This window comes from Anopheles gambiae, chromosome 2, assembly GCF_943734735.2.
Source record: "Anopheles gambiae chromosome 2, idAnoGambNW_F1_1, whole genome shotgun sequence".
Lineage (NCBI taxonomy): Eukaryota > Metazoa > Arthropoda > Insecta > Diptera > Culicidae > Anopheles > Anopheles gambiae.
In genome coordinates, this window is record NC_064601.1 from 75,646,722 (window position 1) to 75,876,424 (window position 229,703).

Below are 229,703 nucleotides of genomic sequence, written 5' to 3' on the forward strand. Positions count from 1 at the left end.
CCTCCCCTGGGTGAAAATGCGCTTTCGCGTGTACACATCACTTGCTCGTCCAGTCGCATCAGGTCGCCGGCAGAACCAACCCTCGAGCACTCCTGGGAAAAATGCACCAGAGAGGAAACCAAACTGAAACGAAAAAGAAACCGGAGCGAGAAAAATCCTGGTATGTACCGGTTGTTGTAACAACAGAGCACAAACTTGGCAAAATATTCAAATGTAATTTGTAAAATTCACCTGTCAAATAATGTGCCCCCAAAACGAGCGATACAGTGCAGGCTAAGGGGGATTGGGGTAGCTGAGGAACTAAAAATCTCGGCAACAAACTTTCCCTTCTTTCGCTTGCTTGCACCAGCTTCCTTCGTACTATCAGTCTTATCCTTAGCCACGTTAACAACACTGCGGTAGGAACGATTTTTGGATGTCGAACCGGTGTATTAGGTTGATGATAAGAGCTGTTCGTGATTTTATTTTCCTTCATTCCTTTTTGCCTCTCCGTTGTTAGCTTGTAGCTTCACTGTTGTAGCTTCAAGAGCAAAAGAGCTAGTGGGAGAAGTTGAGAGAGGAAAAATTGCATCAAGAAAAGTTAAAGCGTCGAGCAAAGTACAATACTAACGATAAAGTACAAATCCGACAACTGTTGACGATTGTCAAACGATCGAAGTTAGGGTGGCGGTTAGGTAAACCGAAGAAAGGATAACCAACGCTCACTAACTAAACCTTACACCCTGGATAAAGTGTGTGTGTGTGTGTGTGTGTGTGTGTGTGTGTGTGTGTGTGTGTGTGTGTGTGTGTGTGTGTGTAAAGCAAGCAAGTGGGGAGAGAAACATAAAACAAGTTTTAATGAAATTTCTCAGTTTCGTCTGAAAAGTGATTGTGTAATACGAGGTACACCGAATGGACGCGCTCGGACGATGTAAGACAATCCAAAAGTTGATAAATTTTGTAAAACTTTCTCCTATAAAGGGTCATCTTTTCATTACAGGTTCGAGGAATATTTTGTATTTGTCTTTTCTAGCGTGTCTAACATACACCTGTTTCCATCTACGTTCGAATCTCGTGCCGTTTGCATCGAATCGCAAACCGCCTGCTTCGAATCGCATGCCACTACGATCGAATGCGTGCAACCATGGTTGAATCGCGTACCAGTACGGTCGAATCGCGTTCCACTATGGTTGAATCATATGCCACTACGATCGAATCGTGTGCCGCTACGATTGGATTTCTGAAAGCAAGAGCATAGTAAACTGTTTGTTTACGTTTGAAAGCTGTTTCTTTCTTCGCCGACGGTATTTAGCTAGTAAAATACTAATAAAAAGGGATTCTCTGATTACAGATAAATCACGAATATTGGTTTAAACCAGGGGCCTCCAAACTTTTCAGCCCGCGGGCCGCATTGCTTCAAAAATCACCATGTTGAGGGCCATTTGATGTTACCTATAATTGATGAGTGAACGTTTAAATCTCATTTTTATAACAAAATACTAACGATACTTGAACGGATTCGTGTTACTAAAGCTTGATTTTTGTCTAAGAAATGTAAAAAAATACAATTTCTTTTGAAAAAGTCAAAATAACCTAATATTTATTCTAAATCTGGCAAAGTCATCGGGGCCGCATTTTAAGCACTTGAGGGCCGCATGCGGCCCGCGGGCCGTAGTTTGGAGACCCCTGGTTTAAACCATAGATTTTACCATCAACAACGAACACCGAATATTAGTTGAAAACATGGATTTTACCATCAACAAAGGACCATGGTTTGAACCAATATTCGTGATTTACCTATAATCAGAGAATTCCCTTTTATTAGTATTTTACAAACTAAATTCCGTCGGCGAAGAAAGAAACAGCTTTCAAACGTAAACAAACAGTTTACTATGCTCTTGCTTTCAGAAATCCAATCGTAGCGGCACACGATTCGATCGTAGTGGCATATGATTCAACCATAGTGGAACGCGATTCGACCGTACTGGCACGCGATTCAACCATGGTTGCACGCATTCGATCGTAGTGGCATGCGATCCGAAGCAGGCGGTTTGCGATTCGATGCAAATGGCACGAGATTCGAACGTAGATGGAAACAGGTGTATTTTATGATTAATTTTTATTCTTGCATTCTAGGACAATTAATCCCAGATATATTTTTATTGTCATTTAGGAACAGACGATTTGCGTTCTAGCTATCTGCTCTCGTACTCCTACTTGATCAAACTAATTAAAAATTACTAATTACTTTTAGCCGGTCTCGTAGTACAGTCGTCAGCTCGTACGACTTAACAACATGCCTGTCATGGGTTCAATCCCCAAATAGACCGCACCGCCATACGTAGGACTGATTATCCTGCTATGGGGGAGACTCAATTAGTCACTGAAAGCCAAGACCACAAGTGGGTACAGGCAGGCCTTGACCGACACCGATTGTTGAGCCATAGAAGAAGAAGAAGAAGAATTAGAAATTGTGAATCGCTAAAATTTTGTTGTTGCAAAAAATGAATAAATACATAATTCACATTACTAACATGAAATGCAGTCCGCGAAAGGATTTGCTGATTTTGAATTATTTTCCGCGTAATGACCTCTATCATCATGCCGGCTTTTACAGGATCTCTAGACTTAGCCCACCCAATAGTCACAGCCTTTGCTAGGAAGGGATTCAAGATTGGTATGTTTTAACATAACATTTTTTTAAGTATTTCGAGTTTTGATTTGTGATTCATTTCACTTATCACTAGTAATTAATATTAAATATATGTTTATGAAGATCCAAACTTTCCTAAACATTGTTGTCAGAACATTATTCTAGAGGCAGATGTATGTGCTGCTTACAGGTTTACTCTAATTAGTGCAACTGTAGTACTGAAGTCTGCTATAATTAAATAGCACATATGTCTAAGCGGTCATATATCTGAATCATATTTAGATTAATTACAAATAAGCGTTATAGGACGATAAAAATTAATATTGTATAACTCAGTATAACAATGCAGCATCCAAACTGAAAGTATGACAAAACATTTTAGAATATTTTTGGTTAAATTCCTAAACAAAACAAATTTTCAATCGCGCGCACTCTTGTTAATATAATTTGACTTCTGCGGATCTTAAGCTCTATAATTTGCATAATTTATATCTTCGGCAGTTTTATTAAATGAATGAGTTATCCTGATTATTTTGCTAAAAACTGGTGAAACTATTGATAAAACAGCTGGTTATCCAGTAGTTCAAATCCTGACAACAAAGCGAGAAAGATTGATTCTCTGTCGTAGGGAAAGATGGACACTGGACGGATTTTTTAAAATTTATTTTATTTCTGTTATCAATTGGTAAAAATCAATTGGGCTGAAGTAAGGATAACCGGAAGGCATAAACCATGAAGCATCTAGAGAAAGCATTGAAATAAGCGAGAAACGGAAGAAAATAGCAGCCATGCGTTATGCTAATACTCGCTCGACGCTAATGATCTCAAAAGATCATCCCAAAACTTGCTTTTGTGTTTAATTAACAAGCAGAAGCATGGATATGACATCCTTCAGGAATAGATAAAAGATTATATGGGTTTTAAAAAATCAGTGAGTTGAATTTTAACTTGGTGGGCATTACCAAGAAGCATCTATTTATTAACAAGCCCCGAAAGGCTGGAGGACTTGAATAATTTTCTAAAGGAAATGCTTAAACTTTTTTACCATAATCAGGGAAACGTTAGCTGTTTGTCATCGGGGGTTCAATAATGTCTTTGATTCTGCATTCTATGATATGTTATAAACCACGCGTATTATTCCTAAATTGACGGCAGAACGAACCGTCACTGCAAATGACTAACTAATGACTTTTTATGCACGTATCAGGAATGAATGTTAAAATTTAGTGAGGTAATGTTAAAATATAGTAGACTACTTCAATTTTCATCGTTTTGTATCGGTGTCAATCTTACCCTTCATAGTGATCATCTATCCTATATCAGGTGTCCGTCTTACCCGAACATACTAAGACTGCTCGAAAAAAAATGTTTTTAATTGATGACAAAAACATAAGATTTGATTGGATCTTTCACATACTTTCTGATAGAATATTAGTCTAAAATATCACCTGCACATTTTAATGGCCGCTGTATTCAAATATCTATAGATTTTTGACATTTATGTGTCCATCATTACAGGGGTTTTCATGTGATAGAACAAAACGAGCTACTATTATGACAAGGGTTGAAGATGATCCGCTTCAGATAAAAAAACAAAATTTTCATGTGCAAGACAACCGTCGCTGATGATAACATTAAACTAGTACAAAAAGGGTTTGATCCTCACTAGGAGGATGCATTCTACAATAGAACGTAAAATAATTATAAAAAATTATGTTATAAGTGAAATTTAACAGACAAATAGTTTGTACAGTGTGCTCCCGGAGTAGAATAATGTGAAGGATTTAAATTTTTTAGTTACTGAAGGTGCTGATGTAAATATTCACTAATATTTTTTAGACATATTCGTGATTCTTTGCTCACTGTGATGATTTGCGACACACTCAGAGTTCATTGACTCCAGAGAAAGATAAAGAAAATTATCAGATTAGTCCCAAATATCGTAAATTAAACATCTATGCTAAGAAACGACTATTGAACTTTCACGCAAACCAGATATTATAAGGTAAATGGTAAATGCACAATAACATATGCTCAGGTACTAGCCGAAGTACAAGACAGGCAATATAATCGAACCAGTGATCCTTAAAGATAATTTTGTTCACCCACTGTGCACGAGATTTTACCAACTGGGATAAAGATTTTTTGTACACCACCTTTGAATAGGGTTAAGCAAAGTAAAATACTATTATTCATTCTTACTTTGTCAATAACTAAGAGTAAAGAGTGTTTAAGTAAATCATCTATAAACATAAACAAACAACTCACGGTAACTTTAATCTTTAAACCCTGCAATATCTCTTTTCCTCAGCACCCTCCAATTTCATAGCTCATTGAATATACCAAGTGTTCGAAAATAGATAAACCTCCCATTTAATCCATTCATACGGTTGGCCACAACGGCAGTAAAAAGCTACCCTACTCGCACATTATATGCCGGAGGTGAGTTTGCACACGGGCGGCAACCGGGCGCAATTTACGTTCTCAAATTCCCATCTTTGTCATCGGTTCCTTTATTGCATCCCGTGCGCAGGTTGTCCCTGCATGTGCAGCGCATTGGATTGTGCAATGAATCTGTTGCAACAATGAACCCGCCGAAAGATTACCATGTACGATTTCATGTCATCGTCGTCGCTGGAATCCGCTCGAACCCGGTACCACCTAACCAGACGATGAATTTTCACCCCCGACGCGAACCGGTTCAAATGTCCGGTGCCTCGCATGATCACATTCAAAAAACCCTCGAGCCTGCGAATCGGGTACCAGAGTTTGACGTTTTAATATTCTGTCGTATTCCGTTCGAAAACCCACCGGTTACCGGACTGGCTTCCTCGGGGGCATTACAAATCGAAATCGAACCTAGCGATGTCGCCTGCCAAACAGCTCTCCTCCAAACAGCTGCCGCCCTACTAGCAGCTTCGTATCTTATCCACACCGAGTACTGAGAGCACCTTTTTCCCGGGCAAACGAACCCGGCGGAACCCTGCGCGTCATGTGAAACGTGAAACCCGGAGCGACTTACACACGGCCCACCATCTTGGCCGTAACAGATGAAACACAGTTTCCGATTCGAGTGTCATTCCGCTTCGATTACCCGCTGTGGCTGTCGAGAGCATGTTCCATCCATCTTCCAGCGGCCTCCAGTGGCAAACCGTCGGACCACTTCGAGCCCCACCGTCCTGGCGATGCGGCAGTGCGAGCGAGCGCGCCTGGGAAATCTACCGGCTGGGCTCTCGGTCTGGTGGTGCAATATCCATCCCATCGACCCATCTCCCAGAAGGGTTGCTTACAAATCGATTATCTTGAACGGATCGGTGCGGGATCAAGGGCTCCGATTATGTCCTTTGCGTTCATTTTGTCGGGAGGTTGGCGTGTGGGGCTTTTTTTTTCTTATTTGGTTTTTTACCCGCTGCATGCTGCTTGTTATATTCATCATTTTGCTCCAGGTGTTGTTCCTCCTAGTTGACACCCGAAGATGGGTAAAAAGCTAGAACAAGGAATAAAAGCACCCCACGTGCACAGCGTACAGCAGCGAAGATACCGACCGTGTGGAAGCGTGCCCACTCGGGTGGAACGAGTGAACGGCATTGATTGAACATCTCCCTTTCCGTGTGGCAGAACACGGACCTCTAGCTAGCTAAGCGGCACAAAGACATCATCCAGCCGATATGGGGAGGGGGGATGGGCTTGAAAATGGTGAAAAGTTGTTTCCCGTGGCCACGACTTTTTTTATGCTTGCACACGACTTTGCTTTTTCCGTTTTAGCGCACAGCCGGCAGGCTCACTTCTCTCGAATGGCATGCATATTTGGAATTCTTTCCACCATGTTCAGAGCCACCGCTGCACGTTCCGGCCTAGCCTGGGTCCGGGGATCTGTGACTGTCGCACGTCATTAAACAGCGATTCCATATATTTTAAGCTTAATGCTGAAATAATAATCAGGCGAGATAATTTATGTCATCATAAAATAACTATGTGTTGATGTTTATTTTTCCATTCCCCGCCTTCGAAGCGACTTTCTTCTTCTCGCCATTCTGCCCGGAACAACATTTTTCACGCCACCATATTTCGCATGTTGCGTCCCGTGCATTCCGCAACCCATACAGACACACGCAGACTCAACTACGTACGATGCACAATTACACAAGGATTCGGTAGCAGCACACACAAAAAAGCCCGTAAAAAGCTGCTGCCGTTAAGAGCGTGGCAATATTTTCGCTCGTTCACAGCACATCTGACAAATGGTGAATACCGAATAACAGCAGGACAGAACCGAGCACACCAACAACCGTCAAGCTTACGGGGAAAGTTGTGCGGAGGGAAAAAAAATCTTCACTCCACCAACGGACAACTAGAGTGAAACCCCAGCTGCAACCGCACCCGAATGCTGTTGCCCCGAAAGCCTGGCCGAGACTGCCAAAAACCACCGGAAAAGTGCCTGCTTTGTAAAATAGATTTTGCATTATGTTATAAACATTACGACATCAAGCAGCGCTTCTCGAACGGAGCATACACACACACACATAGACGCTCCCAGCATGCAACAACCAACGAAAGTTGCCCAAAAGCCTTGCCACAGCGAATGGGTTGAGTAGTGGTGCGATCCGAGGTGCCTCCGTTTGTCCGATGGAAAGAATCCCGGAGGCTGTAACCAGTGTGCCAGCACGCCGAACCGCCAGATGGTTCGGTGCCGTTTTTGTAGATGTGGCCATCTCAGTTCTTACTTTCAGTGGAACGGTTTGGGACACTTTTTTTGTTCTACTCCCAAATACTACAATGTTTCAATTTTTTTTTTTCCTCTCCGCAACTTTGCTCACTCTCCTCGAACATATTTTCTTTCTGGAGCATTAGTGTACGACCAACGGAACCAATGGAGCAGCAAAATTAAATGGTCCCGCGTTGGTTGGCAAACTAAAGCGTGAGGCCTAAGTGATGCCAGCTCCCGGGGGTAGGTGTTGGAGGTAATAGACAGTTATTTCATATTAGCAAGGTTTTTTTTTATATTTTGCTCAAACGAATTATTTACTGCGTTTAGTGTCTTCTACGCTTAATAAATGTTGAGGGATGATAATCAGTTCATATTTGAATTAATTTGCGAAAGCTTTTTGTAATATTAATTTACTCATTCTTCTTCTTTGGCTCAACAACCGTTGTCGGTCAAGGCCTGCCTGTACCCACTTGTGGGCTTGGCTTTCAGTGACTAATTGGTTCCCCCCATAGTAGGATAGTCAGTCCTACGTATGGCGGCACGGTCTATTTGGGGATTGAACCCATGACGGGCATGTTGTTAAGTCGTACGAGTTGACGACTGTACTATATAGACCGGCTCCTTACCTTAATTTACTCCTTACCGTGAACAAAAAAAGTAGAAAAAAGATCTTGAAGATTGATTGAAAGAAATAATTTACTAATAAAATCAAATTAACTGCTTAACCAAACGAATTTGGAAGCTGTATGGGTTTGACAGTATATTATACGCTCAGCCCTAACAGAACTGCTGCGCAGCAGATACCTTTAATTTGGTTTTGTACAGCGGTTCTACGTCACTTTCGTTTGCCAGCGGAACGTAATGAGCTTCTAGCGATAAGTCATTGTATCCCTATAAAAGAGATAAAATGCTAGACATGCTCAAGCATATTTGGCTATCCATATTTGTTAAAATCTAAATATGGGACTAAAAATCGTTGTTTGCCGATGCCGTAATAGAGTAAACAAGACATTAAATAATTTGGCATCGACAATGACAATGGTAATACTGCTATGAATAAATAAGTAAGTGATCGATTAGTGATTTATGGCAGACATAGATTGACTCTGCAGTTATATAGCAAAATAAGAGAGGGAGATAGAGATACAGAGATTGAGAGAGATATAGAGAGAGAGAGAATGAAAATGAAAGAGAGAAAAGAAAAGTTTCTACGATTGCATGCATTGAACAGCGAATGGATGATTTTGTTTTATGTCTATCCTTTTTTGATGTCATGAAAGATATTTATCTATCTAAGAAATATATCTTTATTTGTCATAGCTTTTTAGCAACGTGCTCGGAACTCGGGTGGGATTATCTGAGACATGATACTGGTGCTTCAATTGAACCTTCAAATCTTCTATCTCTATCGCTAAAAAAGCTAATATGCCCTGCGATACAATCGTCAACTCGTACGATCTTATGGGTTCTTATGAACCGTTACCCTCATATACAGGACTGCGTATCCTGCTTCGGGTAAATAAATTCACTGTAAGGCCAAACCCATAAGTATTACTGGAATGCCAAAACCTAGAACACAATAGCGAATATTAAGAGAGAAGAATCTATCAATGAAATACACTTTTCATTTCAATTTTCAGAACTAATTTTACCTAATTAGGCGAATCGATTGGGACCGTTTGAAGTTTTTGTTAAATACATTAAATTATTTAAGATTAAGGTAATCTGGAAAATTGCACCAAACCTACCAAACATATTCATGATTCGTCAGTCTCGCATGATGAGTCATGATTCGCCAGGATTACTTTTAGGGAACCGTAGTAGCTAGTTCCTTGTAAAATTTTATACATACTGCATACTAAAGACTATCAATCTATGGGGCCCCAGGCGACAGCCTAGTCCACTCTCGGTTTAATCCGCCACTGCTGCCGAGTGACCTTCTACGTGTTTATTATGTTATCTTCAGCTTCGAGTTCTTTTAGTAAAGCGATTCGAGTCCAAGCTGCGACCGCAATTGGACACCCCAGAAGACCAAAGCTAACCACGTGAATTTGAGCTGGATCGACTCCAAACGGGTCAGGGGGCAAGCAGCTCAAGACCACTACACTACTGAAACGTATTCCAACACCGCAGTACAGCGTCTCAATGCAAACCGGATCAGTGATATCGCATGCCATTTGTTTCAATAAGCCCATCAATTGGTTTCCCTTAGCGGCAACGTGCTCTAGCTGGTCGTGAAGCTAAGCTTTCCATCAAGGATCACTCCTATATCCCTGACATAGCTTTTGCGCTCGATGGTAGATCCATTTAACGCATAGTCATACACTAAGGGGTGTCGTTTTCTCGCAAACGTAACGACAACACACTCTCGACGTACAATTCAAGACCATTCAAAGAGCACCAGCACTGTAAAGTACTTAGAGTGGGTTGATGGCGGATGCCGCGTTGGTCTGACCGGTAGCGTCGCCCGCGTATAGTAGGTGGACATCAGGAGGAAGCATCCGAGCTACGTCATTTAGTAAAATGACGAACATCAGCAGTCCAAGGATACTCCCTTGCATCCCCAAAGAAGCAGCAATACGGCACGACGTATGGGATGTCATTTTTACGCGATATGAGCAACAGACAAGGTAGAAGCACATCCAGGCCAGCAGCTGCATGAGTAGTCGAAGCACCACAAACTTAGCGAGCAATAAACCGTGCAAGATACTGTCAAAGGCAGCTTCGATACCTGTGTACACCGCGTCGGTCTAGGAGCCAGCATCGATGGTCCTGTGGCGGAGGCTAACAAACTCAACCAGGTTGTTGATAGTTCAGACAGCTGCGAGAAGAGGTTCGTATACTAGCTAAGTAAGTAAGCCCCAGAGCGAACGATGATTTCAGTCTGTGAATATCGCAATTGCGGAAAGATTGTTGACATTATGCCTGTTAGAAAACCAAAGAAATTCCGTCGATTGTTGACAAAGTTCCATAGTATGAGAGAATTATGGCAAGAAAGGAGTGGAGGCCCCCCGGTTGGTGTCGACCGGGGGAGGGAGGGGGCATATTGTTGCATTAGGTTTTGAATCAAAGACACATTAATGGTTTGCTGGGGGGGGGGGTGCTCAGAATCCCTGTACTTGGCCTCTATAGTTTATGAGTCCCTTCATCCATGGGGCTCCTATCTAGCACAGAAGCTCTTGCTGAGACTACTGTACACACTGTTCTACTGATCACACTGATGCTGGAATTACCATACACGGAACCCCTACATTGACGGGGCCCCCCGCGGCCGCTCATTCCGCGCACCGTTAAATCCACCACTGCACCTACTGCATCGATATTCAAAATACGCAGCACTTTTGAGTCTGCGCAGGGTTCTTTCACTGCAGGGTAGTCCGCGGTTAGGTCGTTTAAGCGACGTGCACTCGGTCAGGCGTAAAGGAAACAATCGAAGACGTCAGCATATGCATAAATTATCGATAGTAGCCTGTTGAAGTCCGTCCTCGGGTAATCAAGGCAAAGTGTTGGCGCAGGAACGAATGAATCTACTCATGGTACCGGGTAGACCAACTCAAACGCGAAATGATAGGTTAATAACTGCAAAATGTTACTGTCAATGTCATAAAAAATCTGAATGAAACAAAATCCATGTCAGCGTCACATACTCTATTGTGATAATCAATGGTGATACTCAAAACGATTCGTATGACCAACGCATGCTTCGTGGTATTTTTGCGACCAACGCTTGGCCAGTCACTATGTCATGATTTTTTTTACTGTGATTAATTCTGCAAAATGTCACTGACATAGTCATGACAAATTTCCTCTGAAACAAAATAATGTCAGTGTCACGAGCTGACCAGATGATCAGAGGTGAGCCCCAACAGTTGTTGCAACCATCACTTGCTTGGTGACATTGTGTGCAACCAACTCTTGGTCAGTCGCGACATTTTCAGTCGGTGATCATCCCGATAGTCATGGGAGATATGCGGTGAGGGCGAGTGGTTCCTAGAAACAATTTGGGAATGGTTTCTCGCTCTGTTTGACCCGACAGACAATCAAAGCATTCAGAGCGAGAAAGAATGCCCATTTTGTTGCTTAGGACCACACGCAAAGCATATTCCAAGAATTTCGTGATTATCACCGACACAAAATGTCGTGACCAAGTAAGTGATCAAGAGTTGGGTTCTATACAAAATGTCACCAATTATGTGAGTGGTCGATCAACTGTTTGAGTCTCACCTCTGGTCATCTCAGTTGTGTACGTGATCTAATTTGAGCTTCATTTCAGTGATGAGTGTTGGTGACTGAAACAATGACATTTGGGAGCACAGCTAGAAAAAATCATGATTATGCTTGCGCCGGCATTAAGCTCTGCTTGTCAGTCAGAGTATCGCGTTGGACACAAGCATTCGCATGTCGTGTTTGGCATGTGATGACGCATTTTCATTGAGTATCAGCAATGGGCATCAAGGTACACTGGTGGACATAAACATAGGAACTTTTTTCTGTGACCGAAAAACATAGTTCTTGTCGGAAATATTTGGTAGCCCTGAAAAGGACTGTTTAAGTGGTTGTTGGGAGGTGGTGTTGCGGTGTTCCACAGAGCGGAAACATATTCTAACCGTCAATGTGTTGACCGTTATTCGCTATCACTTCCTCACAGCGTAGGGCCATATCGCCGATGAGGTTACGGCATTCGCTTCTGTCTATGCGTTTCCACATAGCCTTGCAGCGTCTCCATAGCGAATCGGCGGAACGTGCATGCTTGTTCTTAAGCTGACGCTTGAGAGTTGACCACAGATTCTCAATCGGGTTGAGGTCTGGACTCAACGCAGGCCACGGTAGAACTTGCACATCCTCGTTTGCCAAAAAACATTTAACTAATCGTGATGTATGCTTTGAGTCGTTATTGTGCTGAAAGATGTAATGCTCTTCGTCTCCGAATTTTTGTCGGGCGTGTGGCAACATCTTACGACGTAGTATGTTTCTATACCCTTCCGAGTTCAGTGTCCCTTTGATACGGAACAAAGGACCCGGGCCGTGCCAGGAGAAGCAACCCCACACCATTACGTGGCCGTCTCCGTGCTTTAGGGTTTTTATAGTGTTTTTTGGATGATACGCCTGTTTAGGAAGGCGCCAGACGTATTTAGTGCCGTCCGAACCATCCAGATTGATTCTGGACTCATCCGAAAAAAATATTTTGCTCCACCAAAAGATGGATGCAGCTAAATGCTCTTCGGCAAACCGAATGCGCGCTTCTACGTGGTGCGGCATTAGCTTACGAACCTTTCGTGGTTTCCGGGCACAGAACCCACCGGCGTGTAAACGGCACGACACCGTTTTCGCCGAAACTTGCAATCTAAGCTCCTGCTTAATACGATTGCAAGTTTTGAAAGAGTCCGCCCTGATTATCTCAACCATCTACGCGTCAACGTCAGCCGTTGTTTTTCGCGGACGACCTGTGGATTTACCCGTAGCCTCGCTACGAATGGCGTTGTCCACAAACGTCCGCGAACGACCGAACGCCTTGCAGATGGTTTTGATAGGCACGTTCTCACGATACAAACCCTGAATATGTTTCCGCTCCTCTGGAGTGCAGTGCTTTCCGCGACCCATGATGAACTTGTGGAATTTTCAAATCGCAAACTTTCACCTTTACCACTGAATGAAGAATGAAGCGCAACACGGTTTGGATCTCTTTTTATACTACCGAAAAACGCTGCCGTTACTCAAAACTCAGATAAGTAGCGCACTACAAATGCGAGTATAAAAGGCAAACAAACAGCGATTGCAAATTCAGTACGCCTCGAACGTTAGGCGAAAGAACTCCGCAGGAGCCAAAGCCTCTCTAAACCATACTAACTACAACGTACGCCTCGATCTGTTGGCGTTAAGAGGCCAACGAACTCCGCAGGAGCCAAAGCCTCTCTAAACCATACTAACAACAACAACAACTGTTGGCGATGACACACCTATTGCACGCAAAAAAACACACAACAAATTTTTTTCCTATCTTTTTGTCCACCGGTGTGTTCATTGTTTTCGTTGGTGAATATCTCGTGATGCTCTTGACATTTTGCAGCACTGGTCAATATTCTCAATAGTCCTGTAGAACATCTCTTCTGAAAACCATTAAATACGCAGAGAGACTTCTACGTCCAATTAGCAATCAATTAACTACACAATTGTAGATGACAATCACCCGACCCGCAGCACCCCAGATAATCAACGTTTTATTTTAGACGAAAATGATAAAAATGATCACAAGCGATATTGTATTATGCACTAGACATCATTTAACATTTATTCACTCTTGTATGAACGTGCAGGGTCCATCAGCTTTAAAAGCTCCTCCTTTATCAAATCTATAAGCTACATGCTGAATAAGTGCTCAGTGTAAATTACGACACAACTGCGTAAGAAGCGTACATTTCACGTGCGTACAATATAAAAAATTTCATATGACTTATATAAAAAATTTCATATGACTTGTGTTTCAAGTTTTTTTCTCGTTCAAGTCAGCCTCAAGCGACATAAGCATAGTTATGTACGATGCACTGGAACTAAGAATCTGTGAATTAAATTTAATTCCAAACCCATAGATAAATAGGTTTCATCATTTCGTTAAATAGTATTCAGACACATTGTTCTTACCTTTTTCAGTGTCGGCAAGGATGCTTCTATGAAGCCACTCTTCATAATGACAGGCTTTTGAGCTCGCGTCAAGCAGATATATACCAGCTTTTTAACGGCTAGAGGAGCATCATACCAGTTGGTTCCATAAATTGCATCAGCAACGGATACACTCTACAGTGGTACGTAAGATTATTTATTGTATTATGCTTTTAATTATACTTTTTACTCACTTTGGCGCTGATAGCTGACCCGTGGTAGGTATAAATAGCAGCTTGCCCAATCATAATAGAAGCCAATATTGCAACTTGCATTCGCTTGTAAATGTTGCTTACCATTACAAACTCATAGCCCAACAGACACAGTATTGTAGATACTAACAGCAGCAAATAAAACGCCGACTGTTGGTAAAGTTGTACCATCTTTTGCGCCAACGACAACACTTCGCGGTGATAGGTGATTACATTTCTTAACTGGTGTTCGGCATACGGTTGAGCAGCGGAAAGATCGAGTTTTTCAAACCGTTCTCGCACGATATCGAAATGTATAGTAAGATTACTGGCCATCTCGGAGAAACACGAGTCAACCGTAACGCTCGTGCACACGGTTACCAGCATTGCATCAAAGTTGTGTAAAAAAGTAAGAGCAAACACGAACGGATGTTGATAGTCAAATGGGAAGCTGTTACAAAAAAGGACTAAATTTATAACAGGACGTTGCGATCTTTCTAACAAACATAGGAACAATAAATACCTGAATGGTGTCACAAAACAAACCTTGTTCTGTTGCAGGGATAGCGTAATGCTAGCAACTATTGCGTTCAGCTCGTACAATAACAGCACTATAGATGTACCGATCACGTAAGCCCTCAGCAATTTTGCATGCAGCTCGCTGCATTTCACAAACCGTGCAAACTCAGCTTTGTCGATACACTTCAGAATGCGTTTGAACGCTTCTACCAAATTATACATTCCAGACCGATAGGTTATGAACAAATTAAACTTGAGTAGCATAACAAAGCACAGTTGAATGAGCATGATCTCTTCACACGTTACCACCAGATCCAACACAGGAGTTTTAGCGAGATACCATACATGAAGTGGTCCAAAGGAGCAAAGGAGAATAAATGCAAACAAACATCGCACATTGTTTCTTAAGGATGGTTGTTCCACGACACCACAGAAACGAATCAATCGGAATTGATAGGCCGGAAATTCATTGAGCTGAGACATGTCACAAGGCGAAACAGCTTAAAACTGTTCACTGATCGTTAGGTGCGGTACGAATGATATGGTCGTGGTGACTTGCGATGATTTTAACGTGCACAACACTGTGCAAGTATATTTTATTATTCAGTGTGAGAATGTGTCCCAGTGAAAGACATTTGATACATCAAAAGCGCTGTAATGTGTACCTTTTCTTGTCATGTGTAAATTGCACAAGGTTTACCCTTTGATCTGAATTATACATGCTGGATACAGTAGGTTCCTTAGTGGCAGTTCAGTTGATTACTAATCATATTTAAGTATATAGTTGTTTACACCTCTACCTCACAATTACAGTGGAACCGCAACCCAGAAAAGACAGGACCATTCATATGCCTCCCCTACACATTAGATGGTCAGACATTGGAATGCAACAAGAAAAGGGATGCAACCAAGCAAAACTATTTTGTTGGTATATTTTCCTCAATCCAACCTGAAACAAATTGAGCAGTATGTATATGGCCCGAGAAACGGAAAACAGAACCCGCTCAGAAGTAAGTTTGCTTAATCACAAATTGTTCCTGTGTTGTCTGGCAACTGACGATTTTGATCATCAATAGAGTATTTTGGGAGCGATTGAAAGACTAACTCCATTTATTCGCTATTCAGTGTAACCAAGGTTGCTGTAACCAATGGCTACCTGATTATAACTAAGATATTGCTATAAGCAATCCACTGCAGTATCTTTATGCCGGATCGTTTTCAACCTCCAGAAGAATTTATGAGGTGTAATAACTGAGAAAACCAACTGAGCTTGGTTATGCGGGAACCAAGTTTTTTTACAGTTTCTTTACTGTCAGGTAACTCATTTAAGTAGCATGGATTAAAACTGACAGTGATCTACACGGTTGTTGCTCAATGCGTCAATGAGGGGCCCCGCCAATCTTTACTCCATTATCTACAACAGTTGATAGAATATGGCACTGTATTAGCTAGGAGAGCCCCGTGCTAGACTAACCCTAAGCACCCCTCCCCCCCCCCCCCCCCTCCTAAGCACCACCAACAAAATTTATGTTGAAATGTTACATAATCCAAGACGGATGCCGGGAACCCCCCGGTAATCATGTACAGAGGGCCTCAACAATTCTTACTGCCTAAGGCTCCCGACACTGTAAACCCGCCAATGTGCTCGATAACATAAAAAATCAATTACGATCATCATAGATCATCATATATGAGATTTCAAATTGTATGAACATGTAATTAAATGTAACTAACTTGAAACGTAAAGGAATATAGACTCCAATACTGTTTCCTGACAAATCGGTTCCGAATTTGGAATCGACTCCGGATACGAAGTTGACTCTGGAAACGACTGCGGAATTGGCTCCGGAGTAAGCTCGGGAATCGGTTCTGAAATCGGCTCCGGATTCGGAATCGATTCGAGAATCGTAATTGGCTCCGGAATTGATACCCAACGCGGAATCGGAATCGGGTAGGTCCCCTTCCGAGATCCCACCACTACTACCAACCCTTTAAATTTTAGATGTGTTTGGATATCTGCAATAAATACTCTAGCGACATCTGGTGGGCAATATGTTTGTACTAAAATAATATTTTTAATCATTCTTCTTTTTATGTAACAAAAGAAACAAGAAATCAATAGTTTAAAGGTCAAACTCTGTTTTTCTTTTATAAAAATTTTCCACATTACTATGGTTTTTAATAATATGCAATTAATAGAACGATGTACAAATTTATATCACCTCAGTGAGCATTTGTCCTTTGGATTTTCTACAGTGTCAATGCCTGCTGTCAAAGTGAAAAACATAAAATCCATTCTAAACAAAACAATACAAGAGCCATCCCCTAAAATTTATCAATTTCCTTAATTTTTCTTTACCTGCAAGATCCAAAAGTAATCCGCGAAAATGGGGAAAGGTTTTAACAATTACATGTGCAAAAAGTTTTTCCATCCCGCCTCACGGGACAATCTCAAGCGGGTAAGCATCTGGTGGTGCGCTGAGGGAATATAGAAATGTAAAGCCAATCTTTGTGTTTTCCACTGCGACATTTTCTAGGTATGGATGGCGGAGCAGCAAGCTGACGCGTACAAGAAAAAACAGGAAGAGCTCCGGAACCAGTATGAAAAGGAGCAGGAATTGCACGACAACAAGGCTATGCTCAGCCGCGACAGTAAGGACAAACTGAGCGTCAACTTTATGTACGAGCTCCCCCCGGGCATGAAGAAGGAGCGTGAGCAGGAATCAAACGAATCCGAGTACAAGTTTGAATGGCAGCGCAAGTACAATGCACCACGTGAAAGCTACTGCAAGGGAGACACGGAGATTCGTGACCAGCCGTAAGTAGTATTTGCTACTTTTTCCCCTCTACACTGACCAACACAACTGATCTCATTGTTTTCCCTGCGGAACAGGTTCGGCATACAGGTGCGCAATGTTCGCTGCATAAAGTGCCACAAATGGGGACACATTAATACCGATAAGGAATGCACCATGTACTCCCTCTCGATGAGTGAAGCGAAGAAAATCCATTCCGAAGCTGAAGCCAATCAGGTTCTGTCGAAGGGTGAGCTGGAGCAGCAGTTGCGAGACGATGGTCTCGCAATGAAGCGTAGCGCACAGGAGCTGGTAACGTCACACAAGCTCGTCGCGGACCCGGAAGTAGAGCAAGCCGAACCGGAGACAGAGTTCATCCGCTCGCTGACGAAGAAGCAGAAGAAGAAACTGTTGAAAAAGTTGGAAAAAATCGAGCGGCGGCAGCGATCGTCTAAAAAGAAAGGTAAAAAACGTTCCAGCTCTAGCAGCTCCAGCAGTAGCTCCGATTGCAGCAGCTCGTCCGCTTCTGATTCCGAGCCGGACACTCGTGCTTCGAAAAAGAAGAGCAAAAAATCGGCCAACCATCGTTCGGATGGGCGAAATGGTGATGGTGGCGATCGGCGGGAACGTGAAAGGGGTCACGATAGACGGGAAAACCGCCGACACCGTAGCCGGTCGCGTTCACCACACGCTGCAGGACCATCACGCAGCCATGATACGTCCAAGCACAGCAAGCTCCGAAATCGTTCCGCTAGCCCACGGCGTGAGCGCAGTAGGCGTTAAAGATGTAATCGAGCGTCTCAGAGACAACTCTCTTCATATCAGCAGTCTGCTACGAATAACAAGAAAAAAACCTATACGCGAGGACCGTACGGAGACCTGCAGGAAGCGTTGTAACCCACTCACCGACTCTTACCCAAAATACGGAATGGATTAGATTTAATTTTGTTTATTGGAAAATTTTAAACTTCGCTCAACATATCGTATAAATAGAGCCACTCCCACAAGCAATTAAAATGTGTTTACTGCTTTCTTCCGAAACGGTGTCCCTGATGTGGTACCAGCTGCAATCGCTCTGTGTGTGCTCTCTGTTCCTCTCTCTTTCTCTCTGCCTCTATCTCCTCCCTGCTCTTCGATATCCCGTCGACGGTGGTTAGCTCAAGGTAGTTAGCACGAACACGGGCTATTAGGACTGCATCGGTAAAGCGCGCGCTGAATTCATCTTATTCCATTGAGTTGAGTTATTAATGCGACAAAAAAAAAATTGACGACAGCAACACACATCGATATCGCATCGCTCTTTCATTACCTCACCTCTAGCCCAAAAGTAATTCATTTGTTATCATTTCATTCGCACTTGTTACGTTTGAAGGTTTTTCACTGACCGCTTCGAAGCGGTCACGGTTTGCAAATAGCGTAGCTAAGTAAAGTTCCTCTGCCGGGCAGCGCACGATAAGCGTCGGGTCGGCGCGTGGCGTGCTGTTTATTATTTAGATTTTCTCTTGAAGCGAACGAAAAAATCTTCCTCGGTCAGATTCAATCAATTGCGCGCCAGGGTGCCGCTCGATGATCCGCTCGCTGGGACGCAGATTTCCGTACCATGATTGCTGCTTTCTCTCGGCTGATTCTGAAAGAGCAAAATTCGGTTCTTTACAATGCCATTGCCTTGCTACAGCACACAGCGCAGATAGAACAAACCTTAACGTGAATATGGCGTCGCAGAATTGCCGCCCGCAGGATGAACATTCGCGTACGCCGCTGAAACTCCTTTCCCACGTTGATGGCCTTCTCGAACGTGGCGCTTCGGTGGTCGGCATCCTTCGCGTACAGAATTTTGTTGTGCGAATCGATGCGTGCCTGTATCTGGCCCTCCAGTATCAGCTGCATCAGTTCGTTTTCTAGCGCCGCAACCGACCGGTTGAACGCGGTAGCCATCTTGCGCATGTCGGCGGACATGTACGGGCTAAAGTACTGCACCAGTGCGCGGTTGCGGATCTGCGTGTAGAGCGCGTTGACGTGCGGCGCGATGTACATGTCCAGCAGCAGATTGTCCTTGATTTCGTCCAGCAGCTTCAGGCAGGAATCGTACTTGGACTCGTAGAACTTGAAGATGATATCGCGCAACTGCGGTTCCAGCTCGAGGAACAGCTTGAACGAGCTGCTCGCAATCACCTGCTTCAGCTCCTGCCGGTCGAACGTGGCCAATGCGCACAGACCCCCGTACATTGCCACATTGTTCGTCGAGATCATCTCGGGAAACTCGCAGTGGTCAAAGTTGGCCTGCAGGAAGTGCTTGGCCGCCGACTTGTACTTACGGGTCGCCAGCTCGGCTAACCCGGCGGCACACTTGAGCCGTGTAATCACAACCTGGTTCGGATCCTTGTCCTTGGACGTTTCCGCGATCTCGGCCGTACCCTCCGCCTTCGAGACGTAGCTGAGCACGTGTGACCAGTTCTGCAGGTAGATCGACACTTTGATCACGTTCAGGCACATGTTCACCACGTGCTTACCGCTGGTGCAGTAGTCGCGGGCCCGCGAGTAGCACTTGAGCGCGTTCGACAGATCCCCGCAGTTCAGATAGTGGTCACCCAGATCGTCGTGTCCCCTCCGGATGCTTTCCTTGATCGAGTTGGCCTTGTAGTTCTTCAGATCGCAGTCTAGCTTCTCCAGCTTCAGGGCAGACTTTTTGCTCTTCGACTCAACCCAGGTCGCATCGAAGGAGGGTATCTCTTGCGAGCCGGTCGACTGGGAGGCAACGTCGGGCAGAAACAGCGTGCTGACATTGTCTGCCAGCTTCTTGTGCAGATGCTGGTACAGCGTTACGTTGTAGGTGGTCGTCACATAGTTTATGGCCATCCGGAGCGCTTCGAGGCGCAGCGTCGGGCAGTGGTCCGCAACGTAGATTAGCCGGTGCAGCTTTGCCAGCCCCGTGTACTGGTTGGCAAGTTGTTCCAGATCGATCGACGGGTTTTCCACTATGTACATGTCCTCCTCGTTGTTTTCGTTGTCTTCCGGCTGTACATCCACCTGCATCGGCTCGACTGCATTCTGCAAAAATAAAAGAACCATAATCATAACAGTGTACGATGTTTATCACAGTGAGAATCTTCTTCAGCCCAAAGCGAAACCCCCACAATGGCGAGTGTAACACTTTCCGGCTATAGAATGCACGAATGTCTCTAGACGAAGATCGTACCGAAAAACATCCGGGCAGAGGCATTTTGCACGATGAACTTGAACAATAAGGTTTAGCAGAAAATATTGTATCCTTTGCGTACACTGCAATTCCTTTTCTATAGGCTTTTGTTCATCGGTGTGTGTGACTGTATTTTTTCTCTACATTGAGGCCAGAGTGACCAGAATACCAATGTAAATATATATCTAGGTTTTTAAGGAAAAATCTAATTTTTTTAATCATTGAACTATAAAACTCAGCCAAACAATCAAATCAATCTAAATAATCCAGCGAAAATCAAATGACAGCACGTTCGATAAAATTGTATCCAATGGAGCACTGCTGAAAATAAAAAGCCCGAGAAAAAGAACTTGCCACCACTGAGAAAAAAATGTGCATCTTAAGTTTCGAGTTTTAACCTACCTAAAACTACCGATAAAATTTTGATGCGCCTTCCAAAAATCGCCAAAATAATCTGGCCACACTGATTGAGGCACCGTGTTGACAGTTGAGACCAAGGTGCTTATAGGAAATATGCTTGTGCGTGCAGAAGCCAACTACCATAAACAGTGGTCGATCCTCATGAGATGGTGACTGAAATGCAAAAAATGTGAAATTTTTCATAACGTTCTGGTTCAGCAATTTTGCAAATTTGTATGCTTGTGTGTAGTGATGGGCAAAACGGCTCCGAAGCCGGAGCCGGCTCCGACCGGCTCCGCACCAACGGCTCCGCTCCAACGGCTCCGGAGCCGGTTTTAACACAAATGACCAAAATAACTTTTTTTATTAAGTTTCAATCGAGAAAATCCGTAAATAGCGGAGTAGGTCATGTTTAAAACAATTTATCAAAAAAACATCGATGACTTTTTAATATTGTTAAGAAAGGCGAGACCAACGAATGCTACACAACGTCATGCATATCAATACTGCAATCACATCGTGTATTGGTTTCCACACGTGCGAGAAGATATATTCGTTTTTTATTACGCTATCATACAATGATGTCTCTATTGAACCGTTAGTTCGGAGCCGTTGGTCTGAAGCCGTTGATTCGTCGCCAGCCCCGGAACGGTAGGCCTGAAGACTGGCTCTGCAGCCGTTGGAACGGAGCCGTGAGTGCAGAGCCGTTAGTCCGGAGCCGGCTACGGAGCCGTTGGTGCGGAGCCGTTGGTGCGGAGGCTCCGGGAAAAAGTCGGAGAGCCGTTGTTGCGCTCCGAAACGCCCATCACTACTTGTGTGTGGATTAGTGGTGGGAACTCGGAATCGAACCTACCCGATTACGATTCCATGTTCGGAATCAATTCCGGAGCCAATTCCACTGCTGAAATCGATTCCAAAATCGGAGTCAACTCTGGAATCGGAATCGACATGGGAATCGCTATTTGTTTCGGTAACGTAATCAGAATTGACTCCAGAATTGGAATTAGCTTCGGAGTGGGAATCAGTTCTTGAATTAAAATAAGAACTTTCAGAAGCGATATCTGTCCGGGGATCTCCATGAGAATGGATCGTTTACAAGTACATTTTTATTCTTTGCGGCTATAAATACGCATCATTGGATCCAAATGTCTTATGGAGATACTGAAACCGGCTTCGATTTCGAAGTCAATTCCGCTTTCGGAGCCGATTTTGAATGATAGTTTGATAAATTATTGAACCTGCTGAATAGAGTAAGGCCCAATGAATGTTTAAAAGCACAGTTAATGGAGTTAAACAAAATGGAGCAATAACGAATCAAATTGAAAACAGTTTTATTCATAAAGTGTAACATTTTCACTCACTCACACACAGCTAATATCATTTACCATCTCATGTAATCATTCGATATCTTCTTGTGAATATCAAACAGACTAGAAAACACATGGTTGTCCTCGACCAGCTGGCCGTATTTGCGTGTCAACTCTTCCGCCGACTTTTCGTGCACCAGTAGACTGTACCATCCAGCATTTCGTGCGCCAAAGTAATCGGTCGCCGGTGTCGCCCCAATATGTAAACATTGGTGTGGTTTTAGATCCTTAATCTCGGCTGCCTTCATCGCACGGACAAATATTTCCGGGGCCGGTTTCATATAGCCCACATCATACGAGTTCAGCACAAAGTCAAAATAGTGGTTGATTTTCATGTTCCGCAACAATACGTCTAGCCGGGGGTCAAAGTTTGAGATCACTCCCAGCTTGAACGGTGGTTCTTTCTGGCCACCGGACTCCACATGCCGCTGAAGCTTCAGGTAATTCAGAAAGTCCACCGAACCATAGCAATGTTGCCAAAAGACGCTCGTTTTGAAGTACTCCATGAAATGCTCGGTCATCTGTTCAATCTTCTCTGGCGGCGTGTTGTGTGTACCATTTTCATTAAAAATGCCTAAAATTCAAACGTAAAATTTATGATTAGCATCATGTAAAAAATACACCAAAAAAATCAATATCATAGAGCTGTAAAACCACTGTAAAATAAATCATTGACCCTATCAGATCGCACAATCGCAACCACGCATGCCCCTATCGGCCATTAGATTCAATGGCACTAAAGCACCGCTTGATAACGATTCACAGGGTGGCGGCAACCACACACTAGGCCATGTGCTTCTATCCATCGATCCGACACTGACCCACTCTTATTCGAAAGAATACAACCGTCATTTTCAAGATCGCTACAAACTACTCCTTCTCCGTTTAGTTTGCCAGCTCACTCCTGCATAATATGCTAGGTCGTATGTCCTGAGCATTACGTAATTTATGTTAATCCATCGACTTACCGTCTATCATCATCTGCCACCATTGTTTGTAGGTAATTTTCGTCTTCAGTCCAAAGTTCGGATGGAGCCGATTCATTTTGTGCCTATCGATCGGATAACGGGGAAAGAGAATCGAAAAGACGGGAGAATCCTCGTTATCGCACCCGGACCGATATCGCGTTGGGCGAGCACCCTGCCCAACATGACCCGTGGAGCCCCCGCCATCTAACACTTACCAGCTTTGGACGTAGTTTGAGACTAGTTGGTTGTTGTTGTTGCTTATACCGAACATTGCACCAATTTCACCATACTTCTTGCCTGGGCTAGAGCGGAACTGTAGCAGTGTATTATGTACATCGAACGTAATCAAACGGAACCGGGACAAACTCATCGTGCGAAATCTAAGGTTTAAAACTTGCGCAAACCAGGGACGAGCTACTTACGTATCACGAAGCGTGCGGTTCAACAGTCGCAAGCGTAATAACAACCGTGCAACCTCGCCGGCTGATTTGGCCAGTTGGTTCTTCGTGTCCCGAGATAGATGGGCAGATGCATCCAATCCGAACACGGCCAAGCCTTTTCGTTGTGTTTGCCCGGCGAACATCAGTGTGTGCGTGACACGGCTTATCTCATTGATAAGGCGAGCAATGTTTTGGTTACTGATTTATTTTTCGTGTGTTGTCGGGATGGATTCTGTGTTACGAGCTGTACAAATATTCTTGCTAAAAGTTTACTACGTACAACCGGTTTCTTCGCACTATTACGCCACACAGAAGATATGATATTTTTCCTATGTTGCAGAGGAATGCATTTCACCTTACGAATGAAAGGTGCATACGCAATAAAACGTCCATGATATATGGTTGCTTTCGCGTCTTCCGTGTAACGTGCTTATCTACTTAATCATATCGCTATACGCATCTTAGAGTGTCCCTAAGAAAAGGGCAAATGCCGCTTATTGTTGACATAGCTGTTTATAGGCAAACAGAAACAAATACAACCATCATACATAGCACGTATCTTTGAACCGGCGCATTATGTCATTCAACTTGTTTTGTATACATCTATCTCGTCATTTTTACATCGATATCAACAGCATTTGCGTAGCGTCCTCTTCTTTAAGCATCCAACAACCGAAACGGTTTAGATGATAACAAATTATCGCATTTTACATATTGTCTTATTGTGAAATCGCCTTTCAGTGGCATTGTTTTATTTCATTTTTCACGAATTGTAAAGCTTTGCAGTGTTTTGTAAAATAGTCTTGATTGTGTTTAATACGTTGCATCAATTTTATTTGAATGTGATTTTATTTGAATGAAATGTTCAACAAAAGGAGCATTTTAGGCTCGTGTCTATTACAACATCGTGCGGTAACATTTGTTCAATGGAAACATTTCTAGATTTTTCTATTTATTTAAAAAAATATGCACGTATTTGGTCACAAAAACAATTCAAAACTAAGTAAAACTTATGTTTTTTGGTTCGAAAATGTTCCTGCAGCAAAAAAAAACATGACAAAAATCGATTTCTTTCGCTTGCAACAAAAATGTTCCCGCAACATAAATTGGCCAATTGATCTATACGATTTGGCAACAAATCGCAACATTTTCATAAACCCGGCCTTAAGCTATTGAAAGATTATAATAAAACAATAGAGAGATCCGTTACAAATGTACCGATGCTAAACAAATACACAGCAATTTAGATAGGTTTGCAATCGATTAGATTAATTTTTATCAATCATACATGTAAAAATACGGTGTAAAGTTCGGTCCTTTAACGGATATTTTTTGAATTTATCATGAATACTTTCTGTCAATGGAAACTTTTCAAAACATACCATAATGTTTATGCTATAAAAGTCATCCAGCCATGACCTAGCTGTTCCTACTGTGCAATGTTTGTTATTGTTTATACTGTCGGCGCACGTTACATTCTTTCCTAATTTCACGTTGTTTTCGATCTCTTACCAACGCCTGTACTGCTATTTGGTGTTAACTATGGCCAACGCTATACGAAGATCCATACCGAAGTTTAATCGAGCATTAGTATTACCTGCATTCCGATCATTTCATGATGAGTTTTCGTCGAAAATTCCCCTAGAAGATATCCGAAAACAGACGAAGGGCAAAGAGCAGCACGTCCCAAGCGCTCGCTCAATTGCTGCCAAATATCAGGTGTTTCGAGATACCGACGCACCGGTAATTCTAGACGTGGACGAGGAACGGCAGATTCACGAAGCGGGTTTACAACAGCCGGAAAAGATTCACGATTTGCCAGACATGTACAGTGGAATCAATTTGTCCAGTAAGTCACCCGCGAGCACCCGCGAGGATGGTTGGATGGTGACAGTCAAGCTCAACGCTCTAACTCTTTGTTGCATAATTATTTGTTCCTCATTGCAGGAGGCAAAACAGGAGTGTACGAGATAGAAGATTTGGTAACGGTACTGCGACTGAACAGTGCTATAAATATTTTTGTATGCACGGTGCCAAAGGACATTAAGTATGTCGACTACATGTGCATCGTCACGGGTCGCAGTGTAAGACACATGCGAGGAATGGCCGAGTTTGTGCGGAAGGTGTTCAAAATGAAACGACATCCCAGCGATATCATACCAAAGATTGAAGGCGAATCTAGCAGCGACTGGATGGCGCTGGATCTAGGTAATGTGGAATATGCTGTCGAAACGCTTTATAGTTATACTCACCGGAGTTCCATTGTACCATGCTTGTAGGAAACATTGCTCTGCACATTTTCTCCACCAAGGCGAGAGAACAATACGATCTGGAGTCGCTTTGGAGCGTTGGGTCCGAGTTTGACCGAGAGTACAATAAACCGAGCGAAGAATTGGTTCAGCTGTTCGAAAAACACACCATCTATTTGGACGATTTGAAACCGCTCAAAAAAGAAGGTGAAAGTGGAAAGGTGTAATAGTTATTTAAAATAAAATTTGTTGTAGCATACAAATAGGCAAAACAAATTTGTCACATTCTTAAAGCGTTTTGAATACTCAGGTAAACATTGAGCAACTGATGATGGAACTGTCGGCTTCAGTAAAAGATCGTGCCCTGATTCGATTATCATTTAACCCGTCCAACCGCAGCAAAAAAAGAAAGAAATGAAGGTTCGGTGATATAAATAACACTCGTCATCCTGTACTAGAGGTCGGTCACGACCGCTAAGGCATGAAACTTTAATTAAGTCTCGTTTATCTTCATGTTCAAGCTTACACGTTGTGGGAAAATGGGATGCATATCTGCACATTCTGATTCTACAAAAGACCGAACAAATGCGAAGTGTGTAGTGATTCTCCATAAGTAAAGCTCTGGCATGATTGATTTACTTCATACGATTTGAAAAGGATGGCAATGTGTATTATCAAAAAACCCTAATATTTACTAGGACAAACATAAGTAAATATTATTTTTAATTATTTATTATTATGAAGTAAATGAAAAATATTACCTTAGGATTATTCCAAAAACTATTCATTTCAAGGTACAATGGGTCGATATGTTCATAAAAAACACACACACACGATGATAGTGTAAGCTTATGAGGATAGAAAATTAACAAACGCGAATGGTGTTGTTGCCAACGATAACGATCACTCCTTCGTCCTGCAATTCCTTGAGAGCGTCTTCAAACATTTCCTTTGTAATGAGCTGCAAAAGCAAAAACAAAAAAAAAACAAGATCAAACTTAGATCTCCATTATTGTGCAATGCTAGTCTAACTTACCACTTGTGAACCGTCCTTGATTTCGCCAAACAGTTTCTGATATGGAATGGTGGAGATTTTACCCTTTGCTTTAAGATTTGCCTTGATTGACTTCACTACTTCCGCGCGCTTCTTGCGAGCCTCACTGGACAAGCCCGTGGTAAGGATACCGACATCAATCTTGCCGGACAGTGGATCCGTCGCCGATTGTTTCAGCGCCTCTCGATGAAGTCGCCAAGCTTCCTCGACGTCCTGCACATCTACCGTTTCGCTGAGACGCACCTTAGCGTGAGCCTCCGACAGACGGATCAAACTTTCCAGCTGCCGAGGGTAGGCCGAAATTTGCCCTCTACCTGCGCCCACCTTTCGCATGTCGACGTACACTTGAATGAGCCGCAGCTGGGCTTCCTCAGACAGCACAGGATTGATGTGTTCCTTGGCATATGCAATGTAGTCACGCAGCACACTCATGTCCTGAAAAGCGGAGAAACAATTGCTATAATGGAATGGACATTAGGCAGGGAGTCGAATGGCAACTTACCACTAGCGTATCTTCGTCCTCTTCGCGAGTTGCATAGTACATCGACACCAAGTGAGCCGCGAGCCGCCGATCAAACACCTCGTCCTGAGGGTCCAAGATCAAGAAAATCAAGTCGAAGCGGGACATCAGCGTGTGCGGCAGCTGCACGTTTTCAATGATCGTCTTGTTCTTGTTCCATTGAGATTCGGAAGGATTGGCAGCAGCCAGAATCGATGTGCGAGCGTTCAACTGGCAGATAATCCCCACCTTTGCAATGCTTAACGTTTGCTGTTCCATTACCTCATGCAACACGCTTCTGGTCGAATCGTTCATCTTGTCGAACTCATCGATACAGCACACGCCATTGTCTGCCAGCACCAAAGCACCACTGTTTTGAAGGAAGAAAAACACACATTATTTGTGAAATTCGAACCACACCTTTGCGCAAATGAGTACGTACGTTTGCAGCACCAGCTGTCGCGTCTCGGCGTCCTTCGTAACGTAGGCCGTCAAACCGACCGCCGAAGAGCCACGGCCGGATGTGTACTGGGTGCGTGGTACCAAGTTGTACACGTACTGAAGCAGCTGCGATTTGGACGTTCCGGGATCACCGCACATGAGAATGTGTATTTCGGCACGGAAGTTCTGCCGCCCAGAGGTGGCCTGCTTTTTCTTCGACCCGCCAAACATCTGCAACAGGATGCCCTTCTTGATGTCCGTGTTCTCGTAGATGGACGGAGCGATACAGCGCACCAACCGATCGTACACATCCGGTTTCTCCGCAATCTTCTTCAGCAGCTCAATCCGCTCCGGTGGAAACATGTGATCCTTACCCTCCTCCTCCTCGTACAGCCGCTTCTCGTCAACCTTGCGGAAGTGCAGCACATCGATGTGCGTGCGGTAAACCGATTTCATTGCCGATTGACGAGGGTTCTCCTGTATCGGCATCGCCTTGTAGATACCGGTCACCGTCACACGGTCACCCGGCTGCACTTTGTCCACCAAGTCTTCGTGCGCCATCAGCAGCACGTTGTGGGGCGTTTGCCCAGCCGCCATATCGTCCGGCGATTCCTGCAGCTTGATCAGCTGACGATCAGCGAACTGCGAGCGATTGTGGATGAGCTGAAAGCAGTGGTTCGTGTTGCAGTGCGAACAAAGCGTCGGCTCTGCAATGCGGCCCCGCTCCAGCTCCACCACGACGGAGAAGCTGCAAATCGAGCACTTGAAGAACGCACAGCGCATTTCAGGCACGATGTTCGACGTACGGATCACCATGCCGCTGATCGTGATGATTTGATCAATATCCTCTGGGTTGAGTGCACGCATGTTGCGTGTCTTGTCCGCATTGAACGGACGTACTTGAATTTGATGCTCAAGTATAGCTGCCGGGTACCGCTCGAAGAACATCTCATTCACCGCCATATCCAGCGCAGGGATCACCTGAACGGAACAGAATCCAATTGGTTAACTTTCGCGGTTGAACAACGTCAATCCATCTCAAACTTACGTCTTGCGGGTAACATATCAGCTGACGGTACAACGTCTCGTCAAACGTTTTCAGATGCGAACAATTGAAGTTCAAGTACGGTTCCTCCAATGTGTGGATCTGTACAAAACGAACAATAAAAATACAATCAATACACTCAAATCGTATGTAAAACTCCCAGGCGTTTCCTTTACCTCCTCCAGTTTCTGCATGTACAGTGGCTCATTCAGATTGATGCCTTCCGTCAATTCATCCTGTGCCGCATTCGGGTCGATGTAGCGCAAGATGAATTGCTTAAACTTGCTCATGCATTCCGTCACGACGACATTCGTGCCCCACACAACCAAACGGGGACCGGAGCTAGGAATGTCACCCGCCGAGGCTTGGCTCTCTTCTTGAATCGGATCGAGATGTGCATCCGAGCTGCCCACATTCACTTGGCGAGGAAGCTTATCCACCCGCAGATCCGGTCGCTGGCGCATCGGTGTACCGCGAACACCGGATCTGGGCGTACGAATCGATCCCATCGAGCTGGGAGTTCCGTAGTTCAGCGGAGAGCTGATGTCAATCTGGCTCATACCAGCAGCACGGCCGTAGGGACTGGTCGCCTGCAACACCGGCTGGTCGACCGCGGGCGAAGTGGGCACCGTTACTTGATCGGAGCTTTCGATCGCCACACTCGCCCCGTTGGTCGGCATGCTGCTTCCAATGCGCATTGGCGTTTCCGTTTCACTGTTGGAAGTGCCTGTAAAACAGAAAAAAGTTTCAGGGTGATGCGTCGTCGTACTCAGCCTCAATTCATTCGCGCGTCTTACTCTGCTTCATTGGAGTTCTTTGAGAATTTTCCTGCGAACTATCTCCACCCCGACGGCTACGAGTTGATCTTGCAGGGCTAGACATTTTAGTGCGTTATGAAATTAGACAGACAACAACTAACAGCACGAAGAAAGCAGGGAATGAGTTAGAAAATCGGACCAGCTAGCAATCAACACCACACACAGTACAACAAGCGAGGCAATTCTCTTGATAAACAGAAAAAGCGCGCGCTTTGCGACATTTGGCAAGAAAATAATAACACGAAGAATTTTATCAAGCAAATATTAAGGTTCACAAAAGTGTATGGAAAATGAATTTATATTGTTTTATTACAGATTAAATCCGTATTCTACACATAAAATAGTGGATAACCAAAAAAGTGTTGTATTTTTCCTCTCAGTTTTATAATTCCTCATCCCTCATAACGCTTTTATTGTCGTAAAAATAAAATAATAAATTAAACAAATCTCTACTCATCTTTGGTTGTGCAGACCTTATGCCCGAAACGGTTCAACCGTTGAACCGTTTGTGAACCATTTCATTTCATAAACATCACTTTGTTCGCGCCAAATAGCAGTGTGTTGTGTTGTTCTTTCGGTGCTCTTGCCAATTTGTTGTAAAAGTTGTTTAAAAAGATGAAAAGCAAATCGTATAATAATAATAAGTTTAGCTCGCCGATTACATGGGTCGGCAAGCAGTACCAGCCGGATGTGAATTGTGTGAAAAATCGCTTTGCCGCGTTCTACTCGTAAGTCGCACAGACTCTTGATAGGGTTGGCAGACATAGCAAATGATGTATTAATTACTTTTTACTTTTCGTTGCGAAGAAAATGTATTTTCGGCGCCCTCACGCTAGAGGTGGGTAATTACGTACTCGTTTCTGACATGGATGCGGCGGAACCGGACTCGATCGATGGTTGTGATGTGGCACGCATCGTCCACATGTACGAGGTGTTGAATTCGGACTGCACCAATATGGACCCATGCCGAGCGATTGTGGAATGGTATTCCAGGTAAATGTCAATGGGACACCAGTTTGAACGTTTGAAAATAATTTATTTTGCTCTTGTTATTCTCATCAATCAGACCGTCAGCTTTACCAAAACTGATAACGGGCGACGAGAACTACACTTTCGATGCCCGTGAAGTAATTGCCGATTCTCGCTTCAGTCCCGACATATCGATTGAAACCATTTTCAACCTTTGCTGGGTGGAACACGTGCCACTGCAGACCAATTTGGCAGAGATACAAGCACTGAAATCTTCCTCGCGCGGCCCATCGTTTTTCGCTCGCTACAAGCTAGAAAAAGCATCCGGCAGAAAATGGTCCCTAAATGCGTTGGTTCCGATGGTTGATGCGACAACGCCACGAAAGAGAAGATCGATGTACGATCTGTCGAACGAACCGATCATAGAAACCCCTAAAACACCCAAACTGAAGCTGACGCGCACCAAGTCGTTGGAAAATATGCCTTCGCTCAGCCCGAACCAGAAAAGTAAATTAATCGAAGATCGTTGGGCCGTTAAGCTGATTGATGTGAAGCAAAACATCGATGAAATTACGGACATTCTCAGCGAGATAGAGATAAGCGATAGCGAAAACAGGAGACCGCCGGCAAACCAGGAGAAGTTGCAGAAAGTCCGTAGAAGCTCAATGAATTTAAGGCTACACCCAAAGCCAAGCGCTTACGCGTCCAATAGCGGCACCGATGACGAATGTTTGAACTACTCAATCGTCAGGGACGGAGCAACAACGAGCGAGCGGCAGATAAAGATAAAACTGAGACTTTCGGAGAATCAAAAAAATACAGAATCACCCAAATCGTTGCGCAAAAGAGTCACATCTTCTTCCGTTCCGCCAGAGCACGTTTCACCTCCCAAGTGCCGTAAATCGTTGCTGCCTGCGGATGTTGAAAGCGTAAGCACCCCGTCGGGACGCTCTCATAGGAAAAGCATTTTGAAAACACCCAGCACACACGCATCGCAAGTTGGCACTCCAAAGCGAAACATTCAACTATCTAACATAATCGAGGAATGTTCCAACGGGCGGCGCGTGTCCCGCCTGCTAGAGCTGTCGCCCAAAAAACTAGAACCTCTGCCGATAGACGAACCTAAAACGCCAAAACGAAACAGTCGTCTGTCCTCTGTTGGTGCCACACTTCCTTCAAGTGCCAGCAAAGGGACGCCCAAAAGTGCGAACAAAATGAAGCTCATCCGTGACGGCACCATTAAACCTAACATTCATTCCCGCGACGCTCCAGTACAGGACGGTGCAAACGAACTGGCTGTTGCGCGTGAACGGCTGCACGTGTCGGCCACACCGAGCAGTTTGCCGTGTCGCGAGAAAGAGTACGAAGAGATTTACAACTTTTTGGAGGGCAAGATTTTCGATGGCTGCGGAGGCTGCATGTATATATCGGGAGTGCCGGGCACGGGCAAGACTGCCACCACGACGGCCGTTTTACGGGCGCTCAAACATCTATCTGAAGAGGAGGACATACCCAAGTTCGAGTTTGTTGACATCAATGGTATGAGATTGACCGAGCCACGCCAGGCTTATGTGCACATCTATCGGCAGCTGACCGGGAAGACTCTAGCCTGGGAGCAAGCGTACAATTTGCTGAACAAACGGTTCACCACGAAAGCACCGCGGCGCATCACTACGGTGCTGCTGGTGGACGAGCTGGACATTCTTTGCAATAAGCGGCAGGATGTCGTGTACAACTTACTGAACTGGCCCACCATGCCTACGGCTCAGCTGATCGTTGTCACCATTGCCAACACGATGGATCTGCCCGAGCGTTTGCTGATGGGCAAAATTTCATCCCGACTTGGGCTGACACGTTTGACGTTCCAGCCGTACAACTTCCGCCAGCTGCAGGAGATCGTAATGGCCCGCTTGGTAGGCATGAGCGCTTTCAACAGCGATGCGGTGCAACTGGTGGCGCGTAAAGTGGCAGCCGTTTCTGGCGATGCCCGTCGTGCACTGGACATTTGCCGCAGGGCCACCGAATTGGCCGACGATCAGGCAAGAAAATCGAACGAGTCGGTTACGGTGTCCATGATGCACGTGCAGCAAGCTCTGACGGAAATGATCACCAGCGCGAAGGTGAAAACCATCCGCAGCTGTTCCCGTTTGGAACAACTGTTTCTGCAAGCCGTTACAGCGGAGGTCACCCGTACCGGTATTGAGGAATGCAATTTTCTGGGCGTTTATTCGCAGTTCGAATCGCTGGCCGCATTTTCGGGTATTATCGTGCCCAATCCAGGCCGAGCTATGGCGATCTGTGCGCGTCTGGCGGCGTCCCGCCTGCTTATATGCGAATGCGGTAAAAGTGATATTTATCAGAAAATTTTACTTAACATCAGCACGGACGATGTACATTTTGCCCTGCAGGCTAGCAAATTGCTTTAAAAACAGCTGTTCTGGAAACACACTTGACAATAATTTTAACATAGTAACTAATAAGATCTATTAAAAAAGACTGTACTATCATCTAAACGAAAATGGAAAATTATATACTTGACTTGCATGACTGGCGTTAATCGAAAGAAAATCGTTGCAACCGTCGTAGAATTTTATTTTTTTCTACATTTAATTCATTTAATTCTTCTTTTTAAAAAAAATCCGCAAAGTCAATACTCCCAAATTGTTATCAAATTAAGTTCTTTCCACCAGCAAGATTGACAATGATGCATAGATTGTTAGGCCTGTTACTTTATTAAATTATCACACACTTGAAATGGAACGTAAATTGTACACAAATCGAAGGAATGCAACCATACACCGTCTAATTTTATTGCAAATTTACCTTAATTTCACACACTGGCACACGATTTCTTTGGCAGCAGTAGCCAGACTAGCATTACCTGAATCAATACCAACCACACGGTAAAGTACTCATAGATGATCTTTGGCGAAAAGACGGTCCACGCGAATATGTGGTCGCGCAATACCGTAGCGACTGTTATGAAAAAGCTCCCGGGTACGGTAATAAGTACGTTAGTAAGTGTAAGCATTCTTTCCCTTACGTTAGTCACTACCGGTAGATGCCTGCGAAAATGAGGTAACAAAGTTAAATAATCAATTTTGAATGGTCTTTAAGCTGTCCATACTTCACATCTCGTTCGTTGTCGGAGAAAATGTGATGAAGCAATAGGAGGAAACTTAAAATAGGCCCACTAAAGGTATGCAGAGTAAGGAACAACCCCACACGCAGCATGTCGAAGTTGTTCAGTCCCACATAGCCGGCGTTGAGATCGATGGAGGCCAAACTGTTGGAGTTACCCTGCGTATTGACGTATAAAGATTAATAATATTTCTCTTTAGCATATCAGAAAAGCTTACCTGATAGAAATAAAACGTTTTCCCTAACCAATAATGAGTGATTACTTTGAGCAATATGCTACAATGCTTGTCATCCGCAATGCGGTCTATACGTTCAGCGACAAATCTGCTCGTAGCCAGCAGTGCGCCAACGAGCAATACATTGTGCGGTTTGTGCAGTAGTGCGGACAGCAGCGCAACGATGATAATACAGTTGTTGAACAGCTCTCCCGTGCGTTTTTGCGAAGTACGTCCCATAATTGCCCGATACATCATCGGTAAAAATCCGATAAAGAATATTTCTACCAAATTAATCCAAAAAATGGTCAAACAAATTGCTGAGCTGAAATGGGAGTGCAAAAACAAATTCATCAAGTGCTGTGTCTTTTGGGTGTGTTCTTTTAGATTTAATTACTTGGATGCACTTAACCCGAAGATGCTCACGGCGCCAGACGCAGCACGGTAGTAGTAGATAAGCAAGGAAGCCGTCAGCGATAGTACAGTGGTGAGCAGTCCGGCCATGTAGCAGATTTGATACACCAAGTAGCACAACCCGACCAGCATGGTCAGGCTAAGCCACATTTCATGTTCCTCCTTTGATAGCCAATCGCCCACGTCGGGTAAGTGTTGCCACTTGTCGCCCGTTTGATTGAAGCGTCGTACAGCAACGTGAATGCACAAGAAAGCGATCGAACCGGCACAGAAAATGTTCCGTTCCTCTTTGCACACTTCCACCAGCGATGCATCGGATTTCGTGTGTCGACTGAGCGCGCCGATCGTGCTGTTCATTACGCTTATCTCCTTTAAGGTAAGCAGTATCATTATGGTGCTGGTGAGGTAGTACCAAGTTTGATGCTCTTCCTCCACGAACGAGCTACTGCCCAGCGAAATACAATGGAAGCTTGTACCGAACCAAATGAAAAGCGAAAGCAACGATGCACTCTTGAGCAGTGTCCATAGCGATGCCTGCATGCTCTTGAGCAAGTGCGAAAGTATTGCCCACAGCGTAAAGTAGACCACCGACAGGGAGACTAATACGGCATGGAAGCAATTGGACGGTTCCGCAGACGATTGCTTCTCGAACGACAAAAGCTTCAGTAGAAGAAAGCTTAAAAGCATACAGTTGATGCTGGGAAAGAGTTTCGGTTGCAGGGTTAAAACGCTCGCATTTGTATCTTGCAAAAGCTGCAAAACTGCAATTGCAGCACAAAACAAAGCCATAACCATGCCGATCACGATAAACAGAATGTCATATCGTATGTAGCTTGAAATCAGCAGTTGCGTTAGCTTTTTCGACACGGATGTGTACAGCAAAACGGTTCGTTTGTAGGCAGAAATATCGGTTGCATCTTTCATAAACTTCTGATGCAGCTGTTTTGCTTCTTCAAAGGAATTGTGCCACTCTAAAGGGGAATGGAAAAGAAAATGTTAGTCGCATCTCCACAAAATACTGCCGACAAACGTATCTCTTCCGACCTACCGCTTTTTGTAAATTTATTATTTATAATTAATTCCACTTTCGTGACCAGTCTTTGAGTGTTGTAGTACAGTGCGTGCAGCATTTCCCTTCGGTGTAGCATCTTCAGTGCGGGATCAATGACCGAACCAATCGATGCATAGGGTATGGCAACGCCCATCAAGATGGACATGGTGGGAGCTAGGTCGATTTGCAGGAATGTTTCTTCACTTTTCGCACATTGATCGCTCACAATGACGACAGGTACGATCGTTTCGGGATGTGACGAACCACCATGGCCACCCGAATCTCGCATACCATGATCACCCGTTATGACTAGCAATGGTTTGGTGTAGTACTTCTGTTTCTGTAACGATGAATAGTACATCATTGTACGATCATTGGCTAGATTAGTGATGTGCTCTTTGGAGCGCACCCACGACTCCGATCCGACTCTGGCTATTGTTAGTCCGATTCCGGCAAAATCCGAACCACTAGCTCCGCCCGGAGTTGGAGTCGTCCAAAGTCATGGGGAGTCGTTCGGAGTCTTTCGGAATCGTCCGGAGTCGTACGGAGTCGTCCGGAATCGTTCGACGTCGTCGGAGTCGTCCGGAGTCGGCTGGAATCGGAGTCATTCGGAATCGTCTAGAGTCGATCAGAGTCGACCGGAATCGGTCGGAGTCAACAGGAGCCGTGCGGTTTAACAGGCCTTTGTTTCAAAGGCCGACTCTGGCCGACTCCGGATGACTACGATCGATTCCAACTGATTTCGAACGACATCGAACGACTCCGGACGACTTCGACTCCGAATTACTCCGGACAACTCCAAACGACTCCGAATGACTCTAGACGACTCCGGACGACCCTGGGATATTCTAGACGATTCAGAATGACTCCGGATAATGCAGGACTACCTTCCGGAGTCGATTCCGAATGAATCGGAATTGGATCGAAGTCGACTCCGGATTTTTGCCAACTTTACCCATCACTAGACTAGATTCCCTTCGATTGTATTTGTACAAAATTGTCATAACATACCCATTTGTCCATGGTTTGATAGATAGTTTTTATAACTTTATCCATTTCCTTCAGCTTGCCCGGTACTTTGCCACTGAACGGGCCCTCCACGTGTCCGATATGGTCCAACCCAAGATAATGCAGAATCATTAACTTCCAATCGTACATCTCTAGCTCCAGCTTAAGAAACTTTGTTATGTTTCGGTCGCCCTAGAACAGAACATCAATTACAGTCACGATCGTCCACGCCCATTCCCAACCCACCAATGTAAAACCCGAGTTACCTTGTAAAAGTCATTCACGTAGAGTGAGTCGGAGTTCTCGCCCTGGCGATGAAACGTTTCTGGAAACATGTTAGTCCAGGTATTGTCACCGTAAAACACTGTTTTCTGCTGCCGTTGCTTCATTTGATAGAGGAACGTGTCCAGCTTCATTTCGGGACTGCCCAGGTTCAGAATCACGTCCAGAAAGCTCGGTATCGCACCGGATGTCATTGCTTTTATTCGCGGCATCGTTACCGTCGGTGGATGTACCTGCAAACGGTACAGACAAGCCTTCCCATCACCCAGCAGCTGGTTGAGGAACTGGAAGTTTTCCTCCTGCAGCACAAAATCCATTCGTAGGGCGTCTATTACCATCAACACGGCTCTCGATATTTTTGGCTTATAGTCAACGCCGCTAAAGCTGAAATAAAATAACGAAATAAAGAATAGACGATTAGACCATCCGAATCCAAAAAGCGGAGGCCATAATTCTTACCTGGCATTGCCGACGCCTTGAGGTAGCTCATCTAGGTTGGCTTTGGTGGAAGGCGAAAATGATAGAGGAAAGAACCCGTAGCAAAACAAACTGAAGGAAAACAAAAACACCACAAACGTGTACACCGCAATGTGCTCTTGTCGCGCGTTCATAGCGCAAATGTGCTTGCAGGCAGTTTAAAACACTTTCACTTTCATTTTAAGCTACCGGCAGTGTATTTTTCTCCGCTGATGCCCGTTTCTTCGTCTGGCTGCTTGATAAACAATGCAATTTTGCGATGGTCTGTCAAGGGTTATTGTTGACGCAAGGAGGAATCGACAACAAAGTAGAAATGTTGCCAGATGCAGTGATTTTTTTTTCTTCAAAAATATTTTATTTAAAAAGAAAGGACGTTTTTTAGGTTTGTTAAATAGTTTAAATGTTATATTATTTTTAATATGTGAATAAAATTTGGTGTACGAATTTCGGTCCACAATTAGTCACTGTGATAACTGACAGCTGTACGCCATAGGTGTTTTGGCTGTACGCGCAACAGCAGCATACGCAGAAAAAGAAACATTAGCTCTGCCACTCCGTTAGCTTATGCGTGTGTAGTAAACAAAGAAATGGTGAAATTTTCAAATTTAATAGGCACTCTGTTCAGTAAAAGTGCAGCATCGAAGCTAGAGACCGATGCTGCTCCATTGCCGCCCCGACGAAAGGCCGATGCGTACGGGGACGAAACTATGGCTCACACCAACACTCCTGCTGCTGCTGCTGCTACGCAAAATGGGAATTTCCCAAATGGTGTGCAGGTTGTGCCAGGAATGGAAAACTTAGCACTTGTTCCGGGCGGATCGTCACAGTCGTTAGAACCAGTTGCGGGGGAGCATCACACAGCGACACCGCAGACGGTGGTGAACAATGTGCAGCACAACACGCTCACAGCCCCCCAAACCTCCATCTCCAACACAACTGGAATGCAGGTGTATCAGATAAGGAACGCGAGCAATCTACACATCGGAAACAGCTACACGTTTAATACTGCGGCCGTGGTGGACGAAGGTGCTTCCACGAGCGGATCGTTGCCGGGTGCCGGATCCGCCGTGAAGTGGGCCAACTTGCGACTGTCGAACACTATTTCGCAAATGATGCAGAGCCAGGACGAGGTGGACACGGAGCTGCTTGATACGGTGTCGCGCCACTTGGGCTATGAATGGAAAAGCTTCGCCCGTAGGCTTGAATACTCGGAGGGGCAAATCGATGCCTTTGAAGCGGACAACTCCACACTGGCTGAGGTAAGTCGGGTTAGGGGAAGGTATTGGGATCAAACGTGTAATTAATTGCAGTCGCTAATAGAGTCGTATCCTTTTTTCAGCAAATATACAGCTTTATGTTAGACTGGACCCGCAACGATGATGATCCTACACTTGGCCGTCTTGTGACGTTGTTGTGGAACAACAAACACAAGGAAACAGTATACTACATTAAACAGGTGTGGAAAAAACGAAAAGAAGATAAAAATTCTCCCGAGCGGAGTAGTTAGCATAATCGCATACCTCTATAGTGAAACGCATTATACACGGGTGTGTACCGAACATACCCGATACCTTTTCTTATTCTCATCAGTGGATATTGTGATATCGAACGTTAGAAATGCTCGAAACAAATTCAGAAGTGCCTTTTAACAAATGAAACACATTTGTCACATTCCCACATATGATATAAAGTACAACTAGAATGTAGGGAAAGCGAAACATTTATAAAACAATCATACCAAGTATCTTGTAAATAAAGTATTTTAAAATAGAATTCGGCCGCGAGCTATTAAGGAAAGGTTGTTTAAGAATCGTGAACGCTACCACGTATGGTGCTTTTTTTTATTTCAATATTTTCCTCCGCCCGACCATTTCTTTTGCGCCAACTCAACCCGAACCAAACACTTACATGCAAATTACGACTTTTGGCCAAGCTTTTCCTTCTTGGCGGCCTCTGCCTCAGCTTCTGCCTTCTCGTACTTTGCAATCAAGCCGTCCACCTCGGCGCTGGACAAAATTTTGATGACTGTTTTGTTGTTTTCACGGGTAAGAACTGCCATTTCAACTGCAACAAAAAAGGTCGTTCAAACAGCCGGTTAATAATAATACGACTAGAAGCGAGATTTGCAGCACTTACTCTTCTCTGATGTGAGCTTGGTCATATCGAGCGTTTTGGACAGCACTTTCACAGCCAAATCCTGCGCCTGCACGAGGCTGATATCGCTATCGCTCAGTTCCTGCTTTAATGCGGAAACGGCGGCCTGGAAATTACAAAACAAAATTAATGTAAAACCACATGGAACAGTGAGCTCTTGCTATGACATACCGCCGAATTGTTGCCAATACAGGTTGCCTTCCATCCACCATAGTTGCCGCTGGGATCCGACTGGTACAGCTGATAACCGTAGTGCTTGTCCCAGCCCATGTACAGAATAGAAACGCCGAATGGTCGCTTGCCACCGTACTGCGTGTAAGCCTGTTTCACATCGCACAGGTGAGATACTAACTGCTCGCAGGGCATAGCCTCACCGTAATTCAGCTGGTAACGCTGCGCGATAACCCGCAGCAGGTTCGTGAGCACATTCGCGTCCGAAGTAATGCCAGCAACTGAGCACACCATATCACTTTGAGTAGGAGATTAAAAAAACATAATTTAGTTGATTTTTTTTCTGCGCAAAGCTATGCTCTTGTGCTCACTCGTTCAGTTTGTAGATCTTCTCGGAGAAGATCACATTATCCAACAGTTTGTTAGTGTTGCGCCGTTCGGCCGCTAGCAGTATTCCATCCTTTGCCAGTATGCCAAGCGAAGTGCCTGCGTGTGAGATAGCTTCCATAGCATACTCCACCTGATACAAGCGACCTTCCGGCGAGAAAATAGTGGTCCTGGAATCATAACGACGAGCCTGCAGCCCAAAGGTGAGTTAGCACAAATCCGACAGGTTATAACCTCAATGCCTGATGCGGCTTCTGCATTGTCCTCCACACCGCTGTCCCGCAAATGAAGTGGGACGTATGTTTAGCGGCATTTAAGCTGGTAACACTTACCATTTTCAATAATTATTGTAGAAACGAGATGAACTACGGAAAGATTGCTAAATACAAGCAAAATTAACACAGCTATTCAGAACTTGGACGTAAACAGTAACTCCAGTTTTGATGACTGTCAATTGCACAGCGTATTTTGAACTGTCATTGCCGTCGGGATTCGCAATGTTGGATTATCCGGGCGGTCGAGCAGTGGCGGCAAAATCCCGGCTGTCGAGCACATTACAGTTCGAGTGGTTTAAACATTTTAAAATTTAAAAGCTCGTTAGGAAAACGCACCGGTACATGCACAGTCCCTCTCATACTCAGGGCTGACTTTCAAACTATGGGTAAACCATTAGTGGCTTAGATAAACCTATACCGAGTAAAGTTGATGCATCCTGTGATCAGAGAGAAGAATACTCTGGTGACCACTGGCCTATTATTTTACACACAGCTTTTAGAATTATTTTACACTGTTAAATCGACAAAGAGAACAAGGCGTATCGGTTCTCACAAAACTAGAACGGATTTAATGCTTATAAACACTGCCTCTTGGTAGCAAGAATTTATTATGCGGGGAATTATAATTTTTTGGGGGATAATTTTCATCCAAGTTTTTGAAAAATGGAATGAGTTTTAACTAGATTATTCGTATGTATCTCATATTAAAAACGATTATTTATCCCATAATCAACTGAAGATTAACAATGTAGAAGGTTGATGAATCTAAAAATTGTAGTGCAAATACTCTCTATCAAATCCAGAATAAGCTTATGAAGCTGCAAAATTATATGAAAGGTAGAAGTGTTATCAGATGGCCTTTCGATTGGTAGCAACAGGAAGTCATGTTTCGGGGTTGGGGTTGGGAATTAGAGGACTCAATATCAAGGGCAGTGATTAGGCTTAAAAAGGTCCTAGGGAAAAATCTGCATGTAAAAAAACAAGCAAAGTTATTAATATTAAAACAACGACGAAAAGCAAACCATCAACCGAGAAATGAACGCGACGAACTTTGATCAAAAAGAACAACGACCAAGCTTCGATGTTAATTCTTTTATTCCTGAGACGCAACTGTACAAGTTCACAATATTTCGTTCGCTTATATACTACCGTACACCAGTACTGTCAAACCCAAACAACAAAACGTTGCTTATTCTTAACAATTAAATGTTCAGAAATTGTAAAACAGGATAACCAAAATTCATGTACCTCCCCTATACTAACTTGTCTAGCAATAGAATACCTCCCCCCTCCCCCCCTCACTACCACCATCCGCCTTTTGTGAGGATTCTGAGAGGGGGAATGGTATCTTACATGCACCCTTCATCGTGGAAAAGTATGCAAAAAGGTAGAAACTTTAACTGATCCTTAAGCCATATAGTACCAGCACTAGATCTGAACCTGAACCCATAGTACTGGTACTGATCCTGAACCCATGTTTTTTTCCTGTAACTGATCCTGAACCTATAGTAGTTTTGGAACTGATACCAAACCCATGCCGTTCCGTGAACTAATTCCAAATCAATACCGATCATCGAATTCTGACCCATACGGCTACGGATTGAAAAATGCTGCCTGTTTTATTGCAGCCCAAAATCAATCGTTTGATCTGTATCAACAATGGATCTTTCCTAATCCTAATGTTTCTAGTACACGTATAAAGATATTAATCGTTTTGTTAACCATTACTCAACTGCTCCTATTAACCCATTAAGTGTTAATTAACTATTTTAGAGCTCCCTATTTATCCTTTTTCAGCTCTTTACTTGAGCAATATTCGATTATATGATGTCCTGTAACTAATATCTAGGTTAATTAACTAGAAGCTTTTCAAATACAACACATACGAATCCGGACGCGATCTCCATACCGCACACGATGCTTAATGCTACGAATTGGCTACATGATGTCTCAAAGCATATTTGTATCAAATATTCTAAATAATATCATTGGCCTTCAGATCTGTTATCTGTATGGCTAGACGGCAGCTGTTCATAGACCAATTCCTTCCTATTTCATCAGATTGTTCATTACTCCAATCACATCTCGACAATCTTTCCAAAGTGGTGTAATTGCAACGATCTATAGTTATCCATCCCTAAATATACTACAATCTCTTTTTGTCGATCTCCTAATCCCATACGTTTTGACTATATATGTAATAATGTCTGTCTTCAAAGGGTAAAGTCAGAGAAAAATCTAGGATTTTGGTTGGACGATAAGGTCTACTTTACTTTGCACCAAGACAAAATAATTGGGTCCAAGTTTTCGGACGCAAAGTGCTTGAAGGCTCTGTATTGCAGTCTAGTCACAACCAAACTTAGAATTCGGGAGCATAGTGTGATCTAGTTGATGATGATGATGATGATGGTCCCTCCACTTTCCCCTTCAAAGGTTCGAGAAGGACGAAATTATCTTAAAGATATTTAGGTATAAAAAATGAAAGTAACATTTCTACATAACACTCGAGTGGATGATTGAGTGTTTTCGACCCACTAATGAATCCGATAAGGTGCCGCTAAGTCCTATCATCTTACAATCAGTGGGTCTAAACCCCAAAGTCCACTATACGCGCGCGTGTCTCGAATCTTTGAAGACTCTCATTATTTTATAAATTTTATTTTAAATTATCTTATTTTTTTTTCATAAAAGCTGTTAAACAAAAACAAATTAAAAAATACACCATCATCATCAAGTAGATAAATGCGGTTAAATACTTTTACATAATACAAACTGGGCGCCGGTCTCGTAGTACAGTCGTCAACTCGTACGACTTAACAACATGCCCGTCATGGGTTCAATCCCCAAATAGACCGCGCCGCCATACGTAGGACTGACTATCCTGCTATGGGGGGGGGGGGATCAATTAGTCACTGAAAGCCAAGCCCACAAGTGGGTACAGGCAGGCCTTGACCGACATCGGTTGTTGAGCCAAAGAAGAAGAAGAATACAAACTAGCAAGCACTTCTAGAAGTATACATTTTACATTACACTATACTACTATACTAAAACACTTCACGACCACATTACTAAATAACCTGCTTCACATACAGTGCACATTCCTTTTTGAAATTACCCAGATTTGTGGCGTTAACAACTTCTCTTGGCATCGAATTATACATTCGAATTCCCTTATAGTATAAGGAGTTCTGAGCTCTTAATGAAAGGTAGCTTGGTGTTCTCGGTTCATTTGATCTACGAGTAGGGTAACGATGAACATCCGTCCCTAGAACTATTTGTTCCCCGAGATATCTTGGTAACATTCCATTCAATATTTTGTGTATGAAAATCATTGTTTGATATATTATTCTTTGTTTTACTGACATCCATTGCAGGATGTCAAGCATAACTTTAGAAGAAGTTCTTGAACCAAGACCCAAAATCACTCTCATAATTTTGTTTTGGATACGTTGTAATCTTTGTATCTGTGTTTTATTGCCAAGAAAAAGAATAGAAGCACAAAAATCTAAATGTGGTGAAATAAGCGACTTGTAAAGTTGCAGTTTAGCAAAAAGTTTAAATCTTTGCTAAGCCTGCTAATGACCCCACTTTTTTTTTGCTACTTTCGCTATGACATTATCTATGTGGGGCCCAAACGTGAGTTTATTGTCAATTATAATCCCTAAATATTTTAGTTCAGAAGTATTGTCTATTTGTTCTTGATTTATTGAAATACACAGCTTTTCTTGATTATTTTTGTTTGATATGATCATGTACTTTGTTTTATTAATGTTTAGAGCCAGTTTTTTTATATTTTACCCAGCCATCTAAAACATTTAGTTCTAGATTTAATAGAGTCTCTGCTTGTTTTAAATTAGGCTTTGCGATGAATAATACTGTATCATCGGCAAACAGGTTTACCTCACAAAAATGCAGTATTTTCTTTATGTCGTTAATATACATTATAAACAAGATTGGCCCTAAAACACTTCCTTGTGGAACTCCCAGGGTGTTTTCTAGTGGATCTGAAGAACTATTTAAAAAGTAGGTAATTTGCGTTCTTCCTTTGAGATAATCTGTAAACCATTTTAGAGGAACTCTTTGAATACCAAAAGATTGCAGGGTGTCCAATAATAAAGGTCTCGCTATAGTTTCAAACGCACGTTTGAGATCCAAAAACACTGCAAGCACCTCATATTTTTGTTCTATAAAACCTTTCCATTTAGACAACACAAGATTAGGTGCAGTTTCACAGGAATGTCCTTCTCTGTATCCAGATTGTTCTGGTATCAATAAGCCATGAGTGGTAAGATGATTCATTAGCTGCTCTTTTACTACCAATTCTAATATTTTTTCAAATATATGCAAGATATTAATCGGCCGAAATTCTTCTGCCTTAATAGTACCAGGAACTTTTGGGATAGGAATTATTTTGGACATCTTCCACACTTTTGGAAATATACCAGTTACCAAAGATTCGTTAATTATTGTCTAGTGATGGGTAAAGTTGGCAAAAATCCGGAGTCGACTCCGATCCTACTCCGATAAATTCGGAATCGACTCCGGAAGGTAGGTCCGCGCTGCAATATCCGGAGTCGTTCGGAATCGTCCGGAGCCGTACGGAGTCGCCCGGAGTCGCCCGGAGTCGCTCAGAGTCGGAGTCATCCGGAGTCGTTTGGAGTCGTTCGGAGTCGTTCGGAGTCGTCGGAGTCGTTCGGAGTCTTCCGGAGTCGCCCGGAGTCGTCCGGAGTCGCCCGGAGTCGGAGTCGTCCGGAGTCGTTCGGAGTCGTTCGGAGTCGTTCGGAGTCGTCCAGAGTCATTCGGAGTCGGAGTCGTTCGGAGTCGTTCGGAGTCGTCGACTCCGGACGACTCCGGTCGACTACGGACGACTCCGAACGACTCCGACTCCGAGCGGATCTAGTGGTTCCATTTTGGCGGAGTCGGAATCGAACTAACAATAGTCGGAGTCGGATCGGAGTCGTGGGTGCGCTCCATACAGCACATCACTAGTGTGATCGTCTTGCTCTCCCACCTCTATCCTCAGACTCGAAAGAGTGCATGTTTTTGCTCTCCGGGGAATCCTAGGTCCTGGCCACAAACTCCCTTCATATTCTCTTCATTTTTTTGGGCTTGAGTCGAATCACGTCGTACTCAGGCTCATTCATCGCTTCTATCCTACTCCATGAAGTCGACGTCCCTCCTCTCCTTTCATCTATCGACTTTTATGTCCCTCCCCGTCTACTAAGACATCGTCCCCCTCTAGCCCTTTCCAGACGTCGAACCCAATTTGGCATGAGTGATTCGTTTCTGAACTGCAACATATGCTTCAACGGTTCCCTCCACTTATTTGATCATGACGCATTTCTTCGGCGTCATTTAGATCTAAGCTGCGGACCGACGCAAGTTCCAGCCAGTGTTCTTCTTCTACTCCTTCTTAAGTTTCCTTTCTAAATTTCCTTTTTTCACCTCTCTATTTCTATCCATACTTCACCTGATCCAATAGTTCAGGATAGCTACAGGATTTCACCAATACAGTTATGGTACCGTATGGTTCCGTATTCTTGCGATTGAAGATTCAGCAAAGTGTCCCATGGTCTTGAGTTCTATGGAAAACCCTGTATAAGCAATTAATAATTTTGTTAAACCATTAAGTAGACTACATAAATGAAATGAAATGAAATGAATAAGTTTATTAAAGTTAAAGATGGGTTTTAGTTTCTTACACTAGCAAGGACTGGCTATCCGCCTGCGTGATACAATTAAGATTCGGCAAAAAAGGAAGGCATCAATATTTTTTTTACAAACAAATATTTGTTGATATCAAAGGGGAACCATTTTTTCAAAATGAAATTCATGTAATTTTTTTATTGGTATAGAACAGTGCTCCACTTAACTTATATATTTTCCGCCCCATATATATTGAAGACATATATTTTTTGAAGACTTGGATCAAATCTTCAAATATTATTTGCTCTTAATTTTATGTGAACTTTCTTCATTTAAAAAAAACTACACACAAAATCGCCGAAAAACTCGCAAACCATGGCGCACAGAATTAGTGCACGACATTGGAGCATGAAAAGCTGCTCATCGCTCAATTAGCATTCCGCAGAACGATCAGAACCATCCGCAAGCATCATTCACCGCCCCGACCCGAAGCAAGAGACGAGCCCAAGCGATAAAAAAACCCACACAAACTCTTTTCCCCAAAACTAGTGCAAACGATGCGCGAGCGCACTAATCGTCGCTCGGAGAAGGGATGCGCATCTTCCCCCCTTGTTTGGCACGATACACTAGCCCAACTACAAGGGCTCGTCCGTCGCTGGGCCGGAATGTTAGCATCAGTTAAGTGCCAACGGTCGAGGTGTTCAAACGCGCTACGCTCTGCACGCCCACGCCATACGACCGCGCCCGATGCCCAGATTGTGGGATTGTTGTGAGCAGCTCGAGCGATTTCAAACAATAATAATTGTACGTTAAATTGGGCTCATCGTAAAACCGCACAGTTTGTGGGCGCGAGCGGAGCTGTGTCTGTGTGCGTCTGTGTGTGTGTGTGTTCCAGTGATTGTGGGTGGTTGATAGTGGGGTGTAACGCACCTGACGAGAACGAACAGCCGGTATGCCTCATTCGGTGAGGACGGTTGCACATCTCGATACGGAAAAGTCACTCAAGTAGAAGTTAATCGTATTATGTAGAAGCGTGACCGCGTAGAAACGGTAGGCTACGCGAGGAGTCCTCGTGTGTACAGACACTCTCGGGCAACGGAGGCAAGGAAGTGAAATTAAAATGAAGATTGAATAATAGCGGCCACCCAACGGTACCTGAAGGAGTGCTCCAGGAGTACATAACACGGCGACGAGGTCTGTGTGTGTGTGTCGCGGTACTTCGCCCGAACCGCGCATACAATCTACCCCGTTCCCGAGTGTCCGAATGCACCGAGTGCAAGCCTTGCCGCTGCAGCGGTAGATGTCACTCGAAATCCGAAAGCTATGTGAAAAGTGAAAAATGCCGCGACCACAACTACAACCGTTCTTCAAAGCTGTAGGAAGCGTTATGCTACAGATCATTGCACTGCTGGCGCTAATCTTGATAGCGGCACGCAACCCCACCGTCCGCTGTCTTCACATGGAGGTGGAACGAGTGAACCACTTGGTGTTAGATAATGCAAAGGTGAGAAGAGAAATGTGTTCGTCTTTCAGTTTATTTTCCTTTTTTTCAGGCTTTTTTTAAACAAACTTTTTTTTATTATTTAAATACTTCGAGTACAAGCGATGCTGCGGCAAAAAATAGGAAGGTGTTTTGTTTGCGCCGAGGCCACACTCAGATGGTAAAGCGATGGTACTTCCAATCTTCCTCACCATGCAACCCTCAAAGACGGTATTGAGCGGTATTTGAGGAAGTTTTTCCATTTCCTTCCATTGTTTCTTCTGCATTTAACGGAAGCTTCAATGTCTCATACTTATTATTTGACTAGACTTCGTTTTTTTTTGTCAAGCCAGTACGAATGCTATGGGATGCGTGGTTTTTAATTAAGCCAGTCTGTAGCTTGGAGGGGTTACTTTGAATGTCATTCCCAGCTGATGAATCTCAATGCCCCAACATGAGTTACTCCCCAAAGCCATTATAAGGACACGTCGACGTGTTCATGGCGACGCTGCAGCATACATTCGTGCTGCAAGTTTGTTACACCATGTGTAGCTCAGCATAACAGAATTTAACCATACAATCAAATGTCACTAATAATCTAAATCACTGTGCATTTGTAGTGCGCCACCGGAACAGCAGCGCCACCACTTTGCATTGTCCATCGTGTGAACGCGCGCGCGCTTCGACTTTGTGCCCAATGACCACCATCCAAAGGGCGGCAACCGGCAGCTGCACACGCGCCTCGCTTCGCGCGCACGATGACACTTCTCCTGCGTACCCGTACGCATCAATTTAGAACGACGAGACCACACACACACACCGCAAAAACGGTCAGCATCGGTGGGTTTCATTGACCTGAAATTCTAATTGCACGCCGACCGGAGTGCCGGCACACGATTATTGTCACACGACAGTTTACTCAACTCATTGGGGCCATCAATAATCGCGAACTGTGTTGCGAAGCGCGCGAATCCCATGCGGACGCAACCAAAGGTCATTCACGGTGCGTAGAGCGCAACAAACAAAAAAAAACGCAAAGTTATTTAAGTGTGTTTGTATTTTCTTTTTTTGTAAGGATTATGCGTCCCGCAGCATGACGCACATAATCATTCACAATTATCCTCGGCACAAACGGTAGTGTAAATTGTCACATTTATCGCTTGCCGCGTGTACGCTTAATACTTGCTGATTCATTATTTATATGCCCCAAACGGTACGGTTCCATTCAACCCCAAGTCCCATACCGCTGGAAGCATAATTTCGCTACGCTTACGGACGGATAAATGGTTTGGAGCAATGCACTACCATTGGTTCTAGTTGGAAGACACATTTTGGAGCTGAAATTTAAATTTTGGCACTAGCCGCCCACAGCAAAGCCAACACAATGGGATTTGTATAATTTGAATGTCAAAAACAGCTCCCGAGAGGAGTGGGAAAGGTTCTGTGGTTGTTGTTTTTTTTTTTTTGGGCAGGTTGTTGCTACACTTTCTCGAGTTCATTTGGGTTAGTTCTAGTGAAGGTGATTCTTGGAAAGGTTGAATTTTTGAATGTTAATGGCATTGTTTTGAAATCCCGCAGCGAGATGAACTTGAAACGATTGTAAAACTGGTACACCACGTTTTTCGGAACACATCATGCTCGGGAGGATCGGTTAGGGTTAGTGTTGATTTAAACGAAGTGTAGTAGAAAATTAAAAAAAAAAACACCAGAATCAATACATTGCACTGCTGCACAGTTTTCTTGCAGCTGCAATTTCAATTAACTTTGCAAATAAAGATAATCACTTTAGTTATTCGGTTTTCACCTCGTTATGAAGCTATTTGGCAAAAGGAAGCACCGACGGGAGAGCATCGTGCATCGTAAGTGCATCGTAAAAGTGAAATTGCGCAGACCCCAAGGGCTTGCTCGATTAGCTTTTATCGCACAACCACGCCGCAGCAAGAGGCATTGTTTTTGGTCTGATGGCGTACGCGCACGCCGTAATGGACGCCATTTTTCGCCGCCCACCCATCTATTTGGACGAAACTTTGATTTGATTTATCACGGAACTTCAATCTGCGGACACGGGCGTTAGTGTTTGCTCGCGGCAAATGATGGACCAACCGCTTTGCCACTCCGAAGCAGCAGCAACAGCAGCTTCTATCATTTCTATCTATCAGCCCAAAGCCCATCGTACTGGAACACACCATACTGTGTGTCTGTGTGTTTTTGTTGTTGTTATTTCTTGTTTAATTGCAAACAAACCAACCATTTTAACCTGTGCCACACTGTGCCGGAAGGGTGGCCAAAAATGCTTTACGCAATCGCACTATAAAAACCACCCCGAAACTCAAGTCTTTCGAAAGAACGAAGCGACGAACCTCTTTCGCGGTATGGTATCACGGGAAAAAATCAGCTGAGATGGCGTCGGGTGCGAATGCTAAATGGTGTGACCGAATGGTGGCGTACCGAAAAAAGCAAAAGGAAAGAAACCTCAACCCACCCCCCGCGAATGAAAACAAAACGATCACTAAAGCATGTTCGCAACATCTTTGCTATTTGAATGTGCTCATCGCTACCAGTGCGGATGAGCTACTTACATCAGAATAACGAAAAAACTGGGTGGAAGAGTAGTAATTAGTTGAGTTTCTCACACCTTGTGCGCGCGGGCACGGTTCGTATCTTTATTTGGCACTCGAAATGAAAGCGAACAACATAAAAAAAAAAAAAAACTATGAATGAAGTAGTTGTAGCAACCAACAGAGAGTGACATTGAAGTGCAGCTTCCTTACCAGTCAGTATTGCTCACGAAGTAAATGCTTCTTGACGATCGCAACCGAAAAGAATGCAATTATAAACGTGTTTATTGCTTCACTGAGTTTCCCATAATTTCCATGTAGTTCAGAGATGATGTTTTAGAACTTCTCAACTCAACAGTCGAAAAAGCGGACGGACAGAACAGAACCGGTGCGGTGTGGTTGTGTGCTTCAACCGTAACCGCAGCCGCGCGTGATGTAGATGACCGATGATCGCCGTAATGATTTGTAATGGTTACATCGTGTGCAGGTCACGATAGCGCGTCGGCAAACCATAACACAAAAAAAACTGTGCTACGTACGCATAATGTGCCGTGTATAGAAGGGCGCTACCCTTCGCTCTTCTTTTTTCCAAAATCATTCATTACTGATTGTTTGCGCGGAGCACGTTGAAAGCGCTTTCAAACGAACACAACACACCACGAGAAAAAAAAGCGAAACTGTAACAGAATTTTTCTATGACATTCCTGCCCGCCAAACATACCTATCCCATCGTCCTCTCGTCGTGGCTTAATGTAGCTGCATTCGGCGGTATGCTAATTTATGCGCTACGTTCTCAGCTCTGTTCCATGCGTAGCGCCGTTCCCATTGCGCACCAGATGCGCAGTGTGGCTCACGGAACGGGCAAAGGGATGCTGCTACTGGTCGGAGGGGTGTAGATGATCATTTTTCTTATTTAAATTTTCATTATCACCTGCCAGGCCAGGTGGGGTGGCCCGTCGGATAATCGGCAACATGATGAGCCCGAGGCGACAGAAACATTTGTCTTCAACCGAATAATTAGGCAGCGGTTTGCGGGTGGTTTTGTTTTGCATTGCACTCGCCCTCGCCATAAAGTTTTGGGGTGAGATTTATGACCATGAGCTGACCTAGAAGAGAATTTAGCCTAGAATGGCCACACAAAAAAGGGGGAGCATTTAGAACGTGCTTCCGCGTTGGTCCGTACAATGCTGGTGTACGTTTTCCCATCGGATGACCTTTCAAACGCGAAGCGACGACACGATTTTACTTTTCAACAATGGGTTTGGGTGTAATTAAAGTCTCCATCGGGGTTAGAGTTTTCGCAACAATTTTTGGCGTCCTTGCTTGAAGTGTATGCTAAAGAATACTGTAGTTTTAGACCGTACTCGACTTTGGTTTTTGTTCTAGTAACCTTGCCAGTTTAGTGTGTACCTTTGGATTTATAATGTTATAATTAGAATGATTTTCTTAAATGCACAACGATCCTGTTGTTCGTTTTCTGCTATCGAAACACAGCTGCTAAAGATATAACCTTTCTGATTATTATGAGACAACATTTTAAATAAAAGTTTTGCTATTTAAGTTACTCGATAAAGAAAATCGTTGGCTACCACCCATTCAGAATAAAACTAAATTTTTGGTAACGTTGAAACAATGTAATCGCTCTTTAACGAAAACATTTGAATATAATGTTCAATATTACTCAATCTCAAACATATAACAGAATAAACTATCTAGACTAAAATAAAAATTAATGTTTGCCGGTGGTTCATTGTTGTAGGTATGATGTTGTGTGCTCTTTTTACCCCTATAGCTTCTTATCACGTCGAGGAATAACTTTGTTTAACTCATAATAATAGCAGTGGCGGATTAACAAGAGTTGATTCTGAACTGAGTTCTGAATTGTCGAGCGATAAATTTTAAACCAAAGAATGGTTGAGAAGCAAATTTATTTATTCGCGGGGGTTTTCCTTGCTTTCTCGGGGTCCCACGTGGCCACTAAGTTTGCGTATAATAATCTTTTATATGATTTATATTAAATGTGGAATTTAGTACCTAAAAGCACTAAAGTCAATCAAAAATAACCATTTATCAACAATTTTTTGGCTGAAAAACGGGATATTCAACTTTCGCGAATACGCGAATCCCAGGTTATTGGTTTTTGTGTAGAAATATTGGCATTTGATTTTGGTATCTAAATTCCAAAAAAAATATTGATCAAATATTCTCAAATGTTCTATTTTTTTCTTGGATTCTGTGTGAATTTGCAAAATTAATAACATTTGTGTTGTTGGTGCTTGGTGCCTTTTTTAATGGGCCCTATAGAGATACTCACAAAGTTATAACATTTTGTATCACATATGTTGATAAAATGCACTGATTACAACCGATTCATCTGTTAATCGTTCCCAACAAATTTCATCTATTTTTGAATCTCATTTCTTATTTCATTCATCATTCCACCCTAACATATCCGTAAGCATAACATATGTGACAGTATTTTCATTTAATTTACAACATGTGGAACAACTACATTCAAACATAGACGTTGAAGAATTTGAATTTGGCTCTATTGTGCGTTGTAGATGACTGATATCAGCCAAATAACTTTACTGCTACTGTAATAACTTTAGCTGCTGTAATAATTATTTGGCCAAAACGGACAAACAGGTTTACGTCCAGACGAAGCAGGACACATGCAACAGTCGATTTTTTAAAATTTGTGTTATATTTGTTGGCCACCTGCCGCAAAGCACGACCGACTCAATTTTTTTGAATTATTTCATCAACGCATTCGCCCGTCAAGGGTTCAAATGTTGAATGAGTCAAGTCTATCATACGCAAAACTGTTTATCCTGCTATATGGATAAAGTAAGCAACCAACTGATAGCCAAGCACATGAGTAATTGAAGCAGATCTAGACCAACTACAGTTTTTATGCCAGATAAGACGGAACGAAGCTTTGATTTGATAGCTATTTCAAAATTGTTGGAATTGTTATTGTATTATTCAGTTTGGACATTCTTCTATATGTTTAATAAAACGGGAAAATTGTGCTAATCCGCGTGGATCTGGGTAACTTAGCTAGTACAGACAAACATATAAGCTGCAGATAATTATTATTAAATCATTAAATTTGAACTTGTATAAAAATAGCAAATAGCTATATATTTGGTGTGACCGTTGAACGATTATTGTTTCCCCAACCAGTGGTCTCCAACCTGTGGTCCGTGGCGTCAACTTACATGATCCGTGAGAGAATTTATTTTTGAAGAAAAAGCTCATTACTATTCATTTCGTGCATTTCTTTCCCCACAATCAAGATTACATTTTAAAAAAGGATGTCTAGAATAAGATTTAAACATATTTTTCATTTAAAACTTTGAAGTAAGTCTAAAACATGTATGCCCTCAATGGATGTGAGCCGCGGCAAGTGTATTTTCAAAGCCAAGTGGTGCGCGATCCTAAAAAGGTTGGAGAGCACTGTCTTAAACAATACGCGAATCATTTTCATTTGAATGTATTTCATTGGTATGGTAAATTATAAAAAAAATAGTTTACTTTTTTGAGAACAAATGCACAATTTATTTACATTTTTTTGTCCGCGGATGGCAATCGATATTATTTATTGAAGGTTGGTTGCATAAATAATTCCCACAATGCTTGCCCTGGGTTTGAAACATCAACTGCTACCCATATCAAATTTGATTTTTAATATGGAATAATTTTGGAGTACGAACACAGTACGTACATTTCCCTGAATGGCAGGAGGGCTCGTTCTAGGTGTAGAGTATCATCTAATACCGGTATTAAAATTAGTCAAAAACATACAATAATTCATGAGGGGCGGTCCAATGGTACAGTCGTCAACTCGAACAACTAAAAAACATACCCATCATGAGTTCAAGCCTAGAATGGACCGTCCCCCCGAACCAAGGAATGACTGTGTCTGGCTGCGTGGCAATAATGAGTTCTCGAAAGCCTGTACAGGTCGGGCATGTCTGTGTAGAGGACATGCGTTACGCCAAATAGAAGAAGAATTCACAAGACAACCAAAGCCTAAATGCCATCCAAAGCCACCCAGAAGTGATCATGCCATTGAATTGAAAATTGCTAGATCGTCTTTTTTCAATCCTTCATGGAGGATCATAAATGAGTGCAATTATTTTTATATATTAAATGCACATCTGCAGATAAATGCAAAGTGCATCCCATTGTCATGTGAATTGAGGCAAATAAAATTTAATTAAAACCCATTTCCACTGTGAAATGTGCTGTCAAGATGTATCATCGCTGAAATAGATACAGGAGAAAGGCCACGGATGCTAATGAAAATCAAGGGTCTTCGTACTCACCGTAACCTCCATAGCCAATAGACCATTGCACAATGCACATTCATCAAACGGCCAAACGGCCAACAATGCAACGGGAGGCGAAGGAAAAGAAATGTCCTAACCATTCTTTTCAAGGTGCACGCTTGCCTTTCTTTTTCTCGGCTCTTTGGAATGGAACTTTCTTCCGTCGAATGCATACCGTCCATAGAATGCTGGGCTGCAGCAGACGGGCTAGGGCCGTTTTCTCATGCGCTGCTGCACGTACAGTAGCTATTCGGCAAATATGCAACAAGCGGCGAAACGATACTCATTAGGCGCCACATGGAATGTGCCATGATGATACGTGCAGTGTTTCAGTGTAGGACAGACGATCTGCCTCCTCCTGTCCCCTGGGGTGCGATGGAAAGCATTGTTTGTTAATGTGTGTATTGCATGAATTTTAACCTACAAATTGCTCGAACGCTTCTTCTGTTTGCTGTTCTTTTGTTGCAGATCGATGAAAGGAATTTGCATAATTTCCTCGAGGAACATGAACAACTGCTGCTGTTTGGTGATCGTACAACTGGTAAGTGTGGTACATACTTTATTCGGCACCGGCATGACACGATTGCAACACGATTGCTGATGACGAATCTATCGTCGAATGGAGTTTTGATCGTATTGACACACCTTCCGGTCATTGGCGGTGTATTTTGGCTGGGGTTGCGGGCACCCTTTCTTGCACAGCCCTTTAGGCAACACAAATGATCATTCTCTTCATGCTGTTTTAGTGTTGCAGTTCAAACCACATCTCGCATTGCACGGGTTTCTTTGTCCAGAGTTCAAGTTCATGCCTATTGAGCAAAGTCGGTTGTCGATACGCCTCGTGTTCCTCAGCCTGCAAAGAACTGCGGGCTGTCGATAAATTTCTTTGCTACGGTTTTGAAACGCTTTGCCAAAAGAAGAAGAAGAAGAAAAAACACCATTGTTTCGCACATTTCAATGTTGACTAATTGTTTTCCAGATGATTTCAAGATAGTTAACGTGCGGCAAAGAAAACGTGAAAGCAGGTCAACTCCAGGCAGCGGATTCCTGCAGTTCAACCTTAGCGACGGCCGCGGTAAGTGTCCCCAAACGTTACAATATGCGTTACGTTGCGGACCATCTTCTACGTGCAGTGTGGTGCCACAATGACGAATAAAATGTGTAACTCTCGCGTTCCATTTCAGAGGACAATTTTGCTTTGCGATTGCAAAAGTCAGACATTTTGATAGATGAATCATTTGCTTTCATCGAAAGCTACGATAATTCCACTCAACTGTTGGATGATTCGTACGATCGTGTGCTCAAGTATCGGGATTGCTTCTATCGCAATGAGCGTGCAGCGTTCGACCTGTGCGAGGGTAGCGTGCGCGGTTTGATTCGAACCAACGAGTCGGAAATTGTCATACATCCGCTACCGGAACGATTCGGTACCGGGGCACATGTCATTCTGAACCGAAACAAAACCATACCAAGTGATGAAAGTGGCGAAACGAAAGTCATGTTCGAACCGGACATGAATGAGCCAACCCGCCGGAGGCCAACCGTTCCTTTCTACGGTCAGAGTCAACAATCACGGCTCAAACGGCACATCAGCTCAAATCACAACGCCAAGGTGCCGGACGTGCTGCACATCGAGACGGCTATCTTCATCGATAAGGATCTGTATAGGCACATGTCGAAGAACTATCCAAAAAACACCGAAGCACATCTGATACGCTTCGTGCTGGCAATGATCAATGGTGTGCAGCTGCTTTACAACCATCCATCGCTTGGTCATCCGATCAACTTCATCCTCAAGCGACTAGAAATCCTGCACAACGATCCGAAAGATCTTCGACGTTCCAGCGACATTGACATCTATCTGAATAGTTTCTGCGGCTGGCAGCGTAAAATGAATCCCATATCCGACGCTGATCCAGTACACTTTGACCATGCGGTCATACTTACGGGGCTGGATCTGTTCGTGGTGAGCAAAAACGGTAAGGTAAGCAACCAGGTCGTAGGCCTAGCGCCGGTTGCCGGCATGTGCACAATCACTTCAAGCTGTACGATCAATGAGGGAAAACATTTCGAGAGCGTTTTCGTTGTATCGCACGAAATTGGACACAAGTGAGTTTTCGTTTTTAATCGCTTTTAATCACATTTCGTTGGTTTGGCATCAGTAACATTATATTTCTGGTGAATGTTTAGCTTGGGAATGCGACACGACACGTCGGAAAACAACTGTGATCCTAGCCTGTACATTATGTCACCGACATTGGGCAGCGGTAAGATCACATGGTCATCCTGTAGCCGTAATTACCTGAACACGTTTCTAAAGTAAGTGGTAACTTCTTGGCGGTATCTCTCGCAAAGCGATAAACCGTATGTATCTCTCTCCCGCTAGAACTTCTCAAGCTACCTGTCTGTTTGATCGAGGACACTACGGATCATCGCTCGATCACACTGGAGAAGGTCGGTTACCGGGCGAGCGTTTCGATGCTGACCAGCAGTGTCTGTTGAAGTATGGCAAAGACAGTACACGCTCCAAGTCCCAGGATTTGGCCGACATTTGCCGTGATCTTCACTGTCAGCGTGATCGTTACACGTGGACATCGCACCCTGCACTAGAAGGAACAAACTGTGGAAAGCTAATGGTTAGTGTAATTTCCTATGCCTGCTAATTTAGCCTCCTTACGTGGCACTAAACGAATCTTCATTTATATAGTGGTGCCGAAGTGGAGTTTGTGTATCCAAAATTCCGGGCCTGACGATACAATCTACTGGCAAACATATCACCGCTTTCAAAACGATCGATAAGAAAACGTTTCTAGAGGGGCTGAAATTTGCCAGCCTGCGGCAGGACATATCGCGAACGTTAAATACCATACCAACGTGGGACTCATGGAGCGAACCGACCGAGTGTGTTTCCGGCTGTCTATACGGTGAGTCCGGTCGACTGAAGGAAGGAAGCACTGGGTTAAGGCAGTTTACAAGAAAATGTCTAGACAAACGGTAAGATTTAAAAATAACTTGTTTTATTCAGACAATTTGATAATATGCTAATTTGATTACAGTAAAAATTGTTCCGGATTTAGCCGCAAATATGAGACGTGTATCGCCAAACAGGTTCGTCACACGTACAGCAAATGCACGCATAGCAGTAACACGTTCACATAATTCGCACTTTTTGCTTTTTGCAGTGTTACAACATCGGACGGACAACGATACTAGAGTTTTCCAATCAAATTTGTGGCCGCGCTAAAGAGTTCGATGCGGACATTATCGGGTACGGGTTGCAGAAGGTTGCCGAAGACCCGGAAGACTCGTGCAAAGTGTTTTGCGAAACAAAGGCAGGTGTGCCGAAGACCAAAAGTTGGATCTACCCGGACGGTACCGCTTGTAAGGTGCAGAACGGTGACTTTGACGATGCATACTACTGTGTCAGTGGACGATGTGAAAAGTTTAGCTGCAATAATACCTCCAACAATTACTACCGAATCGACGGAGCACTCTGCACGGAAGTGTACCAATACACCGAACGGAGTGGCAACAGTATTCACCAGGAAAATGTTCGGGACTATAAGAGCTTACCATTGAACAAGAACGCATACCCAATCGACCGCAGGGCTGAAAGTTCTACGATACGAACAGGTACGCCCAAATGCTTTCACCGACCTTTTAGTGACCTATATTTTTACAACAGTTGCGCGTTTTTTTGTTTTTGAAGCATTAAGCAACTATACCGCACGAAAGCCTCCACCAGATACGGAAGGCTACAGCAGTCAGGCAGAAAATACGTTCAACCGCTGGCGTGAGCGTTCGTCATCGGAGCTCAACAGGTTGTCCGAGCTGCAAGGACGTAAGCATAACTGGGAGGTGAAGTCAGGCTGTCACTTTAGCTGCATGGAACGGGGCAAGGGAGTGCAAATCGTGTCCTCGACAGCCGGGACCAACACCAACATTCAGCTCTGCACCGCCAACACGATTGTTAGTGTCCTCGTAACCTTCTTTCTTCGGTGAACCCAACGTTTCAGGGTGAATTTTGATGTTGTTTTTTTTTTTGCTTTGTTTTCGCTCAATACTCTTAGGCCTGTGATAAGGTGTTATCAACGTACGAATTTGCAACGCAGCTATGCAAGCGATATCAGCAGAAGGTGTCGGGATTGTCGGGTATTGGCATGCAAATAGCGCCCAGCATTGAGGATCCAGATCGAAGCTGTCGGGTGGCGTGTCAGGATACGTTCATCAGGCATCGCTTCTACCTGGTGAATGGAGAGCAAGGGCACTTTCCTTTCGGGACGCGATGCAATCACAATGAGTCGAATCGTTATTGCATCAATGGCAAATGTTTGGTATGCTTTAGCGTTTAACAAAAAGGCTCCTAGAGTAACAGAACTTTCATTCATTTTGGAATCTCTTTTTTTCTATACATAGCATTTTGGCAGCGACGATATACCGGTCAACGAGTCGTACAATGCGCTTCCTAACGTTCGAATTAAACGATCCACAAACAGAACCAAGCGGCATTTCGAGTACTTTGCTCCGATCAACGTGACCGAACGGTTAAGCCAAGAGTTTTTGGAAAATTTGATTGCCAACATCGACTTTGGACGGACTACCAACGAAAATAGTAACGTCTTTTGTTAGGTGACGAGTTGGGAAAGTAGTGATTAATTCAAATTCACTTTTCTACTTTGCAGATATTGTTTTGGAGGAACATATTGACTTGAAAAATCCAATCTATGTTGACCCGTGAACTAAATCATCCACACAAATCAACGTGATAGTAAAAGCTGACCCGCGTCGCACTTGCCGTGCTGCCGGTATGCATGGAACTGTTTATTTATTATCGAAACTTTTGTAATGTAATTTATTCCCCGAAATATACACCCAAATAAATCGTCTCCATTAATTACAATTAAGGCAGTGCATATGTAGATGTTTTTGGTCATGATGTATTGAATCCTTTTTCAATTGTAGAAAAATGTATGTTTAAAATAACATTCTGTAACATACGAAAGAATAACGGGTATTGTATCCCTCCGAACTTGTGAGAACTTAAGATCGTTGTTGAAGTAAGAAATTGTTGAATTTATTAAAAATTTCTTAAGAGAGGGTTTAAATGACATGGTAAAAAACTCCTTTACATTAAGATTATCGTCGAAAATTCCATATTATCGACAGAAAAACATAACAAACAAATTAAAGCAAATTCCTCGACACCATATGCTTATTACTGAAATGAGGTACAATAAACAAGAGTTCTGACGATCAAGCCGCGTACGAAAGCAATCATCAAGCCAAATTAATGTGCGAAACAATCACTAACTTATTGTTTTAATTAGTTTGTTAGTTATGTTACCATCAACAATGAAGCTTTACTAACTAAACCCTTACTGTGATAGATGTTTAAAAGAAAACGCATGTTATTAATTAGGTTAATCTCTTCTTTCGTTCGTCGTTGACCAGAGGTAAACAAGAGAATATTGTATTATGCCCATTAATATTATTTTTCGTACTACGTTAAACAAATCAAAAACAAAACACAATTAGCAATTGATTAAAATATTTGCATACTACACAGGAATGTAACCATTTTCGTCTTGGCCTGCAGCTTTGTCAGTCATTCTTTTGAATATTAATTTAAAAAATTAACTATTTTCCTACGAAGTGACAAGCACTGCTAAGTCATACATAGTCAAAACAATTAATTATGGCCGCTAACAACGTAGCTCATTGTTGAGCAACTCCTCGATTTCTGATCCTTTTAGTTTAGGATGCGTCGAAATACATTGAAATTTAGACGAGGAGTACTTCAACCAAGGATATTTAACCTTCTTATCCATCATTTTGGGAACAGCCTTGATCACGTTTGCGAGCCGCTGCACAATTGGTGCCAAGTACTTTACATTGTAGTGCGTGTAATGCTCCAGTGTTTTAGTCCAGATTATTGCACTCGTACCGTTCCCGCCGTTGGATGTTAGTGGAAACAGATACAACGATATGTACAACGCAGCTGCCGCTATCTGTAAAGGCACATACGATACCACATGTACCTGGTTTTCGAAAAGCAAATTTCCTGACAAAATGCTAACTTACCTCCGATGGTTTGTAATGCGCGGTACTGTAATCCACACTGGCAAGCTCAATAAGATACTTTGCCAGCACATGATTTACGTCCGACGCCTTCGCTGCCTTCGAAAACCGACGCAGGAAATGGGTTGGAAGAGGTTTTCCCAGATTGAAGTCCAACGTTCTCACCATTTCCTTTTCCATCTCGAGAATCTGATACTTCTGGTATGTATCGTCGGTTATGTACACAAAATCTTGTATCTCTGGTGGAAACAGTTCCTCGTATTTGGATGCAATGAACATCGCCGTCACGCCTACCAGCTGTAGCTTCTTCTTCGGAACAGTTTTCATCGTCTGCAAAGCGCAAAACAAAGCCAACGGGTGTTTTAATTTCACGTCATTAGACTGGAGACAAGTTTGCACCTACCTGCAGATAACGGTCGATGAGCGACACTGTCATGTGGTAAGTGTCGATGTCCAGTTTGAACTGATAATGCACTTCATTGATCCAATCGATCAGAATCGTTCGCATCTTATGTGTAATCTGCGTATGAATAATGCGTTAAATATACCCACACCTCTTGTCATAACATCTCTCATTTACACACGACTTACCTCTTTATGACCATCCAAGAAGTTCTCGCACAGCGCATATCCTGGCCTGCTCTCTAGCTCGTTCAAATAGTTGTAAATGTCGTTCACGTACTCCGCCACCAACATCGGATTCCAGCCATCATTCGCATCGATGTTTTCGATGTTTTCCAACAGCTTTTGCGAATGGGCCTCCACTCTTTCGGGTTTCTGCACAGACACATATTAATTTATATCTCATTGACCTTCGACTTCCCATACATTCGAATACGTACCTTAGAGATTGATACTATTTCATGTTCGTCCGATGATGAGGTGCCGCTGCTAGGAGCGCTTTTCGGTTGAGCCTTACGATTTTGCTTCGCCAATGTCCGCAGCGACAGCTGACTGTCTTCACGCTTTAACGCTACATGTTTTACCTCGTTTCCTTTGTTCAGCTGGACGTGCACCTTTACAGCATCCGCATTGGCAGACGGTTTAGGCTCTACCGCAACCTTTTGCGAATCGGATCGGGTGACTACTTTTTTGGGAACAACAACTGCCGCCGCAGCAGTATCCGCCTTTCGCCATCGAGTGTCCACGCGTGGCTTAATATTCTTCAGCGTCGGGTTGGCATTCTTCAGCGCAGCTCCCTTCTCCACACCTTTGCCGAGCAGGTCCTGGGAAGCATTGCGCAGCACCTTGTTGCCAAGCTCTCCCAACACAGGGCGTCTGGCAGCAACCACTTTCTTCATCCCACCTTCATGCAGGTTTCCAGCTACCTGGTTCTGAACGACAAAAGGGAACAATCAACAACAGATGTACTCATCGATCCCTTTGCAAATACATTCTTCTACAAGGACTGTGTGGCAAGCTGTGCAAAATGGTTCCGGCGGCCATCGATCTTTGTATCTTGACGCGGCTTTGCTTTACCATGCCGAATCAAAGCCAGCCCGTTTGATCCAAAGTCAATGGCGTCATCAACCGTGCGTCTACAATACAAATCCATCTTACCTCATCAATTCTCATAATGCGGGACATTTTCAGTAGGTTTAGAGAAGTTTCTTCGACTATGAGAGAAGTAAAGGTAGCACAAACAACACGGCACAAAAAGGCGCTACAAAAATATACACAGCTGTTTCACACGCCAACGGCTTGCCGTACTTCACGATCGGCCGGACACAGCAAAACCGTTTGAATTCGTACGAACTCTTGGAGGCGTTGAGCGCTAATGAAACAAAAGGCCTCTTCGCATCATCCAACACACACACATGCGAACTGTCTACAGGAGAGTGCGTTTTCAATGCGTTCTGCGATGACAGTGCCGGGGGGTACATGGATGGCAAAACCGTCACAGCCACGTAGCGCTAAATAAACAGCAAAACGAAATCGTTGACTGAAAAATTATAAAAGCATATTCTCCCAACCAGTATTCCCACACTTAAATTTAGAATTCTAAATACATGCCAAATTGAGGCAATTTCCAAAATATTAACCATGTTTGCCCCGTACATGAGCTAATTCGAGCAGCTTGTGATCGGTGGAGCATTCTAAATGTGTGGGTTTTTCATGAAGGATACAGTCATAGGCTTATTAGACGATGGAAAAAACTGTCATCCTCGTTTGGAATTATCTGTCAAACTCATGCTTACTTGACTTGAATACTTGACGTACATTTAATCTCTTCTCTATACAGGTGACCCCTACAGGTGGGATTTTGAGGGAAGTGATTGTGATTGTACAGTAAATTGTGATACATTTCGTGTAATTTATGAATATTAAGGATTTAAAAATATACACATATACACAAACAAAACAAATCCTGTTGTTTATTTCATCGATGACGCTTGCTTGAAAATAAAAGACCAAGAAAAATAATCCCCGGCACCGTAGCATATGTAAGCTGCTTTAGGCGCTATTTAGAAGGACCACGTAGAACTTTGGTGCTGTTTATCTACTGCAAAAGGCGAATTCAAGCAGCGTTCTTTAGCATGCCAAAATTAGCTGCTTAAGCAATTTTGGCTATTTGGCAGGCTGTTCCCAAGTTACGCGGTTTCTGCGTTCCCGACGAATCTGCGTAACTCGAATATCCGCGTAAGTAGAATTTCAAGTTTTTGACTAAAATACTATTGATTACTCGGAGTTTTTACTTTAAGTATTCTATACACTTTATCATTTATTTGATATGATTCGTGCAGAAAATTCTAATATTCCTGGCTTTTAAGCGATTTCAATTTGTTAGCAATCCAAGTGCCACAAATCCACTAAACGACCACTAAACGGCTTCTAAACGACTCAAGTTCTCTACCTAAACGGAATATAGAAAGACTTCGTTTAGCAGACGGCAAACGCCTCATGCATTCTAAAAATAGCAAAAAAGCTGGTGGCGCTCTCTGTTGGTGGGATACCCCAACTAGTTGAGCTTCATCGCTTGGAGGAGAGCTTTCTCATTTCCTCTGTACTGTTGTATAGTTTCGCATTGAAGTTATGCATCGCTAGAACTAGAACGGCGATACGATTGTTTAAATACTAAACTCCAACGGAAACCACCAACACTGAAGCAAGTGAGATTTGAGTAATGGTCGTTGGTGTCGGTACCCACGTATCTGACCAAACGACCATTCATATAGATTTTTCCTCGGAAAGTTAGAAGGCTATATAGGTCATGATAATATGAAACTTGTCGAAACACATTGCAAGAAAAGGATAGCAATATAATAATCAGTTTTAATACGCCATCTATTGATCAAACCAATGAAGCTGTGGAGCTTTCATTTTTTTTTCTATGGATATTCAATTTTCCAGTCGTTTAAGCTTAATCTGTGACGCTTGGGCAATTTATACCGAACTTGAATCAAATTGTAGTGATTTGACATTTAATCTGTCAAATATAGAAAACCACGTATCTCCAAATCAGCGTAAGTCGAGAACCGTGTAACTCGGGAACAGACTGTTTTTTCGACTTACGCCTTGCTTTGGGAAATTTTTTCGGTCCCAAATACAGTCGTATCTCAGGGGTCACCTGTATAGAGAAGAGATTAAATGTACGTCAAGTATTCAAGTCAAGTAAGCATGAGTTTGACAGAAAAATTCCAAACGAGGATGACAGTTTTTTCCATCGTCTAATAAGCCTATGACTGTATCCTTCATGAAAAACCCACACATTTAGAATGCTCCACCGATCACAAGCTGCTCGAATTAGCTCATGTACGGGGCAAACATGGTTAATATTTTGGAAATTGCCTCAATTTGGCATGTATTTAGAATTCTAAATTTAAGTGTGGGAATACTGGTTGGGAGAATATGCTTTTATAATTTTTCAGTCAACGATTTCGTTTTGCTGTTTATTTAGCGCTACGTGGCTGTGACGGTTTTGCCATCCATGTACCCCCCGGCACTGTCATCGCAGAACGCATTGAAAACGCGCTCTCCTGTAGACAGTTCGCATGTGTGTGTGTTGGATGATGCGAAGAGGCCTTTTGTTTCATTAGCGCTCAACGCCTCCAAGAGTTCGTACGAATTCAAACGGTTTTGCTGTGTCTGGCCGATCGTGAAGTACGGCAAGCCGTTGGCGTGTGAAACAGCTGTGTATATTTTTGTAGCGCCTTTTTGTGCCGTGTTGTTTGTGCTACCTTTACTTCTCTCATAGTCGAAGAAACTTCTCTAAACCTACTGAAAATGTCCCGCATTATGAGAATTGATGAGGTAAGATGGATTTGTATTGTAGACGCACGGTTGATGACGCCATTGACTTTGGATCAAACGGGCTGGCTTTGATTCGGCATGGTAAAGCAAAGCCGCGTCAAGATACAAAGATCGATGGCCGCCGGAACCATTTTGCACAGCTTGCCACACAGTCCTTGTAGAAGAATGTATTTGCAAAGAGATCGATGAGTATATCTGTTGTTGATTGTTCCCTTTTGTCGTTCAGAACCAGGTAGCTGGAAACCTGCATGAAGGTGGGATGAAGAAAGTGGTTGCTGCCAGACGCCCTGTGTTGGGAGAGCTTGGCAACAAGGTGCTGCGCAATGCTTCCCAGGACCTGCTCGGCAAAGGTGTGGAGAAGGGAGCTGCGCTGAAGAATGCCAACCCGACGCTGAAGAATATTAAGCCACGCGTGGACACTCGATGGCGAAAGGCGGATACTGCTGCGGCGGCAGTTGTTGTTCCCAAAAAAGTAGTCACCCGATCCGATTCGCAAAAGGTTGCGGTAGAGCCTAAACCGTCTGCCAATGCGGATGCTGTAAAGGTGCACGTCCAGCTGAACAAAGGAAACGAGGTAAAACATGTAGCGTTAAAGCGTGAAGACAGTCAGCTGTCGCTGCGGACATTGGCGAAGCAAAATCGTAAGGCTCAACCGAAAAGCGCTCCTAGCAGCGGCACCTCATCATCGGACGAACATGAAATAGTATCAATCTCTAAGGTACGTATTCGAATGTATGGGAAGTCGAAGGTCAATGAGATATAAATTCATATGTGTCTGTGCAGAAACCCGAAAGAGTGGAGGCCCATTCGCAAAAGCTGTTGGAAAACATCGAAAACATCGATGCGAATGATGGCTGGAATCCGATGTTGGTGGCGGAGTACGTGAACGACATTTACAACTATTTGAACGAGCTAGAGAGCAGGCCAGGATATGCGCTGTGCGAGAACTTCTTGGATGGTCATAAAGAGGTAAGTCGTGTGTAAATGAGAGATGTTATGACAAGAGGTGTGGGTATAATTAACGCATTATTCATACGCAGATTACACATAAGATGCGAACGATTCTGATCGATTGGATCAATGAAGTGCATTATCAGTTCAAACTGGACATCGACACTTACCACATGACAGTGTCGCTCATCGACCGTTATCTGCAGGTAGGTGCAAACTTGTCTCCAGTCTAATGACGTGAAATTAAAACACCCGTTGGCTTTGTTTTGCGCTTTGCAGACGATGAAAACTGTTCCGAAGAAGAAGCTACAGCTGGTAGGCGTGACGGCGATGTTCATTGCATCCAAATACGAGGAACTGTTTCCACCAGAGATACAAGATTTTGTGTACATAACCGACGATACATACCAGAAGTATCAGATTCTCGAGATGGAAAAGGAAATGGTGAGAACGTTGGACTTCAATCTGGGAAAACCTCTTCCAACCCATTTCCTGCGTCGGTTTTCGAAGGCAGCGAAGGCGTCGGACGTAAATCATGTGCTGGCAAAGTATCTTATTGAGCTTGCCAGTGTGGATTACAGTACCGCGCATTACAAACCATCGGAGGTAAGTTAGCATTTTGCCAGGAAATCTGCTTTTCGAACCAAAACCAGGTACATGTGTATCGTATGTGCCTTTACAGATAGCGGCAGCTGCGTTGTACATATCGTTGTATCTGTTTCCACTAACATCCAACGGCGGAAACGGTACGAGTGCAATAATCTGGACTAAAACACTGGAGCATTACACGCACTACAATGTAAAGTACTTGGCGCCAATTGTGCAGCGGCTCGCAAACGTGATCAAGGCTGTTCCCAAAATGATGGAAAAGAAGCAAAAATCTTGTTGGCTGAAGTATTCTTCTTCTAAATTCTTAAAAATTTCAACTCATTCAAAGCTCAAAGGAACAGAAATGGACACGCTAGCCGAGGGCAAACTCATTTTCTAAGATTTTTTTTCGCGCTATTTTGTGTAATTTTTATTAGGTGGTTTATGTTTCTTAATTGTGACTTTTTAATTCTGCGTGTGTATCTAATGTATTAAACAAGTTCCATTGATTGAGTCATCATGTTTTGATAATGATACAATTGTTTTAATGATAATGATAAGAAATTGAACAGCAGATATATGTTAATTATATCGGTCTGTCGACGGGGAATCAATTTTAACAATAGCCCCAAGAATGAAATTGACTGAATAGAGTAGGTTTAAGCAATCATTTTGTGTGTAATAGCCAGCTAAAAATGTATTGTTGGGTGCCTTTACCTTCCTGTTACTTCAATGGATAATGTAATCTATCGGTTACTTAAATAAAATAAATGTCTGCACCAACAAAGCTACGACTGCGAAAATGTGTACTTTTGAGTAGCAAGTTTGTCCTATTGTCTATTGCAACTAATAACCGCAATATGCTAATTTATAATCCATTCCTGCATGAATTCACTAAAACAAACTTGATAATTAATTACTAACCAAAAACAATGGGAACATGAGCTGTTAGATATGCAAAGCTTAATATTATGGGTTTGTGTTTCTGCTTTTGTCAGAGACGTTGGCCTGCCGTTGGGGCCGGTTTCGTGGTCGTCAACTCGTATGACTAAACAACATGCCCGTCATAGGTTCAAGCCCCGAATGGACCGTGTCCCCCCCCCCATACGTAGGACGAAGATAGTCATCTTGCTATGGTAATTAATAAGTCATTGAAAGCCAAAGCCCATTAGTGGTACAGTGGACCGACAACGGCTGTTATGCCAAAGAAAAAAAAAGAAGTTGGTCTTGACTCCTGCAGGAAGGAAGGAATAAACTAACAATTATATATCTACAATATGATTTTTAAAGGGGCTAGGGTCCTAGGTAGTGATGAGCAAACGGCTCTGATGCCGGAGCCGGCTCCGAACGGCTCCAGATCGGCCGGAACCAACGGATCGGAGTCAGTTTCGAACCAACGGCTTCGGAGCCGGGTGGTTTTACAGATATCTTCCAGTAGAATGTGCCGCCTTAAAAAGCGGCTATTCTATTTCACATAACATCTGGCTTAGTATTTAATGCATGTTTTACAAGTTATGAACTAAATTGGAACTATTTGCAGGAGTTTCGGCTGTCTGTACCCACGGCTCCGGAGCCGGTTTTAACACAGCAGACCAAAAAAACCTTTTAATGAGGTTTCAATCGTGAAAATCCGTAAATAGCCGTGTAAGTCATGTTTAAAGGAATTAAAAAAAAAATGAATTGATAAGTTTTGAAGATTGTTTACAAATACGGGTCAAACGTCATGCATGTCAATACTGCAATCACATCGGGTTTTAGCTTCCATACTTGCGAGAAGATATATTCGTTTTTTTATGCTATCATACAATGCCGTCTCTATTAAACCGTTAGTCCGGAAGCGTTGGTCCGATGCCGTTAATTCGCCGCCGACTCCGGAGCCATTGAAGCAGAGCCGTAGGTGCGGAACCGGCTCCGGGTAAAAGTTGAAACTGGCTCTGGAGCAGTAGCCCCGAAGCCGTTGGTGCGCTCCGAAGCGACCATCACTGGTCCTAGGGTATGGGAGGATTTTTGTTTGTTTGTGTTGTCACAAATTCCGCACAAATTGCTTGAATCCAGATCCGGTCTCGTTTGCCCGGATTGGCCCGGAGTCGTTCGGAGTCGTCGCGAGTCATTTGGAATCGACCCAATTGGTCTTGAACGAACCTGAATAGACTCTTTTGAACCCGATCGGACTCATCCTGACTCGACCGGATTCATCTGGTTTCGACCGGACTCATTCGGACTCGTCCTGGTTTGACCGGACTCATACGGACTAGTCCGGGCTCTAACGGAACCAGAGCTTTTAGTATAGAGCTTTGGAAAAGAATGTCCAATGATGTTGGGATGAAGTTTTTGATTAAGATGAATTTAAAAATCATACACATTGCACAACTTTTTATATTAGACATGAGCAGTCTCAAGTCTACGGTTTCCATGTTCCTGGAATTACACATCTAAAATTAACGTACTATCTATAATTGATGGACAAAAAGATCAATAATACTTTTCAATGTGATTGTCTATATACAGTGGCTCACTAAAATGATGGTGATACCGTCACCTTTTTGATACCACTCAACAATACACCATTACTGATCATCTATTTTGTCTAAAAAAATTAAAGTTACTATTATTTGATTGCTATGTTTGCTATTGCTATATATGCGTGCCACAATTCAGTCTGAGATGCATGTGAATGTGGCATATCACCGGTCGTGTTACGCCAAAGAAGAAGAAAATGCATTGGTAATAAATGTTTTCATTCATCCTTCTATCATCATCATCGTCATCAACAACATTTTTACCTTGTTATGGGAGATTCGCTCTATACGAGATTTTAATCCATGATGGGCATGTCGTTTGGCCGTACGACTAGTGATGAGAAGTTTTTGTCGGATCGATTCCGGCTAGCTCCAAAGTTTTCTGGGATCGAATCCGGATAGTATGTCCGGAATTAGTTTCCGGAATCGATTCCGGAAACGACTCCGGAATCGAAATCAGCTCAGGCATCGGAATTGGCACCAAAATAAGAATCGGCTCCGGAGTCGAGTCCGGAATCGAAATCGATTCCAGCATCGGAATCGGCTTCGGAATTGATTCCGGACACGGAATCGGAATCGGGTAGGTCTGATTCCGACATCCCACCACTACGTACGGCTCAACGACTTTAATTGACTACTAAAAACTAGGAACTAAAAACTTTTTAAAAACGAGTTTGAAACAATCCTGTGTAATTTGTGTTTAATAATGTGAATTTAGAATTATAAATTGTTCTAAATGTATTATATCTATTTATTAATCTGTCCTTTAGTTCACTTGTTAGAGCGATATAAAAGGTGTTTTATCGCATTTAAAAAAAAAATTAAATTTGAATTGTTGCGCACAAACCGTATACATCAACCCAGTGCACGAATTGCTGTTAAGTATCCGAGCGATGTGGTTCATTATTAGTCATAGTAATTTGAGTCTCCTACTTTTTTTCTAATGGTCTACACTCCGCACCCTATGCGCAGAAGTGTAATTCGTTCAATGATGCATCCATCCGGACGCAGTTGATGCTTCAGTTCCCCTATTGCTACCGGTAAGGCGACAGTGATCCGTGCGGCGTAATGACCGGAAGTATTGAATTAATTTCTAATTCTTTTGAACGATGCTTCAAAGCGCGTGGTAATAAGCGTAAAAGATACATTCGTCGGGAAACATCCAGTAGTGTGCTTTAGCTGAAATCAACGCACAACAAATCAAGCCAACGCAATGAATGCGCGTCGCATCGACAATCGGAGACAACGGGAGCGAACTGGATGACGGTCGCGCACCATACACCTAATGGACAGAGATTTATTTACTTATCAAAGACGTCATTTTATTATGGCTTAATTCACACTCATCACACCATTGGCTTATCCTTCGCGCGGACCAAGGCGCACCCCTCGTGCCCATTTCGATTTCAATGGTAAGAACGATCAACTGGCGGCAGCCGAAGCTCCCGGACTGCGTTCTGCGTTGTGCGGATGCTGGTAACGGTTTCGAGACGGTAGTGTCGTCTTCCCTGTATCTGCTGGTAGACTCAAATGCCCCCAGCAGCGCAGGGTCTACACTCGCTTCTAAGTGAACCGAGCCGATCCCATACACACCAGCAACCATAGCCGCACCTAATTAGATCTACATTTTTAAATGAAATAATGACGATAATGGGTGACAGTTTTCATATATATTAACAGTAACAACCATCGAGTGGTGCGCCGCGTCCCCGCTGGAACGGTTGTAGAAAAGAGGGTCAGAGGCGCGTGCACGGGGCAGTCCACCGATAGCTGATGGGATCCGCTGGTTCAGTCGAATGAGCAGGATTTTGTGGTGGATGGAGTGCTTACTTACACCGCCGTTGGTTGGTTTGATTTCATTGTCACTGATGCTGAAATGAATAATGCTACACCCAACGGGAGCACTTTTCGGTGATAGTGAGCTTTGAGAGGGGATGGCCGCTGGTGATGACGGTCGTTCCATGGGTGATCGGTTTGCGGATGTGTGTACGCGGACGCCCGTGTGAGTCCGTCGAAAGATAAAAGTAAATCTCGTCCAATGTGATTATCCGATGAGGACAGCTGCTGGCGAGGAAGGGCACTGGCTGGCGGGGTGGTCCGCGCGCTTACTTTACGGGATGTTATTCATTGAAAATGAACGATTTCAACATGCTGTAGAGCGGCGGACTGCGGCCGTTAATTTCAGTTGATTGCGTTGATGAAAGTGTCTGCTCGTTGCTCGGCGGCGAACGATAATGATACCAATGGATTCGGATTCGTTGAACGGATTCGTATGTTCAGTATATAATGCAGATCGATCGTTTGAAATGAGTGCGAGAATTTGTTTAGAACTTTCTGAATCATACGCAGCAATTTTGACCATTGAGGAGACTTTGAATGGGATAAGTGACGAAGTTCATAATATTACTCTCAAAGTATCTTAAAAACAAATAAAAAAACATTATGGGAGTTCATCATGATCATCTTAAGAACCATGGCTATCATATATGATAGCTAGTTATGTTATGTGGAGGGCCATTGCTACCATAGTTAATAGCCAGGGATTACTGATTTTAAATCTTAATTATTTCTGTAAGATTAGAAGCATTTTATCATTAAATTTTGCTACAAGATGAAATGCTTAGTAAACTATTTATGTATATGGTTTTTGCAAGTAATCATTATGTTCTATTTTTGTTTAATAATTCATTTAAAAAAATCAAGAATATTAATGCAAAATAACAATTTCTTTTATAAATATAGGTTAGCCCCATAAATTCTAGTTTCATTTATTGTGAATTACCAAACCATCTGAGATATAGCAAATTTTATTTAAAATATTCACTTAATATCAACCTGCGTTGTTTGCTTGATCGGTATTTCCATTTCATCAAACATACATTTTGTTTTCTTACAATCAATTTCAATTTAAAACTGATGCTGATTTAATGATTAGAACCGAAACATAAAACGAGGATTGTTTCCAAGACAACAAGCTAAAAAGGTATTTTAATTCATAAAATTTCATGACTTTTCAGTTTGTTTATATTCAATTATACTTCTCTAGGGGCTATGGTTATCATATACGATAGCATCATATTCATATCATATATGATATGAAAAAATGTAAACAAAAAGTCCTTGGTCCCCAGGAAAATATACACAAAAATAACACTCAAATTAGTATTACTTGAACAGTTTCGCTTTCGCATCACAACCGTTGTATTGCAATACCCTACAATAAGGTAGATTCTCTAAAGAGAGGTTTTCACGGAATGTTTTTTTAGAGAAAGTCTTTTGAAATTATTATATTGTATTTTCTTATTTTTGTATTTATTATATTTTCACTTATTACATTACTAATCTATGTTTTGTATTGCATGTGGTCGCGATGCAGAGTGATTAACTAGCACAACTTGAAAACTTGTCCATGCAAGCCCGGGTCCAATCCTAGAATGGACCGCATATAAGGCTGCGTGGCGCTGAATAAATCTCAAAAGCCTCTATATGCCAGTATGACCGCGTAGAACGTCACGTAAAGTATATAGAAGGAGAAGATGCTATTGCAACAATGATAAATTTTTAATTTGAACTTTAGGAACTGGAAAACTGGTTAGAATATTTAAAACGTTAGTGCTCTACGGAATTAGGTCGAGTTTTGAAAATCACAGAGATTCAGTTCTTGAAACGGAGGAAAGTGTCTCTAATGGGAATCGAACTACGACCGATTTTTACAAGAACCGACGCATCAACCATTAAAGTATCCAGTCGTTTCTTAGTATATCTGCTTTGTGCTTAATGCGTTAAGATATAAAACCTGATCAATCAATACGATCTGAGATTTCAGATAGCGATTAGCGATGGACAAATTTTAATCGGAGCGAAATTGAACTTGTTCATTTCTTGAAAAGGATGGAATGGATAATAAAATGGATTAATTGAACCTTTTTTAATAACAGCTGACTTGGCACAGTTGTATAATTGAAGGACTACTAGCGATAATTGAATTAAAAAATGCGACAATGAAGCTTCTAAACTGCAACTGAAAGCTCTTTTAAAAATTAATTCCAATATATTAACAAAAGTCTGAAATGAGTTGTTTCATTTTTCTCGAAACAAATATTTCTCTGATTTAATGCTTTTCTTTAAATTAAATTATTAAAAAAAAATCCTTCATCATCATGTTAAGACGCGTTTCGCTTTCGATTAATCACGTTTTGATTAGGCATATGTATTCCTTTTTAAGTTAAGGTTTAGTATAAAATAAGACATAATTATTTTAAATTAATTAAATGTTTTTTTTTTCGTTATATGACGCCGTTCGATAACCATTCTATCATCCGTAGGAAGGACTAAATGTTATAGCATTATGAAGCCTATTAGATCAGGTCAATACGCAAGGGAGTCAAAGTATTTTTTTATGTTCTTTTTATGTTCTTGAGTAAGTCATTATTAAATTACTTTCATCTTTGTTTTTTTTTTCTTTTGGTTTGTTTTATGCTGTTGTGATACGCATTGTATACTTAATTTTCTCTTTCTACATAAACGCTTACTAATTCCAAGGATAAATAATTTATGTTAAAACAATGTGCTGATAAAATAATTCAATTCAACTAAAGCGTTAAATTTAAATACTTACTTCCGGCACTGTATCTAGCGGTACACGTGACTAATGCTCGGTGCCGCGCGTTTCACTGTAGTGGTGCAAGCGCGCAAGCTGTTGGCGTATACGTTCGGCCCAAAACACGGGGGTTCGTCGGGTTCGGCTGCCTTCCCGAGCGTTTATTCGTAAACAAACCACCGGCGTGCGTGGACTGTGGCGCGTAACCACGGAGCTTGCGCCCGTCGGCGGCGTGGCTTCGGTGGGACCACTGGCCATGGTCCCACCGGCGGTACCCTTGCCTTGCAGTCCGCTGATCAGTATCTCGTCCACGAGGCGCGGTGCGTTATTGTGCTACGAAAAAAGTTACGGAAAGTTGAAAACAAAAAAAAAAACAAAACAGCAACATACTTCACATCGCCTTCGTTTTATCGCTTCCTATCGATAGTTTTAGCAAGTAAATCAGAAGCTGGAAAAATAGTGCTGGTGGGGTTTCGAATTAATTTAAGACAGAGCAATATACGTGTTGCATTTACAGTGTAAGAATACATTTACTTCTGAAGCCTGTTCTGTTTGGTGCACCTTCACGCAACCAGCTTTGCTTTCTTTCCCCGTCTGAAACTATACCAAGTGTGTGAAAAGCAAGTGTCAGAGGAGCCCACACACCCGTTTACACCGGTGATGCATCCTTGGTGTATGTTTCCACCTGCGCGGAACGGTGCAATGTGCACCAGAAGAAACAACCCAACATGATTAACGTGTGAATGGTTCTGCGAGCATACGGCTAACACATTGTAGTCGGTTTCGGGCGTATTAATCGATCGTACCGCGATCGGATGTGCGAATTCGTGTACACTCATGTGCTGCTGCGTGTCTTGCGGAGCTGAAATTAAAATCGCCATCATCATCTCAAGATCCGCGGGGTGCAAAAGGGAGAGGAGTAAGCCCTCGAAGGCATGAAGCGGATGTACATCGTTAATTTGGGATATTTTCGCCGTTCTGAAAAAAGGTAATTGTAATTATGTGTATGTACGGTGTGGTTCATGAACGTGTATGTGTGTGGTTCGTTCGTGGTAGCTGTGTCCGTTGTGTAGAGTGTATATTTGTTCATCATCTTCTCGTTAATTCTCCCCAACCGCGTAATTATTGTCAATGAGAAAGCGAACACCGAGGGAAGAGGCAGTTGGCGAGAGGGTAATATACCAACCTGAACAGAAAGGGACACAGGGGCTACAAAGCACGATTTCAAAACTAATCATCAAACCGACGGCTGAGAGTAACTAATCGGGAATCGGTTGGCAAAGCGCAACAGCTCGCCCAAATTAAAAACCTTGCCAGGAAGGTGCGGGCAGTAAAGCATCGTGTGCGTGTGTCTGTGTGTTTTTATGTGTTGGTGTGTGTGTATGTATGTGTGTATAGGGCGCCAAGCATGATCCTCCCAAATGTGCGCTCAATCTGCATACAGCAGCAGCAGGTCGGGTCGGTACGGTAGCTGGGGCGCTGGAATTCGCGCAAGCTCCCCGTTCCAGAATGCGGCCGAATGCAACATTAACGACGAGCCAGAGAATACTAATGCGCCAAATGAGCGTGCCTGGCCTTCTAATCATTTTAATAATTTGTTTTGAACATGGAAAGTAATTATCTACTCCCTTGCTGGTCACTCCTCCCAGCCTGATGAGCGTCGAGTCGTGTAGTTTTCCAATGCCGATGGCATGCTGGTCCATGTTTTTGCTTGCTGGCTTTAATAGACACTTTATGGACAGTACACACATACACACATACACATACACTTCGTCAGTTGCCACCACGTAGGGCTCCACATGGGGTTTTTTTTTGGCTGGCTTACGGCACGAACCTAACCGCCGACTGCCGAGCGAGATAGCCCACGAAATCCACGAAACGAAAACATCTCAATTAAATTTGTACCTTCGAAAAGGATAATTATTAGTAATTATTATTTTTGTATGCTTCTTGGTGTTTTCATTCTTCCTCCTTTTTTTTGAAGCTACAATGCATCAGTTTCCATTCCATTCCTTTTTTGTGTGCTAGATTTTCCCTTTTCTAACAGGTTTTAGGTTTTGTGGAGGGAAGAACATTATTTTCCAGATCTGGATACTGTGTACCACAGTTTTTGTGTTCCGATCAACTCATTACATCGTTTCGGTTTCTCTCTTCCAGTGTTGTTCCAATTGTTTCCCTCCCCCTCTCCCCCTTGGGTTATTACACTGCGATCTTCAATCGTCGCTGAAGGCGTTGATTATTTAATTGGAATACGTGTATTTATCGTTCTTAAACTTACACGTGAAATTATGTAACAGTTGGAGGTGGAGTGTAGCTTTTTTTTGTCCAAATTGTTACAGAGATTTACAGTGTACAAGCTACGCCAGCCTGTGTGGAATGTGGAACGATTTGTTTAAATAGATTATTTTACAGTGGCTTTTAGCACTGTTATTCAAATCTTAAAACAATTCATCCTAACAAATACGATATAAAATGATACGTCTTTTAATGTATGCAAATACGTATACTGAATCCGGACTATCCTAGTAAAACGTAAAGAGAGTCTGTCTGATACAGCATTAATCGCTTTTGGCGCGTTCTCCAAAGCCGTTTCTCCACATACGGCTTGGGTGAAAAAAGGAGGCTTGTATGATCTCAAGATTTACAATCAAACTACCCTTTCGCTATTTACAATTTATATTGCCGACGGTATTTTGTTAGATTTATTTTGTTCTGCTATATTCATTTTGTTACATGTATGCTATCGTTATTTTGTATAAAAGCCTAAACTAGATTGATTCGATTGCTGTTTTATCTTTGGTTCATTAAAGCTAATCTTCGAAACATTTTGTTACACTTAAAATAATATTAGTTGAAACCATGCGAAGACTTCGATTAAATGAATATCGGCCCAAGACGGAGTGGCGGAAGATCTGCTCAATATAGATCTCTGCTAGTATAGTGTGTGCAAGAGTGTGTGTGTGATAGGAGATGCAAAATTATTCTCGACATCCCTCGATCCTCAGCAATGCGCCTAGCACGGCCAATCCGTTGCTGCATCTGGGCAAACTTTGCATAGAAGTCTATTAATTGCGATACACAGCTTCGCCCAGCACAGCTTCAGGGCTTGCAAACATGACTCGGCTGAAATCGATGATCCATCTCAAGCACCAGCGCTGCGTCACATCACCATCCATCCGGACCGGCAGGATCAACCCGGGTCCCCTATTCCCCTATGCCTTTCTTCCGCCGATGGTTGATCTGCAATCTCCCGTGCTTTGAAGTCAGCTGCAGAATGCACATACACAAACAAAAAAAAGGGCACATGATGGCACAAAGGGAGTGCTCTAGCATCGATCGCGATATTTCCTGTCAACCCTCTGCTCTGCTCCAGCCCCGCGGCCCCTGGATGCTCTGGGTGTTTTGTGTGTGTGCTTTATTGTGCAGTTGGTGATTATGGTGGGTATGCAGTGTTGCGCTTGAAGTGGTGCAATTCGATGATGCGGCGCAATCCATCGACCACACCACCGCGCAAGCACCGCAGCGTCGACCATGCCGGCGGGGTTAGAGAGCCGCTCTCGCGTAGGTAATTATATATTTTGAGGCAGCGCAAAACAATTTTCAATAAATAATAATGCTTATACGATCGAGAGGAACCAATAATGAGTTTGCACCGCCAGATCGCCTCCGGGTGCATCGGTCAGTCGGTCCCGGCCGATCTTTTCGCCGGGGATGATGTGCTGCGCTGCAACCCCGTGGTCGCGTTAGCTATGGTGGCTTTTCCTTCCCGCCGTTAAGACAAACCCCACGCAGGAAGGGCGTGCGAATGAGCGGCGGAGGTGGCAGTGGGGAATTCTCTCCTCTTGGACCGTGTTCGCGGTCCAACTTGCCTGGGGGGTTAGAAGGCAACGAGGCACATTCTTAGAGGGAGTTTGCGCGAAACAAATTAACATTCCAAATATGAATTAAAAATGCAAACGAGCTCTTCGCCTGCCAAGACACAAAAGGGTCTCCAGGTCCAAGCGCGATTACATCGAGCGATTTTGGATCTATCCGCACGAAAGGGAAGGGTACATTACTTGGCCAATGATTTTTCAATGAGTCCCTGCCCGGTTCGGATGTAAAGTGAGAATTATAAAGCACATGATTTAAGCCATGTCAATTATTGTGAGAAATCTCTCGTACGCTTTGCTTCGTTCGTTTCTTGCTGGCTGAGTAAGAATAATGCCACAAGATGCCCGATCTTCATTCCCCTTCCCGTCTCCCCTTGTGCGAGAAGACGTTTGACAATTAAAAAACGAACCACGCTTTTGTTGACCGGCTTGCGGCGGCTAGTGGTGCTGGTAGATGTGTGGTACCGAGTGGTACAAAGCAGAAATGAAATTCAAACATAAAATATGATGCCCAAGTAATGACTTGCAGCAGCCTCCCTTGGCACCCTGCACCCGGTGGTGCATTGCGGTGCAGAAAAGGGTGGCAAAGCGTACGAACGGAAAGAAAAGCGGAAAGAAAGGATCGGTAAGGTTAAACCGGGCCCGGTCACTTTGCCTCAGGATCTTTTCACTGATCTTTTGAACGACTTTCCGGAGACACGCCGAGATGTGGTCCATTTCTTTCTTTTTTCCTCTTCTTCTTCTTCTTCTTCTTCTTCTTCTTCTTTCTACAGTTACTGTGCCATTGTGGTTCGTTCCGTTCTCCTCGGACTGATCTTTGATCTGAACGCACTTCGCACGGGAAAAGCTCACCCAATGCTTTGTTCCGTTCCGGGCCATGCCGGCGGGTACGTGCCCCACTCTGGTGCAAGTACGCAGACGCAGATACAGCCCTATTGGTTAGAACTTCATTTCAACGGTTGTCTTGGTACGACCCCTAACCCTCCGTGCGGCTGTCGTACCGCGTACCCTTTGTCGCGCATCTGTGGCGCGAGAGGAACGCGTGAATTAATTATATCATTTCGTTGCTGTAAAAAAGCGATCATCACTGCCGGCCCCCTTTTTTCAGCCTTGTCGTTGGTGGTTGATTCCTTCTTGGCGGTTTGCCTCCTCGTGGTGAAGGTAGAGAAGCTGGTTGACCTATTGCAGAAGCGATCGGGAGCGCGCGCGCGCCCTCGCTCATGCACACACGCGCGGTTTACAGATGAAACGATCCCTCTCCCTTTATGCGATGGTGATGTGTGTCGTTTTTCGGGCGTGCTCGTTACGTTGCACACGCAAAAGTGGCCCATGAGCGTAAGGTGCGGAAAAGCGGCACACACGAAAACAAAAAATAAACACACTCACAATGTGTGAGCTACGAATGAAATACGAAGGTACAACGGGAGATCCTCCAGATCCGGCCGCCTGCAAAACCCGGGGTGGGGATCATTTGGTGGCTAATGGACAGCCCAGATCGTTACTTGTCGAAACGTTACTCCTTTTCTCGCTTGAATTCGCTGGAGTCTGGGGCGGACAGGACAGGAGCGCTGCGCTTTGGTTTACCATTGTTACCTTACATCGCAAAGGAAAATGATGAAGCACGGAGAGAGGACATCTTTAGGGTTGTGGTGAATGTGTGTGTGTGTGTGTGTGTAGGTTGTGCATTTGATCGTGTGTATTTTTTTTTCTTTGGAAAAACCGCGCAATTTTAACGCGCCTTTGTTTTTGCTTTGCCCCTGAGTAAGCTTTTGCAGGTTTATGATTGTAGCGCGAGCATTATGTTTGCCGGTGCCGGCCTATGGAACCGTTTGGTAGTGTGTTTTTGTGTGTTTGTAAAACTTCAGCGCCGGCAAAACCGCTTCGTCTGATCGTGCTGATACGATCATTGATGCGCGGGCTGTTCGCTCATTCCCGTGGGCTTTGTTTGGTGTTTAATTGATCCTCGCGCCCGAAAACGCTGAAGGCTTCTTTGCGCCACAATGGCTGGTTTGTAATGTTTGGTTGGACATTTGCTGTTGGTCGTTGTGTTGCATCATACGATGCATTTTCTCAGCAAATTTCATGTAATAATGTATAGAATGTTTTAAAATAAGCTTAAGGTTTGAGATTTGTTTATTTTAGTTTATTTTTATTGTTATCTTATATGTAGTACAAATTTTGAATTAATTTAATTAAAATTCATACACTTGGCTATACTTAAGTTATTGTTTAATCCAATATACGACGAACGTGTCGGATTTTATTTTAATTAAGCAAAAATTAACAAAATTGTCAAACCATCAAAGATGACAAAATTTCACAATCATAAACTATTAAATTCGTTAGAATTAACATATTAAAACAAAATAAAATACAAAAAACGACAGGAACATGATAGGAAGTCATTGCAGCTCCACAGAACATACCATACAAAAGCTAATACTTTATTAAACAAGAATCGAATTTGCATTACTCAACAATTTCGTACATTAATTGGTTTGGTTAGTTGACAAGCTTTCAAATGAGCTTTTATTCATGAACCTGCAGGCTGAAGAAAATTTACATTGCTCTGATTCTTTAGGTACACTTTCTGGACTCTATCTGACGGTATAATTGTACGCTACCGCCGGGAAAATCTCGCTTTTTTTGTTTTTTATTTTTTATTTTTCAAGTTTTTGTTACAAATCAGACTTTGGTATCTTTTTGTTGGTTTATACAAAAATGCGACAATTTCAGCCTGTGTCAGTGGAAATATTTATCATAGACGACAATTGCAGATCCATATATTGGATTTCTATGATTGATTGACAAAATTGTGCATCCTAAATAAGTTATATGACTTTAATCCATTTCAAAACATCATTTTAGTGCAAGTAATAATAACTATAATAAGTAAATAATAGGAAGATATAATAACACGGCGTTTGTTTATTTTGTTTAACAAGCTTGACGCTTGATGTTGTATTTAGTGTTGATAAGATTTCTGCCGAAAAATGTCAAGGATCATACAAAAAATCGGTTAGAATATTCAAACTTTGTTTCAAATTTGTTCTTATTGAAATTATTTTAAATGATATTATTGTGTGCGTCTACCATTAGGTAATCATTACCACCTTTACAAAATCTTAGTCCATGTCTCATTTATATTGTTTAAAGTATATAGCACTTCTAAGAATGATGCTTCCTTGATATCGAATTTGTAGAAGTCAATGATATTATAAACTACTATTACTGAAACTTGGATTTCGTGAAACATCTCCAAAGATTATCTGTTCTATTTTTTTCGCAATAATTCCGGCAAATGGTGACAATCGGTGTTATAGTTAATCTTTTCATTTTACATTTCCCAGCGATGAGTGCACTGAAAGTATGTCGAATATCAAACTATTTTGTTCAGTTTGTTTCAGCTTTGGCAACTTTGCAAGCATGCCGAATTGAACTAACAAAAAAACATACATACACACTCGTACTCGGGCACAGAATGGCGTACACTCAGTATCATTCTTCCGCGGATGCTTTTACTTTTACCATGGGGTATTTATGTTTTTCGTGTCCGCTCGAATCGCTTTTCCCACTCATTTCCGAAACCAGAACAACCGCGACAACAGAATGTTGTACAGCGAACTGAAACGAAACGAAACGACCGAAACGCGTTCGTGTCGTGTGGCGGCTTTGCTGACCCGGTGCATATTTTATGTGTGCGTTTAAAATAATAAATATTGGAATCATCATTATCTCCCGATCGTGATCATGATTGGCCGGGGCCGCGGGTAAAACTCGCGCCCGAATCAATGGTTTACCCTCCATCCTGAGTCGCACACACACACATAGGTACATACACATACACACATGGTTATATGTGGTTTTATTGTTTGAAATTATTTATGCAGATACACCAGAAAAACACGGCACGACGAACTGTTCTGACAGGCTGGAGCCGCGGTAAGCGTAAGGGATGATGCCGGTCGAGATGACGAAGGCTGGATCTGTACCAAGCTATCCAAACCATCGTCGCAGTGGGTGGGTGGGAGGCTTATCGGATGCTTCGGGCAGAGTGTTATAGGTGCTGTTGGGTGTGAAAAAACGGTCTATCTAAAGCGTGCTCAGAGTTTCTTCCTTCCGCGCGAGCCCGGGCGCTGTGTCCGGTGTCTCGAGGATCGATAGTCTTTTTTTTTCTCCTCCACTACTTATCTGCTTCAAGCACACGGCTCCAAGACTGCTTCCATTCATACGGATCGGCGGGTTTGTTTGTTTGCTTTGGTGTCTTTATGCTAGTCGATCTATAACGAGATTCGGACAAACGACCAAAGGGTAGAAAACATGAAGATGTCATAGAAGAAGACGAACGCGCGAGACCAGGAAACGCAAAGCAAACGCGAGCACAACTGGGAAGACGTTCTCAAACACTGCGATCGATACCTGGTTTGACTTGCAGGCGCGATCGAGCCGGGAACAGCAGATATTTTAAACACACGTCCGATCGAATTGAACCATCGTTCGATTTCGAGTCAGATTCGAACTTTCATTTGCTCGTTTGTAAAACATTAGGATGCCCACGGTGCCCCATGATCGCGGTCGGTGTGAGTGTTTCTGTTATTTCTGTATGCCGTTTGCTGGATCGATGGAAAGCTGTTGCTTCTATCGTTTAGCTTAACCGGCCAAGCCGGACGGACGGAATGAGGTGATAGCAGAGAGTAAACTGGACGTCGAAGCGACGACCAAAAAAAGCTGCATAATAGGTGGCGGGGTTTCTGGATGCACTCGATTAATACCTAAGACAACTTTTCGATCACCAGTGTCTTACGGAGGTGCTGCCTAAGCATGGAAGTAAACGGGATTTTATTGGAGAACGCGCAACTTTAAGGGTGATTTATCGTCGATGCGTTCCTAGCAGGGTGAAACCACGGCCAGTGGGTGGCCTATAGCATTCTGGTAGAATTGGTGAGTCATCGAACATTTTCACGACGGGTTATTCAGCGTAACGGGACTTGGTGTCCTTGCCATCAATGTGAACTGTTTGTTTACATGCATACAAATTACATTGTGCATTGCCTATTGCAACAAAATCTCGTTTCATGAAGAGTAATGATCACCCAAAATTGAAAAATAAAGCTGAATGAAAGCTTGTGGATATAGGTTAGTTTGATTAAGCTAAATAAATAAACTATGCAACAATCAAAATAAACTGAAATCATTGCTAGTCTTACGTTAGACAATCAGACCAATCAAATTCTGAATTTGCAAAACAAAGTCAGGCAAAGGTTGGCTTTTATAGTATAATTTTGACGAATATCTGGAGAACCTTGAATAATTTTATATTTTTGAAAAGGAAGCGGAAACTTGAATAATTGGACAAAAATTGGGAAATTGCAGGAGCATGTAATATAGTGATGTACTTTTTGAAACGAAACAAGTATGTTTGTTTTGCTACTAAGTTTAGGTTTGAAATTTAGAACCTGGTCGGAGCGATCACAACAATCCGAACGGTCTGATTGGTAGGAACGATCGTAAGGTTAGGAAAGGCTGGATCTATCAACATGGTCGGAACGATATATCACGTTTCTAAACGACCACCGTTACTATTTTTAAACATTGCATTGCAATAAAAAGGGACGTATGGAAATTTGAATATTAACAAAACTCAAATAACACCTCATATGTAATTCAAAGAATTTAATTCAACATAATGACCTGTAATTTGACTTATTAAAGTGTTGTATCATTACCTAAATAAGTAATGGAAAATTTTGCCACTCTTCAATTAAATAAGCGTAGGGCATCGACTAACAACAAATCCTCCCCCAGCAGACAGATTTCACTCATACTGCCCCGCTAAACGATACTATGCGTACTCGCAAATGTCGTTGGCACGCTACATAACAATCATAAATTGTGCCATTGTTGCGCATTTTAGCAATGACGATACCAATGTTGATCGCCGTCGAACCGTTAGAAGAAACCATCTTGGTCTTACCGATTGCTGGAGCGAAAATCACAAAACGCAGTCGAGTCACAGCAGTACAGCGCAGCAAAAGATTGTGTGATTTCTCCCCCCCCCCCCCCCCTTCCCCTTCCCCAGACATCCTCTCGAAGGCCCTTTCTTGATGGCAAGCGACGAAAAACCGGTAGCGGTAACAGGCCAATTATCATTGTCAATCTGTGCTTCGTTAATGGTGCTTTCATGCGCGTTTGATGCGCACAGACGCGCAAACCCATACGCATTTGACAGTTGCAAGAAAGAGGTTGCAGTGCACCGTTTTGTGCAGGTTGGACCATGAGCACTGGACAGTTTCTTTTGATTTAGTTTAGAATTTAATTGAAAATAATTGAACGCATTTATGCAACTTTTTTGTGCCATCTTGCGCAGCTTCATTGCTGCATAATTTACTATTGCTTATTGTTAAGCCCGTTTTCCTCTGCCCGTTGCGAACTAATGGAGGGAAATTTTTGCTCATTAATCTTATTAAATTCGATCGAAATGCGGTGCATCTGCTTGAGACCACGCATGACCTATATGCGCGACTATGGGTAAGTAATATTTCGTTTTAGTTGGATAATGTATGCCATAGAGCACAATTTAGTGCATTAGAGTATTACCAATTTTTGGTGTGTACTGCCTTGTGCCATCTTGCAACGTTTAGATTAATTTAGCCACGGAATGAAGGCATTTAAACATATGGTCGGATGTTTCCTTTTCAAGAGAAAGGAAAATGAATGCAATATGAATGAAACAAAAAAGTAATACCACACGAGCATACACATGCGCGGGAAGAACTTAGCACTCACACACACCCATACAGCCGAACGTTGTGTTTACAAACATTTTCTATTTCTCTCGTTTAATTTCCGTTCCGGGTAACCGTGTCTTGTGCCATTATTATTAAATTAAGCATTATTTCCCTCTTCGCTGCCACCCGCCCGATGCCCCGCGGCTATTCAAATTAAACGAAAATTACAGAATAATTACACAATGATTTTTCGTGCTGAAAATAATTGCTGATAATCAGCTTACATTGTTTAGTGGAAACGAACTATGGAAAAAAATGAAAACAACAAACTACCCCGTATAGACACACACACACAGCAACAACAACAGCACGAGAGGGTTGCAAACGGGAAACAACAACACACACACGTTTATTACATGGGGAGCAGCTAGTCCGCACCCCACCAATTCGCGGTTAGGTGCTGAGAAACGCGCTTTTCAGAACCCGCCGTTTTGGTCAGTGCAGACGTAAAAAGGGCGAATAAAATTCATAATAAATCATAATTGAAGGTGACATTCCGGGTAGCCAGAGCCCGAGGCCTGTCGGGCCGTCGCCGCTGCTTGCGCGCGTTAAGGCTCAAAGGTGACGACGGGTTGGAAAGTTTTTCGGACAATAGTCACGACATCATGGGAAGGGTGAGATCGGGTAGGAGAGCTAATTTGATGGCAATTACAATCATATCATTAGAAGCACAGTTTCGGGGAGGCAAGTTGAGCAGGCAATGAGCAAACGAGTGAGATTTGATGTTTTAGCCTCATCCCGATGGGCTGGCCTGCATCGACGGATACAACCGACGGTTGCCACCACGGTACGGTTTGCTCAACATTTGATTGTTCAGCTCAATTAGAAACGCTTACAGCGCGACCCATTGCGCGGGGCTGTGTCGCTTTACATTGAACGGGATGTGTTAAAGGTGTGAAAAGTCAATTAAGTCCAGATTGGATAAAAATACTTTCCACTTTCAGTGCAGACCGGACGAACGCAAATGTGACAATTTTGTTGTTGTGTTGATCTTGTTTAATAGAACTTTGCTAGCGATCAAATGATCATAGATATTAATATTATAATGTAGGTGAAGTGTATTATGAATGTGTCACTAACCGTACTGTTAACATTGCAGAACAGTCAATTATTAGTATTATATATCTCATCAATATCTGGCATACATCTTTTTAAATAAATAAATTTCAAATCATAAAATAACATTATTTTGTACAGTTACATTTAAATACAACGTTACCGTCACTACTGCTACTGCTACTCGGAAGCCCAAATCTGTTGCAAGGGCTTGTTCCCGTGCAATGTGCTTGCTTTCCAGCTGTATGCCATAATTGGCTGCATTATTTTACGCTTGTGTGATGAAGATGATTACACATGCTTCACAATTGTGTGGTTAGCAGGCCCTAGATAGCTCTGTGTGTGTGTGCACGTGTATGCATAATAAGCTATGCAAGCTTATTAAGTGACATGTTTGCATTACATGCTCCAGATTGGTCTACTCGAATAAATACACTCATGCACACAGTACAATTGGCAATAGTGCTTCTAATCGTTTGTTAAATGTTTCTGGAGACAGAAAACGAAGACTAACCAGATCGGTTGCATACAAATCAACGGGTTTCTTTCCAGTTTTACCAACAAGCGTAGTGGTAACCTTTAAGCGGTAAACAAAATCGAGTGAGATGAAGGTTTTTTTTCCTGTGCACAAACCGAAAACATGATCCTCTGTGCACGTTCATACGTACGTAGATGAATATATATAGAGCATTAAATTAAGTTTCCGCCCTTCTGCTTGTTGTAGCCCGCGCTGGTATGACACACAAATGCAAATGAATATAATTGCTATTCTCTGGACGAAATGCGAGATTTTCGTGTCACCGTCACATCATTCCTTCATCTTGCACGTCCCATTTTGGCACCGTGTTCTCCAGAAAGCGGTCAGTATCTGTCACTGGCACGCTACTACGTACACGCCACACCGCCCCAAAGCACATCCGTGACGGTGTCATACGGGATGAATTTAATTAAAATGACCATTAATATAATTGTTCGCCACCGGTCACACGAGATCGGCGATCGTTGCCGCCGATCCACACTGTCCACCACTGCCCGGTTACTTGCGCAACCGCAGGCAGCAGTTTATTGAGGGCAACAACATAACAAAAAGTAGTCAGCATTGGCGTGCGTTTGTATGTGTAGGAGTAATCAACATAACAAAAAGCGGGAAGAGGTTCGTTCTTTTGCTCACCACAAGCTCCCCTTCCCCTCCAGTGGACTACTGGGGTCTGGTTCGCAGGGCAACTCGTTAATATTCAAATCTTGACAATTATAAACGGTTCACCAGAGCGGGGCTTGCGCACGTTTGTGCACGATGGTAACAATCGACAGTTTTAATTTAACCACTAAATAATAGAAGCGACGACGATTGAGCATTGCTGTTTGGCCGCAATTTTTGACGGGTGTGTAACGGTGGATGTGGAGGGAATTTTGCGGGCCACCGCCATCACCCGGTCCGGAGATTGGGAACGAATGAACGATTAGGTTTCGTGGGAATCTAAACTGATCAATGCGAACATGGGTTTAGCTAGTTAAAATACAGGAATAGACTACAAAAAAACTTATTTGAATGCAGAGCAAATCGTAGCTGCTAGTGTTCTTTTATAGCACACTATAAGCAATAGAAAACGTGGAGTGTTGAGAATTTTAAAATTATTTGTATTTTATTCGAATAAATACGAATGGGCTTGGGATTCGAACTTCGAAGGAAAGGAAAATATTTAAATGAACGAGAGATAACTCAATTATATAACAACCAAAATGTGATATTGGTGGTACATTAGTTAAAAGTAAAGTACTTAAGCAATTCTACGTATCGGCCGTTCCTTTTGAGTAAAAAACAAATTTAAGTGTAGTAAATTAAGTAAGTAAGCTCTTTTCACAAAATGCATGGTATACTAAGCAGACAAAAATGTACAGAAAATTACATTGTTTTACTTTCCCACATTTGTTTACATTTGTCCCACAAAAGCATTTTATTTACTGAATAGACTTGATGAATTGTTTTTGATTGCCTATACTTTTTGATGCAATTAGATCGGGATTGTTTTTAATCCATCCATCGATTAATAAACTAAACTAAACTAAACTAAACTAATCGTAAATAAGTAGCTTTGAAACATATAGTATTGACCTAAATGAGATTCACGGTAAAATAATGTTCACTGATTGCAGTTACTTAAGATTCTATATGCACTATAAAGACCTGGGCGACATGTCAAAGATACGGCCCACAAAGGCTTTCAATACAGTCCGTGAAGAATTTAGGCAGTTATTGGAATGAAACAGAATAATCTGATAATTTTCCGACTTTGAGGTTTTCTGGATTGTTCGGAAACCACTTTTCGGAATACTACTTTCTTCTCTTCGTTGATAAGGGTACTCTATACTTATGCTTTAGCAAAACATCAGGCAGATATCATTAAAAATCCCGAAAACGATTGCAAAACAGGCATGAATTGTATGAGAACGAATGTATGTCGGATAGTCTCTTTTCCTTCACAAAATGGCCAAAATGGATAGTCAATATTGGTGGATGTAGTGCTTAAATTATGAATTATCGTTACATATTAGCCATTAGCGTTGTCAAAAGGCTGCATTTGTACTTGGTATGCCTGTGAAATGGCCTATGTTTAGAACACTTGCTCCGAAAATGAATATAATGGCTTTGCTTGGATTTTAGATACTGGTATGATTTTTGCATTAACATAGCCGATGAGTCCTCGTGTGAAGACGATCTTCTGATATCGAGCACATGTCTGGAGCAATGCATAAGCATTATGAAATAATCGAAATAGGGTATCCGCAACTGAAGGTATAAGTAAATATCATGAACTAATTTGCCAAGTATGGTTTTATTTCTATGTTCTCTTATTTCTACTTAATTAAAGATCTATGGTGAATAATTTGACATGAAAAGATTTGTTGGGGGATGCGAAAAAATGTAGAATTGATTCTAGGTCCAAGGATATGTCTTTAATATGTTTGACGATCGAATGCAATATGTGGTGTATTGGATAAAATAAAAAACTCTTAATTGATAACAATATAGAAACAAAATTTAGATTACTTTTAATTGAAGTGCTAATCATTTACCACTGAAAGTTATGAAACTGAGTTTTCTAACGCACTAAAAATACGGGCTGGATTTTGCTAAATCATTTGCTCTATGGCTAACTTTTCAAACCGTATCTCATGATACAACGTCCTGAACGAAAAAGATGATGCTCCTATCAAAACGATTTTCACCAGCTCTGTCTCATTTGTTCCACCCAGAGCTCGTCTTATTGTTACTTATTATGTTTGCGCTTTCCGGTAAACTTGCTCCCTGCATCTCCTTGCAGAATGATGCCAGAGCATTTTGCAATGAAGAATGCATTTTGCCACTTATGTGACTGCACATGAGTGTGTTTTTTTGCTGTTTCGTTTGTGCTCTACCCGTGTCACCGCGGTGGTACTGCGAACCGCCAACCAACTCCGAGCGATTATAATGAACTTCATTAGGTATTTTCTGTATTCATAATTCATCTGCCTTTAATCTGATAATAAAACAGATTTTCATTGTCTTTCTGGCGAGGGAGAGAAGGAAGGCAGGGCTGGAGAATAGAAGGGAGTCCGATGTTTCACCGTATGGAAGTCATCCCGGTCGGCAAACCGGTTGAACCGAACCCGTACAGCGCACCGAGCGCTGCTGGTTGAGCTTCGTCGAGTGCTCCACAGGAGGTAGACCATAAGTCTAGCGAAAACCGAGCATCGTCTTGCGGTTAGGCCGGCACTCGGTGGCCCTTGCGGACGCGCATCCGCGGCTTTGTGATCGGAAATTTTCTCCCTCGCCAAGTTGCACCGTCCACCGACGACGGTCCTGACTCTGTGGCCTCTGCTGGCCCCGGCCGATGTGAAAACGTGAAGAAAGATTCTTCTCGCACCTTTTGTTAGCATGGCCCTCTAGCGAGCATGCGGCAGCTTGTCTACACTGGGAAGAAGTGCCCTTTTGCATTATCTTCCCAATGGTTTAGCTGCTTTCTCGTTTCCTCGCACAAGGTCTACTGCCCCCTACTCGGCTAGACTACCCGTGTTGCAGCCTCGGTTGCCGATTGGTTTCCTTCCATGGTTGCATTCTTTAGGTGGCGAATGCGAATGGTGTGATGCATTTCGCGGTTGCACTTCATGCCGTCGCTTACCAGCAGCACCCTTCCACTCGCAGCTCCAGCCCCACCGTCGTATCGGATCAGCATAGAGATCATCATGCTTCCATGCGATGCTTCTACGATTCAAGGTGCAGAAAAGGAAAATGATATTAAAATGAGGTGAGAAAGAATTAATGATGTTACCTTGATTCCTGCATTTCCCCTGTGCTGGCTCTCTCGACATCCCTTTGGTTACCTTTCCATAATGCATAAACCAATCGACAACAACGCGTATTAAGTGTGTGTGTGTTCGAGGGCAAGCATGTGAATTCCGACGGTTTCCAATTCGAACATCATCAGTCCGGTTTACTAGCAGGACCGTTTTGCGGGCATCTTCCACAAACACTCCTTATATGTATTCTCGCTTCCTTTCCTACTGCTGCTTGCCACCCACTTAGGTCCCAACAGGGCGAAAGTTATTAAATTTTCATAAATATGCCAAAAGCGTGGAATTCATAAGCCAAAACGCGCACTACAATCTTTGCGCGCCTCACTGACATCCATGCTTCTGGTGGGTTGGGGAGGTTTGGTTAATCGATTTCGTAGAATCCACAATTTGTGGCTTGCATTTCCGTGCTTTATTTCCATTGTTGCTTCCGCTTATCCACCACCGCCAAGGTGTGATTCAAGACAACAAGAACCAACAGCAACAAGTAAAGGGATGCGACACAAAATCACCTTCATTCGCCACATAATGGCCGAGCACGATGGTAGATGAAACCATTGGCCTGCCTATGGCCTGTGGTGTAAAATGGTGCATTTGTTTTTTCCTTCCGCAGCGCTACTCCCGGTGCCGGTATAACAACCCATTTCCCGGAATGGCTCGAAACCGTGTAAATGGGTATGTCCCGTGATCTTTGTCACCAGCAGCGGGGCGAAGCATTTAAAAAAGCATTGTTAGTCTTAAGCGTTGAATCGTTGCATCCTTTCAGCTAGCGGGCTCCGCCACACATCATGGGCCGGCGGCTGCCGAGCTGGACTTTGGCCAATTGTCTCCTCGATGCAATTGTGTGCGATATCGTGGCAGTAGTGAGTGGGGTGGTGCTGCATAAATCCATTTAAGGAAATTACATCGCGCGGCGGCTGGCATCTGCTGCATTTAGCAAAACAATGCATCCTGGGCAGTGTGCGTTTCGAATCACAATGGTGCATATTGATGCACTTTTAAAGGGAAATACAGTGGCTTAGATGCGTGAGTGATAATTAAACGTGTTTCATAAATTGTGCAGATTGTGCTACATTCACAAGTAACAAAACGCATTTTTGAAACTACCACCTAAGGGACGTTGTTCGCTTTAATCCGTATACAGAATTAGGCATTTTATAACTAATTTCAATACAATAAAATTAAAATTAAACCCCATTTTTAACATCAAAAATTGTTGCACAACAAACATTCTATTTTGTATTCTTCTGGACGTACCGACTTACGTGAGAGCATGAGACGTTTAAAGAAGACTAATTGGTGGTTTTTTACCTCCTAATATCTCCGTCATGGGGCTCTTTAATTATTTATAACGCTATACAAGTATTTTAAAAATATAAATAATGACTCTTAATATGGCAAAATTTAGCTTACCTTGGTAAATAATATCTTCCTCATTAACTAAGAACAATTTCAGATCAACAGGTACTGCAATATTAATAACAGTGATTTAGTCATATATTAACATTCTAACAGTTATGATTGCTAATCACTATACAACACTTACTATTGAACTTTATGTGGCTGCTAGTTGTTTGTTTAGTTTGGAATAAAGTTGATCAGAATCAAACACAATTTAGTACAGGATGATAAAAATCAATTTCATAGTTGAAACTTACAAACCAACATTTGGAATTTTATTTTTTTTAATTCAAGATGAATTTAACATCCATAGTCACTGCTTCGATCATAAGCTACTGAGAGTTTAATTCTTCTAAAAATTACAATAACCCTGTTCATCGGTCTGATTTGTACATCATTCTTTCACATCAAATATTTATTAGATGTTTCTAAAAAAATGCTGTAAAATTCAAACAGTCACATATTCCCGACACGTTGATCATTCTACCCTCATAAAGAGCACCAACAATCTAGGGTGTTATGTGGCCTTCACGATTGATTTAAAATTAAGCTTCCTTCCTGGCATCGTTGTTAGCCCAATGAGTAAAATTAAAAATCCAAAGAACAATAATTTACCCAAAACGCTACGCACTCTAGGCTGTGAACTGTTGGATGCGTGTATTGTATGTAAATAAACGAGGACGTGCTCGTATCCGGGTCAAGGAACGTGGGCCGCGTGGGTGTACGAAATGGAAGATCGGGAGGGGAAGGGAAAGTGGGGGGAGCTTCTCATCGATCGGGGGTGGCCACCGTTTGTGCAACCGCACCCCAAAATCACCAATCTTTCCAACTGTCCCGCTCTTCCTCATCTCCTTTATCCTCTCGTCCAATAGCCCGACAAATGTCGAACAACGAATTGAATGTAGTATATAAAAACTAAAGCCAGAAAAGGGAGAGAGAGAGAGAGAGAAGGAGAAAGAGAGAGCGAAAAAACACGACATCATCAAACCGCACCCACTATCATGGACGACGACGACGACGACGACGGTATTCGTCGCCATCAGCGTGCGCCGCCAGATCATCGAACGCGTGACGATCGAGTGATTTTGACACAAGCGCGAGATTTAATTAATTAAGGAGTGTCCTTTATAATTTCTCCTTTGTTATGCCCACCGCGTTCGTTCGCTCAGCCATGCCGTGTGGCTTTGGTGTGGTCGGTATTTTATTTCATGCTTTATCTTTTCACTTCCACCCACTCGCCCACTCCCCGCTTTCCGCACCTACCCCGTTCGCCCTGATTCAGGTGGTGTTTCTGTTTCCATTTCTGTTTATTTGTGTTTTTATTTAATTTTTTGAATTCTTAATTCGTTTTGATTGAAGCGTTCGAGCGACGGCGGTGTGTGTATGTGTGTGTTTGGCACTTTTTCGTGCGATGATTCCCCTGTTTCAGCCAGTTGCCCTTCGCCTTGCCGCATCTTCTTTCGTAATGTGTCTCTCCCACATTTTTACCGGATTTTTGTTCGCTTTCTTGTTTCCTCTGTTCGATCGCTAATTCTTTCCACTCATTTGGTGGCTCTTTCCCATCCGTCGTCCGGCCTAAACCTTCCCTGTACAGCGAGAGGCACAGATTGGTCTCGCCATCCCGACGGAGATGATGATTTTACTGCACATGAATCTCGCTCTGTTATAAATACAAATGATACATTCCATACGAATGTTGAATAAATAATGCGGATCGCTCGTCTTGTTTTGTCTTGTGCGTGTGTATGTGCGGTACGTAGTCTCCGCTGTTGTCTCCGGCCCATGACTCCCGGCATGCTTCATTTTCCACACCAAAGAGGGAGAAACACTTTTCTCCCCAATGATCTACTCCGATCGCTCCCCGGCTCGATCGGTCTATGAGCGAGTTTACCCATTAAGTTTTGTAGTGAAATGAGAAGAATTTTCGAGCTCAACGAGCTTATTTGCACCGCGGCACACTCACGATCGTGCCCGCGGTCTTCAATCGTTTTCTGTGTTTCTCAATTCTCAATCATTCCCTTCCCCTTTTCCGCAGCCCTTCAATCGTATACACAAACACAAGCACGGCAACACGAAACATTATGCTGCTATCAAAGTGTCTGTTATTATTACTGTCATTGTTATTGTCCGCGCCACACCGCGCCACCCCGTAAGCTCGGCGGTGCGCGGACAGTGCGGATCGTCCGTCGTGGATCATTTCTTCCCCGTGCTGACTGCCATCTCATCCTCGTCGCGCGTGATCACTCCCGGTACGCCCGCAATACTCCCTTCGACACTGCTCTTCCTCCTTCCACCATCCTCCTCGACTCCATTTGCTCGACTGTGACGACTCGTTAGTGTTGGTGTTGGGGTGGAAAAGCTTTTATTAATTTACAAGTAAATGATGTCAGATAAAATTAAAAGTCATTCAATTAATCTTTCCGAGCCCCGAGTCAAGGAGGTTAATGACATACGGGGTGCGCAAGGCAAAGCTGTGATTTCAATAATAATTAATCAGCCGCATGCGCATATTCAACTCAAATCTGGCGAGGGCCACTCGTCTGACCAGGGGCCCCGTCCCGTTCCGGCTTTTGTTGAGGAGGAGCATGATCACGATGATGATGATGATGGCGATGATGACGATGAGAAATACCGTCCGAATGCGCGATTACGACCGAGAACGGAGGTAGAATGCGGGGCCGGTTTCAAGCCCCGCGAGCTCCGCCGTTCCGTAATCATGCAAAGTCGCTGAAGGAAAGATATTGGTAAATAAAAAAAAGAGGTAAAATGAAACCCCTTTTCATCCCTTCGTTTCCACTGTCGTTGGAGAAATGGGTTCGGTTTTCGATTGCTGATTCAAGGCGTGCGACGACGGGGTCGAGAGGCACCCTCAACCGCTGTGCGAGCTTTTCCGTCGATGGATAAGCACACAAACACACACAGATCACCTTTCTGTTCTCTCTTCCCTTCTTAGTAGATCGCAACGAGACCTCTCTTGTTAGTAATGATTTGATATAGTTTTGTGACCTACCCCTCCCGCAGATGGAATCTGTCGATCTTTCAACCCCGTACGGTCGTGAGTGGCGGCCAATCGAAGTCCATCGGTGATCCGATCGTTTGCATTTAGGAAGAGAGCGAAGAAGAAGAAGAAAAAAAAACAGCTGGATTAAAAATTCAACGCGTTAATTCAATTAAAGAGGTACCGCGATTTTTGCGCTGCTTGCCTTTCACCGGGCGTTTGCGCCCTTGCAAACGTGTAATCATACTTTCTCCATACCTTTTGGGTTGGAGTGGTAGAGTTGAGGCGAAGGAGGTTATTATTGTTTGTATGCAACAACGGCTGTATTGCCGGGTGTTGGTAAAGCGTACCATTTTACCATGAGCCTTCGCATGATCGTTCGGTGCTCGTGTTGCTCCAAATGTTTTTCTGCCAGTTTACCGTCCAGAACGGGGCGAATCGCAAATGAGGAGGTCAAAATAAAAGCATTGCTCATCAGCCAGCAACTCTGGGGAGTATAATTTGATGGTTCCCAATTACATGGCGGCGTGTGATAAAATAGACCAACTTTGTCTATTTGTTAAAGCATCGATAATTGTCTGATAGGTTCTGTACCGATCGGTAGGGTGAAGTAGCATTGAGTGGCAATGGAGCGGAATAGCGCAAAACTCATATTGTAGCGGTGTTCGATTGAACAGTAATTTGAAAGGTGTAGGAAAAGATAAATACAACATTATCGATTATAATTAAACAAAAATCGTATAAACAGAAACCAACCATACACCAAAGCCACACAACATTAATACTTATGTTAACTTAAATGTATATTTTGTGATGAAAATTTGTGTTAAATACTTCCGAGCTGACGCAGCAAATGTATAAATATAGATGAATTTTGGTAATCATTTATAAAAAGAATTTAGGAGATATTATCGTTACTTGTAGAAACATGGTCACAATTTTAAATCTATGATAAAAAACTTTAAGGACAAAATTACTGACTAAATTATTTAAAACGTAAAAAAAAACAAAATTCCATCACCTTTTTTACACTTTCAATTTACACAAACAAATAACCAGTATAAATTAATTAACTACTTTACATTAATTAATATGAAATCAAATAAAAGCAATTCAATATTAAATTAAACAGAAACGCTCTGAAATGCTAAACTGAGAATCAAAAATTATCATGATTGGTTTGACTGCATCATCAATACTTAATGTATGTTTTTTGAATGGGTTGATATTATAAACAGCCCGGTAATACGGTAATCTCCACATTAAATTCGACTAATACTACTACTACTATTAAAAGTGTTAAACAATACTTTCTGTTATTCTTTCTGAGTTAAAATTAAGGCTTTATGTTGTGTAGCTTTTCGATTGAAGATATTGTTTTTAAAATAAAAAGCTCTTGGCTATTATACACGCTCAATGTAATCTTGTTTTATATTCAGCTTCATATTGGGAAAAAAACTCTTCCTCCTTGGCTGTATTATTTTACTATTCAGTTCAGTATTCTTAAATTTCATCGATGCAAAGTGCAGATATGTATAAATATACAAAATCCCTATCATCAATCTAAAATTGCTGTTAAAGAAAATTGAACGGTCTTTAAATTCAAATGTTAAAACTGAAATACAAAGAATAACTGATTAACTACTTCCGACTGGAAGTAACTACTGAATTTTTATACATCTAATGTGGAGGTATTTAAGAACATAAATTATTACATTAGTAACAATCATCAATCAAATACTAATCGCATAATATAATAAATAGACTTAGAGGTGTTTATGTTTGATTATGTAGAGAACTTTTAATTTACTTTTTTGATTTTCCAATAATAGAAAACCAATTTCTCTCCATCGCTTCAAAGTAAAGGATTTAAATTTTCTTTACCATTTATTTCTAAATAATGTTTTACGATTCCATCAAGAAGGTTTTAATTGCCTCAATCGTTCCACTACAGACACTGAAATAAAGCAATACAAGCGTCCAGCCAAACCAAAGCAATGAATGAATCGTTTCTTACGCGACTGATGATGCTGTGCTTTTATATGTTTTACCGAAGTGGAATAAGAAACTGAATGAAATAAGACGGTAACGGTGTACAAAGATAGTAGAAAGAAACGTAAGAAACTCGCCACTTTTTTATAAAGTTCGCCCCATACGCTCGGAAAGCGAGCTGCTGTGACAGTTGCTGCTACCGGCATAAGAAACTCGAAGTGACGAACAGAATGTCAAAACGAGCCGAAAACGAGCCGAGTCGTTGCGTTGACGAAACTGAACAAATAAACACACTTAGAACCATTAAATCGATACGTTGGTGCTGAAGGAAACGACATAAAGGGCCTCCATCGCACCCGTGCCGGCATTGCAGCCTTTCTTGTCCTTTTCTTAGGCAGCAAAAATTCATTCAATATACGGTTCGACTTTACTACATGGCTCCGTACGTAATGAAGTGAGTGCTAAGGTATCGGAAAATGAAGTAAAAATATAAGCGTAAGTGCAGAATGACAGTATTCGTAAGCGAAAGATCGTCACACATTTGAGGGCTTAAAACGAACTGCGTGGTGAAGGAGTTGGGCAGAGCTAAGGTGAGATAGGGAATGAAATCCCCGTTAAGGTGGGGCTGGCGCTGCAGTTTTCGGGGCGGTTCCAGACTACCGAAATTCAGCAAGTCGATTAACCCGACTCGCTCGCTTCTGTAAAATTTGAGAACAGTAAATTCGCAAACCGGGTTAACGAAAAGAAGGGCTCCGCTTGCGCCTCAACCACGTTTCAGACAGGCCTGGTTATTCTTAGACCGGGATCTCGTACGCTTTGGGATGATCGTGTCCTTTGGATGCTAAAACCAACCAAAAACAAAAACAAAAATCCGTTGCCCGAATCTGCACCAAAAACAAAGGGTGATTAAGCAGCTATGCAAGCCCACGACGCCGAAAGCCGTAACGTTGTCCAGTTTCTCGTTGTTTTAGAATTTATGTATACATTTACCTCCGATTTTTTAGCATTCTCCGGCTGATGCTACAATGCGCGTCCGTTTCGTTTCGAGGAGAGCTTTTGCAGCTGATGATCCATTCACGGTTGCCCCATTAATTAGGGCCGCTCGATTTCAATAGGGCTCCGCTTTGAATGCAAACACAACCAGCGCCAGCCTCTGCATCATTGGGGCGGGTGGTTCCCTGCATAGAGGAAGAGCGTAGGATCGGTGTCGGCGCGGGGACCATTCACACATTTTTCAACCATCAAGGATGGTGACTGCTTTTTTGATGTTTTTTTTTGTTATTCAAGAGCAGCGACACACTCCATCGTGAGCGCAGAAAGACGCGGAAAGGACACCTTTAGACTTCAAGCTGTTGTTTTTTGTTGTGCGTACGTTTAAATATAGTTGACAGGATGCTGGATATTCTGTCCTGGTCTGTGCATTGTTTTAAGGGGTGTTTTATCTTCGGTCCTACGCGTTTAAGCATCACTGGAACGAATAAATTAAGCGACCACTCGGCGTGTTCGGCGAACTACAAATGGATGATTAATTACAGTGCACCGTTAGCTTTTTGCATTCAAAATCGATGCCCCAGGAATCGGAAAAGGATCATTAACGATGGTTAGGAATCGAAGCAAATGCAACATATTATGTCGATTGTTTCGATGAAGGAAAGGGTTTTGGTTCATGCTTTTGGTTTGAATGGGCTTTAGGTTTCTTTGAAATTATAATTATTACTGAGTATAGGTAAAGTTCAGAAGAGTTATTAAGAAAAAAACGGGTTTTAGTAATAGCCTGCAATAAGGATTTATAATTACAGCTTTTGATAGCGACATTTAAACTAAGATAAGACTTTACAAAGCATTTCATAACCCTTCTCCAGGTTTTTCTCCTATTCAAGCATGATAAAATTTTTACCATCAATATTTCTCCCCCTCCACTTGCGCCCTTATTTGGTGTAGCTTAATATTATGCCATTATTCGCCATTTCGATGCGGTGAATAATGTGCGGAGTGAATTGTAAACCATTCACGATTCCATTCATCGATTCGTTGACATCCTTTTCTTCGCTTTTAATAATACAGTTTCCTTCCTCCCTGATCTTCCACTTACTGGAGGTTGGTTGTTTTCTTTCGCTTTCGGTCGATTTTTGGCCTCGAATAACAAATCTTTTTCCTGGCGAGTACGCTTTCCTTTCAACCATCCTCCTCCCTATCGCAACCCTATCCTCCCCATACGTCACCCTGGCCAGCTTGGCATTTTCTCTGATGCCACGTAAGATTTGGTTCCGTATTTTATTTTATTGATAATTGATGATGGCCAGACTGGCCAGTCGAAAATCAAAGTCCGACAGACAACCGACGAACGGTGGGGCTAACGGGTTTTTGCCAAAGGTGGACTGTTTTTGGTTTTGTTTAATCATTCAAAAACCCACCCCGAAAAAGGATGGCAAACTGTCGGTAGGGCGAAAGGGCGAAACGCGATTAGGTTAAGGCGAGAGGATTGGAAGAATCCTGAGTCGAAAAACATAATGCAACCTGGTACGTTCGACCAGCGGAATCGGGAACCGGGATCCGTTACACAAGCGAGAAGGTGTGGAATGACATTAAAGATTCAGAGACAGAGACCTTCTGGTGGTCTGGCTGGTGGACGAGCTGAGAAACGACAGAGACAGAGAGAGAGATAAAGCGTTCCTTTCCTCTGCCCCAATGTGACAAGGACAATTCCTTGCTTATTGCTTTTCACTTTTTGCAAAGGGCTCCAAGTTGATCCGACCGAGGAAAAGTGTCGGAAACCGAGGGGGAACGAAAATGAACGAAATTATAATTGGATTTCTTTTGTTGAGAATACTGCTGCATCGTCCGTTCGTCTGCGTCCGCGAGGTTTCGTTCGATCATCGTCCATCTCGTCCCTTCGAGTTTGGATTTATGTTTTGTCATTTGGCGTTTTTCCCTTCTTCTCGGGAACGCTTATTAATCCGTTGCCCTTTTGCGACGACCGGTCGAATAGCACCCTTAACGAGTGGAGCAGATCAAATGATCTTACTGGAGCGATCAGTGCGAATTTGTTTAATGAGCCGCTGATTGTGTGAATTAAAAATGGGCATGGATCGAATGACGTGGCGGCAGTGATGTACATTTTATTGTTTTGTATTTAAATGCTCTCTTCCTTCTCTTTTTTTCAAACCCACCGTTCACTGCCAATCAATGAATGCATCATGTCAGGCTTTTGACATCGACATCCGGATCCTTTTGTTTTGCGCCACCCGCAGATCATCGCGAGTCGATTCCAGCGTCACTCGGGTAGGAAGAAGGAAAAATTCACACACACACATTCTTTGTAGCAGAAACAAACTCCAGGCAAGCAAAGATCACCTAAAAACATTCACCGAAGATGGGTCGGAGCGCAGCCAGACATGAATTGTTAAATCGCAACTTTGCCTTTGTCCACCTTCAATCGCAATTAGCATAAATCCTAATGCACCATTTGAAGCGGATCTTCCCTGTTCCGCGTCCGTCCGAAGCTTATCGGATCGGAAACGAAAGCACAAATAAACCTCATCCCGGCGACTGGGGAGTGTGTCACATTCGGTGTCGGTTAAAAATTGGTCCGCTGTCTCTGTGTGTTTTCGAGCACCATTAACTAGAGTTTGCCCACTTCATTGTGACGGGTGTCCGCCGATGCAGTGTCCGGTCTGGCGATCACGGTGCGCGAGTTTTCGCCGTACGCCGGACGTTTACGGCACCGGCGTGGGGGCGGGGTGGAGGGTGAAACGCGAGCTCGTCGTCACTCGTCTGTATTTACAATGTACAATTATCATACGGAGGACAGTTGGGATTGCTGTCTGCCTTTTTTATTACGTTCTCTGCTGGGACCGCGGTTCGCCTCATCTCCAATCCAGTCGTGCGCGTAGCGTACTTTCGGTGTATGCCGTATGTGTTCGTGTGTGTGTGTGTGTGTGTGTGGTGTGGCCCACCTATCACGTGGTTCATCAGTGGACGAAAATATCCGCATATCAATTAGTGTAGATAATCTGTAATGTAAATGAGAGCGCACTGCTCGGTACAGATGTGAACCCGATTAGCTGCGACTGGGGCCACCGTTGGCCGGATGCTAAATGGCTGGTTGCTACAGGCTGCCCCTCGCTAACGCTGCTCTCACCACCCGTCGTCGGATGTCCTTTTTTGCTCCCTCTCTCTCTCTCTCTCTCTCTCTCTCTCCTTGACGAAAGCCCTAATTTTTTGGGGATTGTGTCAAATTAATAAGTTAAATCTTAGCTCATGACTCGACGTTCGGCTGTTTGCGGCCCCAATTAGCGCAATGATTCGATTTCGAAGGCTTCGCATCAATTGGAACACAGTTTGCTCTCATTTCGGGTGTTTCTTGTTGTGGTCCTGTTCAAGTTTGTTCATTCGACGATGATAATTGAACCTTCGTGCATTTCATTACAATGGGCGGGTAACGTGTCGTAAAAGCTAATCTTTTGCGTCTGCTATGTAGTGTTAATGCGGTTTCGTTTAAGCCGCGTGATGTCAGTTCGAGGATCATCACGAGGCTTAAGCGTTAAAAATCGTATTTTTTTTTACAATCATCACCAACCATTTTTTACAACCATGAAACTAATAGCACTGCGAAATTGAGTGTTGATTATTTATTTATTTACTGAAGGACGGTCGTAATTTTAAAATTTAGTTAATTATTGACAATCAAACAACCCAGATCCATAATATGTACAATTATTAGGTTATAATTACGATATTAAAATTTTAATTATTTATTCATTCATTACAATGTTACAATGTTTCAATGCAAACTACAATGTTTCAATTATTTGAAAATTGCATGTACATTAGAAATTTGAGACAAGTTTTGTAATTACATTTCTTTAAATTACCCCAAGCTTATTTGACTTACGCTTTACTTTCACGTCTCTTTCCACCGTTTGCTCGATACGAATCGCATATATAAGAGTGTAACAGTGAAACAATAATAAATAAATATCCAATTACTTAAATTAACGTTTACATACCTGCCGAGACGTGATGCAATTGATAGTCTCGCGGAGACTGATTCATGAATTGATTCGCAATTAAGCAGGAACGTTAATTATTTAATCAGGACGAACTCGTTTCCTTCGCGAACATGAAACGGTGCCACATTTTGGAGCGTGTAAATCAGTGATAGTGTGGAGTACAGAAGTGTACCATCCCGCCGCCAAGGGAAGAAGTGAGACATTGTTACGCAAAAAATAACATTCCGGAGTGGTTTCTGGCCGAATCGAGAGATACTGGACATTTACTGCGCTGGATGAATGAATGTAACTTCCTTTTGCTTTAGCTTTCTTTCTTCGTAAAGAGGAAGGGACACTGTGCGAAATTTGTGATCCCAAAATGCCGCAAATTATTCTTTATTCGTCTTTTTTTTTCAATAAAAAATAAATGTTTGAAAATGCAGGAAGATGCTTAGCATTCATTATTGAATTAATTAATGTATCGCCTTATTTCGGACACACCCGTAACTCACTGTTCCCATAGTGTGAAAGGTAAAAAGGACTCCAAAGCAAGGTGGTAAATACGAGCATCAGCAAGGCGCGAATGAAGTGGTGCAATCTTACAAAAAAAAACGAACTGCAAAATGTAAACTGCAGCCTCGAGCAGGAATGCCTTTACCACCACCACCCTTCTCTTCGCTTATAAACAAGTTGTTCCACCGTTGTCCGTCGATCTTGAACGATTCATGGTGGCTTCTCTTAATCCTCCGGATCGATTCGCCATAATGCGACCCTGTAGGTGTAATTTATTATTCAATAATTATCGAAATAAGTTTTGCGCACCTCGTACCAGGCTGCGGTCTGTCTGGTGGGTTTTGTGCTGATTTTCTCCTCTCGCCATGGTGTGAGTAGCCTCGAGGGCGATCGTGAAGCTGTTATGCTTGATCCCGTCGATCTTGCCAGACGAGCAGGCGTTTGGGCGAAGGTTTTGGCTTACACCCACAGAGCGTATGGGATTTAAAGCTGTCCTTTAGTACGGTATAGCAAAATACCGGACCAGCGTGCCAGTTTTGTTGCGAAAGGAATGAGTTACTTGCTTACCTCGTGTGAAATGATGCTGCTTTCGGGGCTTATCTTTTTTGTTTTTAATTTAGAATAAGGATTATTTGTGTCTTTTTTTGTACTTTCAGTTTAAGTTTAAGTTTATTCCATTACGTTGCAAAAGTCTAATTTTAATTTATAATTGCTTCTAGAACGCTGCAGAGGAATGAATAAGAGCATAAATATGCATTACGTTAGCCAAAATGTATGCAAATTTAAAATATAATTTGGAGATCTCGATGCAGATGCAGTCAAACAGTTATCAAATCTCATCCAAAAACTGTGTGCTCGATCGCAAAAGCAAAGGAGCAGATACACGGAAGTAACAAAAAAAAACTGTCAAGCTGCTTAAAAGTGAGGGGACGACAGCGCCGGAAAAATCGTTTCGAATACAATGGGAATGAAATAATTCAATAAAGAATATAGCGAGATACTACGAGAAAAAATATAAATAATCAAACAAACCACTGGGCTAGAGGAGAGACAATAAGAGAGAGAAGGTACGGGATGGCTGGAGAACTATTTTACATATTGCATCTGGCAAGCGAGGCAGGCAACGCAACGGGGGAAACAAACGCGCAGCACTCATTGCACGACAATCCTTGGCGATGAATTGTCAGAACCGAGAATCGATCGCGGTCGATACTGAGCGCCCGGTTGGAAATGCGACGAAGACGATCGATGGCAATGCATCGGCATCCCTTGGTTGGTGGATGTGATGCACGGGCTCCTTCTAGATGCCCATTATTATGGTACGGCCGGTCGATCGGTCGGTCTGCCGGTCAGTTTTTGCGGGTTGATTTGCGTCGTCTCTCTGCGTCGTTTGGGGAGGGCTCTCTGCGGGGGGATAAGAGTTAAGAGGGGACACTCTCTCCCGGCCACTACCGCCACACTGTCTTATTACTTTTGATCGCAAACGTATAAATACAACGCATTGCAGTGGAAAAGGGATGTGATCTGGCGATATGTGGCAAAGATTTATGCTGCTTAACGCATCGCCCAGAAAGGAGGGTAAGACTGGTGAGATGGTAGCGGAGCTGTGAATTGTGCGAACGAGCCTGTAAATCTTCTTAAACTATTGACGACTACGCTTAGCACTGTGGCTGACTTGAATATCTAGCCTCCTGGTCGCTTTGGTAGAAAGATTTGTTCCATAGGCACCGCGACACGTTTCTCGATTAGAGCTGGATGAGCAAAACAATGGATGGTAAAGGCCGGTAAAGAAACGACACGGATTATTCCAAACGACACGGATCCAATGCGTGGGGCTTATTGATTTCAGAGGTGAATGATGCACAGAATTTACAACAAATTAATTTTTGAACAACTTTCTCATGTGACTATTATCAATATTATATTCTAATGCAATTGTGACATGTGTTAAATTAAACGAATTGCGTAAATGTTGTAAACTTAAAAAACGTAAACTGTTTTTTGTTCGATTTAATTTAAGATAAAAACCGCTTCAAACTGATTATTAAAAAAAAACTATAGTGCTCAGAAACATTGATAAGGTGCTTTTCCGCATGACGCTGGCGATGGTGACTGACGAAGGTAACAGACGAGGTGGAAAGCTTAAGGGATCAACCCTGATCGATGAAAGACAGAATGGGGAAGCTGTGATCATTTGTATGTATAAGTTGGTGCTGTCAGAGGACGCCGATAAACAGTAGCGAACGACTCTAAATGGAAGGAAAGCGTTGAATCCAGCATCCACCGGTGCGAGCAGGAAAAGGCACAGAGACAAAACAGAGCTGGCAGTACGATGAGTGGCAGCGGTTTACAATAATTTTGAAATAAGTAAGAAGTTGATGAATTCCACTTGGGGTGATCCCCGCTCGCCGGTGGAACCAGATTTATCCAACACGGCAAAATAAGGCAATGCTCGATAATAAAGGTTTCTTATGGCAGCTGCACCAAATACGTTTATGGTTTTGGAATAATTTATTCCCGTGCTAGCGGTCCCGGCCCTCGCCCGGACAGAACACTGCAGACAGGAGCAGTAACGAGAAAAAGCGCTAGCTATCCCGCCCATTGCAATACCAATGCAGGAGTAGTATGGGCCCAGAGTAAGGGGACAGTATTGAATGTAACTGCCCGGTACCATTCCCTACGTTTGCTGTGCGTTGTCCTGCAGCACGGGAACGGAGGTAGAAAGATTAATGCAAAATTAAAGGATTAACTTCGATGCAGCCGGCCGAGTAGCGAGAAGAGGGGCGGCCAGCTCGAAATGAACCGCTACGCTTTGTGACAATGATACGGAAAGGTGCGGAATTGTTATGGGGCTTCCGGGTGCTGCGTAGCTCCCTCCAGTACGTACGCAGCTTCCTACCTCCGCATGCGAATGCGCCAACGAAACGAGCCAAGCAAAAGGTTGCAAGAAAATTCTCAATTTGGACGGTGGTAAAACTTACCCGTGCTAACTTATTTTGCTCCATCTCTTTGTTTGGTAATCAAACCGGTGGATACTTCATTTTCTTCTTTCTCCATTGCCTTTGATTACGTGGGTTCTGAGGTTTGCTTTTGGTTTGGTGAATTTGCGTGTTTTTATGCTAAATTTATCTTCACGATTGGGACAATATGTGTTTAGGCGTTTTAAAAATGAAACTACTCACTGATTCTCACACGGCACCTTCTAAAAATTCCCCAATCAAATAGTATAAAGAGGTTGTTAAGCAATATGCTAAACATATCATTCAAATGGAAACCGATAATACTTGATAACAAAATATTACTCTGTTATTTGAATTACTTTTTTATGTATGTCACATTAGTTTCTTGTTAATTGTTGTGACAAACAGTGATCAAATAGTGCTTGGACTATACATTTTTATTGATTTGACATTGATTATCATGACTATCTGTGAAATTGTGAAAACATTTACATACGACCCCCTCGAGATACGGCGATTCGCAGGTACGACGATTGTGATTTTGACAGTTAAAATCTGTCATTTTGAAGAAATTGATGTACAGTCTTTCTCCGAGTTACGCGAATTCCGTAAGTAAAATAGCACCATATTTCAAATTTCAGCCCAAATAGGAAGGATGAAATGTTATTTATGATCAAATTTAATAATCTAAAGTTCATTAAACTTTAAACATTTTAGTAAAACTGCAATTTATTTTGAATTTAGCAATAGTTAGAAGAAATTATTTGACGTATGCATTGTCAAAACTAAAAATTCGTGTCACTCGAATTCGCGTAACTCGAGTGTTGCGTAACTTGGGGAAAAACTGTATTTATTTTTATTTTTAATTTATTGCTGATAACCGTTCTATATACATTTATAAAGATTCCCAAGCTATCCAATCTTGAATATTAATATCATGTAAACGACTTTTGTAGTAGAATTAAAACAATGTCGAACTTAATATTGACACATATTTTACATGCGGCTTTTTCGACTAACGCCTTGCTCTAGGACATTTTTTCTGTCCCAAATACAGTATTATCTCGGGGGTCACCTGTTCACAATATTTTCGCATGGCAATTAATTAAAAAAAAGTACACCTTTTGCTGAAATGATATTGAATTATTGATGATGGATTGAGGCGAACGAATTTATCTCTAGGATATAAAATTTACACATTTGAAGATAATTCGGCAAAATCCGACAGTTACAGTCTCATGCAATACATGTGGATGTTCTTAGTATTCCACAGAACAAAAAAAAATAAGAAATTCTCATCATCATCACTCAGCTAAGTAATTACGATGCAGTGTAACTAAAAAAACCGAAATATTGCCGTTATTTTTACATTATTACTATGATACATTACCATGGTCATCTATGAATTATCTAAATATAGACTTAATATAAGTGGCGTAAGAGCTTTTAAAGTTGTCTAGTGGCTGTTGGTTAACCGCATTATAAGAAATGCAATTGTAAATTTGGAGCCCCGTAAATAACAAACAGTTTCCTGCATTAGACGATAATATTCTAGGAAGCATCTGCGTGTTCCATATGCATGTTCCATATTGTTACCCCGGATCATGCTTTCCCGCACCCGTGTACTGGTATTCAGTATTTTGTAGATGAACAACATTGTTAGGTAGATTATTCTTTGCCTTATGGACATCCATTGAAAAATATTAAGCATAATCACTGACGTGGTAAAACTACCACTGTTTAGCACAGCTCTCATACCTCTGTTCTGAATCTTCTGAAGTCGTGGCAACTCAGTATGACAAGACAGAAAAAGTATAGTAGGACAGAAATTAATGTATGATCCGATTAATATACTGTATAGTTCGATCTTTCCCGCCAAATTAATTTAATTTCTAAGTCTTGTGAGATCGCCACTCTTTCTGGCCATTTTGTTAATCAAATCATCAATAGAAGAACTAAAGCGCAATCTGAGGCCAAGATGTTTAATTTCTGAGAATACATAAATTATTTCCCCATCTATCTATCTATTAATTTATATGTGTGCATTCAACAGTCTATTTGAAATAATCAACATCTTCGTTTTATTCATATTCAGTTTTAGTTTCATGTACATCAGCGATCTGCTGATGGATGTAAGATCATAAATGAAGTTTCCAACGATATTGCTTTCTTTCTTTCTCTTTTTTTGCTATCTGGAAGTATACAGATACCATACAATTTCATTTTCAAACATTCCTATATGTCTTTTGAGGTGAAAGCTCACATGCTATATAATTACCGGCAGATAATCAGTATCCTTGCACGCTATTCGACCTCCATACTGCGACGTCACGGATCGCTCTCTCTCTTGTAGCAAGTGAAGTAGGAAACAAGCAAATCCATTCTCCTGGCGCAAATCCTTATTGGTCTTCACAAAATCTTGTGTGAGTTTTACTACCACCTTCACTTGGTAGATGAAGTTGATCATTGTCATGCTAACTAGACTGATTATGTTTGCATAATTTCAAACAGCAAATTGCCTCATATCACTCTTAAAATGTGTAAAAATATTAAAATTCCATTACGAAAATTATATTTAATTGTTTTAAGCAATATGTTGTATTAAGCACCATAGTACAGCTGTAGTGGTTGTTGAGCATATTTATATATTACCATCGATATATAGCGCTATATATCACCATCTGTTCTTCACTGATCCATTGATGGATACGGATCGGAGGATGGAAATGTAAGAAATGAATGACATGAATGATTTGTAATATGATGTTTCCGTTTTACAACGGAACTAATAATATAAAAGTACTAATTGAGAATCTTGGCATATCATTATTCTGACACATTTGCTATCCAGAAGAGTCTTTGATTTTACATTGGTCGAAAAAGGCTGTAAATCAATGTAATCATCATTTAATCACTGTATCCAATAGTTTACCTTTTTATTTATTAAAAAATGCACATAATACACCAAATTGTATTTACATGCAATGGCGAAACTCCATATCTGATGGTCACAATTACCGGGCCCATTGTTCGCCTGCCACCTTCGACTGAAGCGACTGACCGGAATAATTGTCCACCCGAGGTAATTACGTGTATTTTCACCGCAAACCCAATCATCTCTGCTCCGTTCCGCGGATTCTGCTACGGCATGGTGTTGCTTTTCGTGTGTTGGATGGATTGCTGGCACTACCCGGCATCGACTGGGGACTTGGGTTTATATTTCGTGAATTACCATCCAGCCACAACCTGCCCACTCCATTTGCAATGCGGTGCCCTCCCTTTATAAGCTTCATTTCATTTTTATTTTATTTCATTTTGCTCATTTGCTTGCGCCGGCCCGTTTTGCTGCCATTCCCCCGTCATCTCGTATCTCATCGTAACTCGCCTTGTTGCCCCGGTTGGTGCGATTTTAATCCGGCAAACGTTGACGTGACCTTTTTGCCGGGATTCTGCAATGGTACCGGCGGATGGGTCAACGGACCCATTGGTGATGGGGGAGGAATAGGGGGAGTTGTTGGGTGAAAGAATCTTTCCCGTGGTTGCCCACATTGCACTTTTCTCGGGCGCGTATCCTTTAGTTTTTCCCCCGTGGCTTTTCCTGCCCATGTCCAATGGAATGGATGGGGCTGTTGGTGCATGTGTATGTGTGTTTATAAGTGCTTTGACTTTGATTTTTGCTTATTATTATTTATGCCTCATTTTGTCCGCATCCGCACCACGAATCACCGCCACCTAGTGCATATTATTATAAGGGGTGAATTATGCACTTTTGTTGCCCGCGGGAATGCATCAACTTTTTTGTGCGGTTGTGCGAGGCTATCCGCAACTCATTCCATCTATCCTGCACTGTGCTGCATGGTTTGTGACCGAGTAACATTAAGAGATCGGTTCGTAATTTCAGCCCAACTGTACACCGTCCCCGCCAGGGTCCCAGGTTTAGGCAGGCTCGGTCAGTTGCCGGCGATACCAGATGCTGGGCCGAGGATGGTGGAACACATCGTGTGCATTTAGTGCATCTACATTTCACCGTGCGCGGAGGTGCGCTCAGATGTCTGGAGATAAATTATGGCAGTTCCTGTCTTTTAACAGAAACAGATTCACCCCTGCCCTGCGCCGCCCCATTCATTGCACGATAAAACTGATAGTTTTGGGATGCGGGATGAGGTAAAGTTTGATAGCACCACAACAATGAGCACATTCTCATTATAAAAACTTCCGGACCGGATTATTAACGCCCCGTGGTGATATTTCGTACCCTTTTCGCACTCGGATGCCTCATTTCATTTGCACGAAAATTACACGACCAGCATCAACACCCTCCCCAAACCGGCGTGTGGAGGGAATGAAAATTGGAAACAACTTTATGGTTCCACGGAACATTGCCTGCATCGATGCTGCTTCTCTCCCCGTTGCGGCCCGGCCATTGCTCCGGGTTCGCGGTTTAGTATTGCTCTCCTTTTTGCCCAGTTAATAATGATCGCGGCGGCCTACCCCTCGCGCCTTCTCTGCCCCTAGCTGATATGCAATGTCGATCGCGGCCCATGACGCACATGCTTCCCTCGCGAACGAGCCGGTGCCGTATAGGCGAAGGAAGGCAGCGATGGTGGGTGGGTTGGTTGGTGATGACGATGCTGCCCTTAAGCATAAATTAAAGAAGAATGTTTCCATGGCTGTCGATGTGTGAGTGGTGAGGGGCACCTCACAAAGGGAGGGTGTGCTGGGTTGGATGAAGCTTGGTGGTGGTGAACAAGCGCAAGAAAGAGAAGCAACGAAAGGGACACCCATTAATAAGAGCACCCGCGCCTCATTTCTTGGGAGAAGTTTGAGGAGTAAAAGGGAGAATAGGGTGAGATTGGGAAGCAATTGTGGGAGCAATACCGCAACGATTCGATGGGGCGGTAAAAAACATCGATTGTGCGAGACCACGAAACTGGCCAGCCCCAGCCAGCAGCAAACATGCAGTTTCGGGCGAGATATGGTGAAGATCGTGGTGGAAGGAAAAACTCATTAATTTTCTGTTGGAGCAAAAATTATTTTTCAATTTAAACACTCGTGCGTGAATTTTGTTAATTCAACCACTTGCTCGTTTTTGGTTTCGTGTTCGTTTCATCACCCCCATCAACGCTTCGTTTTTGGTTGTGGTAACAGCTGGGATAACTGTTGCTTCGTGATCGGTGCACTATGTCGTCCTTTGTTTTATTGTGTCGCGATAAAAACCTTACAAAAACCGATTAAATCGTTGCAAATTAAATTCCAATCAGGGTAGGGTCAGTTGCAAGTATATGCCACTTCCCTGCTCCCTCTATCGGAGCCTTATTTGTCTTTGCAACAGACAGATCCTAGATCTGCTGGTTGCTATTTTAAAATAACCCGTGCATTGTGCACTTCTGTTTTTGTTGTTACACGTTTTTTTGTTGTTTCTAATCAAATTATTTTGGTTTTATATTTTTGATAATACAGGTATTCCCCGATATACGATATTTGTGAGAACCGGAGGCAAGGGCGTACCTCGAATATTAGTGAATATTAGAATTAAATCGAGGTTGAAGGTTTTCAATCAAATTATAGCTCATTTTAGTATAATTTTGCTTGAAATGTCAGGTTTTAGCCACTAAATTAGTTATTTACTCTAATTTCTAATGAACATTTCAATTTTGTACCTTTTAAAATGATTTTTAAATTCAACTAAAAAGGTTTTTTTGTCTTATTCATATGCCAACCCAGTACAATTTGCTCGAAGAACTGTCGAATTAAGAAAATCGTGTATATCGAGTATGGTGTATATCGGGGAATACTTGTTCACTATCTCGAAAAAGCCAATGTTTAGTCCATTACAGCAACTTTCCTGTTTTTAAAAATTGTTTACTGAACTTTGCGTTAAAGTATCGTTTGAATATATGAAAATATCAGTTTGATGTACATTGAAACCTAAATGTGCGCCAACATTGCTAATAATGGGTTCAATTTTAGTAGAAATAATTGATTCTTGGGCTTATTCAACATCATTATTCATTCATCAATGATGATTTGCGCAAATAATTAAACATAAACTCTGAAAACCAGTTAAATAACATATAATTGGTGTGAATGAATGAATGAATAGAGTAGATTAGAATGGATGAATAAGTGAATAAATATGTTAACGTAAAAAAAGATGTGAGAAAAACGTCAACAATCTTATGTGCTTTTATTCATGTTAGTTTTATTCATTCATTTCAGTTTTCAGTGTTTATATTCTCTCTAATATAATTTTTTTAACATGAATGGTAAAAAACTTGGTCCTTCTTTTACCTTATCAAAATATATCCTATAGGAGTTTCTTTTATCTAAATTTCATTATTGACTCCAAGCTACATGGAGTAATGATACTATACATATTATAATAAATATTCCTTACCGAAATCGATATCATATAAAACTGAACTAATCATTTCGACATATAATATAATGTTAAATAAAAAAGCTTGAACCCTTGAACTTGACATTTATTTCTGAAATACTTTTAAATAATCCCTAAAAAATAGGTTCGAACAATCAGAAAATTTGCAACATTAATTGAGATGTGTTGGCTGGCTTTTTGAGTTTTGATAACAAAAATTTTTTATCATAAAAAATCTTAACTCATGCGTTGGCAGGTTGGCAGTTGCCATAAATTGTACACGATCGCGCTTAATTTTTGCGATGTTCTTCTAGCACCCTGTTGAACATCATCTTATGAACGATCAACTCACCATTGAATACTTTCTTCGGGCAATGGTTACAAGCTCGCTCCTATGCTCCACGCTGGGGTAACAATAATTACTCACGATCATAACATTTCGTATCATTGCCGAGCAAGCCCGTATTAGCGAATGAAATGCGTTACAAATTTCGCCCTTTTGCCATGGCTCGGTAAAAGGGGCCCCCCTTTCCTCTTCCACCAACGGTAACCGTCGCTCTCATTTCAGCTAATGAATGGAGGGGTAGAGAAAGATCGCGACGAAGGGAAAGGGGGAGGAAAAACGAATAAACGTGATTTGATGAGTGTAAGGAATTTTAACTAATTTAAGCCTCTTTCTTCTCTTATTTACTTCCATGCACACCTTTCGCCTCGTTTGGGTTGGTTTGGGGCTGCAAAATCCAGATATCGCTTTGTGGCAGCTACTAGCAACAGGATCGTAATCGATTATTTGCGGTGCCAGCTACACGGCGTGTATCACCCCAAGGCCTGTTTGGTGCTATTCGGCTGGCCAGTTGGAGCCGCCCGCAACCTTACCCCAAACCTGGAGCCCACCATAGGAAAAAAGGGAACCGTAAACCGGGATTGAGTTTGGTTGCGGACGGATCGAACTAGCAGACTGACTGACGGACTGGATGGATCTGGAATCTCGGAATGGTCGCAGCGTGGAAAGCGATCGCATTCTGGTCGCACTGAACTCTGAACGCTGAACGCTCAACGTATGATGGTTGCGGAACCGTGGTAGACGACACAACAACAGGCGACGTGTAATGCTGCAAATCAATCCGTGTCGAGGCTCATTGGGTTGAAGTTTCAACTACGGATCGATACGGCCGCACACTGGCTCCTTCAGCACAACACACACAAACACGCTCTATTTTACTAAACTAGAAGCTATTTAACTTCACCATCGTATCACACTGATTCTTTATGCCAGTTATCGCCCATCCGCGTGGTTAACGATAGCAAAACAGTATGCGAGGATTGTTTTGGTACGTTAAACACCGACATGGACGATGACACAGCGAAGGGCAAGGCGTGTGTTTTAACATCAGCAAAAGGTGTAGACATTTTAGTTTTTAAACATCTCCTACTAATACCCCAAACATTGCTAATTGCTTAGGATTGTGCGATGAGGAAAATGAATCCGCTTTTAGCTTATCCCTTTTTCATGTAGCTCCAAACACCGTATCCATTGCAAAGAAACCGAACACCAACACAGGAGGTCGGAAAAGGGAAAACCTAAGACGAGGTGCTTCAAATTTTCGAACATTACAAATCTTTTACAATTACCAATGAAAAAGGTGTATGTTTTTTTATTCTCAAGGATTATGAAATGAAAAAGTTTGGCTTGATGTAGGGCGAAGTTGTATAGCATGATACGGTTAGCATCAGTAAGCTAACATTCGTTGCGATCCACCTGCGCAAAAGATGCGCGAGAAAACACACGTGTTATTCAATTGCGTGTTTTTATTTTTCAAGTTTTCGCGCAAATTGATGGCGCTTTTGCGAGATATGATAGATAAGCGAGGAACAAAAAATCACATTACATTTGATGCGAGGAAAATAAATTATATACATTTGTTTTAGTTATTGGCAATCTTTTGCTTCTTTTATTTTTGCGCAGATCCACTCACAGGATCCATTATACTATACTGCTTGCTAAATAACTATACTAATAGGTTTCGGTCTGACACCGGTTGAGAAGACACCGGGGTTAAAGACACACATTGTTGCACCAAAACGAAAGGTGACTAAATGATCGTTTTACTGTTTGCTAACAGCAACTACAAATTAGATGATAGAGAAAAGGCAATGCAGCGCAGGCAAAGCATGTGAAGCAGTTGATAATAATGAGGAGAGGAGCACAATTACAGTGCAGTTGAGACAACACAAAATGATAAATGGAAAGAATTTCAAACCCCGCATTTAGCATGTAAGTGAACAATCAAAAGTAGAAAAAGATGTGAAGTATACACGAAGAGCAAATAAAAATATATAACTTTACAAAAGTGGTGTTACAACTGTGTATTTTTTTTTATAGTTAAATACTGAATTAAAAAGATGGAAAATGTTGAAGGATGTGAGTAGTAAAAATATATGTACATTTTTAATGATTCAATTTTTTAATATATTAAATGCGTTCATTAGTTATCCAGCGAATGCAGAAAGAAGCAATCTACTCAAATAGCCAAATTCTTTGCAAAATTCTTACTTACTTACTTATCCGGCGCTAGAACCGCATTGCGGTCTTGGCCTGCCTCAGGAGTGTCCGAAACCGCTCACGGTCTCGCGCCTTCGTCTGCCAGTCCGTTATCCCGGCCTTAATGGCGGACGGCTTCACGCCATCTTGCCACCTCAATTTGGGCCTACCACGCCTCCTCTGTCCTTGTGGACGGCCTAAAAAGACTTTACGGGCTGGGTCGTCCGTTTCCATGCGTATAACATGGCCAGCCCACCGGAGCCTGGCGAGCTTGATACGCTGTACGACAGTGAGGTCGCCGTACATCTCGTATAGCTCGTCATTATAGCGGCTCCTCCATTGTCCTTGCACACATACGGGGCCAAGTATCCTTCTGAGCATCTTCCTCTCGAACGCGGCTAAGAGGATTTTGTCAGATTTGGACAGTGTCCATGTCTCAGAGGCGTATGTGAGTACTGGTACTATATAGGTACTATATAGTCTCAGTTTCGTCCGTCGCGACAGGTTCTTTGAGGTGAACTGCTTGTAGCGACCAGACCGCCATCTGGCGTGAGAATCGTGAGCGATCGTGACATCCAGGGACAAGGACACGGATCTCCGTGAAGCGCACTCACCAGGCACACGAATGTGTCAAAGTGACGTGCGCCGCGTGTCCAGCGCTACACTTCCTGCTGTCAGCGAGCACATTCTCTCTCTTGCGACCCAACCTCGAAAGCGAACAGACCTCTTCCTTCGCTCCGCGCTCGAAACTTCCTCAACGTGAAACCCTCTCGCACGAACGTGCGCAACCGTTCATAATATAGTGTAAAATAAAGTTCCGTATTTCCTACTCACGAAACCCAACGCGTTCGCGACATAAAAAATTAGGGACCACTTTTGTGGCGCCCCTAAAACTGGTGACCCCGACGTGATCGCGTGCGCGAGTGAGTGAGTGGTAACCTGACGAACACCGTGTCCAGCCGGAAAAAACGTGTTTCCATTGTTCCACGGTCCGGACCGACGGCAACGTTCCCCCCCATCATCGAGGAGCGGCCGACCACGAAGGAGGCACCACGCAAGCGCAGCCAGCGAAAAAACCCCCGTGCACAAACCCCGAACCCACACGTCGTCAGCGCACGCAGCCATCGTTCTCTTCTCGCCGACACCATCGACCGAACGCCACCGAAGATCATCGCCCCTCGTTTCTCACACCACCACCGTCATCGACGAACGCAGCCAACGAGCGACTAATCCTAACACGATCGACCGCGTGTGCGGATTTTTCGTCGCCGAAGGATCGACCTAGCCAACCTCAGCTGGACTTGCTTGCGCCCCCGCCACTAAGGTAAGATCCACCCTTTTTTAACTAACCTTAGTCGTAAGGATGTTGCACAGTCCGCCGGTCCGCGACGTATCGACTCCCGATGGCGTAACCCCGAGTGCCGATCCAGCCATGAGTGGATCCAAATCGCCTCACGTACCAACACCGCCCGTTCCGAATACCCCGCGCGTACCAGGGCCGTCCGCCTGCGACGCCATGTTTATGCCGCCCGAATCGCAGATTGACACTTTGAATGCCATGCAGCTGAAACCACCAGAGATGGACACCACTGACATTCAAACATTTTTCTTCGCATTGGAAAACTGGTTCGATGCGTGGAATATCACCACGAACCAACATATTCGCCGTTTTAACATTCTTAGAACGCGTATACCACTTCGTGTCCTTCCTGAGCTTCGCCCCCTGTTGGAGAACATTCGACAGTACGCTACGGACCGTTACGAGGTAGCAAAGCGTGCAATAATTGAGCACTTTGAAGAGTCGCAACGAAGCCGCCTGCATCGTCTGCTTGCCGAAATGAACCTCGGGGACCGAAAACCATCGCAGCTATTAGCGGAGATGCGCCGCGCCGCAAATGGAGCAATGACGGACTCTATGCTGGTAGATTTGTGGATCGGCCGTCTCCCGCCATACGTCCAGTCCGCCGTTATTGCCACTAACACGGATACCAACGATCGAGCTAAAGTAGCAGACTCTGTTATGGATTCGTTCGCGTTATACCACCGAACGGGCCCGTACCAAACCATCCACGAAGTACGCAACGAGGACTTCGAACGTCTTTCTCGGCAAGTAACGGAATTAGGTCAGCGCTTGGACGCCGTACTGAGCAGGCTCAACGAACGAGAACGCGCGCGACCACGCTCACGTACCCGGCAACGTCAACCGAACCAGGATGCGGTAACACCCAGCGGACACTGCTATTACCACACGCAATACGGGCAAGCGGCGCGGAACTGTCGTCCCCCCTGCTCCTTCAACAATCGGCGGCAGGGTAGTAACTCGGCCACTGCTTCCGATTGACGCTTAACCAGAGGGCAACCTCAACAGATACACGTACTTTCGACCCATAGCTATCGTCTCGTAATAACCGATCCAAAAACTAACATCAAATTCTTAATCGATACCGGTGCAGACGTTTCAGTAATCCCTCGACAACACAGTTCCGTCCCGAGTAAACCCTCCACCATGAAGCTGTTCGCCGCTAATTCTACACCAATCCAGGTTTACGGAGAGTCGCTCTATACTCTCGATTTGGGACTTCGCCGATCTTTCCTTTGGAACTTCATCATCGCAGACGTGGGGACAGCGATTATTGGAGCCGATTTTCTCCAACATTTCCATCTGCTCGTGGACTTGCGCAAAAAATGTCTTGTCGACGCCTTAACAAACGTACGTTCTACCGGAGTGCCGAGCCAAAACCCGTCGGAACCAACCGTAAAAGTATGTGATTCCACCTCACCGATCGCCACTCTCCTAAAGGAATTTCCCGGGTTAACTGCACTATCCACTCCTGGCACCTTACTGCAGTCCGAAGTGACACACCGAATCGAAACGACGGGGCAACCAACATTCGCAAGACCTCGCCGATTACCACCCGAAAAGTACGCAGCTGCCCGCAAAGAGTTCGAATCACTCGTCCAGCTCGGAGTGTGCCGCCCCTCGAATAGCAGCTGGGCCAGCCCGCTACATATGACAAAAAAGGCCGACGGCACCTGGCGCCCTTGTGGTGATTACCGCGCCCTAAATGCAAAAACCGTACCCGACCGTTATCCACTACCGTTTTTACAGGACTTCACGATGCATTTGCAAGGCAAGATCATATTTTCCAAGGTCGATTTGCACAAGGCATACCACCAGATACCAATTCATCCGGATGATATAGCGAAGACAGCCATCACGACACCCTTTGGACTTTACGAGTTCACTACCATGCCTTTCGGATTGAGGAACGCAGCGCAAACATTCCAACGCCTTATCCATGATGTCCTACGAGGACTCGAGTTTGTTTTCCCGTATATCGACGATATGATCGTAGCATCAACGTCCGAGGCAGAACACCACGAACACTTACGCCAACTTTTCGAACGATTGGAGAAGCACCAACTAGCCATCAATCCAGCCAAGTGCGAGTTCTACCGGAACGAGATTTCCTTTCTGGGCCATCTGGTCAACGCTTCTGGTATTCGTCCTCTCCCCGATCGAGTCCAAGCCATCAGCGAGCTGCCACAGCCAACGACGATTATGGAGTTGAAGAAGTTCCTCGCCATGATAAACTACTACCGACGTTTTCTGCCGCACGCCCTGGAAACGCAAGGTATACTTCTCGAGATGACTCCAGGTAACAAAAAGAAGGACAGAACGCCATTAACCTGGTCGCTAGAAGCTTCCGAAGCATTCGCCCAATGCAAAGAGCAACTGAAACGTGCAACGTTATTGGCACATCCCGTGAAGAACGCCGAACTTTCTCTATGGACCGACGCTTCAGATTTCGCAGCCGGAGCCGTACTTCACCAACGCACCAACGAAGACCTGCAACCACTAGGCTTCTTCTCGAAACGTCTCGAAAAGGCACAGCAAAAGTACTCGACCTATGACCGAGAACTTACCGCCATCTATCTCGCCATACGACACTTCCGATACCAGCTAGAGGGTCGGGAATTCTGTATTTATACAGACCACAAGCCTCTAACCTTCGCCTTCCGACAAACGCACGACAATGCCTCACCTCGACGAGCCCGGCAGTTAGACTTCATTGGCCAGTTTTCCACCGACATCCGTCACATCGCCGGAAAAGACAACGTTACAGCCGATCTGCTCTCCCGCATAGAGACAGTGCACGCGACACCGACCATCGATTATGAGCGATTAGCAGAAGAACAAGAGCGCGACCCTGAACTTTCCGACATTCTCAGTGGGAAAATTCAGACGGACTTGTTCCTGCAGAAGACACCAATACCGGGAAGCCCCAAGTCACTCTACGCCGACTGCCCTGGAGGTATCATCAGACCGTACATCACCCGATCGTTTCGAACACAACTTCTCCACGCCGTACATGATCTCAGTCATCCCGGAGCCCGCGCCACAGCTAGACTAATAACAGAGCGTTTCGTGTGGCTCAATGCAAGGAAGGAATCCCAGGACTTCGCTCGGAACTGCTTAGCCTGCCAGCGCGCTAAGGTAGGAAGGCACGTCAAAAGCCCCTTGATACCATACCCTGCAACAACAGCGAGGTTCAGTCATATCAACGTAGACATCATTGGACCATTTCCCATCAGTAACGGTAACCGATACTGCCTTACGATAATCGACCGATTTACTCGCTGGCCAGAAGCAATACCGATCTCGGATATCACCGCATCTACCGTCGTATCAGCACTACTATTCCACTGGATCGCCCGATTCGGAGTTCCGGCGCACGTAACAACGGACCAAGGGAGACAATTCGAATCCTCCTTGTTCAAAGAGTTGACGAAAGCCCTAGGAACGAAACACATCCGTACGACAGCCTATCACCCGCAGGCAAATGGAATAATCGAGAGGTGGCACCGCACTCTTAAAGCAGCAATCACCTGCAAAGACACCGCAAGATGGAGCGAACACCTACCGCTAATACTGCTTGGGCTACGAACCACGTTCAAAAATGACATCAACGCCTCGCCAGCCGAACTTGTGTATGGAACGACGTTGACCATCCCGGCAGAATTCTTCATCGCGAAACCGCAAAATGCCCTCGCCGACCAATCCGACTTCGCCAAAACGTTAGAGGAGACGATGAGCAGCATTCGACCACAGAGCACCGCTTGGCATACCAACCGCACACCGTTCGTGCATTCCGATCTGAACAAGTGTACTCACGTGTTCATACGCGACGACACCGTCCGACCTGCACTAACTACACCTTACCACGGTCCATATAAGGTTCTTACACGCAATCCTAAGTCTTTTCAGATACTCCTACGTGGACAGCCAACGCTGGTTTCGATCGACCGCTTAAAACCAGCGTATGGCGCAGAAGAGGAAGCCACCCCGGCCCCGCAGTGCTCGTGGGAAGGGCTAACGACAAACCTGCTGCCGCCAACAACCGACCACTCGGAAACTCTGCCGTTACCGGACGTCCAGGCAAATTCGGACCGCAGAGACGCCACCGCAGCCTCCAAACCGACGTCGCGCGAACAACCAGTGCGTAATCAGACGACACCCGCACCACCATCGCACCCGACGACATCGAGACAAACCGACCGAGCCGCCGTCGACGCCCCACCACCCTCCATCCTACGCCGCAACGACCAGACGGTATCGACCGGCGTCACCAGGTCTCAGCGGAAGGTCATCATACCTCTACGTTACCGGTGACACCGCTCTAGGAGGGGAGTACTGTAGCGACCAGACCGCCATCTGGCGTGAGAATCGTGAGCGATCGTGACATCCAGGGACAAGGACACGGATCTCCGTGAAGCGCACTCACCAGGCACACGAATGTGTCAAAGTGACGTGCGCCGCGTGTCCAGCGCTACACTTCCTGCTGTCAGCGAGCACATTCTCTCTCTTGCGACCCAACCTCGAAAGCGAACAGACCTCTTCCTTCGCTCCGCGCTCGAAACTTCCTCAACGTGAAACCCTCTCGCACGAACGTGCGCAACCGTTCATAATATAGTGTAAAATAAAGTTCCGTATTTCCTACTCACGAAACCCAACGCGTTCGCGACATAAAAAATTAGGGACCACTTTTGTGGCGCCCCTAAATGCTTTTTCAGGCTGTAGAATGACCGGTTGGCAGCCAGCATCCTTGCGCGCAACTCAGCTTCCATGCTGTTTTCGTTGCTGACCTTTGACCCAAAATAGGTGAATTGTGGGACGACTTCAAAAGTGCGTTCACCTATCTGCACGTCACGCCTACGTAGATCCTGATTATTTGTTGGTAGGCCCGCTGATGTTGCCACCATCAGTTTGGTATTTGCCTCGTTTATCTGCAATCCGAGGCTCTCTGCCGCCTGCTCGATCTCTTGGTAGGCTTCTACTACATAGGAGAGCCGGAGACCAATGATGTCTATATCATCAGCGTATGCCATGATCTGGGTTGACTTATAGAAGATGGTTCCCGTAGTCTCCACCCTCGAGTCGCGGATGGCCCTCTCTAGTGGCAGGTTAAATAGGAGACAGGCAAGCCCGTCCCCCTGGCGCAGACCCTTGGTGATAGCAAAAGGTCCTGAGAGTTTTCCATCCACCCTCACCTGGCAAGTGACGTTGGTCATAGTCATTCTAACTAACTTTATCAGTTTCGCCGGGATTCCAAATGCAAATTACTTGTAAAGAGTACAATACGGTAGTACAAGTACAATAAAGAGTACAGTAAATTACATACATCAAAAACAATAGTTACATGATCGAGATCGGTTCAAAATGGACAAAGCCGTATTCAGTAATGAGTGAAATGATTGAGCAATTTTTTGGGAATGGGTTTCATTTGGTGTGTTTTGAGTGCAATGTTGTCCAAAAGGCGGGCTCATGATTTGTAAATACTTCGTTATTAGTATCATTAGTATCCAATTAGTGATCAGTTCTTGAAACAGGATTTGTTCGGGGCATTTTAGATGGAACGTGGGTTGTATTCGGTATCAGTTGTCGAACTAAACTTGTTGAAGACGGTATCACTAACAAGATAAAGATAGGTTCAGGTTCAGTTTTAGGATCGGTAAAGGTGCTTACAGTTCCGAAAATGAAACCAGGATCAGGTTATTTTTAGCACAACTGGGGGACAAGCAAGCTTGGTTTGTTTTTATCAAGTAAAAAAAACTTTTTAAAAGATTTTCCCTTTTTCTCTGGAATTTTTCTATTTGAATGGAACTATTCAATTTACATAACAAAGCTATCACTATGTACGAACCATTATAATCACGTGAATCGGGGAAAATCATAACCGGAAAGAGCATTTACACTTTGGAAACTAATTTATTTTATCGCGTGTTACAGCTTACACTTCAAAAGGCTAGATATTATGGTACACAGCAAAACCACTTAACGTAAATCAACTTTTTTTTGTAACAAACCGCTCTAATTGGCAGCTTCAAAGTTCATGCCCAGCTCTTTCATCCTGTTTTCGATATCGAGCGTTGGTAGACCGTTCTCCTTGTTGTAGTGGTAGCTCAGAATCAGCTGCTTTTCCTCCAGCCCCGGAACATGCTCGAAAAGCGACCGCCCCAAGCCTTCGTCAATGTCGTTTTCTTCGCGCAAAATGCAGAAGTAGATGAGAAATACTGCCACACTGAAGTTTACCACGTACGGCTGAAACCACGGAATATCTTGTCCCTTGGGGCCCTCCCGGCTACGCTGTGCCGTCCAGCGAGATGCCTGGCTGCCGAAATATTTGATCGGTTCATTGTTGACCTCTTCTTTGCGATTTTCTTGCCTTTGGTTTGTCGTTGAACTGGCAATGTTGGCCGATGCCGGCAGGAACTGGCAGCGATGTGTGCTACAAATAAACACAATTTTGTAATGCTGCTGGTTCGGGTTTATTTCCTGAATACACTTACTTTTTCAATAGTGCTGCTAATCTGCGGACTGCTAAAATTTGGGCCATGCTTAAACCTATGTATGGTCAATAAATGAAAGTCTATTTCGTAGGAAAATTACACAATGTTGTGATGGATTTTTGTTATGTTTTGCTTTGGCTTGTGAAGTTGAAGTTTGCAACCAGAGTGACCAGAAATACCGATTTATCTGTATTCCTACCGATTTTTTATATGCCTACCGATTCACAGATGACCGCCCTAAAACTACCGATTTTCCATTTATCCTACTGAAAATCACAGATATTTGATTTTTCAGTCTTTTAAGCTTAATCTGTGGCGCTTGCCCAAGTGCCACAAATCCACTAAACGACCACTAAACGGCTTCTAAACGACTCAAGCACTATACCTAAACGGAATATAGAAAGACTTCGTTTAGCAGACGGCAAACGACTCATGCATTCTAAAAATAGCAAAAAAGGTGGCGCTCTCTGTTGGTGGGATACCCCAACCAGTTGAGCTTCATCGCTTGGAGGAGAGCTTTCTCATTTCCTCTGTACTGTTGTATGGTTTCGCATTGAAGTTATGCATCGCTAGAACTAGAACGGCGATACGATTGTTTAAATACTAAACTCCAATGGAAACCACCAGCACTGAAGCAAGTGAGATTTGAGTAATGGTCGTTGGTGTTGATACCCACGTATCTGACCACACAACCATTCATATAGATTTTTGCTCGGAAAGTTAGAAGGCTATATAGGTTATGATAAGATGAAACTTGCCGAAACACATTGCAAGAAAAGGATAGCAATATAATGATGAGTTGTAATACGCCATCTATTGATCAAACCAATGAAGCTGTGGAGCTTTCATTTTTTTCTATGAATATTCAATTTTTCAGTCGTTTAAGCTTAATCTGTGGCGCTTGGGTACAGAGCTGCACAAGAAACTGGTTACCCAATTGATTATCGCTGCAAACTTTCGCCGTACGTATGAACAGCTGTCAGATTTATGCGCACGGTTAAGCCACCCGCCGGTTAATCCACCCCCGGATAATCGACGTTCTACTGTACTTGTTTCGTCGGTTTTGACGTTTTGCGACGGTTTTGCGACGGTGGCCGCCAAAAAGCTCGCCTTGACCTGTGGGCAAAGTAACCAGAAATAACGATGTATACCGATGTATGTAGGGTTTGAAGGAAAAAATCTCAATTTCTTTAATCATTGTACTATAAAACTCAGCCAAACAATCAAATAAATCTAAATAATCCAGCGAAAATAAAATGACAGCACGTACGATAAAATCGTATCCGATGGAGCACTGCAGCGGCTCTAAGGTCGCGTGGAGGCCCGAGAAAAAGAACTTGCCACCATTGAGAAGAAAATTTGCATCTTAGTCCTTCTTTGGCTTAGAATTCCTAGTACAAATTTCAGATCAACACTTCAGAAAGACCTTCATTTGTGTAACCGCTGAACAAAATCTAAACCATATCCTAGGTAAAGGATGCATATTCTTTTGAAATGAAACTTTCATTTTGCGTATTAGTACCCCCCCCCCCCCCCTCATCCCGCTTACCACTTTTTGCGCTTTCACTTCTTTTAACTCGAGTTAAGTTTCGAGTTTCAAAGACTACCGATAAAATATTGTTGCGCCTACCGAAAACTGCCAAAATAATCTGGCCACACTTCGTGCAATATAAAATCTTGGATCTTGGATCTTTTTTTTCTATCTTTGTTTACCTTTTCATGACAGTTGAGATTTGGCGCCACACCAAAATTAAACAAATTGCAGCAGGATGGAAGAGGCTCAATATTCCGAGGATTTATTTAGCACGCAAGATGAAGCAGCATTTGGAAATGCAAATTCTGAGCAAGAAGCATCCACCCACAAGTCGACAGAGGAGAAAGATGTTGCTGCACAACCCGGAAAAGATACTGCAAGCGCAGCTGAAAAGGAAGTGGGTACATCCGCTGAGCAGGAAACTCCCGATCTTGTATTTTCGGAGGACATCGATTTCGGTAAAGAAAGCAGCAAAAACGGAGATAATTCTTCGAGCAACGCTGGTGTCACTTCGGACAATTTCGAAGAACTTATGGAACCCGATGTAAATGTGGAAAATGCCGATGAAAGAACAGAAACTGAAGAGGTGGTAGAATCGAGCGTCCCTAACCCAAATGCAGCTGATGCTGCAAGCACAAAAGGTACGGCGAAGGACCGCTATCAGATTGTACCATGACTTATTGTCGGTTTTACTTGTTATACTTTTAGAATCACCCGAAGAACGTTTGGCACAGTTTCCATTTGCTCGGATTAAACAGATGATGAAGCTGGACCCGGAAGTAGGAATAGTGTCGGCCGAGGCGATATTCTTGGTTACAAAAGCGGCAGAACTGTTTCTTCAAACATTGGCCAAAGATACCAGCTTTCATACGGTTGCCTCAAAGAAGAAGACGATGAGCAAGAGAGATGTTGAAACTGCAATAGATAACGTCGACTCGCTAGTGTTTCTTGAAGGAATGATGAATGTGTAGAGTTGCTAAGGACGAATGGTGCTAGGTTTAAGAAGTTTGGCGACTAATAGAAACTAAGACATATCATGCTATTTTTAGAAACGTGTCTTTTATTTGCAAAAATACCGTTGTCCTGTTTAATTTTGCTGTTTAGAAGTAGATTTTCCTTAAGCAATACGGCCGAAGCCGTTCTTTCTGAATAAAAAAAGTAGTTTTTCCCTTGTATTTGAATTTTTAGTAATAAATTGATGAAAAATGATGACATGTAATAATTCAGAATGGAACTTTCTTTAGATTAAAACTACAATATCCCAAGCACACACCTAATATATTGGTGAATCTGTGCATTTTTTTGTTATTTTTAAATACGGAGACTGGCACGAATTTAATAGCCGCCATGATTATTTCTATATGAACCTTGTGTTCAGTCGGCGGCTGTTTTTTCACAGGCGGCTACTTTGTTGCATTGATGTCACGCATACTAGTACGTGAATCGCATGCCCCATCCTGTACGTATACACCAACACAACCCAACCGGTATGGTGTACGTGATCTCGGGGTAGTTTGATGTCAAAAGAGTAGCCATTTTAGAAAATCAAAACAGTGAAAATTCTGTGTGAGCGCGTGAAAGCGCACAAAACGGTGTTTGGCTGGTGATGAACGCGCTAGAAATGTTTTGAACGAATGGAAAGCGTGTGCCGTGCAAGGTAAGTGTGAAGTTTTCCTTCCGCTAGGGTATGGTTGTTGGTAAAATACGCTTTGTTGCGGATCCCTTCGCTGGGAGGAATCTTTTCGCCGCGAAAACTGACTAATCGGCGTTCTCGGTGTACAGCTACCGTAGGGGCAAAAGCGTCAGGTGAATATCGGTATCTTTCTATACCAACTCGCTTCGAAAACATTCCATCATAGTGGAGTTACTTGTTTTAAAATCGATTTTAGAGGGAACACCAGTGTGTGGTGGTCGCCGTTGAAAACGGGAAGACAAAAAAAAAACGCGCCAGTATCATCGTGCACGGTTGCGCTGAGTTTGTGTCGTGCGTCGAAGAGCATGCGAGAGCACAACCCCGAACGTGCAAAGCGTCCTCGCGGTAGGGCGCGGGAGGGGCTCAGCAGCAAATTTGTTTATAATCAAATATCTGTTTATTGTTAGGAAAGAACGAAACGGCAGGCAAGGGTAAGCTTGCCTAGCTCCTCTCGTTCCTTTCGCGTTCGAAACGCGACCAACGCACGAAAGAGTATCGCGTGCTCCGATGGAAGAGATTCATCTAGCGCTAAAATAAGCTGTAGTTGCGTGCGTGAATGCGCGTATGTTTGGGGTCTGCCACTGAAAATTACGGCAGGGAAATAAATGCAGTCGAACGACGTAGAGAGTGTGTTGGGACGCGAACAGACTCTGGGAAGTATTTTGTTGTCAGTGTGGCACAGGGTGGTGGGGGGAGTGCGAGGACCGAAACAAGCAAGCACGCGAAATATCGCGCGACACAAAGCTGCGAAAATGAAAATAAAAACAGAAAACAGCCCGTTTTGTTTGTGGCAGTCGCGATGCTTCGGCAGGCCAGCATCAGTGCGCACAAGGGAAGGAGAAAACTGCATCGGAAGATCTCGCTAGAAGGGTCTCGCTCTTTCAATTTCTCCTTCTCTTCGCATCTCTTTTATTCCTTTCCGTTTGCGAAGGGCGAGTTTGTTTCTCTCCCTTCTTCTCGTGCATGGGTGAATTCATCTGTTGCCGCGGATACAATCAGCTTTTCACCTGATTCTTTCTGTCAGTGTGTACACTTTCGCTGCGAGCTGGGTTGCAATGGAAAGGGGGAATAGTAAGTGCATTTTCACTGTCACTGCTCTGGAGAAGTTTCACCAGCCCCTGTGGATTGGATGGATGGGTGCTTATTGCATGGGTCGTTCGGGGTCCCTCGTGTGCCCTCTTTTTTAAATACAACATACCATCAAAAAACAATGCCATCTAATAATCTACCTGTTTTCCAACAAACAAAAATGAATGATCTCATCATATTAATGATATTAATATGAATTGCATGAAATTGATTCAAAGTGCATCATTGCAAGGGAGTTCGGTTGCAGAAGAAAAGAAAAAGTTTTCCGTAAACGAAACACCCTTTCCCCGATAACAGTCTTCGTGCTTGTGCGTGCGAAAGAAAGAGAGAGAGAGAGAGAGCGATGATACAACTAAACACGTTAAAACACGCTGCAGCAAGAGAGTACATACAGCACACGGAAGAAGAGAGATCTCCGTCCAATTGACCATGGATTACTCACGATGTAAAGGCTATTAATAGATTTTCATGTCTTCTTGTGACTAGAAGTTGCAATCTCCGGTTGACTGTTTAACAAAAACGTGGTCCTCCACGCGGATAAGGGAAAGGAGTAGTTAAAAATCTCAACACTGGACGCGAATGATTTGAGATGGAGAGATACGGCAAACTTCCCTCTCTACTATGGGCACGCGCACTCGGCACAATACTGTTCCGTTCGGCAGCAGTACGGCGGAGCACAACTTCGATCTCTTCTCGGATGGAAGTCCATGTTGGCCATGAATATATTTAAATTTTGGTTGTTGATAATCAGTTGCAACTGCAGGCATCAACGTGAAAACGTATTAGAAGAAGAACTACAATCAAATCTCATTGTCTTTGCCTTGGGCTGATGCAATAATTAAGCGCGTGCCATCAATCCTTTGCGGCTTGTAACGAATGTAGGATGTTGTGGTCGATATGGACTTTCCCGAGGGAAGCAAATGATGAGAAAATAATTACAACACGAAATGATTTGAAATTCTTTCACTGATTCACTACTTTTAATGTTCCAAAATGTCCCTTGGTTATGAAATAATGAAGATTGCCAATAGAGTAATGTATTGAGCTAGTTCTTGTATGTGTATAATTTTAACACTCATTCCAAATGTGTCATTTTGCTATCCATTTCAAAATATTTGCATTTCATATAACAAAAAGCGAGCTAACAATGCTTTTTAACAATATCTTTTTAGTCAAAATGTGGCTGCGAAGCGAGACTAGAGATCGTCGACTGCGTTCAAGTAGTACGCGAAGCGCGGTCAAGTTCAAACCATCCCCACTCAAAGTGGCTAGCCAAAAAGCAAAAAAGAGTTCATCCGTCGAACTCGTAGTGTCTTCGTCTCGGCGATCCGTACCATCAGCGGTGCCCAAATGTCGACCAGAAGTGTCAACGACGATTGCCGAACCTTCATCTACCGTAGTTTCGCGGTGCCGGACCGCCGCTGCTACGCCCAATAATCCACCTGCAAGAAGCATCGTTGCAAGGCGCGCGACAACAGTTGGAAAGCCGGTGCGGAATAATCGTCCCACTGCTGCTAGCGGTGAAGAAAGCCGAAAGTCGGCCAGTCGCGAAGAGATTACAATACCGGACGATTGCAAAGAAAACTGCTGGCAGGATAATAACGATCTCACTCTATTCGATGGTACCACTGTCATCGATCAGAAGCACTTCGAAGATTCACCCACACACTCCAGCTGTTCTTCGCAGCAACTACCTGCAGGCATTGTATCCTCCAACAATGACACGCCACCGCATGTTGATAATGTGGCTGATGTGAGCTTTTCCACCGAATCCACCGAATGTGGACTATACGCTAGGAAAGTTGGAGACGATCTCGGTTCGGCCGAGGATGCGCTCAATCAGTTCAGTATCATTTCGTACGACTCGAACAAAAACACTTTGTTGGGCCACTCGATCGTTTTGCCACCGATCAGCGTTGCGCAGGCATCAGTAGGGGCACCTGCATGCCTGGAAGGGCCGGGACAGCTCAACTCCAAGTGCATCACCGAATGCGATAGTACAACGGCAGACCTCGGCACTGAGGCTGCGGGCGAATGTGTAAGTAACGTTAAGGCTATAGTAAACCCCAGCTGCTACGTGGAGGAGGATACAATCCTGCCGTCCACCTCGTCGGAGGGAATCTTTCCAAAGTCAAGTGCAATCATATCTTCTAACTCGCTGGATATCGTTGTGCCGGAAGTGGACTCAACCACGGACACGATATCACCGGATACGTCTTCTGCTAATCTAATTGCTGGCGATATGATCGCCTCGTTCCCGCTGACCGCTTCCTCCATCGATTTTGCCGGATCGTCGATGTCGTCGTCCTCGTCGTCCTCGTCGTCGTCGTCCTCATCCTCGTCCTCGTCCTCTTCCTCCTCGTCGACATCATCGTCCTCGTCGTCGTCGTCATCAACGTCTTGCAATACGTCACTGGGTGCCTCCGTATCTGCAGTATCGATGGGAGCCTCATCGCTGTCGTCCAATTTTCAACCAATCGCGTATAGCAACTGTTCGTCGCTCTCTGGCACAGGGTACGAGGAGCAGCCGCAATCCAGCTATTCTCCTAGTCAGACAGCCGCCGCCGTAGCGGTTGCTTCTGATTTGATTTCCATGTTCGATGAGGAACACTACAAAAATGCCACTGATCTCGGCCAGTACACGGACTTCTCTTACAATGCTCTGCTTACCCAGGCCCTCCTGAGCTGTGGCGATGCGGCTGCTGCTGCCGGGCTTAATCTTAGCTGCGGTCAATCAAGCACGGACAGCTTGAACGATTCCGCCTTTTTCTCGTCGCTCAACACAACGGCCATCGAGAATCTGAAAGCTCTAACGTCGCTTTCGAGCATGGGCCATAACATGGACGGAATGATGTTGGATGATGGGGTCAATGCTTCGCCCAACATCCACGGGACGACGGGATACATCACGGAATACGGAGGAGGAGGAGGAGGAGTAGGAGGGGAGCAGCAGGACCATCAACAGCAGCAGCATCATCTGCAACACCAACGAGCCCTGGATGGATCGGAGCAGGAATCACTGATCCACAACATTGAGTGCAATGAATCAATTCCCATGTGCGGCGACGACACAGAGGCAGCTATGCAGCTGGAGAATAATGAGTGCATTGAAATGGATGTAAGTTTGTTATCTATTGGACATGTTGGTCTGTTAATTGATTCAATGGTCAATAATTATCCTTATCTCGTTGACGTAAAATAGTTAAATGATATTAATTGTGTTTACGTTTTAAATTACTTCCCATTAGGAGTCGAACGATGGACAGCATGACGATGCCGCATATAGAGCGTTCGACCCGTACTTATTCATCAAGCATCTTCCTCCGTTGACTTGTGAAATGCGTTCCAAGTGTCCCGCATTGCCGCTAAAGACACGCTCCAGTCCAGAGTTCAGCCTGGTGCTCGATCTAGACGAAACGCTGGTGCATTGCAGTCTAATGGAGCTTTCCGATGCGAGCTTCAAGTTTCCGGTGCTATTTCAAGAGTGCAAGTACACAGTGTTCGTTCGTACCAGACCGTACTTCCGCGAGTTTCTCGAGAGGGTATCGCAAATGTTCGAGGTGATTCTCTTTACCGCCTCGAAGCGGGTCTATGCCGATAAGCTGCTCAATCTGCTTGATCCGGATCGCCGACTCATTAAGTAAGTGCTTGTGCGTGAGAAATCGGAAGGCGTGGTATTAAATATAATTACTTTGACACTTTTTCGTTTCGCTGAACAGATACCGTTTGTTCCGCGAGCATTGTGTCCTAGTCAACGGAAATTACATTAAAGATTTGACTATACTGGGCAGGGATCTTTCCAAGACCATCATCATTGATAATTCACCACAGGCATTTGGGTAAGTGATTGTTGATTGCAAACGTGTTTCAAGGCTCGAAAACGAAAATTATTTACAAAACATTTGTTTGAAATTCCAGATACCAGCTGGAAAATGGTATACCAATAGAGAGTTGGTTCGTCGATCAGAGCGATTCGGAGTTGATGAAAATTTTACCATTTTTGGAACGGCTCGTTGAAATGGTAAGTTTTTTACTACTCGAGTGCATGAACGGTACCCCAACAACAAAATACTCATATGACACTCTCTATTGTATATCTTACAGCGCGAAGATGTTCGTCCTCACATTCGTGAAAAGTTCCGACTCTTTTCTTTCCTACCGCCAGATTAAACTTAATTCGTATCTAACGGCAATACATGTTGTTGACGGCAGCACCTTAGTTAATCTCACAATTTCATCTAATTAAGCACGTTTCACTCCAATTGTATTTATGTCAGCTGTTTTTTTTCTGGACTAGCGTCGTCAAGTGAAGTGTACAGACAAAGCCACTTAAGTAATATTTAATAGTTACGACGTTTAGTTTCAGTTAACTATTCTCTTTTATTAAGCATACACAGATACAAACAAGCCTGCGCGCAAGGATGGTAGAAATGTGCGCAAGACACTTGGTGCTTGTGTGTATGTTATTGATGATACATTCATGTTTATGCGACACAAAAATAGTATGACAACATATGGATACAATGATACCGTTTTGCACAAGCATATAGTTTAACTGACAGATTTACTTAAGAAGGCAGACTGTGTAGACTGTGCTGCTAAACACATTCATGTTCAAATCTTAAACAAATCCACCAATTAACTCCATAATCCCCATACTCGAAACGACGAGAGAAGATTAGAAATGAAATCGATTTAATGAATAATTGTAGCAATATGAGAACTTTAGATGCTTAGCGTAATGTCCAACTCTTGTCGTCGTTCAAGGAACGGAATTAATATACATACAGGCGATGTATGATAATTTTGCTTTTGCCAGATCAGTGAATGAGCCCGTTATGGTGGCCTACTGCTGGTGCCTGCTGCTGCTTACAAGGCAGCAAGACAAACGAATTGATAAATATGATATATAACGATCAAGAACAAATCAACAACCTGGGATGCCATAGCGAACAGAACAAATTACGAAAATATCAGATGCATTACTATTAACTATACTGCTGAAAGAATCACATGAGCACATGAATTACACGTATCTCAATACACACACACACACAGTTTAAACTCACCTTAGTCTAAATGTAAGAAATGGAAAATAATATTTAACGGATGCGGTTGAATGTCGTCTCGATAAGTGAAGAAAAGCGAAAGCAGCGTAGAGAAGGGTATTAGGAGTGCTTTAGTTATACGATGGAATTCCTGGTTAAATTTGATCACTCACACACACACACATACGTAGAGCAAAAACGTAGCAAGTTAATATTATTACGATCACCGTTTATGATGATTGCGATCATGATCGATCGACATTGTTAATTGAAAATGTTTCTTCCGTTTTCTTTGAAATACTGTAATATCTAGCGTGTAACGATATACATATTTTTTTATTTATTAACTCATGGATATGACGTCTGAAATGTTTGTACAAAGAATTACGGTAAATGCCTCCGACCAAATGGGTCGAGCATGCAGTTGTTTTGTTGAGATGAAAAAAATAAGAAATCAAATATGTAACAATAATTAAATCCAGATTTTCTTCAATAATGCTGCAAACTATTCTCTATACCTGATATCGATTACCTTGTGAAGGTGCAATCTTTGAAAAGCTTCTGTTTCATAACGAAGGATTTCAGAAAACCATGCTCACATAGTTCCCGCGGTAGAGTTTAAGCAGTTACAGTTTCTTTTTGTGAGAAAGAGTTTACTAACGTCTCTGCCGTTTGCCGATTGGCGAGGGAATGGTTGTGATCAGTGTTGTTAATTGTCGACATTTTTTTATGATATTCGCAGTAAGCGGGTGTCAACATCATTTTTTGATCATGATATTCATGGTTACCATGACACGACTTTCCAAAAGCGACAATCATTTGTGCATTAACAATCAATGCTTTGGCGATGACATGATTGCAAAAAATGTTGAATGAATGTCATTTGACATTTTTCAGTGAGAATCCAGAACTGCTTAATCGTGCGTTTACCGATGCTAAGCCATTAGACCACTTGATATTTTCACTCAGTGAACCAGGAAAATGGTATTCTCTTACAGGAGTATAGAAATTCACGCGAAAACACGAAAAAAGGACCCATTTTCGATGAAGATCTAGTTTACTTGAGGTACGGCAAAATCAAAAAGTCAAATGATTGTAGCAGAAAAAATATCATCGTGTCAAATGATATTTTTGTCCGTGATTGTCGAATGAATGCGTGGATCTAGAATGCGATGCTTCAAAAAGTATCATTTTGTAAAATTTTATGTCGACGACTATCACCGTTCGCAACACTGGTTGTGATGCAGTTTTGCAGCGGCAATAATCAGTTCAATCAGCTGCGATGAACAGTTTTTTTATATGTGCTCTTGTTCGAAAACGAGCTATGCAACATGTGCCCCATGATAAACAAATATCAGCAACACAATGCTCTTGGTTCTTCCTTCATATTTGATTACTGTATTAATGAGAATTTTTTCACATTCAATAAAAATTAATTTCTCTTAAAAATTTGGACGATCGTTATTCTTTATTTCATAACAAACATGATGACAAGGAAATTCCGTACATCAGAATGACGTTTTGGTTCGGTTTTGTTTAGTAAAGTTCAACCGGTCGAAAGGAGCCTGATGCCCAAGGGAGCCTGCTAAATGCTACTCGTGAGCGGATTATGTTCGTATCGGGAAGGAATTATCCACTCTACATCGACATTTTTATTTTCTTTCCTGTTGTACACCGTTCAATCACACAGCAAAATAGTTTAAATGTTTCTTTATTTAGTGCATTTTGTTTTTACTGTTCTAACTTTAGTTGTGTTTTGTGGAACATAAGTGTCGTTGCAATTTTCACATAACATACCATCTGTTATCTGTTGTTGTTTTGTACATCGATCTAACAATACGATCAAGTTACTTCACATTTAAAATTGCACCAGCCGCGCTTGCACCTTTTTAAAGCTTACCAACGTAGGTGTAACTTATTTGGTTTCTAGAAAGAGAAAATAAACTAATGTAATTTAAAAAATAAAATAAGTTTGCACACTTTTGTTACGATCAACGAGACAATCGTTAACTGTTGAATTCGTTTTAGTGTAGTTTAGTGACTTCCGTTCCGTTTTATACGCCAATGGGGTTAGATCAGTGAAGATCACTGCACTTCAATTGCTCAGCTTTAGCAATAGAAACATACACACACACTCACACATTCACCAATATGTAATACATCGTCCATATATATATATATTGTTGGATGTGTATGTTTGTGGGGCATTTTTGTATGAATAGTTGGTATGGTTCACTTGGTTTGTTTTTGGTTTCTTCTAACATACCGCTCGCGTTTGTCGCATTGACTTGACCCGTGTAAATTGAAGAACGGTTTTACAGTAACGGCTACCAAATGGTCAGTACTGTTTGCTATTACTAGGCATCACGTTTGCTTTCTTGTCGTGCATTTTATTAGACCGTATAGTAATTACGACACTCGATCGAACGCTGCTCCATCGCGTTAAGATTGTTTCTATTATTCTCAAAATTAAACGGCGTTGCTAACACATGGGTTTTTGTTTTGGAATGTAAGTGTTGTTGTAGTTTTACCCTGCTAAAGCCCGAACTTGCTGCTCGGGTACAGCTTATGAGTGTTTCTCTTCTTTTGTGGATGACATTGAAGTTCAAAATCCTTACACACCTTTATAGCATTTGTTGCGTTCTGTTTCCTATGCTGCAGTGTGTTGCATTTGCATCGTTATGCTCAAATTTGCTACATTGTGTAAATATATTCATATCATATGCTCATATCAGTACCACATGGTTGTATCATTATCCTACTGTAAATGACTTCTTGCTTTTGCTACAAAAATATAAGCTAATATTTCGTATTCTTGTTCGTCCAGGAGATGCAAACAGTTGCATTGTTAAGGAGGAGTGTTTGGCTCTTATGTATCCTGCCCGAATAATACACGACTTCTGAAAAAAATGCGAAACAAACGAATGTGTCCAGTACACCAGATCGTAGGGTTTCTTTTTCCAATCACAAACAGATTTCAAAGACAGATCAAAACAGAACAAGCACGCTTCCTATCTATTTTGTGCATAGATCGCATATTACACATGTTCGTTCTACTACTGGTCGATTCCTCCCGTCCGGGCAGGCAGGATTCTAAAGAACCGTTTTAAAGAATAGTGTCTGCAAGCAACTGCTTACCATCAGAAAAGTTGACCAATTTAAAAATGCTCTCACAGACACAAAGAGATTCTGTGCACCACACGAGGAGCGAGTTTGCTGGGGTTTTTTGCTATTAAATACTGTTTTCGTTTTGTTAAAAAAGACAGACATCCTCACCTACTACTGTTACTGTAACTATCTGTAGGAAATACTAAACATTAATATCGGTTAGTTGGTAAGTGTGCGCACACTTCTTATGTATGCTGCAAAAAGTAGTATCACCATTTGAGTCAAAATCTAGGAAACGTTCCAACGTTAGCCCGCTCCCCCTCTCGATACTCGTGTGCTGTTGCTGCAGCATCGGTACACGAAGAGAGAGAGGTGGGGTAAACTGGCCCGCCATGGTAGTACCGTCGATGTAAATCAATCGTGGGGGGAAATAATGCTTTAGCCCTAAGAATCATGAACGCAAGCTGCTGAAGGCCATCGATGTGTGTTGTCTATGCTTATCTAACTATCCCTCTCCCGTAGGTTCGTAGCGTCCATGAACAGGGCGTAAAGGTGTGGGACAACATGCGGACAACTCCGGTAGGCGGCCCAGTTGTGTACGGCGTCATATCACTTCCCCCGGGGAACTACAATTGTCCGTTGGTAGTTCTGTCGATGACTGATGCTGATTTCGTTTCCCTTCCACTACGGCTATCCCAATCGGTAGTGTTGCTGCAGCGTGTCTGTAGGCTTAGAGAATGGTGCACGCGCTACCGTGCATGACCTCACTGATGAACATTGGCGTACCAGCACCTAATCCTCCATCAGTTTTCTCATTTTCATTCTGCGTAAAACACAAGGCATTAGAGGTGGTTGTCGTCGTTGTTTAAGAAGCGGTTAGATGCAGCTCGATCTTACCTGATCGTACTCGCAGTCAAAGTAACGGCTTTGGCAGTCTAAGCAGCGGCACTGGTCGGACATCTTGCACGTGATGCCACACTCCTTGGCCACCGCTTTGTACAGCTGCTTGCTCGATTTGTACAGTATCTCCGGACCCTTGATCTCCGCCTTCGGGGCAGTGTGCTGTTGTTGATCGTAGATCGGTTGCGAGTTGCTGTACGAGCTACACTCTTCGTCCAGCGATAAAGTGTCCTGATTTTCGTTCGACAGGCACGTCTCGTCGATTGCCATCGTTTCCATCTCTTCGGCTGCAATGCAATGCAGAAAGTGTATTGTGGATTATTATTCCGCGAATGGCTCTCCGATCGCGCGTACGTTACCTAAATCCTGCAGTCCTTCATTGCAGCTCAGCTGATACAGCGGATCGCAGGAACCGGTGCAGGTGAGCAAGTTTTCCTGCGACGGGGTCGTCGTCGAGCTGCAGGTGTAGAGCGAAGAATCGATCGATTCTTGCTTTTTCGTTGCACCGGGCGAACCTCCTTGCTCCGTCGTGCAAGGTTGCTGTGGTTGGTGCTCCGTACCAGCCGGTTGATTGTTCGACATCATTTCGTACCCGAGGGCAGTTGGCGAAAGGTTCAGTAACGATGTTCGATTGTTTTCCTTATCCAAAGCAGCGAGCCGATTCTTTAACAGATGGTGAAACAAAAGATTAAACACCATAACCACCACCTACGATGGAAAAAATGGAGAGCGATACTTACCTCTTCTAACACATGCTCGTACGATGGCGGTGGGCTTAATGGTATAACGTTCGTAGGCTCCGTGTTGGTGAGCGAAGGATTGTCATATCCTGCAATGAAAGGCGTTGCGCGTGAGAACTTTCTGAGACATATCGGAAGGAAGCAGCAGTAAAGGTAGGGAGGAGTTAAGGTTCGTGGCCGGATTCCGGTGGAATAGTATTCGGGCAGTGATAGTGTTGTTGCTTTACTGTCGGACATTCGGTTAAATCTGCCAACAGACACAGATACGCCCGTGCCGTTTGCAAACTCGGGCCAATTAATGCCAATTACCTAGTATTGGTTCGTCGGTAGTGTTACTGGTCAGTATTAAGGCGCGCCGATCGTTGCTCATCGACACAAGGCTATCGTTATTCTGCTCGGAATCAAGGGTCGTGCTGCTACCAAAGTCATTTGCGTTCGCACTGTTCGCTAAAAGAGGTCCGACCGGATTGGATTGACTATCTACTACGACATCCTGCTCCTGAGAGGTACTACGCGACGACCCACTACCCATGCGGAACTTAAGCTTAAAGGGTGCCATTATTGCATTTGAACAGTATGGGGTTTTGAGTGCGATACGGGCGAGGGCACGCGGGTTTCCACGGGGCAGTATCGCTTGTTGCTGGTGGCTGCTGTTCAGCGGTTGTTTTTTGGAATGGTTTTACTAAGGATCGCGACCACGTGAAACACCACGTGATCTGTTAACTTTGGTTAAACGTAACGTGTGCGTAACGTTTAGCTTAACACAACTGAGGCAACGGGTGTAGGTGAATTCAGAGTAGCGATTCAGAGTGTACCCAACCACTGGAAGTAAAGTAAAGGATAATGAAGAGATAAGGGTAACATAATAGATAGATTTGAAAGCGAAACAGTTTGGCGAATGCAGCATCGAACACGATTAAACAGTCAAAAAAGATGCACAAACTAGTAGGAAAGTATCGAATAAAGAGGAAAAAAGATACGCTAGTGAAACAATATCAAAATAAAAAATAATGTAAAAGCTAGCAATTGTGTGTGAAAGAGAGAGAGAGAAACAGAGAAAAATAATAGGGCATATAACTAGCAACAGGTTGCAACATTAAAACAAAGATAAAAATAGCAATCGAATACCAAACCACTCCTACCTACAATACTGAATAATGTAAAGCAATCAAGCAATTAAGTAAGGATGCTTCAAAATTGAAAATAATTAGTTCTCAATTCTTCTACCAACGCGGTAACTCACAATCAAACGCATTTCAGCTGCATCAGGCAACTGCGCTACGCCACGATCTCGTTGAATATTACACGCGCATGTTACGCGCAATTACCTTCATTATCGTGATTGTGCGATTTTCCTAATGACATTATTAGCAGCACTACTACTACTACTCGTTATGTTAGTATAAAAACTATGGAAAACGGGCAAAATGGTACGACTTGTAGTTTACTACCGTTCTTAACACATGCACAGTTATTACGACGAAACAATATCGCATCAGCAAGAAAAGCGTGATGATCGTGAACAGAACCGTCTTGCTGTTTGGGTTTACAGTGATCTTGGGACGCTGCTGTGCTATGTTGGACACGTGGAACCAAAATGTTAGTGCACTTGCAGTGAATTATTTTACAGCAAAGCATGTGAAGTCAGTGACGGTGATCAGTTGCTGGGAGGCAGAGGAACGGTATGACTTCTTTTTGGCGGCAACGAAAAAAGGACTGCTGGTGAAATTTGTGGATGCAACGAGCAAAGAAGCTTTAATAGCTATACATCCTAATCGAGTATCTCAAGCAGGCCTACTGATCGATGCATCGTGTGAGATCGAACCGATCTCGAAGCTGTGGCAGATGGTAGAGAAATAGTAACTAAAGGAAAGCTATTACTAGCTAATAATGTCTCGAATTGTGTTTTTGTCGAAATGTATTTTCTCTCATCTCAGGATCAACTACTGAACAAGCTTTTGTATGGGAATTTACACTGGTTGATAGTAGAGAAACAACTCCCGGTGAAACGATCTATCGACTCCGGACCCTATTCCTCGGACCAACTGGAACTTCTGTACAATGAACGACTACGTCCGCTAGACGTTATGCCCTACACGAACGTCGTGCTGGCATTCCAGAAAATATCCGATAGCTGGGAATTGTTCGAACTATACAAACCCTATCGTAAAGCCCGTTTATCGGTGGTGAACATTGCATCCAATTACCTACCAGCGGTCGATCGGTACGGGTCACAGCTGATCGTTCGAAGAAAGCTTGTAGATCGACGACGCAATCTTCAGGGCTTTGCTATGCCATGCGGAACAGCGGTAAGACCGCACTGTGATCTTACATGAAACCGATTTCTAATTTCTAGCACGCAATCTCGTTCGTTAGACAACTTCGCCGGAATACTTCACCGGCATGGATGATCGTAACGATGTGCACGATCTGTTTACCAAGGCAAACTTTCCGTTCATCCGGGAGCTGATGTACGATCTCAACTTTACCCTCAACATGGTGCAGCTGGACAAGGTGGGCTACAAGCAGAACGGGACGTTCAGTGGGGTGATGGGCAAGTTCCAGAACCGCTCGATCGAGCTCGGCTGCTTGGGCACCTTGATGCGTACCGAGCGGCTCGAGGTGGCCGACTTCATGATCGTCACGCTGATCATCAAGAGCAGCATCATCTTTCGCCAGCCACCGCTCTCTATAGTGGCGAACATCTTCGAGCTACCGTTTAGTGTCGGTGTTTGGGCGTGCTGTTTCGCGTTGATGGCGATCTATTGGATGACGATGATCGCCATCCGTCAGCTAACGAGCGGTGAACGGTTTGGCGCGATCGAATCGTTAGTGTACATTATCGGCACGATGTGCCAGCGGGGGTGCGATATAGTGCCACAGTTTAACGGAACGCGGTTGTTAATGTTTTCGCTACAACTGACCAGCTTCTTCATACTAACGTCCTACTCGGCCAGCATTGTGGCGCTGCTGCAGAGCCCCAGCCGGGCAATCGCGAGCGTGGGGGACTTGGTCCGGTCTCCACTGAAGGCGGGCGTTATGGACACGAGCTACGGTCGGGTTTACTACCAGGAGACGCAAGACCCGGACGTGCAGGAGCTGTATCGGAAGAAGATCAAACCGCACGGTGAGAAGGCGTTCCTGGAACCGAACGAGGGCATCGGACGCGTGAAACAGGAGATGTATGCCTACGAGGTACGCTTGATAAGACCGCTCACGGCCCTGTGCTAGGAAAACCCGGAACTGAGAGACGGATAGGATTAGATATTAATTTGATTCCTTTCTGCTTGCTTCTCCCCTCCACCGGTGCCGCTGTTCCGTTTGTCGCCATTCAGGGAGAATTGAACGCTGCCTACAAGGTGATAAAGGAAACGTTCGCACCGGAGGAGGTGTGCAAATTGCAGGAACTGGAAGCCATCAAGCTCCCACCGTTCGGCATACCGATTGTGAAGGGCAGCAAGTACCGGGAGCTGATCCGGCAACGCTTGATGTGGCAGCGGGAGGTCGGCATAATCAAGCGGTTCAACCTGATTTGGATTCACCAGAAGCCGCAGTGTGAAAACCTGAACGCCGGCTTCAGCTCGGTCGGTGTGGTGGAAATGCGCTACCTGTACCTCTTCCTTGCCGTAGGGTTTCTGGCCGCGCTCGCGACCCTGCTGGCGGAACGGTCCTGGTGGAGCGGGATGGCAAAGAAATTGAAATCTCGTACCGCAATAATCAGACGCAAAAATGAAGCTTAAAAATTAATCTTCTCCAAGCGAACGGTGGCCCCCGTTCGGGGTAAGGGTTAGGTGAAGGTAGTCGTTGGGATCGATATTGATAAGCGTGCAATCGCTTCCGCATTCATTACGCCCGAGCTCTGTAGTACATTGGACGTGGAGATGGCAATCAAGCTCGATATGTTGCGGGAGATTTTCATTTGATGTTTATGTTTTCGCTTCCGAGTTGTATGAACGATGCTTCATTCTAGGATAAAGGTGTCATAAATTGATTTTTATTTCCCTGTATGTATGCGAACTATTTTTACCGATAAATGCTCCCGAATGGCTTTTGGCTTTCGAATCTTTATAGATTTCAAAACATATTTTACCGAGCAAAACATAAAACACAAACCATCAACATGTTCGATGGTCGCTCTTCCTCGTTATACGGCACAATCAATTCACGGTAAAAGCAAACAGAACGGCCAGCAACCGACGATGGCCTGGCAACCAACATCTAGCCCAGGTCATGACTCAGGAAAAACTAACATCGAGCATCTCTGCCTGCCATTGGTTATCGATTATCTGGCCCGGCTTGGCTCGTCCTTCAAAAGTTTACTCGTTTACGGGCCAAAAGCGAGAAAAAGCCTCACACGAAATGGGCGAGCGGAGGGGCTTGAGGGGACGTACGGACGGTGGGAATGTCCCGAAGCGGTGTAGTTTTGCCAGTGCTTGCCGCACACGGCTGGTCCATCTTTGATGGACGTAAAAGTGGGTACGTTTGGTAGCTGATGGTAGAACCTGACAACTTTGCTACCATAACAACACAACCCAACGGACAGCGTGCCTCAACTACGACCTCAATTTCTTGGGCCTGGGCAGGAAAGCCAACCAATGTGTAAGTTGACACAGTCTGAAGCTCGCAGCATGGATGAACAGGGAGTGTATGAACAGTGGAAGGAAAGTATATTTTTCACACTCTTGCCAAAAGTAGAGCACGGTACGAAAGATTAGGGCAACGGTAAGCGCGTGAAAAACATGTTTGTCACCTTGCCCAATAGATAGAGTCTTACCGCGTTGAAAGGGCTACAGGAAGTGGTGCAAAAAAAGAAAGGAGGACATACACCAGCGAAACAAAGCATCACGGATGCGCACGAGTTCCTCTTGCTGGATGATTTTATTTACGGAGTGGCGGCGGTGCGGCATGCCACCAGCCGGTCCAGGGTCAAGTAGTGGCTTTCAAATAGCTAATGCATTCTTGAATAAGTACATCTTCGCTTCCATGAATGACAAGAGGCGACATTTACATCGTAAACCACGCCGTCGTCACGCCGGTATGTCCCGCCTCGTCCATCGCCGTACCCAGCCCGTGGACAGGCACACGCTACTCAGTTTTCACTAAAGGGGACCACTTGACGCTGGGACACTCGTCGTCAACGAACGTAATGACACAGCTTATTTTCAAATCCGACTTTTTGTGCTCCGTACCTATCTTTCACATCCCATTCAGCAGGATGCTCATGCTGTCGAGAGGCTTTAAAAAGTTTACCCGTTTTTAAGTCTCCTTTCCAAGGATCATGTAGCCTTCAGTTTTACCTATTTTTTTGACAATACGACAGTTACTCATTCGTTGAAAACCACACGAGAGTTATAGCTTCCTCAAAAGTTTTGTAATGTTTGAGGGGGGGGGGGGGGAGGGGGTTGAATTGCGCTGTGATGGATCGCCTATGATTTATAGTTTTGATAGATTGGGATCATTTGAAACGGGGATTACAAGAGATTCGTGAAAGATGATAGCATTGTCCGTCCTTTCTTCACACTTATCGATTTCTAAAGTATTTATTACTATTCGAAATTATTGATTTACGTGTGAAGAGAAGAAGCTTTCCACCGCCAAGTATTGTTTATTTGATGTAGATATATGTATTTTTTTTTAAATAAAAACTAGTATTTATTATAATTTACAATGCATTACAGAAGCGTGCAACACTAACACAAGCGTGGTAAGAATAGCAATTCGTGAATATTTTCTCAAAAACAAAATTTCAGAGTCATAATATGAATTTAAAAGTTAGAGTTGATGAGCTTAACACAAAAAAATAGTTCCCCAAAAATATCAAAATCTGAATAAACGTATTGTTATGATCGTCGTCAGGTTTGAAACAAGGGATCGATTATTGTGTTTAAATGTTTAGGTTGTATACCACGTTTTGCGTATAAATTGCGTGGCAAATTACCCCAAAGAACAAGATTTTGAGATATTTATCTCAATATAAAAACAAGTTTGCATCATTTGAAATATATAAAACGAATCCCCATTCCCTTTCTCGTAATGAACTCCGTATTTCAAAAATAGTTCCTTATCACTATCATGCTTCAATAGGCATCACATTTAATCGATGCGATTTGTTTTTGTCCTTGAATTTTACCACTCCTCGCACAGTCGATGATGCCCCTCCCCACCCTCTTTAGGCCCAAAAGCCAAGGCCCCAGGCTCCAAAGAACAATAAACAATGAGGCAATGTTGACCATGGGGAGACACCCAACAGGGCTTCGCTCTGAGCGCTGTCTAGGGCGTTAATGGTGATAATACATCATATATCAAATATCTCATCACTTCCCAATTGTACGATGAAGCGTGAAGGGAAAAACGCAGACAAACAAGATGGGACCCCGCTGACGAACTGACGCCACCACCACGCACGGATCGGAATCGCAGGTTCGCGCAGTCATACGGGAAATCGGGCTCCAGGGAAGAGGGCGTAGCGGTTTAATTAAGTGCTCTTAGTAGCAGCGTATATCAACCTAACTTTTTGTGTACGCTAGTGTGTGTGTGTGTGTGCGTTTATTTGTGTGTAAGTGTGCATGGAGCAGCTACGAGGAGAGCTCGTGAAACATAATATCCTTCAAGCAAATGTACACAAAATGGGTCGCTCTGGTGTATGCTGCGTCTTGGTGTGGTGCGTTTCCCTTGTTAAAGCTTTTGGGGTGTACAGCGTGTAATAGCTGTTGGTGGAAAGTCTAAGCGCTTGCTTCTCTTTCACGCAAACTTACACCTTTAGGTGGCGTGCATTTCCGTCCCACCACAAGGACGCTGGCTTCAACGATTGGTAGTACACAACATCCAAAACGCGCACACACACACGCACGTATTTTGTCCCTACGCACACTACGATAGACGGCACATTGTCTGGAGAGGCTTACACACGCAGCAATAAGCATTGCGGGACGGGAAAAGTTTTAGCGAATCCGCGACAGCGCTGGCTGCCAGACGTGTCCAGCAAATTGGACGGGCTTTTCGGCATCAAACGAGCTACTCAACTTTCTATCAAGCAGTACAGCACTCCAACAACTACTACAACCTAAGTATAGCTTCCTATTGGCACTCGCATCCAAAAATGGTATGGATATGGAAATGAAATACAAAATTTTTAACCAAACCTACTGAACAGCTAAGCGATCGGTAATAATTGGTATAGAAACCGCAACTAACTGGATGCGGATGCCACTTACCCGGGGCGGTTAAAGCTTTAGTGCGATGAACGTTTGGCCTGGAGCATGGTCGGTGTGGGAGCTGCGGGATAAATCTCCAAATAAGCTTCCTCCCCGATTCGAGTACAACGATGGAGATGGTTTAGTGGGATCATACTTTTTTCACACAGGGAAAATCAATACACAAGCTATGCTCGCAAGCACACACAAACACACTTCCTGGTGCGTTTGTTTATATCACTGATGAGTCCTGACGCACTGCACAGTGCAAGGGGTGTTCCATCCAATTACACTATGCCATTCGCAGCTCGGTTCCGATTGTTAGTAATATTATTTCCAAAAATCTAACTCCAGCTGACTGTTGGACAAGATTCCTTCAAGCAACGTATACCTTTGATGCCTTTAATCGCACCCTCCAGCAACCTTTACATGCAAACGGGGACCTTTTCTTATTCACGTCACCTCGCCACGCGTCACAGTGGAAGGGCTTTTACGCACAAAACACGGCAAACACTTTTTCTCAAAAAACTCGCGAGCACCGAGAACGCTGGTCCGGATACTACTGAAGCTGGTGACGAGTTTACTTTCTGCAGAATGCTGCGTAGTTAATGGGGCCGTTCTTATGGCGTGACAAATCGTCTGGCTTTCGCAAGTAGAACGCGCTCGAAGGACGCGCTCTCGACCGTGGAGGATTGCAGCCCGTGTGAAATGTGACAGTGGGCAAGACAAGGTACCGTCGATGGGAAAAAGAAAGAGCGAGATGTGGCGACAGACCTTCGGCGACGGATATCCCTTTTTTTTGACAGGCTGGTTGACAGGTAAGGATAAACGGGTGTACGTTTTGGGGCATCATTTACGTGGCGTGCGAAGCTCCCGCTCTAGCTATCATGGTGATGAGGGATTGAAAGAAAAGATTAATCATCGGTAAGCTTTTGAAATGTTTAAAGATCTTTGCAGCGAAAATGTATATAGAACCATAAATATTCTTGTTATCTCCACTATTTTAAAGCTATTTTGATGCTATCTGTCAAAACGAAGCGTGCATTACTACGCATGTGCTGATTTCAGATTCTCCTGCTCCTTCTGAAGGCTCCCATAAAGATGCCATAAAAGCTTGTTAAAAGCTTTGAAAGGACAATTTAATGAGCTTTCGAGATGTTTTTAATTTAACGAACACAATTTGATTGACAAGTGTTGATTGTGATATCTATGTTATGAAACGTAGAGCGTTAAGTGGATTTTCACAGTGCAAGTCGTTAGATTTCTTGCTTTAAAAGATTTTGGAGCTGCTTATTATGTCAAGTCAAGGAGCATGCATGTTTGCTGTCATATAAAGGGTCTCAAAGTTCTATTCTCAGGGGATGGAATTTGAATGTATTCCTTCCTCCCCCCGCGTTCACCATCTACAGGGGGCCGTCGTCTTACCGTCTAGGGCAGGGGTCTCCAAACTTTTCAGTTCGCGGGCCGCATTGCTTCACATATAATGGTTTTGAGGGCCATTTTTCCGTTGTGTGTAGCTAGTGCGAACGTTTAAATTTCGTCTTTATGAGAAAATACTAACATAATATACAAAACTTATATGGCTTTCTTTTATTTAGGCTTGGTCTACGTCTCTGAAAAGCATCACTTACATTTTATTTAAAATAGTCACAATAATTAAAAAAATATTTTAACCTTTACCAAGTCGCTACGGGCCGCGTAAAAGGCTCTCGAGGGCCACATGCGGCCTGCGGGCCGTAGTTTGGAGACCCCTGGTCTAGGGCACCCAATTCCCTAAATCCGCCACTGATTATTCCAGATATGTCTGAACTTATTAACGAATCCTAAACACTTCTTTAAACATCATATTTTGTTTTTACGTTAAGTAACGTTGGTAATAGTCATTCTAACTCTTCTTCTTCTATTTGGCGTAACGTCCTACGTGGACATGCCGGCCTATAGAGGCTTTCAAGACTTAATTCATTACCACGTAGCCGGATAGTCAATCCTTGCTACGGGGGGACGGTCCATTCTGGGCTTGAACCCATGACGGGCATGTTATTGAGTCGTTCGAGTTGACGACTGTACCACGGGACCGCCCCCATTCATTCTAACTAGCCTTATTATTTTAGCCTTATATTCCAAAATAGCTCCTAGCTCATGTCTGTATTCTGCCATTTTCTCAAAGATCTGCCGCATGGTGAAAATCTGATTAGGGATTGATTTTCCGTTTCGGAATCCTCTTTGATAGTTTCTATCTCTTTGAATTCGAATACAGACCCTGAAATATAAGGGAGAATATTTTATAGGCGGTATTTAACACCTTAATACCCCTGTACTTATTGCAGTTTATCCTATCTCCCTTTTTGTATATGAGGTAGATGATGCCGATATTCCAATCACATGGCATCGACCTCAGTAACAATTTGATGAATCTTGTTTTCTAATAGGGCACCTCCATTCTTGACAAGTTTAGCTGCTATTCTGTCGGTTCCGAGTGCCTTGTTATTTTTCAACCGACGGATAGCTTTTTGTGGGATTCATTCTATGCTAGGTGGTAATAGCATGACACTTTCTGCTAGTGGAGCCTCTAGCTGTTCGTTAAACTGGTCGTTGACTAATTCATCAAAGTACTGAGCCCACCGCGAGGGGCTCGTTACATCCGTCGTCTCCATCCTTGTTGCGACAGCAGGTTACATTAGGTACAACGTTGTTTCGGTGACCTGATGACTTTCGTGTAAAATCAACAGTTCTGGCTAGCAAAATATCATATTTAGGGATTATTATCGCTATGCTAAATAAATAATACTCTCTTCAAGAATCGGCATACGAACTAAGCATACAACACGATCTGCATACGCATAACTCGGTGCAATAAAACAACGGACTAGGTATGAAAGCGATTGATGCACCTATACACGGCAAATAACATAAACATCCTACGCCCGCACACATTACATTAGACATTAGAGCCAAAAAAGGATTGCGGTACAAAAAACTCCATGCGAAACAAAGGATAAGGCGGGTGGACATTTACATTTACGTTTTATTCCAGCCAACCAGGGAAGATTGAAACGAAATTAGAACTCATGTCACGAAACTTGTTAATTATAACTGGAGTCGACTAAAATATCAACTATTACTAAAGGATCGGTCTAATATCTATATGCGATATAGCATGTATAAAAAAACATTGTAACTGGTAATAAAAATAAATAAAACAAATACACATTTAAATATGTAAATTACATAATTTCGTGAATAAGATATCTGCACTGAGTACAGCATTGAAGTAGATGCCTATCTTTTATTTTGATGTTTAAATGCTTTCTATCACAGGATATGTCTTATTATTAATGTGTATCTTATTTTTATTATTTGAAGCTTTGCGAGAAAAACGATGCCTAGGCTTTATGATATCCAAGTTTAAAGAGAGTTAGTTTATTTATTTATTATTTATTTTTACAATTTATGGGTGTGGTACTACACAGACTTTGACCCTTGTCACTTAATTATGTATGCTAAAACTAATATTTCTAATTACCGAGTGCGTACGAATCTCATATCCTAGTTTTAAAGCTCTGCGTAGTCAAATGAAAGTCAATTTATTTGAAATAAGAATAGAACTGTCTACACATTGTCTATAGAGGGTCGTTGGATGAGGCTAAAATTCTCCTATACTCATTTTGCAGAAATTTACGTTGTCTATGAGTTACGTCTGGCTGGTGCGTAAATGCGAATATTTTTTAGCAACTCAGGCGCGTCAATCTCATGTGCGCAAACTCACTATGTGCAGCTTTTCGGCGTTGTTTGACAGATTGTAGCCCAAGGCACAAACATCGCGTGCGATAGTTAAGTATATTTTAATTTCCTCTCCAAGGGAGGCAACTAGAGATGGGTTCTGCGGATCGCACCCACGGTTCCGCTCCGGTTCCGGCAAGTATGATACCGATTCCGATTCCAGAGAGAAGGAATCGCTAGTTCCACCGGAATCGTCCGGAATCGTCCGGAATCGTCGGAATCGTCGGAATCGTCGGAATCGTCGGAATCGTCGGAATCGTCCGGAATCGTCCGGAATCGTCTGAAATCGTCTGGAATCGTGCGGAATCGTCGTAATCGTCCGGAATCGTCGGAACAGTCGGAATTGACCGGAATTGGCTGGAATCGCCCGGAATCGACCGGAATCGTCCGGAATCGTGCGGAATCGTAGTCAATCGATAGTAGTGAATAGTAGAGCCGATTCCGGTCGATTCCGACTGTTCCGACGATTCCAGACGATTCAAGTTCACGTTCCGGCCGCCGCGCATATGTCAATGCTGTCTGTCGTACATTTAAGCCAGGAATGTCGCGCACTGAGTTCCTCAATATCGTTCAATATGGACGCTAGCATCTTGTGTTACTGTTTGTATCTATTTGTATTAGGTTATGCACTGAATAATTGACATGAAATGAAATGGAATTCCGACGATTCCAGACGATTCCGGGCGATTCTGGGCGATTCCGGACGATTCCGGGCGATTCCGGGCGATTCCGGGTGATTCCGGGCGATTCCGGGCGATTCCGGGCGATTCCGGGCGATTCCGGGCGGTTCCGGCTTGTTGGATTGAACCTACCCTTCGGAACTGGGTCCGAAATTTGTTGGAATCGTCCGGACCCAGTTCCGCTTTTTTGTGCGTTTTGCCCAACTCTAGAGGCAACGAACCGCGACTCTAGTTAATCTATGCTGCACAGATTCAAATTTTGCATAGAGCCCTGTTGTTTGAGGACACCACACTACACAGCTGAACTGAAGGATGGATCGGACTAGACAATAATATAATGACATTAAACATAAAGGATCTCTAAATTCAGTAGATCGTTGGATAACGAGACCTAACATGTTGTTTGATCTGTCAATAATGCTCTCAATAAGTGTCCTGAAGGAGAGTTTTTCGTCCAGTTCAACGTCCTTACTGAAGTATAACGTTGTAATTCTGTTTCATTAATGAAGTAGCTGTTGACAAAATGCCATTTTAAGCGATGGAAAGACACGGCACAACACTTATTGATGGAGGATTCATTGTTGAACGTCACTCATAGAATAAATTGATTATCCCCTGTAGTTGTAATAAACGAAAATACAATTTAGTGGTGATCTCTTTAGGCGTCATCCATCAATTATGTAACGGTGATAGAGTGGGGAGGAGATATCGTCAAATGTTACGATTTGTTACATGGGGGAGAGGGGGAGTTGAACTGTTGTTACGTAACGCAAAATAAAATGTAACGATTTGAAGCAAATTTCACAAGAATTAACTGTATCGCTGCAAACAGGTATAATCCAATCCAATACCAATCCAACTCTATACAAACCCAATTTGTTTCAAACAAGTTGTTGATGAAGTCAGCCGTTTTTTCGTCAGAGTTGATCATTGGTTGTAATTTTATAAATGCATTGAAAATGCATCCGAAACTCTTGCAAACATTACCGATTGTGTTCGAAATTTGTAAGACATGCGTAACATATTAAACATCACATGTTATGTGAAATAGAATAATAAATTTCATGATGATACAACATCTAAAAGAAAAGACACATTTCTGCAAAGATGGTCATTTTCATGGAGGACCAGGAAGATGCATGAACGAATGCAGATGCATGGACCAGGAAGATGCATGGACGAGGATGCATTGGTTTTAATTTTATAAATACATTGAAAATGCATCCGAAGCTCTTGCAAACATTACCGATTTTGTTCGAAATTTGTAAGACATGCGTAACATATTAAACATCACATGTTATGTGAAATAGAATAATAAATTTCATGATGTTACAACATCTAAAAGAAAAGACACAAAGATGGACATTTTCATGGAGGACCAGGAAGATGCATGGACGAAAAATGCTTCTGATGATGGTGATGCAAGAACATTTCAAACCGTGCTTGCAATCTGATTATCAGAATCTTTTTGAATTTAATTGCTGCATGGGACAACTTTTATTATTATTATTATTATTATTATTATTATTATTATTATTATTATTATTATTATTATTATTATTATTATTATTATTATTATTATTATTATTATTATTATTATTATTATTATTATTATTATTATTATTACTATTATTATTATTATTTATACATAATTGATTGCCTCACTAGGCTTTACAATTTTTACTTAAAACTAGCGAAGGAGGATTAAGGGATGGGAAAGATGTGAGGAGAGAATAGATTAGGACGAATCCAGTACGAGTGCTGCACGGAAGCGGGATAAAGGAAGATTAATGCATTAATCAAACTTGCATCGTTACAGTTTGATATACTAAGGAGGGAGGGAGTCGAAATTTTGCAATGTTTGCGTTACGTAATTGAAGGATGACACCTTATTGAATTATTCAGATGGGTATTACGGTTTGGACATATTTTCACAAAATTCAATGAACTCAAATAAAATTGTAGTTTGTTCAACATTTGGAATTACAACGTCGTTTATAATAATTATTCTTCTTCTTTTTTGGCACAACAACCGTTGCTGGTCAAGGCTTGGCCTTTCAGGCCAGCAAGTGGGCTTGGTTTTCAGTGAATTACTTGATTTGCCCATAGCAGGTACGTCAGCCCTTCGAGACCGGTCGTTTCTTACAATGGTACTATTTTTTACTGAATACTTACAATGCTTTTGTGAAGCTTGATTTTAATTATCAATCACTCGTCCAGCACGTCCGGAAAGGACGCACCAACCTCTGCTCGCACAAAACGTGTCTGCTGCTGCTGCATAACGAGCACCGCAAAATCAGCAAAATCAGCTAACGCGTCCAATGATGATGAATTATTGCACTTTCGCTTTATCCTTCCGTGGTCGAGTGCATCGGAGACCGGTTCGGTTTTGCGGTCAAAAGAGCACCGGCCACAATCGCAATCGGTAAATCAGAGTGCGCCCTACATACGGACACGCCCACACACACACACACACGCAATGGTCACACATCCTGCTACACAGCTTCTTGCATCGTCGATAGTTGGTGGCATTTCATTGTAACTCAAATCCGAAACACAACGGTAGTACAGACCCCCTTCAAACACGTGAGAGTCCCGTCCCGGCAGACGGCATTCGGATGGAAAATCGAAAACCAAATGAAGGGCAGCCGAGTCATTGATTTCGGAAAACGTCGGACCGACAGACCGACCGTTTGGGTGGATGGAAAAAGGACCCAACTCTGTCCAATGCTGGTTGCCGTACTGGAAGGATGAAGGGATTTGCGAAATGTGGGTTAGCTACGGGGTGCACGATCTCGGTGGAGGAGAAAAATGGGAACAAGCTTGTAACAATGAACACTACTACTTTGCGGTTTGGCCTTGCATTTGTTAGGTCCAGTGATTTCGGAGACCCTTCAGACCTGACCGGCAGTGGTTTCGATAGAATCGGATGGCTTTGTGCAGCAGCATGGGGAAACATGGAATCGAAAACCCGCTTCCACTGCTTGAAGCAATCCTAATTTAACAACGTGTTTTGTTAGCTATCGTAAAGGAAACTAATATTAGAATAGTTTTACAAACGAGATTCTAGGAGTGTAGGAACATTTTTCCCTTTCCTTTGCATTAGAGTTTAATTGATATTGAAAATCACTTCACTTTTGGACTACGTGTATGATTTGCTCTCGACTCCTTTCGGAAAGTTTTGCACACGTTCAAACTTCCCTTCCGGCAATCGAACGTTGTGCCCCTTTGCACCGGCCCCGCTAGCTGGCAGTAGTAACATTTGCTTTGGTAACAAATTTTTATTCACCACCAGGGTTCGAGTTGAACGTTTCACATTTGTCTTCATTTTATTCGTATTGCATCCTCCCCCGTTAAAAGAAACAACTTTTGTTTGATCTCATTTCAACTCCCCCTGCGGGAGCAAAGAGCTTTCTATAAAATTGATTCTCCGTGTCTCTGGCGCCTCACAGAGCCACCACGCCATTCCGGCAAACGACCCATCCGGCTGACTACAGCTATGTCTAACCGTTCCGTCAGGGCCGAAACCCACTTGACGAATATTACTCTCTCCCCTCCGGATGATTCCTTTCCGCCACCGTTCGGGCAGGCGGGAAAAACACGACCCGGGGATCAGTAGCAGTAGGCTATGGGAAAAACGCGCAGCAAATTCAAACGGCACCGACAACAAACAAACGAGACGAGAGCAGAGGCAGACGGTTGAGAATCGAGACGATTGTAAGTCAAGTGCTTCTTGAGCCTTGCTGCAACCCATCCGTGAATGAGTGAATGGGCCGATTCTAAACACACAAACAAACGCAAACACACAGCGAGAGAAGGGCCACAGACAGTCAGAACATCAAGCCGCGGAAAGGGAAAACAACAGGAGCGACAATCCTCATAAATCGTCCGTGTGTTGTCTTTGATTTTGCCGTGGTTTTAGTGTGTTCCGTAGAAAATCAAACCATCCGTTTCATTCCGACAGCAAGCAAAAATCCGTTACCTACCCGCCACCGTTGCGAGCATGTCGAGGGAGTGTCGGGAAGCACATGAAATCCATCCCCCCATCGCCGCCTGTGTATGTTGGGGAAGGGCTGGGATGGGGGCACTAGGTGCTTATGAGTGTGAAAGACCGTACATAGCTAAACATTCCTCTTCCGTACGGTCTGTGGTTTTCGTCGCCTTCCTCATTTGATGCGGAAGCCACAACCAACGCCACACACACACAAGTACACTTCGGAAGCCCATTTATTTCTGCGGGCGAAAAAATGATGAATGCCAGAGCGCGTTGAGCAGAAATAATAGCGAGTAATTTAGTTTCCATTCGGAGGCTTTAGCGTCATCTCGCCCCGCTACCGCAAGGTATGCGTTATCCCCCTGCCGCTTGTGGCCCCGGAAGGAAGGAAAAGGGCAAGCGAATGCGAATTTTCCGATCCGACACCGATGGTGTCGAGCATTTTCCCTCGAGTGTCAACCGAGTGCGCGCGAGGCGTGGGAGAGGAAGGAAGAAGAGACGGACAGTCCCATCACACACGTGTGATGCGCGCACAGTGTTGCTCCAAAGGCCGTGGTGTGGTATGGAAAACGAGCTGGAAAGGCTCGAGATGAAGATGAAGAAAAGTGTTGGGAAAGTGGGAAAACCCGTTTTTTTATGGAGAATGAACTGAAGGATGAAAGGAAAAACCGCTCGAGGAAAATGGTTGGCTGGCTGGCTGGCTGGTTGAACGGTTTTCCACCCTGGTGCAAGTGTTGGCGGTCGGCGAAAAAGTTGTACTCCCGGAGGGGCCATCGAAATGTGAATGATGTATGGTGTGCTCTTATGACGATGGCTGGTTGATTTCGAAGGATGGCTCCCCGGTAATGGACCGGTCGTATATCGCTCGGAAAGGTGGCGGTAAGCGCCCGGCCATGGGTTTGGGATAGTCGACGTTTAGCGTAATCCAAGCGCGCCCGCGCGCTCGCTCGCTCGCTCGCTTGCCCTCTGTCCCTTTGGCGTAGATGAATGTGGCTGAGGGGAAGCTCCATTCTCAAAGAAACGGGGAAGGAGGAGAGGATACCCACTTTTCGACACACACACACACACACACACACAAGCCGCTACATGGATCCGTTTTTATCGTGTCGACTTGCTGTTTTTTATCTGCAAACCTTTCGTGCGAACGACCGTCCGCCTCTAGGCTCGGTATTACTCGACAGATCTTAAGCCGGAGGCTGGCTGGCTGGCTGGCTGGCAGGGATGTATAGCCACGATCCAGCCACACCGGGCCAGGCGCACCGGCGGGCTCAGTGTAATGTGAATATAAATATTATATGGGTCGATTTGGGTAAGCTTGCCACATTCATGTTAATGGGTGTGTAATTCATTATGCATTTGGTCTATTATCGATGGAATTACGATGGTGTTAGCAATGAGGGAGACTCCCTATCAAGCGAATGGGAACGAGCGAAAAAAAAGCCCGCACTGCCGAGCTGCGAAGAAATGTACGAACTTTGCCGCAAAAGAAACAAACGCTGCTAACAAACTGTTAGTTATGTGCCCTTTGTGTTTCGTTCCGACATACCACACACGCGACTGTTGCTGTTAACGGCGATGGTGGCGCTCGCTAACGCTTGTGCGCGCTGGCCATTACAGGTTATCAAAAAAACATTTTGCTCTATTGTGCTCTCAATGCCGGTGGAGTCGGAAGTTTTGTTCTCAAGCGGTTTTGTTGTAAGAGTTGCTTTGTTTTATTGTATTTGCTGCTATCTTATTACTAAACTGCTTGCCGCAAGAACGTATCATCAAGAGATCCTGTGATGAGAGCCCGTTAGGAATGGAATGTAGTTCGGCAGCAATAAAGCAAATGATTTGTTTTCACAAGTACCATGAAACGTTGGGAAACTTATACGTACACAATGGTGAGCTATGGGACATGGACGACAGTATTTATGTTCGCAATGTGTTCGATGTGTATCTTGCCTCATCAAAGATATACCTATTAATGCCAACAATTATACTGACCAATGGATGGAAGAATAGGAAATTCCAATGTTCATGTTCAAAAAGGATGACGTATAGTACAATTTCCGTCACATAAAGTTCACTTCACATAAAGAAGTATCAAGAAAGTGTCCTAAACTTATGATAATTCCTGAAACCCCTGTAATATATAGAGTAGTTAGGTGCGAACAAGTGTAGCGTTAAAGTAAGAATGAATTTCAGTTTTTCGGTTATATTTCTTCACACACTTAAATTTGATGTGTTATAAAACAAACAAAAAATAATTAAACTCTCCAATTACTTACTTACTTATCCGGCGCTACTACTGCTCCGCGGTCTTGGCGGTCTTGGAGCGTCCAAAATCGCTCACGGTCTCGCGCCTTCGTCTGCCAGTCTTTATCCCAGCCTTAATTTCGAACGCCTTCATGGCGTCTTGCCACCTTAATTTGGGCCTACTACTTGACTTCTGTCCTTGTGGACGGCCTAAAAAGACTTTACGGACTTGGTACCCTGCACAACAGTGAGGTCGCCGCACATCTCGAACAGTTCGTCATTATAACGGATCTTCCATTGTCCCTCCATACATACCGGGGCAAATATCCTTATGAGCATCTTCCTCTCGAACGCGGCTAAGAGAGTTCCATGCCTCAGAGGTGTATGTGAGTACCGGCTCTATGTAGGTACTATATAGTCCCAGCTTCGTTCGTCGCGACAGGTTCTTTGAGGTGAACTGCTTTCTCAGGCAGTAGAATGACCGGTTTGCAGCCAGCATCCTTGCGCGCATCTCAGCTTCCATGCTGTTATCGTTACTGACCTTTGACCCAAGATAGGTGAATTGTGGGACGACTTCAAAATTGCGTTCACTTATCTGTACGTGACGCCTACGTACGTTTGGAGAAGTTATTGGTTATTATTTTGTTTGGAGAAGAAGTTATGGTTATAAGAGATTAGTTGCTCCTAATATTCCTATTAGTCTTTTCTTTTTTGGGTGGAGAGAGAGCCTGCCTGTACCTCTAATGGGCTTGACTGAAAGTGACTTATTGATAGGCAGACAGCTGATGAAAAAAACGGGACATACCAATTAAAGAAAAAAACGAGACTTCGAATTTTCTAAGCAGACAACAATTTTAATAACTTTGTTCTTTACTTATAAAATAATACAGTTTAACTTCGAACTTCAATATTGTATATAATTTTTACGCCGAACACCTACATACTTAAACTACAAATCACGCAATAAAGAGTGATTGTTAATCATTTTATTATAAACATTTTCGTTACATTAACAATGTTTCTTAACTTTTTTACGCTAAGATATAACTTATATTTCAACCACATTGCATTGCTGAATAACTTTTTTAACCTGGCTCAGTACTGGTACACACACTACATATTGTACGATGTTAATAAAATTTCAGTACTCTAGAGATTTGTTTTTCTTTTCCTTAAACACACGCACCCAACGATCTGTAATAGAAACTAATTCTTGACTTTCATCCCAGATTTTACTTTGCAAGAATTTAAACAATCAATGTCCATTAGACTCGCACATGAAACAACGGAACAAATTAGGAATTTGCACATATGTATGTCCCGTCGTCATTAACCTTTGGTTGCAGGTACGGGACTGTTCCGTTAAATACGGAACGCCTGTTCTGCCTACTTATTGATTACCCATAGCAGGATAGCCATAGGACTGATGTACACAATTCATACGGGGTTTGAAACTTTGACGGCCATGTCGTTGCAGGTTGACGACTGTACCACGTGACCGGTTCACACTATTATTCTCCTTCTTTCTCAAATATGGAATGAGTCGAATCATGAAGATATTAATTTCTTTTAAATATAATAAAATATAAAACAAAAGTGGTTTTTGGGTGCTTTAACTTGCTTCTTTTAAATGAAATATTACTAGTTTTTTTTTGCAAGAATATAATTACTTTTGTAACGTTTTTTATATGCAGGAAGTATATTTAATTTTAACCTGAACTTAGTCCAGTAATGAATGTTCTCCACTTGTGAAACGTCTGGAACGAGGCAAAAGGAATGTGTCATAGGGAGCAGTACTACGCATAGCTATGATCAGGCCAGTATACCGGTGTCTGGTTAGCTTGTCATTGTTGTGCTTTCTTCTTGGTCCATCCATACATAATGGGGGCCAAAACTCGTTGTTCCGATGTTTCTCTCGAACGCGACTAAGAGGGATTTGTCAAAAGTGGACATTGTTCATGTCTCAAAGGCATATGTGAGTACTGGAGCTATACAACCCTACGACCGTCGCGACAGGCTCTTTGAGGTGAAGTGTTTCCTCAGGCAATGAAATAACTGTTTTGTAGCCAACATCGTTGCGGATGATTCATGCTTTCATGTTGTTTTAACTAAAGTTCATAAGATGACTTCAAAGTTTCATTCACCTACCCGAACATCTGTCCCAATTGGTTCTGAATTTGTTCGTAGCATCGGTGCTAATGCAACGAAAACAAATGTGATAAAATGCACATAATTGTTTAATGTAAATTTAATTTAGATTTATTTGATGAAATTTAAAAAAAGTCGTTCACCGAGATTACCCATTTGTCAAATCTCTCGTCCTCGCAATCTAAAGCAAATCGTAGACATTATTGCAATTCAATCGCTCACCGCTCGTCGTAAAACCATCGTTTTTCTTTTTGCCAATTTCTGCCTCGTTAGTGGTATTTTTAATGTAAAACGAAACACGATGTATTTGCATGTTGCGTAGGAGTTCAGACAAATTCCGTAATAAAATTCGCAATAAAATAGCAACACAATATTTAGAGCATGGTAACGATGACGACGGCGACGACCTGTCGTCCCTGAACGGACGGATAATTTCCCATTCATCTATTGCGAACATTTTGATCAACTATAATTGGACTGTGTTCCCCCTAGCGACCGGTGGGGAAAACCCTTCACCACAACCTCCATCCTTATATCATCGGGTCACACTCGCAGCATCCACGAATTCAGACGACTCCAACGGTTCAAAAACTCAGCGCTCAATTTGCTTCTCGAATATCTCCCCGGGCCCCATACACTTACTTACTGGTCCGCGCGCTGAAAATGTGTCGCACGAGCTTTTCTCTTTTTCGGTGGTGCAATGGAACGCAAACCCCATGGAACAAGGGCAGGATGCACGGTCGTTTGTGTGTGAAAGGAAAATGAGATTTTCCACTCGTGACCCTCGTGAACGCTAGCCAGCAGCACCAAGCCACGCTAGAGACCATGTGATTTGTTTTGCTGATAAAACCCCGTTAGTTTGATCTTCGACAACTCTCGCTCTCTTTTGTATTACTCTCTTTCTCTATTCTACTCTTTGTGTTAGAAACACGTTCTTCTCTTCTGTATCTCGATCCGTTTCAGTCGCTCTGTCGTTGGTGGGAGCATAAAGTGTTTGTTGTTTACTAGAAGGACACACTCAGAAGATAGCAGTCTAGCCTCCCAGTACGCCCCCGGATATCCTTATAGTGGCCATCGAAGTTGGAGCGAGGGCAAGAGACAAACCGGAGCCAACGCTACGCTGGAGACAGGATTCCTGGAGCCTTCGGGAGGATCGATACGAAGGTGCGAAAGCTAACCCTGTAAGCATCATCATCTCCAAATACATCTCTCACAGTGGTGCGTTCGCTCGCTCACTCACTCTCTCTCTCTCTCTCTCTCTCTCTCTCTCATTCGCTCTATGTTGTCCTAACAATCCGAGAGACGTCACGTTCTCTCGTGCTGCTGCTTGCTAGTAGCGTGTAATTCGGGCCAGCATCAGGGCATCGCAGCAGCCGATGCCACCGGTGGAAATCGAGGGTCACCAAGGATTTCATTCAAAACGAGTCGACCCGGCCAGGATGAAGTCAGTTTTCCGTCGTCTTCGGTAAAGCGAACAACGAGCGCACTTCAAAAACCCCCTCCCAGCCCTGTGGGGACAAACGCGATATAACGGCATCGGTCCAAAGGTTCGTGTTAGTTTTGTCAAAGCTCGTTGGAGGTCGTGCGATTTGACACGGGTGAACCATCTGTTTTGGGGTAACCACCTATCACCACGGATGATAGGAGTGTTCCCTATTTTCGTGTTGGCTTACGACTTTTGTGTTTAAGGATTCGTACAGTGCCGTGATAAGTTCGTCAGCATCCACTCCTTCCAGTGTGTTTGCCCGGTGGGAAAGCAGGCCAATTGAATTGACTGACTGAATCAGTGTGTCCTATAAGGACGAAGAAGGAAAAGGAGCAAACAAAAAAAAAACTAAGAAAAACGCTAATAATAACCGTGTCCGGGCGGAATCAATCAATTATCGCACGCTCGTTCGATCACCGCGATTGCTGTGGGTTTGGTCAACCTTGTTCAGCAAGACCACCACGACCTCCGTCGCCCTCCCACCTCCAACAACGAAAGCCTTCGGAACATTTCGTGGCAGCCTTTCGTTTCTTTATCTTTTTTGTTGAAATTTCCTTTCCGGTTTGGGCCACCTCTGACCGTCGGTGAGAGAGTGCTTTTTCCTCGGTGTGGAAATAGATAAAACCTAATCCGGTTACAGGTCACTGAAAGCTGTTTGGGTGGAAATCGAAAAAAGAATCGTCCGAATCGGAAGCGACGTTAAAACGACCCCAGAAACGGGGGAAAAGCAAAAGGGCGTGTGTGTGTGTGTGTGTTTGTGAGTGCATGGAGGAGGAGCGGCAAGGTGGAATGAAGGAAGAACTTCCTCAACCCATCAACAACAAAGCGCCACTGTGCTCTCCCTGCTCAGCCCGTATGTGGTAAAGTCTAGGCTCGAGCGCGCGCGTGTGGTCAGGTCTCGCTCAACCCCAGCGTCGGTGTGGGATGAGTTTGTTATGCTATGGTGTGTTCTGCGAGTGTCATTGTTGATGTTGTGGTCGCTTTTGTGCTATGCTTAAGTACCTGAAAAGTTGAGGCAATAGGTTCTGGTGTTTCTGGCGCTGGGAAAGGCAAGATCAACCGTTATCGATCGTGACCATCGGAGGCGACGGACTACAACAACGGCACGTTTTACGGAGTGTAGCAAGTGTGTCCGGGCGCTCGTGTGTGTGTCGGTCGAGTTTGTGGGAGCGAGTGCGTGTGCTGTTCCCTTTTTTGTGCTAACCGTGGAAGAAAAAACTCGCCAAGACGTGGGCCGAAATCAAGAAAGGTAAGGGATAAAGCAAAGCTACGCTGCTTTCCGCCGGATCTCCGTTTTATTTTTCCTGTTTTTTCTTCCCTGCCCACCCCGCTTCCAAGAAGGGTGGAGGGGTTGGTAGGGAAAATGAAAAGCCTTTCATGCGGTGCTTTGTGTGCTCGTTTATTTGGTTAACTCGCTGAGCGGACATACCGACCAAAAAGGTTCATAAAAATAAAACAAACTACAGACAGGACGAACAGGGGCGAATGATGGGGCCGACGACAAAAGACGACTCACATCACATGGCCGCTTGGGTTGGTGGAGGGGAAGGATGGCTGCGGGGCTAGTGGGCGCGCGGATGGCAATCTACACACAGGACGTGAACCGTTTGAGCAACATAAAAGGAAACGCGTCGAGGTTACACAAAAAGAGTGTATCTAGATGGTATTGTCCATTAAGTACGCTCCATAATTAATGTCCTTTTCTATGGGTGAGGCGGCGGGACGAAAGGGGAGGGGTATGTGCAAAAGACGAGCTATTTCATTTCCTTCGTAGCACAGCACCATTTATAAGCATTTACAAACATTCAAGATTTGTGTGTTTATTACGCTTTTTTTCTTCTCATTCCTCCCTCTTTTCACCACAGCCTTCTCCTTCCCGAGTTATTAAATTCTCTACTCCCCTGTTTTGAGTTATAATCTTTAACGTACTGAGGGCGGAACGCTCTAACGTCCTGCAAACATAATGGCCATGGCGGCGGTACCATTCACTGTCCCCTTCCACCTGGAGCTTCCACACCTCATTTGTAGCCGGAATCGTGGCAGTCCATCATAATTGTGTACAAAAGCTCGGTACGGCTTCGCGCAGCCCAAGGAGCGGCAACTTTTAATTCATTTTGCGTGTAGTGTAGTGCGATGTAAGAATACGGCACCTACGGTATGGCGGTGGTAGAAGAAAGGCCACCAACTGGCTCGGTAGGCATGGGGCCTAACACTAAACTTATTCATCGCTCCATTTCTTGCTACCTTCTTTTGTTTGTGTGGGTGTGTGTTGCAATCTCTTATTCAACTGGGAGGAAAGTTACTTACGCCAGGCTCTTTGGATAGTTGCTTGCCTGCCCACGGGCAGAAGCAGCAGCTGTAAATTAAATTAAAAGAATGAGATGTATTTTTTTCACATCCACACTCTGTAGGGCGTAAGTAAAAGTGGAACAGGGTAGTGTATTCCTTTACTGTCTGTGTTGGAAAATAAGTGGTTCCATTCGCTAAGAACAGCTGAGATAGCTCGCGGTCGAGGTAAAGTTGTGTACAGAGACTTAGAAATAAGCAAACCAAGGACATTACAAACACACAGTGCACAGCAGATGCGCGGTGTAATGTTACGAGCTTTCTTTGCCCTCTTTTATTTTGCTGCTGTTTCGTCGTCCCGTTCGCCGCGTTCGCCAGCTACACTAATCAGACCCAAGCGCAATCCAACGCCGTACAGTACAACAGAGCCATTGAGCCAGGAGGTCGTACAATTCTGCACTGGCCTCGTACACTTGAATGGCTTCTGCATTTCAATTAACGTTGGGTTGTTTAGATCCTGCACGTTAAGTACCTTCCAAGTGTTCCCGGGCGAGGCGAACCGTCCGTGATCTCCCCTGTCACTGAGCCGACCTGGAGGAATCGGGTTTATTTACAACGAATAATTTACTCGCTTACGGCTGCATCATCTGACCAGCCTTTGCCATTGCCGCCTCTTCCAATGTATTGTGCCATTTGAAACGATTTGGTACTTCGCCGCTTGTATAACGCAACATGCTACATGACTTCCTAACCGTTTACTAACATGTCAGCGAACGGCTGCTCACTCTGGCCACTCTCGCCAGTGTCCCGACGGCAATTTCCGTACCCGATTCGTAAGCAACAAGCAGTGCTCGGGCATGAAAATTCATAAGCTTTTACTCAATTCTTTTGCAATTTTCTGTACCAACAACAAGCAAGCGGCAAGGTGTGGAAACCATTCCCACCTTATTGTCTCGCAGATATAGTTGGACGCTTCAAGGCAAGTAAAATCAGCGCCCGGACGGTAATGGTATTCTGTTGAAGTCAAAAAAACGGTACACAGACCGTGGGAAAAGGAAGGCCTGAAATTGCAAAGAAACAACTTCGAACGCCCGCCCAGCATCTCGAAGCAGCTGACGACTGTTGTAGCTGTCAGTGTTGGAACACTGGGGAGTGTTGGAATCCGAGATTCCTACATTCAGCTCGGTGTGAGCCTGCTGCTTTGCACTACCATTTGTATTCTGAATGAGGCCGAAATCTTTTTTGGCCCAAACATTCCACACTACCGAATAGCGTAATTGAGAGGGGGAAATAAAACTATACCGTACTCTTACTCTTACTCTTAGGTCGGCGAATGTTTGGAGGACGCTCGCTCAGTCATGGCAAAAGACGGCACACGGTGCGTACCGCAAGCATGTGTAGCGTATGCCCCGCCACGTGCCCGTGAAGCTGTCAGCAGCAGACTAGATTACACTTCTCTATGATGAAGATGATCACGATTTTCCGGCAGTCAGTTTAGCAATTCTGCCCTTCCACCCTTCGCTGATTACTTGAAAGTAAGGAAAGTAAAGTCTTTGATCACCCGCATTTACAATTTCCGGTGCTGGTGTTTCACGGGGGTTTGCGTTACTCACCGATCAGAGTCTCTGCAAGGCAGCTCGTCACAGCCGGAACGCCAGTTTGCCACGAATATTACATCCTAATGCAGATAAAAGTGAGAAAAGAAATAAAAATCAGCCACTTCTTGAGCAAACAGTGCGCCAGTACCGCATCCTGCTGGTGACCTGGAAGGCAGTGTTGGTGCAGATCAGCCGGGGCGAGTGTGTTTCGCATTTGAGCTGCGCCTGTTGGCGAGTCTCAACGCGCGTGGAAAGCTTTAAAATTTATTACTACCGCATCTTTCACCGTGCGTCGTGCGCGAGAAGGAAGCGGATGGAAAGACATATCGTAAATCAATAAAATTTATGGCGTTCGATTATTTGTTATTGAACTTTTTTGTTGTTGCTGTCCCAATGGCCCCACTCTTCGGACTCGCATCTGTTCAGTCTTTCAGGTTTAAGATGGCCACCACAGCACTGTCACTGGACCGGTCGCCATCGCGGTCGTGTTGAGCGGGTCGTCGCGCTGGTCAATGCGGTGAAATGAATAACATTTTTCAATTTGTCGCTATCTAAATAGTAGCGAGCTGTGACAATGGTTCTGTGAGTATGGTAGTGAAAAGAACAAAAGCGAACGCCTAATATACGCCAGCAGCTCGTTGCTAGGCAGGACGATATAAATTACATTTCAAAGATAGCACACAAAGGCTCGGCAGTAGAGGTAGCATTTTTCAATTTAGTCACTTAATTAAATGAAGCTTTTTGGGCTCGTTTGTCAACACAAGCGCAGCAAAGAAAATGGTAGCTTTTGATTCGGTGGATCGTAATAAAAAATGATATATTTTTTTCACATGAAATCGCAACACCGATAATGTGATAAAGCCGTGCCAAGTAGGTCACTGGCTTGGCAATATCGCACTCGCAACTCGGTACGGAAAATTTAGACCGATGAGCAGCGCACAAAAACAAAACGGTTTGATGTTGTATTTTCTGCCCGGCTGCTTTCCACATGGGACAACATGGAAAGCAACACACAAAAACATAAACCTTCGAGACCAAAATCCGCTTCGTTATACTGGATGCGAGCGCATCTCGGCTTAGCCGCCATGCCACAGTTACGAATACACGTCGCGTGTGCTTTGGTGTGTGTATTTGTACGAAATGCTCTGTTCAAATGATAAACAAGAGCAGAAAAAAGGGAACGCTTTGTCTAGAAAGCAATTAATTCCTGACAGTGAAACGTGCTTTCCCGCTAAGTGCAATGGATATTTATGTTTAAAATTCTTCGCCACGGCGGCTGGTGGTAGTAGGTAATGCACGGTTCGATGGCTTCGTGAGGTCGTGAGGTTGGGAAATATCGAAACAGGCAGTTCGTTAGATGGGATGTGCGCATAATTGTTTTAAACGGGGCTCATTTGATAATCGCACTGCAAATGGAAATGAATATCTAATTAGTTATGCATGGGTTTGAATGCATATTTTGGAGGATAATAAAAATAAATAATTAAAGGCTTGTGAAATAAGGGATAACTTACTAAAGTAACAAACATACGTTTTTGCAACTGCTATACTTCCCGAGTAATTTTGGTGTTCTTTTAGCACATAGTTGAGTTGTATTTGATTTGTTCAAAAGATTGTTGAAATATTTTTTTTTAATTTAAAACACACGTTGAAAAGGCTTCACTACTCTCAGCAAAGCAAATTGTACTAGAATTAAGCTGTTGTACAATTAAGCTTTATCCATGGGACAACTAGCACCAACCGCAACACATCCATTACACCAGCAGAGAGATGCTAGTGCTCTACTAAAAGCTACTCATCTGCGATTAGCAGTAGTTGGCGAAATTCTGCCTGAAAGGAATTAAAAATAATAGCTCTCGTTCAGCGTTGGTCGTTGTCGAGGACGAACGGAAACGGTTACACTCCTCGAGATTGGTCCGTTACACAACAAAAGAAGTCGCTTTCATCATGCATTGTGTCGTTTGCACACGATCATCCGTCGTCGCCAACGCTTCGCTTTGTGTTCCGGCTGGGAGGAAAATGTTATTTTTTCCGCTTCCTGCCTGTAGAAATTAGTCTGTGTGTGTTCGTGTTCGTGTCGTGTCAGTGGCATGCGTTTTGAAAAAGGCATATTTATTGCCATTCAACTGCTAACTGCGGTTTCTGGGTAGTAGTAGTGGTAGCAATTAGGCTACAGCGGGAATTATTGCGCTGAGCGTCGTTCATGGGACAGCCGGCCGGGCAGCTAGGATGTGCGAGATGCATATGGGCGAGTACCGCGAGTACCGTGATGAAATGAAAACTACCATGGCGAAGTTTAAACGCCCACTCTATGGTCGGTCCTTCTTTTTTTAGATGTTTTGGTCCATTGCAAACGATCCTCCCCTGACAGTGTCGTCGGTACGTGTAATCATTCAGTGGCTTTAATAGCGAGGAAGAAGAGAAGCGGCGCAAGCATGCTACCAACCAGGGCAGGACTCTGCATGTTAGTAATGAGCGTGCGAATTAAATTATATCCTGACAGTGTGTGTGTGTGTGTGTGTGTGTGCAGCGAGCGGTACAACAAAAAGGATGGTAAAGCACCAACACCAACAACAAAAAAAGAAACACTTATTCCATGCCCAGCAAAGTGAGTAATTAGATAAACGTGTCCATTAATCCAGCTCCATTAATAGGAGCCGTTTGGATAAATTGCTATGCAGCAACAAAGGGTTCCGTGCCGTGACCACCGTGCTTGCGGGTAGGTGAAATTACGCGAAGGTTTGTGGCGCGGTAATAAATAAGACTAATTTTGCAAAGCTACTCCTTTATTATCCCGTACTTGTTGTGCTTAGTACTTTACACGCTTTATAGCGGTGGATTGAATTACCGGTATGTTTGAAACTTGTTCTGCAATATATTTTGCGTTTTGTTTTCCTGGTAAAGTGTGCTTTACTATTTGTTAATGTACAAACAAAAAATAGATTCCAACGGGATCACAATGATGAGGAAATTAAGAAGTAAATCGAAATCAACTGTGATAGCAGGAAAAGTTGCTTTTCCAATTTACATTTTTTTCGGTTCGAGCTAAGAAGCTTCTTTGAAACTTTTTTGTTGCACAAACAAACCAACTGTGACCGGTTTTCGATGAGCCTGGCACACTGTGGATTATGTTCTGTCGTTTGCTTTTACCAAACCAAAGATGTTCGCTGTGCACGCCCATGCCAATGCACAAGACAAACATACGCGAAAGGAGTCATTCTTTCCGCTTGTCTTTATATCGCGTGGGTGTACATGAGCCCTTCTTTGTGGGTTCATTTTAATCCACCTCGTTCATTAGCAAGTGGGTGGTCACATTACGAGGCCAACGCGAAATAGCTTTTTAGGGTACACACGCGCGCTCCGGTCGAGGAAAGCATAAGAAAGCCATTCTACGACAAAAACTCTCGTACATATGTTAGCCCGAACGCATGTTACACTGCGGATGTTTTGTGTCAGAGTTTTTGCAATAGGGCGAATCGAGGGGAGTGGAGGCGTGGCAGTTATTACTGATAAAGTCTGCTACTGGGAAACATCATCAAAATCCTAGCGCGAATTTGGTTTCTCTACATCACTTGTGTGTTCATGTGGTGACAAAAAAGCGAAATTTTACAAGTAGAAGAAAGAATAGCATCCTCGAACGCAGATGTTACCAGATGTGGCACGGAAAGTCTCAATCTTACAAGCAGTACAATTATGTTCACCTCTACACCACCACACCGACAAACTTTGTTAGGAAATAAAGACGCGAAGAAAAAAAGGAAAGTATGTGGAAATTTATAAATACGGGCAGCGACAGTATGTGGGTGCGTTTCATTTACTTTTTTTCTCGTCAAGATTTCAATTTGGAACAGTATTTTCCTTATCATTGATGCAAATCGGATTAATGTGGAAATCTATTTGACACGAAGTTTCTAGATCTGTTATGCGCTCACCCCGTAGCAGACGCATTATGAATAGAAAAGTAATTTGTTATTTGTTTTACTTTGTTAATCCAGAGATACAAACAAAGCCATATCAAACTATCCTTCTGCAATTAAATTTTTGAATAAACTAGTTTTTTGAGTTTTTGTTTGAAAACTGTTATATTATATGTTTCGTTTTCGTAATTCTTGCAAATCTTGTAATATTTATGCCCGTCATGGGTTCAAGCCCCGAATGGCCATACGTAGGATTGACTATTCTGCTATGTGTAATCAGTAAGTCACTAAAAGCCATTCCCCTTTAGAGGTACAGTCAGGTCTTAACCAACAACGGATGTTGTGCCAAAGAAGAAGATGATGATGATTCATATCGCTACATAAACTTATTCTTCAACTTTTTGACACAATAACCGCTGGCGATCAAGGTCTACCTGTACCACTAGTGGTACATACACTTAATACCCTTATCAAGAACACGTTTAAAACACACATACAATTATTAAGGCAATATAAAACAGTTACATTAATGATTGTATGCTTATTTCTCTCAGTGCTCAATAAATCTATACATACTTTGACTAATGTTTGTGATCTTATATCAATCATAACTTATAGAAATTATTAATTGAACCAGTGATCTTTGCCTCAAAGCAGTGGCCAGAAAACATTGCTGGCTAAAGGGTCAAATTCTACAAAAAAAATCGTAGAAGTATTCGTTAAAAGCTAAAATGATAAACTAAGTATAATTATGTATTGTAGTTATATAGTTATATAAGTTAGTCGGCCGGTCTCGTAGTACAGTCGTCAACTCGTACGACTTAACAACATGCCCGTCATGGGTTCAATCCCCAAACAGACCGTGCCGCCATACGTAGGATTGACTATCCTGCTATGGTGGGGAATCAATTAGTCACTGAAAGCCAAGCCCACAAGTGGGTACAGGCAGGCCTTGACCGACATCGGTTGTTGAGCCAGAGAAGAAGAAGAAGTTATATGAAATCTGTTTAGAGAAAAAAGCACCATCTAGACAGCAAAGAGCCGCACTCACTAGCTATACTTTACCGATCACTGCCTTTTACTGCTGCTTATAGTTTAATCAATTCAATCCAAAGGAATGAAACCATACCAAAATAAAAGAAACAAATGGAACCCAAAAAAAAAGGGAAAATAGTTTTGAGGCAGTAAAGAGCCTTGTATTTAAAACAAAAGTTTGGTTAAATATTATTCTCATAGACTATGTAGATTGAAAATCGGTTGATGGATCGCCAAAACCCATTGAATTTGAAAAAAAACTCGTCTCAAAAAAGCCGATGAAACAATTATGAGTCAACGGTGATGTATGCGCAAGAGTTTGTTATTAAAATTCGTTATTATTCAGTATATTGATCAGAAATTGAAATACGTAAACTTCATGCAATTGTTGGATACCATGTGCGAATAAGGATTCACTTTTTTGTTTTGTTTTGTTTTGTTTTGTCAGTGTTTTTTTCTGGATATCATTTTCATTGAGTAAAATAAATATTTCATTTTAAGCTACTTTTCCTGTTTCGAAACATTTTTATCCGACTTCCATAGTTTTCGGAGAAAAACTGTGGGATGTAAGGGCTGCCGCAGGAGTTTTTTTTATCAGCAATAATTTCCATTTTGCATTCATCCTACAATAATATACTTTTAATGATTTTTTCGATCTTGTATATTGCGAATTAAGTAACACAGCAAGAAACTTGCACGTGGCTTGTTTTTTTCGTTGCAGCAAGCAGTATTAATATCACAAGAATATGATGGCAAAAACTTTATCCCGTATTCATATCCATATACCCATTCCATATTCCACTGGAAATTGGTAAAATGGGGTTTCCTTTAAACGTAAAAAATCAATACCAAAAGCTAATGTGTAGAAGCATATGGAAACAGTTCCTTTTGTCTGCAATTGTGCTTTGCTGTACTTTATTTTACCAGTAAAGTTAGCTGATTCTGCAATCTATCGGGTGATCATTTCACATGGTCCCTTGCAATTTGCATGCTTGTCAACTAATAAGCGCTTGTCAACGAATGAAAGAAAGAAAAAAAAGTGGTCATTCGCCGTAAATGCCATCACCAGCATTCCAGCCAGTACGACCGGTTCGAGGGTGTCGATTTTCACACTGCGATTGTCCCTGTGTTTTCCATTCGACGTACATTACCGTGTAATGAAAATGTCAATCTCGCGAAAAAGTTACAACCAGTGTGAACAACCACCTCACCCACCCACACGCAATCGACCTTTGAGCTTGCAGCGAATCGTCGCGGGCGTCCAGTTTCACGCGCTGCCAAGAACCGTACGGTCGCTTGAGAAGAAGTATGAGCTGCGTGGAAGATTTTCTCGACGCCCAAATGTGGTATTTGCGCTACTGTGGAGTGTTTCGCGAGAAAAGCGCGCTCGGTGGAATCCGGCTGAGCGTCTGTCTCGGTGTCCTGGTCGTGTTTATGGTGCTGCAGTCGATCTACATATTCCAGCACGTGCACCACTTCGCCATGATCTGCGATGCCATACCGACGCTGGTCGTCTGCATGGTGGCTATTTCCAAGTTCTACATCTTCGTTTTCCACCCGGCCGCCCTGTTCGCGCTGATTGATTCGTTCAAAGCGCTGCAGCGGCGGGCTAGCAGGGAGGACTTGCTGCTGTTTCGGCGCAGCGGAGCGTTTCATGCGAAGCTGACGAAAATCTACATGACATCGGCACTGATTGTGGGTTGGTTCTACATACTAAGTGCCATCGTCTCAGGAATCTCGCGGTCGTTGGCGGAAGGACGGGTCCATTTTGTAGCACCGATGGCGTACGTATCCGTCCGAACGCGTGGACGAAACCGATTTCAATGATGTGTGTGTGTGGATTGGTTTTGTTTTTTCTTCTTTCCCTTCCTTTTCAAAACTAGCTTTCCCCACAACTATCAGCATCCGCTCATGTTTGCGTTAACGTTCCTGTTCAACTGTGACTCCATACACATGAGCATCTTCATTAGCGGAAGTGTCGATACGTGCTTTTCCGAGCTGGCGACGAGCGTTACGATCCACTTTCAGCTCATCCAACGCCAGTTCCAGGCAGTTGACTTTGCGGCTCGTACCGCCGAAGACGAACTGGAGGTCGTCGTGGCGTACCATAAGGATGTGCTGCAGTTGTGCCTGGCCATGACGAACCTCTTCCAGTACACCGTGTTCTACCTATTGCTGCTAGACTCGGTGCTGCTCTGCGTGATTGGCTATCAATTTGTGATATTCATGAACACGCCGCGTGTCCTTATGCTGGCGTCGATGGCGTTCGTTATGGTTTTACAAGCGGTCATATATTGTTACCACGGTTCCATGATGTACGATGAGGTACTGTGGTTGGGAGGGCGCTTTAACAAAGAAAAATGGCCCCGTCTAGCAGTGTCTTTTTTCTTTGTTTTTATACCACGTTTTACAGAGCTTGAAGGTGGCGGACGCGATTTACCAGAGCAATTGGTACGAGGCTCCACCGGCGGTACAGAAGCGGCTGCGATTATGTATCATGCGAGCCCAGAAGCCTATCGTCACCAAAGGTGGCTTCATAAAGGCCACCCTGCCCACACTGAAGAAGGTGTGGCTGGGGCACTGATAAGACTTTTGCGCGTAGTAGCATGTAATGATATGCAAATTTCGTTACAGATTTTAAACTCAACGGGATCATACATCACTATGCTGCTCTCCTTAGAGACGGAGCAGTAGCAGCAACAGTGAGCAGTAGCACAGCAACGGTGGGCACACTCAAGGGAGTAACACCTCAGTCACAGTGTAGGCCAATTGTGGGGAATATCCCTCGGAGGCACGGCACGTTAGCCCGTGTGGCACAGCTTGCATCATTTAACAAGCATTTCGTGCTCTACCGGAACACTAATGTGGTTGATATGTTGTTGAACACCTTTCGTAGCCGCATAAGCATAGCCGTGAAATGCAAATATTTATTCTTACAAAAGGCGATAAAAACCTGTCTGCTCGTTAGTTGTTTGATTAAAGCTTTTGACGCACAGCGTTCGTTTCACGTTGAATTTAGAACTATTCACTTGTGAGCAAGAAAGATTCAAGGACCAAAACGGTCCACCGATGAGAATAAATCGAATAGATAAAAAAGTTGTGAATGGTTTGGCTACTTGTTTGGGGATGTTGCGAAGTTGTTCTAAGCACGGTAACGATGGTGCGAAAGTGCAGCAAATGAAGTCAACGTAAATCGCTTTGGTCATTAATATTGTTCACATCGGTGTCTACCTTGAAAACAACTTGCAGTTCTCCAACAACTGCAGAACGTATTCAAAAAGGTGGAGAAAACTGCATTAAGACAACTGAGTACCATGCGCTGTTCCTTCCTTAAACTTGCAAATAGTGCCACTGCCCCGAAGGAATTGCTTGGAAAGAAACTGCTTCTAGATAAGATCGGTAAATGATGACATCGCTTTCGTAACTAATTTTAGCATTGTGTTTGCGGTTCTGTTTACGTTCCAGGTCTCCAATCGCTGTGGATGACTACGCTTTGCAGCCCTTGGAACCAAGGTCAGCGGGACGAGTATCCTTCAAGGGCGTTGGCGAACTTTCTGTACTCGTCGAACTTTAGCGCAAAAGGTAATTGACACTGTAGAAGTATCGCAACGCAACGTTCGCTTGTTTTATCGAGAACAGTTTGCAAAGAGTTTGTTATTTGGTGAAGGTAAAATTATTTCATTACAAAAGATTTCTTCTTGGTTAGCAGAAGAAAGGCATTATTTCTAAGTTAAAAAAAAGTTGAAGTAATAAAAAGCTTATATTCTGTTATAAATCAAATGTGTTTAATGTTTTCAGCAAGTGGGATAGAAACCCAGTTCATAATTTAATGCGTTGATCATTTACCATAATTGTTCTGTTGCATAGAGAGCGTCATTATTTAATATATATTTGATAATTGTATGCATTGTGCCTTTTGAAATATAAAAGTATTCCCCGATACTATGACATATGACATACTCATATACGCGATTTTCTTAAGTTGACAGTTCTTTGAGCAAATTGTACCGATTTGACACATCAAATGTCAAATGCAAAATAAATTACCGTTTGGTCAAATTTTAAAAACCATTTTAAAAGGTACAAAATTGTAATCTTCAGTTAAAATCAGATCAACTAATTTAGTGGCAAAAAACTTCCTCTTCAAGGAAAATTATACGAAAATTAACTATATTTTGACTGAAAACCTGACTTACGCTAATATTCGAGATACGCTCCTACGGTCCGCATTAATAGCGTATATCGGGGAATACCTGTATTAATAAAATACCATATGATAAAGATATTGTAATAGTGTAATCTTAAAAATCAATTCATACCACACTTATAGGTAGGTAAAAACATATATACTAAATAAATTGCTATATAAGTATAATTCAACAAAAATGTTGAATTATATTGTCCTGTTTTAATTGAACAGGACCAACAGAACAGCCCCGGATGAACTAGTATTGGTAACATTTTTGCCCTTTAGTATTCCTACAAGAGGGTGCTAAACAATGTGTTCAAGACAACAACAACCAAACAACATGAAAACAATGAAATTTTTAATAAATCTTATGAAAAATATTTATTCAAAATGTGTACATTTACTGAGATACTCTCGATCAGGTGTCAACAAAACAACATATTAACACTATAATTCGTTGAAATTAATTTACCAGTCCTTTTTGTGAATAAGCAGATACCTAAATCGCAACAAAGCAAAATTAAATTCTAACTTTTTTAAAGAAGATTCACAAGATTAGTGTAAAGCTTTGTAGACTTGAAGATTTTAGGAGCTTTTCGTATTTGAAACTACTAGCTACATATTCAGTGTGCTTAACCACCGAAAATATGTCTTAACTTATTAATTGGCGAGGCAAAGCATAGCTGTATAAATTCAAACATCATCAACTAAGCTGAAAAAATCTTTAAACAATCATGGAATTTTTATTTTGGTAAAAAATCAACATTTGTTTATTTATGTATTAAAAATTATTTTAATATAAATGTATGAATATAAAATTATCTATTTTTTATTCACATCATATGAAGTCTCGTTTCTATAAAGGTAATTTCAGAATAAAACAAAACTAAATTGGAAAACCACTTTTTAACAATTAAGGCATAATTTCCATAATATTTCCAGGATTGCATAGCAATTCAATAAATTTAAAACTTAAATTCATTTTAAGATTACAAGTTAAAATACTTTGCTGTGATTTGCGCCCCAAACTCAACTGCTAGTTTTGTTATTGCATTCCCTCTTCTTGATTTAATAGAGATGGATGATATACTGGTTGAGGAATGCAATAATAGGAACACCGTCTATGTGCTGAATTCCAGCTACCGATATGGGGTAAGTAATCGGGACGTTCGCTTGGGAAGATAAGCTCAGCAGCTAAGGTCCTTGGTATGCCCTGAAAGTGACTGCCCGCACATAGTTGGGACGAAGCATGAACCTTTCAAATAGTTTGCGATTTCTCGGTGCAAGAAATTTAATCGACGAGAAACCTTGTCCTTTCATAAAGCTGTATGCCGGAGTACACACACCCCGGCTGTAGCTGGTGCCTGTGTTCATTAACACGTAATTTTCTCCCCCGATTCATTGCGCGCGCGGGACTTTTGGGGCTGCCCGAATGCTACCATATTATCTGCTACATCGAGCAACGTTTATTCTAATTGACATCCTGTTGTTCGTCCCTGTACGCGTACACAGAACATGGACATGATAGAGCTGTTCGGTACACCGGCGGGCCGAGCACTAACGGTGAATAATAAAACTGCAGCGGAATTGCGACACGGCCGCCGGACCACAAGCGGAAGCAACAGTACCACCGGCAGCAGTGCGGCAGATCCCCATCTGTGTCCGAGCACGATCGGCGGTCTGCTGGCCGGTAGCCTCCACTCGACCAACATCAGCAGCATCAGGATCAGCGAAAACGATGACACCAGCACTGCCGGCCAGCATCGCTTCATCGAATCGAGCGAATTCATTAGATTTGCATCCAGCAAGGGATCCGTCTCGCCACCCGCCTCCATCGCCTTTCGTAACAAATGTAGCAGTAAAAGCGTCGATGGCAGCAGTAAAAATGGCCCCACCCACCACCTCGACCAACCGCCCAGGCGGAACAATTTGAAAATGGCCAAATTTTGGAAGCTCTTCGACGAGGACCGGTTACGGAAGGCTAACAGCACGGAACGAATAGGCGATAAGCTTCGGCAAAGGTAAATATTAATGCGGACGAGGGGCGCCGGAAACGTTGCTGCGGTCCTTGTTGCGTTGCTGACGGTGACAGTTTCAGTGGATGGGTTTTTCGGTCTGTTCTGTCTTGCAGCAGATGGGCTGCTGCAGCACCAACGCTCGACCAGGCGGATACGGTTGACCAATCTGCAAATGATTTGTACAGCGAGGCGGCCCAGCTGCTAGGTATAAAGTGTACGCTGACCGACAGCTGCCGATGCATAGACTGTCAGGTGAGTTGGTTTTGCATGAAACAATTTCCCTGGTGTCACACGCTTGTACCAAGCATTGCCAGTCTCTCACTAATTAAGTCCCATGCGAGCAGCCGAATAGTTGGCCGAAATATTTGATAAAATCGTCTACTGGTAGCAGAGTATACTTACTCTCGTTAGATAAATGAACATGCTTTTCTTTTTTTATATAATTTTGAAGTTACTGCTTCACAATTATCGTAAAAATATACTTTTGAGGAGATTTTAAGTAAACACTTATAGTTTAGACAATATCCAGTGAATAAAAGCGAATACAATGGATTAATTGCCTGTCTATAGTTTAATACTAAAATAGATTTGTTTTTGTATATATTTGATTTGTTGATTTATTATATGTTATTATAGTTGAGATATTATTGTAAGATATGTTGGCATATAAAATAAAATTTTAATTTCATTTTTTTAGAAAACCGTACCTTTGAACCATGAACACTGTTGTTATCAAAGGAACGTAGATAGTTGTTTGAATCAAGGTCCAATATGATCTAAAGTTTTTAACCTCACTGAAAACGTATGCAAGCATATTCTGCAACCATCAAAAATGTTCATTACAAAATTCGCTATTACACGGTTAAAAACAGTTTAATGTATTTAAAAAAAATCAAGTTTAAATAAAGTTTTGAATTGTTTCACAATATTTTTTGTTATTTAATTGTTTAAATAAATTACGAACGAGTACTAACATCAGCCTCATAAATTAATGTTAAATATTAATTAAAACCACGCACATTTCTGATCAAAATTAATACTTCTTGACTAAAAACTTAAAGAACAACCTTTGGAAACTATGAATAAATTCCTTTTTATATATTCTTAAGAATAAAAATCAATTTGATCTGACCTCTGAAATACCTTTCAACGCATTGTCCGCTATTCATATTGTGTTCACTAGTTGCTCACATATTGTAATTAAACATAATCTAACAATGTTACTTATATTTAAGTACACATTTGTGTTGGCATTTTCTTCAAATTTCCTATCATTTTCCATGTAACCACCCGTGTTCCAGTAACTCACACAATTAGCATGCTGTTAAGTGGAACAAGCTCGTCTGATTTATTTTAACACGCTTCCCACCCAATTACAACCATATTCCACAGAGTCAGTACTTCGACTGCGATGACGATGCGGACGCATACTCGGAATATTCCGATAGGTCGTACGACATGGAGGACAATTTGTTCACGAATCGATCATATTATAATGATCTCTCGACGGTGTCAGGGGTGCCAGAAACAGATACCACCTTCGCTAGCACCGGTGGTACACCCGCAATCAGTGACCGTTCGAAACGGAACCAGCCCGCACACAACCGTCTCTGGGACGGACCGGACGACACCGTGCGGCAGGAGGATGTCAATGGTAATGAATGCCAGCATTATTTGCATAGCACCCACAATCCGTCTTCATTGAATTTATCATTGGATGAGGGACAGCTACCGGCAAACGACCGCTCTCAATTGCCAATTGATACGTCCGAAATCGAGCATACCGGACAGGAAAGCCTAGCGGTGCAGGAAGCGCCCGGTGAGGACTGCGCTACCGGCATAAAGGTTGCATGAGAAAGGTGGGTATACATCGGGCTAAAGTGGCAGTTTATAGAAAGTGACTGAGATTGGTGGTTTCGCCATTATTGATCTTATAATTCATAGCCAGAGAATTGGAAGCTGTCTCTCTCTCTCTCTCTAGCACCCGCTTTTTCTCGAGTGTTGCCAGCGTTATGTACCAGTCTGGTTTATTTAGCTTGCAATGGTTGTTTCATTTTCCTCACGCCATAGAGTGTATGTGTTTTGTTCCAAAATATGAGTTCTCATTCCATTATCTTCCATCGATCATAATCGTATCCCAACACGGACAAATGTAGATAATCTATAAGTTATTGTATTGTGTATGTATAAATGCTTGTCCCATTTTCAGGAGCTTGGCTCTTGAAGCCAACGAGGACACTTCGGAGACATTTTCTGCTACCATCAAGGAGGAGGAAAGCATCGTACTGGTTACCGTGGATGGCTTCAGCTGTACCAATGCACCCGGGGAACAATGCGCCTGTTCGTGTTGCTAGCATTTTCGATTCGTTTTATTTATTTACACTTCGCCCGACGGTAATGAAAGCAATAATTTGAAGCCATAAAATTAACGCGCCAAACTCTTAGTCCAGCATGGTGCGTTGTTAATTTGTTAAGCTGTGATTAACGCGTGGGAGACGCTCGGGGGAGATTGAACGTATTTGCGGAAGACACATCGAAGAACGTTGGCTTAATGTGATGGAAGTTGCTGTTTAATTTGAGCGCGTAACGTTAGTGCGATGCGACTTTATAGGAATTATTCTTTTCTTGAGGTATGTTTACTGTTACTTCTTAGTATTTATAAATGATATACGTAAATATGATGCATCGCCATTTCGGCATTTGATGTTGGGCCTGTTGCGAAAAGCCTTAAATAATACAAATAAAACAAACATACAAACAAACAAACCAAAATATTCAAACCCAGAAACGTTGCTTGATTTAGCATATGGTTGATTTAATACTTCAAACCCCCATTTACAAACATCTCACAACAATCGAAACCAATTAATCATGCCACCGAAACTGAACAATATCGTCGTCTCTACCAACTCCGAACAATATTCCACGCCCAAACAAATGTGTCAGTGTTCAGCCCTATGTAAGATGTGTACGACTAGAGAAGAATTTATGAAACCTGTTAAACTTTCCATCTAATGGACCGACTGCTGGTCATGACCAAACCCCCACAACGTGCCGAGCACAGTGTTAATGTGCGATGGTGAGTGCACACGTGAGGGAGATAAAGTAGTAAAAAATAGCAAAAAAACGGCAACATTTGATATTGCTTCGGTTAAAACAAACTTGTTAATCTCTAACTCGCCCCTCCGCTGTAGATATTACGAATGTAAACTATTTCTTGATGAATAATGCAGAAAATAATAAAGGAACCATGGAATGCAATGTCCTTAGAATGAGTAAGTTAAATGAAGAGAACAAAAATTGCCAAAAAGAACAAAAAAGAAGCAGATAACGAACACAACCAAAAATCAAAATATACAACCCCTAACTAATATGTGTGTATGTGAATGTTGTGCAGAGTAAATGAAACCTTGTTATTGTACTGTATGCCTTTGTACCTTATTAAAAAAAACACACACATCTACACAACAACAAGTTCAGATCCGCAGGACGGGCAAGCAAAAAGCTTCACGCCATCAGATTAAGAACAGCAAAAAAATGAACTAGTGAGTGAATCTATTTATTATATTTTAATGAAGTATTATTAGAGTTAAAACGCCGGCATTGTTACTTGGCAAGATTATATGATGGCTACCGAAGATAAATATGAAAGGCAAGCAAGCTAACACGCGATAAAAACGAGCCGAAATCAACCAAAGTGGTAGGAATATGACATTAAACTCTTCCTGACATGATATAGCCTGTGTAAATGGACAGAAATGCTGCGGCGAGATTAATAAATCCCAAAATGTATGATCTGTGTGTGTATGACATACACTAGGTTGGTTGGTACTGATGATACTTTCAATAAACGATTAAACCTATCCTTATCATACTGCCGGCCATGGAGCGTATTTGATAAATTTTTCTTTTGTATATTTCTCTATTAAAGCTTTAAACAGGTAAGATTATGCATCCTTTGTTTTTGTTTTCTTTCATCCATTCTCTACAATAGAAAGATCCCTTTCTCCCCTTTCCTAAAAAAAACACAACACTTGTGAAGACAAAATATGATAATTTTCCAATATCAAATGTTTCAGCGGGGGAACCGTGCATACCTAAACCATGGACAGGAGTAGTAACAGGACCAATTTTTTGGTAGCAATTTTTCCCAGAAACGTCACATTGCAGCAGCACAACAACTCCTCGCTTCTGGTGTAGCAGATGTTAAGCTACACGCTGGCAAAAGTTTTGTCAGATGTGTGGAAAATGTCGTCCGATCAATATTTTCCCCTGCATAACCATCACTAGAGCGGCGATTGATTTCGGTACCATAAATAGGACATGCGAAAACATCTTGGGGGCCCATGACCACCCCCTTCTTCTTGCCAGTCGTGGTGTAATGCTTCCGAAAAAAAAACTGCCTCTTCCGGAAAACATCCCAAGCGCGCACTAACCTCATCCAACAGACGACAGAGGCAAAGTGATCAAATTTTGGGTCCATATATGCCGTTGTCTTTTGCCGGGCTTGTAAACTTGTTTTTTTTGCTTTGTGACACTTTGATACTTTTATTGGTTTGCTTTTCTTTTATGTCTGATTGTTTGCTTTAAGTATTTTAGCTGCCGAGGGTTTGTTTTGGTTTGGCTTTTTGCTACACAAGTTCTACTTTTACACTTTATAGGAGTTTTACGATTTATTCTCTTATTTCATTTTATTCTTAAGCTGTCTTTTCTTAGTTTCGTTACACAAAAAAAACCCTTTTTTAACATAAAAATCGAAAGCTCAAAAACTCCAACCGCGGGCAGCAAAACTATTGTTCGGCTTTCGCCTTTGTGCTAGTGTTACAGCGATGTGTGGGTCTGTGTGTTTTGCCCTGTTTGCCTGTTTGTCTGTTGGTGTTATTTTTGTGTTGCAATGATAAATTTGTTTTGCACACTGTTACATCATAGTTGTAGTACTGTGTATTACAGTGGCGCGAGCTTGTTTGGACAAGGGTGTATTTACTTGGCATGTTCCACTACTGACTCCTACTGCGCTGCGTCCGTGTGTGTTTCACTGCAGTGATATGTTTTCTGTTTTGGAAGGTATTATTGCAATCGGTTTTGTACCGTGTACAGCAGCAGGCAAACAAGTGCATGTTTTAGAAACTTGTACGAGGCTCCACGTTGTTTACGGCACCATAGTGTACCGAGCGTGTATCGTGTTGCAACACGGCAGAGCATTTTATTTGTTGTTCGTTCATGAGGAGCTTGTTTTTTGTGTTCTTAAAACTTTTTTACTTTATTGATTAAAGTTTTGTTTTGTCTTAACTTTAGGTTCAAATTTCTCTAAACACTTTACAAACAGTAGTTATTTTTATTTAAACTATAAAAATCGATACTGTTCTAAGTGATTTAATCTATTGCGATAGACGCACATTCGACTGCATGTTGCACACAGCGCACCACAGCCGCTCCCGCAGGATCTAATAATACATCACGATAAAGGGTACTATATTTTATCACGAACCATTTGAGAGGATGGTAAACTAGAGAGTGAAATGTTCAACCTTAGAAATTGTTCAGTAATTAATATTATGTGTCACCTGCTTTGGCGTCATGTCAAACCACAACCATAAATTAGAGGATGCACTTTCGTTTCAGATTTCCTTTCCCCGATGTGTACGCTGCTCCATCATGACACACACACACGGTGTCGCTGTACACTCATATATTAGACTACCACTGCCTGCCTCGAAGAGTTGAGAGCGCATAAATTAGGTCTTCGAGAAGACTTGCCATCGTCAGGGCTACACTGCCAGTGGCACTGACACTGTCCGGAGCGGCATTGTTAGATCGGCTCACACGCCCATCGCAAATGAGTGACATTATTGATTATGGTATATCAGGAGTCATGCTGGGCTTTGGCCATTGTGCATCGAGTGTGGCGCTGGTGAACCGGCAATGCTATCAAACCATGCCACTATTAGCGGGAACCGTATCATGTGACACTATTTTAGGATGACAAATGTTTAGCTAGTGACACTTCAGTTCAATTATTGATTGAAAAAGGTGAAGCGGAATTGTAAGCATTATACATGCCTAATGCACTTTAATATTATTATTGAAGCCTATTTGGGACACTGTTTTCTAATTACAGTGCCATCTAAATAGTTAAAACTACATTAATGATTAGTGCTTATGTTTTTCTTTTTTGCAGCTAGATGTACTGGCTGGCTTAGTTAATTTTTTTTTTGTTTGCCCCGTCCTACAATAGTGAATTAGAGCCATTGCGGTGGCGACAACTACTACCCTCCTCCTCAGCTACTTTTCCCCCGGACGACAGGTTGTGTGCAATGTGGAAACGAAGAACTTTTTCCATTAAATTTCCGCTCCGAAAGAAAGAGTGCAGCTGCAGTGCTTTATACTTTCAACAGATTACTTCTTTCCATGCACGCCGCTAGGCATCGGTCACGGTAGAGGGCGTGAAAGAAAAGCATAAGGGCGGGAGAGCATACGAATGGAAACGCGGTCCCGTGTTTTTATCGTGCCTACCTACCTACCGTACCGGAGGCTACTAAATGAACGCGTAAAAAAACTTTTCACTTGAGTGCAGTAATTTATTGGAGTTTACGGAACTTTGGAAGCAGTTGGGAAGAGATATTAAATATTTGTCAGTTCATATCAGCTGCTCGGAGCGGCTACGTGCAACCGTAAATGACAAGCCAGTAGAAAAACAAGTCGAACCGAAATGCGAACTAGCGGAGGGATTTTGTTTTTATTATCGTGGAAGTAATTTAGCAAAAGTAATCATCCACTATGTCTATGCACTGTAAAAAATGGTTGTGCCATTTAACAAAGCTTCTTGAGAATTTATTACACAGAACTATTAGTTTGTTGTGTGCTCTTTAGGTTTCTTAGGTAGTATGTTTTGACTGAAAACATCTATAAGAATGGTCAACATATGCCTTAAAAATTAAATATACAACGGCAGGTGCGAAACGGCCGAGCGAAACACGAAGTAACTAAATTATTGTAGGGGAGGTAGGTAAAAACGGACACTGCGGGCAAGATAAACAATTCTCATTAATACATGATAAAAGTAGCTTCGAAATTGAAAGTAAAATCACACATTTGAGAACGTTACAGTGTGGTATACAGTCGTTGCCACCTAATTTTGGCTCTAAGTCATCAATTTTTGGCATTGCGCATCAATTTTTGACCCTAACGCACCTATTTTTATCTGTAAGACACCATTTTTTTACACTTGCAGATTTATGCCAATTGTAAGTATTAATCACATAAACAAAACTCGTATAATTTGACTGCATTTTTTTGAGAAAAAATATTGAAATTTCATAAATTCTAAAGCCCTCGTTTACACCTGAAAATACTTGCCATTTTTTTCAATCCATTAAAACTTCCAAGGTTGACATAACAATTGATTTTTTTACTGGGTTTTACAAGTCAGAATAGAATGTCAGCAAATTTAATGATTGAATGAAAGCAAAAGAAGAAAAACAAAGTTTCTAAATCGCTCAAGTTGATTTTTAGAGGCCTTTCGCATCGTTTTGCAAATTCAATCACGCATTTTGAGATTATTTGTATACAAATCAATTATTTAGTGCGTTTCTAGCGTTATATTTATGAAATATTACGTATTTATTGTAAAAAATAAGATTTTCTGTGCAAAAAGCTACGAGCACATTTTTACCATGAATATGTATTATTTCATAAATATAAAACTTAAACGCATAAAATCATTGATCTCTATCATATAATCTCAAAATGCGTGTTTGAATTTGCAAAACAAAGCGAAACGCCTCAAAAAAACAACTTAACCGATTTAAAAATCATATTGCGCTTTTGGATAGATTGCGATGGTGCGGTGAAACAGCAACTTTTGACAGCTAAACTACATCTTGAACTTCTGAAATTGTTTTGCTGACATTCGATTCTGACTGGTAAAACCCTGTAAATTCTATCAATGAAATTATTCACTAATTCACTAAATTTTTAATAATTTTGTAACCAATAATTCCGAAATGACGTTTTAAGTAATACGGCCTTCTCGTACTATTCCTCCTGAATAAAAAAAATCAGAAATTACGTTAAATTTTGTCAATAAAGCGATTGACTCACAATCAAAAATTACTGCCTAAGAGACAAAAATTGATGCGCACTGTCAAAAATGTATGCTTTCGAGGCAAACATGGTGACACGCTGTCAAAAATTGATGCCTTCGAGACAAAAATAGGTGAGTTCGAGACAAAATTTAGCGGCAACGACTGTAATAAATGCAAAATTGGTTAAATTAACAAAAAAAAATTAATAAATTCAATCTAATTTGACTGTTGCGGATCTTAAGCTCTGTAACTTGCATTGTTTATATTTTCCGAAGTTTTATTGCATGAGCTGTCGTGATTATTAAGCAAAAAAAAACTGGCAAAGAACGAGAATGCAAGCAATAAAAAAATCCTGTTTTCTGGTGGTTTAAGCATCCTGACACCAAAGCGGAAATGAAGGACACTCTGTCGCAGGGAAAGATGTATATCAAATTTGATGATTTATTTTACTTTTTATATCAATTGGTGATGAATAGGTTTCATCAAATACCTTAAAAATAATGGTATTTAGAAGATATAAACCATCCAGCGACTAGAAAGTATAATTTATTATATCCAGCTATTAGTATCCAGCTAATTAGAAAGTATTGAAATTAGCAAGAAATGTTTGGCTTTTATTTCATGAAAAAGACATAAAAATCGATAGTATTTAAAATTTTGAACACATTTTCTGATAAAACATGAGTGAAAGATAAGGTATGCACATTTTCATGGTCGTTGTTTGTATATATCCCTAGATTTTTAACATTTTATTTAACGTGTCCGTCTTTACTTATCTTCCCTTACATATAAAAAAAGCAAAAGAAAAAAACAACATTTTCCAAATAATGCAGATTCCCCATAGTATAAAATAAAAATGAAAACATTGAATTATTGTCAAATTTCTTTTTTTAAATAGATTTCATCATGCTGGACCATTGCGTGAAGTTTTCGCGTAGGCGTTATTAGAGATTAAGTTTTTAATATATTATATTTATGTATTGAGGAATTCAATCGCTTAGCATTGAGGAATTCAATCGATTGATGCATCATTTAACATTTTACACAAAATAAATATTTGTATTCATCAATTCTGTGGTTCTGTGATACAATCGTCAACTCGCTGAATTCATTGCTGTTTCCATTACCATTATAGTATGCACATTGAATTTTATCTGCACATGACTTTGTTCATTTTGAAAGAGAAACGCTCGAACAAACTCCTTCATTAAGTTCTTTCATAGATAATTGCAGCGCTATCATGAACTTTAACGAACTTTTTAATGACGAGAAACATATTTCCATCAATGGTGCACACACTGACGACACTTGAATTTAGAACCATGCACTGTGCTTAAGCACTTTGTTACAGTATTCTACATGCATAATTACATTTATCATGCACAGCTTCATATGTAACTCTTGTGACGCCAACATATGTCAATTATTTTCATGAATAGGAAAGAGCCGCATATACGACAAGAGGCACAGGGAATTAAAATTGATGGATCGTTGCACTTAAGGAGCCACGCAATACATTCTCGGTACATGTATGACAACTTGTGCTAAATTATTGTGTGTTTTGATAAAGAAAATTCGTACAAGTATCGTACATAATCTGAATTTTGCAAAATAATGAAACCAAACCCAAAAAGCCGTAATGAAAAGTTGTTCATACGACCAACTTTACTAACATTAAAATTTATTGTTTTATTTTAGTTTAGTTTTAGTTAAATAATCTATTATATTTTTGACAAATATCAAACAAATAAGTAAGTGTTTGGATATTAATGAAAATTGAATAATTTTTTGTTTGTGCTTGAATACGTCAGCTTTGTTATGCGATTTAATTTGAAGGTATAAAGATTAACAGTTTTTTTTATTTTGTACGTAAGATTTGTATGTACGTCTTTTAGCTTAATTTGTTGTTTTAATATTTTTGGAAAGTTTACAAAGTAAAAAATAGGAGGTTATTGCATGAATTATTAAGGAATTATTTTCGGTATGTAGTTCTTTAACGATCATACGTTGATGTCTCGAATCTGTTTAAATACATTTAAAACGAAATATAAAACACAAAAGACCCAACAACCGTGCTCGCTCGCCCTAGAGCTACAATAAAATTATAAGCAAGATTTATGCCACCGAACAGAACCGCGGCAGTAGATGGACGCAACGGGCTAGGATGCACTTTTTGTTTGTTTTTTGTTGTGGTTGTGCTTTAGCAAATAAATCCTCCGGCTCTTCTGTGAAAAAAGAATCGGAGTAATATGTTGATTCAGCAAACCCATCAGTCAGGGTAATGGGAAAATGCATTGTACGTACGATTGCCTTCCCGCTGCGCTGCTAGCTGTCGTGAATTATACACAGCGCACAGCGGCGGGTACAATTTTCAATCCTACGTTTCTTCTCGAGCCAGGGAAACAGTCATGTTTGAGATCTTCCTGTCAGATGCATGTCTCAAACGTGGGTTGTTATTCTGAGTTACAATGGGCGTTGTCGGTAAAATTGTTTTCCTTTTTTATGACGACGAAAGTAGCACAACATTCAATCTAAAATACGTATAACGTCTCGGCATGTGATCACAGTTGGGCTTTGTTTTTGTGTAATTCCCTAAAAAGAACGTTGATTTTTATACAAAAATGTTAAAAAACAAATTTCTATATTTAGAATAAAATTTAGAAACTTGAAGACAAAAATAACAAAAACATAAAACATTGAATTCAAACACTAATACGAGACGCATTCGAATTTAAACTACGATGATATTGTATATCCATCCATGCGATCAATTTAAGGCCAATGTAGCCAACTGTGGTTTGGTGGCGCATTGTTACAACACTGCAACAAACCCGTACAAAACAAGCTTGATACCGGAGGGTGATTTCCACAAAACCGTAAGAACCACACATTGGGGATTTAATACGAAAAATTCAGGATGATAAATGGCATTTGCCCGCCCGGTTTTGCATGCAGAGCACCAAGGCCAGCCGGCGGGCAGCTTTTCTTTGTAATGTGCTTCAATTTCGGGCATGTGCGCTTTCTCCTTTCGAAGGTTTTGGCGGTGATCCGGAATGGTGAGCTTTTTTTTACACATCATAAATATTCAATCGTGTGGAAAAGGCCTTGGCCATCAGTGGAAAGCACCAATGCCATGGAGGTGGGAATGGGTTGGAGAAACGAAGTGAAAGTAGCTATCGATGGTCAGATATAGATGTAGCAGCTGGAGGATAACCCAACGTTGGCGTTTTGATAACCCATTATACTCCTTTCCTTGCCTCGCCAACTGCTTACCACTCGTAGTATCCGCCTAATCTTCCGAATATGCTTATTAATTTAACCTGGTTGCATTTCAAAAACCGGCTCCTCCTCGGCTTTGACTATTGTGGAGCAGAGCTTTAAAAAAAAGGGAAGCTCCTTTGTTCATCCTCACCGATGATCGAGAAGACGGCTTACGCTTGTTAGCATTGTTCGGCGCGTGTGTTTGTACTGGCGGGCTCCGGAGTGGGTGAGCGGAATGAAAGCGAAGCCGGAATGTACCATAAAGCAACCTGGCTTCAAAGAGAGGCTAGACGTTGGAATTCAATTTGCATAACAGCTTCCTTTTGCCCTAGTTTCGCCGCGCCATGTACAGTGGAACTATGCTGCTACTAGCACTGCCTGGTGGTGGTGGCGATGGTGTTGCTACAAAAAAGAAAGAAAAATAATACAACCAGCCTAGAAATCTTCGATATTTTATCCTTGAAAAGAAAAACTTCACCTTTCACCGGTCGTGCAGCAGCAGTAGCATCGTCGTACTAGCTGAGATGCTGAGCATAGTGGAAAATGTATCAAATTTCCATCTCGAGCTAGCAGCAATAGCAGCAGCAGCAGCATTGCACGAGGAAAATCCCGAGCGTACAAGGTAAGTGTGAATTACGAGACACCACCGCCACCCTACAACAAGCACTTGAAATTCCATTCGGAAGTATCCTGCCGCATTATGTGTGCCTAGGCAGGAATTTCTTGCTTCCTTCCGTAAGCAATCTGTTTCAATCAGTTCGTTTTGACGATGGATTGGAAGAAAATCAATATCCAGAGCCTACTGCTGCTGCCGCGCTCGCCTGATGGATGGTTTAGCTTTTACAAGGAAAGAAGAGCCTACCACGGAAGGAGCAGCCCTGAGTGGCTCTACCATTTGCACCATTATCTCACTTTGAGTGATAGTGATAGTGGTAACAGTGCCATAAGCGACAGAGAGCTATTTTACGGCTTCTTTGGGATAAATTCAAAATATCATACATTCTTTCACAATTTTTAAAACATTTCTCTATTTAAGTGATACAGCAGAACATTTGTCAAGAGATTTATTATACTCCCAAACGGTAAGGAAATTTAAACGAAACACGTAATTGGTCGTTCATCTTTTCGTCGTGGAAGAGAAAAATCAATGGTTAATGTCATCATGTTCATAACGATACTGCTTGCATGCTTGCTTGGCTGTGTGATGGAGTTACGTACTTTCCAGAGCTATTAACATAATTACCGGGTGTTTAAGTGCCATTAGTGCAAAGCAAATGAAATTACGTAGGGAGGATGAATGATTGCAGCATTAATGCTGGCCGGAACGCCGCAGCAGTATCGGTTGCCAATATGGAATCTTTTTTTTATGTTGAGTTTTACCAGCGTTAGATTGTCTGTGAGGAATGCTAAAGACGATTTAATTAAAAATTATTGTAATTTATCCGCATCAACTAGAATGATGCAACTACCAATCGTATGCTAGAGTACATCTGATTAAGACCTCCGGCTTAATCCGAATCCTTTCATATGTGTGTATGTGTTAGTCAATGAGCAAAAGTATGTGTGGGAAGTAGGGAAAAGAAAATAGCATCAGATCAAAGAAATTAATTCGCTAAGGAACAACCAACGACGTTTCAATCCACAACCTCGTCGCAACCCATCACTCCCACCGTCACTCCCACGCACACACGGGGAAGGGGGCGGCCAAGATTTTGTTTGTTTGGGGGTTTTCACTCCACCTCCCCCCCCCCCCCCCCCCCCCCCCTGAGGAGTCATGTATTTATAATGACGTTTTTGTGGGTATGTTTGCCAGCTGAAAAAGTGAGCGCCCCCCCCCGCTTTCTTAAGTGCTTCGGCAGGTGATCCATTTCGTTGATGAACCAAGACGGGCATGCATATTTTATCCCTTCATTTAAGAGATGAGTGACGTAAAATTTACATAAAGCAAATTGAAAACGACTTCAAAGTGAGCACTCGAAGAAGCAACGACAACGCATGCCGACTCCCGCCCGACGAGCCGCGTTTCCGGCGTGGTGGGACGGGAATCCTGGACACACTACATTCACGGATTCAATTTTAATGAAGTCGAAACCTTTCATTAGTGTCTGTTTTTACGTTTATAGCTGAGTGAGCTGTTGTGAAAGCTTTGGAGAAGAATGCGATCCGATTACATGCGTGCTTTTGTAAACATTGGTTGAACTTTTGATTTCAGCATTGTTTTTTTTTGGCATCACACTAGATCCTTATCAGACAAAATAGCGTCTTTTGCCTGCAGGATCAGCACCAGGCAGCAGTATAATTTTACTTATGATCCTTACATCCATCTACGAGCCAGTGAATGTAACCGAGATGATTGGTAGCCGCATGTTTTCCCTAATAAACGCACACACACGGTCTGTGAAACCACGACAGCAAATCACGCTCAATTCAAAAGAACACTAAATCATTTATCATTTTCCTTCATTTTTGAGACCTTTCCTACCTAACATCGAAACCACCACCGGCGTCGTTATGTATCTATTTTTTTTGTTCCACCACCCCTGCGAAAAAATGGCTATAAATCATCTGTAATAATACTATTCATTCGTGCCGTTGTGTTCGATGACCTTTCAGTCAGTTAATCCGTCATATCCCGTCGGCGGTGAATTGGTTCTCCGCTATATCTGGCGACTTTAATTGATAGGCGCTGTCGGTGAGAATTACAAATCTATTTCTTGCCCTTAAATCCGGCACAGCGAATTATGCTGGCGCATCCTTGTATTTGGCCCATAATTGAGGGATACGGGAGCTTGTTATAAAACGAGCGAAATGAAATTTATCATTCTTGATGATTGCGGTCTTGGCATCGGAGCGGTGTGCTTGGAGTGATGGCAGCGCGCTAAGGGTACGACTCGATGATGGCATGCGCTTAGTAGCGCACGCAAGAACGGCGTTTGTAGCGAAAATTGCTATGAAAATTAATGGCTTATTACATTAGCCTCTTGAAATTGGGTGTTTTATGGAAAAAATGTCATTTAACACATCGTACACTTTTTTGCTGAAATCGATCAGCATCGATTCGCGTGTACAAGAAGTAAGCAAACTGAGCCAAGTTTCTTCAATAAATCATGTGCACTTATACCTAAGATTATGAGAAGACGGAGCTGTAAATAGTGACCAAATTCAAAGTTAGTGTTTGGCCGTTCATGCAACATATAAAACGGAAGATAACTTAAGCAAAAAAAAGGAAAATAATGTACCACTCCTTATTAGCGTGACTTCCGTGCCTTGCCGTTCCCTTGCGTAGCCCCTAGTAGCAAGGGTTTTCAAAAGCTCAACATTTGAATTCTTCTTATACCACCTATCGTCGAACGCAAAGTCTGTCAAACGGAAACAGAAAGTCATTAATTAATTTATGAGTGTGATGAAACGAGACTCCGAAAAACCATCGCTCCGCTGCTGTGCCTTTTAAAGCCATCATTAATCACGTAGGAAAAGTATCGGTTTATACACGGCACGCCGGTTGGTGGCAAGTGAGCCACCCAATTGGTTTGCTAATTTCACTGAAAAAGCTCTCGCGTCGGCTACACACCCGTTCTTGAGCCGTTAGAACAAGGGCATATCATTAAGCTAGTGATATGCGAACTCGGTTAGATTTAATGAGCGAAAATCGTTCCAGGCGTAATTATTGCGGTGCGGTGTTTTACCGAACAGTTCTAATGTGAAGATAAATCGCGAACCAAGGAATGTTAATTAATTGGCAATCTAACCTACCGTCGTGGACGATTTGCTTGGAAATTTGCTTCGATGAAAGTAGAGTGCGCTTGCTTAAAGGCTTTTAAAGGTTTTCCATTGGAGCCATAGCCAAATAGAGATGTGTTGAAGGTATCAGCATACCATTCAAACCAATTACACAAGTAATAATTACTCTCACAATGGGAAAGCGCCATTCAGAACCATTATTTAAAGATTATAACACATTCCATGAAATGAATTGAGCTTTGTTATTGAAAACAACCGTTATTGCGCTGTCTGGTCTTATCCATACCACATCAACCCATACATTTATGAAACATTTTTCTTGATCGTACAACATGGAAGATCCATCCTCTAACTTGCTTGTACTAATCAAACATAAAATTCACTGCATGCATGCACATGCTATACTGGTAAAAATCAGTTCACACACTTTTCTCCTCACACCTAATAAATACAAAGAACAGAAATTGTCACACAACACAAAAGATCAACTTTCAAACACTCCAGAAATAACACAAATGAAGAATAAATGTAAATTATCAGAAAACCTTTATCCCAAAGCACTTTAAAAACACGCAGGCCACACACCAACTTCCAAATGTGAGAAAAATATTATCAAGCACAAAAAAACGTTAGGATGCACTTGAAAGCGTAAAAACCTAACATTGCTTGATGGCAACAGTCAGGTCATAAATTTTGAAATAGGAGACACTCTACCTATGTGTGTACAAATAGAATTCCACACTCGCGTAAAACAAAACACTGTGTAAACATGAAACCCAAGAGCTGACCTTACAGAATAATTGCAAACATATGCAAAACCCAAGAAATCATCATACGCATAATTGTTACCACATGACAGAAAGCGAAGCGTAAACCCAAAATCTAACCGAAGAGAAATAAAGATCTAAATCTAACCGTAAAAATAAAGATGCACGATAAAACCACGGCACGCACTCATTCGATCAGTTCAAACCCACTCTTGCACCGTTCAAGACGCACTCGCACCTCGGCATTCATTCATTGTGATTCATTCTCACAAGTTGTGTCGCGCTGGTCATATCACAGTCGTAAAAGAATACAATAATGTGTTATTTTATTTGTTGGTGTCCCTTTGTCGTACTAAGCCCCGACGGCTTCTAGTGTCCAGTATCCGAAGCTGTGCTTCGCATTTACCGACGCGTGTGATGTTTGATTCTCCGTCACCGCTACTCTACCCATTGCAACTCGAACCGAACATTACATGGCGATCGTGACAGGACCAAACTTACTACATGGCGACCGTGATCTTAATCTGCAATCGACGGGCAGAAGTTTAAGTAAATTATTTTCAAGTCAAATGTGATCGTGTTAACGCACCAAAAACTATCGTGTCCATAACCGCCAATCCATAACGGGAAGTGAAAAAAATGTCAAATGTGAAATTCATTCGTCGAAAATATAAGTGATGAACCGTATAAAGTGAAAAAAGTGTTGTGAAGAACATTTATCCGCGATGAAAAAAATCTGAATTTTTATGATATTATGAGAAGGTACCTCAACGTGCAAAAATTCAACAACGTTATAAATAAACACTTTTAAGCAATACGGCAAAGTCGTTCGTCTTGAATAAAAAAAAAACATTCTAGCGATCGGTTTGCAAAGCAGAGTCACCTTGTAAGGAGAAATAACGCACCGAACCTAAAACACCGTAAGCGGAAATAACGTGCATTGAAACCAAAAGCGTTACCTTTTTTTTAGAGACTTTGAGCCAATTGGCCACCAATTCATTCATGAAGGCCGGCATGATTTATTGGAACAACCGTTCCCAACGTGGAAGACGAAAAGCCAAGAAGATATAACTGCCTAATATGGATTAGCAGGCGTGAATGGATAAGTGTCCCTACCATGACGAGACATCGAGCGACGACATCGTAGAAAATTCACATCAAACATTGAGTACATGTACCAAAAAAATACGATTAAACACCAGGCTGGTATAGATTCAGCGTAGCATCAGCAACAGCAATAAATAGATACAATTTATTTAAAACAGGTACTGTAAATTTGAAATTTTACTAATGAGACTTCATAAATTTGCAAAAGCAACAACAACAGGTTAGGAATTTAGTTTCCTGTCATATCAGATGTAGATGAATGAATAAATATAATCCTTAAGGTGGCAAAAGTACATTTTAACGTAAATGCGAAGACGGGCCAAGCATTCGAGTTTGCGCTACATCAGTAATGCCTAATCACAAAGAAACACAAAACAATCAAATTAGCTGTATCAATGATAGCATATTTAAAGATTATTACCTGCAGACATTAAAGTAAGTGAAGTAAGTAAGTAAATAATCCAACTAGAAGGCTCCGAACGTTTTCTTTAGACTATATGTCCAGTACAAATTACACAACTAAACAAAAAAAATAGACAAGATCATCTAAAACAATTACACCCAAGTGAAAACATTGAGAAGCAAATAATGGCACAATTCAATTTGGAAGACGCCTTGGCTCTGGTCCCTATATATAATGGCTCAAGTGAACAAATGAACTCATTCATAAGATCGATACGATTTGCCAAAAAAATGTTTCCAGCAGACCAGGAATCAATACTAGTTGAATTTATCTATACGAGATTAAGAGGAAAAGCTGAATCAGGAATAATTTCAAACTTATCAACAGTAGAAGAAATAGTGGAGGATATAAGATCACGATGCGAGAAAAAGATAGATCTAGGAAATATAATATCTGATATGAAAGCGTTAAAATCAAAGAACTTAAAAACCCTATGCAACGAGATAGAAGAGCTAACTGAAAAATTGAAAGTGTCATATATACAAAAAAATATACCAGCCGATGTTGCAAATGAATTGGCACTAAGAAAAGGAGTGGAAACTCTGATTGAAAAGATTTAAAATAAAAGCTTAAGAACAGCCATAATTTTAGGGAAAATTGTAACACTATACGAAGCAACTAGAATAGTAAATGGATGGGAAACTAAACGGAACATCTCACAGATACATAATTTTCAAAGATAAGGTGCATAACAATGACAGAAAACATTATAGGGATTTTCAACATAGAGGCAAACAAATTATTTATCAAATTTGTTCAAATTTTAATCAATCTATAACAACTAAAACAATATCAAACCACTACAATTATATACATAATAACAACTTAAGTTTCTATAAATGTCACAATCAGTTGAACAATTGTAGTAGTAAGAGTAAAGTTAACCAAGGATATCATTATCAGGAATACAACTATAACAGTGATAGTTAGAATAGATAAAATAAAATCCAATGCTATTAAATCAAAACAGAACATAACAGAAATCATATGCAATTGAATAATAATAATGAAGTACATAATAAACGTATTTACAATAAAAAACGCGGAGGTTATAGAAATACTAATAAAACGAACCGTAAAGCGTAACAAGATTACATAGATTTTAACAGCAAAACGAACTAAAAGGACAAAAAATATAATGAAAAAGTAAATAGAAGGAATGCATGAAATAATGAAACAATTAATGAAATAAAAAGGTCCAGCGATGACTCAGAAAGAATAATTAAGAAAAATGATAAATTACCAAAAGTACGAAAATGGTACTAACAATAATTATCAACATGAAAACGAACAATTCATACAAACGATTAATACAATTAGCGTCAATGCGTCAAAAAAGTGTCAAAAATAAAGTGGAAGAACAAGTTAAAGAGAGTATATCACTGCTAGACAACATAGAAATTAATGCGATTAATTGTAACGACAAGCATATAACTGAGCTAAACATATAAAGAGAAGAAAACGTATCATCAAATCAAAGAAGCATATAAATGAATCAAGCAATGAAATATGTTGCAAGTATAAAACTGCTAGAAAAATGAATTACTCCACATTATGTGGAAAAATATAAAAAAACTATTGCTTACGAAAATTTTCGAAAAGAGCTCCTAGAAATATGTGATAATATTATCTCAATGATAACAATCATAAAATCGATAAAAGCAGAAAACTAAAATCATTTACCTAACAAAAGAAACATTGACAAATAAAAATATTATAGAAGGAAATTAAATATGCCCAATTCTTTATCTCTAGATAATAGAACTATTTACATAAAATATCACCTCAAGAGATGAGAACGATTTTATTAGTGAACCAAATAAGCATAGCTAAAATCACAGTTTAATTGAATGAAAATAATATATTCAAACAATTTGATTATTTTCGTTATTCTCCTAAAGGGAGAAGGTGTAGCACATCTGCAACACAGAACACACCTGAACTTAGAGAAACCCGCACCATAAAATGTAAATAGGAAATCCTTTTTCACCAACACATCAAAAGCATAGCGTAGATTGGAACAGTTTATGCATCGTAACCATAAGCAGGAACAGTTTATGCATTATAACCTAAAACAGGAACATAGTGATAAGAACCATAGTTCTTGTCAACAACAGACAAACGTAACTTACTTAGTGAAAACAATAACTTCCAAACAAACAACCCGGAACCATCCGTACGAAACCTACAACCTCACATGAGTATAAATAAAACCAACTCCGACCATGCCAAGTCAGATTCGCTCGGACTGTCAGGATAGGACTATGCCCTTCCTACATCTATCGACTTCCCATTTATTGGTAAATAAGGGAACCCTTTTAAGGGTTTCTATGATCGCCTGAACGATCAAATGTCGATAAGTCCGATTCGAAACAGTATCCACCTCAGTTCTGCCAATATCTGCAAAACGATGACCTTCCTTAACGATGTTCGAAGGGCACCCTGGCCAGCGCGAGTTCAAAGTTATCATATGGCGACCGTATCCAAGACCAAACTAACTACATCACTATATGAGACGAACCATGTGAATGTTCACGCTGGAAAATTGTCTGATCAAATGCATTGTAGAATCCAAAAGCTGCCATCGGATGGTGCGCTTCCTGTTCTAAGACTAGTTACGAGACTCACGGATACGACATAAATCTTCTTCTATCTGGCGTAACGTCCTACACGGACATGCCGGCCTCCTTCACAGGTTTTCGAGACATAATTCATTACCACGCAAGCCGGATAAGTCAAATCCTTGTTACTGGGGGACGGTTCATTCTAGGCTTGAACCCATGACGGGCATGTTATTGAGTCGTTAGAGTTGACGACTGTGCAATGGAACCGCTCCATCAAGATTAATACATACCATATTTTTCTGATTACACTGTCCTTTTATTAACATTTCTTAAGAAACACTGAGCTTGTTCGTTGCATTCGCGAAGTACGTGAGGAATTCATAGAAGTACCAATAATTGATTAATAGAAAAATATAAAACTGAAGAAAATCAGAATCAGTTACAGAACAACACTGAAAACGCAAATCATGGCGCATGTTAAATGAAATTGTTTGATATTTTCTTTCAAATATCTCGATCAAATTTTAACGAAGAAAGTTGTGAGAGAAAGACCGAATCTGTAAATAAATTCACATAGAAAAATGGTTAACCAACTTCATACAAAACCACATCGGAAAGAAGAGCTACACACTTACCGAAGAAGTAAACCGTTACATTAGCATCAAAAGCAAACATTCAGCTTAATTGTTGGGCCAAAATTGAGCACAATTAAAAGGCGGCGGCGAATTCAACGGGTTTATATCGTACGCCAACGCTATTGTACCATGATCTGTGAAATAAAGAATTTTGTACATATTACTGGCTAATAGACCAATTCAACCCTGTACGAACCTTACTGCTTGCTTCCCCTACGTTTGGCACACAGTTATAAATGCACCCATGTATGTACGGTGCATGTCCAGCAATCGGAAGGTATGGGCAAATGATCTGCGGTTGCTGCTGCTGCTGTTGGTGTTGCTGCTGCTGTTGGTGTTCCTGCTGTTGTTGGTGCTGCAGCTGTTGGTGCTCTTGTTGGAGCTGCTGCTGTTGCTGGAGCTGCTGCTGTTGCTGGGGCTGCTGCTGTTGCTGGAGCTGCTGCTGTTGCTGGAGCTGCTGCTGTTGCTGAAGCTGCTGCTGTTGCTGGAGCTGCTGCTGTTGTATTTGATGCTGCAACACCTGCTGAGTTATCTGAGTTTGTTGCATATGGTACAGCATTGAACATTCGTTGGAAGTTTTAATCACCGTGGAGGAGTTCGGCACAAATGCCAGTTGCTGTTGATGCTGTTCAGAAACAAGCTGTTGATTGTTATTTGGCATAATGGCGGGCAGCTGCTGCTGTATTTGATTCAGTCCAGGTAATGCACGAAATGTCTAAAACACACGAATATTAGTATGTGTTGTGCTATTCAGCATTCAAAGCTTCATCCCAATCCCCCACGTACCATTGGAGCAATAGGGTAGAACGGGAAAATTGTACAACATCCAACACCTCCTGCAGAACACTGCCCGTTCTTGTCACCAAATGGAAATTGGTTTTGATCGGAGGCAACCACACCAACCGCGTTCGTGTCGCCGAACTGAACTGACGGCGGAAGATACCCGCACTGCTCCACCGGATAGGGCACAAGTGCCAGATGAGGATCGGCTACTTCGTTTGTGTTCAATTGCTGTGCAGGGGGCTCGTCTTCCGCTATGGCATCGATCACTTCATTTATCTCGGACGGCTCTATAAATGGATTTTTAACGAATTCTATACGCTTGCCACGACGATTGCCTATGAAAAATGGACGTAAAATGATTCGAGTTTTCCGTGTATTTAAACAAAGCTAATCATACGCATACACAACTCTTACCTTCATGCATATATCTATCTTCGTAAGATTGTCTCGTTTGATCGATTTGGTTCTCGTTATGTGCTTTGTGTGTTATCTGCAAAGATATAGAAACAACATTTTATACTGTAAATCTACTTCCATGTACTTTCGGTATACAGAGGGGCTCGGTAAATAATAAACACATTAAATACAATAAGTTGGTCATTCATCAGCAACGGGTTAGTATGATAACCAGATTACCATATGGCAATTGGCTAAGCTCGGAGGCCATAACCACACGTGGAAATAGGGCGTTGGTCTAATGATGTTGAGCACACAATTGTTGTTTGCAAGTTGTATGGATTTTACAGTCAGCGCCACGTGGTTGCTCGTCAAATTCAAAATATGTACACAGTTTACTTCTTGTCGTGTTTCCCCTGCAGCAAAAGAACATCGACTCAAGCTGCCGTAGTTGTTTTTGTAATTCAGGACCATGCTACACTTCAGGATTAACCGAGAAGCTACAACTGAACCACCGTAACAACTGTACGTGTAGAACACAGCATTAATCTTCGTGCATTGGGCATTTAACATTCGAATATACACAATTCTAATGCATTTGCTATTTTGCTTTATCTTCAATATCTAATGGAACCATGACTACATTGCATTCGAAGCAGATTCGTTTCACCGTAATCCTGAACAGAAATCAAATCTCAAACCTCACTCGATGGATTGCAAAGGCAATAATACCGGAGTGGATCACACTTGTTATTCCCATAGAGTATATTCCTATTAAATAATGGGCAATACTGGTGACAGAACACAGGTGATGCTCTGGAAAGCATTCGTTCGCCTATGTATATCCCGATGGGACAATGATTGATGAAGAAAGCGAATGTTTTGGAACAATCTTTGGTTTGAGATCCAAGTTCAGCAAAACTGAGTGTAGAAATCATTTACCTACCTTTCAAAAAGCTGAGTATAGGTTTAACTTTCAAGACAAGAGAAAAAAGTGCAAGAGAAGTCGATGACTTGACTTCATGAGTTGACTCCCCAACAAGCCAGCGTGTGGAAAACAGACTTAAAATACACATTTCGTTCAACATCCCGTTCTGTACCGTAAAACACTCACCTGCAAAAGATGTGCTTTCCATTTCTCCGCCCGGATCTCGTGCCACACGTCAAACTCCACGTTCCGGTAGATGTTACGATCGAGTGCTTTGGCCACCTTGTACGGGAACGGCGTAATGCCTAGGTTCAGCAACTGACGCACGCAGGACAAGTTTTGGTCCTCCAGCAACGGATTCGGCTTCCTTACACCCTGGCGCACGTTCAGCCCAACGTACACACGGTAGCCCTCGGCCGAACCATGGATGGCGAAGAACTGCTGAATCGCATCAAAGTTTGTTATGTTATGGAAATGACACAGTTGCGAATTCTTCAGCACGCATTCCGTTTCGCTAGCCGCGCTCAGCTTCATTTGTCGGCCATCTTCTGTTGTGACGACTTTGCTACCCTGCTCGTCTTCGTCGTACGTGATCCTGTGATCTTCAGGATCGTGCAGCATCCGCTCAACCGCATACTGCACGTCAGGCATTAGCAACACCTTCGTGTACAGTATGTCATACACTATCGCTAGAGGAACGAGATTTAAAAGAGGATTAGATTACTATAGGACTATGAGCATAAAATTGCCCTTCTTACCCTGGCATTCGGCCATATTAGTAATGTGGTCCATGGTATAAATCGAATCGAAATGATTATTACGCCCGATAAACACTCTCCAAAGATTATCGTACGAATCATTCTGCAGGAACCATTTTCCATCGGCAAACGGTTCGAACAAGCGAACATTGGCTCTGTGCAATCAAAACATTAGTTTATGCGATGTAGTTCACAGCACAGCTATTTCACGGGAATGAAGGAAAGCTACTACTTACTTGTGCAGATGCGCCAAGGCTTTCAGTTCCACCAGGGTACCGTGCGTTTTCAGCCGACTCATATTTTCCAAATACCCTTCAAAGTCCCACTTGATATCCTACGGTGAAAACAAAACGACAACACAAGGTATCAGACTATCAGATCAGACTGTGCATTCACTTTTTAGACGGAATGTGAGGTTAGGGAAAGCGCGTCATCCGCGCCAAAGCTGTACGCACCTTTTTAAATTGCGCTCTATTGGCGTGCATGTAGTTTACACATTGCTTGCGGACTTCCTCGTGGTGTAACTGGATGCTGTACTGCTGTTCGGAGACGACGCGGAACAGCGAGGACGAATCTAATGCTGTGTGTTTGCGGTAGTATCCTTGGTTTTCCAAAAACTTGTCGCAAATATCCGGGGCTTCTCGACACCCGAAACCAAACCCACGATTCTCACTCATGATGCTAACTTGTGATTCCGTTAAACTGACCACTCCACAGCGAAAAATGCGTAATCCGATCAGAAGAGTTTCCCACTTTTAGGTACGATTCTATCACGCTACGCAGAAGTGACGCCACAATTCACGCTGGAACGCGTTCTGTTTTGCAACTGCGAAGAATGGCAACACTTCAGCTGAAAAGAGATACACAACAGAGGTGATGGTCTCAGCTTTTTTACGCACAATTTTGCTGCATGGCACCGCTTCAACTGGTCCCAAAAAACTAGCTGACCCAAGTGACATTTTTGAGCACTACTTTTCTTGTTTTCGAGCTGATTCTCCTTGTGAAAGTTATAATCAATTTTAATTCGATATCTGCTCGACTAGTACTAGAAATAACAGAAATTGTGGATTTGTTTGCGATTCAAAAAAACATGTATGCCGAAATGTGGCTTTCTTGGAAGACTGGCGTCGGGTTCCCAAGCGCCGCGGATTAAGTTTAAACGATTGGAAAATCAAATATCCATAGATAAAAAAACGGAAATTTCATAGCTTCACTGGATTGCTCTATAGATGGCTTTTTTATAACTCATCATAATATAGCTGTTCAAAATCTATATGAATGGTTGTGTGGTCAGATACGTGGGCATTAACACCAACGAGCATTACTCAAATCTCACGTGCCTCAGTGCTGGTTGTTTGCATTGGTTTACAAACCTTACAACAGTACATAGGGTATTGTTAGTTAAAAGAATGCAGCCAGCTGCTCGCGTGCTCTCTTTGCAGTAAGCCGCTCTTACTGCAGTTAACGAGCCGTGAGCGCCTGAGAGCGATCGGTCGGGATGGATCGTTCGGCTGCTGCGCGAAGAGCACAAACACTTCGCATCGGGGCAGCGCGGCGTATACGTGTTGGAAATAAAGCATCCGTTTAAGTTTAAAATAATACAACTTTATTTATGTTCGTGTGTGTACTGTCCACCTTTCGCAATATCACCTACGGACGTAAAAGGTATGACGAGAAAGCTCTCAAAGCGAAAAAAGCTTCACTGTATGTCTATCTCAAAAACAGATGGCGACATCAGCTTTTTTTTATTTTTAGAATGCATGAGTCGTTTTCCGTCTGCTAAACGAAGTCTTTTTAGATTCCATTTAGGTTAAGAGGTTGAGTCGTTTAGAACCCGTTTAGTGGTCGTTTAGTAGATTTGTGGCACTTGGGATGAAGTCATTGAACCAATGTAATGAGTCCAAAAATAGAGTTTTGAGTCAAGGGTCACACCCAGGCCGTGGATGAGATTTACACGAGATAATAAGAAGGTGTTAGGTAAATAGATGGCCCGTCCTCCCTTAGCAAGGAATGACTATCCGGCTGCGTGGTAATGAATTAAGTCTCGAAAGCCTGTATCGGCCGGCATGTCCGCGTAGGACGTTACGCCAAATAGAAGAAAAAGATATTTCAAAGTCAGTACGGGTAGTCCCCGAGACACACGGTACCTATCACATACGGATTCGGAGATACGCAGTTTTCTAAATTTCACTCTTTTTTGGGCACATTGTACAGCATTTATCCGCAGTACTCGATACTCGATATACGCAAATTCGCAGTACGTGATTCTTCTAAATTTGACAACTCCATGTGTTTTTTCAAATATTTTAATTCTTTGAAATGTTTTATGCCCTTTTTGAATTTCCTTAATGTTCTTAATGCATTTTGCATTAAATTTGTGCAAAAGATATCTGTTTTATAATAAAAAACTTTAATGCAAAACTCTGTGGCGATATTTTTCATTCCTCGAACCGGTAGTGTAAACTATTTTTCCATAAGAATCCGCTATACGCGAAAACTCGATATACGCTATTGCGCTCGGTCCCGTACGATAGCGTACATCGGATAATGACTGTACTGATTTGATATATTCATTGAAAAATCTCAAACAATTTCCCTTTTGACCCAATGTTAAAAACTATTTCAAAAGTTTACAACTATTATATTCAGTCAGACACATATAAAATAATTGAGTGCATAAAATCACCCTCTAATTGCAAAATTTTAGAAAAATTAGTGATATTTTGGTTGGAAATCATGAGATTCGGATATCACCGAAATTCAAGATACGCGGTATTTTGCGGCCATTTTCGATCCCCATTAACCGTGTATCTCGGGGACAACAATATTCGATATAGATACGAAAGACGGATACCCGTTCAATGTCCTGTCTTGGACTGCTAACGAGAGAAGAAAGTGAGTGCCCAGTATACTCTCACACCACCAGGTGATAATCTGTAACCTGTGAGTGGTGAAAAATCTACCACACATTACGCACGATTTACACTCTTCGCTAATTATCACGATGCATAACATTAAAGCATCTTGATTTTGTTTATTGGAATGATTCAAAGTTGTCCGGATTCGCCGGAAGCAGTTCAGGGTCGCCCGGGATCGGGTGGAAAAAATTGATTTCTCCGGACGAATTCATCTGTCAAATTTACTGTGTAAGATTTTATAGGAAACCCCTCAAACTACTTTTTCATTATCGTTAAACTATTAAAATCATCAAAATAATCAATAATAAAAATAATATGAATAGCAAAACAGCACGTACGATAAAATCGCATGCAATGGAGCACTGACACGAGCCTTAACAAGGTTCAATTTAAACTCCAAATTTTCACAAAATAACGCCGTACAAAATGTGCCTTCCTCCTTCGTCATATACAAACGCCAAATAAATATAAATTGAGCCCATGTGCCAAAAATCCATTAAACGACCTCTAAACGACTCAAGCTCTCAACCTAAACAGAATCTAAAAAGACTTCGATTAATAGATGGCAAACGACTCATGCATTCTAAAACTAAAAAAAAAACTGGTGCCTCAAGAGCTGTTCTTGAGATAGACACACAGCGGAGCTTTCTCATCATAACCTATTTATTGTTGTATGGTTACGTAATAAATTTATGCATCGCTAGTACAAGAACGGATATACGATTGTTGGAATACTACACTCCAATGTAAACCACCAGCACTGAGGCACGTGAGATATGAGTAATGCTCGTTATTGTTAATGCCCACGTAACTGACCACACGACCATTCATATAGATTTTTACTCGGAATGTTGCAGGGTATATGAGCCATTATTAGATGAAGCTAATCTAATACATTATGAAAAAAGTACAGCTATATTATGATGAGTTTGTGGTGATCATACCACATACCTCGTACGCGTAAGGCGCTACGTTTTTGTGTTAAGAACTGTCAGCGCCGGCAGTGCAATCACGACATTGTACTAGCATCCGCTAGATGGCACCAGAAATGATAGGGAGTAGTAAGACAAAGGGACCGAACATCCACGAAACATAGGAGAGCAGGGATAAACGATCGCACCGGGCGATCGTCTTTCTCTTATCATTCCGACCGCCAAACTGTACGCTCGTGAGGTTCTTCCGTTTCGTTAATCTGTGCGTGATTATAGTGCGCAGTAATAAAGTTGGTGTACGACTAAAACCCAACAAGTTATAAAAAGGCCATCTATTGAGCAATCCAGTGAAGCTATGAAATTTCCGTTTATTTATCTATGAATGGGGTCCTTTCCGTTTTAAGTTGGTAGGCTGAAAATTCAGCCTGTCAGCTGTTTGCATTGTATAGCAGTTTTCGAGCAACTATCTAAGTGGGTATAATATACAGGTGGGCTTATCCCAAGGTCTATGAATTTAGAAGGCTGATTTTTATCGCTTCTGCAGTGTTTTGTGTATTTGTCAGGCCTCCAGAAAGCTTGTTTGAACAAAAATTTTCACCCATGCTGTCAAAAAGTGATATTCAAATTTATAAAAAACATGCTATGAGACCACCTGGCCTACATACACTTTGATTGTGGATTCCATCACCAGATCTCTTTAATGCACCTTGGGATAAATGTAAACACCACCTTGTTTTGCCATTTTTCGAACAGGTACTCGAATCTAATTCTAGCTTTAAGGCTAGAATAATCTAGACTGAAAATTGCAGGCTAGTTTTGTGTGTGGTTTTGTATGAAGTGTTTACATGATTTCAGCCTCCAACTGTTAAACTCCATTAAAACAAAACTGACTAGAATCGTGAAGTTCCCCGATATTTGATTTTCCAATCGTTTAAGCTTAATCCGCGGCGCTTGGGAACCCGACGCCAGTCTTCCAAGAAGGCCACATTTTTTTGAATCGCAAACAAATCCACAATTTCTGTTATTTCTAGTACTAGTCGAGCAGATATCGAATTAAAATTGATTATAACTTTCACAAGGAGAATCAGCTCGAAAACAAGAAAAGTAGTGCTCAAAAATGTCACTTGGGTCAGCTAGTTTTTTGGGACCAGTTGAAGCGGTGCCATGCAGCAAAATTGTGCGTAAAAAAGCTGAGACCATCACCTCTGTTGTGTATCTCTTTTCAGCTGAAGTGTTGCCATTCTTCGCAGTTGCAAAACAGAACGCGTTCCAGCGTGAATTGTGGCGTCACTTCTGCGTAGCGTGATAGAATCGTACCTAAAAGTGGGAAACTCTTCTGATCGGATTACGCATTTTTCGCTGTGGAGTGGTCAGTTTAACGGAATCACAAGTTAGCATCATGAGTGAGAATCGTGGGTTTGGTTTCGGGTGTCGAGAAGCCCCGGATATTTGCGACAAGTTTTTGGAAAACCAAGGATACTACCGCAAACACACAGCATTAGATTCGTCCTCGCTGTTCCGCGTCGTCTCCGAACAGCAGTACAGCATCCAGTTACACCACGAGGAAGTCCGCAAGCAATGTGTAAACTACATGCACGCCAATAGAGCGCAATTTAAAAAGGTGCGTACAGCTTTGGCGCGGATGACGCGCTTTCCCTAACCTCACATTCCGTCTAAAAAGTGAATGCACAGTCTGATCTGATAGTCTGATACCTTGTGTTGTCGTTTTGTTTTCACCGTAGGATATCAAGTGGGACTTTGAAGGGTATTTGGAAAATATGAGTCGGCTGAAAACGCACGGTACCCTGGTGGAACTGAAAGCCTTGGCGCATCTGCACAAGTAAGTAGTAGCTTTCCTTCATTCCCGTGAAATAGCTGTGCTGTGAACTACATCGCATAAACTAATGTTTTGATTGCACAGAGCCAATGTTCGCTTGTTCGAACCGTTTGCCGATGGAAAATGGTTCCTGCAGAATGATTCGTACGATAATCTTTGGAGAGTGTTTATCGGGCGTAATAATCATTTCGATTCGATTTATACCATGGACCACATTACTAATATGGCCGAATGCCAGGGTAAGAAGGGCAATTTTATGCTCATAGTCCTATAGTAATCTAATCCTCTTTTAAATCTCGTTCCTCTAGCGATAGTGTATGACATACTGTACACGAAGGTGTTGCTAATGCCTGACGTGCAGTATGCGGTTGAGCGGATGCTGCACGATCCTGAAGATCACAGGATCACGTACGACGAAGACGAGCAGGGTAGCAAAGTCGTCACAACAGAAGATGGCCGACAAATGAAGCTGAGCGCGGCTAGCGAAACGGAATGCGTGCTGAAGAATTCGCAACTGTGTCATTTCCATAACATAACAAACTTTGATGCGATTCAGCAGTTCTTCGCCATCCATGGTTCGGCCGAGGGCTACCGTGTGTACGTTGGGCTGAACGTGCGCCAGGGTGTAAGGAAGCCGAATCCGTTGCTGGAGGACCAAAACTTGTCCTGCGTGCGTCAGTTGCTGAACCTAGGCATTACGCCGTTCCCGTACAAGGTGGCCAAAGCACTCGATCGTAACATCTACCGGAACGTGGAGTTTGACGTGTGGCACGAGATCCGGGCGGAGAAATGGAAAGCACATCTTTTGCAGGTGAGTGTTTTACGGTACAGAACGGGATGTTGAACGAAATGTGTATTTTAAGTCTGTTTTCCACACGCTGGCTTGTTGGGGAGTCAACTCATGAAGTCAAGTCATCGACTTCTCTTGCACTTTTTTCTCTTGTCTTGAAAGTTAAACCTATACTCAGCTTTTTGAAAGGTAGGTAAATGATTTCTACACTCAGTTTTGCTGAACTTGGATCTCAAACCAAAGATTGTTCCAAAACATTCGCTTTCTTCATCAATCATTGTCCCATCGGGATATACATAGGCGAACGAATGCTTTCCAGAGCATCACCTGTGTTCTGTCACCAGTATTGCCCATTATTTAATAGGAATATACTCTATGGGAATAACAAGTGTGATCCACTCCGGTATTGCCTTTGCAATCCATCGAGTGAGGTTTGAGATTTGATTTCTGTTCAGGATTACGGTGAAACGAACCTGCTTCGAATACAATGTAGTCCTGGTTCCATTAGATATTGTAGATAAAGCAAAATAGCAAATGCATTAGAATTGTGTATATTCGAATGTTAAATGCTCAATGCACGAAGATTAATGCTGTGTTCTACACGTACAGTTGTTACGGTGGTTCAGTTGTAGCTTCTCGGTTAATCCTGAAGTGTAGCATGGTCCTGAATTACAAAAACAACTACGGCAGCTTGAGTCGATGTTCTTTTGCTGCAGGGGAAACACGACAAGAAGTAAACTGTGTACATATTTTGAATTTGACGAGCAACCACGTGGCGCTGACTGTAAAATCCATACAACTTGCAAACAACAATTGTGTGCTCAACATCATTAGACCAACGCCCTATTTCCACGTGTGGTTATGGCCTCCGAGCTTAGCCAATTGCCATATGGTAATCTGGTTATCATACTAACCCGTTGTGGGTGAATGACCAACTTATTGTATTTAATGTGTTTATTATTTACCGAGCCCCTCTGTATTCTGGAAGTACATGGAAGAAGATTTACAATATAAAATGTTGTTTCTATATCTTTGCAGATAGCACACAAAGCACATAACGAGAACCAAATCGATCAAACGAGACAATCTTACGAAGATAGATATATGCATGAAGGTAAGAGTTGTGTATGCGTATGATTAGCTTTGTTTAAATACACGGAAAACTCGAATCATTTTACGTCCATTTTTCATAGGCAATCGTCGTGTCAAGCGTATAGAATTCGTTAAAAATCCGTTTATAGAGCCGTCCGAGATAAATGAAGTGATCGATGCCATAGCGGAAGACGAGCCCCCTGCACAGCAATTGAACACAAACGAAGTAGCCGATCCTCATCTGGCACTTGTGCCCTATCCGGTGGAGCAGTGCGGGTATCTTCCGCCGTCAGTTCAGTTCGGCGACACGAACGCGGTTGGTGTGGTTGCCTCCGATCAAAACCAATTTCCATTGGGTGACAAGAACGGGCAGTGTTCTGCAGGAGGGGTAGGATGCTGTACAATTCTCCCGTTCTACCCTATTGCTCCAATGGTACGTGGGGGATTGGGATGAAGCTTTGAATGCTGAATAGCACAACACATACTAATATTCGTGTGTTTTAGACATTTCGTGCATTACCTGGACTGAATCAAATACAGCAGCAGCTGCCCGCCATTATGCCAAATAACAATCAACAGCTTGTTTCTGAACAGCATCAACAGCAACTGGCATTTGTGCCGAACTCCTCCACGGTGATTAAAACTTCCAACGAATGTTCAATGCTGTACCATATGCAACAAACTCAGATAACTCAGCAGGTGTTGCAGCATCAAATACAACAGCAGCAGCTCCAGCAACAGCAGCAGCTCCAGCAACAGCAGCAGCTCCAGCAACAGCAGCAGCTCCAGCAACAGCAGCAGCTCCAGCAACAGCAGCAGCTCCAGCAACAGCAGCAGCTCCAGCAACAGCAGCAGCTCCAGCAACAGCAGCAGCTCCAGCAACAGCACCAACAGCTGCAGCACCAAGAACAGCAGGAACACCAACAGCAGCAGCAACACCAACAGCAGCAGCAGCAACCGCAGATCATTTGCCCATACGTTCCGATTGCTGGACATGCACCGTACATACATGGGTGCATTTATAACTGTGTGCCAAACGTAGGGGAAGCAAGCAGTAAGTTTCGTACAGGGTTGAATTGGTCTATTAGCCAGTAATATGTACTAAATTCTTTATTTCACAGATCATGGTACAATAGCGTTGGCGTACGATATAAATCCGTTGAATTCGCCGCCGCCTTTCAATTGTGCTCAATTTTGGCCCAACAATTAAGCTGAATGTTTGCTTTTGATGCTAATGTAATGGTTAACTTCCTCGGTAAGTGTGTAGCTCTTCTTTCCGATGTGGTTTTGTATGAAGTTGGTTAACCATTTTAACATTTGAATTTATTTACAGATAATTTAATATCGATTTTTTGTCATAACGAGTTCTCTTAAAACTTGATTGAGGTAGTCGAAACAGAATCTCATTTCTTGCTCTTTATCGCTTTTTTTTTGATTTCGTATACTGATCGTATTTCGTATTTGATATTGATGAAATTGATTTCGTAATTTGTTTTTGTGAATTCCTCACATACTCAGCCAATCCGATCGTGTGTGGGTTACATTTAAAGTGTGGATTTTTTGGCATTACTGAAAAGTATGTTCTATATTTACACGATATTTCCTGATCGAATTTCATGTAAACAATAAAAAATGCATTCCAATAAACTTCTCTGACAAAAACACAATATGCTGTGTTGTTGTTTTAGTCTTCTATTAAAATAGCATCAATAGTGTTCGCATGGGAAAATACGCAATCAATTAGAGGGAACGGCAAGTGAAGGCAGCGTTATACCCGTTCGCGGGTTGCAGTATCACATTCCAGGCTCATACTTAAAATATGTTTTATCTTGGTCCATTGAGCGTCTTAACGTTGAATTTATTTTTTTTACGAGATCATCTACGAAATTATTTAATGTTCTTCTGCCAGAATGTACAACAAACCATATTAGGTTATGGAATTAAAATATACATTGTTGAAAGAGTTCATATAAAATCCCGTGTTATAAATGATATTATTTTTGGAATATTCAAATGATGATTTTTGGTCCCGTATGTGTTGAAAGACCATGGAGGATTGGATACAAAAACGAGATATACTGCAATCTTACTGTCGTGCTATGCTGCGTATCAAACTCGCCAGGCTCCGGTGTACGCATGGCACTGGGCGACCTAGCCTAGCGTAATGTTCTTTCTAATCTGTCCACAAGGATAGTGGGAAAGTTGTAGGCCCTACTCCAAACGACGATAACGCGATGAATGGGGCATATCTCAGTACTCATACTGATACTGGTGCTCATGAGATTGGGAATTATTACGTTTTTCACTTGTGTATAGTTTCATTTTGCCAAATCTCCTTACATCTTGCGCCATTTCTACACGCCACCGTGTAGAAGAAACGGCAGTAGCACATACAGCAAAACAGTACAAGACGGTAAAAGATCCTCCCAAAACTCCCGTGTGTGTGTGATGCTGTAAAACCGCAAACACGCTACCCGTCCTATCTCTTCCTCATCCCGTGTCTTAGCTCTTCACAACTTTTCGGAATAGTAAGGTGAATTACCGCATGCATGCTCTCCCATTTCCGCACCATGTACATATCGATCAAAATGCGCAATTAGGGTTAACCAGAATTATAATATCAATTATTAACACGATAATCATACCATCACGCTTCAGAAACCACACACCAGCCTGGGGGGAAGTATGATGGCGAGGTGTTAGACAACACCCCAGCGAGGAGGAGTAGCTTTGTGTGAACAGATAAATGAGACATAAAACCGCAACACATAGCCTCTCTCTATGTAAGTTGTTTCTATTTCCTACTTCCTAGGGGAAAAAGTTGTGCCCATCGTGCTCTTTCCGCGCTTCTACAACCCAGCTGTTTCTGATAATTACTCTGCAAAGGCTTAGCCACTGTTGCCGAAAGCAAATAAAGTGCCTAACAGATCAAAATACAAATTTAACTTAAAAGCTTCGCACAAACTGTGCACAACACACCTATCCCTCACCCGGGTTCATTGAGGGTGTGTTGCTCGATGTTTACCCTCCCTCCTGTTTGCCCGGCGCGCTTCGCAATCCGCTTGGCCGTGCCACGATGAAGAGCGTGGATAAAGTTTTCACAGTGGTATCATCGGTAAACCATGCTGCCAAAACCCATGTATGGGAGTGACCACATGGAACAAATGAGTTATCTACGAGTCAACGGAAATGGAAGGAAAAAAAGCTCGTTGCAGTGTGCGCCAGTCCGGATAAAATGCGATGTGGCAGGTTTTCTGTGTGTGTGTGTGTGTTTTTGCAAGCTCAAAACTTTTGTGACAGTGCTGACAAGGGGGGAAGGGGTGGAAAAGCGTTGCAACTTGTACACTCACATACACACACATGTATACACACCGCATTTACGTGCAACACAGCGAGAGGCACATATGGGCGACGAGCTATGTGGATGAAATATATCGCGGCTTACCACAAAAGGAAGGACGGATTGGATGAAACGGGACGGGACTGATGAGCTCTACCGGGACAGCCGGGACCAGGACACAATATGAAATTAGTGGAAATAGTTGCACCCCGGGCAACTATGCATCGATAATGTGCTCCAAATGCGATGCGCACTCTGGGTGGTGATGAGAAGTTAATCTTGTTTGTAGATGCGAGTTTTCCAACAAATGGATGCTTTTATTTTACTACTTTTCCTATACAAAAAACCAAAAAGAACGGAGAGCACCAAAGCATAGGATAGCATTTGGAAGTAATGAAATCCTGCCTGTCAATTATTAGCAAAAAAGTTTCAATAGTCATGTAGTCTATTCGCTATTTTCGAGGAGCGATGAAGTACACACTTTAGTTTTGAAGCTTGGCTGCCATTCTTCATTCACAATAGAAAAGGTAACTTCCTTTCGGGATTGGCATAAATATTCCGAGCACCGAGTCCGGCCACGATCCTGCCACTCTTACCCATCCTGCTGTGCGCCATCGATCGTGTTGTTTTCTGTGGCAGTTTTGACATAAGGCGGTAATCCAATAGACTTTATAATCCCATTGAAGCTTTTTTTCCCCCCGTTGCGTTGCCCTGAAATCGTACCAGAGCGAGCCTGGTAAGCTTGGGCTTTCTTTCTTCTCGCAGTTATTTTTGGTGCTATACATCTTCGAAATGGAAATGCATTCAAGCGAACGTGTGAGTGAGAAAAAAAAAGAGAGAGAGAGAGAGAGACAGAGAGACAAATTTCATTTTTCAATTTCCTATTCAATTTCCTTCTCGCGCAGTGTCCCACTGTGTGTGGCAGTGTTTTTGCCGCCTTCGTTCGAGGTTAGTTACTTAAGGGGGGCGCGTTTGGGCGCGGGCTACACATTCTAGCCGATGAGAACTTTCACAGTCGCTTCCTAATGCGGTGCTTATCGTGTTGGGTTTGCTTAGTTTTTTCTCTCTTCCTCAGCTGTTGATGGTTTGGGTTTTTCTTCATTCTTCCCTCACTGTCCTTACTTCCAAGGACGGAAGGACATAATTCAGAAGATTAAATATTATCATATCCGGCTAGGTCAACACAAATTCGGCATAGAAGGTGGACGAGATTTGTCTGCAGGACTGGCTGCAATGGTGTGCAAAGTTTTACGCACTCAGCGTAACGAGAAAAGTTAGTGCTTATTGTTGTTACACAGTGTACGGTATTAGGCAGTGGATGTATGTGGCAAATGATACACTCGACAGCTTTTTGTATGTCTTCCACATTAAATCATTTACCACTGTAGAGAAAAAAAGGGAAGTCAATCAAAAAACTAAACCATTCCATTCTCATATAATTATAAATTCCCATGAGGCTGCAAAAGAACCTTCAACTTAGCCGCTGTCAACTCATCAGTTTTGTTCAGTTTCTTCATTGTTGAAATTCCCAAACGTGCATAAACTCGATCCGTGAGGTAGTGCGACTACTGACTGCTGAGCAGGAAAAATGAAACGAAACGTTCGTTACATTCGCTGGCAGCTTTTTTGCAAAGCGAATGGAAAACTTTCCCGCGCGACCACCCTAGGGAGTACAGAAATTAGTATGGAAACTTCAATCACTCTTGGTTACAAAGACAATTCCAGCTGTCGGAGCGCGTGTTACGCATGACTGCTTGCTTGCAAGCGTGTACGAATTTTTCAAAGCGCAACTTTTGCACCGCTCTTTGCTTAACTATTCATAAATAGTAGCAGCAATATGTTCGGGGTCATTTTTTTCTCTTTCCTTTGAGGTTCTATTAGTATGCTTCAAACGCAAACGCTCCGGTCCACGTTAATATCATATTCTGTACAAAAGCTCCACTGGCCCGTAGTCGTGATATTTCAGCACCACGAAACGCGTGAATACCGTTCGATGTGACTGCACCCAGTGAATGCATTCCGGCTTTTGTTCTAGCAAAATTCAATTGTGTTTCGTTGGCAACTTCGTTTCTTATCTTGTGTTGTGGGCCATTGTGTGCCATTGTGTGCCCGGGATGGGTATGATGGGACTCCATGGGATGGCACAAGACTGAAGAGAAATTTGTTCATTCGTAAAGAGGGAACGGTAACATTTTACATTAAGGGTGAAAAGAGTAGAGGATGCTGCAGCTTCCGGTAAACAGCAGGAGCCAGTTTCGGGCAGTAAAGTATAGCTTCAAGCTTATAAATCTTTCGGTTGCAATCCGATTTTGAGCGAAAGATATTTACTTTGCCGTGATAGACAAACACAAAACATAAGCTGTAATTGTTAAATAAACAATAAATGTGTTGAAGGGATGTGTTGTTAGAACAGTTCCACTGTTCCTGATTGTAACTGTAATTTGCGTTGTACTAGATAATTTGGTCAGGTTATAGGGCTACACAACTAAATTTAAAAGATAGATCCCCTTTTACTGTAAAGAGTGCATTGAAAATAAATAGTATTTAATCTGAAATAAAAGTAAGTACTTATAACGATCCCTAAAGGAACCTTAAATGAAAAGCGTACACATACTGATCCTGGATCTAATACATAACTTTCCTGGTTCAAGAACTGCAAATAGCCTAATACTGATTCTGCACCTGGTTATTGTCTGTCCAGAAACCGATACTGAATCCAAACCGGTTATGGAAATAATACTGATCATACAGGTCCAGGAACTGATCATGAAACCATACCGGTCCTGGAACCTATCATAAACTAATTACGGTACTGAAATTGATACTGAGGGCTGGTATGGGCCCTATAATCTATCATGAACCCATACTGGTCCAATCATGAACCCATTCCTGCCCTGGAGCCTGTCATGAACCCATGCCAGCCCTGGCAACTATCATGAATCCTAAGCGGCCCTGGCACCAATCACGAACCTATACGGATCCTGCAACCGATCATTAACCCATACCGGTTCTGGTACCGATCATGAACCCATACGGGCCCTGGTACCGGTCATGAACCCATAAAGGCCCCAGGAACTGTTCCGGATTTGGATTCGGAACGATACTTGAACCTGGTTCAGGTATGGAATGTATACAAATCCAGTTCCAGTCAACTAACTATACCTGGTAGTAAATGTGCAACGTAGGAATAAGCGTAGGAAATTTAGTAGAATGTGTATAGTGAAAAAACATAATCTCTTGCCATTATTATTACTTTCAGAGTTTAACAACTTTTACTTGTCTCCATTGGGATTGACTATTTATGTACTTTGGTAAAAGTTCAATGTTAGGCAGGCCGAAATATGCACATCTGCTCAGAAATAAGGTCAGACTGGAAATGATTGGATTTAGATTATCTTATTATTTATCTTATTATTTAGTGTATGTTAACAGAAGTTGTATTTATGCGATTTTTTCCATTTTTGCCTCTCCTTCTCATTTCTTCACACAATCTCACCTTTTCCTATTCTTCTTATCATATACGACCGATCGTCTCATTAAGACTCACTTGTGTAAAAAACATACTACTGTTGGTAAAATACCAATTGAAGAATGATTAAAGGAATAACAATAATAAACACTCCTGCCTGCGAGGCAAATTTTTGAAAATGTAGGGAAATAAAAAACAAGAAGTACTTTCTCTTTTTTTATTTTATTTATTTAACACTCAATTAATTAAATAATCCAAGCTGATTTGTATATTAAAACATTTGTTACGGAGTTACTTTTTGCTCATAGAGCATGCATAGGTACACTCAGTTTCATTTAGTTCAGTTCATTCAATGAAGTACTTTCAAAGAGCGGAGCGTCGATGTTTAAAGAGCATTCGTCTTTACTTTTTTAAATGAGTATACACTTGCTGATATTTTAACAGAGAACGTCATATATTTTAATATATTTTTATGTTTTTTCATGTATTATGTATGGCTATAAAGGTTTTCTTTATTATTCTAAATTTGCTTTAGCAAGTACACCTTATAACGAGCAATTCTAAATACTAAAAATATATCTCTGTTAAAACCTCTCATTAAGAGCAGTTTGATTTGTGTTTCTGATACACGTGTGTCGTTTTGTTATTTTTTTTGTATCCTCTGTAAAATTTTGTTTTTATTTGAATTTTAATTTTTCCGAAAAAAGAATACATTGACATAAATTGACGGAAAATCGTTTAACAATGTTATTTTGCAGCGATTTCAAACTGTTTTCTTAGAAATTTGTAAGCATCATATAGTGCACAACTAACATCCTCCCTGTATTATGTAGACATTTGTCATTTTTTCAGATGCCTTATATGTCCTTTAAACTTTACTTCACTTCACACTCCTACAAATTACATGGAATAGAGCCTAAAGCATAGCGAGATATTCTTATAACGAGTGAGTCACTGGTACTCATAGTTTAGTTCATTATACGAGGGCACACTATTCTTTACATGTTTTTTTCCGACCGCTTTCTATCGAATCACAATAAAATGTTGGTAGCCAATTCTTCTCTCACTTCATTGAATTGTCCGCGTTCATCTGTAAATATCTAGTACATCAGTGTGTGAACAGTACAATGAACTTAATTGGATTACCTCTAGGCTCGCAGATACCCGAGGAAAATATAAGCGATTCAATTAACAAAAAGCTTAGATAACAAAAATCGTTGAGAAAAACTCAACCACCATTCACCAAAGAAGTGGAGCTCTTCGTTAGCTATACTCCCATACCTCCCGGTAGCGTTTCACTTCGCTAGCGCGTTCACCGATGCTCGAAAGAAAAAAAGGGTAGGAAAAAAGAGTCAACAGCCGTGAAGTTTATTTCAGATCATCTATCTTCAAAACAAGTTTACTGATAGTTATTGTAATCTTATAAAGCCCGGCTCCAACGAGGTTCCTTGTGTAGAGCATTAAACAGAAACGTATGGCATCAACAGAGCAGCAAGAGCAACAAAAAAGAAAAGAAACAGTTACCCCCTTTTTGCTATCCTCTTTTCAGCATATTGTGTGCTAGTATCCTTTTCGATACAAACGTCCTTACTGACAAACGCCCACATACACACCTACACGGTGGAAAGAAATGCGATAAGCGCAAAAGGTACATTTTTCGGCTTTTGCCAAAGCAGCCAAAAGGGGGAAATAGGCACTCCGCCAAACATGGGCAAGTGAGAGCCGAACCGCCCGGTGTCCTGGCCTTAGCAGCTTTTATCGGTGCGCCTTTTATCTCGTAAGAGACCTCGGCTGCTCGGCCGGGTAGACAAGATTCCATGCATGTGTAATGAATACAAAATTGACGGATTTTGATCCACCCGAAATTCTAATTTTGATAGCTGCATCGTAAGGGTTTGGCACCGTTTGTTGGTACCTTTTGCCCGTGCTAGGATGGCCGGATGGTGGATGAAGGTTTCCTCGCAAATTCCTTTTATCCTCACGTGTGTGTATGTATGTGTGTGTGTGTGTGTATGTGTGTACACACCCTAGCTCCCTTTGTCCCATAACTCAGACCAAGCTGGATGGTGCTGCTTTCCCAGCGATCACCAACAGTCTCTGGCCCCATGTTCCCGTTAAGCACTATTGTCAAGTGCAGCAAGGGCGGACAAATTTGCTCCTAATATTTTATCCCCGTTTTCATCTGTGGGCACTGGGTTTAGTCACCTCCCCGGGTGGAATTTCGGCGCAGCACTGTTCTACATCCACGCCGTCCAAAAGGGTCGCTCAGTTGACCCAAATTCCAAACTGTTTCAACCCCTCCTCCCCCCCTGCGTTGTCTTTTTCGAAAGAGAGGATCACGGGTGAAAGGCTGACAAACTTACACCGCCAACAGTTGCTCAACGCAAAAGGTCACTCGATGTTTTGGGGCATCGTTTTGGGGCGATAAGTATGAGTTTGGGGCTGTTTCCGATGATCACATGCGAGGTTTCCGGTGCCGGCGCGAAGGTATCGAGTGTTCAATTTATGTAACAAGGTCTAGGGCAAGAAAATACCAAACTTTCGCATAGTTTCAAGTGAAAGTTTTCCAAAAAAGAGGGAAACCATCGAGTCCGCACGACCGCTTATCAAAAGGCGTTGTGCGCAAAAAGCAAACACGATCGCACCCGTTCGTGGAAAAGCGTCCACATAGCCGCTCGATGGTCGGTGCTATTTTCGCTAACCAGCGTCCCATGTTTTCTTCCCGCCGCTTGCTGGTCCATCGTGCTCTGCGACTTTGGATGCTGTTCTTCGGCTTTTAGTATTTATTGCGCTTGGGAATTTGCTTACATAAGTACATTCCTTGCATTCACCTGGGGGTTAAGTAGACCGGGGCTAAGATGGAGCGAGGACCAAGCTCCTAGGGAGAATCGAAAATCCCTTCATCCTTTTGTGTTCCCAAGCGTAGAGCGCCCTACCTGTCGTAAGGTGCCGAAACAAGCTGCCTCTTCTTGTTGTAGGCTTGTTTTGTTGTAAAATGTTCGCTGCGTCATGAATTCGCTGCAACGAAACACAACACATCCGGGGCACTCGAACGTGTGTACTACTGTGAACTGGCAAGTGAACAACAGGAACGGCCTTTTCAGACCCTTTTGCTTTCGAGTGGCGAGATAAGTTTTTCATTTGCGTTATTTTCTTTGGGTGTTGTGCAGGCAGGGTTGAACGAAGGGGGCGATAAAATAAAAAAGGTGTTTTTGTGCATGGATAGTGCTGTAGGTAGCGATGGAGACATTAATCGTACGGTGCAAATATGAGCAGAAAGTGCTCGTAAGTGGACCGAGTAAAATGGGACTTTTTGTGAAGATTTTAAATCTTGTTTTATGGATCGGAACAATAAGCCGGAAGCATTTTTTAAGAAAAAAAAATTGAATACTGTATATCTGCAGCAACGAGTATATGTCTTATTTTAACGTTTGATACAGTACCTTGTTTTAGGTAACAATTTACCTGAGTTAATTCAGGCGATTGTTATAGTACATGGGAAATAGCCCAAATAGCCAGCTAGTACTTTATAGCTAATTTGGAGCTGTTTAAAGAAAAATCGTTCCGATGTCGTAGTTTGTGGGTGATTAAGAGATAGACGGTACTTTGCCGAATTATGGAGCTTTTTAACAAGCACTTGATACTCTCTGGAACCTTGCAACTGGTTAGCCTGATGTATATAGTTAATGATGGAATTTGAAGGCTTGTTAAGAAGGTGTGCCGAACTTGGTGGATTTTCATAGCTTTTTAAATGCATGACATAGGCACGAGGCGGCTCTTGTCAAAGTGTTAAAAGTTGGTGCCGTCAAACATCTCATTGCTGCTGCACATGTTAGAATTTTATGAATTGTATGTACTGCGTATATCGGTTGTTTGAGGTTGTTTCTCTGGTGGTGGTAACGGGAAGAAGTCTGTTATTGTACCTACTACCTCTACTCACTGATATCATGATATTTAAATCCTCGAGAGCTCGGCGTTCCTCCAGCTAAAGGCCTCTACTTTACTTGATAGTAATATGGTGTAATGAAAGTTACTATCTTCCGCCACTAGTATGATATACCATTGACTAACACAGGGGTCTCCAAACTTTTCCCTTAGCGGCCCGCATTGCTTCACCAATATCGTTGTTGAGGGCCATTTGGACATTACCTTTAGCTAATGAAAAAACGTTAAAATCTCCTTTTTATTAGAAAATACAAACTGAATGTATCAAAATCGTACAGCTTTCTATAATTAAAACTATATTTTAAACTTAAAAAGTATACATTGAAATTAAGAATACAAATAATCAAAATAATAAACTTTTTGTTTCAGTCTTTACAAAGTCATCGTGGGCCGCATTACAGGCTCTTGAAGGTTTCTATTTCCTATACAGGTGTCCCCCGAGATACGACTGTATTTGGGACCGAAAAAATGTTCCAAAGCAAGGCGTAAGTCGAAAAAGTCGTATGTCGAATATCTATGAATATTAAGTTTATAACCGAAATTGAAGAGTTGGAATTTATGATATCGTGTATTTTATTTAAAATAATGTTTGATAATGTAATAATTATATTTTAAAAACCGTACACAATATAGATATTCAAGATAGGGTAGTTGTGGAATCTTTGGAAATGTGTGTATAACGGTTATCAGTTCAGATATTCAAAAAAAAATACATCAATTTCTTGTCAATGACAACTTTTAACTGTCAAAATCAAAATCGTCGTATCTGCGAATCGTCGTAACTCGAGGGGGTCGTAACTCGGGGGACGCCTGTATTAACATTGTTTCTTGAACATATATTTCCTTATATTTTCCGTATATTTCCATATTGTTAGAAGGAAGTACTGATCAATAAAGGTTGTGTTTATGTTTCTTTGTAGAAAGAAAATTTCTTCTAGAAAGATTTAGCTAAATTCGCTAAAAAAATAAGATAATATATGCTTTATTTTTATATAGATGTATTTAAACAATTTTTGAGCCGGATGTGGTTGTAAAACTTAGAAAGTAATATTTTGACTCATATAATCCAATCAAGTAATCAATTCAGCTCCAACATCCATCTGTGAACTATTATGTTCTTATCGCCCAATAAAAATTGCCCAACGTTCATTGGTGATCGGTATCTCTGCCTTTCACACCTTTCGACTCCAAAAGTGTCTGTCTAGCTTCATCTCTTGGTGTAGTTTAAATAGCATGAGTGTTAATATAAAATAGTGTTCTGTGATATCGTTCGCCAGAAAAAGGTCCCCTATACTATTTGACTACAAAATAGCAGACAGTTTAGTTCCGCGGACCACCAGGGTTCGCGAGTTAGGTGTACAGCTAGATAGAAGGTTCACGTTTGACGATCATTTTGAGTTGTGTTTATGTAAAGCAAATCATTTGTTAAGTTATGAGTTACGTGTCGCTAAAGATTTCAAGGACCCCTATACCTTATAGCACTGTATTGTGCTAAAGTACGACCGATTTTAGAATTTCAAGCATATTATGGTCATCAACTCAGCAGTATGAAATCGATACACTAGAAGCAGTTCAAAGAAAACTTTCACGCGCTCTTTACCATCGTTTACCATGGTCTCGTGAATCTGAGTACCCTCAGTATCGTACTAGGTGTTTGCTATTCGGACAAGTCTCACTTCAACATAGACGAATGATGGCACAGTTTGTGTTTATACATAAGCTCATCAGCGGTTACATCGACGCCCTGTTTATTCTAGAACAAGTTAATTTTCAGGCACCTAGTAGGAATCTAAGGCAACGTCCCTTATGAAATGTTTTGAAAATGATCAACTCGTATAGCTCAGTTAATAGCATTGTCGATCCTAGTGTAAGTGTAAATGTACTAAAACAAACGTGGCGCAGCCTATACTGATGAGTGACACTCTTATCTATTTATTAATTTATTTTGTGATCAGCTTTTATTTATTTGTTTAAGCGTTGAGTTTTTGTATTAGTTAGGAAACTTGTATTAAGCTTTGGAGGCTAGTATGGCTAGATGATTTTATTAAATAAAAAGATATTAATAATCCCCAATATACAAACTTTTTCTTCTTCTACTTGGCGTGGCGTGCTAAGCAGACATGCCGGCCTATATAGGCTTTCAAGACTTTTTCAGTATCACACACCCGGATATTCAGTCCTTGCTACGGGGAGATAGTTCATTCTAGACTTGAACTCACGACGGACATGATGTTGAATTGTGCAAGTTGATGACTGTACTATGAGACCACTTTTTAGGCATCTTTATTAAGCTTGCTGTTTGTCATTTTTAACTGTCACATAGTCAAAAAGTCTTATTCTATCAGACTGTTTGTATCGTTAGAATGACATAGACGAATAAAATGATAATTATTATCATTGAGGGAATGTAAAGCTTCAAGAATGGATCAAAGAACAATTGTAAAATAAACTAATAATAAAAAAAAATAAAAAAGCTTAGTTAGCGTTCAAGCTATTAAAAACTCTACAAAAACCAAACGATCCAGAAACGAGTGAAAGCAACCATGAGAAGGGACACTCCGAGCTGTTGTGAGTTACCTGTCCCATGTCAAATGTTGTTCAATCGTTTTGAACAAACAGCTGGAAATCGGTTTACAACTGGCTGCAACGATTTTTGACCGTTGTTATTTCGTTTCATTTTCCAATAACATTAAAAAAAAAGCAAACCATCATCCTCATCCTCGTTCACGGCCCCGGTCCCAAATCCAAACACTCCTAACCTTGTCCGCAATCCAGCATCTTGATTTCCGTTGCGCCCGAATGAAGATGTTCTGGATTGGGTGGTAGGTTTCGAGGACATGGGTCAAGGGGAAGGTAAATTTTTGATTGGATGGCTCGATTGCGGAACAGTGCGTATAAAACATGACAAAAGGATACCACTGATCGGAAATCAATAGCCTTGTGCATCGAACATAACGGATTTTTTTCGCTAAATTGACCCTTTTTCTTGGTACATGAATTTTGGTTTTGGTTATCTGGAAATTATTCATACGCAGAAACACAAGAACACACGCACATAATCTCCTTAATGATATGATTATATGTATAAACCGATCCAGATAAACTTATCAACGGATTGCGTGAAGATCGGCACGTACTATTCAACACCGGCAGCACGGAAAGCTGAATGTGAAATTAACCGATAATCAAACACACCGGCGTGACACTGTGGCAACCCCGGTGGCAATTGTGGTTCCCTTGGGTCCCTTTTTTTGTCGCGCTGTTAGCTCAACTCATTTAGCATCATTAGCGGCGTTAATTTGATTCGACTGATGCACACCGTGTGAATGGATTGCACACGGGCGATAATCGAGGAATAGATTTATTTTTCATACAATTATGCATCCGAAGGGGTCAGAGTCAAATGAGGGTGATTAGTTAGTTGAGCACAATTTGTGTCAATGAATGCTACAGTCGTTGGTTTAATGGCAGTCCTCTACAAACAAACATACACATGATATGGGGATAATCGTTCAATTCTGCACCACCTTCCTCAACGAAAAGTCTCCACAAAGTATTCACATTATGTGAGCAAAGCGGCGAAAGAGGTGAAACCAATGAAATGGAATGGACATTTTCCCCAGTCTTCAATGGGTTTCTGTCCGTCCGTGTTGCTGCTACCAACACTACCAGCGTTCTTAGCGACACATGCCGGTAACGCTTTAGCAAGGTTTTGTTTATTCGGCAAATGGTAACATAAGGTCCGAAATGCGGAAACCTTTTGCTTGTTGCTAGAGCTTCCGATGCTTCCGGTCGGTAAACCGACACGTTCGTAGTGTGAGCCCGTGCCGGTTTTGATTGCTTTTCGAAGGTATAAGATTATGCTAATTAAACTGAAATAAAATGTGCCCATTTCTGGGAAGCTTTTCACACTTTAAAGCATATGTTTGAAATGTACGGTGCATGCTGTCGGAGCTTGTTTTTAAAGGGCGATGACTGGAAGAGTAAAATGGAATATAGAATAGATAGATGAACCATTTTATGTTAAATGCAAACCACTCCATAATAAGTGTTAATCATGGTATCTTAAGTGTTTGAAGTCTGGGAAGGTACTCCTGTGCAACTGGGGTTGAATTACCATGGTGTTTGTATGTAATTTACTTTTGAAATATAGCTTTAAATAGAGCAATGGAGTATATAACACACGGTAGCTATAGAATTTGGCTTAATCTCTGCATTTATTTGAGACATCATAATAAAAAATCCTCTCTAATAAAGCAAACCATCTGGCACCTGGAATTGGATAAAATCAGCATGTAAAATGGTGCACAGCAAGACGCTTGGAAAGATCAAAGAAACTGGCACAAATATCCGATTGCAGATGTAGCCCTTCACATCCTTTACCAGCCCTTTACCAAACGCTTCTCATGCTTCCATTTTCAACCCACGCAATCTACTGCTCCTCCATGGTTGGAGAAGGAAAGCTGGAATTAGATTGGCATATTAATCTTCAGCGATAGCAATTCTTCGAATCGTCTTTTGACTCGTGGGCATTTAAGTGGGTAGTTGAAATGCACCAAAGTCTAAGCTACGTCCATAAGGTGGGTTGTTTATCGTACCCGACGTGATGATAACCCCACGCATTTTGAAATAATTATTTCACAACTGGTTTTCTTCTTACGGGAAACGAGTTAGCTAAAATAATAATGCGTAGTTTATTACAGGAGCTATTTTCAGCGATCTGTTTCTGTACAGGAATTATTTACATCGCCAGACATCTAGTGTACAATGAATCTAGGGACCTTTAGGCAATGACTCATTCCCCATAAGATGTTTCAAAATTATTCGTTTGTAGGATCACTTATTTGTCTGTTTTTTAGCTGCTATATTAAATCCCAGGCTTGCACATAACTGGTCTTGTCAATTCAGATGAATATTGCTTTACTAGTATTTATTATAAGTTAATTTTATACGATTTTTGTCTACCGATTTATAGTTGTAATAGCCACAAACAAAAGGTGGATCGAAGCATCCATCATTAAATTCTACCTAAAACTACTGTATTTACAACTGTCATGCACATAATTTCATTTTTAGAGTTTTTCATCTGATATTCTCAATATTTTTATAAACATATGAAATAGAAACTATGGATAACTGTATTAATAAAAAATAAAAAATTAAAATTAGTATTGTAACAATTGGGCCGGTCTGGTGGTACAATTGACAGGCAGGCCTTGGTCGACAACGGTTGTTGTGCCAAAGAAGAAGAAGAAGAAGAAGAAGAAGAAGAAGAAGAAGAAGAAGAAGAAGTGAAACATTAAATATATTAGAATCTCGAAAAACTAGGTGAATAGGGACTATTCGAAGGAAGGCTGTGAGGCTGCGGTGCGACTCTGTTTAGTGTTGTGTCTAAACGCACAGTTGTGTATAACACGAACTATTATTTTTCATATATTGTTTCTGAGTCTTCAAATAGTGAGAGGAATAAGAATGACTAAAATAATTTCAAACAAATATGATTAAAAACTCATCGGTTTTTAAAAACAAGCGTTATAAACGACCATTTTGAACCAAATGTGACTATGAATGCGAGATCATGCAGAAGTCCAAGGTCCAATAAATACAAGCTAGATAAGGATCAAGCTAGCCCAATCTTAATGCTAAACAGATTAATTGCGATTGACAGACGGTGTGTGTCGAATATATAGTGGTGGCAACCTAAAGTCGGACAGCTCGTATTTTCACCTATTACAGGGTTGCCACGATTTATTGGTATGTTCGCATGATTTTTTGATGCGTTCCCACAATTTTTTTATCGTCTTCCATAGATTTTTGGTTTGTTCCCATAATTTATTAGTATTTTACGATTGATATCAATACAATTGGACCAAAAAATTCTGGAAAACGGCCTAAAAATCGCGGGAACGTACCAAAAAAATATGGGAACCCACCAAATGAAGGGAACCAAACAATAAATCGTGGGAAACCCTGTATCTGACTTTCCGGCACCCTGGACAGACTCTAGACCACTTATCGGAAAACTTTTTTCTCCTATCGGTGAAAACACTCTTCAGCTATGTTTGCAAAAAGTCAGACCAATATCGTTTAAAATCTCGGAACACTATACATAAATGTGATAAAAGATATGAAATTTATGCGGTCCATTGAAAGTCGTACAGTCTTCATTTCATAGCAAATTGGCTACGTAGCAAGACAATATTGACCAATATGGTTCTAAAATCATTTGATATCAGTTATTGAAGGTCCACAGACTAATTTGGATGGTCATCTGTGAATTACATAACATAGGCCAAGCGCTGTACGGTCTGAATCAGCCAAATACCGTGAATTGCTCCAAGAAACGTAGCATAATAATTTTGAAGAGAGTGAGTTTTTGATAATTATAGAGTTACTTGAACTTTTAGAAGTATCAGACATGAAGGAAGAGTGGAAATTTACCGCCTTATCTACCATTAAATACCTAATTGCCTCAATGCTGTTGTTCATTATTTAGATAGAATAAATAGAATAAATATTTGCAGATTTGCAGATTTGCTCACCGATGGCCAAAAAAAACCATGCTAATAGAATTGGATTAGAAACAAACATATTTTTGCAGGGGGTTTTCTATGAATTTTTCCCTCTAGAAAATCGAAAAGGCAAAGAATTATAGAAAAAACACAAATCGCCGAAGCCAATAGTATTTTTTTTTAAATCAAAGAGGAGAGTATAAATACGTACCCATTATTAAATCGCACAATGTAATCAACATTTCATGTATAACAAAACCTACTACTACTTCAAAACTCGTCTCATAAATAACTGTGTTACAGAGATGGAATGAAAAAATATGCTTTTCTTCAGAGTCAATAATAAATGATCACTTGGTGTATGAAAATTACTTTTAAGTGTTGATTAGTGTTTGAACCTGTTCTTGATTGTCAGGGTTAATTATATATCAATTGTTCAAATAATGACCCCCACGATACTATAAATTTTAGGAAATGATCAAATACTGATGAAAGACTCACACACATATAATATATTCTGTTTTAGCGATAAAAAATTCCATTTCCGAACCATTTCATTAAATTCTCTCTCGCAATACGCTTCCTCTCCGGTGGCGTTGGCATGTCGGTAGCTTTATTTATATGGAATCGAATTTTGTTCCAATTTAAAAGAAAAAAAGCAATCCAATGTCAAGGTAGCAATAATGTGTGACACTCCCTGGACCACGAGAATGACACGCCGCTACCTACCGTTCAGCTTCCCAGCGCACTGCAAAAGAATCTTCCGCCCATAAGCGTCCCCCAGTGTGCATGAGACACGATAATGCATGATAAGCAGAACGATTGCTTCTAGCTGTAAAAGCTTCGTATTCGTTTGGTGCTTTGCTCATTTTTTGCTTTGTTTCGCGTGCGCCCGGTTTCGCCCATCCTGGCCGAAAATAATAGTCCGACGGGCTCATCAATATTCATGCGACGTCAAATGGCGGTTGTGTGCAGGAAGGCATAGATAATGCTTTTGGTTCAGTTATTTTCACTCTCACAGTGACGAGAAATAGACAGCAGCCATTACGGTACGTGGTGGCATTTTCGGTACGGTGCTGTGACGTTCCAGCAAAAGGAAGAGAGTACGGCTCCGTGTTGTTGGCCTTGCAGTAATCACTTCCACCGTGCCAGCACTCATTACTTTCGGGTCCCACACGGGGCACTGAATGGGGCAGCACGGGGGTTCGGGGCAGCACCACATTCTTCGCCATTCTGATTAACATTGAATGGCACCGCTGAGTATAGGTTTTGAGAGTTTGCCGAAAGATGTGATTATCGTTGCGTAAATGTAAGATTGCTCTATACACCTCAGTGCGTTCACTTGGCTTAATTTTCCAATGCGCATTATTTCTCGTTAAACTCCCACCGACAATTAGCGCTAATCGGTAGGATCAAATCAATGTGCAAAAGATCAGCTTTTCTATCGAGCTGCGTCATCGTTTGTGTGTGTTAGTAAAATGTGAAGCAAATATTTTCAAATCCTAGTGAAAAGAAGATTTCCGAAAATGTTCATTATTACAAAATAATTTAGATATTTAGTATGTTAATGTAGGGTACAACTAAAATAATATAAAACCAATTTAATTGCTGGATATAATTTTGTTGGAAAATTATAAGCAGTCAATTGAGTATTTAGGAAGAAAACAGAAAACATTGGATTAGAAAATAGAAAATAAGACGCATACTAACAGACTGTACAGAATACGATGAAGGAAGGGAAACTTTCAATTTATGAAACAATATCGATGAAGTTTTAGCAAACAAAGAAGAAAATGAAAAAAAAATCCCGAATTTCTTGAAAGCCGTTGATATTTTTTATTTTATTCTTAGGACTTAGGACATATATAGTCCCAATTAGTAAATAGGAATTAAAACTAAGAGGCGAATGTCACTCAAAAGACCCAAAACCTCTATAAAACAAATAAAAAAATAATAATTATATTTAACTTCCATCACCAACATATTTAATAATTGCATCAATTAATTTTAAATTTTCCTTTCGTTGAAAAGGTATTAGGTTTTATAATTTACTTTAACACGTACCAACATGAACTGCACTTTAACTACGACTCAAGCATTCGCCTGTTTTGTCAAAGCGCTACGGGTGATTATGTTTTTCTTCTCAAATTACCGTAACGAAAGGGAGAAGGTTTTGGATTTTTTTGGGAACAAACAGTAATTGGCGACATTTATTCAACACACACACTCGCGCATTCAACAAAACAGCGGCATTTTTATATTGTGCTGGTGATGCCATGACAATTAAAGCGCTCTGTCGAACTGTTTACTCCCACAGGATTGCAAACAAATTGAGACATTGAGCCCAACAGAGTGCGGCAGAGCAAAACAAATTGTCCATGCACACAAATCGGAGGCGCTGGGAGGAGGGTGAATTGTTTATGTGGATTTTTTACGGCCTGCCGCACAGCGTTTGCATACGAAGTAATTAACTTTCATCCCACAATAAAAGGCTGCCGGCATTGATGAGCACAGCGGGCACCGGGGCGGCGCACAGTCGTACAGCAGTCGCGCGTTTGGCGCAACACACAAAGTACGGTTATAGTAAACCATCTCCCCAGACAGCTTAATCCCGCGAAACTGCAAACAGATAAAACCCGGCCATATTCTAGCAAAGCTCGAAAAAATAAATAAAATTCTGCACCATTTCCAACTCCTGGGGCGCTCCTGGAGCTGGGTAATTAAAAACATTGAAGAGTGATAAAATATTGGAGTCGAATGTTTCAAACCGAAATTTATTATGCACGTAAGGGAAGCACGTAGTAAGCGATGAGGGAAGATTATCGCAATCCCATGGAAATGGCGTTACGTGTGCTTCACTGTCGCAAAGGGGTTAATCCACACTTTATGGAGGAGGTACAATGCAAATTGATTGCAAATGGCACTGTTTTATTTATATGAACGGGTAGGATGCATATAGCGAGTGAGAAAGAGAGAAAGAGAGAGAGAGAGCGAGAGAGGGAGAGAGCGAGAGAGGGAGAGAGCGAGAGAGAGAGAGAGCGAGAGAGAGAGAACACTTTCTGTTTGTTGATACATTAAAACGGTTTGCCGCTCGGTAAACATTCCGCAAATGAAAGCATTTGCTTTGGCAATAAAATGTATGCCAACAAATTGCCATCACTGACTCCAATTGAATGTGAACACTGTCGATGAGGCGAGTAAAAACTATTTTTATAATCAGATTTAATGTGTTCAATCCCGACATGCCCGCTTTACTCAGCAGTAAGTCTGGATCCCCCATTACCACCGAACACAAAGTCCCGACAAGCAGGCATGGCCAACCCATCTTACATGACTTTACGCAAACCACTACACAGAACCCTCGCGCCCCCACGGGCCGCATGAATGTTTTAAAATCCTTTGTCGAAAGCGTAACTTTACGAATTATTGTTCCATACACTCCATGTGTGGCCGGACGGGGAGGGAGGGGTGTAGGTTTATCGGAAACAACCGGAGATGCCGAAGTGATGGCAAAAGATACGCATCGAAAGTTTGCGGCAACGATAGCGGTTTTGGAAGTTGCAAAAAGTTGTTAGCATCGATAGGCAGATTAAGACACTATGTGAAAAGTTTGCACGCTTGTCGGCGAGATTCGGGTCTCGGGCAGCTGAGGGGATGCGGTTGTGTGTGAGGTGTTGGGATGACGATGGGTACTGAACTTTGTACAACCCTTCGCCTGCCAGTAATGATGGAGAACTTTGTCGAATGGTGGTAGACCAGCAGATAAATGAGACGTTTGGCTGAAACATGCAACGAGGTTTCAAAAGGTAAGCTTGCCAGCCACAGTACGATGGAAGGGAACGGGCGCTGTATTTTGAGTAATGTGTGCTTTCAAATTGTGATTAAATTGAATCAAATCCATCTGATGTAAACAATCATTGCCAAAGTTACATGATGTATGTTGCTATGTTTTTTTTTATAACAAATCATGAAATCATGATTTATTTAGACATACAAAGGTGTTCAAACGTTCAAACAAGAGACATCGTATGTATTTGACACATACTGATATTTCGATATCACACGTTTTTCGGATTTGGGAGACTTTTGAAAGAAAATACCTACATCGCACAAAAGCCTTTGTGTATCCATTTCAGTGCCTGTGCGTGCGTAATGCATGAAAGCTTATTGTACCTTTTCCTTTTCCACAACTCCAAAGCTTTCCAATGACCCTTTGTAAGCGATTTTACGATGTCTTTGTATTTTTGGGTTCAGATTTTTATGACTTTTGCTTAGAAGGTTAGCAACATTTGTTAGCTTATTTTATTGACTTTACAAAATGGGAATAGATTTTGTGATTTATTGAACTAGAGTCTCGTTAAAAAATAAGGAAATATTTCTTCACTATTTATATTGTTCAATATTACGTCAAAAGGGATACTAGTGTGCATCTAATGTGCATTTTAGGTTTGTGTTTTTTCATCAGCTATACTACAATTCATTTTTGATTCAAATATGTCATTTACTGTACGTTACCAAAGACGTTGCAGAGCGAGGTTTTTTATGTGCACGATACAAAATTGATCATGATTGGCGCTAGTAATAATGTGTTAAAACACCTACTATGTAGATAATATCTATGTTGACTATTGCAGCGAATATCTATTATCTTCTTCTTCTTCTTCATCTTCTTTGGCACAACAACCGTAGTCGGTAACGACCTGCCTGTGCAACTACTGGGCTTGGCTTTCAGTAACTTATTGATTACCCATAGCAGGATTTAATTAGTCCTACGTGTGGGGACACGGTCCATACGGGGCTTGAACCCATAATGGGCATGTTGTTAAGTCGTACGATAAAACCACTGTACCACGAGACCGGCCTATTGCTAGAATTCATGCTCTAATTCAATCAATGTGTCATCAAGAAAAAAAAATATTACATTTTTCCTAACATTGTTTCAAAAAAGCTTTATAATTTTTCTTTTTTTATAATATCAACGTCTGAAAGTCTAAGTCAGGTATAAGCGGAACATACTTTACAATGGAGGCGCATTATACCCGATGATGTCGTGGAGACGCCTGGTTATATTTTAGCACAGGTATGTCAAACTGACGGTCCGTGTCGATTATGTATGCGGCCCGGGAAAATATTTTGAGAATTTTTCAAAGCATTGCAAACCATAAAGTATATTACTAAAATTTTATTTGAAAGCATTGACTTTTCTAAAGGAGAACAATCTACAGTGAAATCTATCTAAAGTGATTCTTCATGGGACCGTCAGCTTAGAGAGATATTCATGTTGAGGAAAAGTATTGAAGATGTTGCTATGATGGATCTTTGAAGTCTTTCGCGACACGCAAAATGAATCCTAGCAAATAACAGTTCACAAACATATTGGTCAAACGATGCCATGTTTTTCCCGTGGTTTCTTGGATAACCACGGGAAAAACATGGCATCGTTTGACCAATATGTTTGTGAACTGTTATTTGCTAGGATTCATTTTGCGTGTCGCGAAAGACTTCAAAGATCCATTCAGTATAAAAGCTTTGTATTGTGCAATTGTCCGTCCTACCTTAGAATTTGCTAGTATTATTTGGACTCCGACACAGCAATATTTAATAGATAGACTAGAATCGGTTCAACGCAAGCTTACTGGTTCATTGTTTTATCGTCTCCCGTGGACTCGTAATTCTATTTGTCCCTCTTACCGTACAAGGTGCCTGTTATTTGGACTAGAACCTCTGCAACATAGAAGAAAGACGGCACAGTGCTTATTTATACACAAACTTGTTAGCGGATCTTTAGACGCCCCGTCAATTCTGAGTAAATTGAACTTTCAGGCCCCCAGTAGAATGTTAAGAACCAGGACATTATTCAACATAGAATTCAGATCGACTAATTTTGGATCTAACGATCCTTTATTAAAAATGATAAGTGCCTATAACTCTCTAGGAAACAATGTCGACTTGAACTTAAACTTAAACAATTCACGAACCTTTTTACATAGCTTAGTATGATGCATCCACAGTTTATGTATTTTTTTACTTTTATTTGGTTGATTGACAGTTAAACTTCTTATGTTTTTCGATGCGTGGTTGTTAACACTGTTCTTTAGCATTAATTATAGAAATAAGTATTTTATGTAAGCCTATGCCAGCTGGATAACTTTCGGAATAAATAATAATAATAATAATAATAATGATAATAACAACAATAATAATAATAATAATAATAATAATAATAATAATAATAATAATAATAATAATAATAATAATAATAATAATAATAATAATAATAATAATAATAATAAATTCATCGTAGAGAATTTTGGCTGGAAAATCGCATATGCAGCTTGAAGAATGTTCGAAGAATATATTTGTCAATTTTGTAGAGCTTTTGTAAATGTCTTGTAACCTGGAGCACCCGGGAAATAAAGTTACAATAAAAAAGAAACAAAATTTTCCATTTGCGAAAATTGTAACTGTTGTTACGTGTGTAACAGTACGTGAGTAGCTGGATAGACTCTTAGAACTGGCTTTGTGTGTATTTAATGTGTATTTGCTCAGTTTAAAAATTAGTCTTTCTTCGGTCGATTGACTTTTGCCACCAATTTGCGGTTAGCGATGGCACCCTGTTCTCGATCAGCTGTGCGAACATGACCCTGATTGAACCGTTTTCTAATTGGACCTATTTTAGATAAGCTAGCTTTTTCGCCTTTGGGGATATCTTTTTGTCCTTATCTGTTTTACAGCGCCATCTGGTGCTTTCCTCGTAAGTTATTCGAGCTGTCCTTGCCTGTTGTTTTGATTAACATTACGGCTGCTGATCTACACGAGGTAGATATCGTGCCAACAGTAACCAAACAGTTATCTGGTGCTGTTGTGATCCAGTGCTAAGGTACTATTGATAAAATACATGTTTCTAATTGATTTAAGTTCCTATTTAATACTTCATAAACAAAATTTTCATCGACATTGAGAGGATTGACTTTGTATCATGTGGTATAGCTTTTTGTCGCTCAAGTTTTGTCAATGTTTATATTTTTGATTCGGCTACGAGAAAAGCTCTTTTTTGCAGCTGACAAGTAGTTTTGGCAAAGTTGACAAATTTTTCAACATTTTGTCACACCCATCGACTCTCTCATCATTTGACTTATTAGCTGTGTTTTCACAGCGCATATACTGCTAGATAATATACGTCAAACATACTTTTTCACTGAACAAGGGAAAATCAGCAGCCTTGGGTAAATCTTTTTCGAGTGATTCAAGGTGTCGAAGTGATTCCATATCCATATTGTTACGATTGTTCCTAAGCTCAAAGTGTACTGCCCAATTTGTTTAATAATACTGATCTGAAGCAAGATCAAAATTCATCAATAAACGATTTGTGATACATTTTCTTTACTATTGGGGTATATTTTTTTATTGTTAACTTTGCAGGTCGCAAACCATTGGAAATTTATACTTGCGACCCTTTGATAAAATGAATTTGTCACAGCTGCTTTAGCGCATAACGTTGCTAAATCCATGAAATAAATTTATAAAACCAGGCTAAATCTATAATACCCTGCGTCCAGACATACCGCCAAATAGCATCGCGCTCTGAAGCGTGAAGCCAAAATCGATCACATTCGTTAATATTCGATGAAGAGTCTATACAAAAAATATGTATTTCACAGCGTATATTTTCACGCCATGATGGCATTCTATCGAATTTAACTTTTGTTACGTAACGCAAAATGTTTTTTTCTTCGAAAAACAACTGGAACAATCAATCGGATATGCCACCGTACAACACACGTTTTGAAAAAAAAGACGTAAAGACTCACAAGTAAGCTTCATTGCAGGATTATTACTAGAGACAATTGATGCACCATCGCTCCTACACAAATTAAGCTTCTACGTTCCTCGTTTAGCATCGCGGCATCTTAGAATACTGTACCAATCGAGACATAATACGCAATATGGTGCAAATGCCACCATGACCATCATGACGAGGAGATTTAACGAACATGCAATATGGTGAAAATGCCTCCATGACCATCATGACGAGGAGATTTAACGAACATGCACAATTCGACTATCATCTAAGCGCGACAACATTTAGAAATATATTAAGAAATTAGTACTAAAATAGGCTCTCGTTACACAAATCGCGGCGGACGGGTAATTTTCGATAAACAACAATTATGCTGGCTTAAAAAGGATTTCGCTACTTATTATGTACCACGTAGCCGAAAAGTCTGTCATTGCCAGGGGGCCGGTTCATACGAGCATTGAACCCAAAACGGAATTTGGTTACCACGGACGGACGGAAAATCTTACCAAAGGATTGTCGCAGTAACGTTGCATTCCGTTACTGTGACGACTGCAGTGGCACGCATTTGATGATAGTAACATGCGATTCGCAGGTAACGACACGCGATTCGAAGCAAATGGCAAGAAATTCAACTGTAACGCTAGAAACAGGTGTAATACCAATCTAATTCCTTTCAAACCCAATTCGTTTCAAACAAATTGAAGATAGAGTTATTGCAGTTAGCCCTTGTTTCGTCAGAGTTGATCATTGGTTGTAATTTTATGGATAGATAAATAAAAATGCAGCCGAAACTCCTGCAAACAGCACGGATTTTTTTCGCAATTTGTAAAACATGTGCAACATATTAAACATCACATGTTATGTGAAACAGAATTTCACAAAAAAATCACATAAAAACTTATTAAAGCTTAAAGCTTATTCAATAAAATAAGCTATTAGAGGGGGGAGGGGGATCAATCTGTTACGTAAGTTGGGGGGGGGAGGGGGAATTATTTCAACGTTACAGTTTGTTACACTATGGGGGGGGGGGGGGGGGGGCGATGTCGAAAATTTGTAATTTTTGGGTTACGTTATTGATAGATGATGCCTTAGGGCTTGGTACTTGTTTCGACGCAGCGTATCGCAACGCATTGCGTGACGCACGCTGGTATCTGTTCGCTGCGTTCTGCATGGATATGTCAACACATTTTACAAAGAAAAACATCAACAAACAGCAATAATGCCTCTTATTTATAGGTTCTGATGTGATTATAATGTTAAATTACAACTGTAAAATCATTTTCAGTTCTGCTCAAAACAGTGCAAAGCAGTTATTATTGCACATTGCATACTGACCCGCACACACCTGTTTTGCAGCAATTACGAAATTACTTTCTCTACATTTATTTTGTTTTGTTAATAAAATTATTTAGTAGTCCAATTACACGTCCAATTGCGCTCGAAACAATTTAACGTGAAAAATATCGATTTTCACCCGATATGATTGAACCATTTTGACAGACGCATCACGACGTGCGTCGAAATAGAAATTTTTCTACTTTGACGCTGCGTCGTGCGTCGTTAGCGCATGCGTCTGTCAAATCCCATACATTTTGGCAAAATCGCAACGCATTGCGTCGGAACAAGTACCGCTCTCTTAGGCGTGAAATGTTTCACCCGTGTTGATTTTGGCAACGTTTTCACGCTGCACGGCATGAAATT

General features: G+C 42.2%; 22 protein-coding genes and 1 long non-coding RNA gene across 33 annotated transcripts; 13 read left to right on the plus strand and 10 right to left on the minus strand.

Annotated features, from left to right (window-relative positions):
• Positions 1-13,655: 13,655 nt before the first annotated feature.
• LOC1275762 (odorant receptor 82a) lies at positions 13,656-15,385 on the minus strand. Its single transcript, XM_315048.2, has 5 exons — positions 15,373-15,385; positions 14,712-15,207; positions 14,192-14,639; positions 13,980-14,132; positions 13,656-13,896 (listed from the first exon to the last, which is right to left on the minus strand). Exons 1-5 carry the CDS (start codon positions 15,383-15,385, stop codon positions 13,822-13,824), a joined length of 1,185 nt encoding a protein of 394 aa, XP_315048.2. The 3' UTR covers positions 13,656-13,821.
• Positions 15,386-16,920: 1,535 nt separating this feature from the next.
• LOC1275764 (corepressor interacting with RBPJ 1) lies at positions 16,921-18,513 on the plus strand. Its single transcript, XM_315050.5, has 3 exons — positions 16,921-17,166; positions 17,245-17,525; positions 17,601-18,513. The coding sequence occupies exons 1-3, from the start codon at positions 17,095-17,097 to the stop codon at positions 18,283-18,285; spliced, it is 1,038 nt and encodes a 345-aa protein (XP_315050.3). The 5' UTR covers positions 16,921-17,094; the 3' UTR covers positions 18,286-18,513.
• Positions 18,436-20,981, minus strand: LOC1275765 (COP9 signalosome complex subunit 1b). The gene is made up of 3 exons (XM_315051.5): positions 20,699-20,981; positions 19,201-20,550; positions 18,436-19,129 (listed from the first exon to the last, which is right to left on the minus strand). Exons 1-3 carry the CDS (start codon positions 20,720-20,722, stop codon positions 19,043-19,045), a joined length of 1,461 nt encoding a protein of 486 aa, XP_315051.4. The 5' UTR covers positions 20,723-20,981; the 3' UTR covers positions 18,436-19,042.
• Positions 20,982-22,411: 1,430 nt separating this feature from the next.
• Positions 22,412-23,929, minus strand: LOC1275766 (rhythmically expressed gene 2 protein). Its single transcript, XM_315052.5, has 3 exons — positions 23,648-23,929; positions 23,433-23,515; positions 22,412-23,038 (listed from the first exon to the last, which is right to left on the minus strand). Exons 1-3 carry the CDS (start codon positions 23,800-23,802, stop codon positions 22,479-22,481), a joined length of 798 nt encoding a protein of 265 aa, XP_315052.5. The 5' UTR covers positions 23,803-23,929; the 3' UTR covers positions 22,412-22,478.
• A 1,373-nt stretch (positions 23,930-25,302) lies between these two features.
• LOC1275767 (uncharacterized) lies at positions 25,303-26,397 on the plus strand. The gene is made up of 3 exons (XM_315053.5): positions 25,303-25,721; positions 25,820-26,080; positions 26,152-26,397. The coding sequence occupies exons 1-3, from the start codon at positions 25,415-25,417 to the stop codon at positions 26,346-26,348; spliced, it is 765 nt and encodes a 254-aa protein (XP_315053.4). The 5' UTR covers positions 25,303-25,414; the 3' UTR covers positions 26,349-26,397.
• Positions 26,398-26,837: 440 nt separating this feature from the next.
• On the minus strand, positions 26,838-30,192 carry LOC1275768 (DNA replication licensing factor MCM4). Its single transcript, XM_315054.4, has 7 exons — positions 29,958-30,192; positions 29,337-29,887; positions 29,164-29,262; positions 28,117-29,096; positions 27,678-28,044; positions 27,158-27,610; positions 26,838-27,082 (listed from the first exon to the last, which is right to left on the minus strand). Exons 1-7 carry the CDS (start codon positions 30,040-30,042, stop codon positions 26,987-26,989), a joined length of 2,631 nt encoding a protein of 876 aa, XP_315054.3. The 5' UTR covers positions 30,043-30,192; the 3' UTR covers positions 26,838-26,986.
• Positions 30,193-30,491: 299 nt separating this feature from the next.
• Positions 30,492-33,557, plus strand: LOC1275769 (origin recognition complex subunit 1). Its single transcript, XM_315055.3, has 3 exons — positions 30,492-30,706; positions 30,786-30,971; positions 31,045-33,557. The coding sequence occupies exons 1-3, from the start codon at positions 30,594-30,596 to the stop codon at positions 33,371-33,373; spliced, it is 2,628 nt and encodes an 875-aa protein (XP_315055.3). The 5' UTR covers positions 30,492-30,593; the 3' UTR covers positions 33,374-33,557.
• Positions 33,558-33,656: 99 nt separating this feature from the next.
• LOC1275770 (GPI ethanolamine phosphate transferase 2) lies at positions 33,657-37,867 on the minus strand. Its single transcript, XM_061640771.1, has 8 exons — positions 37,518-37,867; positions 37,043-37,442; positions 36,780-36,968; positions 35,766-36,108; positions 34,701-35,688; positions 34,307-34,628; positions 34,075-34,247; positions 33,657-34,012 (listed from the first exon to the last, which is right to left on the minus strand). Exons 1-8 carry the CDS (start codon positions 37,667-37,669, stop codon positions 33,778-33,780), a joined length of 2,802 nt encoding a protein of 933 aa, XP_061496755.1. The 5' UTR covers positions 37,670-37,867; the 3' UTR covers positions 33,657-33,777.
• A 255-nt stretch (positions 37,868-38,122) lies between these two features.
• On the plus strand, positions 38,123-39,308 carry LOC3289876 (protein immune deficiency). The gene is made up of 2 exons (XM_001688556.2): positions 38,123-38,794; positions 38,875-39,308. Exons 1-2 carry the CDS (start codon positions 38,123-38,125, stop codon positions 39,040-39,042), a joined length of 840 nt encoding a protein of 279 aa, XP_001688608.2. The 3' UTR covers positions 39,043-39,308.
• Positions 39,309-39,337: 29 nt separating this feature from the next.
• LOC1275771 (proteasome subunit alpha type-4) lies at positions 39,338-40,739 on the minus strand. The gene is made up of 5 exons (XM_315057.5): positions 40,580-40,739; positions 40,232-40,437; positions 39,861-40,158; positions 39,672-39,795; positions 39,338-39,599 (listed from the first exon to the last, which is right to left on the minus strand). Exons 1-5 carry the CDS (start codon positions 40,580-40,582, stop codon positions 39,451-39,453), a joined length of 780 nt encoding a protein of 259 aa, XP_315057.4. The 5' UTR covers positions 40,583-40,739; the 3' UTR covers positions 39,338-39,450.
• Positions 40,740-46,830: 6,091 nt separating this feature from the next.
• On the plus strand, positions 46,831-59,447 carry LOC1275772 (A disintegrin and metalloproteinase with thrombospondin motifs adt-1). 2 transcript variants are annotated; one of them, XM_061649649.1, is made up of 13 exons: positions 46,831-47,672; positions 55,012-55,084; positions 55,523-55,618; positions 55,728-56,652; positions 56,734-56,862; positions 56,930-57,179; positions 57,251-57,537; positions 57,600-57,651; positions 57,726-58,176; positions 58,253-58,512; positions 58,614-58,877; positions 58,960-59,155; positions 59,226-59,447. In XM_061649649.1, the coding sequence occupies exons 1-13, from the start codon at positions 47,508-47,510 to the stop codon at positions 59,279-59,281; spliced, it is 3,204 nt and encodes a 1,067-aa protein (XP_061505633.1). In that variant the 5' UTR covers positions 46,831-47,507; the 3' UTR covers positions 59,282-59,447. The 2 variants fall into 2 exon arrangements, with proteins under 2 accessions (XP_061505633.1, XP_061505634.1); XM_061649650.1 differs by lacking the exons at positions 46,831-47,672; positions 55,012-55,084 and having other exon boundaries at positions 55,551-55,618; positions 55,730-56,652.
• Positions 59,448-59,954: 507 nt separating this feature from the next.
• Positions 59,955-62,458, minus strand: LOC1275773 (G2/mitotic-specific cyclin-B). Its single transcript, XM_315059.5, has 6 exons — positions 62,182-62,458; positions 61,464-61,955; positions 61,213-61,398; positions 61,025-61,141; positions 60,625-60,951; positions 59,955-60,551 (listed from the first exon to the last, which is right to left on the minus strand). The coding sequence occupies exons 1-6, from the start codon at positions 62,206-62,208 to the stop codon at positions 60,246-60,248; spliced, it is 1,455 nt and encodes a 484-aa protein (XP_315059.5). The 5' UTR covers positions 62,209-62,458; the 3' UTR covers positions 59,955-60,245.
• A 2,105-nt stretch (positions 62,459-64,563) lies between these two features.
• Positions 64,564-67,198, plus strand: LOC1275774 (G2/mitotic-specific cyclin-B). Of its 2 annotated transcripts, none has more exons than XM_315060.5 (6): positions 64,564-64,872; positions 65,099-65,590; positions 65,656-65,841; positions 65,913-66,029; positions 66,103-66,429; positions 66,506-67,198. In XM_315060.5, exons 1-6 carry the CDS (start codon positions 64,846-64,848, stop codon positions 66,809-66,811), a joined length of 1,455 nt encoding a protein of 484 aa, XP_315060.5. In that variant the 5' UTR covers positions 64,564-64,845; the 3' UTR covers positions 66,812-67,198. The 2 variants fall into 2 exon arrangements, with proteins under 2 accessions (XP_315060.5, XP_061505635.1); XM_061649651.1 differs by having other exon boundaries at positions 64,672-64,872; positions 66,477-67,198.
• A 6,240-nt stretch (positions 67,199-73,438) lies between these two features.
• LOC133391207 (uncharacterized) lies at positions 73,439-113,163 on the plus strand. Its single transcript, XR_009764690.1, has 2 exons — positions 73,439-74,518; positions 111,557-113,163. It is a non-coding gene; the product is annotated as an uncharacterized LOC133391207 (long non-coding RNA).
• A 7,441-nt stretch (positions 113,164-120,604) lies between these two features.
• LOC1275776 (uncharacterized) lies at positions 120,605-121,367 on the minus strand. The gene is made up of 2 exons (XM_315062.3): positions 121,206-121,367; positions 120,605-121,144 (listed from the first exon to the last, which is right to left on the minus strand). The coding sequence occupies exons 1-2, from the start codon at positions 121,250-121,252 to the stop codon at positions 120,727-120,729; spliced, it is 465 nt and encodes a 154-aa protein (XP_315062.3). The 5' UTR covers positions 121,253-121,367; the 3' UTR covers positions 120,605-120,726.
• A 1,549-nt stretch (positions 121,368-122,916) lies between these two features.
• On the plus strand, positions 122,917-123,914 carry LOC1275777 (DNA polymerase epsilon subunit 4). The gene is made up of 2 exons (XM_001688557.2): positions 122,917-123,380; positions 123,448-123,914. Exons 1-2 carry the CDS (start codon positions 122,975-122,977, stop codon positions 123,708-123,710), a joined length of 669 nt encoding a protein of 222 aa, XP_001688609.2. The 5' UTR covers positions 122,917-122,974; the 3' UTR covers positions 123,711-123,914.
• Positions 123,915-124,209: 295 nt separating this feature from the next.
• Positions 124,210-131,046, plus strand: LOC1275779 (CTD small phosphatase-like protein 2). The gene is made up of 6 exons (XM_315066.5): positions 124,210-124,396; positions 126,694-128,639; positions 128,770-129,161; positions 129,241-129,360; positions 129,440-129,542; positions 129,626-131,046. Exons 2-6 carry the CDS (start codon positions 126,699-126,701, stop codon positions 129,689-129,691), a joined length of 2,622 nt encoding a protein of 873 aa, XP_315066.5. The 5' UTR covers positions 124,210-124,396; positions 126,694-126,698; the 3' UTR covers positions 129,692-131,046.
• A 1,218-nt stretch (positions 131,047-132,264) lies between these two features.
• On the minus strand, positions 132,265-142,921 carry LOC5667335 (uncharacterized). Its single transcript, XM_001688558.2, has 6 exons — positions 142,532-142,921; positions 135,627-136,139; positions 135,318-135,406; positions 134,937-135,240; positions 134,575-134,864; positions 132,265-134,500 (listed from the first exon to the last, which is right to left on the minus strand). The coding sequence occupies exons 2-6, from the start codon at positions 135,874-135,876 to the stop codon at positions 134,408-134,410; spliced, it is 1,026 nt and encodes a 341-aa protein (XP_001688610.1). The 5' UTR covers positions 135,877-136,139; positions 142,532-142,921; the 3' UTR covers positions 132,265-134,407.
• Positions 136,893-139,057, plus strand: LOC1275780 (ionotropic receptor 75a). The gene is made up of 4 exons (XM_315067.5): positions 136,893-137,165; positions 137,255-137,626; positions 137,694-138,512; positions 138,653-139,057. Exons 1-4 carry the CDS (start codon positions 136,893-136,895, stop codon positions 139,055-139,057), a joined length of 1,869 nt encoding a protein of 622 aa, XP_315067.5.
• A 13,429-nt stretch (positions 142,922-156,350) lies between the features above and the next one.
• Positions 156,351-175,753, plus strand: LOC5667334 (uncharacterized). Of its 6 annotated transcripts, XM_061645485.1 has the most exons (9): positions 156,352-156,531; positions 156,685-156,897; positions 157,477-158,085; positions 169,138-169,254; positions 170,937-171,013; positions 171,374-171,882; positions 171,960-172,131; positions 173,272-173,738; positions 174,089-175,753. In XM_061645485.1, exons 4-8 carry the CDS (start codon positions 169,155-169,157, stop codon positions 173,731-173,733), a joined length of 1,320 nt encoding a protein of 439 aa, XP_061501469.1. In that variant the 5' UTR covers positions 156,352-156,531; positions 156,685-156,897; positions 157,477-158,085; positions 169,138-169,154; the 3' UTR covers positions 173,734-173,738; positions 174,089-175,753. The 6 variants fall into 6 exon arrangements, with proteins under 6 accessions (XP_061501470.1, XP_061501469.1, XP_061501466.1 ...); XM_061645486.1 differs by lacking the exon at positions 157,477-158,085 and having other exon boundaries at positions 156,351-156,531; XM_061645482.1 differs by having other exon boundaries at positions 156,685-158,085.
• On the plus strand, positions 167,014-169,125 carry LOC1275781 (odorant receptor 82a). The gene is made up of 4 exons (XM_061640490.1): positions 167,014-167,456; positions 167,508-167,997; positions 168,086-168,238; positions 168,307-169,125. Exons 1-4 carry the CDS (start codon positions 167,014-167,016, stop codon positions 168,364-168,366), a joined length of 1,146 nt encoding a protein of 381 aa, XP_061496474.1. The 3' UTR covers positions 168,367-169,125.
• Positions 175,754-192,124: 16,371 nt separating the features above from the next.
• On the minus strand, positions 192,125-196,239 carry LOC1275783 (uncharacterized). Of its 3 annotated transcripts, XM_061647988.1 has the most exons (10): positions 195,822-196,239; positions 195,603-195,700; positions 195,367-195,521; positions 194,795-195,297; positions 193,699-193,774; positions 193,288-193,619; positions 193,088-193,216; positions 192,703-193,012; positions 192,502-192,635; positions 192,145-192,423 (listed from the first exon to the last, which is right to left on the minus strand). In XM_061647988.1, the coding sequence occupies exons 1-9, from the start codon at positions 196,041-196,043 to the stop codon at positions 192,547-192,549; spliced, it is 1,914 nt and encodes a 637-aa protein (XP_061503972.1). In that variant the 5' UTR covers positions 196,044-196,239; the 3' UTR covers positions 192,145-192,423; positions 192,502-192,546. The 3 variants fall into 3 exon arrangements, with proteins under 3 accessions (XP_061503973.1, XP_061503972.1, XP_061503970.1); XM_061647986.1 differs by having other exon boundaries at positions 192,703-193,216; positions 195,822-196,238; XM_061647989.1 differs by lacking the exon at positions 195,822-196,239 and having other exon boundaries at positions 192,125-192,423; positions 192,703-193,216; positions 195,367-195,519; positions 195,603-195,678.
• A 4,174-nt stretch (positions 196,240-200,413) lies between these two features.
• On the plus strand, positions 200,414-204,618 carry LOC1275782 (putative bifunctional UDP-N-acetylglucosamine transferase and deubiquitinase ALG13). 2 transcript variants are annotated; one of them, XM_061644348.1, is made up of 10 exons: positions 200,414-200,837; positions 200,959-201,056; positions 201,138-201,292; positions 201,362-201,864; positions 202,882-202,957; positions 203,037-203,368; positions 203,440-203,568; positions 203,644-203,989; positions 204,057-204,190; positions 204,269-204,618. In XM_061644348.1, the coding sequence occupies exons 1-9, from the start codon at positions 200,616-200,618 to the stop codon at positions 204,143-204,145; spliced, it is 1,950 nt and encodes a 649-aa protein (XP_061500332.1). In that variant the 5' UTR covers positions 200,414-200,615; the 3' UTR covers positions 204,146-204,190; positions 204,269-204,618. The 2 variants fall into 2 exon arrangements, with proteins under 2 accessions (XP_061500332.1, XP_061500331.1); XM_061644347.1 differs by having other exon boundaries at positions 200,415-200,837; positions 203,440-203,989; positions 204,269-204,617.
• The last annotated feature ends 25,085 nt before the right edge of the window (positions 204,619-229,703 follow it).

Bases quoted from the DNA above. Each gene is read 5' to 3' on its own strand.
- LOC1275762 (XM_315048.2), bottom strand. The intron at 14,640-14,711 runs GTATTTATTGTT...TTTTTGTAACAG, and splicing joins TGTTTTGTGACACCATTCAG to CTTCCCATTTGACTATCAAC. The intron at 14,133-14,191 runs GTGAGTAAAAAG...GTACCACTGTAG, and splicing joins GGTCAGCTATCAGCGCCAAA to AGTGTATCCGTTGCTGATGC.
- LOC1275764 (XM_315050.5), top strand. From the start codon at position 17,095: ATGGGGAAAGGTTTTAACAATTACATGTGCAAAAAGTTTTTCCATCCC. The intron at 17,167-17,244 runs GTAAGCATCTGG...GACATTTTCTAG, and splicing joins CACGGGACAATCTCAAGCGG to GTATGGATGGCGGAGCAGCA. The intron at 17,526-17,600 runs GTAAGTAGTATT...CCTGCGGAACAG, and splicing joins ACGGAGATTCGTGACCAGCC to GTTCGGCATACAGGTGCGCA.
- LOC1275765 (XM_315051.5), bottom strand. From the start codon at position 20,722: ATGCCTCTGCCCGGATGTTTTTCG. The intron at 20,551-20,698 runs GTACGATCTTCG...TTATTTTTGCAG, and splicing joins CTCTGCCCGGATGTTTTTCG to AATGCAGTCGAGCCGATGCA. The intron at 19,130-19,200 runs GTTTGTTCTATC...TTGCTCTTTCAG, and splicing joins GACGCCATATTCACGTTAAG to AATCAGCCGAGAGAAAGCAG.
- LOC1275766 (XM_315052.5), bottom strand. From the start codon at position 23,802: ATGAGTTTGTCCCGGTTCCGTTTGATTACGTTCGATGTACATAATACA. The intron at 23,516-23,647 runs GTAAGTGTTAGA...TCCGATCGATAG, and splicing joins TCAAACTACGTCCAAAGCTG to GCACAAAATGAATCGGCTCC. The intron at 23,039-23,432 runs GTAAGTCGATGG...TTTGAATTTTAG, and splicing joins GTGGCAGATGATGATAGACG to GCATTTTTAATGAAAATGGT.
- LOC1275767 (XM_315053.5), top strand. From the start codon at position 25,415: ATGGCCAACGCTATACGAAGATCCATACCGAAGTTTAATCGAGCATTA. The intron at 25,722-25,819 runs GTAAGTCACCCG...TCCTCATTGCAG, and splicing joins CAGTGGAATCAATTTGTCCA to GAGGCAAAACAGGAGTGTAC. The intron at 26,081-26,151 runs GTAATGTGGAAT...CCATGCTTGTAG, and splicing joins CTGGATGGCGCTGGATCTAG to GAAACATTGCTCTGCACATT.
- LOC1275768 (XM_315054.4), bottom strand. From the start codon at position 30,042: ATGTCTAGCCCTGCAAGATCAACTCGTAGCCGTCGGGGTGGAGATAGT. The intron at 29,097-29,163 runs GTAAGTTTGAGA...TGTTCCGTTCAG, and splicing joins TGATATGTTACCCGCAAGAC to GTGATCCCTGCGCTGGATAT. The intron at 27,611-27,677 runs GTAAGTTGCCAT...TCCGCTTTTCAG, and splicing joins AGGACGAAGATACGCTAGTG to GACATGAGTGTGCTGCGTGA.
- LOC1275769 (XM_315055.3), top strand. From the start codon at position 30,594: ATGAAAAGCAAATCGTATAATAATAATAAGTTTAGCTCGCCGATTACA. The intron at 30,707-30,785 runs GTAAGTCGCACA...TTCGTTGCGAAG, and splicing joins CGCTTTGCCGCGTTCTACTC to AAAATGTATTTTCGGCGCCC. The intron at 30,972-31,044 runs GTAAATGTCAAT...CTCATCAATCAG, and splicing joins ATTGTGGAATGGTATTCCAG to ACCGTCAGCTTTACCAAAAC.
- LOC1275770 (XM_061640771.1), bottom strand. From the start codon at position 37,669: ATGAACGCGCGACAAGAGCACATTGCGGTGTACACGTTTGTGGTGTTT. The intron at 37,443-37,517 runs GTAAGAATTATG...ATTTTATTTCAG, and splicing joins CAAGGCGTCGGCAATGCCAG to CTTTAGCGGCGTTGACTATA. The intron at 36,109-36,779 runs GTATGTTATGAC...TCATCGTTACAG, and splicing joins ATCAAACCATGGACAAATGG to AAACAGAAGTACTACACCAA.
- LOC3289876 (XM_001688556.2), top strand. From the start codon at position 38,123: ATGGTGAAATTTTCAAATTTAATAGGCACTCTGTTCAGTAAAAGTGCA. The intron at 38,795-38,874 runs GTAAGTCGGGTT...TCCTTTTTTCAG, and splicing joins ACAACTCCACACTGGCTGAG to CAAATATACAGCTTTATGTT.
- LOC1275771 (XM_315057.5), bottom strand. The intron at 40,159-40,231 runs GTGAGCACAAGA...TCCTACTCAAAG, and splicing joins AAGATCTACAAACTGAACGA to TGATATGGTGTGCTCAGTTG. The intron at 39,796-39,860 runs GTATGTCATAGC...TGTAATTTCCAG, and splicing joins GTATTGGCAACAATTCGGCG to GCCGCCGTTTCCGCATTAAA.
- LOC1275772 (XM_061649649.1), top strand. From the start codon at position 47,508: ATGCCGCGACCACAACTACAACCGTTCTTCAAAGCTGTAGGAAGCGTT. The intron at 55,619-55,727 runs GTAAGTGTCCCC...GTTCCATTTCAG, and splicing joins CAACCTTAGCGACGGCCGCG to AGGACAATTTTGCTTTGCGA. The intron at 57,538-57,599 runs GTAAGATTTAAA...ATTTGATTACAG, and splicing joins AGAAAATGTCTAGACAAACG to TAAAAATTGTTCCGGATTTA.
- LOC1275773 (XM_315059.5), bottom strand. From the start codon at position 62,208: ATGTCCCGCATTATGAGAATTGATGAG. The intron at 61,956-62,181 runs GTAAGATGGATT...TTTGTCGTTCAG, and splicing joins GCATTATGAGAATTGATGAG to AACCAGGTAGCTGGAAACCT. The intron at 60,952-61,024 runs GTAGGTGCAAAC...TGCGCTTTGCAG, and splicing joins TCATCGACCGTTATCTGCAG to ACGATGAAAACTGTTCCGAA.
- LOC1275774 (XM_315060.5), top strand. From the start codon at position 64,846: ATGTCCCGCATTATGAGAATTGATGAG. The intron at 64,873-65,098 runs GTAAGATGGATT...TTTGTCGTTCAG, and splicing joins GCATTATGAGAATTGATGAG to AACCAGGTAGCTGGAAACCT. The intron at 65,842-65,912 runs GTAAGTCGTGTG...ATTCATACGCAG, and splicing joins TCTTGGATGGTCATAAAGAG to ATTACACATAAGATGCGAAC.
- LOC1275776 (XM_315062.3), bottom strand. From the start codon at position 121,252: ATGGCCCAAATTTTAGCAGTCCGCAGATTAGCAGCACTATTGAAAAA. The intron at 121,145-121,205 runs GTAAGTGTATTC...GTTTATTTGTAG, and splicing joins TTAGCAGCACTATTGAAAAA to CACACATCGCTGCCAGTTCC.
- LOC1275777 (XM_001688557.2), top strand. From the start codon at position 122,975: ATGGAAGAGGCTCAATATTCCGAGGATTTATTTAGCACGCAAGATGAA. The intron at 123,381-123,447 runs GTACGGCGAAGG...TTATACTTTTAG, and splicing joins TGATGCTGCAAGCACAAAAG to AATCACCCGAAGAACGTTTG.
- LOC1275779 (XM_315066.5), top strand. From the start codon at position 126,699: ATGTGGCTGCGAAGCGAGACTAGAGATCGTCGACTGCGTTCAAGTAGT. The intron at 129,162-129,240 runs GTAAGTGCTTGT...TTCGCTGAACAG, and splicing joins CCGGATCGCCGACTCATTAA to ATACCGTTTGTTCCGCGAGC. The intron at 129,361-129,439 runs GTAAGTGATTGT...TTGAAATTCCAG, and splicing joins AATTCACCACAGGCATTTGG to ATACCAGCTGGAAAATGGTA.
- LOC5667335 (XM_001688558.2), bottom strand. From the start codon at position 135,876: ATGGCACCCTTTAAGCTTAAGTTCCGCATGGGTAGTGGGTCGTCGCGT. The intron at 134,865-134,936 runs GTAACGTACGCG...ATTGCATTGCAG, and splicing joins TGAAGGACTGCAGGATTTAG to CCGAAGAGATGGAAACGATG. The intron at 134,501-134,574 runs GTAAGATCGAGC...TGTTTTACGCAG, and splicing joins TTGACTGCGAGTACGATCAG to AATGAAAATGAGAAAACTGA.
- LOC1275780 (XM_315067.5), top strand. From the start codon at position 136,893: ATGTTGGACACGTGGAACCAAAATGTTAGTGCACTTGCAGTGAATTAT. The intron at 137,166-137,254 runs GTAGAGAAATAG...CTCTCATCTCAG, and splicing joins TCTCGAAGCTGTGGCAGATG to GATCAACTACTGAACAAGCT. The intron at 137,627-137,693 runs GTAAGACCGCAC...CTCGTTCGTTAG, and splicing joins CTATGCCATGCGGAACAGCG to ACAACTTCGCCGGAATACTT.
- LOC1275781 (XM_061640490.1), top strand. From the start codon at position 167,014: ATGTGGTATTTGCGCTACTGTGGAGTGTTTCGCGAGAAAAGCGCGCTC. The intron at 167,998-168,085 runs GTACTGTGGTTG...CACGTTTTACAG, and splicing joins GTTCCATGATGTACGATGAG to AGCTTGAAGGTGGCGGACGC. The intron at 168,239-168,306 runs GTGTGGCTGGGG...ATTTCGTTACAG, and splicing joins CCCTGCCCACACTGAAGAAG to ATTTTAAACTCAACGGGATC.
- LOC5667334 (XM_061645486.1), top strand. From the start codon at position 169,155: ATGACTACGCTTTGCAGCCCTTGGAACCAAGGTCAGCGGGACGAGTAT. The intron at 169,255-170,936 runs GTAATTGACACT...TTGATTTAATAG, and splicing joins GTCGAACTTTAGCGCAAAAG to AGATGGATGATATACTGGTT. The intron at 172,132-173,271 runs GTGAGTTGGTTT...CATATTCCACAG, and splicing joins GCCGATGCATAGACTGTCAG to AGTCAGTACTTCGACTGCGA.
- LOC1275783 (XM_061647986.1), bottom strand. From the start codon at position 196,043: ATGAGTGAGAATCGTGGGTTTGGTTTCGGGTGTCGAGAAGCCCCGGAT. The intron at 193,620-193,698 runs GTAAGAGTTGTG...CATTTTTCATAG, and splicing joins AGATAGATATATGCATGAAG to GCAATCGTCGTGGCAAGCGT. The intron at 193,217-193,287 runs GTACGTGGGGGA...CGTGTGTTTTAG, and splicing joins TCTACCCTATTGCTCCAATG to ACATTTCGTGCATTACCTGG.
- LOC1275782 (XM_061644347.1), top strand. From the start codon at position 200,616: ATGAGTGAGAATCGTGGGTTTGGTTTCGGGTGTCGAGAAGCCCCGGAT. The intron at 201,293-201,361 runs GTAAGAAGGGCA...TCGTTCCTCTAG, and splicing joins TAATATGGCCGAATGCCAGG to CGATAGTGTATGACATACTG. The intron at 202,958-203,036 runs GTAAGAGTTGTG...CATTTTTCATAG, and splicing joins AGATAGATATATGCATGAAG to GCAATCGTCGTGTCAAGCGT.